Genomic DNA, 248,088 nt, shown 5'->3' on the forward strand with positions numbered 1-248,088 from the left:
TTTAATGCTGGCTCTTCCGTCTTTATATGTATATTTTTGTTGTACACTTCTTCCTGGTAGAGCTTGTTCTAGTTTGGATTTCATGATCTCATTTAATTGAATGATGGTTTTATTCTTATCTCCATTGCTCATGTTTTCTATAAAATTATGTATTTCTTTTATGTCTCTATCACCACAATTTTAAGGATTTTTTCCGATGCATTTACCATTATTGGTCAGTTGGTAAGGTACAAGTTAACTGTGTAGGATTTGCCACATTTTCCTCTCATCTCTATAGTTTATTTGTACCATAACAGCTTTGGATCTGTCAGTTTCTATGTGAAATGTGGTTTCGCCTGCATTGCATTGAAATTCCTGAAAATAAGCAACTGTTGCATGATTCAGTAATTCAAACCGTGCTGCGTCTGCTCTTATGACTAATCCGCTATTCGTTTGCTTGTATTCCGTGCTTGTGGGGCGCTTAGTTGTTTCCACCCTTTTTATCAGTGCTTTATCTACACTAAGGAATAATCTTTTATGACTAATCCGCTATTCGTTTGCTTGTATTCCGTGCTTGTGGTGCGCTTAGTTGTTTCAACCCTTTTTATCAGTGCTTTATCTACACTAAGGAATAATCTTTTATGATATGTATTTTAGCATCTTCTTTCCAATCGCACGACGACTTGTATTTCAAAATTGCATTTTTCATTTTTAATATTTGTTGTCGGACTTGATAACTTTCTCTTACTACTGATCAGCAAAAGAATACGTCTTGGATAATCCCACTTTCGACTGTTAGTCACTGACCAGCAGTCCTTATTGAGAATTTATTATGTTTATGTCTATACACACACAAAGATAATGTTAATGCACAATTGTTTCCTTTTTATGGCTGATTTTTGGAATATTACTTTATTGTGTAATTACAATTATTTTGTATACACTACAGTATTTATAGTATAATGCCAGTATTATGAATGTTGCTTTTGATCTCTTTAAGCTATGTTCTTATTATCCTTGTTTCTTCAAGTAAACTCAGCATAGATACTAGGATAAGGATAGTTGAGTCCAATGCACTAGACTACGGTTGATCAGCCATAAGGTTTCTCGTGGATAATACCACTGTCGGTTGCAAATCACTGATCAATCGCACATTGTGCCCACTCGTAGCCTGAAGTTGTTATGAAAAGGGAGAGTCAATAATATTGTTAGTATTGCTTTTGAAGTTCTAGTTGATATAGGTTTTTAGAGTTGCAGCTTGTTTTTAAAAGATAAATCAGTGCATACTTGTACTTTTTTCCAATTTTGCGCAGCCAAACAAGAACTAGGAGAGTATATAGATGTACTCCTATCTTGTAGAGAGTAAAGTTATATTGATCTGCTAACCTTTTGTGGCGAAATTAATTTTTGTTTTTGGTAGTGGCTTAGGTCGACGGGTAATGATGGGGGTGCAACTGTCTGGATGTTTCTGTTTGATATTCCATTGTTAAATTTGGTAGGGAGGAGTTTCTATGAAGGTTATTTTACAGTTTTTATATGGACGAAGAAGTTCACGTATATTTTAAGTGGTGGTTTCAACGGTTTTGAAATATTATTCAAATGGAAGATTTTATGAGCTAAGTTTTTCTGTAGCCAGTGTAGTCCTTTAGCTGTTGTTCTGGACTTTGCACACCAAAATCAAATGTGATGTCCAATTCCTGGTTTGATTTGCTTCTCAATGTAGTTGCCCTTACCGTCTGCAAAGAGTTAACTTTTTGAAGGGAAGGGAGGGGGGCAGCGTACTCTGCCAAACTTTACTCCAATTTAAATTAGATATTCATGAGAGAATGAATACGAAATTTACTTATATCAGTATAAAAGGCTTTGAAGAAAGAGTTTTCCCCATAACTTAATTTATGACAAGTTTTAACCCGATTTTCCTACGGCCCATAACAATGGAAAACCGAAAATCGGCTATTTTTTTTTCAATTTTAAGTAAATCTTATGTAATCAGATGTATTTAAAATAAATTATATGTTTAAAATAATATGTGTGGTAACAATTGCTTTATATCACAATTTTTTCTTCTCTGTTTCAAGATGTCGTTTTCTTGTCTCGTCCGCTTTTTCGTAAACACTCTTTATGTGATCCCGAGCTTATAAATAATAGTTTTTACAGAGATATCCAAAAAATCTGTTCACGAATTGAGTAATCCGCTTTGCTAATAATGTTTATAGAGATATCCACAAATTTGTAGACGAAATGAGTAATCGCTCTTTGATAATAGTGGTCGGTCATTTACAAACGTATCAACCGTATCGTATACGTTGACGTATCCGCATCTACAGATATATATAAAAAAAATATTATGTGATCCCGAGCTTATAAATAAGGAAGTACACCACTAATTAATGGCCCCATTGCTTTCTATGTTAAATTCCTCAATTTCGAGTGGTCACAGCTCTTTTATCTTAAGTTCAAATCAAGTGACAATCATTACATGTCAAAGCAACACCTTCTGGTGTCCTGTACTGAAAAAATCAACATACCTTACATTGCATATAAGAAAGAACTGTTTCCCGGAACTTCGGATGTACCAAAACAGGTACTTCCGATCTGACAAAAAGGCAAAATGTACCCTCCTTTTTAAATTTCATGCCATTTTTTTATTATTCAAATTTATCAGTCAAAAATTGTTCTGCAATGATCACCAGTCATGCAGCTTTCATTTGATACCAAAATTAATAAAATATTCTAAATATATTGAAAGTTATGTCCATGCGTAGGAACTATTTTGTGTTAAATATGTACTACTTTCTGGTATGTGCTTTCTGGCCGGGCCTGAATTAGTGGTGTTACACCATAAGACCATGCTTCATTTAAAGAAAGAAACCAAAGTTATTGATATCTCTTCGAAACAATCAAACATATGATACACTTTCAATATTTGTGGTGTTTTGTGAACAAAATAAGGAGTTCTATCCACTACTTTGACATGCCCTTAAAAAGGAGCCAATGTAGGGCAGGTACACGAATATCGTACACAATCCTTTAACAATCTAGTTAAAAAATATTTCAAGATCTTATATGAATAAACACAAAAAAAATCAAATGTACTACTTATATACATGTAAGGAACATTGAATATTGTTTATTTGCGATTTGATCATAAAAGGTAGTAGAAAAGTACTGAGTATCACTCTATTTTTAATTAACAAGTTGGTTCTATGTGATAACAAGTTCATACACAAACAAACGATTTAACCGTATTCACTCCTATCATGGCTGTAAACTGTTCCAACTATTCGGAATATCTTTAAAAAACGTATATGATACGTTTGGTACGTCTTTAAATGACCGACCTCTAACAGTATGTGTGATGAGATATATTCACAAAGTTGTTGCCATATACATTTTCTGTGTCGTGAATTTTTTCACTGAATCTTATTTGTTTGTTTTTTGTGCTTTATGCTTTTTCAGATACATAGAAATCAAAACGAAATCAAAATCCGAACTCCGAGGAAAATTCTAAACGGAGAGTCCGTAGACAAATGGCAAAATCTAAAATACATTAAATAAATTAAATAAATGGATAACTGCTGACTCCTGACTTTATATAGGCATTTTCTTATGTCAAAAATAGAGATTAAACCTCGTTTTTCATAGCTATCCAAACCTCTCACTTGTATAAAAGTCGCATAAAATACCATTGTATTGACAACGATGTGTGAACAAAACAAGTGACATAAAAGGCATAAATGTCAAAAATACGGGTACAGCAGTAAACATTGTGTTATAATCTTAATCACCATAAAAAAACAAATATGTCAACAAAAAACAAAAAAGAAAAAAGCTCTCAAGCAAAAACGAAAGACAAGAATGCAAAAATCTATAGCACAATAACACAATGACGGGATGAACAAGTACGGAGCCACGAATAAATATTCTAAAAAGAAGAATTTTTAGTTTTTTTGTGTTGGATGTTTTTGGCTTGTTTTTGTGGCTTATTTTGTTTTTATTTTTACATCACTTGACCGAGGGGGTACTTGTTTTCTTTAAAATACAAATTCAACAAAGAATCTTGCAAAATATGTTTTATACATAATGTAGATATACACAACAGTTACATTCTGTTCAGTCAGTCATCAATAGTATTTACAATCATTTTTATACGAACAAAATAGATCCATTAGTTTTCATCGAGTCATTTGTATTCTGGATACGTCTGATTAAAACTTCGTGTCACCATGATCTAAATCCTGCCCACCTCCGTTGCCAACAGCGAGATGATATTCCTGACCTTTGCTTGGTTCATGTGTTTCATTTTCTTTTGAACAGCATGAACAGTTTAATTCTTTGTTAAATGTTGGGGATAACGGGAAATATGAACAACAATTTATTTTCTTAATATATTTTGTAACGTAAGGATATTCGTACATGACAGGTTTCATGGCTCCTCCTGATTTAGTGTATAAACTCTCGCGCCATTTAAGAATTCCACGCTCTTCTAATGTTCCTATAATAAAATAACTTAACAAATTAAGCAATATATGAATTGTTTAGATTTATGTTGATTGATATAGACATAACTGAAAATATGAAATTCATGTTCAAGATAAAGACTTGATAAAGAGCAAAGAACGAGTTGCCGTCAATAGATTTTTTTCCAAACAGTCTTGTTTCATAGATTATTTGACTTCCCATTCTATTTTTTTTTTTAATTATTCGAAGTTCCTATATGTCGACTTGTCGTTACTGAATTCTGTTTTTTAATTCATCCTCCTTTAATTCTTCCAATGATGAGATAATAAGGAAAGGATATAGTGCAAACAAAAGTTGGTTAGTCCGCTACATTTGTTTGTCGGTATTCCTTCAAATATAAGAACCTCACCAGATATTGTCATGTCTCTTCATATTTTTTTTTATTGCGTAGTTTGTTTAATATATGTTGTTGTCTCTATCAAATTCATTCGGGACACCACACAGCTTCTGAGCTCCATTTTAGTCGTCGAAGTCGTGTGAATTAGTTTCAGGATAACATGTGTCCTTGTGCAGCTGTTTCATTTATAATGTCACGTTGTTCGTATCATTGACTTATATTGTTTTATTTGGTCGACTGGATCTAAAGCTAAGGACGCACAAGTTTCTAAACAATAGTCGACACTGTATACAAATTGTCTTATTTACTTGGGAGATTATCAAAAGATGCTTTAATCACTTTTGAAACCTAAATTAGACACTGTATTTTTCATCATTATGATCCATAAACAATAGTTTAATGTCACCATTTTGTGTGCACTTTAATTATATAGAAATCGTGACTTTCATAACAGATTCTGAGACCTACCTGGAACCAAGTTATCCAGTATAAAGCCAAGTACTCCACCAACAAACATGGCTGTACCCAGTAAAACTTTTAAAACTTGATCTAAATCCTCAGATCCTGTAAAAGAAGTCGTCAGTTTTTCATAATACTTTTATGAATAATTGAATTCTGACAGTAAAACAGGGGGGTGCCCATAAAATAAGTAGATGTATTATGTGAACCTTTTTGATAATATTAAGAGTTACACATAGAGTATGTAAACATTCAGAGTTATCAGTCTTTGATAATATTATCTACACAGATATCCAAAAAATATGTAGACGAATATTTATCACTCTTTTGGTAACAATATCGGTAGACTTATTTTATATTCCTTTTTTCGGTAATTTATTTACAAAAATAAGCACGAAATATGTAGACTAAAAGAATTTTCACTCTTTTGGTATAAATATATTTACAGAGATATACACAAATTATGTAGATGCGAAGAGTGATCACTCTAATAAAACTAATATGAACAGAAGTTATAAAAAATTTTGAAAACTTATATGATAGAACGTCTTGCTGATAATATTTTAACAGATATCAACAAAATCTAAAGATGTATTGAGACAATAATAGAAACAGAGAAATTCACAATATCTTGTAGGTAATGTAAATTGAAGAAATAACGTTTTGTAAACGCTGAAATGATATAGAATCATATTCAAAACAGTGTAGCTGTGGCCATTGATTGACAACCTTAAAGTATCCCATTGACTGGGGCAGATTAGGTGAACGTGTGTCTGCAACGACAACTGCTCACTGCTTACTTATTATAGAATTTAAACTGTGGGGTCACCAAAGGTTCTTAACGCCTTTAATATTAAAATAGTTCGAAAAATTAATCAGGAATAACTTTATGTTTTGATTTATATTATTGATATAAATCAAAACATCGTGTTATTCCTGATTAGTTTTTCTAATTTCTTTATTTAGGTGTTGAGAACCTTTTGTTACCCCACAGTTTAAGTGCCTTTAACAAGTACATAGTGAGCAGCGGTTGTCACAGACAAACGTTCACATAATCTGCCCCAGTCAATGGGATAATTTAAGGTTGTCAATCAATGGCCACACCTATACTGTTTTGAATATGATTCTATAGAACCAACTGCATAACATGGGAATATGAAATCCAAATCTTAGGAGGCAGATAAGCAATGCATATCTATGTGTTCAACTACACGTATATGTGTCACAGACGTATTGTCAATAAACATTTGAATTTGAAATAGAATAAAAAAATGATATACTACGTATATAGTACATTTTCCTTATGTATGTTTCTTAGTCACTTATATAATTGCTGAAACACATTTATCAAAATCGAAGTTACTTTTTTTTCAATAAAAGAGGGATAACCCGGCGTGAATCCACTATGCACTACGTAATAATTGGAAGAGAAGTTTTTTAAGATTATTTCACAAATGTGTGAATATGTTAGATTATGGTTGCATTCATGTTTAGAAAAATCATTTAAGGCACTGTCGATCATTAAAAAAAATAACTAGCTTGTATATACCGGAAGTTCCAGTGATTAGCCTATGAGAACACGACGATCAAAATACTTACCGGTATCAATGGCATCTGTATTTTGACTCAACCATTGAGGAATCATTAATCCAAGGATCATAGATATAGCAAGAATTGTTAAATTTCTTGTGGATGAAAAATCTATAAACTGCAGAACTGAAATCCCAACAGCTGCAACCATACCAAAGACGATGGTTAATGTCCCGCCAATTATAGGATCTGGAATGAGTGTTAATACTGCACCAAATTTACCGATAATCCCACCAATGAGAAGTATTAAACCTGCAACCTGGAACACACGTCTGCTTGCTACCTGTAACACGGAATTAATCACCAACATTTTACTAATTTCAAGTAAATTTTCACCTTCACTAATTTCTTTTCACCCTACCGTTCAATAATGACATTACAACTGATGTTTAGGAATATTTACTTTTGGTGCAAACAGTTTAACTGTTTAATGTCAGGTGGCTTATTTTGCATGCATATTCGAGACGATAATATTTTAAATGACCTTTATTAGATATCTGTATACCCTGATTTATATACTAGAAGGACACCGAGTAAGATTTATAGGTGATTTATTTATTACAATTTATCAGTCCGCAGGGAGATCTGTTACCCAAATCGGACATATAACAGCAGAACACATTCATTTCAGCTACTTTGGTTTGATACTGACCAGTAAGTATTAATCAAATGGTTACTAGGAAATCCAAGTTTATATAGAATCTGATCCAGGTTCTTCTTCATGTATGTCCAGTTGCTGATTTTTTTTTACTGTATTATTATCTTTTTTCTCAGATACTTTTTGCTAAAATTTAAGGTTAACTGCTCTGATAGTCAGTTCACTGGGAACATTTATGATCTTATCTGTCTTTTGTTTATGGAAAAAAAGATAATACCTTCGTGATTCCAATGGCTCCAATATTTCCACTGTATGATGTAGTTGCATGTCCAGCACCAACCATACCTGATATAATACTGGAGAAACCTTCCGCGGCTATGCCTCGGTTAATTGCATGTGGTGGTGGTGGAGATGCATTAGATATGCGTGCTGCGGCGAAATAATCTCCAACTGATTCTATGACAGACGATAAAGTAGCACCTAACATCCCTACAAATCCTGCAGCCGACACGGTTGGAATTCCAAAACTGACTGAGAAAAAAAATGTTTTCTAGAATTAAATGTTTTGATATGTAGCTAACTGAGCCGAAAGGATACATTACAACATCTTGCATTTTAACGTTTTGGAAGATATTTAAGAACTAAATTATATAAACTAATATGAACATTTGACCTAAGCTCTCAAATGGACTCCGTCAGGAAAGAGACACACAAGCCGATCTGCGGGCGTGTATCACTTTGAGCAGAAATCTACAGCAGTTTTGCTACATATGGGGGCAGGCTTAGCATGAGGCAAAGTACAATGAAGAATGAAATACACTTGTGGAAACACATAATGGTCCAGTCCGAATAAAGCGGCTAGGTCAGTAAGTACATTTGGGTGAACATATTTGTAATTAATGTTGAGGGAGGAAATGAATTGAGATCCTGCTAAAAGTCTTCTAAACACTTTTTATATATCTACTAGAACACACCCGTGATATCGCGGGTCCGTGACTGATATATAACTATGCGTATGCCTTATTTTAGTATTGGTATTGTCATCTGATAAAGTCATGCCGATTATAACATGTATAAGGTGCACAGTTTTCTCTGCTTTCAAAATCTTTCTGTTTGAACCCGTCGACCTGGAACCTATCAATTATTGGTAATATTAATAATTTGGAAAACAAAAGGGCCTGGAATGGAGTATTTTTTACTCAACAGTATACAGCAAAATTCTAAATACACTGTTTGGTGGTGCACCTGTCAGATGCGGAACGTACAGATAAGGTAATAGGTAACAGGTGAATATACTATTGGTATCGGTGTCGGACTCGATCCGGAACTTCTTAATTATTGGCAATATTAATTACGTGGAAAACAAACGGGCCTAGAGTGGTGTAATTTTTAATCAACACCATTGTACCATATTAGTTATATATAAAGTTGAATTCTTTGATTCATCGTTTTTACGTGATGACGGCTGACAAATTGGACCTCGTAATTTTAGTATTATAGATACTTACAAGGCCGGGTATGGAAAGGAGAACCAATCAATCCTGCTTAAAGCCTTCTAAACACGTGGTGTTCACAATCTATACTTACAAGGGCATGGAAAGGAGAACCAATCAATCCTGCTTAAAGCTTTTTAAACACTTGGTGTTCACAATCTATACTTACAAGGGCATGGAAAGGAGAATCAATCAATCCTGCTTAAAGCCTTCTAAACACTTGGTGTTCACATTCAATCTATACTTACAAGGGTATGGAAAGGAGAACCAATCAAATTTATACTTACAAGGTAATGGAAAGGAGAACCAATCAAATTTATACTTACAAGGTAATGGAAAGGAGAACCAATCAATGTCTGATACAACATCAAGTCGTGAATCTGTTCTAGCTTTGTATGCTGGTGATTTAGGGTCATTTGTTAAAGTATCCGTCACTGTCAAAATATAGGACAGAAGCCAGCATATACCAACACTAAGAAGTACCTGTTTGATTGGTAAGTAAGAATCAATAAAAAGTCAATCTTTCAAATTAAACTGCTTAACAGTATAAAACTACAATGGTTTGTACCTACTTACTCCAATATTTTTTTTTTATTAATGGAAACATAGATATTATTTGTTTGGCCTCGTCAGAATGTTTATTTTATACGATCAGTAAAACTCTTATACGTTTTATGATTTTTTCATTAACTATAAAACTTTTTTTATAACAGTTCAATTATGTCAATCCCTTTAAATATTTTTTTTCAACAAATATGTGTTTAGAATTGAATTGATCAAGTTTCAACTTTTGTGCACTTTTATAAGTTAATACTGCACAGAATGACACTTACTAATGTAGCAAAGAAATATAAAAAAAAATATTTATATCAAATGCGCACTTAAAATATACTAGTACACACACTCATATATCGGTTTCTTTTTGGTGAATTATTTCGTAAGGTTTGCTGTTTCATTAAACCTTACCCTATATGTAATGTATATATTAGTAAGATTTGCTATAGTTGATATTACTAGTACTGTCTCATTTTGGAGTCTCTGGTGGAGAGTTATTTCATTGACAATCTGTTCACATTTATTCATATATTAAGTATGAAAATATGATTTTTCGATAAAAATCCTTCATTATCAATGCATAATCTCTATAATTGATAGTATGTTAATGTGTTGCATAAAATGTGTTGATACTAAAATATGTGTAATGCTATAATTTTCAATAATAGGCTATTCGGCTTTCTCAACCTCTGAGCGCTACGATACAGCCTATAGTGCTGAAAGTGGCGTTAAACACCAATAATCAATAAATAAATCCATCAATTGTCTCGGGAAAGGACTACTTATCTATGTAGGCTAAAAAAACAAACAACTTACTGGCATCAGTTGAAACACTGGATATCTGAACACGTAACATTTCTTCTTCAAACTAAAGCCAAGACAAGGAACTCGGACACGTCCAATAATCAAAGTGAAAAATCCAATTAAAACCAATGTCCTGTAAAAATAAAAGTGTATTTCAAAAACGAGTTCTAAAAGATGGAAATATTGTTGAGCTTTTTCTATTTGATACAATACTTATTTATATTCACCATTAAATAAGGTGGAGGCATATTGATGTTTAACAAGATAGAGTTCTGATCTTATTTCTGTACCAAACATGGAAAAAAAACAAGTTAATTACTTGAATATTTCAAATTATTCCCTAAAGTTTTGTTGTTTTGTTAGCAGAACAAATCATAAAAACTTTTAGTTTCTCGGAAATCCGTACAACGTAAGAACTACCGTTCGTCTGTTAAAGGAGTAGGTCCGGTAAGGACCCATTTTGGCCTCAAATGTCAGGTTCATCTGACGGAGATTTTGACCACTTTTTAAACACTTAAGTGTCTATTTTATTTGTTTCAAATAGTTAATGTGAAAGATTTTAACTGATTTAGTCATTAAAAACGACCCGATTCAAGCTTAAATATGAAAAATCTACCAAATATGCAGAAAAATGTCACTTTTCAGATGGTTTTTGTCAAAAATGAAAGTGGCCGTATCCGTGTTCATCCTCAACCTTTATATATGTTATGTATTGTCATAAAATACAACTTGCATTTCAATATTAAGGATGAACACGAATGCGGCCACTTCCGTTTTACACGAAAACCGTATTAAATTTAACTAAAATGCTAGAATTGTGAAGATTTCAGTAATTTAGCATGACTTAATGGTTCTAGTACCCGATATATGTGCATTGTATTGTCAAAAACAGCCCATATCTATGTAGTAGAAGCATTCTACTGTCCAATAAATAACCAAAAGTTTACATTTTAACAATTTTGTAAAACTGCTATATTTTGGGGCCAAAAAGGGGTCTTACTGGACCTACTCCTTTTTCAATCTAATCAAAATAACGATCTTTCTTAACTCTCATCGACAATCTAACATGGCCAAATGAGTATAGCGAAATCAGATATCAATATTTTAGATAGATCTTTATTCTCATTAACTAAATAACATAGTTACAGAGATGATAATATATACAATACAACATATTTTGCATGTGTGAAATATACATAAATAAATGTAGTTTAACCAGGAGGACAGACTTTCACTGATATATAGTTTATATTTTTCTAGTAAGACAATATTGACTGTAGTGAATACATTTTTAAATTTAAGAATATTAACGTTTGTACAACAATAGTGTGGTAAATATTTATATCGTTCTTTTTTGAAAAAAGGACAAGACATTATATAATGGAATTCATCGCCGATGTCAGCGGATTCACAAAGGTGACAGAGCCTCTCGGGTCTTTGAACATTTTGCCACCTTCCTGTCTCCACTGACAAACGGTGATTACCACATCTTAATTTACATAGTTTCAGTGCATTTTTTAAAGATAAAACTGAAAAATATTTTTCAAATTTAAGTTCTGTTTTGAATAATTTATAACATAGACCTTTTGAGGATTGATTTACATTTGCAAGCCATTCTTGTCTAAACTGATCTTTTAACTTTTGTTCAATACTTTTTTTTGAGATACAATCTTGATTTTGCCAAATGTTTGACATACCACAATTATCAAAAATACTTTTGATAAATAACAACCATTTGTTTTCAATTCCATACTTATTATAATTAATATATATCAACTTATATAACATTAACGAAATTTTGTTATCAAATGTGTTATCAAGAAGGTTGCACCAAAATTTTATCATCCGTAATTTAACGTATAAAGAAATCGGATATCTTCCCAATTCCCCGTAAACCATAAAATTTGGGGTCGATCTTTTTAATTAGATTGTTGAGTTTTTTGCTGTCGTAGTTGGTATTAACGAAGATGTGGATAGAGGTTTTCAGATTAGATAATAATGAGAAAAAGTATAAAGAATAGTGAAAAATGAAAAATGGGTCACAAAATAAAGACTAGAGAACAACGAGGACCTACAATATACAGAAAAGAGAATAATGGAAAAAATAATAGAGAAACATGACATAAAAATTAAAGAATACAAAAATGAAGGACTTCCTATCAAGATCTTAATTAATGAAGAGTTCATATAAAACACAATTCATATCAAGATTCAACTTACAATATTGCTATTCCCCAGTGTGTCCTGTTGAAATCTGCCGCGACAGCAGTGAGTGACAGTCCTATTAATGATATGGTGGGAGCTATTGTTAGAGGTCCAATGTATTTCAGCAGAAGCCCCATAATGCCAGTACATCCCAGAATCACTTGAATCAATGATGCAAGCATCAAGTTTCCCTGAATCTGCAAAATAACATGCACCTTGTATTATCTTGGTTTTCATGAAATGCATGATAATGATTTTTTTCTTCAAACGAGGTTTCGGCTGTCTCCTGTTTCATCTTAAACAAAAATAACTGTCAAAAGTTCTCAAATTTATTTGGTTTATAAGAAAGTTCGTACATTTAGTTAGACATGTAAAAGCTAAATTAGATGTAAAATCGAAGATGAAAATAATACATACTGGTCAGTATTCATTTATTTATTAGATGAGTTATGTAATCGAAATGTCGAACCGTTTTATAGCTGTCAAAGAAGACAAATCACATTAGAAATTAAAACAAATAAATAATTACAGGCCAATGAAGTCAATGAAGTCATTTTGTTCGTTAAAGTTTCGAATTTTGAGTCAATGAAATATTTTCAATTCAATTGTCAAGTTCACTGATATATCTGACATGTTAAAAATAATTAAAAAAAAATAACAATTATTGATCGAAAGAATTAAACGTTGATCATTCAGTCTCTCTCTGGTATGCAACTAAAAAAAAATAACAATTATTGATCGAAAGAATTAAACGTTGATCATGCAGTCTCTCTCTGGTATACAACTAACATAGTTTAGATAAACTTTTCTTCAAATCTATGGGGTTAATCTGGACACAACTACTAACACCATCACTATCCATACAAACCTCTCTTAGTCTGCTCTGCCACAATTCATCTTTCTGATCCTGGTTCATAAAAGTCGTACTATTTGTCCCATTTGCTGATGGAACTGAAATAATAATTTCATAAAATATAAACCGTGTTTGTATTTCTCTAGATAATATAAGAAGATGTGGTATGACTACCAATAAGAAAAGTAAACAAGTATAGGTCAAAGCACGGTCTTCAAAACGGTCTGCAATGTATTGTTTATCATGGATGTTTTTGTTTTTTTTATATTTGGGTTTATGTTGCTTAGTCTTTAGTCTTTATGTAATGCCTTGTGGACTTGTTCGTCTTTTCGCTGTGTTTCGTTTCTTGTCAGTGCGTTGATTGTTACTTGTTGAATGTTCTCTTGGTATCTTCCGCCCTAGGCTCTTTTTTACTTTAATATGCATTGACATTTTCTGCGGTTGGCATATCGCATAACAACACTTTAATTCTATAATACAATTCTTACTTTCAAGACTTGTTGGACATTTCCATTTTTCTAAAGACATCATGGCAACAATTGGAGCAATAAAAACATGCGATCCTCCTTGTATTATTCCTAATCTGCAAAAGGAAACATGCAGCCATGAATTGTAAACATAAAAAACCATGCACTACGTTATTCATGTATGTGCAATTAATTATGAAAATATATTTTCGTAGATAGTAGCAAACACGGTGGCAATGGATTCGCATAAACTGCCAAACGTTTAATTTTAACTCTTTATTGTCAAGACAAGAATATTTTTTTAAGAATTGATATTTAGTTAAATTTTTAATATTTCCCTGTTCATCTTCAGTTATACAGCTGTTCTAGTTCTTTGGTAATCGTTCTTCGTGATAAAATGTGTACCCTCTTATTTTTACGACGAGTCATTTTAACTCTGACAAAATGTTCAATCAAATGTGTATGTTATGCTGTTATCTACTGCTGAAACAAAATAACAATTCTGTTTTGCTCATTGTTGAAAGTCTTCATGGTTATTTAAATCACATTCCTTATATTTATGAAGTATGCCCGAAACTAAACATGAGCAAATGCATTTTTTCATTCCAAGTTGAAGTCAATCATTATTGAATTATGAAATAAAGTAATTATAAGAACGGAAAGCTTTTAATCGTGTAGCGATTTTATTGGGCATAAAAGCATTGACCTTAGCAAATTTTGCTTATAGTGCTAGAGGTTGTAATGAATTTGGTTGTCATATTCCTTACCGACTTTAAAATATACCAGATTAGTCCATACATAAGTTTTAAGCGTAATAAACATTAGTTTCTGCATCATGATGTCATAAACATGTAATTTTATATACTGCATTTATCATCCTTTATCGTGAAATAAGGATTGAATGACCCCCTCTAAATCCAATGTAGTACAGCATTGGCATCAATCATAATATCTTGGTAAAAACTATAGATACCGTGAATCGATCGGACTAACGCACTAATGTGGAGTCAACCAGCAGATTTTAAGATTATTTCTTAAATGTTAATGATATTCATTTTTTAATAACTTTAGTTCTTTCATTTTAATATAATCACATTTTTTTTCATGTGTCTTTTAATTGTTTTACTAATATATGATATGACGATTCATCTCAATCGGCGTTAATGGGAAAAGTATAATCCAAAGGTCCTTATTCTTGTTTCCTGTATGAATCAGATAAAGAAAAGGAAAAAAACCCCAAAAAATTGATATTAACGAAGAGTACGAACAAATGTATACTATACACATGGAAAAAAGTATTGCAACACCTTGATTTTTTAAAACTTGAAAAATCAGCCTCTTTTTGTGGATGAAATATAATAAAATATTTGTATAATATTATTGAAACATAGTTTATGATAACATTGGCATTCAAACGAACAAAAAATGTTTGAAAAAAATGATTTATATAACCACAATTTTAATAACAAAATGAAGTGTTTTTTGTACAAAAAACTGCATTTTACAACTTTTACTGTAGTCGAACTTTGCAATGTCAGACATTTCAAAATTAATCTTCAGATGACTGTTCACATCATGGTTGATCGTTATACGCCAAAGAATTAGTACTTTGTGCGCAGCCTCCATTCAAACTGATAACCGCGTCTAAACGTCTTCTGATTCCTGCCAGAAATCGACTAATTTGTTGCTAAGGTAGCAGCAACCATTTCTGATGAAGGGCATTGTTTATTTCATGATGTGTTTGAACTGGGGTGTCCTTTCGCGCACTTTCCGCCCAATAGTGTCCCATATATGCTCGATATGGTTCAAATTCGGGCTACGATCGGGCCAAGGAAGATGAAACGAATTCCATTGAAACAACGGATCTTCCTCCACGATGCTTATTTCCAACTTTGGCGAGCTCTGCACTACATTCGATACGGGAAACTGTGTGTCTGTTCGTAAGCAAAGGTCTCCGAAATGGTCTTATCGCACGATAACCAGTAGCGATGAGTCGATCTCGAACAGTTCTTGTAAAAAGGCTCTTGTATGCCCACCACTCTTTTTTTAGGATTGTCTTGTATGCAATGGGTTTCCTTCTGACCAACCTTCATTATGCTTGATTTTCCCTAGCAAATGGTATAGGGGATCTTCATTATCTTGGAAGGTCTTTAACATCGTTTATTGCCTGATTTTTATTCTCAAAACGACTTATAGTGGAATGGTGATGACCAACAATAAGTGCAGTTGTTACAGCGACATCCCTGCTTCTCTCATGCTGATAATCTGCCATCTTGCTGCAGTTAAGAGTTGTCAAGGACCCATTACAAGGTGTGAATCATATATAACTTTAAAAACTTGGTTATTTAAAGTGTTGAAAACAATGAGGATAAAAACATCTGTTTTGCTGTGTACGGGTACAGTAGCTGCATGTGCAGATAAAAACTTATCGAGTCGATATTTATTGATTAAACTCAGGAGATACTTAAATAATTATTAACTAGTTCTATTTTACCAAATTATATCACAAAAAATAAAGAGTATTTTTTTAATTTTAATTTCAATTTGGTGTTGCAATACTTTTTTCCATGTGTATATATAATTAATTATCAAAGGTACCAAGATTATAATTTATTACGACAGACGCGCTTTTCATCTACATAAGACTCACCAGTGACGCTCGGATAAAAAAAGTTATAATAAAGCCAAGCGAGTACAAAGTGGAAGAGCATTGGGGACCAAACTTTCAAAATAGTACTTACCTTACCCCAAACGTTGTTTGTAAAAGTGTAGCAAGTCCACACATGAACATTGAGATACTTAAAAGTTGGGCTATGACATTAGCTTTTTCCTGTGCTGGAAATAAGTCGGTACATAGCTGGTCCCCAAGAATAAACGGTATGGACAATGTACTTCCAATACATAATATAGCTTGCTGAAAAAAGACAAAAAAAACAACATTACAATAAATTGGTGTTTTGTGTTGTAATTGCAAACGTTCGTCGCTATCAACAACCAGAACAATTAAGGAATTATATATTTTCTTTAGAGGAGAATGGATGCTATAGTAAAACAGATAACACGGTCAAGATAAGTTCCATACATCGAGAACACTGTAGTAAATATCTTCATGGTGTAATGGCTCTATTTACCAATATGGAGAAGCCATGCACATATTCCGATCTGTCAGACCTTTTTTTTTGTCGATTCTTTAATTTTTCAATGTGTTGAATAAAAATAAAATCGTTTGTCACACTTTTTCTCAGGAACTACTGAACTGATAGGGTTCATACTTGGTCAACAGCTTGACGATATTGACAGAAAATGTCTTCACGTGAGCACTCTTCCGGTCTGCCATGCAAACACATCCAATACACGCTGTTTGGCGATACTTTAAATTATAAATTCTTTGTCTAAATGACTTGGTCACCATATATTGCTGATTTTTAGGCTATGAACAGCTAATTTCTTTCGATTCGTTTACATTTCAGTTTTTAAGTCATTAATTGTGTAAAGTAGTCCGGTAAAATAAGAATATATACGATAAGGGTACGTCTAATAATAAAAGTCTAAAGTCAAGACTTAAGTCAATCATCTATGATAAAAATCTTCAAAAGTTCTCGAAACGTGTAAACAAAAGTCATCTTACATGTTTACATACAAAAATTATAGACAATTTGCTATCTTTGGGTTGACATAAATAGCAGGAGTTGGTAACAAACAAAAACTATGTCAAATAAACAGATCTGTAACTGTATAAGAGTGTTTTATATGTTATGATATCATTTCCTAATCGGATGCTCAAATACACTTAGATAACCGAATTGATAATTTGACCATTTTAACATCCTGTTTCAGTGTGATATGTACATTATATAACTGGTCGAAAAAGGACAGCGTTTAGTTTTTAAATTTGTTCTAGAAAATTACACTAGAACTTTTGGACACTTTTGGTGTACTATAATACATTTTACAAGGCAGAGATCAATAATTTGAAGGCGGAAGACAATTTTGAAAATTAGTAGAAAAAGGTAGATAATTAAAACTTCGAATTAACACATGCGAGACATCGACTTACAAATATTATCAAAATTGGTTATCGCATTTTACCCCGTACCTCGTTTATTTGAATCATAGGATAAAATTGTTTCAGCTAGAAAAGGTTGTTAGGAAAGCATGGTTCGATCAAGATGTAGAGAAGAGATAAGTCTAATTCGAGTCAAAACATAACATGTGAATGTCTGTAGTGTTTTTAAATCGCACTTTAATGTTATAAATTATGTTTTATGTTTACTCTTGTAGATAGAAATATCTGACAAGTTGGTATTGGACAGATATTAAATGTATTACTTGTTACACAATTCCACGAAGACCCACACCCTTTAAGAGCAAATATGTAGATCTATTCCGAGCATTATATAATAGTTAAACCTCAGTAAGAAGTATTATTTGAATCAGACTTTTTTGTTGAGAAAAAGGGATTATCTGCATGAGCGTGTAGGATTTTTTAAAACTTTTACTACCATAAAGTACTACCATTAAGTCTGAACTAAATTGCATCCGTAGTCTCGGCCATATTTACATTAACGGTACCAAAGTAACTGCACCAGATACGCATTTAAACGAATAAGCCTCTTAATTGATGCTCGAGGCTTCCATATTTTAAAATCCAAAACCTCATGGCATTTAGTAGCTGATCCTTAAGTCTAGAACCTGTGGTGTTACTAAGATTCCCTACGCAGTGTACGCACTATGTTGAAACTTATTATATTTGACAATAAATAAAAATAGTATGCATTGTTCATCGAATACCCAATGTTTACCACTTAATCTTGCTGATAAACCCTTTTGTTTTATTTAAATCACTATCAAGTTCCACAAGCATTACAGATAACTGACAAGTTGTATATCTATTTCTTAAACGTTTGAACGTTGAAATATGATGCAGATTTATTTTTCTACTTTATTTTTTTCGTTTATAATTCTTCATTATTTAAATTCAAGAAAAAAAGAGATATACAGTGAATGTTGAAATGTAAATATTAAAATAACAAACGACAAGATGTTTAACAGAATATGCACATGACATAAAATGTGTTTCAATTTTCTCGTGTTTGTATATACATTAGACCGTTGGTTTTCTTGCTTGAATTATTTTACAATTATAGTCATTTTGGGGCCATTTTATACTAGATGTTTGCTGTTTGGTTCGAGCTAATGCTCCGTGTTGTAGGCTGTACTTTGACAAATACTTGTTTACTTATAAGTTTTTACACATTGTGACTTGGATGGAGAGTTGTAGGCACTCATACCACATCTTCTTGTATCTAATTTAAGAAATTAGAGCCACAAAGAGATCAGAAGCAGTTGAACAGTTTTAAAAGAGCAATAGAAGGGAAAACAAATTTAAAAATTTGATTTCTTTTCTAAATATTTTCAATACATTTATGCTAGGCTTATGTAAAATAAATACTTTTGGTTAATTCTTACCTGTAATGCAAAAATAAAACACATATGAGGAGAAGGGACATCTTCAACATGAAAGAAAACGTCGTTATCCTGTGCACCCATGTTTGTTTTCTACCTGAACAGGTATTGATAGTTAATAAGGCCATGCTTATGTGAAGAACTGTTATATAGTTCAAACATAGGAATAACAAATATTTATGTCTCTAAGATAAATAACTTAATGTGAAAGACTTTTGATCTAAAGTTGACCATAGGGTGAAATTAGAAATAAAATGACAAAGCATAAAAATCCACAAAAGTTAACCGCGTTTATTCAAAGATCTATTGATATATAATGTGACTGACCTATTCAACGTTCAAGATGTACATAAATGTATAAATAGCTTGTATTGCTCTAAATGGGATAGAAAAACTAATTGTGTCAATCTATACATAATTCGTTCAAAATCCGTACCTATTAGCTTTTAGTATTAACCAATTGGGTCATTCTTTTTTCCAGCCTTTCACTCATATACGGCCAGGAAGACCATGCGTATACAAACACAACTTTTGCACGTAACTAATGCACCTTGACAGTTAAAGAAGACTTATGATGCAATAACCCTAATGTTGACAATTAGACATCCGTGTACTAAAAACAAAATACTTATATTACCAGGTATAGAAGTAAATACTTAACCTACTAGTACATGTTTTAAAACATGTCTTACTGTTAAGCAAATTGTTTTAAAAATTTATATTTGAGTAGTAATATTAATTCAGGTAGAAATATAGTGACAGAAAATTAAAGAGTAATGTGAAAGAAATTGACTGATTTATGTTGTCCTATTGTTAATTAAAATATGTTCGAAGAGATGGCAATATAAAAATTGGAACACAAGCATTGTGAAAGTAGATTTGGTCATATTTATTGATATCTAAGGCTTAATCATGCTAGGCAATGTAATTAGTCAGTTTAGGAAAAGATTGTTAAACTGACTTGTTAATATTCAGAAGATAGGAATCCGGATCCATTTTCTGATTATGATAGGTCTCTAACAGAAAACGTAATGGATATTTATAGCTTCGTTTGTATTGCGTTGAATTTATCTTAAATTTTTATACTAAAGCCTCAGACTAAAACCATAACATATGATAAGAAACTGTTAAAGTCATTCTGATTTTATCTTCGTGAGATTCTAAACTAATGTGATGTGTTTTATTATAAAACTGACCAAATCCTCATAAAAAAGTAGCGGTTTGTGATCATTTCATTGGTTCGTACTTCTATCTCACTGTCTGGTTCGTTGTTCTATCTTTTAAACGTCCCCTTTCTATAACAGTTATTAAAAGTTGATTTCAAAATGAATCTATTTTATATCTACTTTTTTTTTATATCTAAATGGCATGTGGTGTTTCCTTCTGCAAACAGATATTAGTATCTGCATGAATGAAATTGGGATAGCAATTGTACTTTCGATTCCTCCTAAATGTTAAGGTGGATTTACAAAATTTTTATTTCTTTTGAAATACTAAGGCTTTTCTACATCAGGCATAGATTACCTTAGCTGTATTTGGAAACACTTTTAGGAATTTTGGATCTCTATGCTCTTCAACTTCGTACTTTATTTGGCTTTTTTAACATTTTTTTGATTCGAGCGTCACTGATGAGTCTTTTGTAGACGAAACGCGCGTCTGGCGTATATATAAAATTTAATCCTGGTATCTATGATGAGTTTATTTACAACCACTGGGTCGATGCCACTGCTGGTGGAGATTTATTTCCCCCGAGGGTATCACAAGCCCAGTAGTTAGCACTTTTTGTGCTGACATGAATTATCATTGATATTGTTATATTTATAAATTAACTGTTTACAAAATTTTAAATTTTTGAAATACTAAGGCTTTTCTACCTCAGGCATAGATTACCTTAGCTGTATTTGGAAACACTTTTATGAATGTTGGATCTCTATGCTCTTTAACTTCGTACTTTATTTGGCTTTTTTAACATTTTTGGGATTCGAGCGTCACTGATGAGTCTTTTGTAGATGAAACGCGCGTCTGGCGTATATATAAAATTTAGTCCTGGTATCTATGATGAGTTTATTTTCAATGAAATTACAGAATCATCAAACATTAAGCAACAGTATATTTTAAAATTAATAATCCGAAAATAGTTCTAAACCGGTCATGTCTCTTAAACCAGTGAATGGATTTCATTTGAAATTTTACTCTAATTTGTTTCCTTTTCTCATTTTTTGTCAGAATGATTTTTAGGGTCCACTATGGCATAGCATGTAACTTTTCATATCTATATGAAAGGAATCTCCTTTAGGGTCCACTATGGCATAGCATGTAACTTGTCATATCTATATGAAAGGAATCTCCTTTAGGGTCCACTATGGCATAGCATGTAACTTGTCATATCTATATGAAAGGAATCTCCTTTAGGGTCCACTATGGCATAGCATGTAACTTGTCATATCTATATGAAAGGAATCTCCTTTAGGGTCCACTATGGCATAGCATGTAACTTGTCATATCTATATGAAAGGAATCTTCTTTAGGGTCAACTATGGCATAGCATGTAACTTGTCATATCTATTTGAAAGGTATCTCCTTTAGGGTCCACTATGGCATAGCATGTAACTTGTCATATCTATATGTAACTTGTCATATCTATATGAAAGGAATCTCCTTTTAACCCATCGATTGGATTTCCATACTACTACTACTCTTATAATATTTTTGGAGCATAGTATGTTCAACTTAGTTCGTCCATTATACTTAATGTGCTAAATTAAAGTAATACATACGTAAAAAGTGAATTAGTCAACGAAACATATGATAAATGAAAATAGTATGTTATGAAATGTGAAAATACCTGTAAAGCGAACACAACACACATGTGAGGAGCTGGTGTATCTTCAACTCCATATATAACAGTAGATTTCTCATCTACGCCAAGTTCATCCGAGTCAGCATCTAGTCTGTCGTCCTCAAAGTTATGATTGTCCATCACTCTTGCCTTGTAAATCCTGGGGATATTTATGTAAGTATATATATCATCATTCAATCACCAAGCCTTACACAGAAAATAATATTTCCGGAGGATGGACAATTTACTTCGTTTCAGATAGTCTATTTAAAAATTTGTTAAATCTTAGTAAATTGACATTGTATTGATTGTTTTGTTTGTAAATATTTTCTGAATGTAGCCGATATTCTAGATAACGTTGTATCTGTAGTCATTTTGTTCATCGTTGAATAATTCATTTTACATATAGTCGCGATCTAAAAAAAAAAAACAAGTATTTTTGTATAAATTCTCAGAGATTTTTTTAGATTTTTTGTTCTATATAATCTTATTATTTAAAAGAAATACAGATCTTTTCGGTGATTTCTTTCAATAAATGTCATAAAGCTTTAATAATTATTTCAAAAGCAGGCTGCATGCGTCTTGGTTTGATGTCTTTATATGGTTGTATGGAGTTACTCCTTTACAGAACGACGTGTCTTTTAAGCTGGGGTCACACATTCACGATTTTTACTGCCGTCCTTGATAGGACCATTCCCGATTAACATTTGTCAAAAGTCTGATCAAGATCCTGTGAATCGTGGATGGAAATCCGATTTGTATATTTCGCCAGGTAAAATTCGACCGAGTCTGTCACGACTGCGTCCCGATTCTACCGAGTGTAACCCGACAGAGATCAGAAAGTGACAAGACAGTGAACCGACGCTGACGGAAGTTATCCGTTCGAAAACTGTCGGCATACTCGGGATGATCAGGTACTGTCGGAACGTAATCCTATCACGGTCCGCTCTATCGCATTGCAAACGGCTTTGTCTGGTCTCAGTCGTATTGTATTCTGTTATTGTCGGGACTTCTCCAGATCATTCCCGTTCCACAGGACACCGTCCCGAATACACAGAACATTGCTAGGAATTCGATCCGATACAGCAGAATCTGTCACGACATAGGCACGATTGTAATCCGATAAGACAAAATCGGCTGAGTTTCCCCGAATGTTACGGGACGCACCTAACTGTCGGGGTGCTTTGCCGAACTATTCGGACCCTTCCCGACCAGTAGGAATCTGTTACGAACTAAAACGACTGCGTTCAGACAATAATAGGACATTCCAGATAATTGAGGATACTAATCCGACTTTTGCACTTTTCGTGTCGTATCGCTGTCTGATCTCAAACGTGAGCAATAATCGGCAATGTGTGAACCCCGCATTAAAGAAATCACTCAGACGATACCTAGTTTAAAAAAAAAAGTAAAATGTCGAACTTTCATTAACAAATCAAAAGAAGCAAAACTTTGATATATTCATGTATATATTCGGATAAAAAAAAATGTATTGACACTGTATTGGAAATACGAAACGAACTTGTTTTATTTGGATTCGACTCACATGCATATATAAGTACACACTTGAGAGCTTTTTATACCGAACATAAATATATAACATAAAAGAGAAGAGATTTTAAAAGTACCTTTAATATATCAAAATATATAAATACAGAACATGCATATTCAGATACATGAAAAGCGCTATCAAAAGTTTTTAAAGAACATATAAGCATGCTTTAACTGAAGCATGCCTAAAATCTAATCACAACTATATTTTTCGCATAACTAAGAATTCAAAAAAGCTATTTAAAGGCACAACTAACAAGAATGTGGCCATAGAACACGGATGCCCCACTCGCACTTTCATTTCCTATGTTCAGTGGACCGTGAAATTTGGGTAAAAACTCTATTTTGGCATTAAAATTAGAAAGATCATATCATAGTGAACATGCATACAAAGTTACAAGTTGATTGGACTTCAACTTCATCAAAAACTACCTTGACCAAAAACTTTAACCTGAAGCGGGTCAGACGGACGAACGGACGGACAGACGGACGAACGGACGCACAGACCAGAAAACATAATGCCCCTCTACTATCGTAGGTGGGGCATAACAATTCGTATTGTCGGTTTTCTTTCGTGTTGTATGTACATTAGACCATTTTGAAGTTCTATGAATTATATCAAATCAGAATGTTCCTCTGGTATCTTTCGCCCCTTTAGTTTAACTACGACGTATACATTTTTTTTTTAATTTGCCTGTTATCTTGAAACTAATTCCTCCATAGATAAATAGATAGAAATTTCCATTATAGTTATGGCATGTTCCTTTTTTGCTGAGATGCAACGAAAAAATAATACAAAAAAACGTTAATTTGATTGACCTCAACCAGCTTCAGGAGACGATATTGTCACAGAACAATTGGCTATCGTTGATGACTTTCAAAAGAAAAAAATCGTAAGGGTTCCGCGGAACGCAGTGTCTCGCCTACTTTATGAAGCTTATAAATGTTAACTGGCAGAAAAATAATAAGTCCATTTATAAGTAAAATACGGATAAACAGGATTTCATTTTACAAAATTTATTTCCGGATACTAATTTATGATCATAAACAACCTTCTGTCCAAGTTTGGTAGAAATCCGGGATAGTTTAAGAAAGTTATAAAAATTGCAATGTTTTAACCACAGAGCAAATTTAATGTTAACTGGCAAAAACTAAGTCTATTTATAATGCCTGCGTCACACTGTCCCGAATTTTACGCCGATGGCAACACGATTGTGGAAATTTTCAAAATCGGGACTGATCGTATCCAGATCGGTCTATTCGTAGTGCCCATCGGCCACCTTTTCTAGCCTTCGGGGACAATTTCGGGAAGGATTCTAAATTTTTTAACATGTTAAAAAATCCACGAAGGTGCGTCCGATGTTGAGGGTTCGTATTGTGTTCGTATCACCATCCTTACCATCGTAATGTCACCGGGAATGAATCTTTGAACATCGTATTGCATTCGTGTTTCCATCGTTTCCATCGGGCAGTTATGACATTACGATGTCTACACGAATGAATCACGAAGCTACCCGAAGGTCTAACGATGGCAACACGACTTCGTGAAGACCTCGTAATCCCGTCTTGTTGCCATCGAATAAAAGTACGAAGGCGACAAGATGGAACTACGACGGCAATAAATCCAGCTAAATGTAAGTTAATTTTCGCGCTAAAATACATTTAAAGTGCCATGCGCAATATGCACTGGTCAGTTTAATACGACAGTTAAGAAAGACGTTCACAAATCATGGAGCTCATATCAGATGATTCTATGAGAACAAGAAAGGCGACAGCATTGTTTCTAGTAATTCAAATGAAACAAGAAGAGCAGCTATTACAGGCTCAGGATTTACTTTTACAGGTAAAATATTATTTTTTGTCAATTTTTCATATCAAGTCACATAATGAAAATCATAAACGCGCCTAGTACACCAACACTGCAGGTACACGTATATAGGGAAACCAACTTTTTCTTCATTATTCTGATTTTTTATGTATCGTCTGAGTTGTTGTCACACGAATGTTTACTCCAAAACCATTTTGTTTTCTATATGTCATCTTTTGCCGCATTTGTTGCTTTCCCCACATCCTTCCTTTTGTCTATAGTATTATGATATTCTCCTGGAAAGAGCTCTTTTTGAATAAAAGGGATTAACGAACCCATTACCTTACCTTTAAGATAGATCAGTAAACATGGGCATAATTATGGGTGATTATTCAGACTACTGCACACATTTTACAGTTCAAACAAGGCAATGCCAAGCGTGGCATCCCCTCGTATGTAACATATTGGGGACAAATATGGACACTATATTTGTATATGACACATGCAGAAAATGGTAAATTGAATATGCATATTTGATACATAAACTTTTTTTTTAGAAATCAACCAAAACATTCAGTAACTTGAAAAACCTTTAATATTGTCTTTAGAACCAGTAGGTAAAAGAATGAGCAACCAATTTCCTGTGTATTATGCTATTCCAAGGAGAAAAAATAAGTCCATCTGCATGACCTTGACTTTTAGCCTTAAACGTAAAAAAAAAGTCAGATCATTACAAGGAGGAACAATATACCAAATGTGGTTAGTCTTTTGAAGCATATATATATTGGTTTTAGAGTGTCCACAAGGGTTATATTGCCTTGTATTACAACTGTCACTGTGACCTTGACCTTTGAACTTTAAAGTCAATAGCGCTTAAGAAATTAAATGTCCAATATAATATATATTCAATATTGATCAAACAATTTAAAACGCGTGATGCCTTCGGCATATAATTTAAATGCATCGTAAGCTGTACACAACGTCTTTTATACATCGTATGGCCATCGCGCCATCATCGTAATTCATCGTGTAGCCTTCGTAATCCATCGTGTAGCCTTCGTGATCCATCGTGTAGGATTCGGCTGGGATATGAAGCTTAAATACCCGTCTTCGGTTAACCTTCGTATGTCCATCTTTTGCTATCGTATATAATTTCGGCACCATCGTATAGACTTCGTTATTCATCGTACTTGCTTCGGTAACGTTTTAGTATAATAACGAGATCGGGACCAACTTCGTACGAACTTACAATTTTCGCATTCGGGTGTCCATCGAATATAAAAATCGGGACAGTGTGACGCAGGCATAAGCAAAATACGGATAAACAGGATTTTTTTTTATAAAATTTATTTCAGGATTCTATCTTATGTACATTAACAAGCTTAGAACTGTCCAAATTTGGTAGAAATCCAGCATAAAGTAAATAAGTTATTAAAATTTCAAAAACTTTAACCACTGATTGAAAATTTGTGGACGCTGCCGACGACGACGGAATGTAGGATCGCTATATGTCTCCTTTTTCGCCAATAGTCGAAGGCTCGGCAAAAGCGATGAACAATATCTAAATGGCAACAGAGAATATTGCGTTTTCAATAATATACAAAACACTAACCATTTTCACCTGAAAAATCTCATTTTTTTTGGTCATACTATTTGACATCCTGAACTACCTGAATCTCTATCTTGCATTAAGTGGGATAAGCCGAGATTTTCTCAGACATAGCAGATACGCTGAGCAATTTTCAGGTTGTATATGTTTTCTTAGCTTCTTGAGAAAAACATGAATTATCTCATATTTCCATTAAAGTGATTTAAATTTGGATTAAACTCGAATAATGAAAAGAAACCTAAATCTTCTTTAAATAAACCGGAAAAACTGATTTTCTCGCTGATATTACAATTAAATCTTTAAATACCTTACAAAAGGAAATGACAAACCCTTTCACATCAAAATATAATTGTCTAGTAGGAAAACACATAGATCTACCTTTGAACAATACTAAATTAATTTGAATCTTGCATAATTAAGATACAAATCGCATCTTTCATAGTATAAAAGTTTCTCAAAAATGCTTATTAACTGGCACAATAAAACTATACTTCAAATTCAAATAATGGTACAAAGTTTTCAAATTGATTTGTTCAGCTAGCAAGCAAGCTAATCAAAGATATTACCTTTACCTACACACTCAATGCTTTCTGCTGTAATTCTTCAAATATTTTTGTTCACAAAACTTGGACAGTCCGGCATAACTACACCTGTAGATTGTAGGTTATATAAATAATGAAATACATACAATGTAGCGAACCGTTTATAGCTGTACAGTAATTACCAGAATGAAGTAAATACTATTTTTGAAATACCTTTAACTTATATTTCGACAAAAGTATCAAACTGTATCGGATTTCAACAAGTACGGTAAATCGAGATATAAGCCATATTGGAACGACTATTTGCAAAACCAGTGGAAAAAAGTGTGTTCACTCGAGAAAATGTGGCTTAAATGTACAGGTCCAAGTCGTCAAAAGAAAAGTCTAAAAGCCAACTACTGCTCCGAAAGGAAAACATTTGACAGACTTAACCGGAAATTTAAGCGGAAACACCTACTTGAAAAGCAGAACAGACTCGAAGAAAAACTTATGGCGTCAAACCAAAGAGATTTTTGGAAATCTATTGGCAAACTAGGCATGTCCAATGAACGTAACCAAAGTATACCATGGTCAATTAAAGACGATGAAGGAATAGTGAAAACAGATAAAGACGTAGTTCTAGGAAAATGGAAATCTGACTTTGAACAATTATTTAGTGTTAATCCAAATGTCAGACCTCCAGCTTATGACAACGAAACCAGAGAAAATCAACCAGATGTCACAGAGCTGAACGAACCAATTTCACGCGAAGAAATTCTTGTTGCAGTAGAACGAGCAAAGCTTCGTAAGGCTACTGGTTTTGATGAAATTCCTGCTGAAGTTCTGAAAAACCCAACAGCAATAGATCTTTTGCACTTAATATGCAACGGGTGCTTCGAACTTGGGAAAGTGCCGGATCAATGGACAAAGGGAATAATTAATCCGATTTTCAAATGTGGATCAGACACGAGAAACAACCCTCTGAATTACCGAGGAATAACACTTACTTCTGTTCCGAGTAAAATTTATTGTCATGTTTTAAACGGAAGACTCTCATCATGGCTAGATGTTAATGATATTCTCTGTGACGAGCAGAACGGTTTCCGGGAAAAACGTAGCTGTGAGGAACACATCTATACATTACACACCATTATCAATGACCGTAAAATAGCGAGACTTTCAACTTTCGTTTGCTTTGTGGACATGCGTAAGGCATTCGATACTGTTCAAAGAAACCTAGTTTGGTATAAACTTTCAAATGCAGGTATACGAGGAAAATTTATGTCAGCTTTACAGTCGCTATATGACAACGTATCTTGTACAGTTAGAGTAAATGATCAGTTCACTCCATGGTTTAATGTTGACGCCGGACTTAAACAAGGCTGTTTGATTTCTCCGAGCCTTTTTGCCGTCTATATAAATGACTTAACCCAACGAATTAACGATCTACAGTGTGGTATCAAAATAGATGACATTATCATGAGTATTTTGCTTTACGCAGATGACATTGCGCTTATTGCACCTGACGAATCGAAACTACAACAAATGTTGGACGTGGTAACATCTTGGTGTAATGAATGGAAACTTCATATTAATGCAGGCAAAACGCAGATTGTCCATTTTAGAAACCCATCAAATAGTCGTAGTAACTATTTATTTACGTGCTCTAATACCAACATCGGATATGCTGATTCATATAAGTACCTAGGCCTTTGGCTGGATGAACATTTGAACATGCAAAAAGCTGTTGGAGAATTGGCCAAGTCGGCTAGTCGTGCACTAGGCGCCTTATACGGAAAATTTATAAGTAGTGGAGGTATGACTCAGCGTGTTTTCTTCAAGCTGTATGAAACAACAGTTGAGCCTATCCTATTCTATGCAAGTGGTATATGGGGAACAAAACAATATGGTGTGATTAACAGTGTTCAAAACAAAGCCTGCAAATTATTTCTAGCTGTAGGAAAACGAACATCAAACTCCGCAGTACGTGGCGATTTAGGACTGATAACGTGTTTCAATAAACAAAAACTGTCATGCATCCGTCTATTATGTAGGCTGAAACGCACAGACGATGCTAGACTTATTTCAACGGTGTCGAACTGGGCCTCAAGACGTCGGAAAGGATGGCACAAGCAAGTGACCGGTTTTATAAACTCTATTGAATGTGCAGATTTAGTCAATAACACTCAAATAGCATTAAAAACAGCAGTACATCTAATTAAAGACAAACTGACAATTCTAGATAATGATGAATTTTTATCAGAACTTTTTAATGACAGAAATCAGCCAAACGGAAATAAACTACGAACTTATCGCTTATACAAAGAAAATGTTAAAACTGAACAATATATACAGCGCAACATCCCACGTTCCGTAAGACGAACAATGACACTTTTTAGAAGTGGAGCGTTGCCATTGGCTATTGAAACGGGACGATATTCCAGACCGCAGATACCCTTGAATGAACGATTATGTAAACTATGTGACCATTCAACCGTAGAAAATGAAATACACTTCATGATGAACTGTCCGCTCTATTCGGACATTAGATTTGAACTTCAGTTGATTGACAATTTTGAAATATTAACAACTGCACACAAGTTTACATCTTTAATGAAATGTGATGAAATCCAACCACTTTTGGCTAATACACTCCATAAATGTTTTATGAGACGTAAAAAATTTATATAATATTGTTTAAACTTAATGTTAATGTAATGATTTAAATTTCCTTTTTTGTATTTTTACTTTGTAAATCTTTACCAAACGAATTTATTTTGAATTCATCGTTAAATTTTTACTGTAAATTTTACTAAAAATTTTACTGAACTATAACTGAATTCTTACTGATTTTTTTTTTTAAAACTTTTACCCTAGTGGCGTTTTTAAGCGAACTAAACTGTAATTATACTTCTTTTGTATTTATTGTTGTTTTTTATTAGTAAGTTCTATATTATTATTTTGAAGCATTCATGAATAGATATTTTATAATTGTGTGTACATATTTAATGAGTTTTAAATCATGTAATGCATGACTATGCCTTTTTATAAAAACATTTTCCTTCAGTATAACTGTTATAGCTTTTATTTGTATATTCAGTGTCTCGTAAGTCTTTATAGGCTGGGTATTGATCCTTTTTTTATGATGTTAACGTTTTTATGTATTTTAATGTAGATCAATATGTGACACTTTAATAAACTATTATTTATCTTATCTTATCTTATCTATCATAAATATGATTTCATAAATTTAAATATAAAAATGTTATTATAAAAATTATGTTTTTTTTTTAAACTTTATTTTATTCCGCCAATTTCTCTTCATTTCCTGAATTCTATTCAATTGATTTTTGGTGTTATAACGCCACTTTTAAGCACCGCATTTAGTCTATTTCGTAGCGGCCAGTTTTATTGGTGGAGAAGGCCAGAGTGCCCGGAGAAAACCACCGACCTTCGATAGGAAAACTGACAATCCTAGTCAATTATTATTATATGAATTTAATTTGAATTTGAATTATAAGAATGGAGTCGAGTGCACCCATACGAGTGGGGTTCGAACTCACAACCTTAGTGTTGACTGGCTAGTGCTGACAGTAGTAACTACTTAGACCACTCGGTCACCGAGGCCAGAGAACTCTTATACAAAGAGAGATAACTAGAAAAATAAACAGTTTAATTTTTGAAATGTTACATTTTTTTGCAAAAAGCTAAATAAAATGCTACAAATCAAAATGACAACGGGTAAAAAATCACACCAGTTTCAAGATCTGTGCAAGATGCAAATAGTTTTATCAAAACTTGTATACTCTACTCCTTTGTACAACAAAAAAAATTACATCAACTACTCTGCGTACAACAAAATTTACCTACTCTACTCCCTGTACCTCACAAAACTTACATTATCTACTCCCTGTACAACAAAACGTACATACTCTACTCCCCGTACAACTACAAAACTTACATTCTCTACTCCCTGTACAACAACAAAACTTACATTCTCTGCTCCCTGTACAACAAAACGTACACACTTTAATCCCCGTACAACAACTAAACTTACATACTCTACACTCCGTACAACTACAAAACTTTCATACTCTACCCCCCGTACAACAACAAAACTTACATTCTCTGCTCCCTGTACAACAAAACGTACATACTTTAATCCCCGTACAACAACTAAACTTACATACTCTACACTCCGTACAACTACAAAACGTACATACTTTAATCCCCGTACAACTTCAAAACTTACATTATTTACTCCCCGTACAACAACCAAACTTACATTCTCTACTCCTCGTACAACTACAAAACTTACAAACTCTACTCCCCGTACAACTACAAAACTTACATTATCTACTCCTCGTACAACTACAAAACTTATATACTCTACACCCCGTACAACTACAAAACTTACATTCTCTGCTCCCTGTACAACAAAACGTACATACTCTACTCCCCGTACAACTACAAAACTTACATACTCTACACCCCGTACAACAACAAAACTTACATTCTCTACTCCCCGTACAACTACAAAACTTACATACTCTACACCCCGTACAACTACAAAACTTACATTCTCTACACCCCGTACAACTACAAAACTTACATTCTCTACACCCCGTACAACTACAAAACTTACATGCTCTGCTCCCTGTACAACAAAACGTACATACTCTACTCCCCGTACAACTACAAAACTTACATACTCTACACCCCGTACAACAACAAAACTTACATTCTCTGCTCCCTGTACAACAAAACGTACATACTTTAATCCCCGTACAACAACTAAACTTACATACTCTACACTCCGTACAACTACAAAACTTACATACTCTACACCCCGTACAACAACAAAACTTACATTCTCTGCTCCCTGTACAACAAAACGTACATACTTTAATCCCCGTACAACAACTAAACTTACATACTCTACACTCCGTACAACTACAACACGTACATACTTTAATCCCCGTACAACTTCAAAACTTACATTATTTACTCCCCGTACAACAACCAAACTTACATTCTCTACTCCCGTACAACTACAAAACTTTCAAACTCTACTCCCCGTACAACTACAAAACTTACATTATCTACACCCCGTACAACTACAAAACTTACATTCTCTGCTCCCTGTACAACAAAACGTACATACTCTACTCCCCGTACAACTACAAAATTTACATACTCTACACCCCGTACAACTACAAAACTTACATTATCTACTCCCCGTACAACTACAAAACTTACATTCTCTACTCCCCGTACAACTACAAAACTTACATGCTCTGCTCCCTGTACAACAAAACGTACATACTCTACTCCCCGTACAACTACAAAACTTACATTCTCTACTCCCCGTACAACAACAAAACTTACATTCTCTACTCCCCGTACAACTACAAAACTTACATTCTCTACTCCCTGTACAACAACCAAACTTACATTATCTACTCCCCGTACAACTACAAAACTTACATTCTCTACTCCCCGTACAACAACAAAACTTACATTCTCTACTCCCTGTACAACAACCAAACGTACATTATCTACTCCCCGTACAACTACAAAACTTACATTATCTACTCCCCGTACAACTACAAAACTTACATACTCTACACCCCGTACAACAACAAAACTTACGTGCTCTACTTCCTGTACAACTTCAAAACTTACATTATTTACTCCCCGTACAACAACAACACTTACATTCTCTACTCCCCGTACAACAATAAAACTTACATTCTCTACTCCCTGTACAACAACAAAACTTACATTCTCTACTCCCTGTACAACAACAAAACTTACATTCTCTACTCCCTGTACAACAACAAAACTTACATTTTCTACTCCCCGTACAACAACAAAACTTACATTCTCTACTCCCCGTACAACAACAAAACTTACATTCTCTACTCCCTGTACAACAACAAAACTTACATTCTCTACTCCCTGTACAACTTCAAAACTTACATTATTTACTCCCCGTACAACAACCAAACTTACATTCTCTACTCCTCGTACAACTACAAAACTTACAAACTCTACTCCCCGTACAACTACAAAACTTACATTATCTACTCCTCGTACAACTACAAAACTTATATACTCTACACCCCGTACAACTACAAAACTTACATTCTCTGCTCCCTGTACAACAAAACGTACATACTCTACTCCCCGTACAACTACAAAATTTACATACTCTACACCCCGTACAACTACAAAACTTACATTATCTACTCCCCGTACAACTACAAAACTTACATTCTCTACACCCCGTACAACTACAAAACTTACATGCTCTGCTCCCTGTACAACAAAACGTACATACTCTACTCCCCGTACAACTACAAAACTTACATACTCTGCTCCCTGTACAACAAAACGTACATACTTTAATCCCCGTACAACAACTAAACTTACATACTCTACACTCCGTACAACTACAAAACTTACATACTCTACACCCCGTACAACAACAAAACTTACATTCTCTGCTCCCTGTACAACAAAACGTACATACTTTAATCCCCGTACAACAACTAAACTTACATACTCTACACTCCGTACAACTACAAAACGTACATACTTTAATCCCCGTACAACTTCAAAACTTACATTATTTACTCCCCGTACAACAACCAAACTTACATTCTCTACTCCCCGTACAACTACAAAACTTACAAACTCTACTCCCCGTACAACTACAAAACTTACATTATCTACACCCCGTACAACTACAAAACTTACATTCTCTGCTCCCTGTACAACAAAACGTACATACTCTACTCCCCGTACAACTACAAAATTTACATACTCTACACCCCGTACAACTACAAAACTTACATTATCTACTCCCCGTACAACTACAAAACTTACATTCTCTACTCCCCGTACAACTACAAAACTTACATGCTCTGCTCCCTGTACAACAAAACGTACATCCTCTACTCCCCGTACAACTACAAAATTTACATTCTCTACTCCCCGTACAACTACAAAACTTACATTCTCTACTCCCCGTACAACTACAAAACTTACATTCTCTACTCCCTGTACAACAACCAAACTTACATTATCTACTCCCCGTACAACTACAAAACTTACATTCTCTATTCCCCGTACAACAACAAAACTTACATTCTCTACTCCCTGTACAACAACCAAACGTACATTATCTACTCCCCGTACAACTACAAAACTTACATTATCTACTCCCCGTACAACTACAAAACTTACATACTCTACACCCCGTACAACAACAAAACTTACGTGCTCTACTCCCTGTAAAACAACAAAACTTACATTTTCTACTCCCCGTACAACAACAAAACTTACATTCTCTACTCCCCGTACAACAATAAAACTTACATTCTCTACTCCCTGTACAACAACAAAACTTACATTCTCTACTCCCTGTACAACAACAAAACTTACATTCTCTACTCCCCGTACAACAACAAAACTTACATTCCCTTCTCCCCGTACAACAACAAAACTTACATTCTCTACTCCCCGTACGTTAACAAAACTTACATTATCTACTCCCCGTACAACAACACAACTTACGTCATCTTCTCCCTGTACAACAACCAAACTTACCTTCTCTACTCCCCGTATAGCAACAAAAATTACATCATCTACTCCCTGTACAACAACAAAACTTGCATACTCTACTCCCCATACAACAACAAAACTTAAATTCTCTACTTCCTGTACAACAAAAAAACTTAAATTCTCTACTCCCTATACAACAACCAAACTTGCCTTCTCTACTCCGAGTATAACAACAAAACTTACATAATCTACACCCCGTACAACAACAAAACTTACATTATCTACTTCCCGTACAACAACAAAACTTACATTATCTACTTCCCGTATAACAACCAAACTTACATCATCTACTCCCCGTACAACAACAAAACTTAAATTCTCTACTCCTTGTACAACAACACAACTTACGTCATCTTCTCTCTGTACAACAACCAAACTTACCTTCTCTACTCCCCGTAAAACAACAAAACTTGCATACCTTACTCCCCATACAACAACAAAACTTGCATACTCTACTCCTCATACAACAACAAAACTTAAATTCTCTACTTCCTGTACAACAAAAAAACTTACATTCTCTACTCCCCATACAACTACAAAACTTACATTATCTACTCCTCTTACAACAACAAAACTTACATACTCTACTCACCGTACAACTACAAAACTTACATTTTCTACTCACCGTACAACTACAAAACTTACATTCTCTACTCCCCGTACATCTACAAAACATACATTCTCTACTCCCCGTACAACTACCAAACTTACAAACTTTACTCCCCGTACAACGCCAAAACTTACATCATTTACTCTCTGTAAAACAACAGAACTTACATTCTCTACTCCCCGTACAACAACAAAACGTAAATTATCTACTCCCTGTACAATAACCAAACTTACATTCTCTACTTCCTGTACATAAACCAAACTTATTTACTCCACACTCCGTACAACAACGAAACATACATTCTTTACTCCCTGTACAACAACCAAACTTACATACTTCACTCCCCGTACAACAACCAAACATACATTCTCTACTCCCCTTACAACAACAAAACGTACATCATCTACTTCCTGTACAACAACAAAACTTACATACTCTACTCCCCGTACAACAACCAAACTTACATACTCAACTCCCTGTACAATAACCAAACTAACATTATCTACTCCCTGTACAACAACAAAACGTACATCATTCATTTCCTGTACAACAAAACTTACATACTCCACTCCCCGTACAACAACCAAACTTACATACTCAACTCCCCGTACAACAACCAAACTTACATTCTCTACTCCCTGTACAACAACCAAACTTGCATACTCGACTCTCCGTACAACAACCAAACTCCCTGTACAACAACAAAACTTACATACTCTACTCCTCGTACAACAACCAAACTTACATTCTTTACTCTCTGTACAACAACCAAACTTACAAACTCTACTCTCCGTATGACAACACAGCTTACGTTCTATACTCCCCGTATAACAACGCAACTTACCTTCTATACTCCACGTCAACAACCAAACTTACATTCTCCACTCCCCGTACGACAACAAAACTGACATACTCTACTATTCGTACAACAACAAAACTTAAATTATCTACTCAACGTACAACAACAAAACTTAAATTTTCTACTCCCTGTACAACAACCAAACTTACATACTCTACACCCCGTACAACAACAAAACTTACATACTCTACTCCCCGTATAACAACACAGCTTACCTTCTCTACTCCGAGTATAACAACCAAACTTACATAATCTACTCCCTGTACAACAACAAAACTTACATTATCTACTCCCCGTACAACAACCAAACTTACATTCTCTACTCCCTGTACAACAACAAAACTTACATTATCTCCTCCCCGTACAACAACAAAACTTAAATTCTCTACTCCCTGTACAACAACACAACTTACGTCATCTTCTCCCTGTACAACAACCAAACTTACCTTCTCTACTCCCCGTATAATAACAAAAATTACATCATCTACTCCCTGTACAACAACAAAACTTGCATACTCTACTCCCCATACAACAACAAAACTTAAATTCTCTACTTCCTGTACAACAAAAAAACTTACATTCTCTACTCCCCGTAAAACAACAAAACTTACCTTCTCTACTCCCCGTAAAACAACAAAACTTACCTTCTCTACTCCCCGTACAACAAAACGTACATACTTTAATCCCCGTACAACTACAAAACTTACATACTCTACTCCCCGTACAACAACCAAACTTACATTCTCTACTCTCCGTACAACAACAAAACTTACAAACTCTACTCCCCGTATAACAAAACAACTTACCTTCTATACTCCCTGTACAACAACAAAACTTACAAACCCTACTCCCCGTATAACAACACAACTTACCTTCTATACTCCCCGTACAACTACAAAACTTACATACTCTACTCCCCGTACAACTACTAAACATACATACTCTACTCCCCTTACACGACAAAACTTATATACTATACTCCCCGCACAACAACAAAACTTATATACTCTTCTCGTCGTACAACAACAAAATTTACATACTCAACTGCCCGTTCAGTTCTCTACCCCATTTGCAACAACAAAACTTACAGTCTATGACTCCCCGACCAGCAAATCAAATTTTGTATAATTTGTACGTAGGACTACAGACAGAAGGTCTTTTGTTATAATATACAAATAGTATAATAAACACTAACCTCTTAACAGACAAAAACATCCTTAAAGTTTCTATGATTTTTTTACTTCCCCCTTACCAATGCGTTAATCTTTTCACTCATACATGATAATCGTATACAATACCTTCTTTGTCAATTATTCCCACTTTCTCTTCAACTCGTTGCTCCTATTTTCTGAAACTGCGATAAGATGAAGTATACTTATACTATGACTTTCATAGGCTTGTTATACCATAACTTATCATCCACATCTATTCGAATTCGAATTTAAAGTGTGCTGTCACATTTTTCGTTGTAAAACAATGTGTGTATGTGGTCAGTAAAATTGTTTTTATTTTTATCCGTCTCGGTTTTATTGACAGATACTTTGCCACATTATCCCGGTCATATATTTTTTTAATTACTATTAGCTATCACTGTCGTTAAAATGTATCTGTTGATCGAATGATGTACTGCTGAACATCCAAAAAAGCCGGAGCATACTAAACATAACTTCCAATTTTAACCTTCAAATGCAAATAGTTCTTATATATTATGGATTAAAAAAAAGTGGCAATATGTACAATTATAGGTAACTTATGCAAAGTTGGAAGGATGACATGCATGCGGATACTGTATACTACAATCTTGGGGCAAAGTTTGGATAGAAGTAGAAAACTTGTATCAGACCCCTCCAGTGGCTTATCCAGCAATTTTTGAAAGGTGGTTCCAACCCTGGAGAAAGCAGTTTTTAAATATGTATCCCTATGCAAATGCATAGATTTCATTGATGTTATTTAAAACAAATCGGATGTCAAGTCGTAAATAAAAAAAAAACATTAACTTTGAGCTGAAATATAAGGAACTTACAGGCTTAATCCAAGCAATAGACAATGCTTTAAACTCACTATCAGAATTGTTTTCATGGATTATGACTTGCATATATAAATTACATAAAATCTACAACTGCGTCCTCGTTTCTCAAAAGTGACCTACCGAAATGGACTTATCACCGGGTTTGTACTAACATCATCAACACGACCGGTGCCACGTGTGTAGCAGGGTCTGCATACTCTTCCAGAGCGAGTAAGATCACACATGTCCCTTTCCCCGCCAAATACCAGATATGATATCTGATGCTCCGGAATGGTACTTCTGTTTCTACTTCTGCCAACGAACTATTTATACTGGCATGTGTTTGGTGCACATACCATCCCCTCTCTTAATTTTAATCTAGTTCAACCCAGGTCAAATAGCGTTCAAATATCGTATGGTTCTTCGGAAGAATGAGGTTTGCGATAATAACAGTATGTCGATGGTACCTGGAAGAATTTGTCGTGCATATTTTTGACAGTCGTTTTTAGTTGAAAGAGGCGACCTCCCTTTGGCATTGCGACTTTGTTGTTTCTATGTTGTTGAGCAGGGTTATTCTCGCTTCTTTCCTTCTTTGATCTATGGATGTCCTTTTAAGGTGTTTGAACATCGCACTACTAACGTTTCAGTGGTTATGATGTTTGTTGGATACATAGCGAACTCCTCTTCTTTTGGGTCATCTCGAGTCTGTCAGTCTCTGTCTTAAATTATAGATCCCATCCTGGAATGGCGTATTCTACAATTGGTCGTAATAGTGTTTTGTAGGCATTCTCCTTTACTAAAATTGATCATTTGTTTAAATTTATTTTTAGGAAACCAATTGTTCAATTTGTCTTGTTATTTAATATTTATATTTTTCATTTATACATTATCATTCCCTCTGTGTTCTGATGTAAATTTGCAGTCTTATGTATATTGCACTTCTGACTGATTCAAGAATATGATCATGTAAGCTCTATGAAGTTGTAAAACCTGTGAATCTTTGTCTGATGATATTGTGAGGTAAGCTATTGTATCATCTACAAATAGTCGGACAGTAGATGTAATCACTTAATGTAAAAGAGGAATAGTGAAGGCCCAAGTACTGAGGCTTGTGGTACTCCAGACTCTAGTAAGACTACATCAATATGTGATGTGCTTTCTCCATCCACAACTTCTGCTTCGACTTACGAGACAGAATGCTTGCAATCCACTTATTGACTTTTCCTTCGATACAGTGTCCCATTTTATGTATAAGGTCTTCAACACGGAGCCTTGGCGCACACCGAACTGCAAGCTATAAAGGGCCCAAAAAATGACTAGACTTAGTGTAAAATCATTAAAACAGGAAAACCATGCCAACAGTCTAATTGAAAATCTGAAACGAGAAACGAGAAACACTTATGAACCAAATCAACAAACGGCGACTACTGAACATCAGGTTTCTGACTTAGGACAGGTGCAAACAAATGCAGCGGGTTTAAAACGTTTTAATAGGTTTCAACTGAAACAACGTATGTGTAACATTACAACATAGAAAGACGCACTATGAAATATAAATTGAAAAGTATTAACTCAATCAATTAAATAATAGGCAGGGGGCGGATCCAGCCATTTTAAAAAGGGGAGTTCCTAATACTGGATAAGGGGGGGGGGAGGGAACCACATGTCCCATTCACATATGCATTGATCGTCCAAAAAAGGGGGTTACAACCCCCCCCCCCCCTTTTCCCTGGATCCGCCACTGGTAATTGAATCTAGGCGTTTTATCGGACCATCATCAGTGATCTTGTTTTTTAAAATTAAAACAGTGCTATTAAATTGTCTCCAATGATCTGTGCCAAGATTGGTAATGATCATCCAACTCGGTTTTTGGTTTACATTTAACCCCTGTCAAGGATTTGTATAGTGAGACTATACAATTAAATCCTTGCCCCTGTGTATTATTATTTTGTTAGACGACAGAGGGAAGTTTTCGTAATGTCGCGCACCGAATTCCTATAAACACGTGATCACATTCTTAGCTGTTCTATAATAATTACCCACTTCGTAAAATATGTATGAAATATAAATATATTATTTGTTATTCTATATTATTTATTGTCTGTAGCTTAATTTGTAGTCATCAATAATTTATTGTTTAATTATACTATGTCGTGTTAAATCAAATATCAAACTATCAATAAAACGTTTTCAGCATTTATTATTTGCCTGGGAGGAATTTATAAACGGAAGTGGAAAAGCGGATGTTGTGACTAATGAGTCCGGAAGCGAATTATTCACTAGAAATATTACAAACATTCTGAAACAGGTTGGTAGGAATTCACGTCGAACATAAGTCTTTGCGTTTCGCATCAATAGAAAAGAATATCTTTACCAAATAGTTCAAGCAATTGTATACTATTTTATCCTGATAGCTGCACTGTGTCTGTGTAGCAAGGCATTTCATTTTCAACCATTTGTCTGGGCTGCTAGAAAAAAAACAGGCTATTAATTTAATACTTATTAATAGTATAAAAGTATTAATGCATATTTATAAAAGTATTAATACATATTTATAAAATATAAAATGAGCATTCGTAATTTCGCTCTGTGTCCATATAAGAGGGGGGATAGGAGGGGTCCTGATCCTAAAAATCCCGGGCTTAAAAACATGAAATCCCGAAATTCCGGGGTTAAAACACGAAATCAGGAGGTCCCGAAATTTCGAAAAAAGAATTCCTGGATCCCGAAAGGGTCAATCCCAAAATCCCAAGCTTAAAAACACCCGATCCCGGAGTCCTATTAAAGGCCCAACCCCCCTCATATACAAAATGTAGGGTCAAAATTGTAGTTGAAACAAATATATTTTAGGTACTGCCCTTATTACGCTTGGCTAGGGCAGTAGACTCCTACTCCTAGCTGCCAAACTGTTGCTCTTATCTGTATCGTTTCCTCGAAAGTACCAATACTAGCTTGAACTCGTAGGGAGAGAGGGCTCCCATAATTTGACAGCGTTGGAGAGCTGTTTTAAAGTCCTCAACTGACTTGGCGCACACAATGTGTATATCTTTTTCGAGATGGTTCCAATGAATCGCAGTCTTGATGAAGAAATTGCTCAGTTTTACAGTTTGTTGTTTCAACTGCCTTTGAGTTGTTTTTTACTGAGTTGGTAACTATATTTGGGCTTTAAAATCCTTTTAGTTTTGCCTTTAACTAAAAATTTGTCAGGTTTGATACCTGGGACCAAACCCTCAACCAATTTATTTAGAAATACCAGTATTTGGCTTGTTCTTCTGGACTGTCAGTTTTCAAGTTCTTTCTTTGGATTCTTTCTAGTTGGTTGATGTTGTTCTACAGTGTATGTATAAGGGTTCGATTCAATTGCATCATATTCCATCATAGATCTAGCCAATGAAAGCCAGGTATACTGTTTTCTTAAAAAAAAAAAATTTGGTATGATAATGATTGGCATTGCCAATGAGACAATTCTCCACAATAGACCAAAATGACACAGAAATTAACAACTATAGGTCACCGTACAGCCTTCAACAATGAGGCCTAAATTAAAATATTGTTTGTTTGCCCTTTTCCGACCCTATGTTTTGAAACAGGGTAGGTAGGTAGGTACAATATTTAATTTTTTTCCCCAAAAAAATAACTTGGCTCGGTATATTATTTGTCATGTGTAGGCAGGTAGGTAAAATATTTTATTTTATAGATACAAAATCTGCATAATGTCATTTTTTTGTCCGTTTTGTTTTTGCAAATAAGTTTTCCGCTGGGACTATTAGTTTTGAAAAAAAAATATATAAGAGATAACTTTGTACTGGTAAGATAATGTCCGGGCAGACATATATGACTAGTAGAAAAAGTCCCTAGAGTGTTACAAATTTCGTGTGTGCCTTTTTTTCCAATAAAAATGCTATAAGACTTAAAACTCGATTGTCACGTATTTTGCATCACATTTATAAATGATCTGTATGGAAAACTTGGCGATTTTACTGCCAGATATTCTCCACTTTACAGGGTTTTGTCACTTTTGGTTCATGTCAGATATAAATAATTTAGCAGCATCGTTAACATAATCATTCTGATATGCGGATCACAAAAGGACATCCCTACATAGAATACAACGTCCGTTTACAAATTAGTTTGTACACACGTTAATACTTTTGTATCAAACGAACTTTTTTGTAAATGAACCCTGCTCTTTAAGTTTAAAGGTACAGAGTAACGTACTTCATATCATGATTTCAGAAAGCGTTCAACATCGATTTCAAACAAATGCTTTGAAACTTCAAATGCAAGTGTTCATGTCAAACGCTCAGGTGATACCAAACGGACTGGACCTTATACGTAAAGATAAAACCCGAGGATTCCGGTAAAAAAGTTTTGAGCGGGAAATACAAATATAAGATTTTTGGTAGGAACGAAAAAATAAAATAAAATAAAATCTTGCTGGTAAATACAAATAAAAGATTTTCAGGCGAAACGAATTGATAGGGTCGGTCGGTAAAGGGCAAACAAACAATATTTTGATTTAAGCCTGAGCAAAACCAATTACGCATAATCAGCTATAAAAGGCCCAAAATGACAATGTTAAACAGCGCATACCCCTGTCATTGGCCCATGTTTCTAGGCTAACCAGATCTAGTTATAAAAGAGTGTGGTCCCATTGTGTTTAAATGTTTCTGTATAGCAGACAATCATCAGCAAAAATATATATTTTTCTCATCCCTTGGCGTCGTCGTAATTAACTTTTACAAAAATCTTCTCCTCTGAAACAACTGGGCCAAATTTAACCAAACTTAGCCACAATCATCATTGGAGTATCTAATTTAAAAATGTGTCCAATAACCCTGCCAACCAACCAAGATGGCCGCCATGGCTAAAAATAAAAAATTTGGGTAAAATGTAGATTTTAGCTTATATCTCTGAATTTGATAATAGATAGAGATAAACTGTAAACAGCAATAATGTTCAGCAAAGTGAGATCTACAAATAAGTCAACATGACCAAAATGGTCAATTGGTCCATTAGGAGTTATTGCCCTTCATAGTAAATTTTTAACAATTTTTCCTAATTTTTTTTTATCTTTTACAAAAATCTTAGCCTCTGAAACAACGAAGACATATTTGATCATATTTAACCAAACTTGTCCACAATAATCATTAGGGAATGTTGTTTACAAAAATGTGTCTGATGACCCTGTCTGCGAACCAAGCTGGTCGACATAGCTAAAAATAGTACATACGGTAAAATGCAGTTTTTGGTTCATATCTCTTAAACCAAAGCATTTAGAGCAAATCTAACTGGATTATATTGTTCATTAGGTCAAGATCTATCTGCCCTGAAATTTTCATACCATTCATACAACCCTTTGTTGGGTTGCTGCTCCTGAATTGGTAGTTTTAAGAAGATTTTGCAGCTTTTGGTTATTATCTTAAATATTATTAAGATAGAAATAAACTGTAAACAGCAATAATTTACAGCAAAGTAAGACCTAAAAATAAGTCAACATGACTAAAATGGTCAATTTTTAACAATTTTCATAAATTTTGTAAATTTTTACAAAATATTTTCCACTGTAATTACTGGGCCAAGTTCATTATAGATAGATATAATTGTAAGCAACAAGAATGTTCAATAAAATAAGATCTACAAACACATCATCATCACCAAAACATGATTTTGTCATGAATCCATCTGTGTCCTTTGTTCTGAAACTGAAAGCCTCTTTTTCGATAAAAGGGTTGCGTTATTTTTTATTTGTAACATTTATTGACCAACGTATTATTTTGTATACTACATTTTGTTGCTCTTGTTGCACACAATGTGCCTGAGTGTATTAATAAACTTGTCTTGTCTTGTCTTGTTTAATATGCACATAGACCAAGGTGAGCGACACAGGCTCTTTAGAGCCTTTAGTTATATAATAAAGGACTGCAGATAGTAAAAAATATTCTAAGAACCTAAGAGCTACAAAATTATGGGAAATATTTGAAAAATACTGGCTAGTTTCTAGGAGCATTATTGGTTTCATTGTTACATTAATTTTTATTCAGAATTTCTTTCAATGGCTGTTCATAGCAATTAATTAAGAACTCTAATCTTATTAATAGGTAAATTAATGCTACATGCATTTGATCTTACTGAATGGTAAATAATCTTAGACTGTCTGTTGAGTTCAAAAATCAAAATAGAAATATTTCTGTAACATGAAGACATGAACATGTTCTTGTCATTTGCTTTCAATGCTGGATATGATAGGACCACTAATCAGTCTAAATAGTTTCCATATCATCAAATTTTCTATTGAGACACTATTAGATTCTGATTGAATACAATGGAATAGAAGTAAGATGATTGATAAAGGGGAGCCCTAGTTGTTTTTTGCATTTGACTAATTACTTATATATAATTATGTTTACATAATATAATCTTTTTTCAGAATAAAGACACAATGGCATTGAATGCCCCACAAATGGGGACACTTCAAGTCCGTTGGGATCCAAAGAATTTGGAAATCAAAACAAAGTCTGTAGAAAAAACTCTAGAACCATTAGTTACACAGGTAAAATTGTCTTTTAGGAACATATGAGACTTTTATACATTCATAAATTATTGGTGGTTAAATCTATTTAAACATGTTAAATTTAGTGCCTTGTGGTAGACATGTTATGCAGATTTTTTCAAAATCATCAATTTTCTGTTACAAAAAAATGGCAAAGCATGCTGATTAAATACAGACAGTTTACTTTATTTTCGGTTGTCTACTTAGCTTTTTTAAATTCATAATTGTTAATTTTACAACACTGCATAGAAACTTTTTCAACAAACTTCAGTAAAGTTGGTTCACCATGCTTCACGTGTGTGACTATTGACGTGATAGAATTCTTTGTAAATATCTCAAAAAAATTTCAGGTTACTACACTCGTCAATCAGAAATCCCCATCTAATAAAAAGAAAGGAAGGTCAAAGAAAGCTCATGTCTTAAGTGCTGCTGTACAGAAGGCAACAGAAAACTTTATCATTGCTGGAGAAACAATTGCCAATGAAAATCCAGACATCAGAAATGATATGCTGGATGCTGTAGATGAAGTCAAGAAAACAGGTACATTTTTTGTCTAGAATTTATAGCACCTGAAGATAAAATACCTTGATCCAGACATTACATCTTCCTTATTTTAACCTAACGGTTCACAGGGTTTAGCATTTGTAAATCATTGTCAATTACTACTAAAACAGAAGAAATGGAAAATATTGGTAGCAAATAATGAAATGAGCTAATTCTCAACTGGTGTTCTTTAGTTAACATATTAAAATTTAAGGAAATGTGATATGATTGTCAAGGTCCATACAGAATATGATGGAGTTAAACTAGTTTGCTGGTGCCATTCCCTCCTACAAAATGTATTACAATTTTAACTAACCTCAATAAAATTGAGAGAGCTATATAAGTACCACTGACATCTGTGATATTTGTGTTTGAGCTTCCAACATAAATTTAGGAGACACAATTAAAAATTGTTTATTTTTCAGGTGACGCAATGACAGAGGCATCACAAGACTTTGCTGCTGATCCATGTTCTTTAGCTAAAAGAGGTGCTATGGTTCGTGCTGCACGTGCATTACTGTCTGCTGTCACACGACTGATGATTTTGGCAGATATGGTTGATGTACATTTACTGTTGAAGACTTTAAATCTGGTAAACATTTTTTTTATGCATCTTATTGTATCTTACAAATCCAAAAATTAGAATTAAAGTTACAGTATTAAAACTTTTTTCATTATAAAATCAATCTAGATTCTCTAACATTTTTGAAGCCAGTTTTCTCATTCAAAAATTGAAATTTTTATGTAAGGAAAACGTTTTCTGAGTATAATGCAGAACATTTGTGTATCATTACAGATTATGTTGATAGTACCTCAGTTGTCAATACTGTTATGTCTAAAATGTTTAGTAAATATGTCGAACAGTGGCAAGGCAATTTACAATCAGAGAAAGCTTTATCTGGTAAAGGTGGTAACAAACTTCGTACATATAATCTATTTAAGAACAGTTTTGAAACGGAAACTTATTGTAAAATTCCAATGCCATTTTCGCAAAGGAGTTCTTTTGCCAAATTTCGATGTGGTGTAGCACCACTAAGAATAGAAACGGGGAGATTTGAAAAATTAATTTTAAAAGATCGAGTCTGTGATAATTGTATGAATATTTTAGAAGATGAAGCCCATGTTATTTTATCGTGTCCTTTGTATGATGATTTTAGAAAAAAATTATTTGATGAAGCAACACATTTTAATAGTGATTTTATGTCTTATGATGATAAACAGAAATCAGTGTTTTTATTTACAGATAATAATATGATTCGTAACTGTGCCAAAGCCTGTAATCTTATTTAAAATAGACGTAGAAATGTTTTATACTGTAAATAATGTTAATGTCAATATGTTTTATAATAGATGCATTCTTTATATAATTTTTAATGTTATAGTCTCTTGTAATTCTGTACAGAATGGCTCTCTTTTTATATTTATATATTTTTACATTTAATGTAATGTTGTATTATATATTATTGAGAGATGAGACTTAAATAAAATATTGAATTGAATTGAAATTCAAATCTGATGACACCGTTTGTTTACTTTACTAAAAGATTGGTTTCTAAGAGGAACAAAAAGTTTAGTAATTGCATCCCTATGTAATTATTTTTTTTTGATAAATAACACTTTAAGAAGCTAGACACAAAAATAAAAAATGGAGAGTACCTATGATTTTATGATTTTTTCTAAAAAAAATAAGTTCTTGGAAATGGATGAAAGTGTAAGATAGAGTACCTGTTACCTTGATTAAAATATGTACAGTAAGAATTGACACATTGAAGGGTAAAAATTTTTGTCTAATGATCATACTTTTAATTAAGAAGGTCTTTTGAAAGATCATATGATTGAAAATTGGTAGAAATATGGATTACAGATAATTGCATGATTAAGGTTAAAAGTTAAGATTTGTTTTCTTCAGGTTGAGGGTGACCTAGACAGAGTATTAAATGCCACAAGCCAGCAAGATCTGATGGCAACATTTAAAGACTTAGGAGATAGTATAATGGATCTGACAAATAAAGCAGCACACAGACAAAATGTGAGTCGAGTGTAGAAGAGAAACATGAGAAAGAATGTCATAAAGTAGTACTTAATTTTTATCATTATTTAAAATGTTTCATTACACTCAAATAAATAAAAAAAAATCTCATCAGAAAATTGGGAAGATATTGCATTAGATATGATTAAAATGTGTTACCTTTTGAACTGGGCAACAATGCATGTCTATATACAAGTCTTAATTAACTGCATTGACAAAACAAATGTATTAACTGCATTGATAAACAGGGTTCTCAGTAGGAATTTTTCATGGTGAGTCCTGGGATTCATCACTGTTAGAAATGGTGAGTCCCAGTAGATTTTTATGAGTCCATGATGTACCTTTGACTGTAGTTTAATGTCTTTTCATACTTTAAGGAACATATTCTATATAAGCAGAACTCATTATGATAAACTTGATACCCAAAGGATATTTTCTGCTTGCTTTAAATACTTACAATCAAAAGGTGATTGAAATGAGATAAAAAATAATGAGATTGGGTATGACTGCCAATGAATCAGCTATCCAGAAGAGTTCAAACATAAGGGATTTTGAAATAATATGCAACTATACTGCCTTCTACAATGAAAAAAACCATCCTGTATAGTAAACGTAACGTAGTAAAATTACTTTTTTTGGAAATCCAGGCATAGATGCGTATTCATTGTACACTTTTCATCTACATGTATTCCCCTTCATAGATATACAAGTTCAGAAGTATAAACTTATCATTAATATGTTTCTACTTTTTGTTATAGGATCTAAAGGATCCAAGAAGAAAGGAAGATATGGCTGCAGCTCGAGCTTTATTAAAGAAAAATAGTATGATGTTATTAACTGCATCTAAGGTACAACAATAGTTTATGTCACAGCTTAATATCACAAAATTTTATGAAGGGTAATTGAGTGTACATTTGTAAAAATCAAAACTGCACGAGATCATAAAGGTGTGAAATTATTATTTTGTTGATTAACAGATACATGTACAACCATCATGACCCTGCACTAGTCATATATATATATATATAAAAACAAAACATTGTCTCAAAATATAAAATTTAATTGAATATGGCTTAGAAACTAGTAGAATCTGAGGCTTTGCAAAGCTTTATATCATGTTTCAAGTCGAGTAAAAATAAAAATTTTAGCTGGAGACGTAAAATTTCTACAAACCTGTATTCTTAAGATGCAATAGATAAAATTCAATTAAAAGACATTATCAACATCCTAAACAACTGCTTCTTTCAAACATATTTATTTGGCACAGTGTCAGGTATCTGGTTAAGTTGAGTTTTCATGATATTTGACTATGGCCCTGCAATTAGAATATGTTTGGTTGACTAATCTAGATTAATTTTTAAAAAGGTTGTTTTGAAAGATCAAATCTTTTGTCAGAGTATCATTGAAAATCTCAATGAACCATTTCTTCCTTGAAAAAACTATGTTTTGACTGCCTTTATCAAAGAATTATATATTTTTATCATAGCACACAATTTCTGTTATCTCATACAAATGATCTTTTTAACTCTCCTTGAGTTTATGTTATAACGTTCTTTCTTGACTTTCTTCTAGGCTTATGTGAGACATCCAGAATTAGCCTCAGCCAGAGCTAATCGTGACTATGCCTACCAACAAGTTAGAAGTGCCATCAGCACTATCTCTGGCGTGGCCCAAGCATCTGGACAATCTGATGCTCATCCTTACGAAGGAGCTGGAGAATTGGCATCAGCTCTTGATGAATTAATGGTAAGATTATGCTTGAGAAAAGTATTTAAAAATGCTAAAAGTTTAGATTAAGGAAAGGAACCACACACCATAGTCTAAGACAATAATTAACTAAATCTTGCTTCTGGAAATTTTTTTTTTTATGCTTCACAAATATAATCTGTGAAAAAATGTGTATTTAAATATTTTCTGATTCTCTTTGTATTTTGTAATTACTGTCAGTTAGATTTAAAATTTGCATACAACAAAACTTTGAAAAACAGACTGAATATAAAACAGGTTATTTTGAAATCTGGTAAATCAAAGTTTAACATTAAAACTGAGAAGTTATTTTTTGTAAGATAACAAATATTAATCTGCAATGAAATTCAAATTGAGTTATAAATACAAAATTTCATAATTCAAACAAATTTTTATCTTATCATCAACACATATATATTTATTTTTGCTTCACTTTTTAATATTCTGAATACTTTAATACATGCCTAGATTTATTTTGTTATTTTTAATTCAGCAAAAGATAATAATGGATCCATTATCGTACAATGAAATCAGAACGAGGCCGTCGTTAGAAGAAAGACTTGAGAGTATAATCAGTGGTGCTGCTTTAATGGCTGACTCATCCTGTACACGAGATGATCGTAGAGAAAGGATCGTACAGGAATGTAATGCTGTCAGACAAGCTCTCCAAGATTTACTGACAGAATATATGAACAATGTAAGTTGTTACTGGAGGTGGTGATCATCAAGAACTAGTTTATTTGATATTAAAAAAGAAATACGACTGATAGACAAATAAAAATAATAGCAGGTGGATTAATTAAGAAATTATGATTTTTTTTAAGTATCTGAATAGGATTATAGACTTCTGTTAATTCAGTATTTCCTATTTTTAACCGCCTCAATCTTTTCAACCTACACATGAGAAAATTGTAAATATAATTGCAAAAGAGAAAAAATGAATGGAAATGGAATTAAGATTTCGAATTGAAACAAGACCTATATCAGATTTGCCTTTTTTGCCTGGGATGAAATGGGGGGACAATAATTCAATGATATTGTGTGTTGACCCATTGATTGCTGGAAATAGAAAATCTGTAAAATTAACTCAGTAATTTAGAATTTTCAGACCACAGAAAAAGTAATTTTGGTCTTTATCCACATATTTATCTGTATTGTCATAATCTGGTGAATCTAGTAATTCTTATTATTCATAAGATTTACATAAATGTCATTATGTAATGAATAACTTAGTCAACCAGTCCTATAATTAAATTGTTACATTCAATTATCGTCTTATGTTTAAACAATGTCCAATGTCTTTGTGACTATTTTCGTGTGTTTAACAAATGTTTAAACAAAGTCTTTTTGACTATTTTTCTTGTGTTTAAACAATGTATTTGTGACTATTTGTCATGTATTTAAACAATGTGTGACTATTTTTATGAGACAGTGTACAAAGCCACACCCAGGTTCACCATTTTGGAGAGATGTACATATTGATCCGTACCTCCAAGGATTTCGTCCATATCATGTAATAAAAAGCATGAGTTTCTTGTTCAGAAATTTACACATTGCATATTTGTATTATTTAGATTTATTTCCAGTCGGAAGAAAAATATATTTTGTATATGGAACAAACCAGTTTATGTTGTAAGAATTAATACTTGAAATGCATGTGTAACTAACAGTGACGTATTCAGCAGGACTTGATATTTTGTATACAGTTTACTTTTGTTGTTTCTTTCTTATTTGATTTTTTGTTTGTTTAAGTTTTTGATTTATTCCTTGTTGCAATGTTATAGTTTTCCAGACATTAAACAAGAGATTGACATTTTAAGTTGTTCAAACCTATAAATAGAATGTGACATTTTAAGTTGTTTAAACCTATAAATAGAATGTGACATTTTAAGTTGTTTAAACCTATAAATAGAATGTGACATTTTAAGTTGTATAAACCTATAAATAGAATGTTCTACAAATTCCTGTTTTGATCCTTTGAATGTTATGTATAGTAATATTTTTACTAACAGCACAGCCATGACGAAACTATGTTTGATACACTCTAGAAATGTTGCTGTAGAAAGAAATGATTTATAGAGCTTATTGTCATTTTAATTTATTAAGTATTAAGTTTTAAAAGGTTTAAAATAATAACAAAAAAAACTTCTAACATAGATAGAAAGAAAAAATCAACAAATATTTATATACTATATACTGAATTTTTACACAGGAAAATCGTATAAGAATTAAAAATCAGGTGTTGAGTTTTTATTCTTACACAAACATCAAACACTGAATCATGCTAAAAAGTGGAACATGAATTTATTTTATTTTACGAGTGGATTATTAAATTAAAAACTTTTTGCTGTTATTATTTAGTCAAAAAAGCATTTTATTTGCTTAAGCAAATTTTTGTATTCATTCATTACTGCTTCATAATTTTGTGGCAAGCATTTAAGCTTTGCTGGATATTTGTCTTATTTGTAATCATACCACATCTATTTTTATACTAATTGAAACAGGAATGAAATAATGAATAGATTTTATAAAATTCAAGAAAAAATATCAATTAATGTCAATATAAAATTTTGAAAATATGCTAAATGGAATTTATTCTTGTAGGCTGGTAACTCAGAGCCAAGTGAAGGATTAGAAAGAGCTATTGAAAACATGCAGAAAAAGACAAAAGATCTGAGGAGACAGGTTTGTATATATTGTCTGTTTACAGTCTTCTTTTTTCACTCCTTCTTAATTTGATGATATTTCTAGAAAGCTATAAACTGTGCTTGGATGATGTATGAGCAGCATATATATAACAAGTTGGAACGTCATAGGACCTTTCTGAGATAGTCTGCAAAAAACACAATTTAACTTATTGTATATATGCCCAGTATGCCCAATATTCCTTCGGTTTGGAGATATATTCTTTGCAAAATTTATTGAATGGAAAGCACATGTTGAAGTTTATTGTCAAAGTTCTAGTAAATGAAATGATATTGTGGAAGCTTTATTTGATATTTATGAGAATTTCCTCACACTAGAATTTGTTCTCAAAGAAATACAAAGTCAAGTCATATGTCTATAACAAGTGGGTGAAAACATGAAGGAGTTTTGTAAAATAGAAGGAATATACTTTTTTGTCCCATTGTCAGGCAATATCATAGGAAAATTTGTTTTGTGTATAGCTTCTATAAATAAATTGCTAACAAAAACTTGTTCAGGTAGAAAATTAAGTACTTTGGTCAATCTTTCTTTAACAAATTATTCTTGATGCATTTTAGTTGAGGAAAGCAGTAGTGGACCATGTATCTGACTCATTTTTAGAGACCAATGTACCATTGTTAGTCTTGATAGAGGCTGCAAAGGCAGGGGATGAGAAAGGTGTAGAAGAGTATGCCCAGGTGTTTGCTGAACATGCTAATAAACTTGTCGAGGTAATGATACATCTTTTTTATGTAAAAATTGCAAATACTTCAAAATTATTTGTATTTTTACTTTTTGACTGTCTTATCAAAGGATTGTATATTGTTTTGAAATTGTTTACTTGTTTATGAAATATTTTAATCTTCGTTTTTTGTATGCCATAAAATATCATTGTACCCAATTTTCATAGTTTAGTGCAACATTAACAAATATTTTCTATTAGAATTTTGGAAAGCCTTTGGACCCAGGGCAAAAAGTTTTGTTTTTGAAGTGTCTGGTTAATTGGTTAGATATATGTTAGATGAGGGAAGCTCTGTTTAAAAACTGATTGAGTTATCTGAATTTCCATTATTTCGTTTCCATGTTACCTCAGAATAAGTTATTTCGGTACAACACCTCACATATTTCACTTATCTGAAGTATAATATAACTTAAGAATATAATAAAAGATTTATTAGCTTTAAGTTAATTGTGAGTTATAATGGATATTTGACAGAAGATATAATACTTTTATTGAATCGATGTTTAACAGGTAGCCAACTTAGCCTGTTCAATGTCCAGTAATGAGGATGGTGTTAAAATGGTCAGACTTGCCGCTGCAGAATTAGAAAATCTTTGTCCACAGGTATGGAATATATTTTACTTTTTTTAATACCTTACTGTACTGTTGATATGCATAAATGAAACGAAAAACGAAAGACTCAAACAATGTTTCAAAAGAAATCTAAGGTTCTACCATTCATTGGATTTTATTTCAATGTTAAAGAATAGTTAGATTTTATTTTTAATTTTAACCCTGCATTAACTTGGCTTTAAAACTTGATAGTCTTCCAAATGTTCAACAGGGAAATGTTTTGTAGAAATAATTTCTCATTATACTTCAGGTTATAAATGCTGCTAGAGTACTGGCTGCTCGTCCACGATCTAAAGTGGCACAGGAAAATATGGATGTCTTCAAAGATGCCTGGGAAAGAGAAGTGCGTCTGCTCACAGATGCTGTGGATGATATTACAACTATTGATGATTTCTTAGCTGTCTCCGGTAATATTTTACATAAATTGAAATTATAAGTCATTATCTAAAATTGTTTTTATTAATTAACATGAAGTCCTACTGCCTCTATGCAATTTGGAAAATAGTTCATACTAATTCCAAATTTCAATTGCCAATAGTTACTTTCTCTTATCCAAAGTTAACTTGTAATAAAAAGTGGATAATTGTAGTCCATTGCCATGTTGATTTTTAAGGCAGTAATCATTAAAAAAAAAGGTCGACACTGTGAGTCAGTGATTAGCGGTTTGAAACATGAAAATTGAATATGTATCCTTACACTGACATAAAACTTTAATTGCTTCTTTCAACCATCTCTTTAATGTCACTAAGTGATTTCAAAAGTTATTTGGAAATAGAAAACATTTGCCGTTAAAAGGGTAGATTTTATCAAAATCCTCTTTATTTACTTTCATTGCTTATAATTTAATACTTTTTTTTACAGAAAGCCACATCTTGGAAGATGTGAATAAATGTGTGGTCGCATTACAAGAGATGGATCCTGACAATCTAGATCGTACTGCCGGAGCTATCCGAGGTCGTTCATCACGAGTCTGTAATGTTGTTAGTGCTGAGATGGACAATTATGAACCTGGTCTGTACACAGACAGAGTAATGGAGGCTGTTGTAATGCTCAGAGATCAAGGTAAAATTCTTAGGCCAAACCTTAAAGATTTTTAGTTTTTTTAACCTTAAAAGATATAGATATGTACTTATTGTTTAAGGGAAAACTATTCAACATTAATTTTCTAAAGTTCAATATGTTGCATACAGTTAGTGGGAAAATAAGGTGAATTGTTCAAGATTACAGTTGATTGTTCCTTTCAGATGTATTTATACAAAATTCTTAAATTTTCCGTTCACAAGCAAACATAATGTTTTTAATTTACATGTTGAACTTTAACTTTCAGTTATGCCAAACTTTGCTGAGAAAGTGGAGATAGCAGTGGATGCATTGAGTTGTAATCCACCAAGGGAGATAGATGAGAATGAATTTATTGATGCTAGTCGTCTGGTATATGATGGAGTCAGAGAAATCAGACAGGCAGTTCTTATAAACAGGGTTTGTATATACTAGTTGTGAAATTGCTTTAATCTAGTAAATATTTGGTAATTATATCGATAAATAAAACATCCATTTTGAGAATATTTATTTTTTTATGGACACATCACAAGCCACTTTAAATACTGAATTTAAATATTGTAAATAATGGATGCTATTGAGGGGGGATATTTGAACTGCTCTTTAAGCTAGTAATATATATTTATATAGATAACTGGTGTCCTAATCTAGAGATAATGCAAGTTTAAATGGATACCAGATTATAGTAACCAAACAATAGGACCACAACATCTAAATCTTGTTCCAACTATTTTTTCCTATAAAAAAAGGTTCTTGACACCTATTTTATATTTGTAGAGTCCTGAAGAAATAGATACAGACACAGAGTATGATATTGAAGATGAATATGACACGCACATGAGTAAATGTAAGTCTCTTCAATGAATATGATACACATTAGTAAATATGAATTATGATAAATGTGAGTTACAAATGAATAAATATGAGATAAGATGAATATAATGAGAACAATAATATGAATATGACACATATGAATAAAAAATTATTTGAAATAAATATAACAAAGAATGACTCATTTTAGGATACTTTGAATAGGATAGATACATAATGGTTTACTTTTACAAATAGTGACTTGGATGGAGAGTTGTCTCATTGGCAATCATACCACATTTTTATATATCTATGAAAAAAATATGGCCAATTAAACTTAAAACTAGGGAACATCTTTCAAAAAAATATTAATGAAAACTATGTTTACATGCTACAGAAAATTAGTTAGATGTGAAAAGCTTAGCTTGAAAGAAAAATTATCTAGTTTAGAACAAAACTCCTTGCTAGGTTTGCAGATTAAATTGAACATTCTAATACATTTGCATGTCAAATTGAACGTGAAGGTGCATAATTGAATTGCATACAAAAATGGTTACAGTGGTGGTAAATTTTCTCCTTTATATTATAGCAAGTTACACAACAGAACAAGATTACTCAGGACAAAAGAGTGAGAGATGGATTATGGCTCATCTGCCTGCAGAAGAAAAGGAAGTTATCCAACAACATGTCCAGGAATTCCGTACTGCCAAACGAGAATTGGACCAGGAAATAAGGAAATGGGATGACAGCGGAAATGACATCATTGTTTTGGCCAAACAGATGTGTATGATTATGATGGAAATGACAGATTTCACAAGGTTTGCTTTTAGGAATAAATATTAATCATTGTTTATAGTGATATGATATGATTTATTTGCTATTCATTGAAGGATTTACAGGTCTTCTTTAAAAGCATGCAAAGCAAACCTTTGATCAACTTGCTTGCTATGTTTGTTTGGATGTTTGTAAACAACAGGTAAGTAGTCTGTCTGTTTACTATATACTTGAATTTGATTGGACAATAAACATTAACCATTAACTTCATTTCATGTCAATTTTTATTGTCCATTCAAATTCCAGTATATATAAAACAGACTGGAACTCCGCCTACCTATTGAGTGCAAACATCAAAGCAACATAGCAAGCAAGTTGATCAAAGTTTGTTTTGCATGCTGTTAAAAAAGAGCTGTAAATTCTACTCAAATAATGTTTCAATTGAAATAGAATATATTGAAGAAATACAGACATAACACCATAAAACATCATCGGGTTGTTGTCTCTTTGACACATTCCCCATTTCCATTCTCAATTCTAAAACTTAAAAGGTGGACAGACACACTTAAAGTTAATAAAATAACACTACATTGACAAAAAAAACCACTAAAGACTTTTAAAAAATACATTTCAAATTTTATTTTATTTTGTATGATTTTTCCAGAGGACGAGGTCCATTGAAGAGTACCATGGATGTCATCAATGCAGCAAAGAAAATCTCAGAAGCTGGAACAAAACTTGATAAGTTATCAAGAACTATACTTGATATGGTAGGTTCTCAATTTATTATATGCACATTGGGCATTAAAAATATGTTGAATCCACTAAATAGTATGAGCTAATGCTATATACTCCAGCAATATATTATATTTATCCTAATTTTTACTGAAAAACGTGTCAAAATAATCATATTTTCCAAGTTCAATGTTTATTATAGTGATGTCAAGAAAATCTGGGATGCAAATTGTATCTGTGAAAAGTAATCATTGAATAATGGGAATCACAAGCAAGAATGAAGAAATCATTATCATTATCTTTTTGCCATAAGTGTAGACATATCACATTAATAAAAGCAAACAATAATTCCTGAATATACAGTAGTGGTTGAGAGAAAATAACTTTAAATATTTTTCTTTCATTTCAGTGTCCAGATTCTGCCTCCAAGAAAGATTTAGAAGCTTACTTACAGAGAATAGCCCTATACTGCCATCAGTTGAATATCACCAGTAAAGTCAAGGCTGATGTTACCAGTGCTAGTGGAGAACTTATTGTATCAGGGGTAAATAACTTCAGTTACTATAGAAACACAAACAATATGTCAGTGTTATCATTTACTTATACTGTAAACTAGGGTGTATATAACCTAACTGTAGAATTTACTCTAACATTGCTGCAAGTTTTGTTAATCCAAAATTGATATACATCCATATAGGTAAATCAATTTTTAGTCAGTGAAAAAACTATGTGAATTAAGTTTTTTTATCATACATTGAACTATTGATGTCGTCCATTATTATCATCTGTCATTACAATTTACTAAACTGCAAATGAAGCTTTTTCATAATAAAATAATAGCAACCTGAGCAATTTTTGTCTCCATCATATTTCTGAATTTTACTCATAAGTGGACTGATAGTTATATTGGAAGTCAACATCAATCACACTATTACATTTTACAGTAGAACCCTTTACTATTTCTTTTTTATTTAAAATTAATAATTCTTTTATTCATGTTTGAAATGTTTTGTTTACAGTTAGACAGTGCTACATCTTTAATCCAAGCAGCCAAGAACTTGATGAATACAGTGGTATTAACAGTCAAAGCTGCCTATGTTGCTTCTACTAAGGTAAACAATACAATCTATAAATTAATAAGATGCATGATTCCTGTATAATATTCATCCTAAATATTCATGAGATATTTAAACACCAATAGTCAACCATCCAATTAATTCTGAATATTAATGTGATATAAAAAAAAAAATGGAATTAAAACATATACTGCAGTTTGAAAATTCATGAGATATTTTGTATTGGAAATTAAAGCACCAACAGTCGACCAACAAAATAATCCTGGTCTCTTGTGGAGAGTTTTAAAATTCGCAATCGTACCACATCTTCTTATTTTTGATAAACACAAAAAAACCCCAAGAAAACACTCCTGCATGAGATTTGTATTACATTTGTGATTTTGGTGATATTATTTATACATATTTGTTTTCTTTCTATTACAGTACAAGTTGCCTGGACAAAGGGTAGGTTTATTTATGACTGTCTATGTTGAAATATTTTTGTTGTGTCTTCCATGAATGTCATGATCTGATCCTGGTATTGATGACAAATAATTTTGTTTCTTATCTAAAATTTTAGACAGATTTTAGTCAGTCTGAATTTGCAGAAAACAAATTGTGTTTGTTTAAATTTTAAGGCTAATACAACTTTTAGTTGTGCCCTTTGTTTAGGAAGATTATCTAATTTCAGATGAAAAACTTCAATTCCTGAGTGGAGTTTTTATAGTAGTGTTAGCGGGATCTATTCCTTAGATATGAATGCATTCTTTATTAAATTTTATTTTCTAAAAGAAAAAAAAGTGATGTTCTTTTCTTTTTTCAACTCAAAAAGCAGGATAGATAGCTATAAGTTTTTATTACTGAATCAAATTACTGTATTCTCATAGATGCGTCATACATGATGAATAAACTGATCATGTGCATTTCAAAGCATCACCTCACTTTTAACCACCAAATTGACAACAGCATAGTGTATTGCACAAAATCCAATAATTGTATGTAAATTCAAATCACATATTAACCTAATTCTGAGTTCTTTGACTACAGTTATATTGTGTCAGAAACCTATTAAGTGTCAATTATTTAATAACAATCCAAATTCAGACCTGTTTTTTTTTAGTCTGTCCTGTCATGAGTGAACAAATATGACAGCTCATAAATTGCTGTATTTTGAAGCCATAGTTAACCAATTGTTGCCTTATAGTAAACAATCAACAAAGAAGCATGGAAATTGAGCACATGTATACCATGTTCAATCAGATAATAGTTATTTTTAATGACAGATCCATGCATATTGCGATCACGGGATTTCTACAAGAAGGGTCACACTTAGGTTATGTGCATACAAAAAATATATTTGGCAAATTGCTTACTTCCAAAAAGTAAACTTCATCTAAATGTGGACAAATTAGAGAATTTTCTTCAAAAAAATCAAAAAAAAAGTATATGTATATAAGTTTTATAATGAAAACTATCTACTTAATTATAAAAAACATATGCATCATTTTTTTTTTTTTTTGAGGTTTCATATAACTTTACTTTGTTAATTACAGAATGTTGTGATGTGGAAAATGAAAGCTCCTGAAAAGAAACCATTAGTAAGGAAAGAAGATGCTAAAGACTTAAGATCTCAGATCAAAAAGAGTGCCATTAAAAAGAATGTAGAACCAGTGAAAGCACTTAGTGAATTCCAGGAAATAGATACTAGTAGTTTCTGCTGAGAAAATTGTTGTATCTGTCTTTATCTTTACAGATATTGTTTATGGACTACACAAATTTAAATGTTATATATTGACATGACAGAAAATATGTGGTCGTCCTTCCTGAAAGGCACCAACAACAGGTGTATGTTAATATTTGTTCTTAGTTTTGTAACTGTAAAAAATAAAATCCTAAGTTGGAACAAATAAATTTTATATTTATTACATGTGTAGGAGAAATTATAAGAAGTCAAAATATTGGGTACCTTTTATTATTTGACAGAGAGGAGATAGAATTAATAGAAGGTGCTATTTTACATTCAAACCTTTCACATTATTTAAGGACCAAAATAAGTCATTTTAATTGTTATTTAAAATATACATTGTTTACTTGGAAGATCTTTTTATAACACAGACTTTTATATACAGTATCATTTTGAGGAAGAATTCTATATTATGGTTGTGATGTAAAATATTAAAAATGGCATAGGAAAGAATTCATTCACAAATATAAAATGTTGAAAATGATGCAGAGTTTGAAACTAAATGGTGATTGATGTAGACAAATATCATTGAAGGGTTTCACATTAGAAGTATTTAAACTGCAATAGAACTTGATTTATTTATATACTTGAAGACAAGTCAGCATTAAAGCATACTTTCAAAAAATATGTAACACATATTTAACCAATATTGGTATCAATGTCATACAAATATCAGTTCTGTAAAATCAACCATCTTCATCCTTGTTTAATCATCAATGGCATGAATGGGGATTTATCATTTTTGTAACAGAATCTCATATAGTTGTCTGTTAATTTACATACATGTAGTTTGACTGTGTTGTGGAACTAAACACATATCATTTTATTGTGCTACTTAAATTTTTATTAACTACTAATTATTTTTACTAGATTTTTATTGATCACATTTTTTCATTTCATTATTTTATGTAAACACAATTGTTTAGAAAATTCTGGCAGTGTTTTGATAAGTTTAGCTGTTAGAAAATTTACATAAATGTTTCTCAATAAATAATGTAATAAAAGTAAATTTTAAAGTTAAAATTTATTAATACCATTTATGACAACATTTATTTAATAAACAAATTATTGGTCTTTACAGAGTTATTTCCCCTTATATCTAGTTAAGTTTTTCATTTAGATTTCTCTCATTATATTTTTCCTAGTTTTATTAGTTGAATAATTAAAAAATCAAAATCTGTATTTTGCTAAGCTTTAAGGAAAGGTAGAGGGCAAAAGACACAAATATTTCATTTTTTATTGAAGATTAGTCTTGCTATTTTATGAACAATGGAATTATTATTTCATAAACTTTGAGATGCTCATTTTTGAGCAAGTCATTGTTACAACAGTTTTATTTCCAAAATATATCCATATCTATGTGGAAATTTAATATCTAAAATTTCATTAATTTAATTGATTTTTATTACCTGAAATATTGAGGCAGAAATAATAAACCAACTTATATAGTTAACTTACGATAAAACAAAACACAAATTTTCTAATGCAGTGATATTCAGTAAAATAATTAAATAGCTAAAAGAAAATTATTTTGACAAAGTTTAATTTTGCTGGTTGTAGAGAGATTGTTTATTTATTTTAAATAATGGTTGTGAGAATTTTTTATGTTGTATTTTTTTTATAGTGTACATTTACAATTATTTTTCAACTTGCATACATTAGTCATTATCAGAAATAGAAGCTACTTTATACATCTGAATTACATGGACTTCATTAAAAAAGATTTTCATACTAAATATTTTATTGTTGTTATGTAAAGGATATTGTGTTGAATACAAACTTGTGAAAATGAAAGAAAAAAAAAGGAGATGTGGTTGCAATATTGCCAATGAGACAACTATACAAAGATATAAGAAGATATGGTATAAGTGCCAATGAGACAACAATACATAGATATAAGAAGATATGGTATAAGTGCCAATGAGACAACTCTTCATCCAAGTCTTTGCATCGAAACTAAACACATTTATTTGAAAAAACAGTTGTTGGCATGACACAGGTTATGTTCTTCTCATATATTTTATGATAGTATGATACTAAACCCCTAACGGGAGGGATTGTACCTGATATTCATATGATGAAGACATAATCTTTCAATCAGTTTATTTGAGGTCTAGAGCTGGCATGTCAGTTAACTGCTAGTAGTCTGTTGTTATTTATGTATTATTGTCATTTTATTTATTTTCTTTTGTTACATCTTCTGACACTAAGTTTTAATGTGCGTATTGTTATGCGTTTACTTTTCTACATTGGCTAGAGGTATAGGGTGAGGGTTGAGATCTCATAAACATGTTTAACCCCGCCACAATTTTGCGCCTGTCCGAAGTCAGGAGCCTCTGGCCTTTGTTAGTCTTGTATGATTTTTAACCGGATTTTTGTGACAAAAATGTCGGTTATTGATTTGGGGATGTACGGCGGTCAGGCGGCGGCAACCAAATGTTGTCCGTGCATTTTCTCATGAACCATGCATCCAAAGCTTTTAAAATTTTAATATGTTGTTACTGACAACAAAATGAAGGTCAAGTTTAAGAATGACGATTTTGACTTTTACCGTTCAGGAGTTATGGTTCTTGAAAGATTGAAAAATGGCGTTTCCAGTCGTGTCCGTGCATTTACGCATGAACTGTTCAACCAAAGCTTCCCAAATTTTAATATGTTGTTACTGATGAAAAAATGGAGGTCAAGTTCAAGAATGACGATTTTGACTTTTACCGTTAAGGAGTTATGGTTCTTGAAAGATTGAAAAATGGCGTTTCCAGTCGTGTCGGTGCATTTACGCATGAACTCTTCAATCAAAGCTTCCCAAATTTTAATATGTTGTTACTGATGACAAAATGGAGGTCAAGTTCAAGAATGACGATTTTGACTTTTACCGTTCAGGAGTTATGGTTCTTGAAAGATTGAAAAATGGCTTTTCCAGTCGTGTCCGTGCATTTACTCATGAACTGTTCAACCAAAGCTTTTCAAATTCTAATATGTTGTTACTGATGACAAAATGGAGGTCAAGTTCAATAATGTCGATTTTGACTTTTACCGTTCAGGAGTTATGGTTCTTGAAAGATAAAAAAATGGTGTTTCCATTCATGTTGTTGCATTTACTCATGAACCATTCAACCTAAGCTCTTTCAAATTTTAATATGTTGATACTGATGACAAAATGCAGGTCAAATTTGATATTGACGATTTTCACTTTCACCGATCATCACTTATGGTTCTTGTGATATTGCCAGGACACAAATAAATGTTAATAAATCCGGTTTGCTGTCGTTGTGACAGCCTCTTGTTAATTTTAGTTTCTTGTGTATAATTCGGAGTTTAGTTGAACGTCCATTATCACTGTACTAGTATACATATTTTTTAAGGGGCCAGCCGAAGGACACCTACGGGTGCGGGAGTTTCTCGCTACATTGAAGACCCATTGGTGGCCTTCGGCTGTTGTCTGCTCTATGGTCGGGTTGTTGTCGCTTTGACACATTCCCCATTTTCTTTTTCAATTTTATACACCTGAGTTCAAATAACAAAAGATTAAGTATGAGGGGAGTGTGGCAGTTTGCTTTCTCTCGATTAGTTAACTTGGAAAAAGTCAGGCACATCTTTTTTTATACCACCGCAAAATTTTTGCAGTCATATAATAATACAACATTGTTGTTGTCCTTCCTTGTTATCAAAGATGTTTGTTTTCCATACCACAGAAGTAATGTTAGAATTGACTTTGGAGGTTAACATACTTCCTGTTTAAGAATAAGGGGCCAAAAACAAGCATTTTCTTCATTCATAACAATAACTAGTGTATAAGTGAATGGATCTCTAGGAAGTTATACCACAAGGTTCCATATCTCAAAAGGAAGGTTGGGATCGATTTTGTGGTTTATAGCATAAACCATTTAGGTAATTTAGGACAAAAAAGGGGCCAACAAACTTGGATTTTCAGGAATCTGAAAACTAACAAAAAGGAAGGTTGGCATTGCTTTTGGGGGTAATGTCATAAACCTGGCCTAAGGGGCTAAAATCAATACTTTTCTAATACTTCAAATTGCTTATTACTTGACGAATTTTAAAGGGATTTTATTTTTAAATCCTGCATTCTTGGGTTTCTGTTATATGCTGAACTAACCATGTATTTAATTAGAAATAATGGATTTTGAGCCTGATTTTTAAATAAGTCACGTTGAGGTACAAAATTCAAAGGGTCCAAAAATTAAACTTTCATTTCATAAAAAAAATCTCTTTTATACCAAGATATACTGTGTATTTAGATTTTGAATTTTGGGGTCTGTTTTCAAATTTATTGACATTTTAAAAGGTAAAAAGGGTCCAAAATAAAACTACATTTGATTTCATTCAAAATTGGAAGTCCTGGGGTGGGGTTCTTTGGTGTGCTGAATCTAACCTTGTAAGAAGATATGGGCTTTTTGGATCATGTTATCAAATTGGTCCTGGGTCCAAAATTAATTGATTTCATAAAAAATTGAAATCTTTTGGTCTAATATATCTGAGACTACTATAACACAGTGTTATAGTAGTCTCAGAATATATGATGAATCTAACCATGTATTTATAGATTTTTTATGGCCCCGCAACCAGTTGTCGGTGCCATATAGTTTTACCCTTGTCCGAAATTCCGATATTCTGCAATTCCGAAATTCCTTAATTCTGTCATTCCGTCATTCTGCAACTGACCATTATACAGAGTTTTTTTCTAAACGCCGTCAGATATTGGGCTGATTTTTGGTATGTGAGTTAACCATGATGAGTTACAGATCAAGTTTTAGTTTAGTTCTGTTCCACTTTTTTTTTCGGAAATTACGGGCTTTGGACTTTGAAAAATTGTTGAAAATCACAGTTATACGGACTTTTTTTCAAAACGCCTTCAGATATTGGGCTGATTTTTTGTATGTGTGTTAACCATGATAAGTTACAGATCAAGTTTAAGTTTCGTTCTGCTCCACTCATTTTTGCCGAAATTACGGGCTTTGGACTTTGAGAATTTGTTGAAAATCGTTGAAAATCACAGTTATACAGACTTTTTTTCTAAACGTCTTCAGATATTGGGCTGATTTTTGATATGTGAGTTAACCATGATGAGTTACAGATTAAGTTTAAGTTTAGTTCCGTTCCACTAATTTATGCCGAAATTACAGGCTTTGGACTTTGATAAATTATTTAAAATCACAGTTATACAGATTTTTTTCTATACGCCTCCAGATTTTGAGCTGATGTTTTGATATGTGAGACTACCATCATGTTTGTGTCCACATGTGTTTATATTGAAATTGCAGATTTTCAACTTTTTTTGGACAGGGCCATTTGTGTCACTTTGACACATCTAGTTTATATTGGTCCATTAAAGGTAAAAGTCCAATTTCAAATTTTTCAGTTCTTTGGCCACATTTATTTTGTGTCATAAACCTATTCTATGTCAAATATATAATCACTATCTTTATTCAGAGCTGTATCTAGCTTGCATGCAGTGTCCATACTTGTCCCAACTATTATTGGTTTGACCTTTATTACTATGAAGAGGACTTTATTTTCAGTATTTGAGAGGTGAAATATGAGCCTCCTCATGTGATTACTTGGCCGTTTTCATAGTGATTATTTGATTACCAGACAATAAATATTTCATGATTATTTGATTATTTGATAATCTAGGACTGTATTTTTTCTTATTATTTTTTCTTATCTTGTTTGATAAGATAATTAGTGATTATGTGATTATATTTGCAAAAAATATGTTGTTATGTGTTTACTTGGACAACCCCATGAGGGGCATCAATTATACTAAATCGATAATTAAACTGACAGAAAACGAACTGAAAATACCATGACAAATAAAAAAAAAACAACAGACAAACAACAGTACACAAAACAATATGTAATACTAAAAATTAAACACAAATGCCACCAAAAACTGAGGTTGATCTCAGGTGCGCTGGAAGGATAGATAGATCCAGCTCCATATAAGGCACACTTTATTTTGCTAATTTAAGTCATGATAAGTGAGTTAGTATAATTCGGTTGTGACATATACAAGGAAACGAGGAAGGTTTTTGGTTACAACAATAGGAACATATCCGTATGCATTTGTGAAACAGATATTTTATAAAAGTCAACTAAATCGTGTTGGCTTTCGTAAAACATTTCAAAGGGATGGCATTTGAAGTTATCACACACTCTCCCATGCAACATTAACAACTATACCCTGACAAACAGTGAGCTTAAAATACTTGTGAAGTTTAAGACTAAGTTCATTGTAATATCTATCAATTTGTAAAGAAACAGCTAAGTATTTGGATCATGTATATCGGGTCTCATTGGTTAAAATAAAAAAAAAAATATAACAATTACCGTTAATGTTTTGTACTGTATACAAATAAGGTCTTAGTAATTACTTTGAATACGTTCAATTTACAATTAATTAAAATCATTTTAAAGATTATTAGCAGTATTAGTATAATACGAGCCTGTATTTAAAATTTAAAGAAACTATGACATGTTGCCGAAAACTGAAGTGTTCCTGAAACTGAAGGCTGTATTCATCGTTTATTATTTTGGTATTAAATTGTTAACATACGGTTATATTATGCTGTTTCTGTCATTTCAGAGGAAATGGATGTGCTGCGCAGAGAAATTGGAAAATACATGTGAAAAGAATCCGAGTAATGGAAGGGTATAAGATAACTTGTTTAACACGCTTACTGTCTTTTTATCACATCACATAGTTATCTTTCTGAAGTGTGACTTTTGTTGTGCCTATTTTTAGAAAAAAAAAAGAATCATAATGTGAATAATCTACAAACCACAGACTTTTAAAAACCTTGAAACCGTGACATAAACCTTTTACTAGAACAGTCACAATATAAAGTATGTGTACTCAGAAGAACCCTGGGCCTACTAACAGAAAAACCCTGGAAATTTTTGGACAATCATAGTGTTCAGTGGTCTCGCTGTTTCTTACTCATTTAATACTAACTGATCTGGCAGTTACAATATGCCAAAAATGTCCGATATAGAAAACATTACAAAGACGGTAATTTTTTGTGCATGACGATAACATATGCACTTTCTTTTAGACGATAAAAAAAACCCGAATGATTTTGACGAATCACGTTATTTTTTTTCCCCAAAAAAATAACGGTAACGATAATTATTTGAGACCCCTGCGAATCACGAGAAGAATATTTTGACGAATAACAGTAATAAATTTGGGTCATAAATTTGACGCTAACGGTAGCCGAAAATGGTCGTTTGACGCCTGACGGTAAAGGGCAAATACAACCTCATTGATGGTATTTGAAATAACAGATAGCTGGGAAGCTGAATGATCGAATAGTAATTAACAAAAAAAATAATATGTCACAGTAAGCTGTTTTTAAATATACTACATGTATATTGAATGTTTTGTTATCCTATAATTGTCTTTAAACTTTTTTTCATTTGCCTGTTTTCATTTGATCTCGGATACGAAAGAGTAATACAATGTAATTTTTCAAACGAAGTATAATAAACGCAACTATTTGGAAACCAAAAAAGGATGAAGTTTCCCATAATGTTACATTATAGCCATTTTTGAGATTACCGTTTTTAAAATGTGGTTTCCAACACATGCAAATAAAATTTAAAAAAAGGGGTTCCAACACATGCAAGTCATATAAGAGGTAGATCCAACCATATGTCCCCATACAATAGCATTCATTATCAAACAAAAGGAGGATTCCAACCCCATCCCCATGAAATTAAGCTCAGTGCATGAACTATACCTTTTCTATTATAAAGTTTTTTCTATACTTAAACGACTGTTTTCTAGATCGCAACCATCAGCTCTTTTAGTTACGATCAGAAGCATTAACATGAAATTGAGAATGGAAATGGGGAATGTGTCAAAGAGACAACAACCCGACCAAATAAAAAACAACAGCAGAGGGTCACCAACAGGTCTTCAATGTAGCGAGAAATTCCCGCACCCGGAGGCGTCCTTCAGCTGGCCCCTAAACAAATATATACTAGTCCAGTGATAATGAACGCCATACTAATTTCCAAATTGTACACAAGAAACTAAAATTAAAATAATACAAGACTAACAAAGGCCAGAGGCTCCTGACTTGGGACAGGCGCAAAAATGCGGCGGGGTTAAACATGTTTATGAGATCTCAACCCTCCCCCTATACCTATAACCAATGTAGAAAAGTAAACGCATAACAATACGCACATTAAAATTCAGTTCAAGAGAAGTCCGAGTCTGATGTCAGAAGATGTAACCAAAGAAAATAAACAAAATGAAAATAATACATAAATAACAACAGACTACTAGCAGTTAACTGACATGCCAGCTCCAGACTTCAATTCACCTGACTGAAAGATTATGATTTCATCATATGAACATCAGGCACAATCCTTCCCGTTAGGGGTTTAGTATCATACCATCATAACATATATGAGAAGAACATAACCCGTGTCATGCCAACAACTGTTTTTAGAATAAATGTGTTTAGTTCCGATGCAAAGACCTTATCAGTGACTCAATATTAACGCCAAAATATGCAATCTTTAATGACTTGACAACAGTATCGTAATTATATCCCTTCTTAATAAGTCTATTCAAAGGTTTTGTAAGTTTCTGAGGTGAATACTGACACCTTTGTGCTTTATAAAGAATATTTCCATAAAAAATTGGATGTGAAATACCTGAACGTATTAGAAGTCTTCATGTTGAGCTATATTTGCGAATGATGTCTTTATACCGATGATAAAATTTAGTAAATGTTTTGACTAGTTTGTGATATCGAAAACCCTGGTGTAATAATTTTTTAGTAATACATAGATTTCTCTCGTTAAAATCTAAAACATTGTTACATACACGAGCGAATCGTACAAGTTGAGATATATAAACACCGTAAGATGGTGACAAGGGAACGTATGGAACGCCATGACTGCCTTATGTTAATGATCAGCATTATATGCAATGCTCACACCATTATATGCAGTGCTCACACCATTATATGCAGTGCTCACAACATTATATTAAGTGCTCACAACATTATACGCAGTGGTCCAAACATTATATGCAGTGGTCACAACATTATATGAAGTGGTCAAAACATTATATGAAGTGCTCACAACATTATATGAAGTGGTCACAACATTATACGTTTTTTGTTGTATGATGAGATCATTCGGTAAACTTCGTTTTTTAGCGGAAATTACCGAATCCATAATTGGTAAATGACGGTAATGGCCAGCAAACAAATTTAAACAGTTATTAAAGTCGTGTTATCATAAGGCAGTATACAATATTTAAAACTGATTGAAATAAGTAAGGAAAAGATGACACTAAGAGGTGAATGATTGAAGTAGTTCTGTTCGTCGTAAGAAATACGAATGGCAAAATGTAAGTTAAATAATAAAATGTTTATTTAATGAAATATCGCAGGATAATTTGTATGATATATTCCTGGAGTTCATTTCCCACTGAAAAACTTTAGCAAGGTGCCACTTTATATATAGTCCGTACTCAGTTTTAAAAAGCTTAATTACCTTTTGAATAAAACAGTCAGCTTTCTATAACACATAAGTGCCATATTACGCTAGCTTATATATGTCATGATAGAGTCATTTTTGGCATCGATTTTCAGAATTTGGCATTTTTACATGAAAAAGTATCTAACAGATATGGAAAATGCAGTTTAAAGCATTTTATTGTAGGTGTTTAACATAACTTCACATCAATTATTCCATTTTTTTTTACAAGCTTTTTAGCACGCCAAGTAGTTTGTCTTCTAAGTATGATCAGCAGTCTTATATAGAAATATTAGAAACATAAGAAAAATTTACCCTTTCAAGACCCAGTTTAACATCTTCATTTAAAGTTATGAAAACTGATTTTGTGGGGATGAATAAAACGTTTACTACGTTTGTTCGTCAGTTTGCACAGTTAATATATATATGGTATGCTTGCCAATGAAACAATTTTCCACAAGAGACAAAATGACATCACAGAACGGCCTTCAACAATGAGCAAAGCCTATATCGCATAGTCAGCTATAGAAGGCCCCGAAATGATAAACGTAAAACATTCCTAATTTATGTACAAACAAACCATCGAAAAACTAACATGTATATAACACATTAACAAACGACAACCACTGAAATAAAGGCTCCTCCTGACTTAGGACAGCCACATATATACAGAATGTGCGGCGGGTTTTAACATGTTAGCGGGATACCAACCCTCCCTCTAAACTGGGACAGTGGCGTAACAGAACAACATAAGAACGAACTATGAAAATCAGTTGTAAAAGGCTTAACTCATCAGATGGGTACAAATATAAATACATCTAACAAGAAAATAGAGTGGACGTGGGCGGGTACTTGTATATCCCAACAACAAAAAGACACTATAAGTACTGATCTGAGAGTACTCGCAGTTACTGACAGCTAGTTCAAAGCCACTAACAACGAATAAAAAAAACATGCATCTAAGTTTTGCATTTAGGTAAAGATTGAAACAGACTGTGAGTAAAAAAGAATGATTTACTACTATTGGATAGTAACGATTGTCCATGAAAAAAGAGTCATTTTCAATGCTCTTCAACTTTGGACTTGTTTGGATTTATAAATATTTTGATATGAGCGTCACTGATGAGTCTTATGTAGACGAAACGAGCATCTGGCGTACTAAATTATTATCCTGGTACCTTTGATAACTGCTTGACCTAAATTAATTCTAGTTAAGGTACATTAAGATACAAAATATAATCAACTACAAGTCATAGAAGAATAATATCTTTTAGATCGCACTTCTTTGATAACAATGGACCTCGAAAAAAGATTCAAATTTGTGTTTAGGTCCAGATGATAGCAACAACACATAAAAGAGGAATGATATTTGTTGCTGAGCACTTTTATTTTAAGTCCACACAATTTATTTTGTAACAGAAGCACAAAAAAAAACGATACTCGTTATTATGTCAATATATTTATTTGAAATTAATTATATTAATTGAAAACTTCTAGTATTGTTTTACTGTGAATTCTTCTCGTTGTTGTTATTGGCGTTCTAATTCTTCTCACATACAAGCTTGTCTATAGTCTGGGGATTTCTGTTATTTTTGATACTCAATTGAAATTTTTTTCCATATCCCATGTAAGGATCAATGTAAAAGGTTGAAAATTTCATATCTGAACATTTTTTTCGTTACCAGGAAAGTTACTTTTGACGACGGATCTTGATTGTTTCTGTGGGGCTTCTTTCTCATGGATATGGATCACTCACGGGGGAAAAAATGGAAAATTGTCGAAACTAATTTGACTTTTATGTATAGCACAGTCCGAATTATATTCTTAAAAGAATTTAAATTCACAAACTTGTTATTTTGCACCAAACATTGCTGTGACATGCCTTTTAAAAATATGATTGAAAATCGTAAATGTTTAAGAAATATTCTATTTGCAATTGCTGACCAACATTGATAAAAAAAAATGCATGCAATGAACAGTATACTTCTGGCAGATATTTGGTTCTCCTTGAAAAATACTGGGTCATAACATACCTTAATTACAATCCCGAGTAATCTGAATATATTTATTCAGAAATGCACAATATATGTGTATAAATCTACATGTTTTAATACGACTGCAAGAAAAACTGGAAAAAAATGGTCGTATATTGCTATCACGTCGTCGTCGTCAGCGTCGCCGAAGACAGATGTTTTCCGGATAATAACTTTTGTTTAAGTAAATAGAAATCAATCAAAGTTTAACACAAGGTTTATAACCACTAAAGAAAGGTTGGGATTGATTGTGGGTGGGGTTATGGTCTTAACTGTTTAGGAACTAGGAGCCAAAAAGGGGGTCGAAATAAACATTTTTGTAGTTTCCAGTCATTAAGTGTATGAATCTCTCTGAAATTATACCACAAGTTTCCAAACTACAAAAGGGATGGTTATGATTTGCTCGGAGGGGTAGGTGGGGGAGGTGTTATGGCTCAAACCGTTTAAGGAATTAGAGGCAAAAAAAGAGGGAAAAATAAGGGTTTCTGGTTAATGGTCAATTAAGACAATTTGAAACCAGTGTAAGGAAGGTAATCCAAATATATTAAGGTAATCCAGACATGTTTGATTACCTCCCTTACACTGCTTTAAAATTATTTGTAAAGATTTTTTTTCCCATATCAGATTTCAGAAATTAAAAAGAAAAAAAGTGGGGGATACATTTTTCTTTTCTTGAGGTTGGGGTCAGTATGCAACAGCATAGTATATTGCACAAAACAACAAAAAAAGGAGGGTATTTTTTTAATTTTTGGAGGGGGTGGGGCAATTCGCAACAGCGTAGTGCAAAAGCAAAAAATTAAGTATAAATTCAAATTATATAACCAATTTTAAGTTCTTTGACTACAGTTATTCTGTGTCAGAAACCTATTATGTGTCAAATACTTAATTACATTCCAAATTCAGACCTGAATCAAGCGTGAATAGTGTGTCCATTTTTGTCCGAACGGTTCAGGGCTGGACCTCTGCGGTCGTATCCAACTGCGTTCGGCGAAGCAATTTAATAAAGACTTAAATATAATTTTATATACATATTAAGTTGTGAATGTGGTGAAACTGATCCTCAAAATAAATTTAAATTGCACTGGTGTGGAATAAATTTGTGTTAAATTGATCATACTTCTTAATTTACTTATTTCAATCAATTGTAAATATTGTATACTGCCTTCATCAGAGGCGGATTTAGGGGCGGGCCAGGGGGCCCGCCCGCCCCCTCCCCTTTTTGGGAAAAAATTTGTTTGCTTATATAGGGAATCACTGAAGTGTGACTGGAGCGGGCCCCTTCTTAGGTCAGTCAGTGGGCCCAAATTTATAGATCCGCCACTGTTAATGATAACATATATAATAATAACTGTTTAAATTTGTTTGCTGGGCATTAATTTACCGTAATTTACCAATTATGGATTCGGTAATTTCCGCTAAAAAACGAAGTTTACCGAATGATCTCATCATACATCAATCTCATCATACATCAATCTCATCATACAACAAAAAACGTATAATGTTGTGACCACTTCATATAATGTTGTGACCACTTCATATAATGTTGTGAGCACTTCATATAATGTTTTGACCACTTCATATAATGATGTGACCACTGCATATAATGTTTGGACCACTGCGTATAATGTTGTGAGCACTTAATATAATTTTGTGAGCACTGCATATAATGGTGTGAGCACTGCATATAATGGTGTGAGCACTGCATATAATGTTGTGAGCACTGCATATAATGTTGTGAGCATTTAATATAATGTTGTGAGCACTTAATATAATGTTGTGAGCACTTAATATAATGTTGTGAGCACTGCATATAATGTTGTGAGCACTGCATATAATGATATGAGCACTGCATATAATGATGTGAGCACTGCATATAATGTTGTGAGCACTTAATTTAATGTTGTGAGCACTTAATATAATGTTGTGAACACTTTATATAATGTTGTGAGCACTGCATATAATGGTGTGAGCACTGCATATAATGTTGTGAACACTGCATATAATGTTGTGAGCATTTAATATGATGTTGTGAGCACCTAATATAATGTTGTGAGCACTTAATATAAGGTTGTGAGCACTGCATATAATGCTGTGAGCACTGCATATAATGATATGAGCACTGCATATAATGATGTGAGCACTGCATATAATGTTGTGAGCACTTAATATAATGTTGTGAGCACTTTATATAATGTTGTGAGCACTGCATATAATGGTGTGAGCACTGCATATAATGTTGTGTGCACTGAATATAATGCTGATCATTAACATAAGGCAGTCATGGCGTTCCATAGGAACGTCACCATCTAAAAACGGATAATTAACGATAGGAAATGAAAAATCATCCCTTTTATCATAAATTTTAGTATGAACATGAATGAAGAAAATCGTACAAAAGAAATAAGCTAAGTTAGGAAAAAAACTTACTCTATAAAACCGGGTTTATATAATAAATATATATGTTACAGTGAATTTGTATAATCAGTGATTATGTAGAATCCCTGAAATTTTCAGGGATTATGTAGAATCACTGGCCAGTTTAGGGATTATATATAATCACTAAAATTTTCAGGGATTATGTATAATCACTAGAAAAAATGTCAGGGATTATACATAATAACTGAAATAGAGAAATAGTTTTAATTTATAAATGAAATGAATAAAAGTCAAATAATTTATGCTATAAATGATCATAATAAAACAGCATTACACTGTATGAACATAAACTGTAAAATGTTAAGCACAAAATATCAAAATGATAACCCAATTTTTTTTAAGTGTTAGGCATAATATATTAAAATGTTAAACACAATATATTAAAATAAAGGGTGCTATAAATAGTTTCGTATAAAAAAAATTAGGGGTTATTCCCCAACTAAAAATAGACATGGAGGGAAGTCCCTTTTTATCAACATAATTGGTGAAAAAGTATCATGTTTTTTGTATTTAGTTGTAAATATATGTTTAAGCTTAAATTAGGCAATGTTTTCCCCAGTTTTTCTGGATAAAACTTTTTTATACTATTAAAAGTACACTTTTTTTTATTCCATTATAAACTAGAGAACATTCTGATTCCAGTGATATCTAGTTTTATACAAGTATCTTTATTAATCAGTCCACCACTTAGGGTCACTTTTACATGGTCCCTCAAAATATGACGTCATAGAAAAAACTGTTGATTGCACCCAAATGCCTCTCATCTGTTATTACCACAATATCCACATTTTAGAAACCATTTTCATTAACATATCGAATCAGATTTTATGACCAGCTTAAGAGAAATAAAGTGTTCAGTAAAACATCTGAAGGTACCCCCAAAAAGGGAATTAGCAACACCGATGTGGTTCAAGCAAGAAACCATGTTTTTTATAAGGCGATATCCTTTATCAGACTTTTGGTGAACAATTATCATTAAGTTTTTTGGTATCCCCTTTCCTTTTTTACCCTGTGGAATCATGCTAAGGGAATATTACACCAAATGCCAGCTTCCTCTAAACTTTTGTTCTAATTGTCAATCCTTAGATTTTCTATACATTTAGATGCGTAATTTCTCTCTGTTTAAATTTCTTGTTCATTTGAACAAAAACAAAACAAAACAAACCCCAAAAAAAACCAGATGTTCCATAATCGTCTTCAACATTTGTTTTCCATGTACCACAAATAACATGCTCTGTGGATTTACAAATAGAACATGAATATCCATTGGACTCTGGCTTTTAATAAACAAACAATACATGTAAAGTTATCGCTTTAAAGTGAATCTTGATAATATTAATTTTGAAAGTGTTCAACTTTATCTCCAAACCTTCAGTTGGTTGTATCTTTAAGATCATCCTCTGTGTTAAAAAGCAAAATTAGTTCATCTACAAGGAATATGAAAGTATGAATTACTTGTGTCTAATCCATTTTGCTTTAATTCAGCAAAAAAATATGTTTAAACTAAACTATGAAAGTAAAAAATGATGATTAGTCTATATGTATTATTCTTTTTTATCAAACAAAGGATCCTTAAATTATTCATAATCCCTGAAAAAAATATTAGGGAATTTGTAGAATAATTATTAAAATGTTCAGTGATTATGTAAAATCACTGGTCATTTTCAGGGATTATACATAATTACTAATGATTTTAGTGATTCTACATATTCCCTGAAAAATCAGGGATTCTACATAATCCCTGATTATACAAATTCACTGTAACATATATATAGATAACAAATATACAGGATCAAACTAAACCAATACTAATTGTAACGTGTACACAGGGTAAGCGTGTCTGTTTCTATTTTAGAATGAGTCCGTTACCAGTTTGATACTGGATCCAAAATTGCTCTATTTACAAAACATATAACAAATAATCTTTATTCAAATATTAACGTCAATGAACCAAAATATGTACAACTGCTCTTTGCAATCTTTAATGAACTATCTATAAACTATTCTACTCAAAATATATACACTAGTACAAATTTGTACTATTACAAATTTGTCCTGGGTCAGGAACAAACTTGTCCTCCTGGTATAATAATGTACCCTACAAGTTTACACACTTCGTCTTTGTTCCTCTGGTACAATTATGTACTTTACAAGGTGGTCACACAGACTCACACTTGTCCTATACGGTACAATACGGTTCAACTTGTAAATGTACAAGACAGTCCGTATTTATAACAGGCACCGACCTGTTCTTTATTACACTTAGTAATATTATCAATTAAATCTAATATAAACGAGACTGCGATCTCGAATACCAACGTACCGTACCTTGGTCTTATGTCTACGAAGACTTATGACAATCGACCCTGAGCAAACAAATGGAAGTTTTTAACGACCTTGACTGGCTATACAGCCCTTGTACGGTCGGTGACCCTGAGCTAGGAATCTCTCCTGCTTATATACCCCGATGGGAGCTGTACCATTCCTGAAGGAGGGGTGTTCTACCGAAGTGTCTCGTTACTCGTATCTGAGTTTCCTTTGGAACACCCCTTCACATTTGACCTGACCCAAAGTTTACCCGCGAAACATCTTACTCTTTTCTATGTTTTATTAAAGTATATACAAATGCATTAAATGAGGCTTCTGCAGAACAGTTACTAATATAAACAATCTAGCCTTAGATACCAAATCATCACATAATTAATACAGTGTAACACTGTATTCGCAGCTATTGAAAAGAATCAATTTTTTTAGAAATGAATGTTGTTGTTGTTGTTGTTCATGTTTGGGGAGGGAACATTGACCTCTCTAAGAAAGATTATAATTTTCTCATGTAATACACTTGTTATTAACATACCACAATGCTAATCATACACAGCATAAATTAATGATGTTACTGGAATCCTAGTTATGGACTTCCAGTAATGGACTGCTGTGACAATAACAGAACATTCTAAGCAGAAACTATCAAGCAGTTATGTGCTATAACATTGCAATTACCGTCGTCATTTCTTTATTCTAAGAGTATACAATTCTATATGAATAATTATATATCTTATAACAAACAATCAGATTATACTGACAGTATCCTCAAGTTCGACTTTCATGCTGCAAGGTTTTTTTCAGTCTATTGTTTACACTCTATTCTTCATCAATAACTCAAGTCTTAGAGTTTGCTGAGTTGTCTTGATATTACAAAGAATGTTTCACTCTGTAATAAGTTTGAATGCCATCAATCTAATTAAGATTAAAGGATTTAATTTTAATTAGATTGGAATGCCACCATCGTAGTGGAGGGGGCATTCACTCCGGCATCGTAAGTTATCTTGGTTGAATCAGGGAAGCGAAGCGTTTCCTTTTTCATTTCAAAAAATAAGAAGATAAATTGAAAAATTCTACTACAGAATTTCCAGTGCACTATTTTTTCAACACTGAGGTTGCTGCGCATTTTTAATTACTTTTTTATCTTTCGCATCTCAGTTTCAAATTAATTAACTTGTCAAAACACTAGTAAATATCGATAGGGGATTAATGAAGGAATCAAAAGAGTGAAAACCAGGTGCTCAGGACATTTAAGCTCTTAAACTGCAATATTCTGCAAATAAAAACTCTGTTTCCAAGGAAAACATTGGTTGCTATGGTGATAAAACTAAAGAAAGTCCCACGCATTTTTTTTCTATTTTATTTGGTAAAGTAGTATCCAAACTTCATAACTGCAGTGCTAATTCCAAACACATTTGCACTTTTGTGAAAAACACCAGAGAAAATTTTATAATTTTGCAAAAAAAAAATTATTCAGAAAAGTTGAAAACATGCATTTTTGGGGAAATTTTTTTAAAAAATACACAAATTTGGTTGACATGCAATCTTCACTAAAATGAAGCTTATACCAAGTTGTATCAATGTTACATATGAACATTAATGAAAAATGCATGATTCTATTCATAATCAGGCTCTGAATTGTAGTGATTTAGCTGATTTTTAAAATACTTTACCACGCTTAACAACCCAAAATAGAGTGCCCTTTATCATGGCAACCACTCATATTTTCCCACTGAAAATTATTTTTTGAGCATTATTCATTTACTGCTTCTATTAGGCCAATTATAGATAAAATATGAAAACCCTCATACATCACATGTATATATAGAACTCTGCCTGGTTCTTATAATAAAGTGGACATTTATTAAAATTTGATGTTAAGTAAGTTGTTAAGTAAGAGATGAGAAACAAGGTCGAAAATAATAATAAGAGATACACAATGTAATTATGTAAAAAAAAAACATCCAATGAAAGTTCCATGCCAATACAAAAAAATCAGAATGAAAACCCTTAACCAATTCAATAATGGCAATCCCGTCCACTTCAGAGTCACTCAATGTGATTCAGGTAATTTAAAGATGAATTTGAAGTGGTGTCAGTTAGATTTGAAATACTCAGATACCAGTATTATATATCTTAGACAATGGTATGTTTGAAAAATATGCCCGCAACCGTCATGACCCTTTCACGTCTTTACTCTTTGTTATTCAGACAAGAAACGGTGGGAGAAAGACTCTGTTCTACGAACTATAGTCCACTAAACCAGAAAACGAAATGTCCTAGTTGAAAGTCATTCAAAACAGTTCTTTACATCTCTTGTATAAATATTTGATATAGTTTTAGTCGCACATTGCTTCTATTGTCACATGAATAAAATAAGACCTTTAAAAACCCCCTTTCACGAAAGTGTAAAATGAAGTAAAATGATCAATGCATGAAATGACAGACTATTTTAGTCAAGGTTTTTTTTCTAACAATTGAATGATTTTAATTTTGGATTCTCCTATATTTTGATATTTGTTTGATAATATCTTGAATGAGTTCATGTACAGTAGTTATTATTTGAGTTGTTATTTTTAAATGTGATTTTTTTTTTGTCACTGCTCTTGTCCTGAGTCTAAACTACAAGACACCTTGGAAACCGAATGCATATGAGGTTCGTATTATGTTAATCTAGAAGATAATTTTACGAATTCCATTCCTACGATTTGATCTTATTTTCACATTTTCTTCGCGTTTAACTGATAATGGACAGTTCTAAAGGATGCTCTTCAAGTTGGGGATTTTATATAGATTGCTGTATTTAGAAAGCTAGTAGGTCTCTTTACATTATTATTACTATTTAAACTACAACTGATTTATTTAAACAAGTAAGTTTCAAAGTTATGTTAAAAAGAATTTAAAAAAAATAGATACTTGCCGTTTTTTTTCTTTTTTTTTTATCACAAGATACGTTATAAAGATAATGATACACCCGAGGACTATAGAAATGCGGACCTGATATAACATAGATATTAACTTAGCCCGGCCCACTTAGCCACAACAAACTAACTATATTTGTATGTGGAATGTTAGTCATATAAATAAAACAGAGCAATCCTGACTTGTCAGTTGATGTGTCTAATGAATCAACAGAACTGCATCATGCCTTGCATTGCAAACTGGATGGCGAAAAACCATCAGAAACCACCAGAAAAAAAATCACGTACTAAATAATATTTTATTGACCAAACAGAAAGATTGAAACTATCAGCACCTATTCATTTATTCGTCCCCTACCGACCAAGTCGAGAGGACTTTAGGTTTGCACTCTGTCCGTCAGTCCGTCAGTCCGGCAAATCTGTTTTCCGGAATTTTTTCTTCATGCTTGAAGATTTTGATTTGATATTTGGTGTATATTGTTTTATCATGACAAGTTACAGGTCAAATACTCACGTACTAAATAATATTTTATTGACCAAACAGAAAGATTGAAACTATCAGCACCTATTCATTTATTCGTCCCCTACCGACCAAGTCGAGAGGACTTTAGGTTTGCACTCTGTCCGTCAGTCCGTCAGTCCGGCAAATCTGTTTTCCGGAATTTTTTCTTCATGCTTGAAGATTTTGATTTGATATTTGGTGTATATTGTTTTATCATGACAAGTTACAGGTCAAATACTCACATAATGATGCTTGTTACTCCTCGGTATAGGAAGAGACTCCTAATGAATGAAAACCTAGTTGTACTTATACTAATACTGATACTGATACTAATATTCATATAGTTCGATTAGAGTTATCAAAGGTACCAGGATTATAATTTAGTACGCCAGACGCGCGTTACGTCTACATAAGACTCATCCGTCAGTGACGCTCATGTCAAAATATTTGAATATATAAGCCAAAACAAGTACAAAGTTGAAGAGCATTGAGGATCCAAAGTTCCAAAAAGTTGTGCCAAATATGGCTAAGGTAATCTATGCCTGGGATAAGAAAATCCTTAGTTTTTCGAAAAATTCAAAAGTTTTGTAAACATATATACCTTATTAATATAACACAAGGTACTTAACTTGCATTTTCGAAAAATGTCAGGCGGTGACGAAATTCTGTTATATGCCACTAATGACTTTCTAGGTTGTCAACCCGACTAAAACTTGTAATATCGTAAATCTAAATTGACTCATCTTTACAATGGTGTATAACTCGCCTACATTTTTTGGTCGGAATAATCCGTAGCAATCCTACCCAAGTATGTCAATCGTAATAATTTTTTCAACGGCTGAAAATTTGGCGTTATATAAGGGTATATAGGATTTTTTTCTGAGATAGGTGCCTGTGTGTCTCGAGCTCTGGTACAAAGTTGTACATGCACAGTTAACTATTATTCCCGGAAAGAATTCAGATCCACCTGGAGGATGACAAATTCTTAACTTTGAAAGTAAATATCCGGTTACAAGATTTGTGGGAAATTAAATCTATTTAGTTTCTGATCGACATCAATATTTTGCCCTTTTTGCAAGGAAAAACGTTCCAAAAGCCTTAAATGTAAGTATAGAAGGTTAAAAGACACACAACGTTAGAACAAAGGGCAATTTTCATAAAACTTACATTGAAATACCCACGGAAAACTCAATCAATGACGAAAGGTCACTTAGTACAACGTACAGCAACAAGTATCTGAATATCTGTAAGCATCTTACATATTGTGTACATGTACTTCATGCGATTGCAGACATCCTCCAACTAGCCTTGACATTTAAATGGTTCAGTGACAAATTATAAGAAAAAATGTTCATGATGAATTTTGTTACAGATCCGCATTCACAATAAAATTGAGAAAGGAAATGGTGAATATGTCAAAGCGACAACCACCCGACCATAGAGCAAACAACAGCCGAAGGCAACCAATGGGTCTTCAATGCATCGAGAATTCCCGCACCCGTAGGTGTCCTTCAGCTGGCCCCTAAAATATGCATAATAGTACAGTGATAATGGACGTCATACTAAACTCCGAATTATACACAAGAAACTAAAATTTAAAATCATACAAGACTAACAAAGGCCAGAGGCTCCTGACTTGGGACAGGCGCAAAATTGCGGCGGGGTTAAACATGTTTATGAGATCTCAACCCTCCCCCTATACCTCTAGCCAATGTAGAAAAGTAAAACAATAACAATACGCACATTAAAATTCAGTTCAAGAGAAGTCCGAGTCTGATGTCAAAAGATGTAACAAAAGAAAATAAATAAAATGACAATAATACATAAATAACAACAGACTACTAGCAGTTAACTGACATGCCAGCTCCAGACCTCAATTAAACTGATTGAAAGATTATAGTCAATACACAACATGAGATAGTCCGAGATTACTCTGACGTCCGACGGCTGTTTTGCCAGCTTGTCTGGCAAAACAGTCGTTGGACGTCAGAGTAATCTCAGACTAAACATGAGATTGTGTATTAGACTTCGTTTTTTTTTACCCCAATAGATATCCTCGTGAATTTCTATCGCAGTATCATGGAGGTCTCATTGGGGGGTTCCGATCCCGGATCCCGCTTACTGTTTTGTCAGATTCCTGTATCCCGCTTACTGTTTTGTCATGAGATTCCTGTATCCCGCTTACACTATGTACATGTACGTAAGCAATTCTCATTTTTTTGTCATTTCCCGGGTCCCGCTAGACCTCATTTCCCGTTTTCCTGGCACAATAATTTGACTTTCATGTGTCACGCTTACAAAAAATCGTCAATCCCTCGTCACGCTTAGACCTCAATGAGACCCACTATCATAGAAGTCAGCTGGTACAAAAAAATGTATGTGTTATACATTGTCTTAATAACGATATTTCTGCCCCAAAACATATGTAGCAGGCCTTAGTACAGGTAGAACATATGAAGCCAGTCTTAATCAACTGAGTTAGGGAATCAATTCTTTGGCTCAGTGGGTTAACGCACTGACTGTCAAGCAGGCGACGGGCGTTCAAATCCCGGTGGTGACGATATAATTATGTAGAGTAGATACATGCCCTCTGGTTACATTTGGCGACCAACTAAAAAATCCACAATGGTCATCTGGAGTATAGCCAGGGTTTGTGTTGTTTAGAGTCATATACATGTATAAAGATATGATGACTCTTGTGGTGGGGGAATAGTGTAGCAGGGTTGCTTCCCCTCCTTAGTACAGATAGAACATATAAAGCCAGTCTTAATGATCTGAGCTAGGGAATCAATTCTTTGGCTCAGTGGGTTAGCACACTGACTGTCAAGCAGGCGACCGGCGTTCCTATCCCGGTGGTGACGATATAAATTTGTAGAGTAGATACATGCTCTCCGGTTACACATCTATGCCTATGGTACATGCCCTGTGGTTCTATGAATGTTTTTTTTTTGGTGTGAAATGGTTATGAACAATTGAATGTGCCTTTTATGGTTGTATTCTATCATTCAAATTGCGAGCACCCAAGTTATGATAATCAGCCATTTGTTTATTATCATTCAAAGTACTTAACAAACACAGATCTCAAAGATTTTGGAAAAATGCTAGAAAAAGAGCATTTTTTATAGATCACACAAAAAAATTACAGGTTTATATTTGTGTTATTTTTATATAAATGTACTCTCACATTCATGCAGCTTTAAATTCTTAAGCTCAAGAAATTAAGTTGGCTTAAGGTTTGTTTGTATACCTTTGTCTGTCCGTTTGTCCGTTCAACATGTCGGACATTTAATTTACGCTATAACCAATTTGTATAAAAGTTAAAACTTTGGTGGATTGTTTATATCAATAACATGAGCTCCTTTTTTTTTGTATAAATTTTCATGTTTACATTGAGTCCTGGGGTTTTATTCATAAAGAAAGGGGGATTTCCCAATTTTCTGACAACATTAACTCAAAAATACTTCAGCAGTTCTCATGACACTTTGATGAATAGTTTATATCTATTGATGTTAGCTCCCTTTGTTTTTTTTTTTATAAATTATAGATTTTACGTTTCCAAGTTCTGGGATTTTATTCATTAAAAAAGTGGGGATATTCCAGTTTTCAGACAATAACTCAAAAATGCTTTTAGCAGTTCTTATTAAACTTTGCTTAATCGTTTATATCTATGGACTCAAATTTTCATGAATTTATGATTTATTTTATTGAGAAGTGATTGAACTTTAATTACTTTATTCTTCAAAAACGAAACGGGCATATCATGTGCTCATGGCGCAGCTGCTTATTAAGTTATAACTTAGCAAAGTTACAATAATACATTTATCCTTTTGTTTTTTTATTAAAAAATGATGTTGGCATCCTTATTTCAGAACCTAGCGAAAAGAGAATTCTGTTCTCATAATCGGTCAATGGTATCAACAGTATTGATTATGTCATTTATGTGTCATAAAAATTTAAAAAATTTATTAAATCTTTATACTTATGATTCTGAAAATTTATTATATTTTGTATACATCCTGTTCAATCTCACTATGGGTACAAATGTACAGGAAATTAAAAGTCAATACAAAATCAAACAGTATGTCAATTGCATCATTATATATTCATATTGATACATGTACATATGTAATTTTGGTGTTTTCATGGTTTTTAAACCAGAAAATTGAACAAAGAGTCTTCTCTAGTTATTGTTCTTGTTTCATAAACATTTACGTGCAAGCAATTTTGAGAACCTGCTCTGCCCTTTTATTTAACATTTTACCAAATATATGTATATATGTTTAAACTATATTTATGAATAAAGATATAAACATGATAAATGAATGCCAAATTAAATGCAATGTAGTACAATTAAAGAAAGTTTCTTACATAAATTCAATTTTATTTAACGAATCAAAATAACCTATAATATATATACATGTATATTATATACAACTCGTCTAAACATCAACCCAACAATGTTAGATCTATAAATTTGCGAAAGCAAATTTTTGGTTCTTCCCTCGACGGGATTCGAACCCATGCTACTGTGATATCGTGACACCAAAACGCCTGCACTGCAGCCGTCCTGCTAGACCACACGACCACCTGGGCTCTCATAAAAAAGAGCTTTCGCTGGCCGTGTGTTACCTTTCCTCGTCAGTTTTAATCTAGCGGCGTACTACAGTACAAGATATATAAGGCATGAAGATGTTATTGTTACAGATCAGCTAAATTATCTATAGTAAAGGATCCTACAAATTAATGTAATATACAGTCACAGAAAATAATTATATTTATAAGTACGTCTGAGTCAGTGACAACTCTACAACAGATGTATCCATCGGATCGCCATCAATGATGGTGATACATGGCTGTGTACATACATGTAATGTATATACAACTCGTCTAAACATCAACCCAACAATGTTAGATCTGTAAATTTGCTTTCGCAAATTTTTGGTTCTTCCCTCGCCGGGATTCGAACCCATGCTACTGTGATATAGTGACACCAAATCGCCTGCACTGCAGCCGTCCCGCTAGACCACACAACCACCTGGGCTCTCATAAAAAAGAGCTTTCGCTGGCCGTGTGTTACCTTTCCTCGTCAGTTTTAATTATATATATACATAATATACTTATTTGGAAGTAATTTTAAACATATTTTCTTCTTTATTATTTTAAAACTTATATATGTTATAATAAAGCTTTTTTTCAGAAACCTAATGAGCCTTCTTCCTTCTTTTCAAACTTGTAAATGTTTATTTTATTGAATAGCTTAATTTGAAAATGATGAAATGATTTAAAACACTAAAATTACAATAAGCGAACAAATCTCCCACATTTTAGGATACTAGAAGATGTATACAGTATACCAATGTTCAATGCATTCTTGAGGAAACAACCATTACATTTCAAGAGGTTGGTGGAGGGGTTTTATGGTGTTTTCCTAATAATAAAAATTCTAATCCCATATTTGATGAAAAAAATGGTGGTTAAATATAAGCAGTTGTATTAAATATTGAATCCTGATTCTCCCCTTACCTTATAGTGTTAAATTTTGAATTTAAGTATCAATAAACTAATAACCTGTTGCTAGGGTTGGAACCCCCATTTTTCTATGACCATCAAAGCATTTGAATGGGGAAATTTGGTTGGAACTCCCCCTCCCCCTTTTGAAAATGGCCTGCCCCTATATTCAATGGGACAAGTGGACTGCTATAAGTTAAAATCGACTGGTTAAATTCAACTGATGAGTCCTGCATGTATGTAGATGAAACTTGTGTCTGGCCTATCAAATTATAAGCATGGTACAATGTAAGTTTGATAACTAAATTCAACTGATTCTGCTGTAGACAATTAATTTCTTTGGTAATAAAATTCTACCCCTGGATGATTGGGGAAAAAGGGGAAATTGAAGAATTATCAATCGCATACAACTGTATATACATGTAATATCACATGATTTAGTACTGAAAAAGACCAAATATTAAAGGCTTAAAAATTAATAATATATCTGTTTTTTCCCTAAAAAATAACACAAAAAGCAAAAACTGATGTAAACGGGAAAGTGTGATAACCTTCTTGTAAGGAAGGTTTAACCTGATTATGTAAACATTTTACTTTCTGGTAAAAAAAAAAGGTTAATATTAAGGTTAATGTGATAATTGACCACACATTAGATTATTATTCTACATGACATAGGTATCAATTGGAAAAAAAGTGAATGTTAATTAATAATTATAAGGTTACAGTGAAAAGTGATTCTATATAAATGACAGTTGACAAAAGTATCAATTGATTTTTCTGACCAGACAGTAGGGACATGTGGACTCAGTAACTATAATCAGAACAACCTCAGATCTGACAAATGGATTCTGATTTGGAATACAGGTGACCGATTTTACAGCAATGACATGTAATGAATGTAATTTGTTAATTATTGGTAAGCTAGAGTTCTATAACTTATTATTTATTAATTACTATTAGAAGCAATATACATGTATACCAAAAATTAGAGAGGCCAGGCCTATATAATAACCCTCAAAAAGTTAATTTCAATTATTAATTTTATTTCATGATAACAAATGCTAATTAATGTATAAAGGGTTCATCATTAAAAAAGTTTCAAAGCTGGAGCTAAAAAAATAGTCTTTTAACATTTGAAAATTATTTACAATTTAAATACCTTTTGCAACTATCTTGTGTATCAAAGTTTCATGGCAACAAACTTAGCACTTATTTATAGTCTTTTAAATATATAATATTAAATTAAGAACATTTTTTTCAATAAAATTGTGAATGGAAACAGGGAATTTGTCAAAGAGACAACAACCTAACCAAAAGAACAGAAAACAGTCCCAAGGCCACTAAATAGGTCTTCCTATTAAGAAAATCCTGCAACTTCCTTGTAGAACATAATTGATGAAAAGCCATTGATTCTCTGCAATTACTTTGGTTTTTATACGACTGCAAAAAAGTTTTTGCTTCGTATAATGCTATCATGTCGTCGTCGTCGTCTTCTGTGTCCTCGTCGCCTAAAGACACATTTAGTTTCCAGACAATAACTTTGATTTTAGTGAATGGATTTCTATAAAGTTTTTACCAAAAGGTTCAATACCACTAAAGGAAGGTTTGGATTGATTTTGGGAGTTATGGTCTCAATAGTGTAGAAATTAGGGGCCAATGGCCCCAAAATAAGCATTTTTGTAGTTTTCAAACAATAACTTGTGTTTAAGTGTATGAATCTCTCTGAAATTATACCACAAGTTTCCATACCATGAAGGGATGGTTAGTATAGACTAGGGGGGGGGGGGGGGGGGGGTTATGGCCCTAAATGTTTTGAAATTAGGGGCATAAAAAGGGGAAAACTAGGTTTTTCTGGTCAATGGACAATTAAGACAATTTAAAAGCAGTGTAAGGGAGGTAACTCAAAAGCATTTCACTAGAATGTTGGGTATGTTTCACATTTACCTCCTTTACACTTCTTGTAAATTATGTATAAAGAAATGTCAGGTTTTGGACTAATAGGCAAAAAAAGGGGGTGGTAGTAGTTTTCATTTTTTTCCAAATTTCTCAAATTTCAAATTTTTGAAAAGTTTGAAGAAGAAATCTTCAATTGCACAATATTGCGCAATAGATTTGTAAGATCTTGACATTTGTTTTGTGTCAGATACTCATATTAATTATGTCAAAAATTTGATCACAATCAAATTTTGAGTTTTTAACCCCACTTTTAAGCACCAGGTTTGGGCTCTTTCGTGGTGGCCAGTTTTTATTGGTAGACGGAGCCGATGTACCTGGAGAAAACCACGACCTGACAATCCTAGTCAATTAAGATTGGAATTGAGTGCACCCACATGATCAGGGTTCGAACTCACAACCTCAGTGTTGACTGACTAGTAATTACAGTAGTAACTATGAAGACCACTCAGCCACTCAGGCCTGACTGAGTTAAAAAGTCTCTTAAATTTTAGATGTTGTGCGATATTACAATATACTAAGCTATAAGAGTCTCTGGTATGACAAAATGTGAAAACATTCAAAATTAAAAACTTAAGCAGCAGCAGGCATGATTAATACAACAACAATGAATGAAAAACAGATATAAAAAACAGCCACTGAATGAAATCCACTTGATTACAGGTTTCTGGCATGGGACCCCAAAAAAGAAGTGATGGGGTTAAATTTTCTTTGTAAGAGCTCAACCTTCCACACAGCATGTTTTCCCTCTTTCTTATTAGTTGTAGGAAAAGGTTATATAAAAGTAGAGACAATATTAAAATTGTTTTCAGAAGGGCAATATTACTTCATAATGGCTTAATAATATTGAGATTGAATGATATTTATTGAACTGACTTATTTACACTTGAAAATTACAGATTTTGTAAACCATTATGTTACATTTGACAAGATGTAACTTCACATTAAAATATAAAGTCTTTTCTATTGATGTCTGAAATATTCAATTGTTGAAAACATTATGTTTCTATAAAAATACTTCTCTTTGAAGATATTGATAAAAATATGTTAATTTGTATCCATATAAAGTTCAATTGATATTTTTTGTTAGTTAACTAGAACTTTAATTGTAGGTGTTGTATTAAATGTACTAATGTGGAATTTCTAAGTAAATATGCATTTGTTTGAAAATGCCCAAAAAAAAGTTGATTTGATGTTTTTTCTACATTATTAAGTGATTCATGTAAAAATTCACACTTTTATGTGTTTTATAATAGCTATTGATTTTCTCTGTGGTGATTATAAATTGTGTTGTAATTTATAATACTGTCTGTCATGAAACATTACTCCTCAAATGAATATTAATATTACAGTTGATTAAACCATAATTGGGTAAAGCCACTAACTCATGGCCGCTAGACTCCTTTATTTAAAATGAAGCTTTTCTAATATACCATTTAGGAGTTGAAATCTCTAAAAGACCACCCCTGGCTGTATGAAAACATATAAGACAAATCTAAGGGAAAGCTTGAAAGGACTGATTTAACAATGTACATCAATGAACTAAAAAATAATCTGTCATGACCTAACCATCAATTCAGTGGTAATCATTGTGAATTTGGCTTATAATCATTTCTTCTGATACCTAGCCATTCATTTGTAGTTAGTGGCTCTATAAACAGTTCTGTTGTCAATCCAGTACCTAACATAAACCATCCATTCAGTGGTATTCAGGTTCTAGTTACCAGTTCTTGTGGTAGTTTTGTACTATTATAAACCATCCATTCATTGGTAATCAGTGGATCCTAAACAGTTATTGTGGCAATCAAGTATTACAACACCCATTCATTTGTATTCAAGGACTCTTAAGGCAGTTCTTGTGGCAATCTAACAACTAACATAAACCATCCATTCAGTGGTAATAAGTGGCTCCTTACCAATTGTGGGTGCAAAATGGTACTTTAACATCCATAGACCATTCAGTGGTAATTAGTGGCTCTTGCCTAATGTTGGGTCAATATAGTACTTTAACATCCATTCAGTGGTATTCAGTGGCTCCTTACAAATTGTGGGTGCAATATGGTACTTTAAAATCCATTCAGTGGTAATCAGTGCCTCTTACCAATTGTGGGTGCAATATGGTACTTTAACATCCATTCAGTGGTAATCAGTGCCTCTTACCAATTGTGGGTGCAGTATGGTACTTTAACATCCATTTAGTGGTATTTAGTGGCTCCTTTCCAATTGTGGGTGCAATATGGTACTTAACCCTCCATACAGTGGTATTCAGTGGCTCATTACCAATTGTGGGTGCAATATGGTACTTTAAAATCCATTCGGTGGTAATCAGTGCCTCTTACCAATTGTGGGTGCAATATGGTACTTTAACATCCATTCAGTGGTAATCAGTGCCTCCTACCAATTGTGGGTGCAGTATGGTACTTTAACATCCATTCAGTGGTAATCAGTGGCTCTTACCAATTGTGGGTGCAATATGGTACTTAACCATCCATTCACTGGTAATTAGTGGCTCTTTACCTATTGAGGTGTCAATATGGTACTTAACCCTCCATTCAGTGGTAATTAGTGGCTCATTACCAATTGTGGCGACAATATGATTCTGAACCATCCATTTAGTGGTAATCAGTGGCTCTTACCAATTGTGTTGTTAATATGGTACTTAACCAGCCATTCACTGGTAATTAGTGGCTCTTTACCTATTGAGGTGTCAATATGGTATTTAACCCTCCATTCAGTGGTAATTAGTGGCTCATTACCAATTGTGGCGGCAATATGGTTCTGAACCATCTATTCAGAGGTAATCAGTGGCTCTTACCAATTGTGGGTGCAGTATGGTACTTTAACATCCATTCAGTGGTATTCAGTGGCTCCTTACCAATTGTGGGTGCAGTATGGTACTTTAACATCCATTCAGTGGTATTCAGTGGCTCCTTACCTATTGCTGTGTCAATATGGTACTTAACCATCCATTCACTGGTAATGAGTGACTCTTTACCTATTGAGGTGTCAATATGGTACTTAACCCTCCATTCAGTGGTAACTAGTGGCTCCTTACCAATTGTGGCGCCAATATGGTACTGAACCATCCATTTAGTGGTCATTCGTGGCTCCTACCAATTGTGGTGTTAATATGATACTTTAACATCCATTCAGTGGTAATCAGTGGCTCTTACCAATTGTGAGGGCAATATGGTATTAAAATCCATTCACTGGTAATTAGTGGCTCCTTACCAACTGTGGTGTCAATATGATACTTACCCCTACATTCAGTGGTAATCAGTGGCTCCTTACCAATTGTGAGGGCAATATGGTACTTTACCATCCATTCAGTGGTAATTAGTGGCTGTTACCAATTTTATTGTAATCTGGTTCCTTAGTACTAGCCATTGTTTCAGTGGCAATCAGTGGCCTAACAAATTCTTGTAGAAAACTGGTATTTAATTGTCCATTATGTGGAAATTAGTGGCCCCTTTCTAATTTTTGTTGCAATCTGGACCTAACCAGCCATTCTGATGTAACACATGGCTTCTAATCAGTTCTTGTTGCAAACTGGAGACTGACCAGCTATTCAGTGGTTCCTAATGTAATCTTGTGCATATCGAGCACCTCATATATGCCATCAGTGGGTCATACATGTACCTTCGTTTGCATATGAGAAAATGTTTCAAATTAGAACGATTGATTAATTATGTACTTTATTATGTATATAAAAACAATAAATGAAGATTGAAAGACAATTGTGTGACAGAAATAGTGACATTTCATTACAAAAACTAGGTTGACAGAAAAGACATGTTTTCCAGCTGTTTAACAAACATGTCTTCCACTCCATTACATATGTACTCTAAGTAGGCTCTATGTTTTCACATTTATAACATGTGGTAAAAACTACATATAAAATCTTCACTATTTTGAAAGTAAATGAAATCATTCAAGATTAAAGTGATTACATGTAGTTTTGTGGAAAACAAATAAATATATTAAGGTTTACTTTGTAAAGTCTTGGTTAACTTTTCCGTTTTCGCCAACAAAATAAACTTTGATTCTATGAAACTTGAATAAATCTTCTAGTCTAAAGCCACAGGACCAGTTTGAACTAAACACAGTCTAATCAATCCTAGGCATTTAGTATAAAGTTTGTCTTTTATATTCCTGCTAATCAACCAACCTGACCACCATCAGTCTCTATTGTTATATAATGAAATACTCAATTGTGAAAAATTTTTCAATTGATAAAGATAATTATATGTTTTATTTTATAAATATTATCCCATACTACTGATTTTTCAAATGTAAAACATTTTGTTTGATTTCTTTACTTAGCAATATAAAAAGAGACAAACTCAGATAATAACATTTTATAAAGGAATGTAGACAGTGGCGGATCCAGAAATTTTCATAAGTGGGGGCCCACTGACTGACCTAAGAGGGGGCCCGCTCCAGTCACGCTTCAGTGATTCCTATATAAGCAATCAATTTTTTTCCCAAAAAGGGGGGGCCCGGGCCCCCTGGCCCCCTGGCCCCCCCCCTAAATCCGCCTATGGTAGAGAAAATATACATATTTGTTTAGTAGCAAGAAAATGAGCTTTTTTACCAAAAAAAATCTTTTATTTTCTGAAAGCACATATTTTTCATAAGAGGTATTTTCTTATATATTATCTAAAAATTCTATAACATTTTATTTACTCAATATTGGTTTCATTAAGAAATAATTGATGTAAGCTATACTTTAGTGTAGTTTTAACATGGATATAGGCATTATATTTGTGATTATTTTGCCTGAGCGATTGTGAGGGCTAAAATAACAAGAATATAATGCCTACCCATGTTAAAACTACAATAAAGTATAGCTTGCATCAATTATTTCGATTCTGATTTGGACAATTAAGGTAATTTCTATGTCCGATGTGTATTAGTATAGAGCGATTGTGTAGGCTCTTCCATGAACATCCCTTTTTTGTTTGGAAAAAAGCAAACAACTGGCAATGTGATTTTTCAGAGGGAGGAGTTTTGAACAGCCAGCATGAAAGGTTGTCGAATCTAGGTCAAATATGTCAATTTCGAATTGCAACACATTACAGTCATAATAAATGAATTGGTAACAACATGTGCATCATATAAGAGTTTAGAAGTGTTTTAAGTTAATAAAATACAATAAATGCATACCAATTTGATAAAATTCATTATTCTGCTGTAGTCAATATATGCATGTGCAAACAAATTTTATTGGATTTAGAGCATGGGTTTATTCACAAAGCGAAATTAAGAAGCACGTTATATTAGAATCCATTATAATCTTGACAAAATATGACAATAATGCACAATCTGTCTAGCTGTCTGTTACCCATGTCCTTTAACTATGTTCGTTAAATGGTATATTCTAAACTAATATTTGGTGATGTATTAAAATAATCTTTTGTTTTTAATTTAACCCTTAACTTGAACCAAATTCAACCTAACTACATAACACTACCTAATCTGATAATTTTTAACAAATTTACACTTTTTTGCCGTTTATGTAACATATATCTTGAAAGGTGAAATTGACAAATATTGTAAAGAGCAATAATGATAAGCAATACAAGATCTACAAATAGAAAAGAAGATGTGGTATGATTGCCAATGAGACATAACTCTCCACAAGTGACCAAAATGACACACAAATTAACAACTATAGGTCACCGTACGGCCTTCAACAATGAGTATAGCCCATACCACATACTCAGCTATAAAAGGCCCTGAAATGACAATGTAAAACAATTCAAACGAGAAAACTAAGGCCTTAATATGCCATTATGACTCACTGAAATCAACAACTGACTTTTCATAGCAGTTGATGCCATTAATGATCATTAATTTATAAGCATCACCATTTTAAAACTAATTATCAAGGAACTTACACAATAGAGATGTAAACTGTTATCTGCAGAAATAATTATCAGTACAATACATAGGAATAAGTCACATATCCACTGGTATTGGGTTTAATTATAACTAGATACCATTGAGATGGGAGCCATCTCTGTGGGCCCCGCTGTCAATAACGTAGGGTAAATAAGTTGTATGGATAATCTGATATGAAGCATTATTTGAAGTACGGACCTTTGACACACACTCTGGTAACACACACTCTGGTGTCACACACACTCTGGTGTCATGTACAAACCGACAGACAGACGGTCAAGTCTCTATTGTTATATAATGAAATACTCAATTGTGAAAAATTTTTCAATTGAAAAAGATAATTATATGTTTTATTTTATAAATATTATCCCATACTACTGATTTTTCAAATGTAAAACATTTTGTTTGATTTCTTTACTTAGCAATATAAAAAGAGACAAACTCAGATAATATCATTTTATAAAAGTTGTATGGATAATCTGATATGAAGCATTATTTGAAGTACGGACCTTTGACACACACTCTGGTAACACACACTCTGGTGTCACACACACTCTGGTGTCATGTACAAACCGACAGACAGACGGTCAAGTATAAAGTATGAAATATTAACGGTTCTCGAGAGGTAGAGCGGACACAATTTGTTAAGAACAACGAACGGATGGACAGACTGACGGACTGACCTTTGACCTAGGATGCATACATTATGACACATTCTCTGGTGTTGGTTAATATATATGTTAAGTTGAAAATGTTTGTCAGGTATAAAGTATGAAATAATAACAGCTGTCATCTCAAAATATAGTGTGGATCAAATTTGTTAGCGATGGACATACCAACAGACAGACAGACCTTTGACCTAGGAAGTTGTACATACATCATGACACACCCTCTGGTGTTGGTTAAAATGGATGTCAAGTATAATATTAGAAATCATAACGGTTCTCAAGATATAGAGCGGACAAGATCTTCACCACAGGACACGGGGTTGTCAACTGAAACCAAAGTTTTTGACCTTGACCTTTGACCTAGGAAGTTTTACATACATCATGACACACCCTCTGGTGTTGGTTAATAAACATGTTAAGTATTAAGTATAAAATCATAACGGTTATCTAGATATGGAACGGACACGATCTTCACCACAGGACACGGGGTTGTCAACTAAAACCAAAGTTTTTGACCTTGACCTTTGACCTAGGAAGTTTTACATACATCATGACACACCCTCTGGTGTTGGTTAATAAACATGTTAAGTATTAAGTATAAAATCATAACGGTTATCTAGATATGGAGCGGACACGATCTTCACCACAGGACACAGGGTTGTCAACTGAAACCAAAGTTTTTGACCTTGACCTTTGACCTAGGAAGTTGTACATACATCATGACACGCCCTCTGGTGGTGGTTAATAAACATATAAAGTATAAAGTATGAAATCATAATGGTTCTCTAGATATGGAGCGGACACAAAGTTAAAGTGTTACGGACGGACAGACTGATCACTATCAGAGCGACCCGCCTAAAGGCGGGGCCCTAATTATTCTTTAGCCTTAAATTTGGTCAAGGATTTGTATAGTACTATACAAATCCTTGGTTGATTCAGACATGGGTCAAGGATTTGTATAGTACTATACATTCCAATATAAAGGCTAATGTCCCCTTGCACAAGAATTATTATTTTTATGGCCCCGCAACGAAGTTGTCGGTGCCATATAGTTTTACCCTTATCCGTAAAAATTCAGAACTTTGTCTGTAATTCCGAAATTCCGTCATTCCGGAACAAACCATTATACAGAGTTTTTTCTCAACGCCTTCAGATATTGGGCTTATTTTCTGTATGTGAGTTAACCATGATGAGTTACAGATCAAGTTTAAGTTGTGTTCCGCTCTACTAATTTTTGCCAAAATTAAATCACAGTTATACAGACCTTTTTTCTAAACTCTTTCAGATATTGGGATGATTTTTGGCATGTGGGTTAACCAAGATGAGTTACAGATCAAGTTTAAGCTTTGTTCCGCTCTGCTTATTTTTGCCAAAATTACAGGTCATTGGAAAAAGTTCTGAATTTTTTGTTTCTTTTCTGTAACTTTTAAGTTTGCCTCAACTAAATGTTATGACACTTACTCACAATGCTTATTATTACCACAAAAGTCAGATCAAGTACAAATTTGGGTAGCATCCCTTATACAGTTCCTGAGTTATGTCCCTTTATAACTTTATATTTTAGCGGGGGCATCTTCTGGGACACATTCCCCATTTATTAGGTTATAGTAAATAGAGGACAGGCCCCAAGCAGAGGTGGATTAAGGAGAAGGGGGCTCTTATGGAGATGTTTACTTGCCAGAATGCTCCCCCTCGCCCTACTCTTTTTCAAAATCCTCGATCCTCACCTGCCATAAGTGTTGAGATATGCTTACATGACCTTTACTTGACCTTTTAGGTCAGGTCAGCTATAAAGTAGAGTCAAACTATTTCTGTATAAAGTTAATGTGAATTGAATGGCTCAGCTATTACTTCTAATGTAACCTATATTGTAATGTATTAGCGATTGGTTTTAAATTTGCCTATATATTTCTGTTGATGATTTTTTAAGGCTTGTGTATATAAAAACATTAAATGTTCATGGTTTGATAACTGTTCGAGACTTAGACCCATGGACCTAAATACATCTTGTACAACAAGTGATTGTTGATTTAACTAGCCATTTTTCAGATCTGTGTCTTTATGCATCATTTCAAATTAACAAAATTATATTTTGATGTTAAACAAATCTGTTACGTGCTTTAAGCAGCTTTTACAAAATGTTGTTTTAAGCATTATTACATTTTTATAAAGCAATGTTCTTTTGCTCGAAAAAATTTCAAAAACAAGAACCATCAACACAATCATTTATGCTAATGTCGCAATCACATTATTCTCAGTACTTAGCCACCTGCTACAGACACAGAATCAATAATCAGAAATGGAAGGTAGTTAGCTCCCCTTCTTTGCTTCATGTAATGATGTTTACATGTATTATATAATTAGGTTGTGTTATTTTTTTCCCATTTATATAATGTTTTTCCTTTGATAAGAACGATATGACTGATTTTTACAGGTATTAGGCCCACTGTCAACGAAGCATGGCTGTATGACAAGGATGGTTATATATTATTAAAATAGACGACAACATATTTAAGTAAGTATGTATTTATTTCTTCTCTGAAATGTACTTTAAGAACTTTGACGTTTAGTTAGGAGTGGTAATATATTTCTCTTCTTTGTGAAGTATTGTCCAAACTATTGTTAACAACTAGTTGACTTTGGTGCATTTAATAATACAATTTATTTAGGATTTAATATTTTTATGTGTACATACAGTGAACAACATTATTTACAGTAGTTGTAATAGAAGTACACACATTTGTTATATTAGTTATAGTACACAATGAACTTTTACATATGTACTTACAAAGTTTGATTTACCCCCGGATTTTACAATAAGTGGGAGTTTATATCATAAGGTAAAGTAAATATACAATGATTTTTGTCTGAAATATTGTCACAAAAGCTATTTTTTAAATCAATATCAATTTTTGATATTTCTTTTAATAATATGCATAATGCATGGGTTAATTTCTCATAAATTTAACTGTTGGTTAAAAATAGGATATTCTTACATATAAGGTTGTGTAGTTTTAAATGAAGCTGTTCATCAGTGCATCAAAATTTCATTCACATATTTTTGGATTAAGATGAATCACAAAAGATGATTTTTTTTTCTTTAGTACATGTGATATGGTGTTTATTTGTATGGTAAGTTTAGTATTAGTCATTGTTAAAGAAATTACAGAGGAGGCTATTTTTATTCAATATTTGGATTTTTGAGAAATTGTATTGATTGGTTTTTGATATAGCGATTTCTTTTTTATGTCCACATTGGATCCGTGCAAATGGCGCGCTTATTCAAATGGTGTATTGTAGAGACCTATTCAAACAGCCTAGAGCAGATGCAACTTGGTATATGGTTTCCAAATAAAATTTCTTTAAAACTGCAAGGGGGTAGATTTCCATTTATTGCATCATCATGTTTAGGTCTTACTTGTACCAGCTACAGAACTGTAGCGCTTTAAAGTCCTTTTGCTATATTTTTGACAATTTGCAGACTAACCTATGGTCCTCAATATAAAAAAATATAAAGAAGGTTCCACAGCTATACTGGTACATACATAAGTGACTCAAATGGTGTTGAATTCACTAGAGGATTGTATATAAATAACATATAGCTGAGAGGGTGATAGAGCAGATTGTAATACCCAAAATAAATTGTCAACCGAGGCGAAGCGGGTAACAATCTGCTCTATCACCTTCTCACATATATGTTCATTAATTTATTGTACTGAATGTTCTGTTATTACTATCTATTAAATTTCAAATTAAAAGAAATAAATATGACATCTTGTAGATAACAACCATCCATATTCAATAAACTCACACTCCACAGAGGCGGATTTAGTGGGGGACACTGGGCCCTTCCCTTTTGTGGGAAAAATTTGAATGATTATATAGCAAATCACTGAAACATAACCAGAGCAGGCCCCATCTTAGGCAGTCAATGGGCTCCCATTTTTGAAAATTTCTTTATTCCCCATTACTCCAAGAAGGGTAATAGAGTATTTGCCATGGGATAGAGTAAATTATCTCCCTTGCATTACAGGGCATTTTTACATGAAGTATAATAAATAATAATGTGAAATTTTTTCTCAGAAATAGATTTAAATTTCAGTCAAGTGTGAATTGTAGATCATTATGTGTATGATGAATTCTTTGATTTGAAAATACAAAAGGATCTCTGAAATAGTGGCTCAACTTTACAGAAAATGTTGTATAATGCAAACTTTTTTAAGTGACAGTTTTATACCTTATTTTTCTTGTATTGGACTATTGAGCTGATAGTACATTTTGAAGAAACTTGTTTTATGAATTGTTCCTAAAAATGCTGATCAGTAGCTATAGAAATACAATATTTTAAGTAAAAATCTTTGTAATATACTGATTAACCTTTGTTACTGTTGTGAAGAACATCTAGAATGTAGGTCACTGTGACTCGGAGGCTTCTGTTACTTATTGTACAATGAAGATTTTTAAAACCTTGCTTAGGGTAGAAAATCCTAGTTGTTGTGATTTTTTCAATACTGTACCTGAGTGAGTGAGGCTAGGGAAGGGTTGAACACTCACAACCATGTTTAACCCCGTCATATTCTTTAAGGACCTATCCCTAGTTAGGAGTATATAATTCAGTGGTTGTCTGCCATATTGGTTATTCCGTCATGGTTCTCAGCATTTATTAGGCAGTTCTCTTATGAAATGTTTCACACTTCGTTATTTCTAGGTTACTATTTACAGTATATGTTTTGCTCATTGTTAAAAGATTTACAGTGCCCTATAGCTATTAAGTTAATTACGTTCTCTTCCCTTGATATCTAGATCTGGTGTACATGTATATTTGACTAAAAGGACTAAAAGCTAATCCTACCATATCTTTTTTATATTTAGACCATTTCATTAAAAACAAAAAAACAAAAGATTTGGTCTGCACTCATTCACAGTATTTGTATGTGTTAAGTATTTTCCTCTTTTCCAAGAATTTGTGTAAAATTAAAAGGAGATTTGATGAATGCTACAGTTTCCATGTAATTGATAAGGCTCTGTTGGGCATCAGTTTGCACTAAAGAGGAGTCAGATAATTATGTAATTAACTAATATGAATATGACATAATATTTATTTTTGCTTATTCATTGTTATTGAATCATTTTCAGTACATAGACAAAATAAACTGGTTTTATATTCTGTATTTAGACACAGCTTGTTTTTATATTTGAGTTATTTTTGTAATTTAAAAATTGATAAGATTTTATTTCCTATTGACTCAAGAATGAACTTAAACAACAGGAAGTTAAAGTGAATGCAACAGCTTATCTTAATTGTATTAGTAAACTGAAGATTAGGGAAATACTTATACATCTTCAATATTTTTTTTGCACTACAATATAGTATCTTCTGTTAAAAACATGTAATTGTCCTTTTAGAAAAAAATGTATCCTCAAGAATCAACAGCTGGTGTTTCATAGCTTTGCATGCATATCAACTGGCATTAGAGGGCAAAGGGGGGACACACCCTCCATTTATTGGCTGAATTTTGTACATTTCTTAACTTTTTTTACTGCTGAAAACTTTATATTTTTTACAGAGCCACTGCTATCCCAATCTTATTGGAACCAATTACTCCACCACTGAAGTTATACTTAGTAATGAAAGTCTCCTAACTGGGAGGAACGTTGTATCTATCTGATGAGTTATGTCCTTTTCAACTGATTTCTATAGTTTGTCTTGTGTTTTTCTACATTGGTTAGAGGTATAGGGGGAGGGTTGAGATCTCACAAACATGTTTAACCCCGCCGCATTTTTGCGCCTGTCCCAAGTCAGGAGCCTCTGGCCTTTGTTAGTCTTGTATTATTTTAACTTTAGTTTCTTGTGTACAATTTGGAAATTAGTATGGCGTTCATTATCACTGGACAAGTATATATTTGTTTAGGGGCCAGCTGAGGGACGCCTCCGGGTGCGGGAATTTCTCGCTACATTGAAGACCTGTTGGTGACCCTCTGCTGTTGTTTTTTATTTGGTCGGGTTGTTGTCTCTTTGACACATTCCCCATTTCCATTCTCAATTTTATTGTACTGTTACACACCACTGTCCCAGGTTAAGGGGAGGGTTGGCGATCCTTCACATTATTTAAACCCCACAACATTCTGTATGTGCCGAGTCTGACCCAATTCAGTAGCCTGTAATTTATATAATGTGGTTGTCATTTGCACTGTATATCATATTTGTTGTCCATTCATTATTGTACATCAATCAGGCCGTTAATGATCTCCATTGAATTGGTTTACATTTGTCATTTCGAGCCTTTTATAGCTGACTATGTGGATTAGGTTCTATTCATTGATGAAGGCTGACTACAGTGACCTAAAGTTGATAATTTCTGTGTCATTTGGTCTCTTGTGCAATAACTTTAAGATGTAAGTGTGAAAGGTCTAGAGGTCTTTGCTAATGTAAGCAATCACAGTTTTAAGTAAAACAATTAATTAATAGACAGTTTCTTCAGTTAATTTCAGGTGGTTGTTTCTGCATAATTTCTAGAACTTGACAGAATTAGCCTCAAAAGATTGAGGAAATGTATGAAAAACCCTTTTAACAAAGTAAAAGTGAAAAATTCTTCTCTTTAACAGCTAACACTAATGATGGTAGACATGCTCATATTTTATGCTTTAATCATCACTATAAAGAAACACTTGACTATAAACACTATTAAATACACATTTTTCATTCCCTGTTAAGATTGTTAAGTAATAGTAATGACTTTTATTTACAAAAATAAATTTCAACATCCATACAATATACAAGCTTTTTAACTTTTAAGCATAGAATAGGAAAATATGATGGAAATAATTTTGGTGGACAAAAAGGTTATTCTATCTTTGATTCATGAATTATCATTAACTTCATGGTTACATGCCTACTCAAATTTTTATTTCATGAACTTGCAATTTGGAAAAAAATAAAATGTACTATTTTTGTATCTAAAAGAGAAAATCTTTTCTATTAAAAAATAATAGAAAATTAATTCATACTCTCAGATTTTTCACAAAAAAAGTTTAATGAAATCTTTTGCATCATGTAATATTAAATCAAATATCGTCTTAGGAGAGGTAAAGGAATGGGAAAGAAGCACATCTTGTGTATTGATTTCAAAGAGAGTTTAAAGCCTTATAAAACAACGCAAAATATATTTTGAAAAATTAGAGAGTTGTAAAAATGAGTGTGTGAATATGTTTAGGAAGGAGATAGCCTTACAAAAGAATGGATAAATATATGTTCATGAAAGGTAGCTATATATATATAGTGTCGAGTCTTATAAAACAAAGCAGAATATATTTAGAAAAGTTAGAGATCCTAAACAAGAGTGACTGAGTGACTCAAAGGAAGGAGAGGAGAGCCTTACAAAAGAAGGACAAAATATATGTTCAGGAAGGGAGAAAGTCTTATAATTTTAAAAATAAGTGATAATTGGATAAATTTGATACTAACTTGAGCATTGCGATTTAATTCTTGTAATAAAAGAGTTTCAACTTCTCTTATGGTGAAAAAGTTTCTATTTTGTAAGCTTCACTTTCAAATTTTTTGTATCACTTTTTCACATCTGACACACTGACTGCCCCTGTGAGATGATAATGAATAATTCATGAATATGCATGAACATTTCATGAACTGTTCATGAACAGATTTCATGAACAGTTCATCATATCTTCATGAACATTTGATGAGCAATTCATGAACTGAAAATCGACAGTAATGTTCATGAACTTTAATGTTCATGAACATTCATGAACAAGAAAGGGTTCATGATCATTGTTGTTCATGAACATTTAAATGTTCATGAACCTTTCTTGTTCATGAATTGTTCATGAACATTAAAGTTCATGAACATTACTGTCGATTTTCAGTTCATGAATTGCTCATCAAATGTTCATGAAGATATGATGAATTGTTCATGAAATCTGTTCATGAACAGTTCATGAAATGTTCATGCATATTCATGAATTATTCATTATCATCTCACAGGGGTTTTACTGTCAAGGAGAGGATTCTGGGGGGGGATTGGAACCCACCCTTTTTTAGCAAGATCAATGCATATGAAAGGGTTTATAGTACATAGTTTGAACCCCACACCTTTTTTAAAATGGCTGGATCTGCACCTGTACCCACCCAATATTAAAACTAAAGTAACTATGCGTCAGATATAATAATATAAAAGGATACATGTAAAGTTTCTGCTTCTTTCTGTAATATTTTGTTGTCTCTGTTCTTCCAAGTAGAATCGCTGAATAAATGTAACTAAAATCTCCACGGAATCTGTTTTACTATCAAAACTGGCAGCTCCATTTTGATATTTAATCATTCAATCCCCTAAAAGTATAAAAAAAATCCACAAAGAATCAATTGTTCTAGATGTTTTAAAGCAATAAAATTCAATTGAAATGTTGTTGCCTGTTTATACACTACATCTGAAGCTGTTAATGAATCAAATTCATTTCAAAACCCTCCCCCTTTTTATCCCCTGAAGATTATAAAAACTGGCTACTTATTATTTTCACAAAAGAACAATTCAAACAATTCAAAAACTATAAATTTTAGGTAACTACCAATAATCATATGTGGAAACAATTATTCATTTTGTTTATATAATTAAAAATAAATTTTCAAATATGCTTTCAGACTTTCTGATGTTGCTTTGCTCAAAGAAACCATAAAAAAATTATATTTCCTCAACAAATTATATTTTATTAAACGAGAAGACCTCATTTTGGGTGTCGCTTCTCTTCTTTCCACAATTCTTTGATCAACACGCCTCTGTGTCCTATAGGTACAGTGCATAGTGCCATTTGTCATCCATTCATATGATTATTCAGATTGAGTTATTTTTGGAGAAAAATGAGAAAAAAGGCATCCGGATATTGTCCCGTCATTGGACGAAATTTTAAGTCTGATTAGACTTCCGGTTTGCGTTTTTCTGTATACTTTTTTCTGTATACTTTGAACATACATATACAAAGAATAAAGTGTATTTTCAGAATTCTATCTGCTATCATTTTCAAGTTTACTATCCACGGCAGTCACAGAGTTTATTAAATAGAGAGGGTCTGTATACTATATCAATGACCACTATGGATCGATTAGTAAACTTAGAATTGAAAGCAAATACACTATATGTTCATAATATACAGATAAGCGCAAAAAATATTCATGTGAACTTTTGATACCTTTTCTGAAATTCTCCAGTCATTAAATCTTTTACAAAATTCATTGATTACAAAAAAAGATGTGGTATGATTGCCATGTTGAGACAACTCTCCACAAGAGACCAATATGACACAGATATTAACAATTATAGGTTACCGTACGACCTTCAACAACCCATACCGCATACTCAGCTTTAAAAGGCCCCGAACTGACAATGTAAAACAAGTCAAACCAGAAAACTAGCGGCCTTATTTATGTACAAAAAAATTAACGAAAAACAAATATGTAACACATAAACAAACAACAACCACTGAATTACAGGCTCCTTAGTAAACTTGAATGTTCATAACATACTAAATGTATGTTCATATTGAAATTGATAGAAAACCAAAAAATGGGAATATTGGAAATAAAGGAGGAGGGATAAAAAAAAAAGCATTTTCCTGACCCCAATAACCTATGACTTATGATACTTTTGCTGAAATTCTCCAGTCATTCAATATTTTACAAAATTCTTCCAACAACAGTCAACACTTTACATACTTTTAACTACGCTCTGAATGCCCGCGATCTCGCGGGTGTGTTCTAGTTATATTTTATAATAATATACACATGTCTGTCATGTTAAATTAAATTTGTAATGCACTTATCTGAAATCTTTCTGACTGGAAATGTCTTTTCCGTGTTTCCATCAGCGTAATCTCCATTTTGGTGACGTATTACCCAAGAGTGCACTTATGCTGACGTTGAGACTGTGACAATCTCGCCCCAGTTAATATCGGCCAGAAGTTGATCTGTGCCGTAACGGAAGTATGAAAATAAATCAAGGGTGTCGCAAACAAATATTTATTAGTATGCAGTTTTATTAAGTATAATAAAAAAAAAAATCTTTAGTTTAAACGGCACATGGTGCATGTGAATAAACAAGTGGACTCACTTGGAAGGTATTTTTAGGGCCACGAGGTCAAGGTTTGTTTACATTGTACATACGTTGAGAAACGTCTGTCGTTGGGCCTATCTATCATTGATCTGATATTTTTCTAAGTTATTTATATGCCGGACGACAATTAATAGAAAGGCACATATGTGAACTTGGAGAAAATCAGAATTTACATCTTTAGCAGTTTAGGGAAAGGAAGAGTAAAAAAAACCTTCTTGCAACAAACCAGTAACAGCAGTGACAGTCCCACACGCAGTGTTACCAGTTACTAAATCATCTATTATTCATAACACATGCATATGACAGATGAACATTTCAAGAATTTCAATGATCAGCTCGTGATTCATCAAAACTTCATGAACATTCATAAAATACTTTTAATGAACATTTCATGAATTTTTATGAGCAGCTACTGATTCATCAAAACTTCATGAACATTCATAAAATACTTTTAATGAACATTTCATGAATTTTTATGAGCAGCTAGTGATTCATCAAAACTTCATGAACATTCATAAAATACTTTTAATGAACATTTCATGAATTTTTATGAACATCTAGTGATTCATCAAAACTTCATGAACATTCATAAATACTTTTAATGAACATTTCATGATTTTTTATGAGCAGCTAGTGATTCATCAAAACTTCATGAACATTCATAAAATACTTTTAATGAACAGTTCATGAATTAAATTCATGAACCTTCATTTATGAATTATTTATGAATTTTCATGTACCATTCATGAACATTCACGAACCATTCATGATAGTTCATGAAGTCATGAATTTCTTCTCGCCGGGGTGTACAGTGTACAAGAAATATCTCTTCATGAGGGAAATAGATAAAGAGGCAACTACTATAAGTGTAAACCTTCTATAAAATGACAGAATACATTAAAATCAGAGAGAAATTATTGATTCCAACTAGTGCGACACTGAAACCTTGAAACTTGCTCCAAACTTAAAAAAATAAAACAATATTTACAACATGACATGTATTTTGATAAATGTACATGTAAATTGTAGAAATAACTTAAGAAATGCCCTACTTTATTTGACACTATAGCTAGCAATATGTCATAATAGATATTTATAAAACAAGCATATGTTTCATTTTAAAAAATACTAGGAGTTTTATGTTAATTTGTACTATATACATATTAATTCGAAGTAATCTGTTACAAAGGCTATTGAGTTAGGAAATATTGGTTTAAATGGGCACTTCTGTTGTTCTGAAATTTTTTTTGAACTTATAACATTTATAATATTGGCCATAGACTGTCCTATCTTTAAATTGTTATGGTGTTCATCAAAGTATCACACCCGTAGCCAGGGGGGTTAAGAGAGTATGAAGTAATGAACCCTTCTTGAAAACAAATAAGCACTGTTAATGTTGATTATGATTGTATCGATTGGAAATTGATGGCTACAGGCCTGAGTATGTACAATTTTTTTTATCTCAAATCGTGTCTTTCTACAAAGTTATTTCTTACTGAGAACTAGAATAGCACTGTTACATACCGTACATGTGATGATCGTTAAGAATTCATGTAACACAAACTTATACAAGGCTCAGGGACCCACACTTCATCATCAAGATTCTCAATACTTTCAGAGCATAAATATTATTGTTAAATTAAATCAATGCTTTTTATGCCCCACTTACAAAAGTAGTAGAGGGGCATTATATATTCTATAGTCTGTGGATCCGTTCGTTTGTCCATTTGTCTGTCTGTCATGCTTCAGGTTAAATTTTTTGGTCAAGGTAGTTTTTGATGAAGTTGAAGTCCGATCAACTTGAAACTGAGTACTCATGTACCCAATAATATGATCTTTCTAGTTTTTATGCCAAATTAGAGTTTTGACCCCAATTTCTATGGTCCACTGAACATGGAAAATGATAGTGGGAGTGGGGCATCTGTGTACTATGGACACATACTTGTTTAATTTTTTTTTGGTCAGCCTCAAAGGGGTTCAGGCCATATTGTTTTTACCTTAACCTTTATTCAGTCATATCATCATTCTGCAATATGCAGTAATACAGACGTTTTTTCAAAAACTCACATATTGATTTTTAGCATGCAAGTCTACTATGATGAGTTACAGATCAAGTAATGTTTCATTTTGCTCCACCGATTTTTGCCAAAGTTAGAGGCTATGGACTTTTTTTGTCTGAAAGAATTTGCCTATTGGCTGTATTTCAGTATGTGTGCCTACTATATGATAAGTTACAGATGTAGATTATGCTTGGTTCCACTCCACTAATTTGTGCTGAAATTGCATGCAGTGTGTTATATAGACTTTCATTCCCAAATTTCCAGTCATGCTTCAGTGATTCACTATATAATCAACCAAATTTTCCCCATAAAATGGGGGCTGGACCCACTTTTAGCCCCAAACAAAGTTTTTAAGTTTCACACAGATTAAATGAAGTAAAAAGACTTTGCAGAATATGTGGACAATACCATTTTGCCAATTAATTTTAAAACTACAATTGTTGTAATACCAGAAATAAAAGTTGTCTGGGAAAAACATGATTTACAAATTAGTTGTAATTGGCTTTCAATAACTGCAAATACTCTTATATTGTTGCTGTGCAGTTATTTTTTATGTAATTTTTTGTTTGTGCTTCATACTAATCTTTTCAGTTAGGTCAATTGGAAATGATTTTTACAGTTTGTTGTTCTTTCACATCACTGTCCTAGATAAGGGGAGGATTGAGTGCTCACAACAAGTTTCAGACCTTGCCACATTATGCTTTCCCTGAAGTCAGGAGCCTGTAGTCCAGTGGTTGTCATTGATTCCTGTCGTTATACTTGTATGTTCGTAAATTGTTTTGTTGTAAATTAGGCTGTATAGTTTTCATGTTTGAATTGTTTCATACTATTATGTTGTGGCCTTAAACTGATGATATGGTTTTAGGGTTCCCTCATTGCTAACGGCTGTATAATAGCCCATAATTGCTCACATCTATTGCATTCAAACTCTGGTGAATATTTGTTTCATTGGCAATCTTAAAGCATACATGTATCCTGATTTTATATGAAAAAAATATTTTTAATCTGTGTATATCTGTACTTTTACACATATATACCTTTATATGAGTTCATACATATGTTTGCACTTTAATATGAAATATATGAATTTTTCTTGCATCTAATTATATTACAAGTACAATTTATGAATGAAAATATAAATTTCCACACTTGATTAATAGACATAAATATGCAACATATGTTTGTGTTACCTACTGAGATCATCTTATTATCAGTAAGTACTTATAGTCAGGTAAAAATACTTTAATAAGTAAGATGATTTAAGATATAATTTTTATGGTTCCACTTCTTTTCAGTAGTTTTTTCTCAATATTTTGTTAGTCATGTTAGTTGTGTAGAGAAAATTGTCTTAGATATATTGATTGCTAGAGTGTTAACTCTATGTTACGTATATATGTGGATTTGTCTCAGAAAAAGGCCCTAGATTCTCCATCTTATATGTGGATTTGTCTCGGAAGAGGGCCCTAGATTCTCCATCTTATATGTGGATTTGTCTCAGAAGAGGGCCCTAGAGATTCTCCATCTTATATGTGGATAAGTCTCAGAAGAGGGCCTTAGATTCTCCATCTTAGGCATATTGACTGCTTGTTTGATGATAAGAGTGTTAACTCTAGGTATGTGGACTTGTTTAGAGGCATTCACCATCTTAGGCATATTGACTGCTTGTTTGATGATAAGAGTGTTAACTCTAGGTATGTGGACTTGTTTAAGAGGCATTCACCATCTTAGACATATTGACTGCTTGTTTGATAATAAGAGTGTGAACTCTAGGTATGTGGACATGTTTAGAGGCATTCACCATCTTAGGCATATTGACTGCTTGTTTGATGATAAGAGTGTTAACTCTAGGTATGTGGACTTGTTTAGAGGCATTCACCATCTTAGACATATTGACTGTTTGTTTGATAATAAGAGTGTTAACTCTAGGTATGTGGACTTGTTTAGAGGCATTCACCATCTTAGACATATTGCCTGCTTGTTTGATAATTAGAGTCGGTGTGAACTTGAGGTCTGTGAATTTCAAAATTTTGTGTAGAGGATCCTCACTGTCTTATGCATATTAACCTCTTGTTTGATAACTAAAGTGTGAACTCAAGGTATGTGGATTAGTGTAGAGGATCCTCACCATGTTAGGCATATTGACCTCTTGTTTGATAATTAGAGTGTAAACTCCAAGGTATGTGGATAAGTGTAGAGAACCCACAACATCTTAGGCATATTGACTTCTTGTTAGATAATTAGAGTGTGAACTTTAGGTATGTTGATTTGTGTAGAGGACACTCACCATCTAAGGCATATTGACTGTTTGTTCGATGATTAGAGTGTGAACTTGAGGTATGTGGATTTGTGAAGTGACACTCACCATATAAGGCATATCGACTGCCTGTTAGATAATTAGAGTGTGAACTCGATGTATGTTGATTTGTGTCCAGGACACTCACCATGTTAGGCATTCTGACAGTTTGTTTGATAATTAGAGTGTGAACTCGACGTATGTGGATTTGTGTCCAGGACATTCACCATGTTAGGCATATTGACAGTTTGTGTGATAATTAGATTGTGAACTCGAGGTATGTGGATTTGTGAAGTGACACTCACCATATAAGGCATATCGACTGCTTGTTAGATAATTAGAGTGTGAACTTGATGTATGTGGATTTGTGTCCAGGACACTCACCATGTTAGGCATTTTGACAGTTTGTTTAATAATTATTAGAGTGTGAACTCGAGGTATGTGGATTTGTGAAGTGACACTCACCATATTAGCATATTGACTGCTTGTTAGATAATTAGAGTATACTCGAAGTATGTGGATTTGTGTCCAGGACACTCACCATGTTAGACATATTGACAGTTTGTGTGATAATTAGAGTGTGAACTCAAGGTATGTAGATTTGTGAAGTGACACTCCCCATATAAGGCATATTGACTGCTTGTTAGATAATTAGAGTGTGAACTCGACGTATGTGGATTTGTGTCCAGGACACTCAACATGTTAGGCATATTGACAGTTTGTTTGATAATTAGAGTGTGAACTCAAGGTAAGTGGATTTGTGAAGTGACACTCACCATATAAGGCAGTTTCTTTGATAATTATTAATTAGAGTGTGAACTCGACGTATGTGGATTTGTGAAGTGACACTCACCATATAAGGCTTATTGACTGCTTGTTAGATAATAAGAGTGTGAACTTGACGTATGTGGATTTGTGTCCAGGACACTCACCATGTTAGGCATATTGACAGTTTGTTTGATAATTAGAGTGTGAACATGAGGTATGTGGATATGTGTAGAGGACCCTCACCATCTTAGACATATTGACTGTTTGTTTAATAATTAAGAGTGTGAACTTGAGGTCTGTGGATTTATGTAGAGGATCCTCACAATCTAAGTCATATTGACTGCTTGTTTGATATTTAGAGTGTGATCTCGAGGTATGTGGATTTGTGAGGACCCTCACCATCTTAGGCATATTGACTGTTTGATTTATATTACAGTGTGAACACAAGGTATGTGGATTTGTGTAGTGGACACTCACCATCTAAGGCATATCGACTGTTTGTTTGATAATAACAGTGTGAACATGTTAACCTTTTTTTTGAGAATTAAAGTGTAAACTACAAGTACCGGTATGTGGACTTTTGTGGAGATATATTGACTCTGTATTAGAGAACTGGGTTGTTTACTTCAGGTGTGTACATTGTGTAGAAGGCACTCACCATCAAAGGCATATTGACCTTTTGTTGGAGAATTGGAGTGTGAACTCCAGGTCTGTGGACTTTTGTAGAGGATAGTGTCTATGTTATCTTAACTGGTTGTTGGAGAATTGGAGTGTGAACTCCAGGTCAGTGAACTTTTGTAGAGGATAGTGTCTAGGTTATCTTAACTGGTTGTTGGAGAATTGGAGTGTGAACTCCAGGTCAGTGAACTTTTGTAGAGGATAGTGTCTATATTATCTTAACTGGTTGTTGGAGAATTGGAGTGTGAACTCCAGGTCAGTGAACTTTTGTAGAGGATAGTGTATATGTTATCTTAACTGCTTGTTGGAGAATTAGAGTGTGAACTCCAGGTATATGGACTTTTGTAGAGGATAGTGTCTATCTTATCTTAACTGCTTGTTGGAGAATTGGAGTGTGAACTCTAGGTATATGGACTTTTGTAGAGGATAGTGTCTATGTTATCTTAACTGCTTGTTGGAGAATTAGAGTGTGAACTCCAGGTATATGGACTTTTGTAGAGGATAGTGTCTATGTTATCTTAACTGCTTGTTTGAGAATAAGAGTGTGAACTCCAGGTATATGGACTTTTGTAGAGGATAGTGTCTATATTATCTTAACTGCTTGTTTGAGAATTGAAGTGTGAACTCCAGGTATATGGACTTTTGTAGAGGATAGTGTCTATGTTATCTTAAGTTAACTGCTTGTTCGAGAATTGGTGTGTGAACTCCAAGTATATGGACTTTTTTTAGAGGATAGTGTCTATATTATCTTAACTGGTTGTTGGAGAATTGGAGTGTGAACTCCAGGTCTGTGGACTTTTGTAGAGAATAGTGTCTATGTTATCTTAACTGGTTGTTGGAGAATTGGAGTGTGAACTCCAGGAATGTGGACTTTTGTAGAGGATAGTGTCTATATTATCTTAACTGGTTGCTGGAGAATTGGAGTGTGAACTCCAGGTATATGGACTTTTGTACAGGATAGTGCTTGTGTTATCTTAACTGCTTGATGGAGAATTGGAGTGTGAACTCCAGGTATATGAACTTTTGTAGAGGATAGTGTCTATATTATCTTAACTGCTTGTTGGAGAATTGAAGTGTTAACACCAGGTCTGTGGACTTTTGTAGAGGATAGTGTCTATGTTATCTTAACTGCTTGTTGGAGAATTGGAGTGTGAACTCCAGGTATATGGACTTTTGTAGAGGATAGTGTCTATGTTATCTTAACTGCTTGTTTGAGAATTGGAGTGTGAACTCCAGGTCAGTGAACTTTTGTAGAGGATAGTGTCTAGGTTATCTTAACTGGTTGTTGGAGAATTGGAGTGTGAACTCCAGGTCAGTGAACTTTTGTAGAGGATAGTGTCTATATTATCTTAACTGGTTGTTGGAGAATTGGAGTGTGAACTCCAGGTCAGTGAACTTTTGTAGAGGATAGTGTAAATGTTATCTTTACTGCTTGTTGGAGAATTAGAGTGTGAACTCCAGGTATATGGACTTTTGTAGAGGATAGTGTCTATGTTATCTTAACTGCTTGTTGGAGAATTGGAGTGTGAACTCTAGGTATATGGACTTTTGTAGAAGATAGTGTCTATGTTATCTTAACTGCTTGTTGGAGAATTAGAGTGTGAACTCCAGGTATATGGACTTTTGTAGAGGATAGTGTCTATGTTATCTTAACTGCTTGTTTGAGAATAAGAGTGTGAACTCCAGGTATATGGACTTTTGTAGAGGATAGTGTCTATATTATCTTAACTGCTTGTTTGAGAATTGAAGTGTGAACTCCAGGTATATGGACTTTTGTAGAGGATAGTGTCTATGTTATCTTAAGTTAACTGCTTGTTCAAGAATTGGTGTGTGAACTCCAAGTATATGGACTTTTTTTAGAGGATAGTGTCTATATTATCTTAACTGGTTGTTGGAGAATTGGAGTGTGAACTCCAGGTCTGTGGACTTTTGTAGAGAATAGTGTCTATGTTATCTTAACTGGTTGTTGGAGAATTGGAGTGTGAACTCCAGGAATGTGGACTTTTGTAGAGGATAGTGTCTATATTATCTTAACTGGTTGCTGGAGAATTGGAGTGTGAACTCCAGGTATATGGACTTTTGTACAGGATAGTGCTTGTGTTATCTTAACTGCTTGATTGAGAATTGGAGTGTGAACTCCAGGTATATGAACTTTTGTAGAGGATAGTGTCTATATTATCTTAACTGCTTGTTGGAGAATTGGAGTGTGAACTCCAGGTCTGTGGACTTTTGTAGAGGATAGTGTCTATGTTATCTTAACTGGTTGTTGGAGAATTGGAGTGTGAACTCCAGGTATATGGACTTTTGTAGAGGATAGTGTCTATGTTATCTTAACTGCTTGTTTGAGAATTGGAGTGTGAACTCTAGGTCTGTGGACTTTTGTAGAGGATAGTGTCTATGTTATCTTAACTGCTTGTTGGAGAATTGGAGTGTGAACTCCAGGTATATGGACTTTTGTAGAGGATAGTGTCTATGTTATCTTAACTGGTTGTTGGAGAATTGGAGTGTGAACTCCAGGTCTGTGGACTTTTGTAGAGGATAGTGTCTATGTTATCTTAACTGGTTGTTGGAGAATTGGAGTGTGAACTCCAGGTCAGTGGACTTTTGTAGAGGATAGTGTCTATGTTATCCTAACTGCTTGTTGGAGAATTGGAGTGTGAACTCCAGGTATATGGACTTTTGTAGAGGATAGTGTCTATGTTATCTTAACTGGTTGTTGGAGAATTGGAGTGTGAACTCCAGGTCTGTGGACTTTTGTAGAGGATAGTGTCTATGTTATCTTAACTGGTTGTTGGAGAATTGGAGTGTGAACTCCAGGTCTGTGGACTTTTGTAGAGGATAGTGTCTATGTTATCTTAACTGGTTGTTGGAGAATTGGAGTGTGAACTCCAGGTCTGTGGACTTTTGTAGAGGATAGTGTCTATATTATCTTAACTGGTTGTTGGAGAATTGGAGTGTGAACTCCAGGTCAGTGGACTTTTGTAGAGGATAGTGTCTATGTTATCTTAACTGGTTGTTGGAGAATTGGAGTGTGAACTCCAGGTATGTGGACTTTTTTAGAGGATAGTGTCTATGTTATCTTAACTGCTTGCTGGAGAATTGGAGTGTGAACTCTAGGTATATGGACTTTTGTAGAGGATAGTGTCTATATTATCTTAACTGGTTGTTGGAGAATTGGAGTGTGAACTCCAGGTATATGGACTTTTGTAGAGGATAGTGTCTATGTTATCTTAACTGCTTGTTGCAGAACTTGAGTGTGAACTCCAGATCTATGGACTTGTGTAGAAGGCACTGTGTAAGATATATTGACTTCTTGTTGGAGAATTAAATTGTGATTTCCAGGTCTAACAGTTGATTCATTCTTATTTGCGGAATAAAGCTTTTTATGGATAAGAATATAGGTAAACTAAATCTCATAAGATTTGATAGTCTTGTAAACAGAATTTGTCATAGGCATGGATTAAATTATGCACAAAATATAACATTGTTCCTTAGACAAACCACCAACATTGTAACCTACAAAATATATAAATCCACAGTCATGATAATATTTCGTCTAAATTGGCTTTCAAACTTCATGACCAAATCGTCTCCTCTTTACACACACACACACATTTACACAGTCACAAGTATAAAATCATGTAGTGTAACAAATATACCAGTTCAGTTATGCCTCAGTTCTTCATAAGAGTTACGATACTGATAATATATTGTCTACTCAAATTGTGTGCTATTGATAAGACTTTCATATAAAGAAGTGGCCTATTTTTATTTATTTTCATGTAAATAAGTTACATTAATAAAGAGCAAAATGTAATATGTGACTTTTTTTTATATCTTGTTTGTATATTTAAAAGGTTTTTTTCAACCTTTACTTGTAGTTATAAAATTGATTTTATGCTCGAAAGCTTAATGCAAAATTGGTTTTATGCTTGAAAGCTAATAATGCAAAATTGGCTTTATGCTTGAAAGCCTTAAAGTTACACGGAAGGTCAATATGTGTCAGTAGTCTATATAGTGGTAAACTTTTGTTGACAAAGGTTAATATTGTATTTCAAAGTAAGTGGTACTTTGTTGTTTAGTTTATGAATGTACTGAAGTTGGTAGTTAGCCAAATGTATAATGCAGTTCACATTGACATTGTAGACCTTACTTGGAAGTTTGCCCCCAAAGGCCATTATTATTTCTGTTTTACAGTTAAAACATAACAGGAATCAATTTATTCAGTTATTTAATTCCATAATGATATTTATAAAACTGCATTGTATTCACAAGAAATGAAAAAAACTGACATATTTGTAGAGCTTATAAAATTTGTGATATTATCCTTAAATGGATCGTGACAGTTGCTACCATTGACCCTTTTCAAATGATAAATTTAAGCCTTAATACAAATTATAGTTGTATATAACTTCTTGTGAACCAACATACAAAAAGGCTGCTCCTGTTACTTTAATTTGACAATGTGAAGTTTTTGTAGCTGGTTCTTTTTCTCAAACACTGTAAGCAGCAGGGCCATTATATTTGGTGTACAGAATGATGTAAAATCCCTAATTGGCTGTTTCGTCTGGCCTTGAAATCCTCTTCATGGTTCATTAAGCCCAATTGTTAAGTTTCATGTTATTTCGTTGTTTAAGATAATACTACAGCAAAAGTAAACTATTTTTGGTGTATTGATATGGAATGATTGCATGGTTTGTCTGGCAGGATTCATCTGACCCTTGACCCCATTATTAGGGTTCATTGATTAATGTTCAATTTTTGTAATAATTAAGGTATGTTTCTCATATCCTACATATATATGCAAAAGGCTACCTATATTTGGTTTATGGTATGATTGTAATGTGTTCATGTCTGTCTGGTAGTGTTTGTCTGACCTTGACCTCATTTTCGTTTGTCATTGATAATTATATTGATTGTATGTGATATTTGTTTCAGACAAGATATTTCAGCATTTGCACTCTTGCTATTAAAATTAAGGGAAAGTATTGATGTTTAAAAGTTTTGTTTAAATCAAAAAGATGTCCACCATGAATTTGCATGTAATATTTGCCACTGTACCTTGATCAAATAACAAAGGTATGAGATCTTAAAGCATCAGAATCAAATTGCTGTATATTCTAATATGACGTGCTTCTTTCGCTTTGTGAACAAACCCATGCTCTAAATCCAATAAAATTTGTTTGCACATGTGTATATTGACTTCTTTAGAATAATGAATTTATCAAATTATCATACACTGAATATATTTCCTTAACTTTAAAACGCTTTTAAACTCTTAAATTGTGCACATGATGTTACTTATTCATTTATTATGACTGTAATGTGTTGCATTCCGAAATTGACATATTTGACCTAGATACGACAACTGTTCATGCTGGCTGTTCAAACTCCTCCCTCTGAAAAATCACAGTGCCAGCCATTTGCTCCTTTTCAAACAAAAAAGGGAGGTTCATGAAACGCTTTTACACCTATACTTATCGGACATAGAAATTACCTTAATTGTCCTATTCAGAATCGAAATAATTGATGCAAGCTATCGCTCGGGGGAAAAATAATCACAAATATAATGCCTACCCATGTTAAAACTACAATAAAGTATAGCTTGCATCAATTATTTCTTAACTATACCTGTAATTAAGGGTTAACAGGTATATGAAATGTACTAGACTATAATATTATTTAAACCTTAAAAAATCAGGAGATAATGTCAACCAGGGGGAAAGATTAAAGGGGTTACATTACCATGAAAGTTTTTAAATTCATGAACATGTAAATTTTTATTGGAAAAAACTAAAGTCAATATGACCTGATTTCTCATGTGTAAATCATTATGTGTATTATATGGCCTAAAAGGCCCATATACAAGATATAATTTCAGTGGTTATTTTGATTTTATGATTTATTTGATTTTTTTTTAGAACAAACAAATGTTATTTGACTTGAAGTGTTATCTTAAAAGAAAAAGAATGGGAAAAAGGTTGATAAATCATTTTTTAGGGGGAAGAAACTTACATTAAGTGAGTATAATAGTCACATGGAAATGTAAGACATGTAATTGATGATATAAATAGGCTTATTTCAATTCTTTAAGAAATTACAGCATTAACTGATATCAATGTATAGGATGAACTGTAGCTAGGAGTTACAAAGCACAGTATTAACATCTCTGTCCTTCTTATATTTCAGTAATTAAAGGTTTGGTCCTGAAAAAAAAGAATGGTTAACGGTTTATACATGGTATTAACATTATCTTGCAGAGGGGTACTTTAAAGGAACATATATTTCAGTAAAATAAATGTCAAATCATTTTTGTCGAGCCTTCGACTTTAGTCGAAAAAGCGAGACTAAGCGATCCTACATTCCGTCGTCGTCGGCGTCGTCGGCGGCGTCAACAAATATTCACTCTGTGGTTAAAGTTTTTGAAATTTTAATAACTTTCTTAAACTATACTGGATTTCTACCAAACTTTGACAGAAGCTTGTTTATGATCATAAGATAGTATCCAGAAGTAAATTTTGTAAAAATAAAATTCCATTTTTTCCGTATTTTACTATAAATGGACTTAGTTTTTTCTGCGGGGAAACAAAACATTCACTCTGTGGTTAAAGTTTTTAAAATTTTAATAACTTTCTCAAACTATCCTGGGTTTGTACCAAACTTGGACAGAAGCTTGTTTATGATCATAAGATAATATCCAGAAGTAAATTTTGTAAAAATAAAATTCCATTTTTTCCGTATTTTACTTATAAATGGACTTAGTTTTTTCTGCGGGGAAACATTACAATCACTCTGTGGTTAAAGTTTTTAGAATTTTAATAACTTTCTTTAACTATCCTGGGTTTGTACCAAACTTGGACAGAAGCTTGTTTATGATCATAAAATAGTATCCAGAAGAAAATTTTGTAAAAATAAAATTCAATTTTTTCCGTATTTTACTTATAAATGGACTTAGTTTTTTCTGCAGGGAACCATTACATTCACTCTGTGGTTAAAGTTTTTAAAATTTAAATAACTTTCTTAAACTATCCTGGGTTTGTACCAAACTTGGAAATAACCTTATTTATGATCATAAGATTGTATCCAGAAGTAAAGTTTGTAAAAAGATTACTCTGTTTTTTTCTGTAATTTACTTTCAAATGGACTTAGATTTTCTTACAATCATAAAATAGTAACAAGAGGAATATTTTTATTGATTTTTTTCCTCATTGTTGTTGAGCCTGTGATTTACAGCAAAAATAGGCGAGACACTGGGTTCCGCGGAACCCTTACAAATTTTTTGAACAACATTGTTTTAAGTGTAGAATTGAATAGTTTAATCAATAGATCACTTAAGTAATGCATACATCTGATTGGTTACACTCACATATTCAAAGCTATTTGCTCTGGCGGCCACTGGTTATTTCTAAAGATTTATACCCCTGAAGTGATTTAAGCCATATGCAAAAGCCACCTAGATTTTGCTGTTAATCAGTTAATGGTTTGAGTTCACTGTCTTTTCCATCATTGAAGAGCAACCAGCAACAGTCAAGAAGAAGAATAACAATAACACCACTCTATCTTAAACTCCTTCTTCCATAACTTGACACTTTTTTACTTCTTCCCTTTTCCTTCTTAATGCCACATTATGACGCTGTCTTCATACTGAGGTCTTTGATGGCTCCCCTGTCCTCCATTTAGATGCCTATGACGCCTTCCTCTTTTTTCCATATTAATACCTTTTGAAAGCCTCTCCTTTCCACTGTGTCATGCCTTTTGAATCTAACCTTTCCTTCATTTAAATACCTTTTGTTGGTATAATGGTCCCCCTTTCCTCTTAAATGATGCTTTTTGATGCCTACATCTTTCCTCCATAATGATGCCTTTTGATTGCCTGTCCTGTCCTCCATGAATACTGCCTATGACACCTTCCTCTTTATTCAATAATAAATGATGTATATTGACTCTTAACCTTTCCAATATTATAATGACTTTTTATGCCTCCTTTTTTTTTCATTATGACACCTCCCCTTTTCTTCAAAATAACATCTTATTTAATCTTTTAAAACTTTTGAAAATATATTTATGAAATATCAGTCTAGTTTACAGACATGGTTTCTGACTTTAAAAAGTGATAATTTTGTTTAATTATCACCATAATCATGTTTTTATTTCATGAAACTCACCTTTTTAATAGCATTTCATTTTAATATCTAACCTATGAAATTAAGTACATAAAAACAATTCTGCATAGAGGAAAGGGTTATTTATTGCTTACATCCCAGTGTGTTCACTGATATTCCACTATATCATATCTTAAACAAGATATACTGTGGATTCATTAATTTTTATTGGATACCAATTTTCTTGAAATTTGTGGGTTACACCGGTAAACCACGAATTTAAATGCATATTTGCCATTGGTTTTTACACAGACTTTGGCAAAACCACTTCTGCAATCCATGAAAATTGGTACCCACGAAAATTAACTAAATCCACATATTACATGCCCTGCCTGTAGGAGCATTTATAATGTCTTTCTGTCTGTTGGTATCTCTGGTTAAACTTAAAGTTGGTTTAAGTAGTTAACATTGATATTTGGTCTCATCAGCTCGTTACTTAATACACATGGGCTTTATTATGATGAGAACATTTTAACATATGTCCAGATAGAGTTGACTCAAAATTCTGGGTTTATTAACATGGACATGGTGATGATGTGAAATTGGCATGATGTTCTATATAGATATAGGAAGATGTGGTATGAGTGCAAATGAGACAACTCTCCCTCCAAGTAACAATTTAGAAAAGTAAACCATTATAGATCAAGGTACGGCCTTCAACACGGAGCCTTGGCTCACAAAGAACAGCAAGTTATAAAGGACCCCAAAAGTTACTAGTGTAAAACCATTCATACGGGAAAACCAACAGTCTAATTTTCTATATAAAAACGAGAAACGAGAAACACATATGAACTATATAAACAGACGACAACTACTGTACATCAGAATCCTGACTTAGGACGTCAGATGCAAACATTTGCAGCGGGATTAAACATTTTAATGGTACCAAACCTTCTCCCTTTTCTGAAACAATAGTATAACATCCCAACATAACAAGAGACACTATAAAATATCAATTGGAAGGCTTAACTCATCAAAAAACACAAATTAATACACAATGAACTAATATGAACACATATTCTTGTTCATTCTAGTTAATTTTGGTTGAATTAATGACAGGACCAAATATAAGCTATTATTTATTGTGGATAACAGGACCAACAAATTAAAATAATTTTTATTTTGCTTTTAAAACTATTAGAAAACACAGAACTGTTCCAGTAATAATTACATGTACATAATGGAGATAGAGATTAGGTTTACATGTAAGGGCTGATTCAATTTAACAAATTTCATTACAAATTTTGGCCATATGAGAGTTGATAGAAAATGACAAGATATTATCAATAGCATCCAGTTCTAAAACTCAATAAAATGAAGATGCTTCAGAAAGATTTTACTTATCATTCTATAAAATCATACAGTTTCAGTTTGAAATGATTTTGTTCTATTGTCGTGACTCCAGTAATCCTTTGCTTCCAATTCATACCATGTTAATCACTTTGATTTGAGCTGGCTTGCATCATAGTTCTCTCTTGATGGTTTTAAGTTCACATAAACTCCTTGTTTTTGTCTATGATTTAACTGTTGTATTCTTAGTTTTTCTGTGACTTATTTAATGATAATGAGGTTAACATTTCTTATTTCTGAATTCACTTTCTTTTATTAAACTCCAGATTTTGATACAATCACAAGTTTTATTTGACCTATCTGGTAATATTAAATTTTTGTTTACATCTTTTTGACTTACAATTGATATTGGTATTGTTTTGTTTACGCCTTTACTATTGATGTCTATGAAGAACTGGTGTACCGCATGTTAGCTGTACACATACCATTTAATGAAACTTGGTGTAAAAGGTCTGATTTCTAATTTGATATAATGTTACTGCTGTAGTTGTTCAGAAGTGGGATAATTCTATATTCAGAAGTCATGTGTAATGTCATCGAGAAAACATATTGACCATATTTGGACATGTGTTGCTCAGGCAGCAGAATATTGCCCTTTTTTATTCACCTTAAATAATGCTTGTAGGAGACAGCGATAATTATGATTTAAATAAGGTTTAAACAGTGTATAATAAACAATTTTATTGCCAATCAAGCGCTTGGTCAAGATGGTAAGATATTTTTTCTTTCCTTTTTAACTTTGAATTTAATAATACATCTTATCGCTATTTGGAAATCTGTCATGGTTGCCCTGAGAATTTGCTTTGCTTGAACTGTTGATGTCATAAAACAATCACTTTTTCATTGTGTCATCAGATATTTTGTATTATGACATCAAAATTTACGGGAACCTTTGTGATGTCCAGTAGTGTCGGACAAATAGCAATAAGTTGTATAAGGGTCATCTGCTCAAAGAGGACTTATTTTTGGGGCCCTTTATAGCCTGCTGTTAAGTGTGAGCCACGGCTCTGTTTTGAGGAACGTACTGTGAATTTGTACTGTAATGATTTACTTTTACAAATTGTGACATGGAGGGAGGGTTGTCTCATTGGCACTCATTCCACATCTCCATATATCTATGTGCATTCATTTACTTTTCATTCATAGTGAAAGATGTTTTTTTGGTATTACATAGACCAAAAGTAAAATGGTAATTCACAGGGATCTTTTGCCATTCCAGATTTCATAAATAACATCACAAGATATGTCCTGAGTTTTGTGGAGACTGCACAATTTTTTCATGTGTGGAAATACTAACTGGTCATCAAGGTTAATTTCACTTGTAAGGTCATTGATTTTTCTTTAATAATACATAACAAATAACATTTTATCTGTTTTATGATAAATCAACTGATTGTTCAATTTGTTGTTTGAGGCATCAACATATTATTTAACAATGATTTTTGGAAAGAAATCGATTTGATATCCCAAATTTTCACTTGTATTAAGAACTCATATATATCATCCTATGATTTTTGATACCTTTGAAAATTAAGTACTTTGTCATATTCCATTATCACCTTATATTTCAAAAGTAATTCAATTCTTTCATAGATTTCTGAAATTTGATTATGATAAACTGAAAGAAAAATGCTTAATATTAGTGAAACAATTAACTAAATAATAAAATTGAGAAAGGAAATGGGGAATGTGTCAAAGCAACAACAATCCGACCATAGAGCAGACAACAGCCGAAGGCCACCAAAAGGTCTTCAATGTAGTGAGAAAATCCCGCACCGGAGGCGACCTTCAGCTGGCCCCTTAAAAAATATGTATACTAGTTCAGTGATAATGGACGTCATACTTAACTCTGAATTATACACAAGAAACTAAAATTAAAATCATACAAGACTAACAAAGGCCTGACTTGGGACAGGCGGTAAATTGCGGCGGGGTTAAACATGTTTATGAGATACAAACTAAAGTATGTTTATGTATTGAATCTGAGTTGTTTAAGTAACCTTTGCTCAAGTAAGTTTGGCGGGAAAATTCTAAAATTGCTGATAGATTTTGTCAGTACTTCCAGTACTAAATTATACATTGTTTCACATATCAGGTCATTTAAATTACTCTAACACTGAGAAAGTTTTGTCAATTTTGTTGTAACCCTGATATAAAGGGGTAACAATCTGTGCTATCACCCTTTCTTAATCAGCTATATGTTATGATATATATTGTCCAACGTCAAACATTGGATTTCTATTTATGATATAATTTGATCAGGAGTTAGTGGACTTGTGTTAGGAGATTATTATCATAGACTTGTAATTGGATGTTTGCAAATATATATATCGTATATATGTTCAACTGTTTAAAATATATTGTCACAACCCTTTCCTCCTTAAATTGTGATTTCGCAAAATACTGGTACATAGTTTATGTCGCTAAAGATTGACTTGCCTTAAGCAACTTGACAGTTGATTTAGTGGAACAGGAATTATTTCATGTCTGGACTACTTCGTTAGTCGCCCATGGTTTTTAGTGGTGTTTTTTGCTCATTCTTCAATTTCTGTGTAGTATTTTATGGACTGTTGTTTGTTTGTCTCCTTTTGGCCATGGCTTTATCTCTTGTTTTTCTTGACTTATGGTTTTTGATCACTGGGTCCTTCAATGGTGCATATAATTTATCTTCTCCCTTTATTTTTGTATAGTACATATGTATGGAAAAATTCGAAGAAAAAGGAGCATTAAAATGTAATTATCCATATTTTACTTATCGATCATTAAAATATTAGGTTTTTCTAAAGTCTAGTATTTTCCCCTTGAAGAATGATTTTGAAATATGTATGAGGAAGGATTTAAAGTAGGCCTCTTGTTGTTAAAGTAAAGTAACTTAGTACTTTATAAGGATGTAGGCGTATTCTCTAACCATTATCTGAGTTAATCGTCTGCTTGCTGTATTGAGGTTACAAAACATCAATATACGTACACAATTACGTTTATTCACACCTTTTTGCTCTTAATTCCTCAAGAGTAAAAGTGAAAAAATATCTTCCAACGATCAATGAAAAAATGTTAAAAAGAATTAAAAAAAATATTGTTTGAGTTTGAATATTGATGGTGATCAGTTTCATTTGAACGAGTTCAGTCTTACGTCATGACATGCTGTTGAAGTACTGTATGACATTAAGCTGTGAAGAAGCTAAAGATAGAAACAACTAATTATATGAATTGGTAATCATGGTTTTGAATCGTTAGACCAATGATGCAAATAAAGCAATATTAAATATTGTCTATTATGTTTTAACTGTTTGTTTATTTTGTTGTTTATTTTGTTAATATCTTTGCACGCTGTGGATGCATATTTATAATTAGATTTTGCTTGGTTCAGTAATTTTCAAAACTAAGGCCTAAATAAATGATGCATTCCAATTTTCAAATATACCACTCAATATTAGAACTGACATAATTTTGTTATTAACATTTATTATGTTACCTAGAAAAAGGACATTCTTGGTAGAAAATAAATAAATAGATGTAGACATTTGCATTGATTATGGAGATCAATAGATATTTTATTGAACTATTTGATCAAGAAAGAGTTATTTGAAGACAAATTCATTGCTAATGAAATAATTAAACTATTACTTATACTAAAATTTAAAAAGAAGTGGGGGACTTTTTGAATTTCTTTCCGATTTCACCACAATTTCTTTTTCTGTGTCAACTGGTATGTTATGACTGAGTTATTAAATAACTAGTGTGATGAGGTTGAATTTATATTATTAAGTGTGCTCTGATGGATCATGGTTTATTCTAACATGGAACATTCTACAAAATTGAAAACAGGATATTGTTCAACAGAAATAGGAGGTAAATGATTTGTTTTCTTCTTTTGCATTTGAAAAGATTGAAGCAATGGAACCTAATGTAAACACACATTTTCTCTTCTCACCCTGAAAGTTAAACAAAAGTCTTTTGATGACAAATTGTGGTCTAGTGTACAAAATATTAATCCTCAGGTACATATATTTGTGGTGAATTTATATTCAGTTATAAGAAAAGGTAGTTCCAGGTTTAATATATCAATTGATATTTGATAGTGTGTCTTTCTATGTTGTGATGCTACACTATTGTTTCAAGTCAGGGTGAAGGTTGGGACCTATTAAAATGTTTAAATCAACTGCATTTGTTTTCACTTTTCCCAAGTCAGGAACCTGATGTTTAGTGGTTCATAAATGTTTTTCTTTTCTTGTTTTTTATAGGACTGCAAATTTTTTTTTACCTCGTATAATGCTATCATGTTGTCTGCGTCGTCAGTGTCGTCTGCGTTGTCGTCTGCGTTGTCGTCCGAAGACGCATGGTTTCCAGATAATATAACTTTAGTATACGAAAAAGAAAAATCAATAAAATTTTAACACAATGTTTATAACCAAAAGAGGAAGGTTGGCATTGATTTTGGGGGTTATGTCTCAAAGGTTTAGGAATAAGGGGCCAAAAAAGGGGCCCAAATAAGCATTTTTGTAGTTTTCAGTCAATAACTTGTGTTTAAGTGTATAAATCTCTCTGAAATTATACCACAAGTTTCCATACTACGAAGGGATGGTTATGGGTTAGGGGGAGGTTATGGCTCAAATCATTTAGCAATTAGGGGCAAAAAAGGTGGAAAAACAAGGGTTTTTCTGGTTAAAGGACAATTTAGACAGTTCAAAAGCTGTGTAAGGGAGGTAGTCCAATTCCATTTAAAGAATTCCGGCGTCGTTAACTTTTACAAAAATCTTCTCCTCTGAAACTACTGGGCCAAATTAAACCAAACTAGGCCACAATCATCATTGGGGTATCTAGTTTAGAAAATGTGTCTGGTGACCCGGCCAACCAACCAAGATGGCCGCCATGGCTAAAAATATAACATAGGGGTAAAATGCAGTTGTTGGCTTATATCTCAAAAACCAAAGCATTTAGAGCAAATCTAACTGGGGTTAACAGTTTATCAGGTCAAGATCTATCTTCCCTGAAATTTTCCGATGAATCTGACAACCCGTTGTTAGGTTGCTGCCCCTGAATTGGTAATTTTAAGGAAATTTCGCTGTTTTTGGTTATTATCTTGAATATATTATAGATAGAGATAAACTGTAAACAGCAACAATGTACAGCAAAGTAAGATTTACTAATAAGTCACATGACCAAAATGGTCAGTTGACCCCGTAAGGAGTTATTGCCCTTTATAGTCAATTTTTTACCATTTTTCGTAAATCTTAGTAATTTTTACAAAAATCTTCTCCTCTGAAACTACTGGGCCAATTAAATTAAACCAAACTTGGCTACAATCTTCATTCAGGTATCTAGTGAAAAAAATGTGTCTGGTGACCTGGGCAACCAACCAAGATGGCTGCCATGGCTAAAAATAGAACATAGGGGTAAAATGCAGTTTTTGGCTTATATCTCAAAAACCAAAGCATTTAGAGCAAATCTGACATGGGATAAAATTGTTAATCAGGTCAATTTCTATCTGCCCTTAAATTTTCAGATGATTCGGACAACCAGTTGTTAGGTTTCTGTCCCTGACATGGTAATTTTAAGAAGATTTTGCCGTTTTTGGTTATTATCTTGAATATTATTATAGATAGAGATAAATTCACTCAGTAAACAGCAATAATGTACAGCAAAGTAAGACCTAAAAATAAGTCAACATGACCAAAATGGTCAATTGACCCCCTAAGAAGTTATTGCGCTTTATAGTCAATTTTTAACAACTTTCATTAAATTTGTAAATTTTTACCAGATTTTTCCACTGACACTGGGCCAGGTTTATTATAGACAGAGATAATTGTAAGCAGCAAGAATATTCATTAAAGTGAGATCTACAAACACATCACCATCACCAAAACCCATTTTCGTCATGAATCCATGTGTCCTTTCTTTAATACTCACAGACCAAGGTGAGGGACACAGGCTCTTTAGAGCCCTTAGTTTTTTTAGGGGATTAATATCTAACAGCATATTGTATTATTCAAAAGCAAAAATAACATTTTAAGTTCATTAACCCACATTCATTCTGTGTCACTTATTTAATCACAATCCAAATTCAGAGCTGTATCAAGCTTGAATGTTGTGTCCATACTTGCCCCAACTGTTCAGAGTTCAACCTCTGCGGTCGTATAAAGCTGTGCCCTGTTTTTATATAGATTAGAACATTGGTTATTCTGTTTGAATGGTTTTACTCTCATTATTTTTGGGGCCCTTTGTAGCTTGCTCTTTGGTTGGAGCCAAGGTTCCATGTTGATGACTGTACTTTGACCTCTAATGGTTTTACTTTTACAAATTGTGACTTCTATGGAGAGTTGTCTCATTGGCACTGACATACCAAATCTTCTTACATCTATTTACAGTAAGCCAACGTCTAAACTCCAATGTATACTTTAACTAATTTGGATATATTTAGTTATTGTTAAAAGTAGCTTTTAATGTTCAAAATAATAATCAATAGGACTTATGGAAGCAATTGTCTTTTCTTTAGGTTTTTGGTACATGATCCCAAGATAAATCATTGAAAATTCCCTCGCAGACTGCATGAAAACCCTTCCATATAAACTACTAACCTTTATTTCAAATTCCCTAAAACCTTTTATCTATCAATGTTGACAAAGTTTTAAATGGATGTAGGTACATTATAAAGATATTTATGTTCTATATATACTATAAACAAGGTCGTTATATACCTCTCAAGGTGGAATGTTAATGTACTTTTATTGGCAGGAGTCATACTTGGAGATGGGGGTCTACAGGTGGGGGTGCTATACATATAATGATTGTTAAATTAAATTTCTGACTTTATGTTATGTATTGATTGATTGTTGGTTATTTGCTTTAAATATCAAGTGGCAAATATTTCATACAGGTTCAATTCAATGAATTTAAAACAGATTATTTTTACAGTAACACACAAATACCTTACAAATTAGACATTAAGCCTTCTGCATAGCTGAGATCATGTTATATTTGAAGTCTGCGTATTCTTGTTTTGCCTGAAACAAGTCCAAAGTTTTTCTGTTTTTCAATCATCGAAGGCATTTGGTCTGTTATGATATATTAGTTTTATATTTCAGTTTAAGTACATAAGATAGACCTTTGATATTTGCTTCTCAATTGTGTAATAACATATATTTACATTAACAGTTGTCAAATTGTCTGAGACAAGTGAAACTCACATTAAGGACAACCAATTTAAGCTTCAATGCACTTGTCTTAAATGAACAAGTAAAAATTTCTTAACTGAATAGTCAATAGGAAATATTTCTCATGAATACTTTGTGTCTCTAAATTGATTAAATTCTGACATCATTGACACTTTGACAAATTGACTTATTTTTAATCTGCTAAAAATAGATCCTTTAATTCTATTGGCCAATCAGAATATGATTTGTTTCTTTCCCTCCAAACAGATTGTCTATTGTTAATGGCTAGAATTTTGGAATCATGGATTTGAACTATATTTCTGATCACAATGATCTTTGTTATAATTGTTGCAATTGGAAAATGATATGCTCTTGCATCTACTAAGCATTCATATACTAGTAAATATAAGGAGATGCCTTTATTACATTAGCTAACATGGCCCACAGGGCAAGATGAGCTATTGCCCTCACTTTGAGTCTTCTTCTGACATCTATCGTCTTTCATATTAAAATTTGTGTATCTAGTTTAAAGTTTGTGGTTTTTTTTCCATTCTGTTCGGCCACCGTAGCCAAAATTAAAATATATTGGATTGTATTTTAAAAGCTTATAGGAGTTATTACCGTTGGCTTGTATCTTTAAAACTATCAGTTTGAATTATCTGAAATGAGATAACAAATTATCATCTGGTCAATTTCTAATTGCTGAGAAACTTTCAGACGGGTTGTACAACCTGTTAAAGAGTTATTGCCCCTGAAATAATAAATGTTTATGAAATTTCTTAGTTTTTGGTTGTTATCGTGAAACTATTTAAGTCTTATATTTCAGAAATTTTTTACAGCTTATGTGTAAAATCTTCTAATTATAAGGCTCAGGACAGAATTTGTCAACTGATCCTATATTGGAGTTATTATTATACAGTAACCCTTGAAAGACTAATTTTATTAAAAACAAATTTTCTTCTTCAAAACTATGATAAACAGAAACTGAAGTGCAAAAATGCTCAGCAAAGTAACCTACCAATAATTCAATATGACTGAAATTGTCAATGTCAACCTTTGAATGACACTTTTTTTTAAAACATTTTTGGAAGAGAAACTATAATGATGAATATAGAGAAACTTAAACAACAACAAAACTGTTCAGCAAAGTAAGAACTGCAAATAATTCAACATGATTGAAATCGTCAATTAATCCTTTTTAGGAGTTATTGTCCTTCCATCAGTCCTTCGGTCCATCTTACATGTCTTGATCCTTCTGTTCATTCTGAAAGTATTTTCACATATAAGCAAGCTTGAGCTGGAGCATTGACCTGACCTCATATATATTCTTCTTTTACTTTTCTTCCTTTTCTTTCTATTGTTCCTTTTTTATTCAGTTTGTTTATGTCTCTCAATAAATTATAAGTTTTTGATCTGAATTATGTAATAATGAATTTAGATTTTTGCATGCTATGAAATTCTATTGACTTGGCCTATTGTATCTTAGGAGAAGAGATCTAAGTTTGAATGGCTTGTGTCTAATCCTTTTTGTGATATTTTGCAAATGAAATATGTTTAAATTAAATGCAAAAACTGAAAAACTAAACTTGGAAAATGAATAAAGTCATTTATCTAATTAAAAGGACAAGGTGAATAGAATAAAATTAAATGGATAAGCTGGTGTTTAGTTGTTAACAGTTGTAAAATAAATCCATTGGTTAGGTATTAACATTCCTAGTACAAATCTATATCCCTATAGAATGTAGATAATTTCTGAGGTCACCTGTACTTTTATATCTTGAATGGGAGAATATCTGTGTCACTGATAAATCTATAAATATTTATGTAAGTTATCATGTATTATATAACAGATTATTGTAGTAGTATGTTTATTTACCCCTATGTTCGTCAGGTGCGATGGATATTTTCCCCCTACTTATCATAAATTCGGACATGTAATATTAAACTTTGACTGGGATTGTTTTTAAAGTACAAAATTTGTTTATTGTCACGAATTCTGATTTATGATCACTGTAAAAGTGCATGCGTCCTTGATAAGGTGAAAATAATCTGGTGTGTTTTAAATTTGATTGCATAAAACTATATTAAATATATTCTTAAACAATTAACTTCCTGACAGACGTTTAGGTGGAGTTCCTTAAATATGATATTAAGTAGTATAATTGTTGTATTGTTACGATATTGTGACAAGTTTCCTCAAGTGGGTGATGTCACAATTACTTAAATGATAAATTTTTACTAAGTAGATGTACTAAATAAACTATTGCAAGAAGTTTCATAAAACAAAGATCCCAAAGTATTAATTATTTGTGACAAAAATAATGGTTATCTGAAACAGTTGCTGATCCTGTACTTTGAAAAAAAAAGGGGGGGGGGGTCAAGTAAGGGAAGTGACTTGTAGTAGTATGTCTATACATCAACCATATATGTAGCTCCACAAGGAGGTTAGCAGGTGCACTGGTCTGAGTTTGATAAGTACAATTTGCAAATATCATATGTTGTTATTTATACTATATATTCTGTTCAATTTTACTTCTTAGATTCAGCTAGAATCAGTACAAGATATATAAAATAGAGTCAAGAACATCAAAGATTTGATATAGAAAGAAGCGGTAAGATTTATTGATACTGCTTAACATTTTTGGTTTAGCCAATAGACTTAACAATCAAGATCTCTTCTCCCTCATCTTTCATACTTTTGTCTAAAACTTCCCAATCAGATCTCAACTATTTTTAGAACCACAAGTTTACCAAATAGGAGTCTATTTCTCAAAAAAAGTTACGACTAAGATTGATCTTAAGTATACTGAATTGTTCATGACTAATACGATCAATCTTAGTCCTAAGTAGTTTTGTGAAATCGACTCCTGGTCTTTGCATGGTCAGTATATGAGTGTTCCAAATGCATGTAAAAAAAAATCAATGGGCCTGAGGTCACAATGTTAATGTTTAAACCATCATTTTCATTTCTAGATGCCAAGATAGGGTAGGGAAATAAAATTACCCCTATGAACATGAATAGCATTAATTAAGAAAATGAGTATATATTCAATGATCTTGCCCTTTGAAATAAAGAACAAAATAATAGTTTGAAACATCATATTATTAGTATGAAATTGCAAAGCAGTAGTATTGGTTTTTGAGACTGGAGTTTTATCATTTCCTTTTGAGTTAGTGGCATTTAATAATGGAAACCAACTCCAAAGGAAATCTTGAATGATACTTTTGAGGGGGTACACAGGGGGTCCCTGATAATCCATTCCCCTTCTATTATACCCCATGCAACCAAGTTGCGGAGGGTATAATGTTTTTGACCCATCCGTCTGTCTGTCTGTCTGTCTGTCTGTCTGTCTGTCCTTATGTCTGTCTGTCAGTCCATCTGTCCATCAGTCTGTCAGTCCTGTTTCTTGTCATCCAAAGTCCTCTCAAAACACACAACAGAATTTCATGAAACCTTTTTAGATAATAAGATCATACTATGCAGATGTGCATATCGACAGGAAATTACGATTCAATTTTTTTTCTTTGAGTTACGCCCCTTTGAACTAATTTGCTTCAATATACTACTGCAACAGTTTGTCATCGCAACTTCTCTGAAACCACACAACAGATTTTCATTAAATCTTTTTAGATAAGAACATACTATGCAGATGTGCATTTTGACAGGAAATTATGATTCAATTTTTTTTCTAGGAGTTACGCCCCTTTGAAATTGTTTGTTTCAATATACTACTGTTACAGTTTGTCATCGCAACTCCTCTGAAACCACACAACTGAATCTCATGAAACTTTGTATATAATAAGGACATACTATCTAGATGTGCATATTGACAGGAAATTATGATTAAATTTTTTTTTCTTATGCAATTTTTTTTTCCAACAGTTATTTTCTTTCTCCAGTGACAATGTCGGGACATGGGGTATATGAGCGCGCTCACTAAGGTTCTTTAATTGAAGAAATAAAATTCATCAAAGAAACAGTTGTGTGTAAAATATGCATCCCCTGTACCAACTACATTGTACATATTTGAGGTTTGAATTGAATAGTTCTGGAAACTGTATCGTAAAGTTTTACTTTTAGTACACCAGACTGGTTGTTACTTGTTTTGCATTTCAGTAATCATACAAGAGTTCTCTCCCATCTAAATCTATTGGTGGATACTCCCAATAAAATGTTAACAAGTTAACAAGTTGATTTAATATTCTGTTTGACATTAAAAGTAATTAATCTTCTTGATTGATTAGTTAATGGGAAAATGAAGTGTTAAATTTTTATGTGTACATAACAAACACGTTTATTAATAATGCATATACAATTTATTTTGAAAACAGTAAACTAATTCAAAAATCCCTTTGAGAATCCTTCATCAACTAATTCATAAGCTCTAATAATTGAAGAGTTTTACTTAAAATTATCTTGATTGTATAAAAGATATTCTTTTATGGTTGTGGCCAGTAATCTTTTTGTTTGATGTTTAAGTTTGGTGCCAAAACAAATGACATATGACATCATACTGCATATTGTATGTGCAAAAGACTATAAGAACAACAGTTCATTGAATGTTTAATGTAACACAATTGAGAGTGCTGACCATAAGAGAAATAGGTTTAACTCAATATCAAGATTTCAAGCGATATCCAATTCTCACTCGTTATGAAACATATAATTATCAAATTTCAGCAGAGAAAAAAATAAGCATGAAGGTAAAGAGCTATACTATGACCAGTATAACTGCTTATGTATAGGTCAATTGAAATATGCTCAATCATAACTTAATTCTTCCTAATTTTATATGGATCCATTGTATGAAAGATAATGTTTTCCAGTTGCCCTTGCATTATCCTTACACTTCTGTTACTACAGGCCATCAAACTTCAGAAGGCAAAATAAACCCTGCTGACCTAACTACTGTGGATTCATTATTATTCGTTGGATACCAATTTTCGTGGATTTCGTTGATTTAGGTGAACCACATAATTAAATGTTCAACGAATGACAAATGTCCTAAAGTCTTGTATAAAGACTTCGGCAAAACCATGAAATTAAATGTCCACGAATATGCAAGTTTTCCTTCATCCACGAAAATTGGTGCCAACGAAAATAAATGAATCCACAGTATCCTATTTTGAAGTTACCCTTATCTGGAGTAAAAAATGATAGGTCTTTTAGTTCTGCGTTTCTGGTAATTCAAGAAATCTCTTGATAAGTTTTAGTTAGAATGATTGTAAATTACTGAGTTAGCTCCCATTAATTGTTAATTTCTAGTGCATTTCTACCAAATTATATCTCTTCATATACCAAAACAGGAAGAAGGAAACAAATGTTATATTCGTGTACCATTATTATATACATTTTTAACTAAAATAATGTAATCTTGAGGAGGACTGATTCTGAGGCAGATTGGGACTTAATTAAGTTTTGATTTTTGTGTAATTTAATTGCATCCAAAAAAGTATAAAAACTGGTAAATTTCCAAATTTGCTATTTCAGAAAATTTTATCCTTACATAATAATTAGCATTTAAAAATTAGGATTAAAATGCAAAGTCTGTTGTTCAAGTTCTGATCAAATTTCATTGTTTATCAGGATGAGTTGAGTGACTCTATATTTTTTAAAAGTGCATTGTATGCAAACACACTGCACATGACACAACCTTTAGGCATAGAGATAAGTTATGCGAGTGTTGACAAATTTATGTATCAATTAACCAGTTGTCACATTTATTTTTGTAATAAAAGTACACACCACATCTAGGAAAGGTAAAAATTAAGTGTACTTCATTATGATACATTGCAGATTTGTGATAAATCATAATTTAAACACCATTATTTCAAGATACAAAATAAATGAATTATTTTCTATCATTAATAAAATTTATATTGGAACATATAAATACAAAATTTAAATATTTTGTGTTATGTCCCTTGGAACATTATATTATGAATAAATTATACCAAATAAATTAGAATAAATGAATTGACAAATATGGAAAAAATGGACTTGTTTGAACTTAATTGTGCCTTTTTTTTTATTAATGAAAATATAAGAATTAAGGCTTTTACATAAATACTGGAAATTGTAAAGTTGATGTTTTACTGTATAAAGTATGGCATATATTAAAATACTACCAATTATATTGCTTCTTTTGCTCTTTTCAATGTTAGAAGCTTATTGTGCTCCATGCCACCCTTGTTGACCATGCATATGGTTAACCATGGTTCAAATTGTACCATGGTTAGAAACTGCACATTGACAGGGGGTGTGGCAACACCCACAGACGTTAACCAATCAGCACCCAACTGGTTACCATGCCATTGAACTAGAATAACTGTTGGTTTATCCAATACATACTTGGTAAAAGTAGATAGAATGCACAATAACAAAGATGTCACTAATAATAAATTGCCACACAAAGGTTCCTGGTTCGATTCCCATTCCGGGATGAAAATTTCAGAGACTGAATTTTCTGCTCTCCCTCGCAACCATTTGCCAGTATGGTCTTGAGGAATTGATGATAGTCCGTCGGAAGGGGACGATAAAAGGCTGACCCGTGTTAAGAGAAAGCCATATCTCTTGCACGTTAAAGACACCCTTGTAGATTTCAAAAAAGAACAAGCTAATGCTGCTACAGGCAGCAATCGCACCCGCAAAGTGGAAAGAGATTAATATAAGTTGCAAAACTTGTTTCCCAATCCTCTATAAATAAATATGTTTAAACTAATAAATTGCCTTCTTCCTTTTCCTTATGTTGTTTAAAAAAAAGCAGCAAGTAATTTAATTTTCTTAAAATTTAATTAGATAATCAATAAATTCTTTTTTCTTAGACTTTCCAAAAAACTGTCACTCACTTATAGTAATTCTAAATAATTTGTAACAGACAAGTTTGATTGAAACACTAAATTTGATTTTAAAGGACATTGTTCTTATAATTTTTATTGTACTTAACACGTCTCAGATTTTTTTTTCACATACATCAATAAAACAGTATTTTTTTTATTTGTAGCTAAGAATAATACTTTTGAATTAAAGTCACTGGACAAATTCAAACCAACCATATGCCTTGAATAATTATTTTACATTATAATATTTTCTTGTAATTTTGAAACCCGAAGAGACATTACTTTTACATTTTAATATTCATACATAGAAGTTGTAATTGATAATGAATATTTCACCAGCATGCTTTAAAACATAGTTGTCTAAAACAGATCAAAATTCAAAAATTAAACTATATAAATATACTAATGACTTTAAAGAAAACTCTGAAAATTTTAAACTTTATTAAAAGTTATTAAATATACAGGCACATTTTTTGTCCAAATGCAACCATAGCTCTCAATGAGTTGGAAGAGTTGTAGCCTCTCAATTAGTTTCCATATTAAATGACATGGCTTTTGAACCTTTTCTTATTACTGAGGTCTGGAGCCTCGGTGGCCAAGTGGTCTAAGTAGTTACTATTGTAATCACTAGCCAGTTAACACTGAGGTTGTGAGTTCGAACCTCACTCCTGTGGGTGCACTTGACTCCAATCTTAATTATCGAAGGTTTATGTTTTTCTCTAGGGACTCCAGCTTCCTCCATCAATAAAAACTGGCCGACATGAAATAGCCTATATGCGGTGCTTAAAAGTGGCGTTAAAACATGTGAGGTCTAGTCTATTTATAGATATTAGCCATGAGCATAATTCCCATTCTTAAGTCAGACTGGAGCCTGAAATGTTGACAGCTCATAACTTGATAGGGAAGTATTGAATGTCTGTAGAGGACTTGTATGTAGTCACAGGAAGAGATTGTAGGAGATTGGTCCTCTATAGACCACCAGAAATGCATGTCAAAGGTGGTCGTCACTTTAAGGTTATTTTTGAAAACAAGGGGAAGGTCATTCACCATAACGGTACAAATTCTTGTAGTTATCCATCATTGTAACAGACAAACAGACTCTTAAATATGTCTTCTTGAAACTGTGATCTGGTAGATATTCACGCTTCAGGTGACATTATGAGATATGACTTATAACACCTTAAGTGAACATTTATACTACTTATAGGTGGTATATTATTTATTAATGTCTTGGCATTTGAAAGTTTAGCAAATAAATCTTGTATCACTGAGTATTTGTATTTGTAGTATGTATGTAGATATAGAGATCAGATATATAGCAGGTCTTTTCATGTTTTATCACCTTTCTGTCTATGATTTGTTGGATATGAGTTACAGAGTTCCTTTAAGTACCAGGAGTAATCTTTTAAGACATAAATTATGGAAAGAAGAATACAATAGTTAGACATTTTTTTTATAAGATTTATATTCATATCAAATAATAAACTGAAAAGAAAATATGTAGAATTAAAAGCCCTTATATAAACATGTCAAATTTTGAGAACTGAATGTTTGGGACTGGAAACTTTCTCTACTCTATATTCCTTGCATTTGAATGTATAATACTGTACACTATTATTTATCTCAATTTGTTTAATTGTTATATTAACTTTTCACAAAATAATAAAAGTTGTTGTGAAGACTGGCTATTTAGTTTCCATACTTTGGATTTTAAAATCAACAATTTTTAATGTGCATATCACTTTTTGGGATAATAATACATTTTGTACCATATATAAAAATCTTAGTTTTGAGAGATTTATGTTTTTTATTATCTTGTTTTTGATGAAAATCACAGAATGGAGACAAAGATAATCTATTCAACAGAGCTTGGGGCATTGTAACCTTTTTAGATATACAAATTCTTATATGTATGCATATAAGAATGTTAAAATGACTGAATATATTGATGCAGTTTTTGTGTAATCTGTCATGAATGTCTCATAGAATGCTAGAAATAGGAATGCTAATCTGGAAGTGGTAACAACAACATTAAGAGCACATTTGTTTCTAACCTAAACGATGTAAACGATTAACGCGTAGTCGTTTAATCCATTTGTTTCTTACATTTTTTGGTCAACGTTGACATCGTTCACATAAACGATGTACGCGCAAAATAGTCGCGTAGTCGTTGATCGTTTATCGTTGAGACGTGTAAACGATAAATTTGTTTCTGCATCTGTCGTTTAAATAATTACGAGCACGTGTTGTTTTCGCAAAGTCCTGGTTATTTATTTCCCGCACTTTTACCTGTTTGTTTACAGTGCGTGAGTGTAATCTATTTCTGTCTGACTACCTGGGGTCGATAAAGTTTATTAAACGATGTATTTGTTTCTAGCAGCTTAATGTTTACTAAACGATAGTCATCGATGACAAAATTTCGGGTTAGAAACAAATGCACTCAAACTATTTGTTAAAATCTATATAATTCAGAAACAATTTGTCTCAGAAAGATATCCTATGTCTTGTTATTAAATCAGAGACCCTATGGTCTGAATTTTGTGTTGGGCATAGTTATGTACTTTGTCCTTGATTTTATTTTCTTGGTACAATGTATGCAAAAAAAGAATCTTTTTAATATGTCCGGTCTACGATAGTACAGGGGCATTATGTAATATTGGTCTGTGCCTTTTTATTAGTTTCGTTGTGTTTATTCTAAGTTCTGAATCTCATTTATATAATTCAGTCTAATCAGAAAAAACATACAAGACTTTCATCATGTCTACTTTTAATTTGTTTTTTTGTCTCCCTGAATTAATGTTAAGATTTGTAACAGGAGATATTTGGTTACTAAATGTTTAGATATTATATTTTTAGCAGTTCTACAAGGCCCATTGAACTTGGTTATGAATCAAGATGTGGAAGAGTGAATCAGGTAAGATAGACACAAATGTTGTGACTTCTTTTTCATCCATGGTTCCAATATGTTGTGGGGTTGATGTAAATACTTTTACTTATAAGCAAATGTTGTGGCTTCTTTAACATCAATTTATCAAATATGCAATGTTGCTGCATTGTTGTCTACAGTTGTTTTACCAAGGCTAAAATAATGTTGGGTCTTTAACCTATCTAATTGTTGTGGTGTTGTATTATTACTCCAACAGAAATGTGTGCTTGTTTGCTTTGCCTTTAATGTGTTAAGCCATGAAAAATGGCTTTGTTATGCATTGCCTTTATTGTGTCATGCTGTAACACATTGCCTTTATTGTGTCATGCCGTAAAACATTGCTGTTAGCTTTGACTGTATTGTGTCATGATGTAAAACATGGCTTTGTTCTGCTTTGTCTCTTATTTGTGTCATGCTGTAACACATTGCTCTGTTTACTTTGAATGTATTGTGTTATATGCTGTAACACATGGCTTTGTTGTCTTTATTGTGTCATGTTGTAACACATTGCTCTGTTTACTTTGAATGTATTGTGTTATATGCTGTAACACATGGCTTTGTTGACTTTATTGTGTCATGTTGTAACACATTGCTCTGTTTACTTTGAATGTATTGTGTTATATGCTGTAACACATGGCTTTGTTGACTTCATTGTGTCATGTTGTAACACATTGCTCTGTTTACTTTGAATGTATTGTGTTATATGCTGTAACACATGGCTTTGTTGACTTTATTGTGTCATGTTGTAACACATTGCTCTGTTTACTTTGAATGTATTGTGTTATGCTGTAACACATGGCTTTGTTATCGTTGTTGTGTCATGTGGTACATGTAACACATTGCTCTGTTGTCTTTGTCTTTGTTGTGTCATGTGGTAACACATTGCTCTGTTATTTGTTTGTCTTTATTGTGTCATGCTGTAACACATTGCTCTGTTGACTTTGTCTTTGTTGTGTCATGTGGTAACACATTGCTCTGTTATTTGTTTGTCTTTATTGTGTCATGCTGTAAACACATTGCTCTGTTTACCATGACTTTGTTTTAGACTGCTGTAACACATGGCTCTGTTTGCTTCGACTTTGTTGTGGCAAACTGAGACACATTTCTCCAGTAGCTAAGATATATTTGAGTAATTAATTTATTGGAATAGAAAAAAAGCAATGTTAAAATCTGAATTCTAAAATAGCTAAATAGATATCAAGAATTTGGATATAACATATTAACATATAAACAAAAATGTTAATCTTCTGATCTCCTTTTCTCTACTGATTAATGGCAGTGTACAGATTTTCCTGCAATGACAGCAACATAACAACACGACATTATCAAACATTTCTATAGAACAGTGTACAAACTTCAACAAAAGAAATGTGTCAATGCAATATATTAGCTCTAACTTGTCCTTTGAAAGTCTATATTTTCAAAAGCTGCAGATTCATTATATAGAAACTACCAAAGATCTGTAAGCTACTCCAAATACTACAAATGATAAAAAATAGCATTAGCATATGACATAAGACTATCAATGACGTTTTCTGTTATCATTGAATCTGTTAAACCCTACAAGAAGAGCAAATAGCAATATTTCATAACTGCATAATTCTGACATGATAAATTGTCTGTAAATTAACATTATTGTTATTCATGACTTTGATTGCTCATAAATCCTGATCTAGTTTACTATTTACATCATATTTTAATAGGCACCTCTTACATACATCATATGAGGCTCTAGAATTGATTTCATACAAGAGGAATTTTTTCAATGCTTGATAGTTTTTTCTGCTTGAAATATATAATCCCCACTCAAATTAAGATTAATATGGTATAGTACTTCAGTTCTGATTTGCTGTGTCATTATTTTAATGAGGTAGCAATTGGAAAAATGTTAGTATTTTTATTGACATATATCTTTAAAATGTCAGACGTAGTTTGCTTACCTTTTCAGGATTGTATTGCTTAACCCTTTTCTCAATGGAATTTTTGTTGCATACCTGATTTGCATAAGATTTTTCAATAAAATGCTGAAAATATGCTTTAAAGTAATAATACATTGCAAAAAACAAATATTTCATCAAATAATTTTAAGTCCAGATATTCTTATGTATATTCTTTTCATATTAGATACAAATTTTATTAAGTCTGATACAGAAATTGCATGGTCAAAGTGTTTCAACTGAGGTACTACACAGGCATCAAAAGGCGTCATTATGGAGTAAAGGGGGTGGCTTCAAAAGGCGTCATTATGGAGGAAAGGGTTAAAACAATCCTAGCATATTAGGTCGATACTAGGAATTATAAACCTGAAATAGTATATTGACTGAGGACAAAGTATGAGGTCTATACACTCCTTTAGATTGCTAATTCAAGTGCAGATTGGGGGGGGGGGGGGGGGGGTTGGAGCCTCCTTGTGTGGGGAAAATTTGGTTGATTATATAGGGAATCACGTCTGAAGCATGACTTTTTATCCTTCTTTATTTTTGCTAATTTTCATAAGTCAAATATTCAATAAAGTTCACCCAAAACCCAGGTTTTAACTATGGTTTATTATGACAAAAGGATTCCCTGCGGCTAAACAAAGCAAGTATAGTGAGCATGGTGCATTATGCAGGATCTGACAATTCTATGTACTGCATAATACAGTAATAATGGTAAATGGGATTGTGAAAGGTACAAAAGCAAGGAAAATTCATAAAAGCTTTACATACAGGTTGATATAAGCAGGGATACAGTTTTTCATATCTTTGGGTTGTTTCTCTTTACAAAAAAATCTGAAATTGGAAAAAAGTCAGTACTTATAGACAGTTGAATTGTGGGGAACAATTATTTGTATCCCCCTCCATGATGGAGTAAACATTCTTTTTCCCACCTGGCTGATCATTGTACACACCTTCCCATTGGGAAACTAATCAATATTTTTCCAATACTCTGTTAGTGTGGTCTCTTTGATAAAATGCTACTGTAAAGCAGTTCTTGTGCTGTAAATTTGTACTTATCCAGAATTATAATGAATAATTTGAGGTAGACCCAGGTTTATAATTGAATGATTGGAGGCAACCCAGTTTATAACTGAGTGCTTGGAGGCAGACCCAGTTTATAATTGAGTGCTTAAAGGCAGACCTAGTTTATAATTGAGTGATTGGAGGCAGACCCAGTTTATAACTGAGTGCTTGGAGACAGACCCAGTTTATAACCGAGTGCTTGGAGGCAGACCTAGGCTTATAATTGAGTGCTTGGAGGCAAACCCAGTTTATAATTGAGAGCTTGGAGACAGACCCAGTTTATAATTCAATGATTGAGGCAGACCCAGTTTATAATTCAATGATTGGAGGCAGACCTAGTTTATAATTGAATGATTGGAGGCAGACCTAGTTTATGATTGAATGATTGGAAGCAGACCCAGTTTATGATTGAATGATTGGATATGACCCAGTTTATGATTGAATGATTGGAGGTTACCTAAGACCCAGTTTATGATTGAATGATTGGAAGTTACCTAAGACCTACTTTATAATTGAATGATTGGAGGTTACCTAAGACACAGTTTATGATTGAATGATTGTAGGCAGACCCTGTTATAATTGAGTGCTTGGAGGCAAACCCAGTTTATGATTGAGTGCTTGGAGGCAAACCCAGGTTTATAATTAAATGATTTGATGAAGACTGGGTTTATTATTGGATGATTGGAGGTAGACCCAGTTTATGATTGAATGATTGTAGGCAGACCCAGTTTATGATTGAGTAATTGGAGGTAGACCCAGGTTTATAATTGAACAGACCGAGTTTATGATTGAATGATTTGAGGCAGACTGAGGTTTATGATGGAATGATTAGAGGCAGACCTAGTTTATGATTGAATGATTTAAGGCAGACACAGGTTTATATTTAAATGGTTAGAGGCAAACCCAGTTTATAATTAAATGATTAGAGTCAGACCTAGTTTATGATTGTATGATTGGAGGCAGTGATTGATTAAGAAGAATTGTAGATTATGTTTTTTAAATGAAGGATTTTGAGTACGATTTTGTGACTTTTAGGACAAATTAAGGACAGACCATTTCTTGACCTTTAACTTATTTGATTATTATTGTTCAATGTCTTTCTGTTATCTGAATCTTGTATTTAGTCAATCTATATCTTTGGGTTGCTGTTTCTTTGACACATATCAAACCATTCATTTTCTTCTTATACAAATTTAATTTCATATCAACTGCTGTATTTTTTCATGTTGATATTATTGTGCATAATGTCATCCAATCTTTTTTCTAGTGCTTATTCATTTGATGTGAAATCCAGTTATAAATTGTGCAGTTCGTCATATTTGAATGATAGACATTTACAGTCAATTTGGAAAGAACTGAAGCTATCATTTTATTCCATTATTTTGATTACAGAAAATGTTCTTGAAAGGTCTAACTTTGTTGAAACGACCACACAGAATAATTAGAAAACAAACTATGCTGTCAATTCATTTGACAATCATTCCCTTATACAGTTATCTAGTTCTTTAAGTGTATGCTATGGTTAAATTAGAGTACATATATGCCACTGGCGTTTGCAATATTCTCCAGTTTCAAACACATATTGATCAAAATAATTTCTATTACCCCACATCTTAGGTTTATAAAATGTTGCTTTTATTGATAAAATAAATAGGTCAAGGGTTCAACTACAGTACATTTTATTATATTAAGAAGGCTCATCTGATTGGTGTTTTTTTAGGATCCTACCAATTCTCCCTAATTATAGCATCCTAGAAAAAGAATGGTTAAAATGGACAATTTTTATTCAGTAATTTATTGCTTCAGACAAATTGCTATAGCATTTTATTTTATGTGATTTATTGGGAACCAGTGGTTATAATGTTTTGTGCTGAATTGGAGAAAACTTTATTAGAAAGGAAAGCTGTGTTTACTTCAGACAACAAATCGTGGTTACAGTTTACCACAACTTTAAATGGTAATTTTGTTGTTGTATACCTTTAATTGTGGATCTCTTTGTATATTTTTGAGACTTGTTGTGTTAAAATTATGATGGATTGTGTCTGGATATTTAAGAAGAATGTATGGAATCTTTTAAAGCATGTTATTCATACACAATACAATGTATTTCTTGTTTATAACCAAATCCATCTTAATTTGTCCACAGCATTGAATAATGCATAAATTTCATACTTTTTTTATTTAACAGGAATAAAAAATATAGTTGATAAAAGTCAACTGTTGTTTTGAAAATCTTCTATATTGCAATAAGGTATCACTTCTTTTTAACTTCATGTTCTGCCCCCTAAATAAATCAAAGTTTGTTTTACTATGTTGAATGTGTCTTTTTGATAAAACTTGAAATTAAGGATACAGTAGATACAATTAAGACTGCCTTATATCTAGAATTACATCTAGAAATTGGTATTAATGAAAGTTGGTTGAGAACAAAGCTTAATGACAAAAGGAATAATTTCAGCTATCCAATTGTGAACTTTCTATTTTTATGTAGCAACCTTCATATGGAGGTATACATCCTAGGTAATATGATATTCCAGATCTAACATTTCCTATCATGATTACAAGAAAGTTGCTGATTATGAGGAAACTATTTATTATGAGATTGAAGTCATCCCTTTGAATTTTACAAATTCCATCACAAGTTTGTTGACCATTATGGAATATCTGTTTCACAGATGATGATGGATATGTTCCAATTATTGAAACCACAATCTCACCCTTTACTTGAATGTGACAACACTGAATTAGACTTGACACCAAATTTGTACCTACATGAGCTATACTGATGATGCCAAATGATTACCATAATCTATTTACCCTTATAGAGCACCCGAGATATGCACTGCTGGTTTAGGTCGGTTGTGTTGCTTAGACTTTAAGTTTTTTTTATGGTGTTGTGACTGTTGGTTGTCTTTCGGTTTTTGACATTGGATTTTTATTTTGCTTTGACTTTTAAATTTTAACAGCCGTTTCAACTATCTTCTGTCTTTCATGCTAGGTAGACACTGAAACATGTATCATGGTATCTTCTATCATATTTGATAATACATTGTTCAGCTTTATGCAGGCAATGAAACATGTCAAATAGGACCCACTTGGTTGTTTTGCTCAGTGAAATAGAAAGTTAATTCATGTGCAGCGAATAAATGCACATGCAAAACACTTTAGTATGCATAAATGGCAATTAAAATTGAATAGCATGTGTTGGTGAAAAAAGTTTTGAAAAAACTTGTTTTATTGTAAATCCAAGTGTGACGTTGGTTTTATTACATAGTACACATCTTATTTAGAGTGAACATCTTTGATCTTTGAATTGCAGAAATAATTTTTTAAGCTAATTTTAATTGTTTTTGCTTCATCATTGCAGCCATTTTGAATTGATCTATTCAGTCTGGTATTTGAATTATGACATAATTTACAAATATTTTGACTACAGAATATGTACACTAGAATAGGTAAGCGAGTACATATTTCTATTATTTTGTAAAAAAAACATAGTTTGATGCATACAGTTTGCCAAATAGAAAGATGAAAGGAGTGCTTCAACAAACACTGAGTAAGAATATCATTATTGTGAACACTATAGAAAAAATTAACATAAATGCTTAATTATGAAGAGAAGCCATGATGGTATGTTTGAATTTGTTCCAGGTGTTCCTAAATGAGGAAAAACACAACTTTTAGTTCTTTGGATAGAAATATAAGGAGGTAGTGCTAATTAAAATTGTTTGAGAGTTCAACAAGGAATTTTAGATATTTCCAACATTCCAGAAATAGAGAAGTTTTAATGATCTACAGATTGTGAATATAATATCAACTATTCACCAGTCATTTATATATTTTTCAATTATATTCATAATAACGTACAGACAGTACACAAGGTCAGTCATATCTTCAGGGGCCCACGGACCCAGGCTTACTCCATAAAAAAATTGACTGTCATTCTGTCAAGATATAGGAAAAGTGTTTGTAGAGGGTTTTTTATCAACCGTCATCCAATCAATTTCGAGCTGTGAAAATAATAATTTGGGAAAAAAATCATTACAAAAACCAGGCTGTTAATTTCATGCATTAGATGTGTGTTGTTGTCTAGAGAAATGCAGTGCTTGATTCAAAACAGTTCTAAAGGCAAATCAAATATGTAGTTAATTTAATACATCACAGAAAGCCGAAAATCTCTAAAATGATGTGCCAAATTTGGCTCAGCTAGACTATCTATATCAGATGGTTGAAAAATATTCAATGTTCAATATTTCAAGAAGAGAAAAATAACCAAATCAACGGTTTCAACATTGGAATGCTGATTACTGGTATTGAGCTGGTGATACCTTAGCTACTATATATCTCTAAATCAAATGTTTCCATCCTTTCTGCTATATGTCTCTGTAATCAAAGGTTTCCAGCCTTTCTGCTATATGTCTCTGTAATCAAAGGTTTCCAGCCTTTCTGCTATATGTCTCTGAATTAAATGTTTCCATCCTTTCTGCTATATGTCTCTGTAATCAAAGGTTTCCAGCCTTCTCTGCTATATGTCTCTGTAATCAAAGGTGTCCATCCTTCTCTGCTGTATATGTCTCTGTAATCAAAGGTTTCCAGCCTTTCTGCTATATGTCTCTGTAATCAAAGGTTTCCAGCCTTTCTGCTATATGTCTCTGTAATCAAAGGTTTCCAGCCTTCTCTGCTATATGTCTCTGTAATCAAAGGTTTCCATCCTTCTCTGCTGTATATGTCTCTGTAATCAAAGGTTTCCAGCCTTTCTGCTATATGTCTCTGTAATCAAAGGTTTCCAGCCTTGCTGCTATAGATCTATGTAATCAAAGGTTTCCATCCTTCTCTGCTGTATGTCTCTGTAATCAAAGGTGTCCAGCCTTTCTGCTATATGTCTCTGTAAACAAAGGTTTCCATCCTTCTCTGCTACATGTCACTGTAATCAAAGGTTTCCATCCTTCTCTGCTGTATGTCTCTGTAATCAAAGGTGTCCAGCCTTTCTGCTATATGTCTCTGTAAACAAAGGTTTCCAGCCTTCTCTGCTATATGTCTCTGTAATCAAAGGTTTCCATCAGTGTCTCTGCTGTATGTCTCTGTAATCAAAGGTGTCCAGCCTTGCTGCTATAGATCTATGTAATCAAAGGTTTCCAGTCTTTCTGCTATATGTCTCTGTAATCAAAGATTTCCATCCTTCTCTGCTGTATGTCTCTGTAATCAAAGGTGTCCAACCCTCCTGCTATATGTCTCTGTAAACAAAGGTTTCCAGCCTTCTCTGCTATATGTCTCTGTAATCAAAGGTTTCCATCCTTCTCTGCTGTATGTCTCTGTAATCAAAGGTGTCCAGCCTTTCTGCTATATGTCTCTTTAATCAAAGGTTTTCAGCCTTGCTGCTATAGATCTATGTAATCAAAGGTTTCCATCCTTTCTGCTATATGTCTCTGTAATCAAAGGTTTCCATCCTTCTCTGCTGTATGTCTCTGTAATCAAAGGTTTTCAGCCTTTCTGCTATATGTCTCTTTAATCAAAGGTTTCAAGCTTTGCTGCTATAGATCTATGTAATCAAAGGTTTCCACCCTTTCTGCTATATGTCTCTGTAATCAAAGGTTACCAGTCTTTCTGCTTTATGTCTCTGTAATCAAAGGATTCCAGCCTTGCTGCTATAGGACTCTGTAATCAAAGGTTTTCAGCCTTGCTGCTATATGTCTCTGTAATCAAAGGTGTCATGCCTTGCTGCTATATGTTTCCCTAATCCAAGGTTTCCTGTCTTACTGCTATATGTCTCTGTAATTGAAGGTTTCCAGCATTGCTGCTATAGGTTAAATAGAGAATGGAAATGGGGAATGTGTCAAAGAGACAACAACCCGACCATAGAACAGACAACAACAGAAGATTCCCAATAGGTCTTCCCCGAAGTCGTCCTTCAGCTGGCCCCTAAACAAAAATATATAATCTACTGTTATACCAATGTCCAAGGTTAGGGGGAGGGTTGGGATCCTGCTAACATGTTTAACCCTGCCTCCTTATTTATGTATGTGCCAGTGTCCCAAGTCAGGAGCATGTAATTCAGTGGTTGTCCTTTGTTTATGTGTTACATACATTTGTTTTTCTTTCATTTTTTTATATAAATAAGGCCGTTTGTTTTCTCGTTTGAATTGTTTTGCATTGTCTTATCGGGGCCTTTTATAGCTGACTATGCGGTATGGGCTTTGCTCATTGTTGAAGGCCATACGGTTACCTATAGTTGTTAATGTCTGTGTCATTTTGGTCTCTTGTGGACAGTTGTCTCATTGGCAACATATCCATAAAAATGAGGATGTGCTATTCCGTTTCAAATAAGTTTTCTACAGGTACAACCAAACTTCAAAACCAAATCTTTATATCTATGTAAAAATTTAGTAAAGGTTTTAAGTAATTTATGGTAACGATATCCCTGGTTTAATAATTTACCAGTAATACATAGGTTGCGTTTGTTAAAATCAAAAACGTCACAACAGACACGGGCATAGTGAACAAGTTGTGAAATATAAACACCGTAAGAATGATGCCAAAGGAACATCACCATCTAAAAATGAAAAATTAACAATAGGGAACGAAAAATCGTCTCTTTTGTCGTAAATTTTAGTGTGGAGTTTCCTGTTTAAAACCGAAATATCTATATCCAGGAAAGGACAGTTATTACCGAATAAATTTGATTTATTTAAAGTAAGTTCCTAGGGGTAAATTTCAGCAGTATATTGAGAAAATTCTTGATTATTTAACGAAAAAATATCATCAAGATAACAGTAAGTGTTGTTGAATTTATCAATTAAATGCAATTTCGTGGGTCTTTAATACCGAGTTTAGTCATGAACTGTGATTCGTAACAGTACAAAAACAAGTCTGCTATTAAAGTTCAAGTCTTGTTATAAAAAAGGTCTCTGTAGTTCAGGGTTTTAGTTGATGCAGCACAAACATTGCCATCATAATATTTCTAGTCTTGATTCAGTACAAAACTTGTTTATTTACAGTGTATCCTGTCATTTTTCAAAAGTGCATAATACTGTCAACTCAAAATCGGTGAAGATCTAATAATATCTGAAGCCGAAGGTATCTAATGGCTTTTGCTGTTCAAGGTTTCAGATGTCAAAGTTAAACATATTTGTGAGCACTGAACATTCTTCTGTCACCTTGGGCAGTGGTATATCACATTTTGATTGAAGGGACAGCCAAAATATTGATATTGATCGAAGTAGGAAAAAGGATATGCATGCACAATTCAGGATGAATTAAACTTTTATTAGATATATCTTATTCATTGCATTTGACATTTGCAAAATGAACTGAAAATTTTGAAATTGCTTTATTACATAATTTTATATTTTTTGCAGAAGAAATGAATTAATAAACTATTAAATAGAGCACAAGTACAACCCAATGCTTATAGTGTTTGAGTTTCTTTTAGGATTTACCTTATCAATGACTTTTGTTTCAGAATTATTTTACTCAAAGATTCTTTTCCAATGGCAACATTTTTTTCAAGGGCCTAAATATCATGACTCACGGTCAAAGGGACTACAAAGAGTATTGAAAGTAGGCGGTCATTACCAAAAGGAATACCAAGTACAGGATATTTTTTATTAGATAGTCGCCTTAAGGACAATACACTTTGAAGTCAGTGACCTGCCCCAGTACAGTGCTTACAGTGCCAAGACGTCAGCATAATCAATAACAGCTACAGAGAATAGGCAAAATAACATACAATGATGTAACATCTATTGGATTTCGTTCTTGATAAGTACACAATTGATATCATTACTCTTCATATTTATTGAGTCCATTTTAATCAGATTTCTTATTACCAAGTAAAGTTCAGTTTAGAATCGTTCTTTAAAGAAAACAGAATGTTATTAGGTGCAAAAATAGATGTGTGGAGGATAAGGTTCCCAATGACATTGACAATGTTGAGATAATAAATTAAAAAAAAAAGTAAAAGCTAATGTGCTAGAACATGTTAATGATGTTAACTTCATTATGATTTAAACAGGTTAAACTAATGCTGTGTAGTGTTTTGAGGAAAGCTTGTTTGTCTTTTTCTCTTATATGTCCAATAAATTACATGCTGTTATCACTGTTTTTCTTCAATACTGTGATTTGTTTTGGGAAATGTTGTCCGTTTTCCTAGTGTTTTGAGACATGTTGTGTGTGACTATTTCTCCTATGGCCATGAGCACTGTTGTCTATAGCTATTGTCCCTAAGTGTTTTGATGAATGTTGTGTCATTGTATGTCTTAAATTCTCTTATGGCCATTATAATAAGTCATACTTTTGGTTGTTTTCCATCATCTTTGGGATTTGATTGCCTTTATGGTATTTTCCTTTTTATATATGAATAAAAGGATAAAAGCTAAATGCTTATTATATAGAATTGCTTTTTATTGTTTTATACAGATTTTGTAATTTGTTGATATTAGTGATAGATTATCTTCTATTAACAGTCACATTAAGTAGCAATTGTATAATTTTGAATGACATTTCATACCACTTCTTGATGCCATGTCAAGTATTATTCTATAACATTTTCTTCAAACATGCTCAGATAAGTATGCTGTCATTCCACTATTTGACAACATACATGTACTTAAGTGAACTGTATTGGCCTATCTCATAAATTATCTTATAGTAGGCCTTTTCACCACTTCAAAGTGTTCTCATAGCTCATTCTTCTTTTCCTTATAACATGCATGTTGCCTTTCATGCAAAAACATTTCTTTGATGCCACTACCTGAAATTAAGTTCATAATCATGGTAAACTTTTATACTGGCCGCACATCAGTACTTAATTAGTATGTCTCTACTTGTATTAACTTTCAATATCATTAACATTAGCTAATGATCATTATCATAATCATCATTATCCCAATCATTGTTAACCAAATCATCATTTCAAGTCACTTGACTTTCTCATTTAACAGTGACATTGAGCTGTAAAAGTACATTGTCTGATTTTTTTTGTAGAAATCTATAAATGGTATAATTGGGTTTTGTATTTCAAAGCAGTTTAAAAAAAAATCAGGGGAAGTAGATGACAGCATTGCAATTCCAAACTCAATAAATCATATATATGGAAATTATTCTGCAGAATATTTTATTTTATTTTATTATGAGCTTTTGAATCTTACACTTTTTTTTTAATTTATGCTATAATTCTATTGATTTTTAATGATATAATAAATATACTAGTCTGGTTTTTTAAAATTTATTTCAACTTTTTTAACTGGTTTTAGCTTCAAATAATCATTAAGTGAAAAATCTTATAGCTTGGCATATAGTGGTTCATGAAATCACTTACAAAAATTGGAGCTTGTTGAGATGGTGCCATGTCCAGATAGCTTTGGAAATAATTTACAAATAGATTATCTCTTAGTTTTTGGGTAATTTTACATTCAAGGAGGAAGTGTTTTTAATCCTCTAGCAATTGGCACATTTTACATATATTATCCCTCCAAAGCATTTCATAATTAAGCCACTTTGTTCTATTTTTACATTACATATGGTCACTAATTCTCAACTTAGTGAAGCATTTTCTAATAGAAAATTCATTGAAAGCTTAATAAAATTCTCTATCCAAGCTAATTTTGAATTTGTGTAAAGTGAACTTTTTTTTTTCAGCATAGCTTTTTCTATTTTCCAAAAATATTTTTATGTAGACAAATGTTTCTTCTTACTACTTATTAAGGCATTATTTGATCAAGTTTTCCACTTTATGCCATTTTACTACCAGTGCCTAAAATAATTGTCTGATTGGTTGTCAGGATGAATTTTTGAAAGTTCAATAAAACAACAATTATTGGCTCAGACTAGAAATTCTCAGAAGTTTAAGACATAAAATTTGAATTTTTTGGAATTCAGATTTATTTCAAAAAGAATAAATCTGTCATCTAGAATTTATTTAGCAGAGTTTAAGGAGGTGAGCAGTGTGCCTGACTTCTCTTCTTATAGGACATTTTCATCAAGAGGATAATTAAAACGCCTAGATTCTACTTCATAAAATAAAGTCTAATAAATTTACAAGTGAAAAGTGCATTTTAAGAACAACACAAAATTATTGGTAATGTGAAAATTTTGCTAATGTTATTGTATTAACATTTAGCATTAAAATAAGAAAATTAGAATGGAACGTGTCAAGCAAGATAGGCAGTATTCAACCATAGATATAAATAGATACAGCCATGCATCAACAGCTGTCAACATGCACAGCTGGAAAATAAATATGTTGATCCATATGTAAAATTATCCCTAGATGCTCTAAGAATGTCTTATTTGGCAAGTTCAACTTTAAAAAAATGAGTTTGAATATTCAGTTTTAAAGGTTACTACAGAAAAAAGCTTTCCCACTCATGAAATTATTAAAGGGTTGTTATGTGGCATTTAAAAAAAGGAGGAAAACCTGCCAAAACATCTGAATTGATGAAATGTTGCATATGATGGAACCAGTTTTATCCTGCTAAACAACCTGCACTTTAACGTCCACCTTACATGTAAAGGGTATATAAAAACGGAATGCAGTTATTTCAGCAATGTTTATCTAACCTTATTTGATTATTGGTGTGACATTTATTAGAATTTGTATTGTACATTTGTTTCCCACATGTCAGTAACATCAACAAGATTGCACAAAATGTCTTAACACTTATCTAAAAGTCAAATTATTTATATATATATTGCATAATGAATCTTGTAGATATCAAATTATGTGAGACCATCTTTCATCATTATCCTACCCCTACATTTTGTTATAAGTACATTCAGCCTATAATACAGCATATAGTAAATCATTGGAACAATTTTCTAGATAAAATTAGGAAAGAAATAGCTGTTCAAAATTATACAGTATATCAAATATGACCGAAACCTAGCTGCTGTATATAATTAACACCTGAGTCTCAAATTCATATTCCAATCATATAGATATTATGTCATGTCGGACTTCCTTAAAAGAACAGTAATAAATCCCCCTTCCGCAGTATTTAGAGAACTCATAAAGAACTTTTCTATCAGAATTTGCTGATTTGACAAATCTAATACAGAGAAAATATTGGATGCCATTACTAATGCACATCAATAATGGAAAATGAAAAATGAACATCCAATTTTTTTAGTTGCCAATGAGATTTAGAATAAAGAGAAATGACCCAGACTCATCTATCTTTGTGGTGTGCCAATAATTTGTGACTCAAGTTGAAGATAATAGCTAGTGGTATTGTTATTTAGTTTGGTATATATATTGAAATCAATAGAGAAATGACAGAAAAACTTGACACTCCTTGTTTCTGTAGATAATTAGACGTGTCACACTGTCTGTAATAATACGCAGGGTAAGAAGCTTCATAAGTGTTCTTGTCATATAACTATTGTGTTTCTAATGGATATTATAGTACTGTTGCGGTCATATTGAACTCCTGACTTTGGCTGATATTCCCAAGTGGGCCATCTTTAATTACCGCATTTTTTTCTATTTCGATCATTCAGAAGCAAAAGTGACTGACCGATATTTCTTGTAAGGTTTTCTTGAAATATATATTTAACCTAGCTTCAATGTGTTTTTCAGTGCTTGTTTAAATATTTAGATAAGTTCAAATTTTGCAGTCAGTTTTACCTTGTGCTTGAATAATCTAATGGAAATAGGAAAATAATTTAAGGACAAGGCCTTATCTGGCCTAAAACTTTTCTCAAGAACATGGAGCTTTTAATTTAAGAATTCATGGTCCTTCTTTTAATTTTTACACACCGCCAATGTTGATATGTGTTTTACTAAATTTGTGATTTCAGGGCCTTTTTTAGTTCACTAAGTGATATAGGCTTTGCGTAAATTGTTGAATACTGCACAGTGACCTATGGTTGGTAATTTCTGTGTCATTTTGTTTCTTGTGGAGAGTTGTCTCATTGGTTTCCATACCACCTCTTCTTTTTTTATACTATGTGAAGAAATCTATACCTTCATGAATTTCTTTTGATATACTTCAGTCTACATATATATATATACATATATGTATACATATATATACATATTTAGACGAGTTGTATATACATTATGTACACAGCCATGTATCACCATCATTGATGGCGATCCGATGGATACATCTGTTGTAGAGTTGTCACTGACTCAGACGTAGTTTTAAATATAATTATTTTCTGTGACTGTATATTACATTAATTTGTAGGATCCTTTACTATAGATAAATTAGCTGATCTGTAACAATAACATCTTCATGCCTTATATATCATGTACTGTAGTACGCTGCTAGATTAAAACTGACGAGGAAAGGTAACACACGGCCAGCGAAAGCTCTATTATAGAGCCCAGGTGATCGTGTGGTCTAGCGGGACGGCTGCAGTGCAGGCGATTTGGTGTCACGATATCACAGTAGCATGGGTTCGAATCTCGGCAAGGGAAGAACTAAAAATTTGCTAAAGCAAATTTACAGATCTAACATTGTTGGGTTGATGTTTAGACGAGTTGTACATATACATATATATATATATATCAAGTTACCAGGCGTTGAGAGGCCCTGAAGCTTCAAACACATTCAAAAGATCCCATTTTAGATTTGCAAAAGAGAAAAAGTGCTACAAAATTCTAAATTTTCTATCCATTCCCAACTTGCCAAACATATTTGTTTTTGTAGTCAAGATACCATCCTTTTTTTGTGTCCCATCAGAAGTCCTTTTGAAAACAATTTTCATTTCAAGTTTAGCACCTTGATATAAAGAGGACAGGACAAGTCTTTTCTTGTCCTTAAGTCCATGAGGTGTATATTGCAATTTTCTGTATTTTTTATATTTTATAATTAATTGATTGTGTTATTCGTATATTGAAGCGGTGTTGAATTCAACACCATTCAGGAAATGAAAATGTCACAACAAGTTCTTTTTATTTATTCATGTTAATGTTTGTTGTTTTCCTGTTTTTGTTGTGACATTGTGAGAACTGTAAATATGTTTTGATTTTTGGTACCTTTAGTTTACACAAACAATGACAAAGACATTTTAGAAACAGCTAGTGCACTTCTGTTTTAGAAGAAGGTGTGCTTGTTATGTTTGTATCTCTCAGATGACATAAGCTATTTGTATGAATGGAATCTTAATTCATAAAACATGCCCAGTGAATCTGGTGTGGTATTATATAATGAATTATGTATATTGCTGGTTCATAGGTGGTGCTTTTTTATAATTAGGAAATTCATCTCCCTAGAGGATAGTTTTGACATTATGCTTTTATAATTGCAAAAATATGAGCACCTTGCTGAGGGGTAAAACTGATAGGTTTGAATGTAAATTGAAAGAATGTTTTTTACAGATGTTTAATTAATGGTTTGTGTAGAATTTCTACAAAAATGTTTTTTCGAATATTAAATCCATGAATTGATGGACTGTGTATATGATATTGAGAGGAGAAAAAGTAGAGAAATGAAATATCTAGCAAACAAGTATTTGCCAGCAGGATTAAAGTATAGGAGAGAAGGATAGTGAGTTAAGCCTGAAGAACGAAGTGAAAGAAGTGTGGAGAAATTGAATGCGAAGACGACACAAATCTGATGGACTGAAAACTGGGGACAATGTATATAAAGTTCTTGTTCAAACATGGCCTTACCGGTAATCACCCAATATCAGATGTAGTTAGGTCTCACTTATGCTGAAAAAAAACAATCTAATCAAACACACTCTTTTATTATATATTATATATATATAGATTATTTATGACATTACAGCTGGTCCTAAACCTTTAATTGGTCTGTTGGAAATTTGCAAAAAATGATAAAGTTGTTATGGTCTTAAAATTGGTATTGAAGCGTGGAAGAGTTCTGTGAGGAACACTTTTAGATCCAATTACAATTCAAAATAAAGAGGATTTTTTTTCCTTTCTATGAAAATGGATAATTTTTCTATGCATCCAGAATTGTTTTTATCTTCGAAAAATAGCTCTGTCTATGAGAGTAATAAGTAATGCACTCATTATTTAATGATCTGGGAAAGTTTAAAACTCTTTCTATTAAAAAAAAAGAAATGTCAATGCTGCCTAAGACTTTTATGATTCACCATTTAACCCAGCTACTCAGAAGTAATCGAAAATTGTACTGATTTACTACAAATGACTTATATGTCTTAAAAACTGATAAAAACTTTTAAGATACCAAGGCCAATAAAAAAACATAAGTTGAATAACGAGACCATTGTCAAAGGTGAAAAGACCAAGAACACACAATAAACACTACACAAAAAACTAAAATTTAGTACCGTAAACTCCACTAAACAATGGTGGTGGTGTGGGGTAAAGTGAACTGACTAGCAATAGTAAACAACAAATAGCAAACTTGTGATGAAAGCTTGTACTAATACAAGCCTAAGATACAAGCATATTATTTGAAACATCTATTGAATTTACTCAATGTTCTGTTGAGGTTATCTCCCATTCAATGGAATTTTATATTTGTTGGCAACAAGCATAAAAAACATTGGGGAAAAAAAATGAAAAATAAAAGAACACAACCTTTTATTCATATAATCATTTTATTACAATGTGTCATGTAATTAGAAATTAAAATGTAATTGAATTTCATTATTATCTTTTATCTAAAATATATACCAAAGATTATGATATAGGCTGCACCAGGTTTTGGCTGATATTTGCTATACTATTTTTGAAAACACAATGTGGGAAATAACTTGTACATACATGTACGTTTTGATATGCCAATTAAAGATTTATACTATTTGTAAGTGCATGGGTAGTTTAATACATATCTTTGTTTGAGAAATATTATTTAACAGCTTTAAACCAATTTTTGAGATTTTTAATAGAATTATCTTATAATATAGCCTAAAACCATATAATGCTTTTGTATAATAGACAATTTGTTTTTGGATTACTAACTTGTACCCTATATCACCTTTTATTTCATTTATATGTGTGTTAGTCCAATACAAATTAAAAGATTTGTTTCTCTTTTATTGAAATCAACATGCTGCTCAAAATATGAAAGATGCTCAAATTTATCATTGAAAGTCAATTGCTTCTATTGTTTAACATTGTGTAGAAATATACTTGATATTTAGTAGTTCTGGTATCTGTAACAAAATGTAATCACATTGGGAAGATGTACTGCTTGTTATGTATAGGTCATGATACACTTTAGTATCAACATGTACATATAACTACATTGTGTAATTATACTACTTGTTATGTTGGGGTCCTGATAACAAACAAAAATGTTGTGACATTGCATGAATGTACTGCTTGTTATGTTGGGTCCTGATACCTGAGTAGCAACATGTCATTAAATTGTGTAGATATACTACATTTGTACTTTTTATATTTGGTACTTGATATTAGTAACATATATTGATATGCTGCTTGTTATATTTGGAACCTGATATCAGTAACATATATTGATATGCTGCTTGTTATATTTGGAACCTGATATCAGTAACATATATTGATATGCTGCTTGTTATATTTGGTACTTGATATCAGTAACATATATTGATATGCTGCTTGTTATGTTTGGAACCTGATATCAGTAACATATATTGATATGCTGCTTGTTATATTTGGTACTTGATATCAGTAACATATATTGATATGCTGCTTGTTATGTTTGTTACTTGATATCAAGTACCAAATGTTTGGTACTTGATATCATGAGCATATATTGATATGCTGCTTGTTATATTTGGTACTTGATATCAGTAACATATATTGATATGCTGCTTGTTATATTTGGTACTTGATATCAGTAGCATATATTGATATGCTGCTTGTTATGTTTGGTACTTGATATCAGTAGCATATATTGATATGCTGCTTGTTATATTTGGTACTTGATATCAGTAACATATATTGATATGCTGCTTGTTATGTTTGGTACTTGATATCAGTAACATATATTGATATGCTGCTTGTTATATTTGGTACTTGATATCAGTAGCATAATGGTATGCTGCTTGTTACGTTTGGTACTTGATATCAGTAACATATATTGATATGCTGCTTGTTATATTTGGTACTTGATATCAGTAACATATATTGATATGCTGCTTGTTATATTTGGTACTTGATATCAGTAACATATATTGATATGCTGCTTGTTATGTTTGTTACTTGATATCAGTAACATATAGTGATATGCTGCTTGTTGTGTTTGGTACTTGATATCAGTAACATATAGTGATATGCTGCTTGTTATGTTTGGTACTTAATATCAGTAACATATATTGATATGCTGCTTGTTATGTTTGGTACTTGATATCAGTAACATTTATTGATATGCTGCTTGTTATGTTTGGTACTTGATATCAGTAACATATATTGATATGCTGCTTGTTATGTTTGGAACCTGATATCAGTAACATATATTGATATGCTGCTTGTTATATTTGGTACTTGATACCAGTAACATATATTGATATGCTGCTTGTTATGTTTGTTACTTGATATCAGTAACATATATTGATATGCTGCTTGTTATATTTGGTACTTGATATCAGTAACATATATTGATATGCTCTTGTTATATTTGGTACTTGATATCAGTAACATATATTGATATGCTGCTTGTTATATTTGGAACCTGATATCAGTAACATATATTGATATGCTGCTTGTTATGTTTGGTACTTGATATCAGTAACATATATTAATATGCTGCTTGTTATGTTTGGTACGTGATATCAGTTACATATATATGCTGCTTGTTATGTTTGGTACGTGATATCAGTAACATATATTGATAAGCTGCTTGTTATATTTGGAACCTGATATCAGTAACATATATTGATATGCTGCTTGCTATGTTTGTTACTTGATATCAGTAACATATATTGATATGCTGCTTGTTATGTTTGGTACTTGATATCATTAGCATATATTGATATGCTGCTTGTTATATTTGTTACTTGATATCAGTAACATATAATGATATGCTGCTTGTTATATTTGGTACTTGATATCAGTAACATATATTGATATGCTGATTGTTATATTTGGAACCTGATATCAGTAACATATATTGATATGCTGCTTGTTATATTTGGAATCTGATATCAGTAACAATACTTGTTATGTTGAGGTCCTGATTCCTGTAGAACTTGAGTTTTGTTAATAGCTTTTTACTGGTGTGTTTTTAATCACTGTAAATTGACAAATTATTGTGAGGTTTTTATAAATGCGAATAATGGAACTGGGTATTTGTATCACAAAAATTAAGAACTCATGTTGAATACATCAATGTATGCAGTTTTTCATGAAATTGTAATAAATCTTCCATTTTTGTTCATTTTACATAAATAACTTAATCAATGCACCCAACAACATCTGAATTTACAGTAATGTTTTTTTTTTATTCAGAAATATCTTTTTATAAAGTTTCATGCTACAAAGATAAAAATAAAAAGATTGCTACTTATATTTATTTTAGATGATTTTTCTATGATGGACTCAACCAACTCACTGAGGGACAGATGGCCCTTTCAGTACCAAGATATAGACTCCCGGATGGAGGAGGAGCCTATGTCAACCAATGGAGAGGTAAGCTGCATGTCTTATTATGTAGTCCTTGAAAAACATTATTGGAGGAATTTTCATAGAAAAAAATGTTTCACATATTGTCAAGTCTGTGATTTTTATAGCTGACCAAACTCTAGGTTTTATGGACTCTGTTGGATGGTTGTGTCATTAGCAATCGTATTACACTTATTGGGTCCTTAAAATTCCTTGGCTTTCAAATATTTGGCTTTATAGCATTCCTGATGAAGGTTTAAATGCAGAAATACGCTTCAAATGCATGGAATTTGATGTGTTGTTTTCAAGTTTTTTTTACATCTTTATTTCCTATCACTTAATGCAGTATAATCTCAGAACTGTGGCATGGACTCGTTTTGTGTTTTTACCTTTCTAAACTGAACCCTGTGTTATTGAGAGCGTTCCTGTATAAATGGAACTCTAAAGCAGAAACTTTTCTTAGCTAAACCTTTTATCAGGATAACCAATGAATTTTCTTATGTTGGGGTAGTTCTAAAACGGGCATCATCATCAGCTCAGATGTTTAGGAGTAAAAAATAAAAGCCAAAAAAATTGTTTCCATATTTAATTTCAAGGCATGTTATGCAAACAAAATATTATGAATAACTGTACAGTGTAAAAAAAAACTGAACTGAAAGAAATGAAAGATAAATAGACTTATATAGCACCTACAAGGCAGCCATTGCAGATTAATTGGTCATTATCTTCTTATCCTAGTCAATAGTATATAAAAATCAATATGATTATATAAATGTCAGGATGAGTAAAAATAACTTAATACCAGAGGGATATATATGTTTTTTCAGTTATCCCTGTGGATATTATGTAAATTAAGATTTGATATGTAATTGTGTAATAAGCAATAACAGACCTATTATAAAAGTGTTCCAGTTGACCCACTTAACACCTAATAATGTGATTCTTTGACTTAGACAATGCAAAAACTATCTGATTGCAGGGTGTAACATAGGAAGTGTGGTTTTACCATGTGTCTAATCACAGTGGTGTAACACATTAAGTGTGGCTCAACCATGTGGAGAAACAAAGTGATTGTGGTTTAACCACTATGGTCAAACCGCACTTCCTATTTGACACACTGCAATCACATAGTTTTTGCGTCACCATGTGTTTAATCACAGTGGTGTAACAAAGTGATTGTGGTTAAACCATGTGTTTAAACAACATTGGTTTGACAAAGTGAATGTGGTTAAACCATGTGTTTGATGGCAATGGTTAAACAACAGGAATCATGACTTGGTTTAGACCATGTGTTTGATCACAGTGTTCTAACAAAGTGGGTGTGGTTAAACTATGTGTTTGATCACAGTGTTCTAACAAAGTGGGTGTGATTAAACTATGTGTTTGATCACAAGTGTTCTAACAAAGTGGGTGTGGTTAAACTATGTGTTTGATCACTGAGTTAAAACAAAGTGGTTTACCATTGTTAGTGTGTTTTGGCCATGTGTTTTGATCACAGGGGGAAATCAAAGCAATTGTAGTAAAATGGCCGTATGTTTGATCGAAGTGGTATAGCAACATAAGTATCACAAAGGTTCAAACTATATTCAAATTAAGTATTATCAGTGTACATTTGATAGTAATGATTGTTAACATTTGATGACAAAATATGTAAAACTATCTGAAAAAATGTAAAATATTTAAGCTCTGAGGCCTGAGAAAACTTAGTCATTATGAAGTCAATTGTGACCTTAAATTGTTCATAGTTATGATGAAATTTTGATTTGATGTTTTTGCTTATTACAAAATTCAGGCCACAGAGATGCATGGACAGTCATATTTTTGTGTTTCTGATATAATACGTCCTTTTATAACAAACGTAGTTTTGGTGGCATGGACCGTGCAGCTATTTTTATGCCCCACCTATGATAGTAGAGGGGCATTATATTTTCTGGTCTGTGGGTCTGCTTGTCCGTCTCGGTTAATATGTTCGTCTGTTCATCCGTCTGTTCATCCGTCCATTTGTCCCACTTCAGGTTAAAGTTTTTGGTCAAGGTAGTTTTTGATGAAGTTGAAGTCCAATCCACTTGAAACTTAGTACCCATGTTCCCTATGATATGGTCTTTCTAATATTAATGCCAAATTAGAGTTTTTACCGCAATTTCACAGTCAACTGAACAAAGAAAATTTTAGTGCGAGTGGGGCATACTTGTACTTGGGACACATTCTTCTTTATAAATCAAATATACTTTAACAATGATTGAAAACAGGCAATCTGGCTAAAGCCTTTTAAAATTTCATGTTTATTACAATCTGTCGTTACATTGTTTTATCTCAGAGGGATCTGGTGGACATTGGGTCCCTGATTTTCTTCTGGCCTACATACTACTTTAAGTTATTAGCTGTTCAAAAAAGTTTTAAGTTGAGTTTATAAAGCTTTGAGTTCATTAAAAAGTAAAATAACAATTATACCAAACTCTGAAGATAACTTAAATAAACTAGAAGGTCCCTAATATAATAACAACAGAAAAACAATAAACTGGAAGGTCCCTAATATAATAACAACAGAAAAACAATAAACTGGAAGGTCCCTAATATAATAACAACAGAAAAACAATAAACTGGAAGGTCCCTAATATAATAACAACAGAAAAACAATAAACTGGTAGGTCCCTAATATAATAACAACAGAAAAACAATAAGGTCCCTAATATTATAACAACAGATAAACAATAAACTGGAAGGTCCCTAATATTATAACAACAGATAAACAATAAACTGGAAGGTCCCTAATATAATAACAACAGAAAAACAATAAACTGGAAGGTCCCTAATTAATAACAACAGAAAAACAATAAGGTCCCTAATATTATAACAACAGATAAACAATAAACTGGAAGGTCCCTAATATAATAACAACAGAAAAACAATAAACTGGAAGGTCCCTAATATAATAACAACAGAAAAACAATAAACTGGAAGGTCCCTAATATAATAACAACAGAAAAACAATAAACTGGTAGGTCCCTAATATAATAACAACAGAAAAACAATAAGGTCCCTAATATTATAACAACAGATAAACAATAAACTGGAAGGTCCCTAATATTATAACAACAGATAAACAATAAACTGGAAGGTCCCTAATATAATAACAACAGATAAACAATAAACTGGAAGGTCCCTAATATTATAACAACAGAAAAACAATAAACTGGAAGGTTACTAATATAATAACAACAGAAAAACAGTAAACTGGAAGGTCCCTAATATAATAACAACAGAAAAACAATAAAATGGAAGGTCCCTAATATAATAACAACAGATAAACAATAGATAAACAATAAACTGGAAGGTCCCTAATATAATAACAACAGAAAAACAATAAAATGGAAGGTCCCTAATATAATAACAACAGATAAACAATAGATAAACAATAAACTGGAAGGTCCCTAATATAATAACAACAGAAAAACAATAAACTGGAAGGTCCCTAATATAATTACAACAGATAAACAATAAACTGGAAGGTCCCTAATATAATAACAACAGAAAAACAATAAACTGGAAGGTCCCTAATTTAATAACAACAGATAAACAATAGATAAACAATAAACTGGAAGGTCCCTAATATAATAACAACAGATAAACAATAAAATGGAAGGTCCCTAATATAATAACAACAGATAAACAATAAAATGGAAGGTCCCTAATATAATAACAACAGAAAAACAATAAACTGGAAGGTCCCTAATTTAATAACAACAGATAAACAATAGATAAACAATAAACTGGAAGGTCCCTAATATAATAACAACAGATAAACAATAAAATGGAAGGTCCCTAATATAATAACAACAGAAAAACAATAAACTGGAAGGTCCCTAATATAATAATAACAGAAAAACAATAAACTGGAAGGTCCCTAATATTATAACAACAGAAAAACAATAAACTGGAAGGTCCCTAATATTATAACAACAGAAAAACAATAAACTGGAAGGTCCCTAATATTATAACAACAGAAAAACAATAAACTGGAAGGTCCCTAATATAATAACAACAGAAAAACAATAAACTGGAAGGTCCCTAATATAATAACAACAGATAAACAATAAACTGGAAGGTCCCTTATATTATAGCATAAGGTCCCTAATATTATAACAACAGAAAAACAATAAACTGGAAGGTCCCTAATATAATAACAACATAAAACAATAAACTGGAAGGTCCCTAATATAATAACAACAGAAAAACAATAAACTTGAAGGTACAGAAAAACAATAAACTGGAAGGTCCCTAATATTATAACAACAGAAAAACAATAAACTGGAAGGTCCCTAATATAATAACAACAGAAAAACAATAAACTGGAAAGTCCCTAATATTATAACAACAGAAAAACAATAAACTGGAAGGAAGGTCCCTAATATTATAACAACAGAAAAACAATAAACTGGAAGGTCCCTAATATTATAACAACAGAAAAACAATAAAATGGAAGGTCCCTAATATTATAACAACAGAAAAACAATAAACTGGAAGGTCCCTAATATAATAACAACAGAAAAACAATAAAATGGAAGGTCCCTAATATTATAATATTATAACAACAGAAAAACAATAAACTGGAAGGTCCCTAATTATAATAACAACAGAAAAACAATAAACTGGAAGGTCCCTAATATAATAACAACAGAAAAACAATAAACTGGAAGGTCCCTAATATAATAACAACAGAAAAACAATAAACTGGAAGGTCACTAATATTATAACAACAGAAAGCAATAAACTGGAAGGTCCCTAATATAATAACAACAGAAAAACAATAAAATGGAAGGTACAGAAAAACAATAATCTGGAAGGTCCCTAATATAATAACAACAGAAAAACAATAAACTGGAAGGTCCCTAATATAATAACAACAGAAAAGCAATAAACTGGAAGGTCACTAATATTATAACAACAGAAAGCAATAAACTGGAAGGTCCCTAATATAATAACAACAGAAAAACAATAAAATGGAAGGTCCCTAATATAATAACAACAGATAAACAATAGATAAACAATAAACTGGAAGGTCCCTTATATAATAACAACAGAAAAACAATAAACTGGAAGGTCCCTAATATAATTACAACAGATAAACAATAAACTGGAAGGTCCCTAATATAATAACAACAGAAAAACAATAAACTGGAAGGTCCCTAATTTAATAACAACAGATAAACAATAGATAAACAATAAACTGGAAGGTCCCTAATATAATAACAACAGAAAAACAATAAACTGGAAGGTCCCTAATATAATAACAACAGATAAACAATAAAATGGAAGGTCCCTAATATAATAACAACAGATAAACAATAGATAAACAATAAACTGGAAGGTCCCTAATATAATAACAACAGAAAAACAATAAACTGGAAGGTCCCTAATATAATAACAACAGAAAAACAATAAACTGGAAGGTCCCTAATATTATAACAACAGAAAAACAGTAAACTGGAAGGTCCCTAATATTATAACAACAGAAAAACAATTAACTGGAAGGTCCCTAAAATTATAACAACAGAAAAACAATAAACTGGAAGGTCCCTAATATAATAACAACAGAAAAACAATAAACTGGAAGGTTACTAATATAATAACAACAGAAAAACAGTAAACTGGAAGGTCCCTAATATAATAACAACAGAAAAACAATAAACTGGAAGGTTACTAATATAATAACAACAGAAAAACAATAAACTGGAAGGTCCTTAATATAATAACAACAGAAAAACAATAAACTGGAAGGTCCCTAATATAATAACAACAGATAAACAATAAACTGGAAGGTCCCTTATATTATAACATAAGGTCCCTAATATTATAACAACAGAAAAACAATAAACTGGAAGGTCCTTAATATAATAACAACATAAAAACAATAAACTGGAAGGTCCCTAATATAATAACAACAGAAAAACAATAAACTGGAAGGTACAGAAAAACAATAATCTGGAAGGTCCCTAATATAATAACAACAGAAAAACAATAAACTGGAAGGTCCCTAATATAATAACAACAGAAAAACAATAAACTGGAAAGTCCCTAATATTATAACAACAGAAAAACAATAAACTGGAAGGAAGGTCCCTAATATTATAACAACAGAAAAACAATAAACTGGAAGGTCCCTAATATTATAACAACAGAAAAACAATAAACTGGAAGGTCCCTAATATTATAACAACAGAAAAACAATAAACTGGAAGGTCCCTAATATTATAACAACAGAAAAACAATAAACTGGAAGGTCCCTAATATTATAACAACAGAAAAACAATAAACTGGAAGGTCCCTAATATTATAACAACAGAAAAACAATAAACTGGAAGGTCCCTAATATTATAACAACAGAAAAACAATAAACTGGAAGGTCCCTAATATAATAACAACAGAAAAACTAATATAATAACAACAGAAAAACAATAAACTGGAAGGTCCCTAATATAATAACAACAGAAAAACAATAAACTGGAAGGTCCCTAATATAATAACAACAGAAAAACAATAAACTGGAAGGTCCCTAATTAATAACAACAGAAAAACAATAAAATGGTACGTCTTAACATTTTGTAATATTTCAGATGAACTTATTTATATAAATATGTCATCCATTCTTAAAATACTATTTAAATATCATAGATTAACTAGTTCATTGAAAAATATCCTGAAACAGTACTTGAAATGAGACCCTAATGGTTAATTATATAGTTCATCAGCTTGTATAATCTGTTTCATAAGCACCCAGAGCTAAAGAAAACCAACCTATTTTTTTTTTATTTGTCAAGATTTATTGATATTTTAATGCACATTTCAAGGAATTAAAATCTACAACTTAAGTTCTCCAGAATATATTCATGTTTTTATAGCTCTAGAAAATAAGACTATTTATTTTTGAGAAACAAAATGAAAATAAAGCTGTTTCTTTCCATTCATTGAAATGTATTGTCTTCGGTATAAAAGTATAAAACTAGAAATGTCTCCTCATTAACTTATTTTTTTGAAACATTCATACAGAAATATATTCAAACAAAAGGAAATGATGGATTCAAAATTTGGTCACCTTAGTGTCTAAATGAACAAGTGTTTCTTATTCAAGCATGAGGTACGATCATGTTACATGTATTTAACTTTGATGAATAATTAGAATAACTGACCACTGGTTCCTTTAAACACTCTGACTTATCTCATGTCAATAGTTGAAGTAGTTATATTGAATTAGAAATTGTTTACTTTGTTAAGAGTAAAGCTTATACACCTGTTTGACAAACAATTGACTTCAGACATTACAAAAGTAGTGACAATCAGCAATGTTTAGAGAGGCCTTAAGGCTTTATTATTAAACTTTTTCTATATGTGAATCAGTAATACAATTTGAGTATTCAGATTTATTTACCAGAGTTTTAGTATATATCAATGTGACAGTAACCTAACAATAGACAAATTAAACATATATTTAAGATGTCATCCTAGTCTCACCTTGACAGTGGAAATTTTCTTACAAATACAGAACAGATCATCTTTAAAGGGCAGATAACTCACTGATTTGTTATTCACAAACTTGTGCAACATTTAACAAGTTAATTAAGCATACAGAGATATGAGGTGTATTGAAATATCTATTATTTCAGTGGGACATCAAAATGTGTTTGTAAATAGAGCTCGGCTGACCAAGTTTTGAGAATGTCTGATAATAACCTGATTTCAAAATAGCTATTAGAATTGAAATCTAGACAGAAATCTTTGGTGAAATATCAGAAACTTGCTAAGTGTTAACTGAAGAAAATAGAATGCTAAGATGAAGAATCAAGATATATAATTTCAATGATTAAGTTATATTATCTTTACTTCAAATTATTATATTCCCTTTGATTAAACAGTCTGTTTAACACCTAAAATAAAAGAAAAAATATATGCTAACTTTGAATTCTCAAAAAAGGACCAAGGTATGAAATTAATTAAATAAAAGAAAAATACATGTTAACTCTGAACTCCTCAATAAAAGACCAAAGTATGAAAATGATTTGAACTTCAGCCAGATATTTAAGAGTTATATGGAGTATGTAGATACTTATTACAAATCCTTAAAGATTAATTTATATTTAAAAAAAATTTGCAAGTCATATTGTAGGACATAAAAAGGATATTGATTGAATTTTTCTTTTTATCAAAATCAGTCCAGACTCAAAGTTTGGCATGAAATGATTTTTAAATACTATTTTCTAGGTTGAGAGGACATGTAGACTTAAATGATCTTTTAGATTTTTTTAAAATCCAGAAGATGTTAGATATTTAGAATATAAGTTATATCATTTTTTTTTTAAAGTGGAAATGAGAGTTAAAACTACAGAATTGTTCCTGTACCAAAGTGTATTTTGGTAATTTTTTTTATTTAATTTTTTTTTTTTAGAAATAGAAAAAGAAAGCAAATTATAATGCCCCATTTAAAATTGAAACTTTGGGGATTTATAAAAGAGACCTACAAAATGTGGGGAATATAATAAAAAAAAATCGTAACAAGATTCAATGTGAACCACAAATATATAAAAATAAGCTTTTAATTTTTGAGGATATAAAATAATCAGAAAATTTTGTTTAATAATATTTTAGTTTTCCCAAGGAGGTTAATAATAATGATATAACCTCCAACATAAATTCAATTCAGTCCTTGATCTTAATTAATTGAAATCTTCCAAATAGAAAATATAAATTCAAGGAGTGGATAAAAATCTGCCTTTTTTTATTTTTTTTTTATTTTTCAATAAAATAAAAACATCATGCACAAGTAATTATACATTCAGAAAGAATGATAATTGTTTTGAAATATCAGTTCGCAATCTATTTTTTTTTTATGGCAAATATTTCAATGCACAATAAGGTCAAAAAGGGTGTCATGTTGTCTGTCATAAAGAATAAATGGTTTGAAATGATTTTAAAATTAAATAAAGCTTATCGATTTTCAATTTATCACCAGCTTTTTGTAATGTGTTGATTTAATGCATTTTTATTTGGATTGATAAAAATTTTCCATGCGTAATAGTGGTTTAAAATACTGCTATTAAAATTCATGTCTGATCATAAATATGAGTTATAAATTTATATCTCTTTTGATCACAAAAATTATCTGATTTAGAGAAAAAAATGTAATAAATATAGAACTGTAGAAACAGATGTTGTTACAGAAATATTGTTAAGTGAAGCATTCAAGAAAAAAGATGACAGTGAGCTTATGTGACAAGATATTAAATAATACATTAATGGTTAATAAGGGGACCAGGAAGTAATATCTCAAACTTGTCATTCCTGCATAATCAATATAAAATAAGATGTTGTCATGAAACAACTCTCAAAAACAGACCAAATGACATAGAAATTAACAACTATTGGTCACCCTACAGCCTTCAACAAAGAGTAAAAGCCATACCTCCTAGTCTGCTCCTTATAAGATCCAGACTCTTGGTTTGTTTCTTCTTTCACTCAAAAGGATATGTGATATATATATGTGGTCTTTTAAGTTAAATATTGTATTTATTTGAAATTCTAGTTGGTCATGTTCTGATTTTTGAATTTACCAGAAAAAAAAATGGTCAGTTTTAGATACCACTTAAAAGATCAGATTCCAACTTTTTTTGTGTGTTTAATTTCTTGCTTGATTTGTATATCAAAATTGGATGCATGATATATGAACATCACCAAATACTTTTGCCTCTAATTGAATCAAATGTAGACAGACATGTCATGTTTATGAATGTTACAGACATATTCATGTTTCAAAATCAATGCATTTGAATCGGGACATATGGTTCCACCCCCACCCCCTCTTTTGTAAATGACTGGATCCCTCTAACAAATTAATGACTCAAAATATTTGTTGCTGGATACTTTTAATGTAGTTACATATATCTACATGACATTGGTTTTTGACCCTCCAACTTTAAACGAACTTGCTGTAAAGTAAACATGAATTTATATATATTTATATAGGTAGTTTTTATTTAACTTTAAAGGAATTAAATCACTACAATATTTCTATACTCAAATATTGTATTGTTATTGATCTGGACCATGTTACAGCCTTATAAGTCTTATAAGAATTTAAAACCTGTGTTTGTTTTGTCCAGTAGAATCAAATTCATTACAGGAAATTGACATCAATCAGAACATGAAAAGATCACTCAGTTCTTGGCTTTGTTCTTCAGATTGTTTTTCAACTAGTTTCCTACTCACAAGAAATCTGAATTGTAAATTTGGTGCAATGCTATGGAAATGAGTTGTAAAAACAAAAAATCAAAGAAGTTAATCAGGATCAGTGTACACTAATGGATACATTCAATAATATATAAGGGAATCAATGAGCTTTGGTTCTAGTTAAGGATTAAACTTGGGGGTTGTTGTCATGACATTGAAATTTATATATATATATATAAAAAAAAACAATCATCACTAGCATTAAATTGATATAAATATTAAAAGTCTTAATCAAATGTATTTGTTGTTTTAGCATTATTGTAGGACACTTGAGCATCCACAAGCAACATTCTGCTCCAAGCTTCAAAACATATATCTTGTCTTAAAGTTACTTATGAATACATTTGTTCTTATTTCATTCTCATTTTGATGTCAATGTTATGTTTTTGAATGCCGAAAAATTCAGTCTTCACCGCAAACTATTATTTTATTACTTGCTCACTGGAACAATTCTTGTTAAATTAATAGGCAACTTTTGATTTAAAATTATTTTTTTAAACAATAAGTATGCCTCATATTCTTAGAAAAATTCAGACTTTGCAGTTTCTGACATCAATTTTATAGTGAGACTGTTGTGGACAATTTAAAGTTTGTTTATTGTAAACTATTGTTTGTATGTTTATCTTAAGTGTCTTTTTGTGTTGTTGGGTTTCTGTCCCATTTGCAATTTTGCCCAACATCTTTTTTAATGGAATATGTATATATATGTGTGTGTTTGTGAAAATCTAAAATTCATGTTTTCGAAGCTGCTGTTCACTTCAATTTAGGCCAACTAAAATTAATTAGTAGATTTTCATCCAAATTTTTGAAAAAAATGGGGCGGGTGGGAGGATTTTATTTTTTAAATTTTATTTCATATGAAACCCTTGTCATGAGTTTTTCATACCGCGGGGTATATGCTAGTGGGAAACAAGCTTGTATAATGTATATACATGCTGTATAAGGAATCCTACACTATTTTTCAAACTCTGATTGGCAACCACTGTTATACATGCAATTGCCGCTTTAGAAACCTATTTATAGTAGACATCAAAAAGAAGAGAAATGCTCTCTTCAGTCTTCAGTTAGACTACTAGTATACCTACACCACATTTATTTTGCTTGATAAGCAATGGTTTGTAGTCGTCATAAAATCAATTAAATGTTTTGGTAAAATTGTATGCAACACAAATATTACGAGTACAGAATAAAATGTAAACTCAGTGTTGAAAGAAATTATGATGTAAAACATGAACTTAACCAAAAAATTAGTTGTGGCTTAATGACTAAATTGATGGTAGGGACAGTAACAGAGGGTGTTTGCTGTTTGTCAACAAAAACAAAAGCCATGGGTGAATAGAAGGGCTTGTTTAATTAAAATGCGTGTTTGTCGACATTTTTTTTCCAATCATACGGTCATAATTCAAACAAGTTCGTGCTTGTGTCAATTTCTTTAATCCAGTCTTGTTTTTGTACCAATTTGTTCTACGATTCTTGCGCTTTGGATATCATTCACAGTCCAAATTTCCTGACACAAAGTTATTGTATAAATAAAGAAAAAAACACGATTTTCGATTCACTTGTGACTACCGGTGACTACCGCAATTTGCGTTCAAGGACAAGGCGTTTTACTCGTAACTCGAATATTTCATGCCCTTCTCGTTATCAATCTCTATTCTCGGTAGATGATGTTGTCATCATAGAGCAGCAGAATATTTCGACTTAATCATTTTCGATGGGATTACTCCGGTGAAGAAATACAAAAAAGAAATTTGAAACAGGAAGTTTCGAATGAAACGAAATTATCGATGGTTCCTGGTAACGGACATGACCAAAATCCGAAAATCGTATTTTTTTAAATAAAAAAAATCGGGGCGGGACGATTTCAGAGGGGCGGGCGGGGATGAAAATCTAGCAATTAAATTTAATTGGCCTTATATTAATTAATATTTAGTCAATATCAAGAAAAAAAAGAAAAAAAAATGTTATCCTTATAGTAAATTTATCCACAAAATAACATTTCAGGTGATATGAATTCATTCATCAAACATGCATGCTAAATGAAAATAAGTGTAATGAGTTATATTTTTAAAGTTAATTTGACTATAAATCATAGAAATCGTAGAGGCAATTAATAATGCTATGTATACATCTTAATTTAATTTAAAGAAGCTTAGTGAATTTATGTTTTAAATTTAAATGTGTAATGTCAGTGCTTCTTAGGTCTTGCAAAGACCTACTATTATTTAGGGTTTTGATTACCATAGAAATAACAATGAAACAATTGTCTTGTAGACTTTCATCTCTCTATGATCAGCATAAGCATCCATAGATATCCTTCCTTATGTGACCAGCATACATAGATATCTTTCTCTGTAAGGTGCCCTACTGATTGGTTAAATTCACCTTATTTAGATTTCGTTGAAGAGTTGTCTCATTGGCAAATCATACCACATCTTCTTTTTTCCCTTTGTGATTGTGTACATAGACATCCTTTTGTCTACAACCAACATGCATATAGCCAGCCTTCGACCTTTTGTGACCAGCATACATCATATCCTCTGTAACCAGGATAGCTTAATTAGAAATCCCTCTCTCAAACCAGCATATGCAGCAGTCAATATTAATTACAATGGAGCAGCATATAAGCATTAAAAATGTCCTCCAAAACATTAAACAGAACCAATTTTACTGCAGACCAGATGTGCATTTAGATAATAATTGTCTCTTCAGTGATGCTATAATAAATCATGCAACTGCACCATAATATATGCACAACAGCAATGAAAATACCATCAGCATAATTGTCATAACGAAATTATCTTGCCTTCTGAAAAGTTTGGTAAAATAACAATTATTTGTACCCCTGATAATGAGACTCATTAGACTGAACATTTGTTTATTCCTCATCATATTTTATGTGTGTCTATTTATTAGTTCAGTTATCATTTCTACATTTTGGGACACTGACATTAAAGCTGCTATTCTTTCTTTCAAACAAAAGGTTTCCTGGTGCACACATGTAAAATTGCTTCAGGCATTATAGTGCTATGTAATACACTGCTGTGTTTGTTTGTTGTCTGCAATCAAGTAAAACATGGAAGTTCATTGAACTCACCTTTTTTTTTTACATTTGATGTTGTTATTGATTGAAAGAAAGCATTTGTGTCATGACATATTAACATGGAGTTTGACTTGCTTATCACACAAGTTTATAAAATCATTTGGTTAAAAATAAAATGGTTCTTTTTAATTCATTGAATAGACTGTTAGCCCCTGAGTTAGGCTGGTATCCCGGCCTTCCTTAATGTTTTATGGGGTCTGTCTGTCACTATTTGTTATTGGAGGAAATTGATTGGATTAGCTTAAAAAGTCACATGAGAAACAGATCATGAGATGAGTTATTTATACTAATTACCGCTACAGAACATACAGATTTCGATTAAATTTGTTTTCATTTTGGTATTGCAAATATATTATTAAATGAGGGGGGATAGACTGAATATCTTAGATGGTGTAGTTATGATATGTCATTAGCTCTAAATTGCTCTTAACTACTCATGGTCTATCTTAAATGAAAACCAATTTCATTAAAGAATGAAATGTCTTCTTGCATGTAAATTTAGCTTTAATCATATTGCTATATACTATTTCTACTACCAGTAGGATTGTTATGAAAATTGTTAGACTGACATGTCGTGTCCTTGCTAAAGGATTATGTAATGAAATTTATCAAGCCATGCATATAATCAAAATCTCAGTTTGCAGTCATTTAGAAATCATGCTGTACTTTGGCAATATGAAACTACCTCCATATATATTGTCAGCTTCAGATTTCCAATAATTGTAAGTGCAAATTTTAATTTACCAAATTACAAATCTTCATACTAAGAATGTTTCACCCGGATAAAGATTAAGAACTTTAGTAATCAGTAGTTAATGGATAAAGATTTGTTTGGTCCTCAGGGTACAATGTTCTGATGACTTGAAGTTAGTTTACAGTTACAGCTAGATCTACCTTAAATGACATGGTGCAATAACATTGCCTTATATGACAAAAGGCAGTAAACATTGCATTAAACGACAAGGTGCAATAAATATTGCCTTAAATGAAGAAATGTGATAAATATTGCCTTAAATGACATTTTGCAATAAATATTGCCTTATATGACAAAAGGCAGTAAACATTGCCTTAAACGACAAGGTGCAATAAATATTGCCTTAAATGAAGAAATGTGATAAATATTGCCTTAAATGACATTTTGCAATAAATATTGCCTTAAATGACAAGAGGCAGTAAACAATGCCTAAAATGACAATTCAATGAATATTGCCTTAAATGAAGAGGTGTGATAAATTTTGCCTTAAATGACAAAAACAAATTGCAATAAATATTGCCTTAAATGACAAGGTGTGATAAATATTGCCTTAAATGACAAGGTGCAATATTTATTGCCTTAAAAGACTAGGTGCAATAAATATTGCCTGAAATGACCAGGTGCAATAAATATTGCCTTAAATGACAAGGTGCAATAAATAATGCCTGAAATGACAAGGTGCAATAAATATTGCCTTAAATGACAAGGTGCAACGAACATTGCTTTAAACGACAAGATGCAGTAAACATTGCCTTAAAACAAGGTGCGATAAACATTTACTTTTAAATGACAAGGTACTATAAATATTGCCTTAAATGACAATGTGTGATAGACATGGCCTTATACGACAAAGTATGAGAAACATTGTCTTTAATAGAAAGATGTGATAAACATTGCCATATGGACTTATTGGTAGTGCTATGTTCTAAAAAACGGTTATTGTTATGACATGTATTGGGTAGTGAACTTCTTTTTTTTTCAACAACTAATTCTTGGATAAATGCCCTACTTGAAGTAAAATTATACAAATTTCACAAATTAAAAAGTTTGTCTCTCAATTTCATCTATGGAAAAACACACAGATTGAATACGTTTTAAGTTGATGTAGTGTTTTTGCACTAAAATTGAACTTTTAAAACCTATAATTGTGATCCAAAAAACTTCAACAAACTAGACCGTTGTTCTGTCTTCATCCTTTAAAATTTGTTATTCAGATGTATATGGATTAGATTGCACATCCTAACAAAAAATCACAGTAGTCTGATTTTTGTGGCCAATGTCGTTTAAAGCAAAAACAACATACATGTTCTAATGTGTCAGAAGTTTCCGATATCTTTGCATATTTTGTAATTATATGTTTACTTTTAGCATCTAGTTCTAAACAAATTATATTGTTGAAATCATGATAAAATGGCATGAAATAAGTCTTTCAAATTCTAGCATGTTTTCAATTTGTAAAACAACTGAGCAGTTCACGCCATAACATTTGATGTTCTCCTGTATATATCAAAATCCAACTTGAGTAATTCTTCACAAATCCCTCAGACATTTTAATGTCTATGAAAAAACAATAAAACAATCAAATTTCTGTGCAGATATCAAACAAACTTTTACATTTGAAGTAAAGGCATACATTGTGTGCTGTATAGTTTGATGCATGCCAAATGCATGTATTACATAAATGTTGTTGAGTGTAATTTAGGAGATGGATTGCTGGAACACAATCATAGATAAATACTTACATAATTGTATAATGAAAGACATTGTTGTGTTAACAATCATTATACACAAGTTAGATTATATTTGATAGAAAGTGAATTTTAAACAAGAATGTGTCCAAAGTACACGGATGCCCCACTGGCACTATCATTTTCCATGTTCCATGGACCGTGAAATTGGGTCAAAAGTCTAATTTGGCTTTCAAATTAGAAAGATCATATCATAAGCAACAAGTGTACTAAGTTTCTAGTTGATTGGACTTCAGCTTCATCAAAAACTACCTTGACCAAAAACTTTAACCTGCGGACGAACGAACGAACGGACAGACGGACGGACGGATGGACTAAAGAACGAACGAACAGAGCCACAGACCAGAAAACATAATGCCCCTCTACTATCGTACTATCGTACTATCGTAGGTGGGGCATAAAAACATGAATATTTCCAAGGACATTGACATATCTCAGTCTACATATGTATGGATAATAGTTGAAATAACACAAATAGCTAAAAGACTACAGGAGTCAACATATATCCATCTTTTACAGTAACTCAAATTCAATGAGGTTTTTATTGTTTTACCAGCAGTTGGGTTTTTCTAACTTTCATTTATATATTCACTAGTTTTGCTGTACATAATATAGTAGAGTTAACTTAAAGTTTTATACCATTTTTTTTACAAAATATAGAAGTTAAAATAACCTGGAATTGCTGTATGATTAATTGACAATTAAGTTTAATATTACTGTTATTGCATGTGTTGTAACCAGTTTGAGTATGAAAATCAGAAGCAGGTGTACAGTCATGAACATTTGACAGGATAAAAAATGGCTGTTTTTTTAAGGAATATAAAATCCTGATTTCTGTCTGAGTTAGTGCAAGTTAGAAATGTTTATCAGTTTAAGTAAATATATATTGAATCAATTTCTGTAAACAAATGACAACTTCTAAACTAAATTTCCTTGTATTTTGGCTTTCATATTTTTTTAATAATACTATACGTTAAGTCGTTTACCTACATTTTTGTGTATAAATAATTGCAATTGCAATTTTACTGGAAGTGTGCATGTCAAACTTCTTGATCAATATACCAAGTTTTTTTCCTGGTGAACTTTTTAGCTCTTTCAGGGGATTCCTGATTATAATTTTGGCTTATTAAAGTATTCTCAGTTGACATTTTGGCAACAGTGTTCCTGAAAAAATGTTTGGCTCATAATTAGTGCTCATATGATGAACTATTGCAAAGTAAATTTTTGGCTCAGAACTATTCTCTGTAAACTTTTGCTCAATAATGTTGCCGTCAACATTCAATGGTTGTCAGAATGTTGTCTTGCTGAAACTTTGCTAAGAGTCATCTGAATGCTCCAGACAAGTGATCACAGTGAGCCTCTGGTTCCAAATGTTCCTATTTTACTGTTTTCTTGGTTTTTTTTATTTAATGTGTACAGTGATCTTTTGACATCAACTGATAAACCATACATGTCCTTACTTTTGAATCTTTATGGACTTTTTTGGTAGAGTGTTCCTGATGAAGTATTGATCCTAGTCAACTTTCCTTTTTTGCAAGCCATTGGTAATGTTATGGCTACCTTTAATTTAGAAGAAAAGAGAACTGGATTGTATCTCTTGATTTGCAAAGAAGGGAGTGAACAAGTGAAACTATGTCCATGAAATTGCCCCAAAACACAGCATCTGTTCCTCTCCTTTTGGTATTAATGAATTCTCAAAAAGCAAACATAAACCTATTTAGGACTATTTATTTTGCCATATACATGCAGATCCTATTCTTAAACCTGGTCTTGCATGCAGAAGAGTACATGGAAAAAACAAATATAGCTTCTGTCAATAATAATTAAATTACGATATCTTAGATATTTATTATTTGATACAACCTTCCTTTTCACTGATGTGGTTGCATGTGATTTTAAATTATCATCACCTAATTATAACAAAAGGTTACATGTAATGATCTTGTAGAATTTGCTTCAGTAATTTCTTTCTATTTCTCCATCTATACACATGTTTTTATTTCCTAATTGCATATTTAATGGTCCAGTTTACAAGCTGTAAAAGAAACATAATCTACTTGGTTTTATTACATCTTAATGGATTCATTTTAGTTATAGTTCATGGCATCCAAGTTAAAATAAGTATACAGCTTAGATATAAATGAATAAACACAAAAGATGTGGAAAAACCTATCTTCTCCGCCTACATGCACAGGAAAAGGAAATTGCATTTGTTAAAAGACAATGATACAGAAACAGTTCTAGTACCACAACAACATGAAAGAATTATAAAGTGTATAAATAATGCCAATCAAATTGTTAAAAATATGTCATTACTTTTTTTTTTTAAATATATGAGTTGTAAAATATTGATGAGCTTTGTTCCTTTTAGGGTCAGTCACAGTGATATGCTTTTGAACACAGTTAAAGAAATGAAGTGTATCTAGATACCACATAGTGTATTGATATGCCAATTGATTATTTGTAACATGTTATGGCATGTTTGTTGTCTTCTTATTTTCTGTACTATCAAGACCTTAAATAAATCTCTAAAGACCCAAAATACAATTCTATAATCAAACCTCAATATCAAGAGACCCAACATATCATTTTATAATCAATCTCAGAAGACCCCAACATACAATTTTGTAATCAAAATCTCAAGGGTCCAAACATACAATTGTGTAATCAAATCTCAGGAGACCAAACATACAGTTTTGTAATCAAATCTTAAGGGACCAAACATACAGTTTTGTAATCAAATCTTAAGGGACCAAACATGCAGTTATGTAATCAAATCTCAAGGGACCAAACATAGTTTTGTAATCAAATTTCAAGGAACCAAACATACAGTTTTGTATTCAAAATCTAAAGGGACCAAACATACAGTTTTGTAAACAAATCTAAAGGGACCAAACATACAGTTTTGTAATCAAATCTCAACGGACTAAACATACAGTTTTGTAACAAAAATCTTAAGGGACCAAACATACAGTTTTGTAACCTGCAAAATCTCAAGGGACTAAACATACAGTTTTGTAATCAATCTCAAGGGAATAAACATGCATTTTTGTAACCTGCAAAATCTCAAGGGACCAAACATACAGTTTTGTAATCAAATCTCAAGGGACAAAACATACAGTTTTGTAATCAAATCTCAAGGGACTAAACATAGAGTTTTGTAATCAATTTCAAGGGACCAAACATGCATTTTTGTAACCTGCAAAATCTCAAGGGACCAAACATAGTTTTGTAATCAAATCTGAAGGGACCAAACATACAGTTTTGTAATCAAATCTCAAGGGACCAAACATACAGTTTTGTAACAAAAATCTCAAGGGACCAAACATACAGTTTTGTAATTAAATCTCAAGGGACCAAACATAGTTTTGTAATCAAATCTCAAGGGACCAAACATACAGTTTTGTAAATAAATCTCAAGGGACCAAACATAGTTTTGTAATCAAATCTGAAGGGACCAAACATACAATTTTGAAATCAAATCTTAAGGGACCAAACATACAGTTTTGTAACAAAAATCTCAAGGGACCAAACATTCAGTTTTGTAATCAAATCTTAAGGGACCAAACATACAGTTTTGTAATCAAATCTTAAGGGACCAAACATACAGTTTTGTAATCAAATCTCAAGGGACCAAACATACAGTTTTGTAATCATAATTTAGGAGCCCAATCATTCAGTTTTGTAATCAGATCTCCAAATTTTAGATGAGCTTTAAACCATAGTGATTTAAAGGGCTATTCAAAGGTGAAATTATTGTTGCCATAATGTTAGATAGGTTCCTGTAATTATATGCTCTCAGTGTTACTTCTGAATTCACAACAATTTACACCAACCAAGAACTCATTAAATGTAATGGGATAACCTGCATTCATAATTCTTTTACCTAAAAAAGGATGAAATTGTGGAAGACCCGAGTCTCTTAAATTATTGAAGTCTTTCCATTTGTGTTAGCCCTGACTTTTTGATGTGAATTAGATACATCCAATCATGTCTTACTAGGTGTTTATTATACAAACAATACAGGTTTGATTGATTGTTGATTTCTAGCTATATAGTTGGGACATAAATTAAGCCTTTAATACTCTAAGGATGAAGAATAATAAAAAAAATACTGTGAAAAAGAATGTTGTGGAAAAGATCAATTAAATTCTGTTTTGGAGATGATTGATTTCACGTTCCATGTTATAAATATTAAATATTGCCTAAAGCTGGCATAATAATGTCAGACTTATGTGACATCATACTTATCTAGAAGTTCATAATTCATCTTTATATATTCATGTTCGATGGCTTGATAAAAAAAAAATGAATTTCATGTTTATCATAAAATTTTCTTATCTGGAAAGTAAATTAAAGAATGTAGGCAAGTGTATAATGGAATGCAAATTAAAAATTGAATATTTTATCAACCTTGTTTCTATTTGTGGCAAATCTAAGTATTAAAAGAATTTAAATCCCACAGACTTTTTTTCAGCATGCAGGGTTTTGTTTTTAAAGTCTGAATTATGTTGTTGTATCACATAGACTGTAAATATCTGATAAGAACCATTTTGTTGGCAAGTAATGTCATAGTGGTGAGACTGTGGTCTTTGTATCAAATCTATAAACAGTGCGTGTATTATTATGGTCAACTTTCTGTTTTCCTAAGTCATTGTATGAAGAAACTTTATGCCCAAGTGTTATCTTCCATTTAAAATGGCTGGACAAAGTTTGTAACACATGGACTAGGCCTTTAATAATGACCAGATATGATTTAAGCACATAAAGTATGCTATTTACAAATGATTGGATAACCAATTTGTTACTCCTATACTTCTTTCTATTAAAACTTTTGGACACAGTTGTAACTGATGCAACTACCATCTTCCAATATGGCTGTAAAACAGAAATATCCGTTGAATAATTGAAAATTTCTTTGTTTGATGACCAAATTGAATTACCATGAGTATCAGGAGTTTCAAGAACTCAAGAAATCAAGTTCAACCACAATTAATGAGGCTTTAGAATAAGTCCTATAATAATGTTTGATAGTCTGAAAAATCAAAAATTGTAATCCATTTCAATATTCACCCTGACCATTTGTTGCAGTTTGTCATATTATTGTTGTCCTTTTTCATTTATCTGACTTACAAATGTTACTTTATTGTTGCTCTTTTCAAATTGATGTCTTGTAGAAAATTATGGTTAGCCCATTGTTGTTGCCTTTTATATATATGTAAAACATTATAGTTGTCCGGGCGTTCCAATTCGTACAATTTACAACTAGTCATTTTGATCGGTTGTTGTCCTATTTCATTTTTAACTTGATTTTTTTTTACATCTTCTTTCAGTCCTTCAAGGATTTGATGAGAAATTGTGTATGTAATTTTCACAGTTACTTTGTTGTCAGTTATTCCATAATTATGTTGCCTTTTATGGCTTTTTTTTTATAAATTAAATACTATGACAATTCTCCCTTGGATCTTATTTATCAAATAAAATTGAGGTTAAGAATACCAAAATAGATTTCTTCTCCACAGTTGACAACCTTTCTGTAATCCAAGGACAATTTTCCTTAGTCTATCACCAAGGAAATTCGATTATTTGTTGTTTTTCTTTTTTCCAATACTTAAAGAACGCCTACACATCACGAAAAAGACCAAGATAGAGTAGAGTAAATTATCTGTATAGAATACTCTATTGCATCAGCTGTAGCAGTATGATTTGGTGATAAAGCTTAAAGATATAATGAAACCTTTGAAATAATACTGCAAAAATATATATGGAATACCACTCTAAATGGCTTTCTGAGCAACTATTGATTACAGATGACAAGGGTAATAAAACTTCACTAAAAGGTTAATTCTTAAATTACAGAATGATTAGTTGATTTTGGTTATCAAAGATTTCAAATCTTGGTAACCTTAGAATTGTTCATGAAACTCTAGGCTGAACTGTAAAGTTTTTTTTATTGCTATTATTTTAACTGATATCTTGTTGTAAACTAGATTATCTCTTTGCTCCTTTTCATGGTCATAAACTGTGCATACTGTTGGAGAAAGAGAGAAAAATACTCAGTTGTTTAAATAAAGAAATTCTGGTAGTAGAGTAGGAGAAGAATTTACCCCATAAAAGTAAATAAATACATTATTCAATACTTATTTAAATGTCATAGTGCCCACATAATGTAATGCAGCTCTATCTAGGATCATATTGTATTTTAGTTCTTTGGATTAGCCAAACCACTATCATGCTAGTCAGTATCTCAATTGTCTCTCAGTCATCATATTGCAGTTTCATACAATCAAAATTTTAAAGATGGGTGACCTTAAGGCATTGATGTCATACAGACAAGCAAGAGAAAATTTGACATAGATCTTTATCAAAGAACTAAATTTCATCTGAAAATCATCATTATTATGATTTAAGATCAACATATCTCATTGCAAAACTCAAATCCATAACTGTTGTTGTCTTTTGTTATTTCATACTAAAACAGAACTAATGACAAGTTGTAATTAATGGTACAAAAATACAGTTATACATATTTAAAACAACAAAACACAGTAAAATTACATCTACAGACTGTAAGGGCCTACTGTAAATATTATTTAGATCAGCTTTAGCTCTTTGTAAAAATGTTAACAGATTTATATTGAGGATTTCACATTCATAAATCTTATTTAAATTATGATTAAAATACAAATCTGTTACATGTTAATGATTATTATTCTCAAGCAGCAGTTTGTTTTTAACAACTACATGTACATTATGCAGAAATATTCTCAAAAAAAAATTGATTGAAGCAAAACAGTTCAAACACATCTGTTCTATACATTTTAGGAGTGGAAATTATTTCAGTATAACACTCCTTTTTTACCCACCAGAAATAAAAAGAAATCAATTAAAGTATTTATTCTCAACTGAATAGACTTGATCCCCTTCTATTTGTACACTTCTAGCATCCTCCAATACACCAATTCATTCTCAACTGAATAGACTTTATCCCCTTCTATTTGTACACTTCTAGCATCCTCCAATACACCAATTCATTCTCAACTGAATAGACTTTATCCCCTTCTATTTGTACACTTCTAGCATCCTCCAATACACCAATTCATTCTCAACTGAATAGACTTGATCCCCTTCTATTTGTACACTTCTAGCATCCTCCAATACACCAATTCATTCTCAACTGAATAGACTTTATACCCTTCTATTTGTACACTTCTAGCATCCTCCAATATACCAATTCATTCTCAACTGAATAGACTTTATCCCCTTCTATTTGTACACTTCTAGCATCCTCCATAATACACCAATTCATTCTCAACTGAATAGACTTTATCCCCTTCTATTTGTACACTTCTAGCATCCTCCAATACACCAATTCATTCTCAACTGAATAGACTTTATCCCCTTCTATTTGTACACTTCTAGCATCCTCCAATACACCAATTCATTCTCAACTGAATAGACTTTATCCCCTTCTATTTGTACACTTCTAGCATCCTCCAATACACCAATTCATTCTCAACTGAATAGACTTTATCCCCTTCTATTTGTACACTTCTAGCATCCTCCAATACACCAATTCATTCTCAACTGAAAGGATGGTATCCCCTTCTCTATTTACACTACTGTCAAACTGCAATACAGTCCCTATTCATTCTCAGCTAAATGGAGGATATCATCTATATTTACTCTACTGTCAAGCTACAACTACATCCTCTTCATCCTCAGATAAATGAATCATATCTCCTCCTCTATGTTCACTACTGACAAACTCCAATAAATCCTATTTATTCTCAGCCGAATTGACTTTGTCCCCTCCTATGTAAACACTGCTGTCAAACTCCAATACACCATATTCATTCTCTGCTGATTTGATCATATCCCCTCCTCTATATACACTACTGTCAAACTCCAATACACCCTGTTCATGCTCAGATGAATGCACTTGACCCTCCTCTTTGAAAACAACTGTTTAACCCCAATACACCTAATTCATTCACAGCCAATTTAATGCCTTCCCCTCCTCTATGTACCCTTCTGTCAAACTAAAATACACCCTATTCATTTTGGCTGAATTGGTCATATCCCCTCTTCTATATACACTATTGTCAAACCTCAAATACACCCCTGTTCATTCACAGATGAATGCACTCGGCCCTCCTCTATTTACACTACTGTCAAACTACAATACTAGTACATCTTTTTCATTCTCAGCTGATTTGATAATATTCCCTCCCCTATGTATACTTACTGTCAAACTCTAACACACATGCTGTTCATTCTCATGTGAATTGACTCTACCCTCCCCTCTGTACACTACTGTCAAACTCTAATACACATGCTGTTCATTCTCATGTGAATTGACTCTACCCTCCCCTATGTATACTACTGTCAAACTCTAACACACATGCTGTTCATTCTCATGTGAATTGACTCTACCCTCCCCTATGTATACTACTGTCAAACTCTAACACACATGCTGTTCATTCTCATGTGAATTTACTCTACCCTCCCCTATGTATACTACTGTCAAACTCTAACACACATGCTGTTCATTCTCATGTGAATTGACTCTACCCTCCCCTATGTATACTACTGTCAAACTCTAACACACATGCTGTTCATTCTCATGTGAATTGACTCTACCCTCCCCTATGTATACTACTGTCAAACTCTAACACACATGCTGTTCATTCTCATGTGAATTGACTCTACCCTCCCCTATATGTATACTACTATGTATACTACTGTCAAACTCTAACACACATGCTGTTCATTCTCATGTGAATTGACTCTACCCTCCCCTCTGTACACTACTGTCAAACTCTAATACACATGCTGTTCATTCTCATGTGAATTGACTCTACCCTCCCCTATGTATACTACTGTCAAACTCTAACACACATGCTGTTCATTCTCATGTGAATTGACTCTACCCTCCCCTATGTATACTACTGTCAAACTCTAACACACATGCTGTTCATTCTCATGTGAATTGACTCTACCCTCCCCTATATGTATACTACTGTCAAACTCTAACACACATGCTGTTCATTCTCATGTGAATTGACTCTACCCTCCCCTATGTATACTACTGTCAAACTCTAACACACATGCTGTTCATTCTCATGTGAATTGACTCTACCCTCCCCTATGTATACTACTGTCAAACTCTAACACACATGCTGTTCATTCTCATGTGAATTGACTCTACCCTCCCCTATGTATACTACTGTCAAACTCTAACACACATGCTGTTCATTCTCATGTGAATTGACTCTACCCTCCCCTATGTATACTACTGTCAAACTCTAACACACATGCTGTTCATTCTCATGTGAATTGACTCTACCCTCCCCTATATGTATACTACTGTCAAACTCTAACACACATGCTGTTCATTCTCATGTGAATTGACTCTACCCTCCCCTATGCATACTACTGTCAAACTCTAACACACATGCTGTTCATTCTCATGTGAATTGACTCTACCCTCCCCTATGTACACTACTGTCAAACTCTAATACACCATATTCATTCCCATCTGATTTAATGCAATCCCCTCCCCAATTTACACTATCTCAAACTACTATACATCCTTTTTATTCTCAGATGAATGGATGATATCTCCTCTGATTGGACACTGTCCACTCCTGTCAAACTCAAATACACCTTCATTCTCAGGTGAAAGGAGTCCATCCTACTCTTTGTACACTACTGTCAAACGCCAATACATCTTAGTCCACAGCTGATTTAATGTAATCCCCTTCTCTATTTACACTACTGTCAAATTACAAAACATCCTATTCATATTCAGCAGAATGGACGCTATCGTCTTCTCTATGTACTGTGCACAAGGACTTGTTTTATATCCATGTTAAGATCTACTATCCCGATATTGCCATGGATAGAAAACAAGTGCATGTGGTACACTGATGTCAAACGTCAATACACCCTTTCATTGTTCAGCTGCAGAACTAGGAAAAGACTTTGATTAAGTTATATTTATCATACCCAAATAAATATTACCCATCATGTTTGACACATATTATGGAAAGTGGTTTTTTTTATTATTTAGTAAGCATGGACATTAGCTGTGAATTGGGATTGTTTTGCATGTTATTCCGCCAGTTTATGTGGTTGCAGCTATTACCTGTGCTCTCGGTTGTCAGTATAATTTATTATGATTGTGGTATTAACTTTCCTTATATTTCGGTCTGGATTTGACCTAGATTATTGATAGTAATCTGATAGGGTCAACTGACCATTACATCGATGAACACACAGGTGACCTGATAAGTACAGGTCAGTTAGGGACAGTAGATATCGTGATGTAAATGCCCTTGACATGCTTGGTCGGTTGCCAATTATATATGCGATGTAAGTGGCGTTGTTCATACAATTGTGTGACCTTAGACAAGTTCATGCATTCTCGTGGCTGCCAATGTTTTCGCTTGTATCAGTATGAATAGTAAAGAATAAAATAATATAGCAGCCCAATCTTACAACGATGTCGTCATATCTTTATCGTATGCCGTCATTTGTTCAGGAGAGGACACAAGTCCTTATTGAAAGTCATATGTTCCTCAGCAGTTGACACATGTATGTACAGTATGTCAAGCTCAAAATTGTGGTTCTTCAGTCATCAATGTTTAACAAACATAATTAATGATTGAAAAGTTATGCATGTATGCAAACATGCCGTCATACGGCACAAAATTTGTCCGGTATATTATACGGTTGTGGGGACACCTGTCGATATCGAGGACTGTAAATGCTGTCTATCACCAAATGACGGATCCAGAAATTTTCATATAAGGAGGACTGCTTTAGAGGGCTTTTCCTCCAAAAGGGCAGGTGAAGGCCCCATTACCCTAAATCCGCCCTGACAACTTATTTATTACCCATATAAAAATACTAGATGTTGCCAATAACTTCAATTGGTCTCAGGTGTAAATCATTTGCGTCGAGATAATTTTGTTCCATAGATAGTGTCATAAGACATTTGAAACATATTTTTTTTTGCATGAAAACTTGGGAGATTTGATGTCAGTTCCTCGAATTTTCTTCTCTTTGACGTTGCAGGTCGGCGGTAGATAGAATGGGTGTTTCTTTTTTCAATTTTGAAAACCTATTATGTACACTTAATTGATATTTTATTATTGTTAATCCCACCAGTATATAGTTATCGTTCAAATACAAGGCTAAAGTTTGTTGATAGAAAGGCTCAAAGCCTGTTGGCAATTGAAGTCTAGCGTAGCTCAAGGGATGTCTAATTTATTTTAGAAATTTTAAAAGAATTCTGTCGAGTTTTCTAATTCGAGCACATTCAATAGCTTGTTTACAAAGTAAAATACAACTAGCCATTGTCAATATGAAGCCAATATTTACGTACATTTAACAGGACTTATATGACCTTTTGTTTGAGTTCTGAGGTATTTATTTGCTTTGATTACAACAGAAATTTTGTGAACAGAATCTTAGTTCAAAATTAATTTACCATGGCCTTGGCGTAGCATATCTTCGGTGTCGTGGAGTACGATTATCTAAAAAAAAGTTGAATTTTCTTATCAAGGCGGTTTACTGCTACTTATAGTTTGAAGTAGGTTAACGGCATAGTTCTGATAGAGGGTTGCATCAAATTACAACGTTTACGGAGAATAGACGAGGGCAGACAGAACACTGTGAAAAAATAATAAGTAGGAAGGCTATATTTCACTACAAACAAATTATGATTAAGATCATGAAGTTGTAAAACCGTAAGGCAAATTACCTCATAACTTAACCAAAATACTATATGATTGGATTTTAACCGTGTTATTTGGAGTGGAAAGATCGCGTAGATACACATGTAAAAAAGTACTGCTTTTCTTGATCGCACCTGAGTGTTATTACCTTGACGGACAGGCAGAATTTGTTTGTCGCGTTACGTAGGATTAGAGGTTATTAAATTCACAAAGATATTCGACGGGAAATCAAGGTATATATGCCACTGACACTTCTCACCCACATAAATATTATACGCGAGACTTGTATGTGAAAAAAACAGATCAGTTCAGTGGTGATTATTGTGATTAGAAAACAACAGTTTATTTAAAGTTCTGTGTGTATCTTGAAAGGATTACAATGTGTTGCATCCTTTAGTAATATTTACTCGTAAACAGTGATGTATTTTATGTTGCAACTGATTAACTGACAAGTATTGACTTTTGAACGGGGACAACGAGGTTAAAGGTGTTTATTTTTCAATACACATGCAATCAACGATTCGTTGAGAAATCTACATGATCAATTAAGTTTACCTGTTTGTTAGCAAGCAAGGTGCAATAAACACACTACTATCTTACTGCAGTGGGAAAGGAAAGATAGGAAAATACGTTATTTTATAAGTTGTTGTGTATTTAATTTGATCAGAATTCTTTTAATTGGATGCACATCCCTTAACGTACGTAAAAGTGTTGTGCACAACAGTCAAAATGTGTGAGAGTATTACGGATTGGTTTCATAATATGTCTACTAACGATATAAACAATGTAACAACAACGTCTAATGCTGGACACAATGGAATAGAGGAAGACTTCCATCATCATGATCATGATGGCTTCAGTGATCAGGTAAAAAAACCATATCATTTCTCTTTTTTAATAAGTTTAACACTGCCTTCATTTTCGCTGGTCTTTCTTGTATGTATGTATGTACACATTTGTATATTTCACGAGAATCTGTGTCACGGTCAATGTCTAGGAAATAGAATCTGTATTGATTTTTGTATTGAACCTGATGAATTTATTACTTTTTGCAACTTCTATCAAACAATTTAAAACCTTTCTTAGAATTGTTGAAGTATTTTTTTTATTATTCAATTATTAAATAAATCTAATTGAAAATCTTCTTTCTGGATATTTGAAAAACACATTCATGCTTGAAAAGAATGCAATCAACCTACTGATATTCCCATTTAAATTCTTAACATTTGAAAAGTTAAAAAAAACTATGAAATCCATTATTTTTTGTGTAGGAAGAACATTATTTTTCTTATACCATGTATACTGTGACATGAAATTATAGCTTGATGTATTCCAGAAATTAATTTTCTTTTGTTTCCTTATCAAGTTAAATACAACCTACATTCGTTTCATAATACCAGAGCGTAAGTGGTATAAACAAACATTTTATATTTCCCATTAATTTAATTTTGTAGCATATAATACACCAAAAAATATTTTAGAAATAAACACCAATACTATTTTCAGTATTTTTAAAAAGACATGAGTTCAGACACATTTCAATTAAGATTTGAATACATTTAATAATAAGCTGTTCAAAATTATTTTTTTGAAAGCTTTTAATGTTTAAACACTTAAAATAGACTTTAAAAACAAGTACTTTTTTTTTATTTTCTGATTCTTCCTGGCATTAAGTTTGTTATTCTTACATGTATATTTTTATGCAACCATGCATTCAAACACTTCTGTACAGAAAATAAACTAATTGAAATAGTATGAAAAAATCAATGCTGATCTGAATGGGGACTTTCTATAGATTAATTTCAAATAATTGTGTGGTTAAGCTAACTTGGATAAGTTGCTTTCAATGTCATCTGAGTTCTTTATGACTGGCTGTTAAAGTTAGAGAAAAACACACCTAACAAAACCTTTATCATGTGAAACAGAATTCTGCTCCAGTGAAGGGCTCCCAAGTGCATATATAATGTAGAATAAATGGTTTTTTGTACACACATGGGATGATTTTTATTCTTTTCAAAATATTTGCTGAATAAAAATCAACCTAATAAATCTTTTTAATATGTTTATTTATTGCTGCAATTTATCTTTTATTTAGGAATCAAACACTAAATTTTAAAAAAAATATATTTTCATACCAATGGATCGCACTTTAATTGCCTGGCCATTATTACATGTCGTTTTAGGTAAATACTAAAATAAATGTACTTAAAGAATACTTAAACAATGCAAGTTTCATAAAAGTAAAATTTATGCAGATATTAATTTCAGGAAGTAGGTCAATTGAAAACAACAAGTCAATTCATATTTGGCAAGAAAATATTAAACCCCGCCCATTGACTGCTTACCTGAATGTACATAAATAAAGTATTGTCTTATATTTGTAATTTAATAATGTTATTGCAATGCCACACCCGACATAGTATATGGCCATTAAACTGTGAAGATTGAATAACTAATTAACGTAGGAATTTAGGCATTGGTATGTCTGTATTGTTTTGGTTTGGGGTGATTATAGAAAACAGGCTATATTATGTTTTGATGAAAGATTGTTACTAAAATCATGATAGAACATATTTACTCAGCTTACAAATATGATTTAAATTTTAGTCATAATGATGTATTATAAATCTAAGATGCCAAAATGTTAACAGTCATTTTTTATTTTGAGAATTTTAGATTGATGGCACTTACTCTTTGGCTATTTAAAGTAAACTTAGAGCTAACTCAACATTATGTTGTGTCAGTATTGTTGAAGACTACATGACTTGATTATCCCTTTGGTATCTTTCTCGGTATTTATTAGATGTACATGTGTCCGACCGTGGTCTAACTAACAATTAATAGTATTCCTAAATCTTTTTATTAATATTTGCCGCCTGGTAAATTGCTGTTGCAGGCTTGGTATATGGTGATGAAAAAATCCATTATATTACATTTATTTTTTATTTTTAAAACATAATCTGCTGTCTTTGTACTTGTACATATATGTACATACATGTACAGACAGTACACTTCGTAATACTAACTTCGGTTAAAAAACAAGGACTATCTTAAACTTAAAGGTTCATGTCAACCAGGTTGAAGTACCATATACTTGTCCCGGGTACTCAGGTACCTTTATATACATTTTGTGTAAGACTATATTACCAGTTTTATCATCATGTTTACAAGAAATCCCCCAGGTGGACATTTTTCGTGCCTAAATTAACATTAAACAGTATATTGACGAATCTTTAAAAAACACAAACTTGCTAATTATAGATAAGTTGTGTTGACATTTTGTTGAATAATTGTTTCATTAGATCTTAAAAGTTAAAAACCCAGGTACATGCTATTCAATGAGTGTTATCTTTAGGACATGTTCACACTCATCATATGGTTTTTATCATATCTGTAGTTTACATGTAAATCTGAGTCCAATGAGTATGTCCCTTTATAAATTTGAGTCCTTTGAGTTATGTCCCTTTATAAATCTGAGTCCTTTGGGTTGTGTCCCTTTATAAATCTGAGTCCTTTGAGTGGTGTCCCTTTATAAATCTGAGTCCATTGAGTTATGTCCCTTTATAAAATTACATGCAAGAGGAGGCATCATTTGTGTCCATGTTTTCCATTTATTTTAGTTTTTTTCTGATTTTATTTAAATATCATGAAGAAGAAACCCCACAAATATATATTGTATTTAACCAAAAGGAGGATAGATTTCTGGATTTGTTTGATACAATTTAATTGTTGGAAGATTATGTACCTGTACCTTTGAACTTCTTTAAATTACAAAAATCTTGCAATATAAGATAAATATTTCTTCCTTAAAAAATGAAATCATTGGGCCAATTGAAATCAAACAACCACTAATAAATATACCTCTGAAACTATGTGGGCCAAGTGTGCCAAACAACAAAGATTTTTTCCTCTGAAACCAGTGGACCAAATTCGAACCTTTAACAACATTAAGTATCCCTCACACCAGGGCCAATTGGAACCTTAAACAACATTAAGTATCCTCAGATTCCTCACACCAGGGCCAATTGGAACCTTAAACAACATTAAGTATCCTCAGATTCCTCACACCAGGGCCAATTGGAACCTTAAACAACATTAAGTATCCCTCACACCAGGGCCAATTGGAACCTTAAACAACATTAAGTATCCCTCGCACCAGGGCCAATTGGAACCAAACAACATTAAGTATCCCTCACACCAGAGCCAATTGGAACCTTAAACAACATTAAGTATCCCTCACACCATGGCCAATTGGAACCTTAAACAACATTAAGTATCCCTCACACCATGGCCAATTGGAACCAAACAACATTAAGTATCCCTCACACCAGGGCCAATTGGAACCAAACAACATTAAGTATCCCTCACACCAGGGCCAATTGGAACCTTAAACAACATTAAGTATCCCTCACACCAGGGCCAATTGGAACCTTAAACAACATTAAGTATCCCTCACACCAGGGCCAATTGGAACCAAACAACATTAAGTATCCTTCACATCAGGGCCAATTGGAACCTTAAACAACATTAAGTATTCCTCACACCAGGGCCAATTGGAACCTTAAACAACATTAAGTATCCCTCACACCAGGGCCAATTGGAACCTAAAACAACATTAAATATCCCTCACACCAGGGCCAATTGGAACCTTAAACAACATTAAGTATCCCTCACACCAGGGCCAATTGGAACCAAACAACATTAAGTATCCTTCACACCAGGGCCAATTGGAACCTTAAACAACATTAAGTATTCCTCACACCAGGGCCAATTGGAACCTTAAACAACATTAAGTATCCCTCACACCAGGGCCAATTGGAACCAAACAACATTAAGTATCCTTCACACCAGGGCCAATTGGAACCTAAAATAACATTAAGTATCCCTCACACCAGAGCCAATTGGAACCTAAAACAACATGAAGTATCCCTCACACCAGGCCAATTGGAACCTTAAACAACATTAAGCATCCCTCACACCAGTGCCAATTGGAACCAAAACACATTACCGGGTAAGTATCCCTCACACCTGGGTCAAGTTCAATATTGTAGCAGCTACGTAGCAACAATATTTATGTTATGACTAGTCTATAGCTACACTTTCAATAGTCAAAATTTTCGTAGCACTACCTACATGTAGCTGCTACGATATTGAACGCAGCCCAGGGCAAATTGGAACCTTAAACAACATTAAGTATCCCGCACACCAGGGCCAATTTGAACCAAACAACATTAATAACACTGGGCCAATTTATATCAAAATTATGCTTTTAAACTGCCATCAAAGCTCTCTTTTTTGGAATTATGAAGAACCACATGTAATTATTTTAAAGCGCTATAATTATAATAAATTAAAAGGCTGAGGATATCATACTGTGAGGCATCTAAATAAAACATTTAGTTTCAGAAAGACATAACATCATAGTTTTATAAATACCATTTTTCTATTTATATTAATGAAGGAATTATGATTCCCTTGATATTTTTCACCATTAAATATAAATGGGTTTTCTATGGGAGTCAAAGTAGTGCTCTGTCTTTTTTTTGTGTGGGTTAATTAGGTTTTTGACCTAGTTTTTCTGGATCAATAAAGATATTGTGTGGCTTCTGTTGATGCTGAATATCATCTGACATTACATATATAGTTTTGTATAACATTTTATAAGACTATATAAACTAGTTTCTGTTCTGAGTGTCAGAAGTTCAGTTTGACTTCATTATTTATTTATTTATTTTTTTGGGAGGGGGGGGGGGGGGGGGGTATTTACCGTATTTATCTTATTGAAAATGTTAAGTTCATATTCAAATAAGAGCTTTATTTGAACTCTGCCCAAAGCATGATAGAAACACCTGGGAAAGCCTAACAATTTACCTGTTACTAAATTTTATATTTCAAGACAATGTATGGCTTTTCTATGTTTTTTAGTGTCATTTAAAATTAATCTGTTGACTAAAAAATTCAAAATGAAAATAAACATGCTTCTGAATTTAATTAGGATAAACAAAATAACTAAATAATCTGCCTTGTTGAAATTTCGAATTTAAACAAAGTACATAATAATTTGAACAGATAAGTTAAACGAAGATAACTTAAATAAAACTGTCCTAGATTTTGGACAGTGTTTTCGACCATTTTTTTTTAATGCAATTTCAACTGATAGTGATATGTACTTCTAAAGTGCAAATTATAGTCATGTGTATTTAGCTCATGTGCTGGTTGATGTATATATTCCAAAAAGTCTCCAGCTTTTCAATTCATAGATGCAATGTTCTGTCAAATTTTGCTTCATGCAGATGTTACGAATTAAAAAATGAGGTGCTTTAATACCTAAGCAGATTTGTGTTACATTTATTATGTCCTGGCCTCACGGTCATAAAATTGGAGCATGAGTTTTGTACTCAGACTTGAAAATCAACCAATCAAATTGCTGGATTTCATGTTTCGAGCATGATTGTTGTGCTCCGAGCACTGAGCAAAGTTTTATGCCTTTAAGGCCTTTATTTCCTTAGTTAAGTTAGTTGATTGCAGGAAGAAGAAAAAACCATGTAATTTAAAACACTTTCTTTGTTTTATCAGTCTTGATTTGAACTTAATGATTTTTCATTTTCATCTCAACGATCAAGTTTTTATTTTATTTCTGTACAATTAGCATAAAATTTCACCCTTTTAACTTGTTTTCATACATGCACCTGTACGATCGTGTACACTCCTATTAATGATTGTTTCTTTCACATTATGAATGAATCCACCTACTGATTCACACCCCTATTTATTCTTTTATAACACCAGAGTGACATGAATTAGTAGGTATAAAAAGATGACCACACTGTTCCATTATTGTTATGGAAACAAAGAATAAAGAGGTGACAATTGAGTACCCAGTTATGAAAAGTATAAATTTCCAGGAAATTAATGTCTGATGAAATTTAGCAGGAAAATAAAATTGAGAATGGAAATTGGGAAAATTTTTGACCTTGAACATCATCATTTAGTATTACACTTAATTTTAAAATAAAATTTAGGACAAGATGATTTAGATTAATGGCAGTTAAAGCACTGGGAAGTAATAAGAAAACTGTCAAATATTTAGCTGCATATTAAAATAATAAAACCATTTATGTGATAAACCAAACTGTCCTCAGTACTCGGAGGAATATTGAAATTTTAGAAAAGCCATGTCTGATTTATAGATTAAATTATATAATCTGTAATTGTCCCAAATGTCATTTTACATTAAATCTGCCAAATGTGGTTAGTTTAAGTCCAATCTCTCTGATCTAGGAAGTATAGTGTGTGCCATAGTGTCTAATGGATTTCTGCAGAAATTGTTCTGCTTTGAAAGTCAATGACAGGGCTGCACTTAGATGTATGTTCTACATTATGGGATGTTATTGTACATATTATGTATGTAGATTGCTTGTTTATCTAGATTCATCTAATAGATAAGGTTGCACAGAATCAGAAAATGTTACAATTAGTTCTGCTTTTAATGGCCATAAGTTTTAATTTGATTTTTCTCTGTGTCAAGTTCACAGCAATAGAAATAATTGAATGTTTTCTTCCTGCATGTGCTTAAAACACTACATGTTTAAAACTGCATGCAATTTAGTATTTTATATAAATAGAATGTTTTCCTTTCAAGAATTAATTTATAAATAACAATTAATTAATTACTTTTTTTATGAAAATGACTAATATAGTTTGTAAATAAATTAACCACAACAATAATAATGTAAAAATAAATTCAGCTTAAGTAATTTATAATTGAGTTACATCACAGTGCTGATGGTACTAACACTTCAAATATAACAATTTCTTCACAAATTCCTTATAACCTAAATTGTTTAATTAAGGTATTCATATCAAAAATATTTTCTTATAGGTTCAAAATAAAAATTCAATACAAGAAAATCTACCAACAATGTGTTTCCAAAATTACACAAAAAAAGGAAGTGAAATTAAATTGTATTAATAATTTTTTGAATTTTAAAATACCTAATGCACAATTGATTTTTTGGAAATTTCATAGTAAGCTATTACCAGAGTTGTGCAGATATAATTTTCTGAGTCAAAGAAGCCATGTAAAAAGTCAGGAATATTGGCAGTTGTTATATAAAATAGTTTGTTTTTATGAATGTTCATTGTTCATGTTTGTTTTCCAGTTGCAGGTCAATGTTTTTGTTGTTCTGTAATGCGTTTTCCTCTAATAGTTGGTGTGTTTCCATCAGTTTTGGTTTGTGACCGCATTTTTGTTTTTTCTTTAATCCACTTTATGACTTTTGAACAGCGGTATACTAATAACTGTTTCCTAAAAAAATTTCATATATAATTAAGTAATTATAAATAACCAATTCTACTTCTGTTCTGAGTGTGAAGAAGGTTTAAATATTTTTGCATCAAAATAATTATTTTTAGTATAAACCCTTGGTTAATTTTTATTAGATTTTCAATAGGATTGGTTTTTATGTGGAGGAATAATGTGTTACTGACATTATTGTTTATAGAAGGAGAATGTGTTAAATCTCCTTACGATTTTCATTTTTTTGTATATCATGTTCTGCAATCATCAATATAAAGTTTAAATAACTGTAAATAATAAGTATAATTCACAAAGGAAGCTTATAATCGACAATGTGATGACATAACAGACAATTAATTATTAAGCTACAAATTACAGCATCAGAATTCAGGTGTTTTTATTGAAGAAGACAATTTTGTACCGGCCTGCTCCCAGTGTTATGTTTTAAAATCTTTGACAACATCGGTCTGAGCATTGTATAAAATTGTCCAACATTTAAGTGACTGAATTCTATTTAAAATTAAGGAATGTTCTTCTTTCATGCATTATAAGCTCTAATTCTGTGAAAGGGTACCAGCAATTCTTTTGGTCCCCTATGGTTTTATCTGCTCCTCAATGTTTGTATTAATTCTTGGATTTTCTAATGTTTTGCCGCCAGCAACACTGAAGTGACATTTATTGTTGATATGGGTATCTCTGGTACAGTAAGATTGGTACCATTAATGTTATTCTTACAGATTTTTACATGATTGTTTTTGTTAAAGTTGAACTACTTTTTGTAGACACCTAATAGTACTCTAGACTGATGTGATATATTCATAATTAATGCAAATACATGTACTTTAGGAACTCACTAAAAATTACTAGAAAGATCTGTCTGGAAAGATAATATAAAATTGTAAGTGAAAAATTAGAGACATTTTTAAGTAGAGAAGGACTAAAACAGATATTGTTGACATGATACACATATATAATACCAAGGACTTTAATTTTGAACAGAGTATACACCTTATCGCTATTCCCGGCTGACCCGTCCGCTTGAACTTTTGACGTCAACAACAATTACTTTTCCATTGTGGCGTCAGACATTTTGTTTTATGACGTCAAAATTTTACGGGAACCTGTGTGATTTCCAGCAATGGCGGACAAATAGCGATAAGGTGTATTATCCGTCTTGAAGTCTGTACTTTGACCTATAATGGTTTACTTTTACAAATTGTGACTTGGATGGAGAGTTGACTCATTGGCATTCATACCACATCTTCTTATATCTATATATATATGATAAAGTCGATTGAAAATAAGATTCAGTGTTTAGAGGCTAATTTTGTACTTGTTTGCTACCATTCTTTTTTTTTTGCATTTTTGTAAAAATTGAATCTATCATGAATGCATATCAAATGTAAATAGTAAAGTCATTTTGAAATGATAATTCCTGATTTTATCAAAAGTTTTGATTTAAAAATCCAAGAAATGACATAAATAAAAAACAATTTTTTCTCATGGTCAGATGGTTTTGGGGGGATGAGTTGCCATTACTGTCAGCTCAGGATGTTTGTTTACAATTTTTTCTTGTGTTATTCATGGCAGATAAAAGTACCTTAGTATGACTAAGATTATTAAAGTCATATTATATTTAATGTAATATAAACCACAATTATTATCGTTTGTGATGTACATTTGTTTGATGTAAAGGCCAAGAAAAAGACAAATTTATTTTGATAGGTTTATTGTTTTATTTCTGTTGGAACTTTGGATGTACTTGATTTTTCTGCAGGTTAGAAATTATTTACTAGTAGAATTAATTAACTGATTATTAGTTAATTGATTATTTGTGCAATTAGACTTCCCTGTATCTTCAGTTCAGGTTCCTTTTCATTTTACTGGTTAATTTTTATGGAAAATAAAGTAAATCTCTCGGTAATGCAAATATTTAATTTAAAAAAAGTAGGATCAAAACATTCTGAGATATATTTTATAAGATGAAAATTTTATTTTATTTATATATTTTTTATTTACATGAGACTTGAATTCGACTGATCACACTTCCTGACAGCTTTCATAAGAAATATAACTCATTTTATTTAATATCATTCAGCAACAGATATTCATTTAATTGCAGATGTCAAATGCAATTTCTTATGTGCAACTGTGTATAAACAGATACATTTTTGTATATATACTTCAAATTATACACATGAATGACATGTCAAATTCATTTAACATGTTTTACTTCATGTGTATTTTATGTGTAAACAGCATTGGAAATGTGTGTTTGTGTGATAAGTATGATTGTGAAAGTATGAAAATGATTATACATGTATAAGAAATGGGCTGTGTGAAATTTATGAAAATATGTGAGAAAAAAGAAAATGCATTATTATTCAATTCATCTGATACTCATCAAGCAGGAAGGAATTTTGAGGAATTTTGTAGTATTGTACTCAGAATTTTAGTAGAAGTGGATATGCACAGTTCCCTCTTATAACTGTCAATTATCTTGTGTTTTAAATTTTACGAAAATGACAAAAAACAAACATAGTGTAACTGAGTCTGAAACATTTAAATATTTAAGAGGCTCAAAGATGCATGAGTTTTAATTTAATATAGGTTACCAGTAAATTATTATATAATATTTCAAATTTAAATTATGATTACAGGCCTATATGTGAATTGATTTATGTTATGATTTATAATTAACTTACGGCAGGCGCCTTTTATCAAAGCTTCTTTTTGATTTACACTAATGATAGCAAATTAAATTAATAAAGGAGAAAAATTCAGGTCAGTTCAGGAAAGTAATTTAACGGTTAACAGTCTATTTACTGAGTTTTTTCATTCTCTTTAATGATATGTTGTCACTATAATCGAAGTTCTCCAAAAAATCTTTTACTGATATTTAAATCTCAAAAAATGGATTAAAAAGATACAAATCACAGTAACAAACAATCACTTTGAAAGAACAGTAGACCTTAAGGAGGCTCGCGGGTATAAAATTTTCAGAAAAAATTAAACATTTATTTTTCATTACAAATTTTATTTATTACCTTTAGTAGTTGTTACTTTATCATATGGTACAAAAATCTTTCCAAAAAACCAATTCGTGTTGGCCCTAGGTGACTTTTAAAATGTAGATATCATTGAAAAAGCTCCAAATTATCTCCCTTTGGTGCAAAAATGCCATTTTTTGGCATTAAAATTGAAATATCTTTTTTAACTCATCGGTGACCTATATTTTTTATTGTTGTTTTCGAATAAGTTGTACATAAACTAAATAATTGTAAAATTTAAGCGATTTCTGTAATTTAGTTCTTTTTTTATTTCGATATTACTTCTGTTTCTCCTATTAGTTCAACAGAAAAAAAGGACATTAACAAAAATGTATGCTTCTTTCGATGGCAGATTGTGACCGTAAATGAACGGTGACCCCATTTTTTTATTTCATTTTTCTTTTAAGTATAAGATAAAGTTCATTTATAGGAAAATATAGCAAAGTCCTATATTAAATAAAAATTTCGATTTAGACCCGCGAGCCCCCTTAAGTAGGAAAACTGACAATCCTATTCAATTTAGACTCGCTATGAGCCCTTGGTAAACCTTCCATGTGCCAGATTCCAACTCACAACCTCAGTGTTGACAGGCCTCCTTTATATAGTTGTTAGACTACTTAGATCACTTGTAAGTATATTTGTATGGAATGATGCAGTTTGTTTTAACTTTATTAAAAATGATTGTTTTTATGTTTTACTCTTGTCCGTCTGTCCGTCCTTTTATTCTTCCCTACGTCCCAAAGTTGGTTTCTGTTCTCTGACTTTAATTTGCCTCAACAAAATGTTGTGAAACTAATAAACACAATGCTTATTACAACAAAATACAAATGAAGTTAAAAATTTTGGCGGTGTCACTTTAAGTGTACAAGAGTTTTGCCCCTTTGCAAATGGAAAAATTGCTTAATATTTCGTTCCCGTTCTCTAACATTAGTTGGCCTCAACCAAATGCTATGAAATTTATACACATTTTTATTATGCTTATTACTACAAAATATAGATCAAGTTTTAATTTTGGTGGTGTCTGACTTTAACCGTTCTAGAGTTTGACCCCTTTACAAAGGGAAAAGATGCTTTTGGTTTCTACTCTTTAACTTAAGTTAGCCTCAATCAAATGCTATGCAATATACACAATGCCTATTACAACAAAACTCTTATCAAGTACAAATTTGGGTAGCATCACTTATACCATTATTCAGTTATGACCCTTTATAACTTTATATGATGTGCAAGCGGGGACATCATCTGTGTCCCATCCCCTATTATTTTTTTTTATTTGTGTTACACTTTAGTTGAATAACATCTGATCACACACATGTTAATGTCATATGTCATCTTAGTTTTCTCCTTGGAGATAAGACATCCAATAATTCACAGTTTTATACCATATAAAATTTATACAGAAGATAATTGTTCAGCTTGATTTATGGAACCTGATTTGCATAGGATAGTTTATGGTGACAAAAATAAGGACATATCTACTTGATATAAAGGGCAGCCATAAAAGTAGTTCATGTAAGGGCATGTTGGAAGTTAAAGGAAAATTTATACTTTTATAGCTGCAATCAATCAATGTATATCGGTTTATAGGTAATCAAAGCTCAGTATAGCAAACTTGAAAAAAATAAAGAGTCCAAGAGTGGAATAAAAAGTAGGCTCATTTAGATAATTTGATGTGGGTCAGTTTAAAATTACTAAACTAAAAATAATAGAAATACAGAATTTGATGAAATCCCATTTACGACAATTGGTGATCTTTATATATATATAAATACCTTTTTATTTTTACTATAAACCAACTTATTTTTCTTTCAACTTTCAAGCTTCTTAATTTCAAACGCATTAGAAAATCATTAAGCCAAAAGCAGTATTTTTGTATAAGCCTACCCCTTTTTGAAATGCAACCATAGTTGACCATGGTTACCATCACTAACCATTGATAACCATGGTTGGGTGTGCTTTAAACCATGGTCAACTACGATTTTCCACTTTTGTGACCATGAGTGACCAGGCTGAAATCTCAAGTTGTTGACCATGGTCAATTTTATAACCATGGTTTTCTATCTCTGTGACCATCTGACCATGGCTTAACCATGGTTGGAAAGTGCACATTGACAGGGGTAAAGTGGTAAGCCATTATAGAAATGGCAATCTATTTACTTTAAAAAATTTGTCTTTAAAAAGGCATAAAATAAAACTCCATTCAAGGCATAAGATAAAAATTCCATTCTAGGAATAAAATAAAAACTCCATTCAAGGCATGATTTAAAAGCCTCAGCTGTATGAACTTCTAAAAATCAGCAGGACTTCTTTAGGAAAAACAAAAACACTCTGTTTGAAGATCAGGTCATTCACTGTTTATTTAAAGGTTATTATCTCCAGCATCTTTGTTGTCATGATATTTTCTATGGTATTTAAGTATTCAGGGTTTTTTTAAGTTTTGAAGAAGAAAAACGTGTTATTTGTCAGTTAAATTAGCTAGATATTAAGTTTAGATAGTTGTATACCCTACAATTAATTAAGCCTTAGTTGAAGTGAAACCAGTGCAGAAAGCTTTACATCAGATCTTCACCGACATATCAAGTTACCATTGTAGGAAATTATAAACAAGGTTAGAAAAATCTCTGCTTCAAGGTTAAGAATCATATACCGGTAGGTGTGATACATGTGTATTATGAAGAGTTTTCTTTTTTACAGTGTACAACCTTGAACCTTCAAGGAATGAATCATTAAAATGTATGGCTGTAAATGTCATTGAGACAGTCATGATGTCATAGAGAGGCTCTCTACTAATTACTTTTTGGAGCTTCTTTAAACATTATTATATTGTACACAAAAAACTTGCAGATATTCTTGACTACCATTATTTGTACATGTAGTTGAGATGACAGATTATCAGTTACATTTTCTCTGCCATAATTTCCAACTCTTCACCAACCAGACCACAACGAAACTTGTACACAATGCACTGTGTCTTTCTGTCATTTCTACATGTTCAAATCTTAGTTCCATTTTAACTTGTGCCAATAAAAAGAATCTTGAGGACACACAGTTGAGTAATTTTTTAAAGTTTTTGATAAATATTTTATTTGTTGATTTGTTTTTAAATACTTTAAGTTTTACTGTAGTCTGAAGATGTGACAGCAAAGTTCTGATGTCTTGGATTTGTGATAGTTTTTGACAAAGTTGTTTTACTTTTGTGTGTCTGTAGTCTCATAGGCTAATAGTTTAAACATACGTACGTACAGAAATCATGAAGTTTGGCATTCTTCAGAAAATTTCAAGAAGCTTTAAAATTATGTAAGAAAATTGAGTAACTGATTGAACAAACAGTTTAGCATAAAGAGAAATTAAAAACACATTAATAATGAGACAGACATTCCTGCTCTATTGACTTGAAATATTTGGGAGTATTGTGTACTGGTGCCGAAATTATCAGTCAAAAGAGTCGCACTCGCAGCGGAGTCTTCCTTTCACAAAAAATCTTTAATTTGTCAATTTTAACCATTCCCTAATATAACTTGATTTCTATAAAAACCATCAAAGGAAAGCTTAGCAGTAAATGCATCCCTGCATTTTACTATTGGAAGGATGCAGTTTTGATGTTTACTTTTTACTCTTTACTGTTTTTCTGCTCATGGGAAAACATTGCTTTGAATCATTATAATTGAACCAACACAAGTATTAAGCTCCATGAAATTAAGTAGACCATCGTACGTGTTACCATGAACTTGGAACAAGTAAAATATCAGTTGAACAGCGATGCAATGATATGAAAAATTAACTATTTTCAACTGACATGTGACGTCAATTGGCAATTTTCTTTTATGGTCGGAAGAAAATAGAAAGCTAATGAAAGGGCTTAGGGGGGATAGATATTAGTGTATCATTATATTCTTTGTTATAAAACATTTAGTGAGATGACATTTTATAACATTACGATAATGGTTTGTGTAGAATATTTATAATTGGGCATGATAGGGAAATTCTTTTTGATTTTTTTGCTGCATGAACATGATTTTGTCTTATATGGAAATATTGGCAAAAATAAATATAGTATAAGTCTTTAATATCTTGATTATTTTATTAGCGTTACTATTAGTAAAGTATAGTATATCCGTTGTGTTTCTTTTATTCATAATGTTGGTCAATTTAAATGGAATTCAGACTATTTTGGCTTAAATAAATTATAGGAAGAGGTGTTTGAAATATGTGAAATGAGGAAAGGTTGACCATGTTTTACAATGACCCAGAGCATTGTACTGAAGGTGATAGACCACCTGTCTGATGATAGCTGGAATTTGAAAAATCAAAAAAAAATCATCCAAATTCTACTTTAAACATCTGCTAAAATTAGCTGATCTGGTGCATCATATTTATTATATATAATTAACCTTGTGAATATAAAGTGGAAGTATACTGAAAAACAAGTGACTGACCTTTTTCGCAATATTTCTAACCTTTATACTATTGTTTAAACACTGTGAAAATGTAGTGAGAGACATGATCTAAAATCTTATAAAATTTGGACAAATTAGACCTTGATTTGGTAAAAAAATTGAAGGCTGAAGAGAATCAAGGTTAAACCTCTGAAGTTCATAACATTCATAAACAGTCGCCTGTTTTTGTAATAGCATGTCTTCTGATATAATTGCTGAGCATTACATGTCTTTGTAATACTATTTCTAGAACACAGAAAGTATTCAGAGCTAAATTAATATGGAATCCATTACCAGCTAATTGTAATACATAAATGTATAATGATAATATTTACCTGATATATTTGATGCAATCAAAAGAAAATGTTTGAAGGTGTGGAGGATCATTAAAACATTTTATGTCTTAGAAACACATTTAATAACACCATAAGAAGGTCAACCATGGTCAGATATGGTCAGATGTACGAGTCGACCATGGTCACAAAGGTTAAAAACATGGTTGTCAGATGTACGACCATGGTCACAAAGGTTAAAAACATGGTTGTCAGATTAACCATGGTCAACAACTGAGTTTTGAGCTTGGTCAACCATTGTCGCAAAAAGTGGAAAACCATAGTTGACCATGGTGTAAAGCACATCCAACCATGGTTTGACCATAGTTATCAATGGTAAGCGATCCATGGTTGTATTTTTGACAACGGTACACAAACACACTAGGCAGTGACTGGTTATCAACTCCGATGCTCTTCACAAATAAAGTGCTGTTTCTGCTTTGCTAGTGGTACTAGTTGTGTTGTTTTAAATGCTGTTTGTGGTTTTTGATCTAAAAAATTGGATTCATTTTTCACATTTTTTACAGCATTGATCAATGCATTTAGGTTGACAGTGAATTATTTTTGAATAAGGCAAAGTTTGCAGTAAAATTATAAATTATGTTAGAAAAAATTATATATAATTGAAAATTTCCCAATATATGTAATTTACCAAAGAGGTTTCAATCAAAGTTTTTAACTCAATAGGAAATTATTACTTAATTCCAAGATGATATAAAAAATCTTAATTTCCTATGTATGAATTTTTGTCTGATTTCATTATAAATCATAAATCTATATAGTTCTGTCTTAGCAATGCAGCTTTTTTCTATCTGACACACGCTTGAGGTGTTCATCAATGTTTAATATCCATTATAAGAACTGACGAAGCCTGAATCCTGGAGGTGATCATTCTTCATTGGTTCTATCAATATTAAACATTGTTGTGGGACATAAACTTATTAAGTCTTGATAGTATCACAGAAAATGTGTCAACATTGAAACTAGAGCTTAAATTCATACATGTGTAGATAATGAAGATTTTAGTGATTTCATTATTATCATATTATTTTTTATTCATCATTGCTTTGGTTGTAGAAACCTAGAACATTAAAACTTTAAAAGGTGTTATAAAGCAAATTGATCTCTCCATGAATTCATTTATCTCCCTTCGACTATTCAGTTCCCAAGGGAATCAATGAAAAAATGTTTTCAATATTGTTTTTGCACCCTGGTTTAAAATACTTTCAAGTGGATATACACATCTGGTAAATGTTTTCTCATTTCATTTTGGTCATAATGGCTCTCCATAGATTTTAAGGGGTTAGTTTCTATAATTGACTTACGTTTTTTATCAGTTATTATAACCAATTGGACTTTTTATTACTATTTCGTTTTGATCCTTATGGCTCTCCATAGATTAATATAAAGGATAGATAAATGTTGTGTTTTGTCCTTACAGCTCTCCATAGATTATTGTTACAGGATGTTTCTTGTTGGGTTATAATAATGATGTCCTTTAATTTGTCCTGCCCTTATTGTAATTGAATTGGCATTGTATATATAAATGTGACATTTGATTGTTTGTCTTGTCTGAATATTATATTGTAAGTTCTTGTGTACACCTGAATTAACACATATATATACTTAATGTATAGAAGACTGTCAGAACAATATTTTCATTCTTACAAAACTTAAAGATTGCTTTTTTTTTATTTGTTATTTTAGTTGTCTAACATGTCTAATGAAATAAGAATAAAAAAGAGAGTATTTTTTGTTATAATTAATTGGCCTTTTAAAAATAATTGAGCTTTTTGTTACATAGCATATAGGTAAATAATCATTTTTAACAAAAGGTTAAAATATTTATATACTTGAAACTTGGTCATGTTTGAATCCTGTGTAAGGATTTTTATCAAAGAGTTGCACAATATTTGTACAGTGCCAGAACTCATTGTGTGTGTTGTATTTTGTACCAGTACTAATGGTACTGTGTCGAAGACCTTAATTTGATGTATAATTGTGTTGTATTTTAATACCCTGTCGAGACAACTGCGGCATTAAGTGTTACCCTTGACTGTTCTTTCCCCTGTCTTTTCATCTTTCCATCTTTTTCTCCAGCTGTCCCATTTAGTTAGTTTCAGCATCAACTTTATTTTTTCTAATCTGAATTTGAACAGTGAGTCACTTACCATTCTAGCGTTATGCCCCTTTTTAACTTTCTAGATTGCAAAGCTTCAGTGAGGGCATTCATGTCCTGAGGCACATTCTTCTTTATATACACAAACACTACCAGAGATAGCTTAAGTACATTAGTGTGTGTTGTATTTTGTATTGGTATAGTGCAAGAGTCAGTTTCTTTTAACACTACCAGCTGAGACAGTTTGACCCATTATTGTGTGTATTTTGTATTGATCTGTACTTCTTATTTGATTGGTAAATCAATCACACATCATTACAAGGAAAACCTCCCAAGAGACTTAATTGTTTGGTAAAACAGATAATTCAACTTGTCAGGGCACTGTGTTTTCAAGCTATTACAATACTCTTTAAGGGGAGGCCAGAAGGTTGTAGAGCTGACATGGAGAACTTTGCATCTTGGTGTTCTATGAAGTATTACAGTGTTGACTACTGACTGTGGTTTAATGGTTAAATGTGCCAGGTCTTAATGGAAGAGTTTGACTGTTTGTGTATCAAGGAAAAAGTGACATGGTTTACAAACTATGCATGGTTACTTATTTAACAGTTTATTAAGGATGGGAAATTGACAAATCTTCACACTTTGAAGGTGTGTATAATTAGCAAGCATTTGACAGTGTTAACAACTGGCAAGCATTTGAAAGTCAGTTTACCTTTGTCAAGCATTTGACAGTGTTTACCATTGCAAAGTAATCGCCAGTGTTCACCAGTTAGCAAGCATTTGGCAATGTTTACCATTGGCAAGCAATAAATTTGGACTTAGAATACAGTTCTCAACCATTGTCATGCATTTGACAGTGTTTACCATTTAGCAAGCAGCTGACAGTGTTACACTCAGTTAGCAAGCATTTGCCAGTGTTAAGGGGTTTTTTTGCCACAAATTATCCATTGCTTATATAATATATTATATATATGATCTTAGGTTTAAAGGATAGTTTTATAATCACACTTCAGTGCATTACATGTCTTTCTCAGTTACTGTTAGTGTCATCATGATTATATCTAATTGTGAACTTTATTTGTTTCTATGTAACAACATGTTACTAGTTGTAATGGGAAATATTCTTGCAATTTCAATTGCAATCAAGTTGGGTTTTTTTCATGGTTTTATGTGGGTAGAGTAAAAAGAAGGAAATCTTTCCAGAAATCTTCATTTAGAATGATCATTGCATTCGTTTTCATACTCACTCTGTTATAACTCCCACTCTGCGACAACTACACATGACAGGTCAAAATATCAAGAGCAGCGATACTATAATGTATTACTGTTTTATATAACAGACAGGGTGCAATTAATCAATAAATTCAATAATCTCCAAATACATGTATCTGAAGTTGCATTTCAAAACTAGAAACATATTTTTAGAATCCATTATATCAAATGATCCAATATAGTTACATAAGTAAAGACACTTATAAGTGTTTTGATACAAATATATTTACTATTACAGTGGTTGTTTTTTATTCAAGTTTTGAACCAAAATATAAGAGTGAAATAAAAAATGTCTTTCAAATCTTTGGGCTTTTCATTATGTTTTTTGAAAACTTTCAGTTTTACCTTCATACAAATCTGTTAATAGTTTTTATGCAAAAATTATATTTTGTAGAAGTTCATTTTTAAGTCTAAAGGCCCTTAGGGGACCTCCTGGTAGTGAAGTTGATTTAGATATATACTAAGACCTTGGATGTATTTAACATTTTATGACATGATTACTTTAAAGTGACTTGTGCAATGTAAAGCAAATAAAAAGCGAGGATAAAATGTGTTGATAATATTGAATTTCTGTATCATTGTAATTGTTGAATGAAGAACAGCTTGGTACTGTGTTGTTCTTAAGCTGAGAATAAATATATCACATAATTTTTTTATGACAAGACAAAGATAGATAGGGGATTATAAACACACAAAGTGATGAAAAATCACTTACCATATAAATATCTTCACTTAATCTTACTAAATGTAGTCTGCTCATGCTTTCTTTTATATCTCTGTCAATTTTCAATAACAAAATCATTTATAAGCGACAAACTGTTGTCAAGAAGTTGAGACAAACGACACCAACATTTTGATTTGTATTTGAATGCAAACAATAAAATTTAATAACAGTGAATTTGTTGAACACAAAAAACAGTGTCTCCTCTGAATTTTACCTGCAGTTAAAGATCTAAACTTCATTTTGTACGAAGAATTCATTTTTTTTCTGGGTTTTATAAAAAAAAAAAATTTTTTAAACAACCGTTACGATGGCCTTATTTTACAGCATCATTGCTAATGTGTGTTTTCAACAGCTTTTTATTTAAGGCTTTTCTTTAAAGTTGTTTGCTCAAGCTTAGGTGACATCTTTTTATTTAAGGCCTATCCTCTACAGTGATTCAATCAAGCTTATACAACAGCTTTTAACATGGTTCCAACATCTTTACAGATTTGACCTGTATACAAACATATACATCTTTTTGTATGAAAACGAAAAGAAGCCCTTATGCTGCATCTAGTGTCTTAAGCCAACAACCAATCACATCTTACTTTAGAACTAACTCCTTATTTTTGCTTCACCCCTTCGTTAAGTTTGCAGCTTTTTGCTTGACCTTTCTAATCATTTCAACCCTTTCAACACTTCCTGGTTCTGTTAGGACAAGGATTTTATTTACCCTTGACTTATTGACCCATGAGGATCTGGCAAGGTCAGCTGTTCTATTTCTTTTTCGGAAACCTCCAATAATTTGTCTTTGATAATAATATTCATCATTCTGTTGTAGTTTTCCTAAATAAACAACAAGACTTCAATTCTACAACTACAACACTGAAATGATCTCTTAGGTGTTCTTTTTTTTAACCCAATTGTACAATTTTTTTTCACTTCATTCTGAGACTCCTTAGCAAGTCTTCTTTGAAGTTTAGAAAAATAATTCTTTTCCACTTTTATAATTAAGTGACTGTAATCTGTGCATTTATGGTCACAATACTGATTTACATTTTACGCTGTGGCGATCCAAATCTATTACTAGCTAGACACAGAAAATGTAATTACCTTGTCTTAGATACGGGACATTATCTTGTCTTGTGATACCCCTGATTCTAGTGACATACATTATATTAAGATAGACAGTCCTTGAGATGGTAACATTGCTATATCTTTTCTGTCAAAGTAGATTGTGTCATAGAGCAGCTGAAAATCTTAATGTTTCAGTGGAATGATGGCAAAGTCATCGGCATCTTAATCTCAATCATAAGCAATGGCTTGGCATCGTTATCAGCAAATATAATAATGTCAAAGCCGATTGCTGTCCCACTTCATCATTAAGCCATGTAGTGATTTTTTCCAAGTCTCAGTAGAATTTATCAATTGGCAAAACAAATTCTGGAGTTAGTTTAAAATCTGTACTCAGCCTCTTTTCGAAGTTAAATTAAATCATTTTTGTTTATTTGAATAAAGTCATACTCATTGTGAAGACATCATTTTTTAGTGATTAAAACTCTATATGCATTGATGATGTTATGTTTTTAAGCCATTGTTGTTATTTTTGTCCATTAACTTATATATTTAAGCTACAAATTGATGTGTATGCGTAGAACCAAACTTATCATCTCAAAAAGACTATGTTATTGAAAATTACTGAAGTTGTGTATGCATGTTGTATGAATCTATCTATTCTAAAAATAGATTCAATTATAATTATGGACAAAGGAAGATAACTCCAATTCAAAATATTTCTGTTCTACATGCTTAATGCAAATGCTGTCAGTGCTCATAAGCACTTTGATAGCTGAAATATTATGTTGTTGGGTTGGTGTCTCACTGACTAATTACCCCCATCTCTCTTTATTTATATTAACAAAAACTGCATATGAAAAAAGTATCAAATGTAAAAAAGAAGATGTGGTATGATTGCCAATGAGACAACTGTTCACAAGAGACCAAAATGACACATATATTAACAACTATAGGTGTGTCTGTCGTTCTTTATATTATAAACTTAAGAACATTACTGGTTGGTCCAGTTCTATTTTTATATCTTTAATTTTTTTCAGTACTACTTTTCTCCTAACAGTTGAGTTCTATATTTATAATTTTTATTATTTATCTTTTTCAGTACTATGGTTCCCCTGACAGTTCTATGAAACAATCTGCAAGAGAACAGAAAAGACGACCAAAGCCAAAAGATGGATCTTTACTTGTATGTGGTGTTTGTGGAGACAAGGCACTTGGATATAACTTTGATGCCATAACTTGTGAATCGTGCAAGGCATTCTTCAGACGTAATGCTCTAAAAACGAAGGTATTTTATTTAATATCTTTCACTGTGAATTTTTAACCAAAATAAAGCACTATTTAATTTATTTGAAATACAAAATAATAAAATCAAATGTTTTATTTTACCAGTAATGCAGTCACTTTTAAAGTGAAAAAATAAGAATCTGCAGGTCATTTTAATTGAAGTCAGAAAGGATTTTTGATAAAATTGAGCAGGGAAATGGGTAATGTATCAAAGACACAACAACCCGACCAAAGAGCAGAAATTATACAAAACTAACAAAGGCCAGAGCCTCTTGACTTGAGACAAGTGCAACAATGGGGTTGATACCTTTGCTACAACTTACAAGGGAGGGTCTCCATATGTCTGTTCATGAACATTTTGTTGGATTTTTTTCAGGAACTGCAAAACCTAAGCTTTGAATACTTGATATCAAGCTTTAAGTTATAATGCCTTATTGCTGTGATGCTTTTTCACATTCATGGATTATCAACTTTCTGCTTACTGAATACTTAAATATTTTTATAATCGGACAGAATAAACTGAGATTGTTGAAGTCCATAAATAATAAAATATAAGCTCATACTGTAGTGATCTATGCTGAGATGTAAAAATGTCATCAGAGTGATATTAACAGTGTTTTTCTGAGAGAGAAAATAGAGAAAGTTTTCTAGTGACAAAACATGAAAACATTATATTTACTCCAAACCGTTACAACATTCTTCCTTCATCCATCGATTCTTATAAGCTAATTGAGGTGTCAGTGCCAGGGACAATTACGTAACAACCACACACCGTGCACACAATGAAGGAATATCCATATAATCAATCTCAATTCTATTTTCTTTTGATTATAAAGAGAATTTATGAATAGAAAGTTACAGTAAATATCCAGTAGGTTTACGCAGAAATTCAATAGAAAGAAGTTTAATGAATATGGTGAACCTTTTTTCGTAAGCTGAATACATGAAATTTTATTTGTAATCCTGACATTGATAAGTCATTTTATATTTTCACTAAAAAGATTATCATACAAATAAAAGTAGACACAGAGAATTAGTCAGGTGAGACAGCAACCTATGAAACTGACCGAAGACATCTAAAAATCTTTTATAAATGAGTTTGAGTCAAGGGACATACTTTAAATTGAAGTACCTTTTAAATGACATTGCTTCAAAAATGTCAGCTGTTGACAATATCATCAGGTCAACAATGAGTTGAATTTTGATTCAAATGAAAAAGAGTAGGTCCGGTAAGGACCGATTTTGGCCTCAAATTTCAGGTTCATCTGACGAAAGATTTTGACCACTTTTTAAACACTTAAGTGTCTATTTTATTTGAATTAATTAGTTTATGTGAAAGATTTTAACAGATTTAGTCATTAAAAACGATCCGATTCAAGCTCAAATATGAAAAGTCTACCTAATATGCCGAAAAATGTCACTTTTCAGATGGTTTTTGGTAAAAATGAAAGTGGCAGCTTCCGTGTTCATCCTCAACCTTTATATATGTTATGTTATATCATAAAATACAACTTACATTTCAATATTAAGGATGAACACGAATGCGGCCACTTTCTTTTTACACGAAAACCGTCTAAAATTTAACTAAAATGCTAGAATTATGAGGATTTCAGTAATTTAGAATGACTTAATGGTGCTAGTACCGGATATATGTGCATTGTATTGTCAAAAACAGCCCATATTTATGTAGCAGAATCATTCTACTGTCCAATAAATAACTAAAGGTTTACATTTTAACAATTTTGTAAAACTGCTATATTTTGGGGCCAAAAAGGGGTCTTACTGAACCTACTCCTTTAATAGTTTAATTCAAAGTTGCAATTAGTTTTTGACAAACATATAAATGTGCATCTGTTACACATAACTTATTGTTAGCATTTTCCTAATGTCCAGGATCATCATAATTAACTATAGTAAAATCTTCATACATGGTATTGTGAGATTCCATTAAAGATATATTATTTTACTTATTTTATCAACATCTTGTTTGATGACTTTATAGCAATCCTTTACATATACTGTAGATTCATTTATTTTCGTGGGTAGCAGTTTTAGTGAAGGTAAATTTATATTTTTTTGGATATTTGATTCTTGGTTTTGCCAAAGTTTGCATTCAAACTTAGAGGAAATTAATACTTTTGGTTCAAACTGTACCCACTGAATCTAGGAGTGCTCATTGATATCCATTGAATAATAGTGAATTCACAGTTGTACAAAAATAGAATGTTTTTGTTACACATTAGGTGCTAATTGATCCAAATATCAAAGTTCTGATTTGGACATGTTGCTAATATTTCACATTGCTCAACAAGGAACATCGTTCTATTTTCCAAAAAGTTGATGCTTTAAAAACATTAACAAATGGTAAAGGGATATGTCTTGGGATTGCTGCCTGTCAACATTTTGTTGCATTCTTACATAAACTTTTAGTATTTTATACTCTATTTATGGGCATACTGTTTTTTGGTCTGTTCTTCCGTTCGCCTGTCCGTCCGTCTGTCTGGCTTCAGGTTAAAAGTTTTTGGTCAATGTAGTTTTTGACGAAATTAAGTCCAATCAACTTGAAACTAGGTACAGATGTTCCCTATGACCTGATCTTTCTAATTTTAATGCCAAATTAGAGTTTCGACTCCAATTTTATGGTCCACTGAACATAGAAAATGATAGAGAGAGTGGGGCATCAGTGAACTATGGATACATTCTTGTTTTTCTCAGTAACAACTAATTATAATTATTAATATTGTTTCACAGGTTTTCCCGAGTAAGATGTCACACTTACCGTAGATGTCAAGTGTGACATGTTTTCAATTGTTTTTTTCTCACTAACTTCCTGTTTGTACAAATACATGTATGTAACTTATGTTGTTTACATGTAATTATCATTGATTCACATCAACTTCTAATCATATTTTCTTTATATTTGGTACCAAACTTTGTAAACAAAAGCATTTGGATGACCCAATTGATACCAACAGGCATATATTTTTTACTCACAAGATTTTTTTATCAACTCACAACGCTTTTTATCAACTCACACTACTTCTTTATCAACTCACAACACTATTTTATCAACTTGAAAGACTTTTTTTATCATTAATAATAGAAATGAACTCATCATAGATACCAGGACTAAATTTTGTATATACGCCAGATGCGCGTTTCGTCTACAAAAGACTCATCAGTGACACTCAAATCCAAAAAAGTTAAAAAAAAAAAAAAAAAAAAAAGGCCAAACAAAGTACGAAGTTGAAGAGCATTGAGGACCAAAATTCCTAAAAGTTTTGCAAAACCCAGTGAACTGTTTTCTGTAACAGTTATGTCAAAATGTCATGGAAGTCTCATAAAATCAAGACATACCTTTTGGGAAACATGATGTTGATGGAATTTGTCACAATTTTGGCTGAAACAACTGTAGTAAACTTCATATTCATTTCCTGTTTTTTCATTCATGGATGAATATGATTTTCTATAGAGGTGGTAAATATTTTTGTAAAAAAGAGGCCAAACTTTTACAGTATATACAACTTGTTACTCTTTATCATCCTTCCTCAAGCTTGTCAATGGATTTCATTGAATCTTTCAAAGAACCATTACTACCCAATGACATTGTCAATGATTGTCATTCTATATCAATGACTCCTGCTAACTCTGTCAATGGATTTCATTGAATCTTTCATAAAATCTTTACTCCCCAATGACATTGTCAATGATTGTCATTCTACATCAATGACTCCTGCTAACTCTGTCAATGGATTTCATTGAATCTTTCATAAAATCTTTACTCCCCAATGACATTGTCAATGATTGTCATTTTGTATCCATGACTCCTGCTAACCCTGTCAATGGCTTTCATTGAATCTTTCAAAGAATCTTTACTACCCAATGACATTGTCAATGATTGTTATTCTATATCAATGACTCCTGCTAACCATGTCAAAGAGTTTCATTGAATCTTTCATAAATACTTTACTCCCAAATGACATTGTCAATGATTGTCATTCTATATCCATGACTCCTGCTAATCCTGTCAATGGATTTCATTGAATCTCTCAAAGAATTGTTACTACCCAATGACATTGTCAATGATTGTCATTCTATATCAATGACTCCTGCTAATCCTGTCAATGGATTTCATTGAATCTCTCAAAGAATCGTTACTACCCAATGACATTGTCAATGATTGTCATTCTATATCAATGACTCCTGCTAACTCTGTCACCGGATTTCATTGAATCTTTTAAAGAATCTTTACTACCCAATGACATTGTCAATGATTGTCATTTTATATCCATGACTCCTGCTAACCCTGTCAATGGATTTCATTGAATCTTTTAAAGAATCTTTACTACCCAATGACATTGTCAATTATTGTCATTCTATATCAATGACTCCTGCTAATCCTGTCAATGGATTTCATTGAATCTCTCAAAGAATCGTTACTACCCAATGACATTGTCAATGATTGTCATTCTATATCAATGACTCCTGCAAACTCTGTCATTGGATTTCATTGAATCTTTTAAAGAATCTTTACTACCCAATGACATTGTCAATGATTGTCATTTTATATCAATGACTCCTGCTAAGTCTGTTACTGGATATCATTAAATCTTTCATTTAAACTACCTTATGCCATTGTCAATGATTGTCATTGTGTATTTACAACTTCTCTTAATATTGTGACAGGATTTTCATAAAAGTTATTTGCTCAGACTTTAATATCAAATGGTAAAAAATGAATGAAAAAATGAACATTTTACTAATCAGTAGAACATTTTCTTGGGAGTGTCTTCATCTTTGTACTATTTACATTAGTTAATATGTTTTACCTAAGTAGACACGAGTTGTTGAATAAAGCTTGATTTGTAGTTATCGATGTTGAAGGTTATGGCTAGGTATCTTCTATTAGACTTAAATAACAACATCTTATCTACTAAGTCACATTAATGTTGATTATTGTGCAATACTAATATGTTAACCAAGAAACTGCAGAATGCAACATGGCGTTATAAAACCTTCATTTCCTGGCAGATTTTCAAAAGAAGTTTTTTTCCTCTATAATTTTGAAAATGTGAAATGTCAGTTTGTAATAAAAACAATTTTCATCAATGGTGTTTTTGTAACTTGCACTTTGAATCTGAAGAGGCTCATTACAATAAATGTAATTGATTTTTAACATTTTCATAATGCATGATTATATTCAGTTCACAATACAGATTTATGAAAAGAGTTAAAAATTTGTAACATCAAAAATGTGTCCATAGTACATGGATGCCCCACTGGCACTATCCTTTTCTATGTTCAGATCGTGAAATTAGGGTCAAAACTTTTATTTGGCATTAAAGTTCGACAGCTGATATCATAGGGAACATGTGTACTAAGTTTCAAGTTGATTTAAGCCTTCAACTTCATCAAAAACTACCTTGACCAAAAACTTAAAGCGGTTCAGACGGACGAACGAACAAATGCACAGACCTAAAAACATAATGCCCATAAATGGGGCAAAAAAAGCAGCTACACTTTAAAAGAAAGTCTAGTTTATAATCTAGGTGAAAGGTTTCTTGCATTTTTTTTTTTATTGTTTTTTTTTGTGTTCAATTTTGAAAAATTATAACCTTAATTGCTATAAAAAAAAAATTGGTAGATAACCACAGCTATGAAATTATCATTGCAAAAAGATTTAGTTTTGGTCATTTTGGAACCATATAGTTAGTTAATCAAGGAATTAGGAGAGATCTCATTTTGTATTGTGCTTTGTAGTACAATGTATAATACATGCCATAATGAATTTTTAAGTTGTAGATCAGATTTTGCTGTGCTTAATTGCATAATGTAAATAATGAATTTTTGAGGACAAACATTGTAGTTCAGTTGTTATGCTACTAACTTCATACATTACCTAACAACATCACTTAATTGATAGACTTTCTGGATTAATTTTGATGATTTCTTTTTATCTATTTCCAGGTATTCACCTGCAGCTTTGATGGAAACTGTAAGTTGGACACACACACACGGAAGTTTTGTTCGGGTTGTCGACTGAAGAAATGCTTTGATATAGGCATGCGTAAAGACTGGATCTTAAGTAAGTACTGTTTTTTGATAATTAGACAGAAAACAATAAACAGACATGTAGATCTGAAGAGAAGAAAATTAGGGCAGAGAAGACATATTAAACAAATATGACATAACAAAATTAATCATATTATAAACCTCACACAGTCATACATGATAATTAGGAACAAAAATATAGCATAGTTTTTTTACTACCTGGAGATTACACATATGTTCTTATCTATCTCTAGGATACCCAAGAAATAATATACATACATGTTTGTTGGATCTTTAGAAAAAATGAAAGTTTTTTTATGCCATATCATAGATGAATAAATTAAATGCTTCATTTTCAACCACATTACTGCAATGTAAAATAATTTTCATGATACAGTTTAAGACATTCATAATCCGAAGAAGAATGCCAGGTGTCTGATCATCTATCTACAAACTAAACTTTCAGGCAGATGGGTCTTTTATTAAATTTGAAACAAAAATATTCTAAAAGATTCTGGTCAATTAGAACTGAATATTAATAGTTTACCAAATCTTAAGTTGTTTGTAATTGCCTCAGGGACTACCATTTGTGGTAAAACTAAAGTTTTAAATTTTTTTGTCGTTTTTTATTCCTAGATCTGAATTAAGGGTTTAACGTTTTACTGTTTTAACACTGTTCACCTTTCTCTGTTTTTGTCAGTGTCCCCTGAGAAAGTATTAAAGTATTAAACTTGTCTATCTGTAATCAGTTATAAAATAAGTTTCAGTTCTCTTAACTTTAGTTTGCCTAAAAATAATGTTATGAAACATATACCCCATACACAATGCTTATTACCACAAAACACAGATCAAGTTCGGATTTGGGTTGTTTCAATTTTACCTTTCTAACCTGTTAAAATGTTATATGCAAGCAGGGCCATCATATGTGTGTTTCCAGGCTGGGACACATATGATGGCCTTGCTGGCCAGGGACTTATTGTTAATTTATTTCACAGCTATTTTTGATCAAATTTACTTAACTATTTTTAACCAGATTTTTGTGACAAAAATGTCGGTTATTGATTTGGGGATGTACGGCGGGTGGGCGGCAACCAAATGTTGCATTTACCCATGAACTGTTCAATCAAAGCTTCACAACTTTTAATATGTTGTTACTGATGACAAAATGGAGGTCAAGTTTAATAATGACAATTTTGACTTTTACCGTTCAGGAGTTACAGTTCTTGAAAGATTGAAAAATGGCATTTCCAGTCGTGTCTGTGCATTTACGCATGAACTGTTCAACCAAAGCTTCCCAAATTTTTGTATGTTGTTACTGATGACAAAATGGAGGTCAAGTTCAATAATGACAATTTTGACTTTTACCTTTCATGAGTTTTGGTTCTTGAAAGATTGAAAAAAGGCATTTCCAGTCGTGTCCATGCATTTACGCATGAACTGTTCAACCAAAGCTTCACAACTTTTAATATGTTGTTACTGATGACAAAATGGAGGTTTTTTGAAGTTCAATAATGACAATTTTGACTTTTACCGTTCATGAGTTTTGGTTCTTGAAAGATTGAAAAATGGCATTTCCAGACGTGTCCATGCATTTACGCATGAACTGTTCAACCAAAGCTTCACAACTTTTATTATGTTGTTACTGATGACAAAATGGAGGTCAATTTCAATAATGACAATTTTGACTTTTACCGTTCAGGAGTTATGGTTCTTAAAAGATTGAAAAATGGCTTTTCCAGTCATGTCTGTGCATTTACTCATGAACTGTTCAACCAAAGCTTTTCAAAATTTAATATGTTGTTACTGATGACAAAATGGAGGTCAAGTTCAATAATATAGATTTTGACTTTTACCATTCAGGAGTTTATGGTTCTTGAAAGATTGAAAAATGGCGTTTCCATTCATGTTGTTGCATTTACTCATGAACCATTCAACCTAAGCTTTTCAAATTTTAATATGTTGATACTGATGACAAAATGGAGGTCAAATTTGATTTTGACGATTTTCACTTTCACCATTCATCAATTATGGTTCTTGTGATATTGGCAGGACACAAATAAATGTTAATAAATCCGTTTTGCCGACGTTGTGACAGCCTTTTGTGCCCAATGACCCTAGAATTGTGTCCAAGGGTTTATATTGAGGGCATGCCAGTCAGTTTAATATTATTATATCAATTCATTTCCAATTAAAATATTCAGTTTATCAAAAGAGTGTAGCCTTAAACATGTTAAAGTTTTCAATGTTATATGAACTCATTGCTACAAAATATTTCTTTTTACTTCCTGGTCGTTGATACTCAGTCTGTAGGAACTGAGAAACATGTGGACATATTGATAGCTGATGTAATTACTAACATCTGTGAATTATTCATGACTGCTATTTATGGAAAATAGGCTGTTGTCTAGCTAATGAGTGCAATACTCATTATGTGATTTTACAGCTCTTAAATATATACATAGGGTCTCACCACATAAAGATTTTATTATCAATAAGGCATGGATGGTCTATGAATAAATGAAATGCAATGGTACCAAAGTGATCATAATTTTCAAACAGGTTTGCATAAAACCGCAAGTAAAATTTCTAAGATTGATGTCTTTGATTTATATTTCTAGTTAGAAACTTGGCATAAAATTTTGATATTAGACCAAAAGCATTCAAATAAAGTTTCCCAAGCTTCAAATTTATCTCTTAAAACAGTGAAATTTTCAACAGGAGATAATTTTCATTTAAAAGAAAACAAATGCTTCAGATTTAAACCTTGTATAACAAACATGCTCACTATTGAATTAACTTTCAGCATGAGAAATATCTCTACTTGAGACGTAAATCAGAAATTACTGAAATGTAGGACGTTCAACTCTTTTCTTTGTAAATAATCTGCTTGATTTTTCAAGCACTTTCAAACAAGATGGATGTGTGTTGTTAACCTGTTATGTCTAGTGTTTTATAGTAACCTGCTGGGTCTGGTGTTTATATTGTAGCCTGATAGGTCTGGTGTTTTTTTATTGTAGCTAGCTTTAGTTATAGGAAGATGTGTGAGTGCCTGTCTATTTTAATGGTAGCTTGCTATTTCTACTGTTTCTGATACACAATATCACATTAGTTCTAATTAAAGGCTAATACCAGTGACCTTTAGGTTTTGTATGGAGAAGGTGAAGAAATTAATTTCTGACTATCCATTATAATCAATAAGTCTTTAGATATAACACTGTTGAATGACTGATTACCTGCAATTATACTGAAGAGATATAAAATAAAAACTTTGTGTATTGTATCAGAGATCCTTGTTTAATTCCTACAAGAAGGTAACACCTCCCGAAACGAAAGCTTATTTTTATAAGCTAGAATTAGAGAAGGGGATAGGGTCTCTGCGCAATGCTATGCGGTGTTGTTGAAGAAGTTAGAAAATAAAAATTTTCTAGGCACTTTATATATATATATATATATATATATCTAAAAATGAGGGTAAATAATATGGCCTTCCAAATACCGTTTCGATCCCAAACATCACTGAAGAGACATTTATTGTCGAAATCCCGATCTTGTGTACTAAAATATATTGACACCTTATGTTTGTGGCATAACATTTTGGCCACAAGTTTATTGTTGTCTGTTTAGTATTAAATTTATATTAAGATCCATTTTGTTACATCTTGTGATCAATTTTATTAGGCAATCACCAATAGCAGTCAGCAGGGTTAAAGAACATCAGTTGTTAGTCAAATGCGTTTTGTTTAAATATACTTTTTCACTTTTTTAGTCTTTTGGAAAATGTTGTTTGTGCTGTATTTAGACCCTTCTACAACGAAATTTGCTTTACATGCACACATATAAAAATTGCGGTTTTTATCCAACGCAATCATAGTGATGATAGGTTTGAACGTAGTTTTCAATTTAGACTTGTTTATATTTTTTTGTTTGGGCTTGTATCATATTTTCCCTCCTAGTTTGAAATTAAAATATGATAGAATTATCTTAAAACTTAATAATGTATGCTCAATCAGGTTCAAGATAGATATTTTCAGACAGGTCTCTGAGGTTCTCATGTACATGCTTTCACCTTGAAAGAAGCAAATGGTTACAGGCTGAATTAAAGTAGTGTCTAATAATACAATTGTGAAATTGATGGCAATGCTAAATGGCCTTTTTATGTACAGCTTATTTATGAGAGCTCTGTCAAAATTAGGACTGATTTTCGTGAATACCATTTCAAAATTGATTTTCACATGTCAAAACCATTTATTTTGAAGATATAAAAAGTTCTAGGAGTCCAATATTTACCAAAGATTTTAAAATTGCATATGCACAATAAACATTAAAATGTTACCATGTAAACAGATGTATTTTATTTTAAGGCTTAAAAAAATAAGCAAGAAATCTAAATTTCATAAATATTCATAATATGAGGCAGATGTAGCTTGTGAAAGAAGGCCAAGTTTGATATGCTCTGTTAGCTGTGTGTTGGCATTTTTTCTTTTGTGAAATCTCTACTTTTTGTAATCGGGGGGAAAAAATGTGAGTTTGTTATTTTTTTAATAGAAACCCTAAAAATTCTGCTTCATCCAGATGTGTTAAGGTTGTGTGTGCACAGTAATTGTTGAACCATCAAATTGGTTAGAGAATAATTTTAACTGTAAATGAAATTTGGAGGAAGTTTTGATGTGGCTTTCAGAAATAAATGAAATATTTGAATTTGTTCAGTGATAGCAGTTTTTTTTTCCACTAAATTATTTCTTCTACAGTGGGTTTATTATTATGTGTTAGATACTAATGTTAATTTCAAGGTTACAGGTGAACAACAAATTTTAATGTTCAACGATGTACAAATTTTCTACAGACAAACCTTAGTAAAACCAAAAAATAAGATATTCACAAAAAAACAGTTTCCAATTAATCCATGAAAATTGGTACCCACGAAAATAAATGAATACACAGTATCTTGCTTTTTTTTTCTGTCAAACATTCCTAACTATTATCTTTTTGTGTCGTGTGTGTTTTCTAATTTTTACCTCAATTCAAAGATCCTCAAAGAGTGCAAGTTATTTTGAAATTCCATTAATCTTCAATTCACCTGTCGAGTCTGTCTGTCTGGTCTTGAACTTCTCAAAATTCAGTAATTCTATATGTAAGTGATTTGAAGTTCAGCTTGAAAGTCACTTCTTGTTTTCTGATACTGGGCTAGGAATTTTTCGTTATTCCATTCTCAGCTTCTGTATTCAGGAATTATTTGGTATTTGATCAGGAACTTTATAATATTGAATTGACCTGTGTAAGCCATTTTCACATCAGCAAGGCAGTTTATTCCTGTTACGATGATATTTTTATTTTTATTATTATACCCCAAAAAAGAAGCAATATCTATTAACAAGTGTGAGTTTGGAATACAGTTTTTGACCATATTTGTAATATTTATATAAATCTGTTATTTGCTGAATCTAGCTTGAATCAATAGACAGATGTAGAGTGCTTTAGTATCTAGCAAGAAATTCTACTCTAAGTCCATCTGCTCAAATTACGACATTCATCGTAACAGACATTGAAGGTATATCATTACTCCTAAGATGAAAAACATCAACAAAGGCACTTTTTTTTTTCTATCAGTTTGTTAAGTACATGCCATGGTGTAGTTTTGTGTTATGAAATTGAATATGATACCCTTCTTATATATTTCCATTTCAAAATGCTATTATTTCAGATTTGATTTTTTACCTTCCACAAAAAACCTTAAATTGTTTATCATTTAAATTAAGGTGATGAACAACTTGCCAAGAGAAAAACAACTACAAAGCCAGAAAAGAGTGTTTGCATCACTCACAAAAATAAACAAAGGAAGATGGAGGATTCTCCAGGAAGTACCGAGGATGTTTCAACGACTTATATGTCTGAGGACTCCAATAAGAGCCCTATGGATGATCTGTCCCCCCTTAAAAGTGATCTAGAGGACGAAGACTATATAGTGCCACTGAATGAAGAATACAGGAAAGAGATTGAAAATCTGGAAACCCAGTATAAGATTGTCTTTGATTCTGGATATACAGAGGAACAGGTTCAGAAACTAACCGGTGACCCCAGATCTCCTGACGAGCTGTTTAATATGACAGATATATTCATACGCAGACTTATAAAATTTGCCAAACATATTCCAGAATTCAGGGCTCTGCCTCAGGAAGATCAGATACATTTATTAAAGGTAAGATTTTTATGCCCCATTTATGGGCATTATGTTTTCTGATCTGTGCGTCCATTCGTTCGTCCCTCCATTTGTCCCTCCGTTCGTCCCGCTTCAGATTAAAGTTTTTGGTCGAGGTAGTTGAAGTCCAATCAACTTGAAACTTAGTACACAAGTTCCTTAAAATTATATTATGATCTTTCTAATTTTGATGACAAACCAGAAATTTTCCCACATTTTCACTGTCCATTGAAAATAGAAAATGATAGTGTGGATGGGGCATCTGTGTACTTTGAACACATTCTTGTTTTTTATTTTCTTACAATCTGCATTTTTGTAATTTATATTTTTGCGGGGATTTAAGTCCATTTCAATATATATATATTTTAAAACTGGGTTTTCAACAATTTTTTTTTTACTATAGTTTTCAATCTTTCACATATTTTGCGAGAGCAGTTATAACACTTTATATATATAGGAAAATTAATTGATTGGTCTTTAATGCCACTTTCAGCACAATTGTACTATTTCTTGGCAGTCAGTTTAGAGAGAACCAACAACTGACAATCCTATTTAATTAAGATTGGAGTAGAGCACACCCTCCACTTGCTATATTCTAACTCATAACATCAGTGTTAACAGGCTTGAGTGATACAGTAGTTCAACTACTTAGACCTCTAGGCCACTGAGGCCACCCTATTTATGTAAATTTCAATTAATTTGACTTTCTCTATAATTCTGCTCTTTCGTTTGATGTATTCTGTTGGATACAATTTCACCAGTTGTTTAGGTAACCAGTTCAATAGTCCTGAATGTCTAGGTAACCAGTTCACCAATTCTGTAATCAAAGGTTTTGCATAAATGGTACTCAAATTGATATTAAAGCTTTATATAATATATAGGTATCTTAATTCTTGTTTATTCATGATTAGAGCATTTTCTTGGGACCAAATATATATGTAAAAAAAAATTAAAATGATTTGCCAGCCTTTTGAAAAAATATGAATGTGTCACAATCAATTTTAAACTTTAGATTTTTGTAAAATGAGTCATATATATGTCTGTGGCTCTTTTCAGAAAAAAAACAATCTTAAGATGAAAAATAAAAAATCGTAAGTTATACTGAAGTATGCATGACAATGACACAAGATTTTTTTTAGTAAGTTTTTTTGTGATAAAAGTTGTCTACTTTGTAATAGCTAATTAAAAATAAAGAATTACATCATAAACAGTGAAGTATAAGTATTTAATACATAGAATCCATAGCTATTACATCTTCATTTATGAAATTATTAGCCCAAATATATTAATGGGTGTCCGTGATGATTAAACTACTGATGTTGTATGTTTCTATATATGCCATAAATGTAAAAGTCTTGTTATACAAGTAATGTTATTACTAGTTAGCAAGAATATTTTACATTTTTTTCTACTAGGCCACACTTCCTTAAAAAATGTGTGAAAATAAAGACTTGTACAGTATTTTAATCTTGAAATTAAAGATCCTTGAAACAACTAATGAGAATAATTGGTAATCAGAAGAAATGGCATGTTCATGTCCCAAGTCAGGAACCATTCCGTGTTTTGAAGAAATTAGGTGGCTATCTTGGTCTCTGTTAACATAATTCCCATTTTATAGAGTCAAGATAAATTCAGAATTTGATAACTGAAAAGACATGTATATTTTGTTAATTAATTGATTGTTGGTTGCTTATAATGACCAGTGGCAAACATTTCATACATGTTCAGGACGATATTTTATTGAAGAATGGATATTGACCTATAGATGTGGGTTTTTTTTTGTGTTGATGGCTTTCTGTGTCATTGATGTTTATCCCACATCTCTTTTTATTAGCCTTGACTCTTACAGTTATAAAAAGGTTAACTTTAATTCTTGGTGATTTGAAGTCAGTCACAGATCCTTGGAGTCTCCCTTTTGTCATTTTGATTCCTACAGTAACAATAAGCCTTTCTCTCAATTCTTACTGATTTGAAGTCAGTGATCCTTGGGGTCTCCCTTTCCTCATTTTGATTCCTACAGTAATAATAAGCATTTCTCTCAATTCTTGCTGATTTGAAATCAAATATTTGTAAATAATGGATGAAAAGGAGAATATGTGTAACACATTTTTTATAGAAATGTAAATTGTATCTTTTTATAATAGTATGGTTATGTAAATTATTGAGCATATTTTATAGCAGTGTTTCATTTTTAGAAAACCCTAAAATTGAATAATGTTATCTCTTTATAACCTTGAAATTACTATCATCAAAATACATTTTGTCAAAAATTATGTACATTATTGAGCAAGGGTGAATGTTAAGGTCATACAATCCTGGTATGAAGTTTTCTTTAAGAAAAACCGACTACAAATTTTAAAAAGATTATAGTTAAATTATTCATGTGTAAAATATATTTACATAATTTCAATTTAATGATAAAAATATGATAATTGCTTTATAAATCATGTAGGTATGAAACTGCAGTAAATTTGTTTTATGATTTAACAAATTTATTATATTTAAGAGCATGGACATAAATAAATTTAAACTCTTTTTTTTCATAGTAAAAGATGTTAGATAAATAGCAAAACACATAAAATTGATAACGAATGTAATATTGAAGCTGCAAGTATTTTATCTTCCATGGCCATATGTATAAGTTTTAATGGTTTCACATTTTATGGTTTATTTTGTTATTTAATTTATCTATGATTTTTATGTTTTAAAGATATTACACTTTTTAACTAAAATTAGAAATATGTTTTATCCAGTGATGCATAATGCTTCAGATTGTATCAGAGTCAACATTTAAATCTGCTGTCCCTCCCTTTATTCTGATGGGATAATGTTTCTTTGTGCAGTGTCCAGTTGCAAATAGTGTATCTCATTTAGGACTACTTTATTTCGGAGTTCATCATTCCTTTCTTTGGCCTATTTCCATGTTCTTACAGTAATATGTTCTTTGGCCTCATTCCATTCACCTACCTGAATGTGTTCTTTTGCCTCTTTTCATTCTCTAACCTGAGTATGGTCTTTGACCGTTCTCCATTCTATTACGTTAGTATTTTCTTTGGCTTTTTTCCATTCTCTTACCTGAATATGTTCTTTGGCTTTTTTCCATTCTCTGACCTGAATATGTTCTTTGACCCCTTTGAATTCTCTAACCCGATTATGTTCTTTGGCCTTTCTCCATTCTCTAACCTGATTATGTTCTTTGGCCTTTCTCCAATCTCCAATGTGCGTATTGTTATGCGTTTACTTTTCTGCATTGGCTAGAGGTATAGGGGGAGGGTTGAGATCTCATGTTTAACCCCGTCGCATTTTTGCGCCTGTCCCAAGTTAGGAGCCTCTGGCCTTTGTTAGTCTTGTATTATTTTAACTTTTAGTTTCTTGTGTACAATTTGGAGTTTAGTATGGTGTTCATTATCACTGAACCAGTATATATTTGTTTAGGGGCCAGCTGAAGGACGCCCCCGGGTGCGAGAATTTCTCGTTGCATTGAAGACCTGTTGGTGACCTTCTGCTGTTGTCTGCTCTATGGTCGGGTTGTTGTCTCTTTGGTACATTCCCCATTTCCATTCTCAATTTTATTTGACCTCTTTCCATTCTCTTACCTAAGTATGTGCTTTGGCCTCTTTTTGTTCTCTAACCTGAGTATTTTCTATGGCTTTTCTCCATTCTCTAACCTGAGTATATTCTTTTGCCTTTAATATCCATTCTCTAACCCTAATATGTACTATGGACTAATATAAATATATTTGCTCTTGATTTTGAATACAAATTTTACAACTGTGTGTCATTTATTAGAATATTCAAGAACATATACATTCTTAATGAAAACAATAGCCTTTGATTGGTTTAGATAACAGTTCTATGAGTTGTTGACTTATGTGCTGATTGGTTTAGATAACAGTTCCATGAGTTGTTGACTTATGTGCTGTTTTGTGTGTTATATATTGTATTATTGATTTGTTTCCCTCACAGAATTTTCTTAGATAATTGTAAATAATAGATCCCAAAAGAATTCATCTAATGCTACTTCCTGATAATATTTTGTTGAAAAGAAATGATCTAATTTGTTGTGACATCATAGAGATGTCTGGAAATGTTTTCTGTGGAGGAGGCTGTTAAAATGTTATTATGGTATTGTATACAATGAGACAGCAACCTACGAAAGAGAACACGATAAACGCCACTGTACATACATGAACAGTGTTCACTATACACCACATCAAATTAAGCTTTCAATATACTGGTAAAAAAGAAGATGTGGTATGATTGCCAATGAGACAACTCTCCACAATAGACCAAATGATACAGAAATTAACAACTATAGGTCATTTAAGTAAATAGTTCTCAAAGGTACCAGGATTTTAATTTAGTACGCCAGATGCACGTTTCGTCTACATAAGACTCATCAGTGACGCTCATATCAAAATATTCTGAAACAAAGCATACAAAGGTTTCATATAAACATTTTACAGAAAGACAACAAAAGCATATTAAAGGCCGAGAATTTATTTCTGGTGAGAAGTAATAAATGTTTTCTTAGTTGTTTTGAAAATTAGCTAATTTCTTAAATATTAAAAAAAAGTCTTCCGAAAAGATAGTTACCAGTGTTGTGTTGTTGATGCTGAAGGAGAATCATATTTTTATGGTGACCCCTACTTTATAATATAGGAAAATTAGGATAATTTCTTGTAAAGGAGAAGTAATTGAATTTTGTGTTATCTTTTTCAGGGTGGCATCATGGAAATAATGGTTCTGAGATCAGCAATGGGATTCGATTCACGTGCCATGCAGTGGAAGGTAAAAACAAATCAACAAGAAGGAGAGAAACGACTAGATCCAACAGTTATTCAGAAGAACTTAGGAACGGGGATGTACGTTGAACATGTCAAATTTATCCGCAGTCTCAATGAAATTACTCGTGCAAACAAAACAATAATGACCTTATTATTCGTCATTGAACTGTTTTCATCAGACCGACCAAACCTCATAAATAAAGACCTTGTGTCAAAAGGACAAGAGAAATTCTCAACATGGCTGCGAGCATATCTTGAATCACAAATCCCAGTGGGTGAAGCAAAGATTATTTACCCCAAACTTCTCATGAAGTTGTTGGATGTACGAAGTCTTGGTGAGTCAAGTGCTCAACTAGCCTCACATCTAGATATTACAAGACTTGAGCCCTTACTGGTAGAAGTATTCAATTTACAGAAGTAAACATTTGTGAAACAGGAGATATTAAACAATGTGAGGGAAATTTGAGTCATATATATGTTGGTACTTTTAATATTGTTTCATGTTTATGATTATATGTTTAACGGCTCAAATTGAATTCATATGGTTATAAAAATCACAAATGTACCGGGCATTTTATAAATATGAAATAGTGATTTTCCCAAGTCACTGGCAGCAATACATTATTAAAACTGCCTGATAACACCAGCATGCATTCCAAAAAAATGCACAAATAAATATTGGCAATGGGTATAGTGCCAGTGAGCCTCTTGATCTCAGATGGTTGTGTAAAAGGGGCATGTGATACTTAGTTTCAAAAACAGACATCACACATTGTACTAAGGAAGTATCTCTGTAAATTTTTAGTTTTATTTAAAAACATCATAGTATACACTCCTATATCAGCTGTCTCCTTGTTTGATGTTTATTTTTTTGGCTTTCTAAATTTATTGGAGGCGTAAAAAGGAACACAATCAGTGTTGTATGAACGAATGTTAAGATAAAAACAATATAGAAATTTCTTGGAAAATAAGGTGGTCACAATTTACAGAAACTTTCATATCTTCATGTTTATTTGATATCAGCTGAAATCTCAGGAAATTGTTTACCTCTTAACCTATGCATTCATACTCATTGTGAAACATTATCAGAAAAACTAAGACAAACTTAAGCTTATAAGGGACACAACTTTGGTCAACTTCAGATTTTTTTCTGGAAAAAAAACTAGATGTCTTTTCTGAATTAGCCAGACCTTTATTTGTTGCTTAAACATTTGTTCTGATACAGATAAAAGGTGTATATCGTAGAGCATGAAAATGCATTATTAAAATAAGGTATCTCTATATTCATACAGTAACAATGAATTGTAACCACCATATTTGTTATAATTCTTAGATGTACATGTATAAATTTTTCATTTATTATTAGTAAATATTTTATTTATATACTTCTTTAGATATGAAGACACAAAATTGATGTGAATATCATTGAATAGAAATATTTAACTTCAACATTTTTGTAAAATACACCACATTCATATATGATTCTGTAGTGAACAGTTTTATACTTAGCTGCTTTGTTGCTTACATTGTAATTTTGTAAAGATATTTTAGAACTTTTTGATATTGAATCACAATTACCTTCATTGATTCAGATAATAAAGTACATATACAATTTTATAATTTTTTCTCTGAATATTTTATACAATCTTAAACTTTTTCAGTAGAGTGCCAATTTAAAAAAAGAATGGAATTGCTCATTATTTTGCATACCTCTTTTTTTTAAAGTCTAAAAAATGATAAGATTATTGCTATAGGGAAAAAAGGATTAAATTATGATTCTTCAATCTGCATATGCATGTTTTCATACAAGATACCATGATTGGAACTTAATACTTTTTATTTTGAATGAAGCCATAAAACATTTCTTCAATTATTTGGAACATTCATTAATAATCATAATAAAATATATTTTTAGTCCACTGAACAGTGGTTATTTAAAGAGGTCAGATAGATTTTTTATACCATTTGAATTAAATAACACAATAATTCGCTTAATAAAAATTCCCCAAACCCTGATAAATAATAATATTCAATAATTAAAAGTACATTGAGGTCCACTATGTCTCAGCTTGAATGTAAAACATAATAATTCTCTTGGTATTTGAATGGTAAATTATTTCAGAATTTTATGGTAATAGTTAGCCAGGATAACAGATGCTTTGAAACTTTGACATTTTATTTTAATTAATATCATTATATAGATATTTGAATTAATGGTGGTTTAATGATACTGAGTAATGAAATGGTACATACCCAGGTTAGTAAACAGTATTGTGTTAATACATCAAGATCTATAGGGTACATTTTTAACCTCACAATAAAATAATGCTGTTCAGAAATCAGGAAAAACATTGCAATGCAAAACTATGACTTTTGTAAAAAAAAAATTGACTTTCAAATTAGCCTTCTGTGCAGAAAATGAAACTTTTTTTTAACACAAAAGAGTATCTGAGACTGCTGTCAAAAATTTAACTGAAATTCATTAAATTGAAATGATGTAGTAGAATATTTAATATAAATAAATAATTGATATTATTGAATTTGTATAGATATATAAATTGATAAACTTTCAGTTTGATTTCCACCCCCACAAAAAAAAGTTGTGAAAGACAATGAAGAAAGAGGTCAGATGATATTGCATATCATTTCATAAATTGATTTATAAAATTAAGATTTATTATTGTTAAACTTTTATTTAGAATAGACTTAATGTATTAAGTTATATATGTACAGCAAATCTAAAGAGAAACTCACAGCCATAATACATATGAAGATGATTTTAAATTGTCATGGTTTTATATAGAAGAGAATTAAAGATAATTCAAAGAATATAATTGAAGATGAATTTTACCAGTAATATATAATGATTGACAGACTATGAACGTCTTTAAATTTTTATTAAATTTGTATATATAAAAATAAATTATCCAGTGGTCTCCTTTGTTTATTGAATTGTTTATTTTTTTATTTAATTGTGAAGTTTATTGAGATCATATGCAGTGAAAATGGGTTAATAGTGTGGGTCAAAAGGCATATTTTGTTGAAAACAATGAATGAAATGGCTGTAATAGATAAAATATTGTACTTCAAGGGAGATTTTTGTTACCCATTCCTTAATAATATGGCTAAGTTGCAAAGAATGCTGTTTTACCTGTGGAAAGGAAATCTGTTCTTAAGCAATAAAGTTTCCGGAGGAGAAGTTGATTTATTTTGAAAGAAGTCAGCAATCATAAATTTTCTTTTGAAACAGCAAAAAATGATACAGTAGAGGCTGGGAGACCATTTGTAATAATATATTCGGAATAATTTCTAATAATGAGCTATAACTCATATAATGAGTATAATTATAAAATTGTATTTCGATCAACAAGCCGATGTTTATGTTTATTTACAATAGGAATTATAGCCCACATGATTCTAACATAGTATACAACCGGTTAGGTTTACTTATTAGTATTATCATATTGATTGTGTATCTATTGTCATATATAAAAAGTTTAGAGCAAAAACAAGATTATTGTGGGTTTTTACATTTTCATTTTCACAAGTTCATGTTTTTACCATCAATTTTTTTCTATATATGATAAAATGTAACAGTCACAAAAATGGATTTTTTTCTCTTAGTATGGATATAAGCCAAGTGATATAAGTATCTAGGGTAGTACAATGACATTTATTTGTATCTGAATGTTTGCTTTACATAATCAGTCTATATTATTGACATATTTTGGTTAAGATTTTTTAAGTAAAAATGCAACTTATACTATTCTACTTAATCTTTTGAAGAATTGAAATTTATTGTGTGAAAACCTTTTCTCATGCTTCTTTGCTTGAAATAGAATTTGTTATTGCTTGTATTGTAAATAGCTAATGAAAGATTGGTCTATTAGTTATTTATAGACAGTAATTTTTAATCAAGAGTTATAATGTGAAACTATTGCTTCCAATTAAATGAAAAGCAATTATAGATTAAAATCTACATCACATTCAAAAAAAAAAACGATTTTTAAACTTGATCTAAATGTGAATATATTTAATAATGAAAGCCTCTCTTGTTTTGGCATGAACTAAATTATACTTTGAAACAAACTTTGCATTGAGAAGTCAAAATAAATTGTTTCTTAATTTGCACTATATTGATTAAATGACTTGGAATTATCTTGATCTGATCTGAAATTGACAAGTATATCATTTCAAAATCAGAAATTAACACTCAACAGGTAAACAATGACAAATTATTCAAGAGAATAAAGAATTATTTGTGCAGTAAAAATAACAATGCAGGCCAAGTGGTGAAGGTAGAGTAATTGATCAAATTATGCATTGAGGAATTGAAAAGAGTAGAAAATCGATGGTGAAAAACATCAAACTTGTTAACGAGGAAATTTATGAGTATTGATTTCTGTGTTTATTTTGATTGAGCATCTTGTGTAGGTATCACTGCTTCTACTGATAGCAAGCTTTCTTAATTATTCAATAGTTGGAAAAATGGAAAAAATATGGATCAAAATCCTTATTGTCATGACTGAACATTAAAGCCAAAAATTGCTTTATTTTTTACTTGACCATTAATTGAGCTCTATTATCCAAATGGATTTCATGAAGTTTAATTTAAATCTATATGGCCTTTCCTTATGATTAGGAACAGATTTTGATTTCATATGATATCTCACAGACATCCAATAATTTAATTTTATGAAGACTATGAAAAAGAACGATCAACTCCTCTTCCTTCTCTTCAGTCAGTGCATAAGGATCATATGGTCTTATTTCGAAAATGTCAAAACAATCCATTAATCTACATCAAGGAAGTTTTGTACTAGGTTTGGTTAGAAAGTGACAGGAATCTTAACTGATTTTGACTAGAACTCTTAAAAAGTTTTGTTATTGAAGTTTAGGAATTTAAGCAAAATTTTGTAGAACTGAAGCCTCTCAAAGTCTTGAATTGAAATTATCTGTGTCCTTTACATGGTTAAGATATATTTCTTCTTCTGTTAGCATATGCAGCATTCTGTTGATATATGATCTTACTATAACTTATAAGGGTTCAAATATTCGTGTTCAAAATATTTTAATTCATTTAATTCACATTTTTTTTTTAAATTTGCATATTTTAACAGATTTTTTTTTTATTCTTCACTGACATAGAATGGTCAATTGATAATAACGATAGGTCAGGCAACCTGTGAAAAACATTAAATTTTTTTCTCAATCGCTGTACATTTTGTACCAACATTATTATGGCCACCTCCATTTTTTCTTTGTCTATTTTAAGGACAGGCCTTTCAATAGATACATACATTTGTAAGTCCATGTAGGTCGATTGACAAAAGCTTGCCTTGTTCTGTCACAACAATAAGAATCCCTGACAAATACCACTCACCAAAATAAAAAAGGATAAAAGACTTGTATACAAATTTGAATAAGTGTCTGTCATTTTATTTTCGTAGAACTGACCAATCAATATGGTTCTGAAAGTGACGTAAAGTCAAATGTAATTGTCAGCTAATTAGAATGTCTATGAAGAATTTGGTCACGATTTGTTGTTTTGTTGCTTATCAAAGGAATTAACTGTAGGCAGATACAATGTATGTCATCACTTTGATAATGGTTACCTCCCAAATTAACTGTGCAGAATTATCAATACAAATTATATTAGTCACCTATTATGGTAGAAACAAAATTAGTTCTTGATAAAACCATGGCTATTCAACAGCTCCTTGTAATTAATTTTTTCCAAACAAAGAAATTGCTTATTGATTTTTAGAAATCATCGACATATGACTTTTCATATTTTGTTGTCAAAGAGAGACAACTCTAATTAAATATCATGTTTAATATTTGACTTTGTAATATATGATTAAGTAGAAATGTTTTAGTATATTCTTGTTACATAAGTGATATGTACAGCACAAAAACATTAACTGATGTTATGCATGCATCTGTATAACTTGAGCCTTTCTTTAGATCCTTGAAACGAGAGTATATGTTTACCTGTTTTAATGTATCGTTCTTTTATCAACTTTTAAATATTCATGATGTCATTTTATTCAAAAGCAAAGGTTGCTTTTTGATTTTGCTACTGCAAAAGTTGTTTTTTTTTGGTTTGTTCTGTATAATAAATGAAATCACTTGTTATAATTTGTAAATTACCAGTAATTGGAAGCTCTAGAAAAGCATACCAAAGTAAATCATTTAATATTACATCCTTAATTTCCAAATAAAGGGGGATGAAAATAGATTAATTTGTTTCAGTTTTAATATTTTCTTTTGCGCTTTTAGCTGTGGTGATCATGAATACCGGTGAAACATAAATAAATTATTCCATACCATATATAATGGAAGGCTGGATTGCTTACTTATGTGCAACTTTTGTTAAAAAAATTGATGACACTTTTAAAATTTATTGATGAAGAGATTTTGGTCATTAGGTACATAAGAAAAATTCGAATTCTTCAAAATAGTTAACAGATCACAAAATTGAAAAGCATTTGTTACATGTACAAAATAGCATGAAGGCCTTCCTTTTTATTTATTTGTTATTTGATAGCACCCACTCATTATAAAGTAGTAAGTACTACATCCTTACAGCCAGTTTAGTTGTTCCTTGTTTTGTATTTTTTAGTCATGTGATCATGTCATGTGATCAGTGCTGTAATTAGTCATGTGATCAGTGCTGTTATTAGTCATGTGATCAGTACTGTGTCATTTGTGTTTCATATTATAGAAGATGGCACCAATTTTCCTGATTCTTTGAGAAATATTTGTTTCACATGGCACCATTTTTTTAAATGGTTTCCAGAGAACATTCAGTTATCAGATAAATAAGATTTTATAAGATACTTGTTTTCTCATCTTGAAAAGAATGAGAACTTTCAAATGATATAAAAATCACCCTGGATCTATCATGTTTATTTATTTTGTATAACTTTATATTGAAAAGTGTTTATGAAATTTTGTTATGTTTAATCAAAGCTGGAAAACTGGTGCCAAAACAAACATAGCACAGTATGATTTAATCTTGTGTAATATTAAAAATTGGAGAAAAAATACACAATGAGATAAGATGTCACATTATGTGTTTTAGTTATTAACACATTGTGTTGTTACATTGTTCTCAAGTGTAAATAAAGTTACATGTTACAAAAGTGTGTGTGTTTAGTTTTTTTCTCTGCCTAAACTCCCAAAAGTAGTCTTCTTGGTCAAACTATTATTCTGAGATCAATAATAGTAAAGTAAATTTTTGGAAGGTTCCAAAGAGGTACAAACAATCACATATAGCAAAATTCTCAGTTCCTCATTTATGAGATTTGTGTCACATTACTTGCCCCTTTTCTCTATTTATTCCCTTGTTTCTGTCTGTCATATTTCATTTTTCTATACCTAATTTTCATAGATAAAAAAACTGCTTGAAAAATTATTTCATAGTTTTTGTCCTGTTTTAAATAAAACTATTCACTTTATTTGGATCCTTGAAAGGTCTTACTGTACATATCTGTTGGATCAAATTCTTATGACCTCGATCTCATTTTATGGATCAGAAATAAAGTTTTAAGTTTTTGTGATCAAGTTTATATCTCAGATACTTCAAGAAATATTTCAGCAATATTTAGAGAATGGAATGATTGTAAGTTATACATGTGTGAGTGGTATGTTCATCTGACCTTGACCTCCTTTTGGTAGTTCTTTGGTCAATATTAAGTTTTCAGGTTTTTGTCTGTTTCTTAGATACTATAAGCATTAGTGATATTGTAAGGTGAACATATGAAAATAAGGAGATTGGGCATGAATGCTGATGAGACAACTATCCACCAAATGAAGTGGATGTAAGCAATTATAGGCAACCATACAACCTTCAACAGTATTTGTCTAGAAGTTGTCATCTGACCTTGAACTTTTTCTCATGTTCTTTGGACAATGTTAATATTTTTTGGTTTGGTCTATTTTTCAAATACTATTAACAATATGGCCACTCCATTTAGTGTCTGAAATTATTGTAAAGTGGACATGTCAGTATGACAGGGTTCACCTGACCTTGACCTGATTTTCATGGATCATCAATAATGTCAACTTCATGTGATAATTGTTGTATAACCTTCATACTCTGTACAGACTTTCAACACAAATTCAATCATGACAAGTATAGCAGGCAGACATTATATCATTTGCACTCTTGTTAAAACTACTTGCATTTAAATTGTTTTTTGGGCATGTACCATCCTAAAGAAAAGGGTTAATATTACCACTATGCAAATTAGCAAAGTACTCAAAATTCTGCTACATGTACAGAATATGATTTAATAAACAGTTATATATCCACAAGCCTGATATACAAGACATAAAGGCATAGAGGATCTGGAATTAGCTGAAAGTACAAAACACAGTAAAATGACATGTTATAAGAGTTATTGCCCCTAAATGATGGTTTTAACTATATTTTTTTTAACTTTTTTTTCTTGAAAACTATTATAGTCAAAGAAAACATTAAGGAGAAAAAATGATTAGCAAGATATAGAAAAAAACTAAATAATAAAAGATAAGTCAACACAGACAAAAGAATCAGATGAATACTTACAAGATGTTTTGTCCTTTATAGAGAGAAACTATATAGCACAAATTAGAAGCAAAACAATACTTACAATAAGGTCAAATAGCAGAAAATCCTATGACTCCTTAAAGGAGTACATGCCTTCTTGATGTTTTACCCCCCACCCCTCCCCCTAAAAAACTAAGTAGCTATAGAAACTAGGTAAACAAAAATGACCAAAAAGACAAGATCTATAAAAATGTCAACAAAGCTGAAATTTTCAGTCATCTCCTTAATGGAGTTGTTGCCATAATAAGGAATGAATAGAGAAATTCTAAATAGAAAAATATCACCAAGTTAAACAAAATATTTCATTCAAGAGTTATATTCTTGTCTATACTATTGGAGATTTGTCATTGTTGAAGATGTGCATTGATCCAGGCGAGAAACACATGCCCCCTAAAGTCTTTTTATTAGTACTAAATATGAGGCCCCTCATGGGGGGTCCTAGTAATCACATAATCACCATTTTTTTGCCAATATAATCACATAATCATTAAATATTTGCTTATCTTTAGTAATCAAATAATCATAAACTAAAAATACAGTCCTAGGTAATCAAATAATCATGAAATATTTGGCTTAATAATCAAATAATCATTAAAAAAACGGCCAAGTAATCACATAATCAAAAACCCCATGAGGGCCCTCAAATATGTTTGTTGCTTTTTCGTTTCAGATTTAAAACTTACTCTTTCTGTGGAGACAAAATATTCATCAAAACCAGTCATATACACAATTTCCAATTAAATTCATAAATAAACCACATGAGAAACGCATAAAAGTATGTTTAAGCCACCATCAAAGTTTATTTGGGGGGTAATAGACGCACCAGCTTTATAAGACTTTAACAATGAAGAGACACGCATGTCACAGAGAGCAAGGATTTGTATAGTAAGACTTACTATACAAATCCTTTCAGAGAGAAACAAATGACAGGTAGATTGTTTGTGAGCTATTTAACCCTCTCCCTAATTCGGGACAATGGTGCAACAACACAATATATAAATAGTATGAAATTCAAAACAGTGTAGCTGTGGCCATTGATTGACCCATCAAAATCATCCATTGACTGGGACAATTTACGTGAACGTTTGTCTGTAACAACCACTGTTCATGACGTACCTACGATAGACATTTAAACTGTGGGGTCACCAAAGGTTTCTGAACGCCTTTAATTATAAAATAATTCGAAAAATTAATCAGGAATAACCTTTGTGTTTTGATTTATATAATTGATATAAATCAAAATATCGTGTTATTTCTGATTAATTTTTCGAATTACTTTATTTAGGTGTTGAGAACCTTTGGTGACCCCATAGTTTAAGTGTCTTTAAAAAGTACATAGTGAGCATTGGTCGTTACATACAAACGTTTACCTAAATTGTCCCAGTCAATGAATGATTTTAATGTGTCAATCAATGGCCACAGCTACACTGTTTTGAATTTCATACTAATCTATAACAATCAGTTTGGAATTGCTCGACTCCTCAGATCACTACTAAGCACAAACACAAACGACACCGTCAGAAAGCACCAATCTAAGAGTCATCATTTCAGCGAATACCAGATCGATTTCTTATTTCAACTAATAAATTAACCATATTCTCCCAGACAAAAGTCTGTGTACTTTTTTCTCAATTGGTTTGATCACGAGATTGCAGTTGTCTCAGATTTCAATGAACGTTATATTTTTTCACAATATCATTTATACTAAATTTTTATCTCAATTATAAATGTTTGTCGTGGTATTATGGTTCCACCACTGACATGCTTTCTTTTTTTTTTCTTTCTTCTTCTTTTTTGCCAACGAGAAATATCTTCATGGCATTCATATCTTTAGATTCAAAGTCTACATCAACTCATAACCACTATCTCTTAATAACTTCAAATATGAAACTACCGAAAGTAAGGTTTAGCGGCAATGGTCTTGCCTCTTTGATTTTAACATTTATAGATTTGCGATTTAACTTTTTAAGGACAGCAGATTATAGCGCCACATTTGAATATCTATGCAACCTAAGCCATCCTGGTCTATTTATACCTTATCAATTAAAAGTTCTAATATATATGTTTACCAAGTCTGCTATTGGTGACCTGGTATGATATGTTCACTGACACAAGAGAAATAAAAAGGAGGATTTGCAGACCACTATATAATACAAAAATTTCAAACAAACTCCTTTTAAAACAACAGATATTATATTCACATTACGAGACTACAAGACTGTTGTTCATTGGTTGCTGTTTGTTGTTGTGGTTGATAAGTGCTTCTGGTTTCTGTTTTTTTCTCTTTGACTAGTTTTACAATAGAATAGCCATTTTTGAGGCATTTTATAGATTGCTGTTCGGTGTGAGCCAAGGCTCCATAATGAAGTCTGTACTTGTTAAGTGTTTATACAACTCGTCTAAACATCAACCCAACAATGTTAGATCTGTAAATTTGCTTTCGCAAATTTTTGGTTCTTCCCTCGCTTGTTAAGTGTTTATACATTTTGACTTGGATGGAGCGGTGTCTCATTGTCGTTCATTTCACATCTTCTTATTTATATATATACAATATTAGATAACATTATACAAATACCACGTTTACCTTTTTGTAACGTTGGTATTTTATAAGCTTAAACAGCACATTTTAAGATCTAAGATTTCTAAAGATTAATCGAGATGATGTCAGAATGGCATATTGATCATAGTGTAATATAAAGAAGTAACATGGTTCGTGTTATAATCTATCTTACTTAACTTTTTTAATTAATTAATCTCTTTTTTATAGTTTTATCTTTCTTTTCATTTTTGTAGACAAACTAATTAATGGTGTACTTTTATTCAGCTTGAAGATGCCTTAAATTGTTCCCTATGTCGTTCAGTTATTTTAAATCGTATGCACACCTTTCGTTGGGACAAAGATAAGCTAAAAAATATTCCTCTGAAATAATCATCATGCAGAAACTGTTTATCGAGATAAAAGTTGGCCTGTGCTTCATCTGATGGTTATTAATAGCATGGATGTTGTTGTACCAGTAATCAATTAGTCAATTAGCACTATTTTGTTGGGTTTATTGTTAAAGCATATACCTGCAAACTGTTTTTCTCATGTCTACTTAAATTTGTTTCTAATTCCTAATTAGATGCGCCCAATTAGACAGAACTTTGTTCTTCTGCCTGTGAATACGTTATGATAATACATTTCTGACTTGCTGTTTAAGTTTAGAAGTCAAGAGATTAACCGAATAAAAAAAAACCTAAAAATATGAAACAAAACCCAACGATATACCAATATAAAGCCAATATGAGAGTCCAACAATACAAATAAACTCTACTATGTCATCATATTGTTTATTCATAACGCTAGGGTTAATAGAGCCCTACTTATGGTCTTACCAAAAGGAATAGCAATGACAGTAATCATAAATATAAAAAAGTCTTTTGGTCTAAAGCACAAGCAGATCCCCCATCCCCTTATAAAAATCTTTAAGCGGAACATTTAGTCGGAAGGATCACCACTACAAAAAAAAGTATTCGACTAGGGGTATATAAGTTAAACGTGAAATACCAATCGAGTCATCTCAACGTTCTTAAAAAGAGATAAGATATTGCAAGTTGACAGAACAGACCGTCCCACTCGGAGGACAGACTGTGCCAGCCCTCATGTTCTGATATTGGCAGACTGTATCATATTGCACTGTCTTGTAGTGACAGAGCGTCCCATCTGGAAGATTTAATATGTATGTAAGTATAGTTGTTAGTTGTTGCTTTATATCTGCAAAGAATCAGTGTGTAAAAATTATATTAGTTATATTGTACATAACAATTACATTAATAAAAAGCTACAGGATTTTGTTGTCACTGTATTGTATATGGACAGCTTGAATCATCCAAGTATATTTACATGAATGATCGTTACACAACTACTTATAACATCTTATAACTTTCAGGGCCGTAACTAGTAGCCTCATCTAATAGTGAGGCAAAATATATTTAAAAATTATATAAAAAAAAATTTGACGAGGGGTTTGGGGGCCGCTCAAGGCCCCCAGAAGCTCTGAGAAAAATTACGAAAAATCGTGCATTCTGAAAGTTTCCCGGACTCTTTCCGACATTAAAACGCAATTAATTGTTTGCTATTTTTCGACAATAATCTGGTCTCAAAGCAAGAACATAGATTCATTGTGATTTAAGACTTCAAGGTTTTATGGAAAACATCAAAAGACCGATATGTAGCTAGGATAAAGCAAAAATCGTAATTCTCATAAATAAATCATTAATACAGGATCTGTCTTGTCTGTTTTTGTCTTAATTGTATTGTGCTTAGACTATAGTTATTTTTTTATGACTAGATTTAAATATAGTGACTATGCATTGACTCTGTGCGATTATGTTTCGTGCACATTTACATTGTACTCTTTGATATCAAGTCCAATTCTCCATGCAGAAACGACCATTTTTTTCTGTGTCTTGTAGCATCGTATCTTCTTAAAATATTTTCTCGCACAATATCTGGACATCGGTGGGCACGCAACATTGCAAAACCACACGTTTACAAATGAAAACACTCAGACTATAGTCATAAAGTAGGACAATAAATGAACAAATGACAAACCCGGGACAGTCACATAGAAGTACAAACAATAGACCATCAACTCTGAAAACTAAAAGTAAAATAGAAACATGGATCACGAAAAACATGCAGGGGCGACACCAGAGAGTGTCAGAAGAGAACTTGCTTCTTGCTAGACACTTTCTGTGAAATTAACTTGATATTAAGACAATCTTTTGTTTAAGTTTTTTTTTTTTGAAATTTCTAACATGAGGCATTTGCCTCATTTGCCTCAATGTAGTTACGGCCCTGACTTTTCCTAAAGGAATGCATTTCAGTAAAAAAAAAAAAAGGACAGGATATTTCCATAATGGATTGCTGTTCGATATGCCAGTAAGACATTAGTGGTCGACTCCAGACTTTTACATTCTGCAAGAATATTGGACTGCAATGTTGCCTCTACCTCAATTAACAAACAATACCGTCCATTTCGATTTCAATTTTAAGTGACATTTCATGAAAATTCGTGTTACCTACGTCATGTTTTGTTGATTAAAATCAAACGTGTAACACTCTATACATTACTTATAACTACGTTTTGACGCATTTTCCACCTTATTGATGAGAGGAATTATACATGATTTTGTAATGAGATAATGGTTCATTGTGGTCGTCCTCGAACTTTAAAATTTTAATGTGTACTTATGTACTTATTATCACAAGAAAAAGTTTCTACAAACTACACTGTAAAATTACTGCTCCCGACAATAAGTGAAATAAGGCCTATTAATATGAAAATAGGGAGATGTGGTATGATATGCACTAAGACAACCTTACTCACTTGAGTATAAATAACGACGATATGAATAGCACGGTCTTCATCAATGTGCAGAACCAAGACATTATGCTGAGAAACATGGAAAGAATTGAAGGAGAAAATCAAACAGCCTTATTTTTGCACCAAACGTTGGGACCAAAGGAACTTGCTGATTTAGTCTTAGATGCATGCTTTTTTATTAGTTGTTAGTGGCTTTGAACAAGCTGTCAGTAAATGCAAGTATTCTCAGATCTGTACTTAATGTCTTTTTGTTGTTGGGATGTACAAGTACCCGACCACGTCCACTTGTATTTTTAGTATTTGTATTTTTATCCATCTGCTGAGCTAAGCCTTTTTCAACTGATTTTTATAGTTCGTTCTAATGTTGTACTGTTACACGACTGTCCCAGGTTAGGGAAGAATTGGGATCCCGCTTACATGTTTATATGTATGCGCCTGTCCCAAGTCAGGAACCTGCAATTCAGTGGTTGTCGTTTGCTTATGTGTTACATATTTGTTTTTCATTCATTTTTATGCCCCACCTACGATAGTAGAGGGGCATTATGTTTTCTGGTCTGTGCGTCCGTTCGTTCGTTCGTTCGTCCGTTCGTTCGTCCGTCTGTCCCGCTTCAGGTTAAAGTTTTTGGTCGAGGTAGTTTTTGATGAAGTTGAAGTCCAATCGACTTCAAACTTGGTACACATGTTCCCTATGATATGATCTTTCTAATTTTAATGCCAAATTAGAGATTTTACCCCAATTTCACGGTCCACTGAACATAGAAAATGATTGTGCGAGTGGGGCATTCGTGTACTGAGGACACATTCTTGTTTGTACATAAATTAGACTGTTATCACGTTTGAATTGTTTTACATTTTTATTTCGGGGCCTTTTAAAGCTGACTATGCGTAATGGGCTTTTCTCATTGTTGAAGGCCATACGGTGACCTAAAGTTCTTAATTTCAATGATTACATTGACTGTATGGTAATAACTTAAAAATGATTACATTAATTGTATGGTATTTACTGCAATGCTTACATTGATTATATGGTAGTACAAATAGCAATAACTGGTCTTTCTTACTCACTACAATAAGTCAATGTAATTATTTTAGTTACTACCATACAGTCAATGTAATCATTGTACTAACTATCATGCAGTCAATGTAATCATTGTACTTACTACCATACAGTCAATGCAATCATTGTATTTACTACCATACAGTCAATGTTATCATTGTACTAACTACCATAAAGTCAATGTAATCATTATTGTACTAAGTACCATATAGTCAATGTAATTATTGTACTAACCACCATACAGTCAATGTAATCATTGTACTTACTACCGTACAGTCAATGTAATCATTGTACTTACTACCATACAGTCAATGTAATCATTGTACTAACCACCATACAGTCAATGTTATCATTGTACTTACTACCATACAGTCAATGGAATCATTGTACTTACTACCATACAGTCAATGTAATCATTGTACTAACCACCATACAGTCAATGTCATCATTGTACTAACCACCATACAGTCAATGTAATTCTTGTACTTACTACCATACAGTCAATGGCATCATTGTACTTACTACCATACAGGCAATGTAATCATTGTACTTACTACCATACAGTCAATGTTATCATTGTGCTTTCCACCATACAGTCAATGTAATCATTGCACTTACTACCATAAAGTCAATGTAATCATTGTACTAACCACCATACAGTCAATGTAATCATTGTACTTACTACCATACAGTCAATGTAATCATTGTACTAACTACCATACAGTCAATGTTATAATTGTACTTACTACCATACAGTCAATGTCATCATTGTACTTACTACCATACAGTCAATGTAATCATTGTACTAACTACCATACAGTCAATGTTATAATTGTACTTACTACCATACAGTCAATGTCATCATTGTACTTACTACCATACAGTCAATGTAATCATTGTACTAACCACCATACAGTCAATGTCATCATTGTACTTACTTCCATACAGTCAATGTAATCATTGTACTAACCACCATACAGTCAATGTAATCATTGTACTTACTACCATACAGTCAATGTTATCATTGTGCTTTCCACCATACAGTCAATGTAATCATTGCACTTACTACCATAAAGTCAATGTAATCATTGTACTTACTACCACACAGTCAATGTAATCATTGTACTAACTACCATACATTCAATGTCATCATTGTACTAACTACCATACAGTCAATGTAATCATTGCACTTACTACCATAAAGTCAATGTAATCATTGTACTAACCACCATACAGTCAATGTAATCATTGTACTTACTACCATACAGTCAATGTAATCATTGTACTAACTACCATACAGTCAATATCATCATTGTACTTACTACCATACAGTCAATGAAATCATTGTACTTACTACCAGACAGTCAATGTTATTATTGTACTAACCACCATACAGTCAATGTAATTATTGTACTTACTACCATACAGTCAATGTAATTATTGTACTAACCACCATACAGTCAATGTAATTATTGTACTAACTACCATACAGTCAATGTAATCATTGTTCTAACTACCATACAGTCAATGGAATCAGTGTTGTTTCTACCATGCAGTCAATATACATACTGCTTCTGATGAGCAGCCAGCAGTTGTTCAGTATTCCTTCATTAAAAGAAGAGACCGAAACGCTTTTTTTAATTTTTTTTCTATAGTTCTCGTCCAGTCGTGCTAAACATACTTTAAAAAATAGATAACAATCTTAATGTTTGATCGTAATTACGCAACAGGCGTATACATTCAAAAATGTACGTTTCTCTTTGATGTCCCCATGACGAAGCTTTTAATATTTTATAAGGTACTTTTAGTGAATGAATTGATGAGTGAATGACATCACGTCAATGGCAAGTGTTGTTTGATATATATATTTTTTAAACGAGAAGTTACAGAAATCATTTTAATAATTTACATATTAATGTGTTTCAATATTTGCAAAGAGTCTTAGACGCAGATAATTTCAATGTATTTAAGCTGGGGTCACACATTCACGATTTTTACTGCCGGCCCGTCCTTGACAGGACCATTCCCGATTAAAATTTATTAAAAGTCTGATCAAGATCCTATGAATCGTGGATGGAAATTCAAACTTTAATTCAAATTTGTAAAAAAAAAAATTTAATCACGACAACAATCAGATATTGTTCAGGAAACGTCGATATTCAGCCGTTTCCAAGCGAATTTATCCCAATAATCCCGTTCTAAATCCGCTTCTAATCCGATTTGTATATTTCGCCAGGTAAAATTCGACCGAGTCTGACACGACTGCGTCCCGATTCTACCGAATGTAATCCGACAGAGATCAGATAGTGACAAGACAGTGAACCGACGCTGACGGAAGTTATCCGTTCGAAAACTGTCGGCATACTCGGGATGAGCAAGTACTGTCGGAACGTAATCCTATCACGGTCCGCTCTATCGCATTGCAAACGGCTTTGTCTGGTCTCAGTCGTATTGTATTCTGTAATTGTCGGGACTCTGACGTGGGTATCATTGACGAATTTAGAATTAATTTAATAACGGGACTGTTTCGGAACGGTTTCGGCAAAAACGGTTCGCAATCGACAAGATCTGGATGCAATCTGGACTCAATCGGCAGAAAAACAGCAATGAAAAATTTTTCCAGATCATTCCCGTTCCACAGGACACCGTCCCGAATACACAGAACATTGTTAGGAATTCAATCCGATACAGCAGAATCTGTCACGACATAGACACGATTGTAATACGACTAGACAAAATCGGCTGAGTTTCCCCGAATGTTACGGGACGCACCTAATTGTCGCGGTGCTTTGCCGAACTATTCGGACCCTTCCCGACCAGTATGAATATGTTACGAACTAAAACGACTGCGTTCAGACAATAATAGGACATTCCAGATAATTGAGGATACTAATCCGACTTTTTCACTTTTCGTGTCGTATCGCTGTCTGATCTCAAACGGCATGCGCGTAGCTACGTTTACGTCAAAACGCCCGGGCGTACACTTGAATTTTGAAAATATTTTTTTTTTTCATCTAAATATAATAAGAAAAACTGGCCGAATGCACATCAGCCTTGTGCTTCAATCTTCAATGGATTGTAATTTTCAATAAAAAGGGACTAAATTTACTTTAATCAAATAGTTCATTTCATATATTAGTTCCAATTTTCTGTAAAAGTCTGAATCTACTGTGAACTCTGCGTACTTTTCTTATATTTAAAGCAATTCATTATCTGCTGAGATTCGATATGCGGTTTGCATTGTTGTCGAGCATGTGACTTATGTCGCAAAAGCGAGACATATCGTCGTCAGCGCCGTCAATATTTAGGTTCCGAATGTGAACAAAGTTTTTTGAATGACTCTCTGTTTAAAGAAACTGTTTATGATCAAAAGATTATCCAGTTCAATATAATAATGCAATTATTTCCTTAATTTTCCCCACATTTTACGGATAAAAGATATTTCTTTCTGCAATTAATAAGTGATCACAGTTTGGTCTTATTTTTTTTTATTTCTTAATTACATTAATATTCCGAACCTCCATCGAATTTTATGAAAATTTGGAAGAGTTTTTTCTATGATTAATGTCTAAAGCACAATTTTGAAAGCATCTGTTTTCGTTCATTTTTCTGTTCTTTACTGATAGGTGGACTTTTCTTTGCGCAATTAATTGTTTTACATGCTCAATTTATAAACCTTCATAAAATGTGATATATTGGCACCCGTTAAATTTCAAGAAATTACAATGAAGAAATTTTTTGGATTTTTTTAAATTCCTGGAAAAAACTGGTAAATTGATTCACTTCTTGAGGAAAGGAATCGTTTTTCAGATTTTTTTTTATATTACAAATGTACATCTCTAAGAAATATTTTTTTCGTGTTCATCAAAACATTTAAACAATTTGAAAGTAATATTGGTTTGAACGTTTTCTCTAGAACCAATGTCTGTTAGCTTCCAATTAACACGATTTTAATTAACACGATGAATAAGTTCTCAAAATTAAACATAAAAGTATGTTACTATCAATGATTTTTTACTGACAGGAATGGTATGTCATTCTGGAAAACACGATCGCTTTCGGGGCTCCGTCCCCTCGAACCAACTACCAGCAAGGGGGTTTGCATTGAGCGTTTTGTCACCCCTCAGACCCCTCGCCAAGGTTCGGGCGTACACGTAAATATGACCCAGCTACGCCACTGATACGGGAGCAATAATCGGAAATGTGTGAACCCCGCATTACTCGGATTAAAATCTGATAGACACGATTGCAGAACTTATTGTAGTGGATTGGCAATCGGAAACGCAGATCTGCTGAATTAAGATTTTTATATGGTAACGGGGGACCCATGTCCTATTCGTCTTCGCTAGCCAAGGTTGACGACCCAATCCCCTCCTCTCCACCCTTGGCCGATTGGATCCACGAAGTAATGATCTCCATTGGTTGCAGTCGTAATTGGCTGACTCCAACCAAAAAGCGCGCTTAACTGATCACGTGTAACTGTAGAACAAGGTAAGTAAACAGTTGGCACGTTCTAATTGTTCAACAAGTCTTCCCCCCCCCCCCAAAAAAAAAACCAACCAAACATACGATAATATCCAGTAACAATTTAAATATTTAAATATTCTTTGTCAACTATTGCAATTTCCTGTGGTGTGTTTCTTGCACAAATGTTGGAATGTCAACATTTACTAGTATTTTGTTTTTTGCTTCACAAATTTATTGCCATTAGATGCTACCATGTTGAAGAGAGTCCAAGCGCTTACATTGTACAAGAATAATGTATTCGAAATGGGTGTGACATTTGATCAACCGATATATGGCACAACATTGTTATCACAAATGTTGGCTTAATCTGCCAAGGGTGGATCGTAGGGGATTGGGTCGTAACCATGGGTTAGCGAATCCTATTGTACTAGACAAGTATTTGCCGTAATGATAGTCAGTTATAAGGTGTGAAGATGAAGATAGAAAAATGCGTGCCGGGCTGAAGCAAACGTTTATGAAAAGAAAAATTAAAAGATGAATAAATACTGTAAAAAATGACCCCAAGTGGATGGATGAAAGCAATGCCTAGTTTATTGCAAGAAATATGAGTCGGAGGCTTGCTTTGAGCACCACTGAAAGGAATTTTTTTTTCTAAATGTTCAATGCGATCAATAAAATCAAATCACAATGGAAAAGGTCTAGTTTTCACAGCCTTGTAAAAGGAACTTAGTCAAATGAAGAGTCAAACTCTTGTATCCAATAATATGGTTATATCTTACTAGGGAAATAAACTCATCATAGATACCAGGACCAGATTTAGTATACGCCAGACGCGCGTTTCGTCTACAAAAGACTCATCAGTGACGCTCGAATAAAAAAAATGTTAAAAAGGCCAAATAAAGTACGAAGTTGAAGAGCATTGAGGACTAAAATTCCTAAAAGTTTTGCCAAATACAGCTAAGCTAATATATGCCTAAGGTAGAAAAGCCTTAGTATTTCAAAATGTATACTTTAAAAGTTGAATTCTCCATGACATTGAATATTACAAATGCGTCCAGTTTTATAAGAGCACGTTTTTAATTTAAAAACGAAAAGAAGATACCAAGGAAATGGTACAGGTTCTGTCGACGAAAAACAGACAAATGCATGATCAAAAGATTATCGACAATCAACAAGCAATGCAAAGACATCTTAATATTGAGCAACACGACCCCAACAAAAGAAGAGGATGAAACAACTTCGAAGGTGCTCCGAAATGTTAAACAGTTTTACCCACTTGTTGTATATATTATTTTGTAAATGGCAAGTAAACTATGGCTGATAAAGTAATCATAATACTTTTGCTGTTTATTTGTAACCAAAAAACGAATGCAAAAAGATGACTTAGTGCATTGAAAATTGTAATAACTAATTTCAATACTTTTCAAGTACGATGATAAAACGACGATTTAGATTATCAAAATAATTCTCTATCCTGAAGCATATTTAGAGCAATAAAGCTCTAAAAAGTACATGTAAAAGAATAAAAAAAACGAAACTAAAACGCTAATATAATATAATTCATTTTTTTTATTACAAAGTAAGATCATAAGGTAATTATCTATGTAATTCTTTTTGGAATATGAACTCGAATCTGCATGATATTTAATATAAATATCAACGAATTCAACAATCTGATTGCAATGTTAATCCTGTGTCCTAGCTTTGCAAATCTTGAACACAGGATCTGAATTTCAAAAAAGATTGTCAATTACATACATGTACAATAAAGTTGTCACAACAGCTAACTACTAGTATCTCAACGACTTTTATAGTTCGTTTCTGTGTGTGTTACATTTTAATGTTGTGTTTCTGTTGTGTCGTTGTTCTCCTCTTATATTTGATTCGTTTCCCTCAGTTTTAGTTTAACCCGGATTTGTTTTTTTCTCAATCGATTTATGAGTTTCGAACAGCGGTATACTACTGTTGCCTTTATTTATACATATTAGTTTATTATTACTTCATCTGTTACTATGAAAAAATACCCATCAAAATCCAGGAAAGTGTTGAGTTTTTTAAAATTTTAACTTGCTTGGTCATTTGCAACTAAAATGCTTTTCCAGTTGAGCATTGCCTGTCAAGAGTACATTTCGTAGGGGTAAAGTTAAAACGTAGGGTAAATATAGCCCATATTGTCTAGACAATATCGTTCTCAAAACTTGGAACAAAATGTATGTTTCCCTGGTTATTCACCTTTATTTCTGGCGAAAGAGGAGCAACTCCAAATGAAATAGACTGTTGTCAAGCAATTACGCACAAAATATTCCAGGCTTGAAATTAAATACGCCAAGCACGTGTAGTATTGTGTTCTAAAGTCTATTTCGAACTCGTCACTAATGAGTCTTTTGCAAACGAAACGCGCGTCTGGTGCAAATATAAAATTTCAATGCTGGTATCTATGATGAGCTTATTAACAACCACTGGGTCGATGCAACTGCTGGTTGAGTTTTTATGCTCCGAGGGTATCACTAGCGCAGTAGGCAGCTCTTTTGTCTTGACTTTGAGTTACCATTGATGTGTTCATACATGTATTTATAAGTTAGTTTTTACAAAGCGGTGTTTTTTAAATACTAAGGTTTTTCTACCTCAGGAATAGATCACCTTAGCTGTATTTGGCAAATCTTTCGGGGATGTTTGGTCCTCAATGCTCTTCAAATTCGTACTTTATTTGGCCTTTTTAACTTTTGTTTTATTCGATCGTCACTGATGAGTCATTTGTAGAGGTAACGCGCGTTTGGCGTAAATATGAATTTCAATCCTCGTATCTATGATGAGTTTATTTACAACCATTAGGTCGATTCCACTGCTGGTGCAGTTTTAATTCCCCGAGGGTATCACCAGCCCAGTAGTCAGCACTAAGTTTCACCTCAGTTATCATTGATATGTTCATAATTATAAATTAACTGTTAACAAAGCTTTGAATTTTTTAAATACTAAGGCTTTTCTACCTCAGCAATAGATTACCTTAGCTGTATTTGGCAACACTTTTAGGATTTTGTGGTCCTCCATGCTCTTCAATTTCGTACTATAACTTTTTTTTTAATTCGAGCGTTACTCATTGGTCTTTTGTAGATAATCTCGAGAATGGAACGTCAACCATCAGTGTTCTTTAATCAATTGTGCGGAAAGGTCATCAAAGATATCAGGCTTAATTATTATATAAAGTATATTAGAAACACTTACATCTAGTGTATACATAAGAACACTTAAAGAAGAGACTTTATGAATACAACTGGGAAGCAAAAGCCGTTACAAATTTGATCACTGAAAACCAACAGTTCTTACAAATCTGTTCATTTTAAAGTAGGGAAAGAAAATCGTAGTTTTTGTCTCTAGCATGCGATTTAACTTCTTGAAGTGTCAAATACTTTTTTCAAAATTGTTCTGAATTACTCCAGCAGACACCACAGCAATCCTGTGTATAAATTAATCGTACATTTTTATCGTTGCATCTCTTACATGTTCAAACATATTTGATATGATATAAATGCTAACTCACAGCATAAAACTTAATCGTCTATATATAATTTATTTAAGTTGGACAAAAAACATCCGAAAACTGCACATTATAGACATATTCGGACTATCATAGCTTTTCTTTTATGACGTAAATGTTATGAACTGATGGTTAAAATATATCACAAAACTCAACATCTATAATGAAACTTCAGTTTCTCTAATTGTTGTGCTATTTTCACATTTCCTGACCGGTGTTAAGAAAATATTTCTCCTCACTAGTGAAAAATCTGTTCTCGGCAACTGATTGGTTGAAGTTTAATTGTGGCGTTTTTTTCTTGTTTTGTTCTGAATTTTCTTATTGTAACGTCATGAAAAAAGGCGACCATGTCTGATGACGTCACATCAAAAGTACACAACTTTCCTCACATCTTTGAAAAGGAAGGATAAAAATCATAAGAGAAACATATTCCAGCACTGTAACTCGTGTATTACGATATTTCTCCACTCTCAACAGTTAAATTTTAATTATTTAAAAAGCTTGGCAAGCCTCGCGCTTTAAATATTAAAATCTAACTGTCTCGAGTGGAGAAATATCGTATTACACTTGTTGCAGTTGTGGAATCTATATTTCTTTGATTAATTCTTATAAAGGTATGCGTTAAACTGTTAATAAGTTTTCTATTTAGTGTAAGCATATTTTATTAATTAAATTCAAGTTGAATAATGTACAAAAGTTGGCATTGCCATATTAATACAATTAAATAGTTAATAGGATCCGGAAATTAGCTGTTAACTTATATTAATCGTTTTCTATTTGAAACCCTCCCTCTAATATTCTCGTTGCATATTCACATAATAAAAAGTAAAATCACAAAAATACTGAACTCAGAGGAAAATTCAAAACGGAAAGTCCTTAATCAAATGGCAAAATCACATCAAACGATTGGATGTTTGATGTGTTTAACAAGTTTCTAAACGATATTTAACTTACCCGGTGTCTCCATGTAGTATCTATAGCATTCCCTTTGTTCGTTTTTTATATTTCCCTTACTTCATCGACACAAGATCCTGTTGTTGCCAACATGACATTATATGCTATTTACAGATATGTATTTTCTTTAAAAAATCTGTCACTACTGTACGGACACTTACAGGTTATTTGTTTAAATAACAAAATGTCAACTTCAATTGAATCAAGATGCCGTTTGTATTTTCCTATACATTTGATGTGGAAACGATATGAAATTCATCTCATTTGAAATATATATAAAAAAACAATGATAGCAGTACTGGTGGGGTTTCGCAAGCTATAAACATCAGGTTTCATCCACCATTTTATACAAAAATATATGACAGTTGTTTTTTTCCATTCGTTTGATTGTT

The 248,088-nt window shown here is 32.2% G+C and overlaps 3 protein-coding genes across 15 annotated transcripts; 2 read left to right on the forward strand and 1 right to left on the reverse strand.

Annotated features, from left to right (window-relative positions):
* Window positions 1-4,037: 4,037 nt before the first annotated feature.
* Window positions 4,038-27,717, reverse strand: LOC139520538 (solute carrier family 23 member 2-like). 3 transcript variants are annotated; one of them, XM_071313266.1, is made up of 12 exons: window positions 27,700-27,717; window positions 22,173-22,326; window positions 16,603-16,775; window positions 13,883-13,977; window positions 13,410-13,492; window positions 12,557-12,738; window positions 10,349-10,469; window positions 9,304-9,460; window positions 7,762-8,015; window positions 6,896-7,169; window positions 5,306-5,401; window positions 4,038-4,474 (listed from the first exon to the last, which is right to left on the reverse strand). In XM_071313266.1, exons 2-12 carry the CDS (start codon window positions 22,305-22,307, stop codon window positions 4,188-4,190), a joined length of 1,857 nt encoding a protein of 618 aa, XP_071169367.1. In that variant the 5' UTR covers window positions 22,308-22,326; window positions 27,700-27,717; the 3' UTR covers window positions 4,038-4,187. The 3 variants fall into 3 exon arrangements, with proteins under 3 accessions (XP_071169367.1, XP_071169366.1, XP_071169368.1); XM_071313265.1 differs by lacking the exon at window positions 27,700-27,717 and having other exon boundaries at window positions 22,173-22,565; XM_071313267.1 differs by lacking the exons at window positions 22,173-22,326; window positions 27,700-27,717 and adding an exon at window positions 19,331-19,441.
* A 13,122-nt stretch (window positions 27,718-40,839) lies between these two features.
* Window positions 40,840-61,583, forward strand: LOC139520539 (catenin alpha-2-like). Of its 2 annotated transcripts, XM_071313269.1 has the most exons (22): window positions 40,959-41,068; window positions 45,191-45,313; window positions 45,664-45,853; window positions 46,282-46,448; window positions 47,766-47,885; window positions 48,644-48,733; window positions 49,458-49,631; window positions 50,125-50,328; window positions 51,064-51,144; window positions 52,236-52,316; window positions 52,895-53,047; window positions 53,569-53,661; window positions 53,921-54,077; window positions 54,532-54,732; window positions 54,998-55,149; window positions 55,507-55,576; window positions 56,129-56,357; window positions 56,978-57,083; window positions 57,458-57,592; window positions 58,068-58,160; window positions 58,548-58,568; window positions 59,657-61,583. In XM_071313269.1, the coding sequence occupies exons 2-22, from the start codon at window positions 45,203-45,205 to the stop codon at window positions 59,822-59,824; spliced, it is 2,796 nt and encodes a 931-aa protein (XP_071169370.1). In that variant the 5' UTR covers window positions 40,959-41,068; window positions 45,191-45,202; the 3' UTR covers window positions 59,825-61,583. The 2 variants fall into 2 exon arrangements, with proteins under 2 accessions (XP_071169369.1, XP_071169370.1); XM_071313268.1 differs by lacking the exon at window positions 51,064-51,144 and having other exon boundaries at window positions 40,840-41,068.
* Window positions 61,584-80,582: 18,999 nt separating this feature from the next.
* On the forward strand, window positions 80,583-227,991 carry LOC139520536 (vitamin D3 receptor-like). Of its 10 annotated transcripts, none has more exons than XM_071313256.1 (9): window positions 80,583-80,681; window positions 96,045-96,129; window positions 128,734-128,805; window positions 135,890-135,947; window positions 156,403-156,512; window positions 206,500-206,685; window positions 212,652-212,769; window positions 218,492-218,931; window positions 223,654-227,991. In XM_071313256.1, the coding sequence occupies exons 4-9, from the start codon at window positions 135,929-135,931 to the stop codon at window positions 224,137-224,139; spliced, it is 1,359 nt and encodes a 452-aa protein (XP_071169357.1). In that variant the 5' UTR covers window positions 80,583-80,681; window positions 96,045-96,129; window positions 128,734-128,805; window positions 135,890-135,928; the 3' UTR covers window positions 224,140-227,991. The 10 variants fall into 10 exon arrangements, with proteins under 10 accessions (XP_071169357.1, XP_071169355.1, XP_071169362.1 ...); XM_071313254.1 differs by having other exon boundaries at window positions 96,045-96,125; XM_071313255.1 differs by having other exon boundaries at window positions 80,585-80,823; window positions 96,045-96,125.
* Window positions 227,992-248,088: the final 20,097 nt, after the last annotated feature.

This window comes from Mytilus edulis, chromosome 4 (assembly GCF_963676685.1).
Source record: "Mytilus edulis chromosome 4, xbMytEdul2.2, whole genome shotgun sequence".
NCBI lineage: Eukaryota > Metazoa > Mollusca > Bivalvia > Mytilida > Mytilidae > Mytilus > Mytilus edulis.

Bases quoted from the DNA above. Each gene is read 5' to 3' on its own strand.
- LOC139520538 (XM_071313266.1), bottom strand. From the start codon at position 22,307: ATGGACAATCATAACTTTGAGGACGACAGACTAGATGCTGACTCGGAT. The intron at 13,978-16,602 runs GTAAGTACTATT...TTCCTTTTGCAG, and splicing joins CAAACAACGTTTGGGGTAAG to ATTAGGAATAATACAAGGAG. The intron at 12,739-13,409 runs GTTTGTATGGAT...GTTATTTTGCAG, and splicing joins GGCAGAGCAGACTAAGAGAG to ATTCAGGGAAACTTGATGCT.
- LOC139520539 (XM_071313269.1), top strand. From the start codon at position 45,203: ATGGCATTGAATGCCCCACAAATGGGGACACTTCAAGTCCGTTGGGAT. The intron at 45,854-46,281 runs GTACATTTTTTG...TTTATTTTTCAG, and splicing joins AGATGAAGTCAAGAAAACAG to GTGACGCAATGACAGAGGCA. The intron at 58,569-59,656 runs GTAGGTTTATTT...TGTTAATTACAG, and splicing joins ACAAGTTGCCTGGACAAAGG to AATGTTGTGATGTGGAAAAT.
- LOC139520536 (XM_071313259.1), top strand. From the start codon at position 184,842: ATGTGTGAGAGTATTACGGATTGGTTTCATAATATGTCTACTAACGAT. The intron at 184,980-206,499 runs GTAAAAAAACCA...TATCTTTTTCAG, and splicing joins ATGATGGCTTCAGTGATCAG to TACTATGGTTCCCCTGACAG. The intron at 212,770-218,491 runs GTAAGTACTGTT...ATTTAAATTAAG, and splicing joins GCGTAAAGACTGGATCTTAA to GTGATGAACAACTTGCCAAG.